The sequence below is a fragment of the Chaetodon trifascialis genome, chromosome 9, assembly GCF_039877785.1.
Source record: "Chaetodon trifascialis isolate fChaTrf1 chromosome 9, fChaTrf1.hap1, whole genome shotgun sequence".
Classification (NCBI taxonomy): domain Eukaryota; kingdom Metazoa; phylum Chordata; class Actinopteri; order Chaetodontiformes; family Chaetodontidae; genus Chaetodon; species Chaetodon trifascialis.
The window spans coordinates 22,343,946-22,579,826 of NC_092064.1; the positions used below are offsets into that span (position 1 = coordinate 22,343,946).

General features: G+C 43.0%; 2 protein-coding genes across 2 annotated transcripts; one reads left to right on the forward strand and one right to left on the reverse strand.

Annotated features, from left to right (window-relative positions):
* Positions 1-31,839: 31,839 nt before the first annotated feature.
* Positions 31,840-87,114, reverse strand: dph1 (diphthamide biosynthesis 1). Its single transcript, XM_070970027.1, has 12 exons — positions 87,041-87,114; positions 84,695-84,847; positions 75,273-75,336; positions 54,532-54,653; positions 50,313-50,467; positions 48,144-48,265; positions 44,833-44,901; positions 43,974-44,130; positions 41,678-41,778; positions 35,840-35,918; positions 33,216-33,344; positions 31,840-32,829 (listed from the first exon to the last, which is right to left on the reverse strand). The coding sequence occupies exons 1-12, from the start codon at positions 87,108-87,110 to the stop codon at positions 32,749-32,751; spliced, it is 1,302 nt and encodes a 433-aa protein (XP_070826128.1). The 5' UTR covers positions 87,111-87,114; the 3' UTR covers positions 31,840-32,748.
* Positions 87,115-87,855: 741 nt separating this feature from the next.
* rtn4rl1b (reticulon 4 receptor-like 1b) lies at positions 87,856-219,656 on the forward strand. The gene is made up of 3 exons (XM_070970026.1): positions 87,856-88,992; positions 215,871-216,322; positions 216,801-219,656. Exons 1-3 carry the CDS (start codon positions 88,980-88,982, stop codon positions 217,692-217,694), a joined length of 1,359 nt encoding a protein of 452 aa, XP_070826127.1. The 5' UTR covers positions 87,856-88,979; the 3' UTR covers positions 217,695-219,656.
* The last annotated feature ends 16,225 nt before the right edge of the window (positions 219,657-235,881 follow it).

A 235,881-nucleotide genomic window follows, 5' to 3' on the forward strand; every position in this document is an offset into this window, starting at 1 on the left:
GTCCCTGCGTGCCTGAAAAACCAGCGTTCTCCCCCTCGTCCCTGCAGCCAACGCGCACATTTCTCACATTTTCTGCCTGCTCTCTGTGAACAGTTCACTTCAGCCTCCTCACATCATCCAGGCTCCCAGGCAATGCAGGACAGGGTGGGACAAATACGTCCTCTCACTTACATTACATCCACATCCTCCCTGTCTCTCTTCCTCTGTCTCCAAAGCCTCTCTATAATTCACTCTCACTCCATCCAAATCCCTCTCTCTGGTGGTTACTTGCCCTTTTCGCACTGTCTGAGCGAGCCAGCTGAGTGCAGGTGTGTGAGTGTCTGCCTTAGTGTAGTTTGATGAGAGAAAGCTGCTAATATGAAAGCGTCTGAGCTAATAGGGAGGAAACCGGGTGTCTGGCAGGCACTGTCTCACAGACAAGTGTCAGTTTGGGGGCACACAGATGTCTCAGCCAGTTAAGGAACCGACTTTCAGATTAGTCGAGCTGCACAGGTGCAAGACACGATACAAGTCAAAAGCAGGAAGTGGCGTACCCACTGAAGTAATGAGGGTAACCTTACAAGAGCTGAATGAAACACAGAGAAAGGCAGGGTGAATGTGTGGTCGACTGCACATATGAACACATTTTAGATGAACTGGGCTTGATTCAAACAGCTGGAATTGAATCCATTCGCCTTCAACTACAGAGGATGGACGTTTAACCTCTATCCCACACACCGGGCTGTTTGGCAGCAGATCACAATTTGTATTTATTATTTAATTTATTTCTTCTAAACTTTAATTTAGACTTTATTTCCTCTGTGAGTCCGGGGTCTGGGCATTGCTACATAAATGAACGTTCTCAGAAAAGAAGGAGGAGGAGAGAGGGGGGGAAAGGGAAAAAAAAAAAGTGCAGCCTGTCTCTTGGGTGCCCTTTTTGCCATCCCATTTCCTATGCATCTGGTCTGTGTTTGTGCGGAGAGGGAGAGGGGGAGCAAAAGGGGGACGGCCGTCTGGGGCCGATTAATAACCAGTGATTTATAGGAACTTTTATAGAATAATACAATAAAAATGTGTGCGTACGTGTGTGCGAGCGCATGTGTGTGCATGCATTTGTATGTGTGCTCCCCTTAGTGAAAGTGCACACAATGCTTTTCTAATTCTGTGGAATCAAAAACAAATTATCGGGAAAAAACACAGACCGTGCTCGGGATAAATTGGGCACAGATGGAGGCAGGAAATAAAAAGGAGCGAGGAGAAGACACTGGGAGAAACGAGCGTAAGCGGACGACAGGAGGACCACGAGGGAAGACGGGGGTACCAGAGAGAGTGACAGAGCGAGGGCAGGACAGGGTGAGGATGTGTTGGAGAGAGGTAAAAAAGAGGGGAGAGGAAGATGGAGAGAGGACGAGAGGAGAGAGGGTGAGCAAGAGGACAGGGATGATGTGGAGGAAGAGAGGAGAGTGGGAGGAGAGAGATCAGGGGAGTTCCCATGCCCTGTGCAAAGGAAATGGGCTTAAGAGAGGGGGTTAGCGTGCATGTGTGTGTGTGTGTGTGTGTGTGTGTGTGTGTGTGTGTGCGCGCGCATGTGTGTCTGTGAGCGAGTGAGCGGGCAATGAGATGAGCAGACCCCTCTCTGGCACAGAACAGTATTTCCTTGCCAAAGTACAATCTGCCCCCCCAAAATCCCTGTTCATCCCCATCCATTTTCATCGCTCTGTGACACACACACACACACACACACACACACACACACACACACACACACACACACACACACACACACACACACACACACACACACACACACACACACACACAAAGTGATGGATCGTCTTGCCACACCCACGTGGCTTTTACATTTAGCTGATTAGACCTGATGCTGCGCTGCTAACAGCAGCAAAGCCTCTCATCCACATTGAAGTTCATCTAGTGTACATTCACATTAATGCAACAGCTGTTTAATGAATGCTTTTGCATGTTTGTGCAGTTGGATACTAACTTTGCCTGTTGCCCGGTGAGATAATAGAGTGCAATATTTTGGGTAGGCCTATAACAATTCTCAGTTGGCATGAATTGAATGACATTATAAAATAGCAAACACACACACAAACACAAGTAGTGGACAACAAGATGAAATGTGAATGATATCAGACACAGGCATGTTGTGATACTTTCCTAACTAGAGTGTGATCAATACCTCTGCATGGCCAATTGAAGCTAATGAGAGATATGTTGATGTCAACTTATATGTTTTCCAATAAGTATCAATACATTTGTCAGAGATACGTATGTTTGATCCCGCCCGTTGACCGCAACCCCGAAAGGGATAAGCGGCATAGAAAATGGATGGATGGATGGACGTATGTTTGATGTAATTTAGAAACAGACCACCACAGAGAAATGTCTCCAACTGTAAGAAGTCACACCCCATTAAAAATGTTTCATTTCTGTGATTAAAGTGACAAATCAATAAAATTTCATTATCTCATCCTTCATACTTTCTTCTACCAAAGTTCTACCCAAAACCCACTGCATGGACCGTAGAAGAGGCTATTTAAAGTATAGAGGAGCCCTCGCCTGCACATAAAGAGAAAGGCCTGATCAGCGCTGCGGTGCGTATGTTGATGTATGTCATAGTATGGTCATATTCAGGTGTCTGTTACTGGTCTGATGCATTGTGTGGGAGCCGCTTTGTCACAGGATCATCCATAGGTGGGTAACTGTAGCTCCGACTCCTTTCTGGAGTGGACAGTGGGAGCTGGCAGCAAGCACTTCCCAATATGAATGACTTCCTGTGCTGTGGGCCTGGACTGTGGCATCTGTCAGCCCTCCACCCCTCCCTGCTCCGTCACTCCTTCCACCTCTCCCCTACTGTCTCTCTCAGCACACATGCTCTTCCTCCACACATGCTTCGCCTCCTCCCTCTCCATCCCTTTGCCCTGTTGCCCACTTCCCCCCCCCGACTGTGGCCTGAATCATACCATGTTTCACTCGACTTGCTGGTAAATCCTTCCTCTCCCCATTCCCCTGGAGTGCCCTCCCACCTTCCTTCTTCCTCTCCCTTCCTTCGACCATCCCTTGGCACTGCCACCCACACACCAGCTCTGGTTGATCCCTCTGACCCCCTTGTCGCCCCCTTGGGCCCAATTCTGCTTGCCCCTGGGTAGGGGCTAAAGCCAGGAAAGAGAGAGGGGTTGGTGGTTGTTGGCAGGGCAGCAGAAAACTGAGAGGACCTTCACTGGAAACTCCATCAGTGGCTGAATCACTCTCAGCTGTGCTTTACTGAGAAGTAAAAAGCTGGCCATGCACTTCCAGCCCCTGAGTATTTGTCTTTCTGTCCAATCTTGATGTCTTTATATGTTCATCCAACTGACCAAATATGGCACAGTGGGAAATTAGTCATTCCGTCCTTATCACAGAGGAGAATGATGCTGCTTTGGATCGTATTGTTGATCATTATCATAAAAAGACTATTATATGTAATGCATTACAGCGTTTTGTGGTAAAATGCACTGTCCATCCCTAGAAAGTGCATATAATAATGAATGAATTTTAGTTAATTAACAATCCCCCCCAGGTGAAATCAAACTCATTTTTAATTTTTTGAGGAAAACACAAATGCAGGTATGCTGAAATTGTCTTACAACATACATTATGGACTTTGACTCTGAAGTCTAGTGTACAACATCACTGACGGTTTGAAATTCAAGTCGGTATGATGTTTTTATTTCTTATTGTACCTCAAGGTTCAAGGTTCACTTTATTCATCCATAAAAACGTTGGAAAACACAGCTATCCTCTGCTAATCGACTCTAATTACTGAACATAAGAAATAAATACCTATATAAACCATAAATAAAAACAAACAAACAATTAAAGAGGGATAAAGGAGAGCTTGACTCTCTCAAATATTTTGACCTATTAGCTGTAAAAAGAATGAAAAGATCACAATCAAAGAAAAGAAAGACCCCCAAATGCAGCTTGTGCTTGTATTATTAGATCAGTTGAACTTTGGTTGACATTTGACGAACGACTATCAAAACCCATCATCATCTCTCGTCTCAAGTGGTTTCCATGAGACACTGGCAACAAACACCCATGCAAAGATTTTCAATCAACTGTCATATTACAGTTTTGTAATGAGGACATTTTCTCTTTCGATCTACATGATGTGTGAAAAGCAGTTGCTGCATTGTCTTTTTCCCACTGTCTTTGCTCTCACACTGACACAGGACAGTGGACATCTCATGTTTCTCCCTGCAAACCACAGAGACACATGACAACTGTGGCTGCATGTTAGGCATGAAAGAGAACTTGCTTTTGTGAGTATGTGAAATTGGACACATGTGCCTTCCCATGCAAAGGTGGCTGCCGCGACAAAGGGGCAAAGGACAGTACGTGCGCGAATCAGGTTGAGTACGTGCCGATCTGCCCTTGTGTGTATGTGAAAGTGTGTGCATATGACTTTTGGCCCCAGTGTGACTACCAAAGTGCGCACATGTGTAACCACACCGAAGTGAACATGCCCGCCACAAATGGAGAAAATGAGATAGAATTGGAGAACAAAAAGAGAGGCAGGCGTCAGAGGTGCAGCAGAGTGCTATCTGTACAAATGTGGGTATGAAAAGACACACACGTATAGGCACATGTTTAGAAAGACACGCACACAGCAGGCTGACACAAAGCCACACACCCACAGGTTTCACTTCTGCCTGGTGTGGCAGCACTCTTGAAACACCAGTGCACTGAGATTAAGGTTCACATGCAGGTCAGGGCACACACACACACACACACACACAAACACACGTAGAAAAATGTATCAAGATTTTCACTCTATGTAACGCAATTATAGAGTCAGAGGTTATACAAGGCAGCAAAATAAATTACAACGGGCAAATGTTGGGCACAAATACCACACCTGCTGTTCTGCATTTATTATCACGAGTATTGATCTAAAGTGTCTGTAAGGTATGCCTGAGTTACAGCGCACGTCAAACAAAGAGAGTGAGAAGGCCTGCAGGGCACCAAAGGAGACAGAGAAACAAAAAAAAAGCCACACACAAACATGAACACACACACCAACAAAGGAGTGTGTCACTTTGCCAGTGTGTGCATGTCGCCCATTATTCGGCAGAAGGGAGAAAAATCTGCCAGAATCAAAGTTTGGGAAGCTAGTGAGAGTGCTAAGACTTGCCTACATCGCTGCAGGGGAAATAAGCACATGAGAAAATGTGTTTGTGGTGACGATACAGAGTTATACTGAGATGGGGAACTTGACCCTGGGAAATGAGCAAGAGCTGCGTTTGCCTCATTTGCATGGTCACACTGTTAGACTATTTCTTAATCAACCCATGGCACTTATCTGTAACCTTTCGACCTCTGGCTGTAGAAATAAAAAAGGCGCTGATTGTTGGAGATTTTATACCAGTTTGATGCGTCAAAGAGTGTGTGAGTGTGCGCTTCTGTTTGTGTTCAGCGCATGTGACAGACTAAGTGTGTGTGTGTCGGAGCGTCGGCAGGGGTGAGAGCAACACTGGTTGGGGGTAGAGGTTGCGGGTGTTGGAGGGATGGGCGAGTCTTTCTCATGGCCCTTGAGCCCTCTCTGGACCCTGTTCTCCTCTTGTGATTGGTTAACTCCCAGACACTGTCACTGAGACCAGACAGAGCGTACACACACAAACACACACACGTATCTCAGAGAGAGAGAGAGAGAGAGAGAGAGAGAGAGGGAGACAGAGAGAGAGAGAGAGAGAAGAAGAAGAAGAAGAGAGGAAGAGACAGAAGAGAGAGAAAACAAGACCTTTAGGAAGTCTGACACAAATGCAAGCAGACAGAGAGAAAGTAAGCTACACAGACAAAGTGGGTTTATATGAAAGTGACACTGAATGTCAAAGAGTCAGTGTGTCAATCAGTGTCACAGTTAATGCAGCGAGGCAGCTGGTCCAGCAAACTTCACCAGAGATGGCCTTTCTCTGTCAAAGGAAGAGTCTGCCCTCTGCTGACGGCCTTTTGTAACTACATGTACGACACTGCGAGTCCTTCCAGCAGCAGTCGTTGGATGTAAGACCTGTCCTCATGAGCAAAGCAGCTGTAAGCACAAGTCACAAACACAGGAATGACTTTGCATCTGTGATATCAAACTCTATCAGAAATCTGTTTGCTTGTTAGGACATCGGGCCCAAACTACACAAAAATAGACTTAAACGTGTGGTGTAATTTTTTTCTTTAAATATCAGGCAAAAAAAGGTTTATTAAGATAGATAAAATAGATTGACAAATACAGGAGGAAATGTACAATTAAATGACATTTACTATGACTAATATTTCTTAGGAAATACATATAAACATCACTATGAATGCATTTCAAAAAGAATACACACCACTGACTGGTTTCAAGCAAACTTCAATTGAATATTCTTGTTTTTGTGTCACAGCAGAGCCAATTCCTGTCTGTCCAAAATTAGGTGAGCACAGTACTTAACGCAGTACAAAAAATGTCCTTTGGTAAAATTAGAAAAATTGAACTGTTGAATGTAGAGCAGCGCAGGCACCACCTTGTAAAACAAAGCCAGTCAGATGTCAAAAATAACCTCTTATTAACAGGGCAAAACCTCAGTAGACGGACCAACAAGCAGGGCAGCCCTCAGCGATAATACTGCACCTTTATGTGTCAGACTCCGCTGAGCCAAAGCCACGTCAGGAGGCAGGAGTCTGTTTAAAGGCAGCCTCGGGCACAGAGAAACAACCATTAGTCAAAAGCTAATGGCTGTCTTTAATATGCAGAGTCATATAGACAGACATTAACAAAGCACTGACCCAGAGCAGGCAGGATTAAATCAATGGTTTATACAGTAGTCTCTGTTGAGCCACCCATAAATCACCTTCAGTATCAACACACCATAAGAGTGTTTCTATAGATTATACACACTCACTTGTGGGTGTGTATACAGACGCCCTGAAGCAAGTCTGGCACTTTAGTGTTAGCACAAGTGGCGAGGTTGTTTATCCCACAGTCAGCTGGTAATCCCTCTGTTAGGCTAAGTGCTGCCCTTAGGAGTATGAGATGCACACGCGGCACGTGTGGGCACACACACACAAAGACACACACAAAACCATGTGCTTGAAATACAGTGAGTGGGTGCGCTGTTCACTTCCAAAGGCCATTATGGTTAACACGGGGTAAAGGATAAGGCTGGAGTTCTTCTCGAGCTTTCTTATTGTCAACATGTCCATCTGATCCAACTGAAGACATAAATCTTTAAGAACCCACCACGGATACATAAGCTGCTTTAAACCCAGAGTGCGTGCAGAGTTTGATGATGTGGAGAAGTCGGATGGGATGATGGGGGCTGCTGTCTTCATTGTCAAACAGCTAGCATTGCCAATGAAAATCTACCTGGCATGACTCATGGGGAGATGTTAAATATTGTGTGATTTTAAATTGTTGAAAAAGTCCAACAGCTAAGTGTTGGATTGCTTGTACAGACTTTCATGGTCCTGAGATGATGTGTCCTAATGACTTTGGTGGCTTGCCTCTAGCGCCACCATGAGGTTGACATTTGTTGTTTGGACTGGGTTGCTTTGTACGTTGGTTCAGACATTCATGTCCACCTCAAGATTAACTGCAATAACAATAAAATTAATAATAAAATTGTGATTTGTTCAACACTGTACGTTGTCTTTTGTGCTAGTTAGCAAATGTCAGCATGCTAACATGCTAAACTAAGATGGTGAACACGGTAAACATGACACCTGCTAAACATGGTGTTAGCATCGACGTGGTGACCACATCCGTATGTTAAAATTAGCATGTAGCTAAAGCATCGTTGTGTTGAAGTAAAGCTTCACAGAGCTGCTAGCGTGGCTTTGTTCAAAAAAAGTTGTTGTACTTTCAGAAAACAGCTGTGCGCTGTGGTTTTTGGCAAATGTTACTCAAGTCAGATAAAAATGTCATTGATTAGATCCATTTAGTGCTTGAGTAAGTAAAGATACTGAGGAACAATCTTTATCATATCACCATTTTAGGCATATAGGCAATACTTTGATATGAATATCTATAAACCTACTGTTATGTCAGTGTAAACCTCAATAATGATAATAATAACCACTGTGAAGGTTTGAACTCAAACAAGGTTTCATAAGACGTACAGAAGCAAAACAAACAGACAGAATGTACGTGCACAGACATATCAGCCCCTCCACAAACAAGCACGCGGAAACAGACACTAATGCAGCGCAACAAAAACTGTATATTAACAACGCACATTTCAAGAAGCGTGCTGGCCTTGCCTTTGTTGGAGCACCGCTCCTGTGTGCGTTCGCCAGTGATGACGAGAGGCGGTAACCCTGGCAACAGCTGCCGAGGTGCTGCTGTCTCTTCTTCCTGCCCACTGATACCCACCGGTCGCTCTCTCTCTCTCTCTCTCTCTCTCTCTCTCTCTCTCTCTCCTGTAGTGAGTCATGATGGTGTTCATCAACTTCCTGTGCAACATCTCACACTGATCCCCCATAGTGCACCAAGGATAGTTTTTGTGCTCAGCACGAGAGTGAACATTAAAATAACATCAAATTTTCACCTTTGGCTGTTGTTCATTTGTCTGTTTTTATCATCAGTTGGTCTCTGTTTCACTCAGTATCGTATATACGTTGCAAAATAAAGCATTACCGAATTTTTCCAGTAATACTGGAACAACACAAAATGTTTTAACTGGAAAATATACACCTTTTTCTGTTGAGGCTGTGCAAAAGTCAACCGCAGACGTCTCCTACGACATCACTTCTGCCTGACATTTCCCACTAGGTGACAAGTGGTAGATGTCTAGAAGTATATGTTTCTGTGGTCTGGCTCTAATGCAGGCCAACTTATGGTCATCATGAACATCATGAAAACAGACCATGTCCTACACATACACTAAATTCATATGTATCAGCTCTAACACATGGTGCACATATGCAAATGTGTGAATTCATATTCCAACACTATTAAGCATACCTGCACAATCTTAATCTTTTCTCTGCTTACCTTTCCAGGGCTTTTCCTCCTGAGTCCAGCTGTCCAAGTGTCTCTGTGATACATGTGTACAGGTGGAAGATTGTTATATTATTACGAGCCAACAGAGTGATCCAGCATCCGATATGTAGGGAAGATAAGGTCTCTTTGAAAGGCTAGCCACTCTGGTTAGCCAAGACCCATTCAAGGCCAACAACAGCTGGCTTGGCATACGCACACCTTCATCTGTCTGATCTGGCCCCAGACTCTGACAGCAGATCATAATCACATCCATTCAAGATTCAATCACTGTGTCTGGAACAGCAAGAAAAAAGTGAATGAGAAGTATGCATCTTAGCAGGAGCATATGTGTTTCATTGATGGTGAATGACTTCTTAGGGCAAAAGGTACTTTTTTATTGGAGGGAAACACAGATACAAATGCAGGGAAAGTGTAGATCATGGGCATAAGTCTGTGACTGTGTACGTGTGTGTGTGTGTATGTGGCCTGTAGTACTGCGAAGTGTGAGCGCAGTTCAGAATAAAAGCAAACCACAGTGAGGCAGACACAGGTTACCTAATGTTAGCAAAGATAAGCAGAACAACAAGCTGCAGAATATAGAGATGCCAAAAAGCAACACTGCTTCTCTTTGCTTGGAGATGTAAGAGCGCTTTGGTTCGCTTTATGGCTCTGAATTCACACCATATACTTTTAGATATTGCTTTATTTTAGGAATGAGAAATTTGTATGTGCACCAATGATTACACAGAGGTTTTGCATGTTCTCAACTCTGTGATGATGTCCTTTAATGTCTGCCTGGTGTTTCCAGTGGTTAAGAAAGCCCTGTTTCATTCAGTAAAGGATATTTCAGGGGCTGCATTAGCTTGTTAGCAAAGTACTTGAGCTGGTTTTCCAGATGGATTTTTAAGAACTTGCATCTTAAATATCGACACGTTGACTAATACTGGTGTTATGTCTATTACTGAACAGAAAGTAACTGAGTATAAGTTCTGCTTTTTGCTTATTCTATGCGCTTCTCATTATATAGACACTACCCCTACTGTGCAGAAATGAGCTCTTCAGTTTTATTCAGACCATCAAGCTTCATTAACACTTTACATAAAACTACATTAAACACAATACTAACATATTTTAGAGGAGAAAATCGATCTCCATGCAACACCTGAGACAAACACAAATATCTAAATATAATAAAAATAGACCAAATTTCGCATAGACAAGTGTGAGTGTGAAAAGAGGATAAAAGAGGAAGCCTCAGTGTAGGTGGACTCTAATATATATTTTGGTCCACAGATGTGTTAAACATTTGGGGGGGGGGGGGGGGGGGGGGACATCACAGAGAAATGGAAGGTACGAGAAGATGCTGTTGCTGATTTTAGATTATCTCATTTGGCTCGTGGCTGCAGGTTCATTTATCTTGTGAGAAAGGATTGTGACATTTATGGCAGGAAGAAGGCCTTCCAAGGGTTTGAGGGCATGGCAGAAGCACAGAGATGGAGACTGTAACTGAGGCCAGGACAACTCTGGAGCTGACTGGGTTTGGGACCTCTGGGAATTGGTGAAGCCCTGTGGAGCCAGTGTTGGCTTTGGTTTCTGTTTGTGTTTGTGTACTGTAGCTTTCATGGTGTCGTTGTTGTACTGGTATACAAGCAAATAACACAAACAGACCCAAAGAAACAAACATATTAACTACATTACATTAATTGCATTACACACAGACATACACGCGCACACACTGAGGCTTATTTCAACATGTCAAACTGAATATGTGCACGGGTGCAGTGAAGTCTCGATTTAGCTTCTTCACTTCATAGAAAAATGAGACCTGTCAGCAGTGAGTTACACTTGTGGTGCAGTGCTCCATGGACTGTAATGATGCATAAAACATCCAACAACCACTGATTTACTTTTGCTTTTAATTATTGCTTGGCTTAAACAGTGTCTGTGTGTGTGGTTGTGTGTGTGTGTATGTCTGTGTGTGTGTGTGTGTGTGTGTGTGTGTGTGTGTGTGTGTGTGTGTGTGTGTGTGTGAAAGTGTGGGAGCGGGACCCACAGAGTGCACTGACAGGGCAGAGGTGCTTCCACCCTCACTTCTGCGTCATGACACAACAGCAAACCACAAAGTCACTTCTGCTCCCTCTACAGGAACAAAAGGTCAAATATGACCCTGAATCTACTCTCAGTCAAGTTCAGTTCCTTTTGACTGCAGCTCTTGTCTTTGAGATGTGCAGTTTTTCTAACTGATGGATTCATTTTTAAATTTGGTACTTGCAGACGCTTTGCAAAGCAGCATGTGCACTGACAAAAAGGACAACCTGAGCGAAACAGCAACTTCAGCAAGAAAAATGCAGCATGTGCCTATCAATAAACTTCATTTTGGTTTAATATTTCAAATTTCACTATTAATATATTTTCATTGGACGCTTTTGTGTCTTTTCTACACAGTCAGTAGCGACTATAACAACACTAATAGCGACCTTGATACCGATCTTTCATGTTGCAACCTATTCCAACAAGTGGCGAAGATTAGAGAAATAAAAACAAGATGACAATCAAAACACACGAGCATGAAATCAACTTAGAATACTTTAAATTATTAAATCAAGTGACCTGAGGAAAAGCGTCTTTCACAATAGCTGCATTCTTCTCGGTTCAGGTGAAGTGAAACTAGTCGCAGAGACAGAACACCACAGCGGTCAAAAGCTCAAGGTCCTGACCCCCGGGTCAGCTGAGTTGCAGCATGTGTGGGACCGAAAAAAGCAGCAGTAGAGAGAAGCTCCTGACGCTGGCCGCTTGTGTGGCTTCCCCATCGGTCGCTGCTTCCCTGTCTGCAGGGGAAGCAGGACAGTGCCAGGGTGCAATGTTTTATGAGCTGGTCTCAACCGAACTCACCACATTCCCACAAGCATTGCACTGAAGGACGTGACTCTGGCCATGCAGCTGCTGCAGCCAGACCGCAGGGAGCGTGCGCTGTGCATCATAACACATACACATACACACATACACAGCAGTATATACGTGCACATTTCAGACCTGGGCAGAAAGGTTGACTCACCAGACTTTCCATAAGAGATCACACAACTTGTGTTTAATTAATGAGGGATGATGAGTCATCAGGCTCTTGAAGCACTGGATTTAGCCAGTGTACTACATATAATCAAATATTCTAATCTCAGTAGTCACCAACTATATTTCAACTGTATCTCACGGCCCTCGTCAGCAAATGGAAACTTGGTCAGATTTTATCACATGACTCGCGTAACAACCCCTGAGCAAAGTTTTTAACCACAGGTGTGTGTTCCAAGGGTCAGGAATGAACCCTGATCCTCAATGTACGACATGACTTTGCGTCTTCTTCTGAATCATGTACATTTGAATCAAACATATATATATTTATGTAGCGGTTCAGATTTCCTATCTTTTCGGCTTGTTAGTGTTCACATGTTCATTTCTGGAGGATTTGCCTTCCTGTCCTCTTCAAATTCTGATCATTTTTTGGTATAGCTGTTACATTTTTTTGGTTCTCTCTCTCTTTTTTATTTTGGACATAAATTATGAGTCAACCCCTGCATGTAACTTTGGTTGCTTCACCGACTGCAGTGACAGACTCGACTGACTCACTACTGATGTCAAAAAAGTTTTTGCTCACGATGTTGATAATGTCAACCAATTTCTTATCTTTAAGTAACTATGCTTTTGTGTTGTAAAGATGGAGAAAAGGTCAAAGTAATTGGAAAAATGTCACCACAGATCATGTGAGAGATCTCATTTAACACCCAAAAGCATGTCTGTTGGCATAAAAGGTTTCCTGTGTTCAGTTGATAGCTGATAGATAAACATTGGTGGAATCTGTGTGGGGTATTGTGACCAAGGTTTAATCCTATATTTGACCTAATCCTGAGATTAACCACAACCAATTAAGGATAACTTCATTTCCACCGTTACACCTGAAACTCTGTGGACTTCTTTCTAACATGTCATCTCACTAGATAGCTCTCAAAGTCAACGTGTGGAGTCTATGACCACTGGTAGCATTATGGAGCAACGTGCATGATACGAACAAAAGAGTTCCCCATTTTACTCGTATTGTGAACAGTCGCCACGTGCGAGCACATGATCGGCACAGTTCACATCCTGCAGTCGGTTTCACAGCAAAGCGCTGGTCAACACTTGACGGAGGTAACGTGACAACAAACGTAGCATTGCCCCGGCAGCATCAGTCGAAAGACGCAGGGAAACACGGATGTTAATGCACAACGCTGAATGTTTAAAAGGTCAGCTTTGCGAATGGAAAAGGAATGAAAGGCTCTCAGCATGTTGGTTCGAACTCGAGGATACACACAATGTGTTTTGCTCAGAAACATTTAATGTAAATGTATCTTTGTTTACAAGAAATCTCTTCTCTGGGAACATTTAAGTAAATATCTAAATACAGTATGATGTCTGTTTACTTTATCTTTCTCTTGTTTCTTTGACTTTCTTTAGCTACTTAAATCTTGAGCTCCAGGCCGCTGCTCTCTGGTTGAGGAGAAGACCTGGTATTAAGAAAATGTTGGCCCCTTCATCTGTACCCTAACTCTGGCCAAATAATGTTCCCGACTAGCATAAACTAGCCTACAAATCTATGAAGGGTGGACATGTAGAATTCCAGTGGCCTTTCCTAACTGTCACACAGTCAAGTGCCATATACTGTAATAAAAACCAAGGTTTCCATGTTCTGCTCCAGCATGGTGCTCAAACACAGTGATAAATACTTTACAGTGCTGTGAAAATCATGAGCGCAAATCACCATAAGCTAACCCCCCCCACCACCCCCACCCTGCCTCCTGACACAGATTGCAAAGCATAAAGTGGATTTTGAAAAGGAAGGCATTCAGCGGGTTTCAAGTGTGTGTTGGCATATCCTGTGTGAGGTTGACCAGAGATAGATTACACACCCAGAGTGTGTGGTGACCCGTGCTGCAGCCAGCCAGCAGTGGTTTCGATTGTAACACTAAATCTTTTCATATCACAGCCATATCTGCTCTTCCCATGGCAGTTTGGAGCCGCAATCTTAACCCACACAGTCACTAGAGGAATGTACAATGAAATTAACTCGGTTTTCAACAAGTTAGCAAATTTAAACAATTTGCACATATGAGGAGTTGGTGCATGGTACCTCCAAACGAGAGCTAGGTCCACAGCTGACACACTGGCATGCTGTAGCAACATACATCTGCAATGTGGACAATTAAATATAGATCACCGTGAAAGCTTTCCACTGCAGGTGCCGAGAGCACAGAGGTTTTGTAGGATGCATCCATATATCACATTGTTCATAGTGGAACATACAGGATTACTGAATAATAGATGTGAGTCAGGAGAGGCCAGGTTGTTTAGATCAGATGAGAGCAGGAAGTCAATATCATCCATTTATTAAATGTTTATATCCAAGAAGAAAAAGAACAGAGACCGAAGCTCTCAAAGTCGTGGAGAGGAAGAAGGAAGACTTACGGCTTAAGGAGAAAATCAGAGTGACTAATCTAAACAGCTTTAGATTCCTGTTCTGCCTGTGCTTATAGCAAATTATATACACACACACACACACACACACACACACACACACACACACACACACACACACACACACACAGGATGTATTAAAGCTTACATAATGTGAAGGAGCTGTCAGTAAAGTTTCGTCAGACCAACACTGACATCTATTGGTGCACTGTTGTCAAAACATGTAGAAAGACAGCCGTTAAATCAATGCTTCTCCACAAACAACCACTCACATGTATTTTGCTTTTACACAGTTTCAGTCTAAAACACAAAAGCTCAGTGATTATTAAAGTATAAGGATTCAGCATCCAAAGATTTTTTTCAAACTTTCCACAGAGATGTGGTTCACTCTGTGTACAAAAGGCTTGTTTCCTGAAAGGAACAAACACCTTGAATGGATAAAATGTAAATGTGAAATATGTGACTAACACAGACGTCCTTCATTTGCTGGCAGTTTAAGGGACAAAGCGTCAAGAGGGTTATAGGGGGACATTCACTACAAGGAAAATGTGCTTTAATACACACCTTTCAAAAAGTAGAGACTACCTCAATTTCATATGTGGGGAACTTTAACATTGCCCACAGATCCCTAAACAGACTACATTTAAAGTGAATGAAACAGTAACCATTTGGCACAACTGTCACCTGGTAATGACACTTAATAGAAGCTAATTCTACTCTGCTAGAATGATTGCTGGTTTAAGCACTGCTATTAAAGGTCTGAATCAGCTTACAAAAAGGTTGGATCTTGTTGAGGACCGAACGGCTTCTGTTGCTGAAATAATGGAACATTTGGCATTTGTCCCCTTTTATATATGTAGGACATTGCAATGGAAACACAGCCATGTGTCAGTGAGGGGAAAAACGCTTTCTATGAGAACATATTGGTTTAATAAAAGGATTCACATTGTGTCATGATAGTGCTTGGTCACAAAGTATATTAGACAACATAAGCTATTCTTAAAGGGGCGATGTTTGCAGATACATTTATCATGTACATTTATAATGCTTTTCGGCCTGGTCCATAGGGCACTTATGTAAAGCACGGAGGTGGCATAAAGCAGCAGATCTCCAGCTATGTCTTACAATATCAGCACCTGTCTGTGTTTCTTTGTCAAGGTTAGCCAGGGGAGATAATACAAAGATGTGTGAGCGTGTGCGTGTGGGGGAAGGGGGTGGGGTGGGGTTGAGTCATCTGGATGAGTCATGTGCGGTGTGTGTGGACAGCTCAGGGATGGATGGATGGGGAGAGGAAGGCTGGGGTGTGGAGGCTAGAGTGGAATAGCTAAGGTGTCACGGTGCTCCATGTGACCAAATCGAACTATAGTTAAAGAGAACAGATACGTTAAGTCGCCGTCTGACACCGTCGTAGGCCTATGTGTAAAATCTGCCGCCACTGATGCATTTTTAATGTTTTCCTGAGAGACAGAATGACGAATACAGTTTAATATCATTCATGTGAGCTCCAGCTTGCAGTGTGTGTTCATAACCAGCAGGGGGACCCTACATAATGCAGATTCAAGGCAACATCTCAAAGGGAGATGTACAGGAGAAGAACACAAAGAGTCTGGGGACTGAGAAAGTTTCACAAAATAAATAAATAAAAACAAAAAAACACGTAGAAAAGCAGCCAGATAAGAGAAAAAGGGTGTGTTGGTTTTTCAAGAGAAGCTGCTAAAGAGAACTGAGGCGTCTGGAACTTTTCATGGCAGTTATTTCATTGAGACCCATCACAGAGGGTTTCTGGGTTTCATTCGGAGCTCATCTTCTCTCTCCTTCTCCCATTTTCCTCACCCTCTCTTTCTCCCCCTTTTCTCATCTGTCCCTTGGAAAACAGGTTCACATCAAAGACTGCCGTATTCCCCTGATGCCTCAGTTCTCACTTCCCATCACATCCTCCTAACCTACAAGGCTGTATGCCACTCATTCACACAGCAGACTACAGACAACCTAAAATATTTACATGAATGGAGGATGAGGGTTTCTAATAAATGGCAGGTATCAGCGTAAGGGCAGCAGCGGTCGAGCTATTCGTCAAAGTGTGCTACCGTGTTAGTAACTCTTTGGTTGGAGGAATCGTGATACGCTGAGTCAGACTGACGAATTTGTCCAAATTTATCTGATTTATCCTCAGTGAGTCAGTGGAAGACTCCAGGTCTACACCTCGATCAAGCAGCCCTCTGCCATAAAACAGTCAGTGACGAACACGCTGTATCTATGCGCACCAGGCAGGACAGCATCAACTTTACATGCTGCATCTGACTTAAAGGAAGATGAGCGAACATCAGGCATGATGATGCACTGGCTAGTATGACGGCACAGTTGGATGAGCTACAAAGACATTTTTTCCCTCTCTTCTACAGAGCCCACACCTGTACCATTGAATGAACAGTCACGTCTGGTGGAATCAAACTGCCTTCGGGTGATCCTGTTTAATTAATTCTCACCCACTAACACTGGCTTTCCAACGGGGAGGGGGGTAAGGCAGATCTGAGGAGGAGGGGTGGGGGGGTGTGATGAAAGATTCATGAGCAGCGGTGATGTTAGAATGAAGTAAGGGGTTTTATGTCAATGTAAGTGAAAGGGATGCTGTAACCAAATGAGCCCCTAATTAAATATACATGAGAAGCAAATACATATGCATCGCAAGACGTATGCCATAATTCAGAGGAATGAGGATGCGAAACAGCAGATTGTGGGGAAAACATCCTCATTGCTTTGCTTTATTGCTGTACTGGGCAAGGGGTAATTCCCTATTTTGACAATGTACTGTAGCACCACTGTTGACATGGCTCCAGGCCCTCAGTCTCAGTCAGCTCTAACAAGCTGCAGACTGGAAACCAGGCTGAATCATTGTCAATGTTGCGCCTCAGTGCATGTAAAACTATGCAGCTGTGCTGCATAGAATGAGGGACAGAGAGGAGGAAAGAAGGAGAGAGAGAGAGAGAGAGAGAGAGAGAGAGAGAGAGAGTGACTGAGTGGGAAGGAAAGAGGAAGAAAAAGAGAGGGAGGAACGAGCAGGAAGAGGAAGAGTGGTAAAGCAGAATACTGATTAGTGGTGTGTGTAAGAGAGAGGGAGAGAGGAGGGGAGGTGGGGCAGGAGAGCCGCACTCTGCAGGTGAATGCTGAGCCCTGTTGGGTCTCTCTCCCTTTCTTTCCATCTGCAAAAGTGATGGTCATGTAACGGCACACAGGGAAATGAATAGATACGGGCTGAATGGGAGCAGATGAGAGAAGGGGGCGGGGGGTGGGGTGGGGGGGTGAAATGAGCATAAGAACATGAGGTGCGCTGAGATTTTCACTCCCAGTGACGTATTACTTTTTCATACTTAATTCATGACACCTCAGTGAGAACATCGATGGCTGGTTCTGATATTTGTGTGAGTAAGAGCACAGACCTCCGCTACCTTTGATTCTGTATGACTTATTAATGTTTGGCTCATTAGTTTGTGTAACTCATCACATCTTCAGGTCTCTCTTCTAGAGACGACTTTCTGGACCTCATAGAGAATTGTGCTTCAGTTAATGAGTGTGTGGAGGGAAATGCGTAGGTGAGGGGACGGCTTATAGAAACCGATAACTGAATTATTAATGTCATTAAATCATTAGCCGGATCTTCAATCACATTCACTAAACAAATGAGTGTAAGGGGGTGAAGTGCCCACCATAATGTGACGGGGATACAGTCAGTTTGACACACTGATTCAAAAACTGTAGTAAAAATTCTGATGTTAAATTAATAATTCTGTAAACAACTGCGTCAATATCAGCGCTAATTCTCACCCAATTAAGAGAATCACTATCAGGCATGACCTGACATGTGCACATACAGCTTCATATGCAAAATTTTAATTCCTCAGTGTGGTATACAGCTTTTGAATTTGTGTCAAACAGAGCACTGATATCAGATTGATATTCAGGATTGGCACAGTTGAAGAATCAATATTGGTAAAGGGAGACAAAAGTTGGAGCAGTGAATTCATATCAGCCTTTGGGAACAAGTGAAGAGCATTAATATGAAGCCTACACATTTAAGCACTTATAAATACATTTAAGTCAGGAAAATAACAGGAACCTCACAGAATATAGTGTGATATAAGACAACACAGTGCAACAAATACTATAAAACGTTTATGGACCTCATAATGTTCAATTTGAGAGTGTGTCACTACAACCTCTGGAGCCAGAGTTTGTTGTATTGGGTTTTTTTTTATTATACTGTAAGGCGTTCCTGTTATTTTGTCTACCCATGGACATACCTGAACACAAAATAATCCATCCTTGGAGGAAACAGCTGCCCAGGAGACACCGCTAACACGATTATAGCAAGCTTAAGAGCTCCATATGATGAACTTCCTGTCAGTCACATACTGGAGTCTGCCCATGGCCAGTCACTTGTCATGTGTGATGTCCATCTTTATTGTACCGCCCTTATATAGTGTTTGTTCATCAGCCCATCCTGTGCAACTCCTGTTCTTTTCCCCCTGTAGATATTTACCTCCTCCTTGTCGCTCTCCAGCTTACACTAAACAAGTGAATCATCACTGTTGCGCCCTCCCTCTTCTGTTAACTGCAGTTTTCTCACTTGTACACTCACACACAGCAGCCAATCAAAGAACACCACCTATGAGAAGGCGAGAAGTGTGTGAGAGAAGCAGGAAAAAGGAAAAGGAAGACGCTGCAAAGATACGTTACGAATGCATTATCGGGGATCTTTATATAATCATATGCTGATCACACCTTTTTCTCATTTACAAGTCATTTTTAGAATGATGGATGCTTTACACGTCGCTGTCATTGAATCATGTGCGCCTCTGACACACATCCAAAGTAAAACAAATTTCAAGAAGTTCAGGAGGTCGATGACATTGTAAAAACAAACAAAACTGTCTGCTAACTAACACTAATTTGAAGGACTTTCAGGAAAAGTATTCAGTATTTCATGAGGAAAAAAACAAAACCAGAAAAAGACAGAGATATCTAGAGATCCATACATTTTCCCCAAGAACCACTCATTTAAACGGTTTTTAAAAAATTCATTTTCAGTATTTGCTTTCTCTCTAATACAATTTTGGGTCAGGAAAAGGTTCCCTCAAAGCTGTGCTTCATGTGCTTCTATCAGCTCAATCAACATCCAAACTGCCCACATCCAGCAGCCCCAAGACTCTCAAACTGCTGAACTCAGTGCTTGTGATGACCTGCAGGCTCTGGCTTAATCAAGTGTTCCCCCAAACAAAAATAGCCTTCAATATTCAAAGGACAGGCAGCAAACCAAGGCTATGTCGAGACCCCAGACTTTTCTCAGATCAAACATCAGCACTCGCTAAACACAGGTGGAACTGCAACCTTGATAAGCCACTGACACGGCTTACTGAATGGAAACGAGCCATCGCTGATGTTATTAGTTACACCTGTGCTTTTCCAGCCAAAATGACGAGCCAAAATGCTGCTGCTGTGAGAAAGATCTGCTGAGGACAAATCTGAAATAGCCAAGAACAGTTTTTGCTAAAAGAAAAACACGCAGTTTAGAAATGTCTCGCCAAAACTGGCTCACAAAACCACTGAAGGTCCATTTGTCTACCTGTTCTGGAGCTTTTGACCACAGCCTTCATCAGATGATGTTAGTTCAGCTGTCCTGGAAATGAATATGTTAAAAGCTTCCTCTGTTGTGAGCAGTTGTAGGACTACTCATCCTTGTTGGGTTCAGTCTTGAGCTTAGAAACAGAACTAAAAAAACAGCAAAACTTAGTGTCCAGAGCTCCACTGTATCACCTGAATATCCTACCAAAATGTCTCTGAAGAGCATGAGAAAAAGTTTTGGGCTGTTGAACTGATCAGCTGTCGGCCTAAAGGCAAAATCCATACACATTTGATTTTGTATTTGTTCCTCACTGCTTCTCACATACATCAGAGTTTTAAAGGACTGCCGTAGAATCACTGAGAACAGCCTGTGTGAGGTCTAAAAGGGGGTGTGATTAAAGAAGCTATCAAGTTGCATTGTGGGAAATGAAGGATCCAGGGTTTTGGGGGAGTGAGTTTGGACTAAAAGTCAGCCTCTGTTGCACCTTTTCTTTTTTCACTTTTATAAAAGTGTGGCACTAAACTGCTGGGCTATTCCTTTAAAGGCAGGCTGGAGCGGAGTCCCACAGCTCCACGGTGCCTCCCAGAGATAATCTGAGAACGACAACAATCTCTTTGATCCTTGTAATTATCCTCTGATGAGGAGAGCGGGACAGGTTTTTCATAACAGAGTCAGAGAAGGAAGTGAATTCCTGTTCATCTACTTGGCGCAAACACACAGGATTATACAAACATATAGTTTATTAAGCCCACAACAGGAGGGTCCAGGTGACTAATTCTTCAGCTAACTTTTTCTGCTTCTTCCTGTGTGATTTCTTGTTCCAGCCTCACTTTGGCACAAAGGCTTGTACACCTCTAAAGCAATTTCCTGGGGGACAATTAATCCTCGGCTCTGAAACGTGCTTGACAAATACAAGCAGGACTAGAGGGTAGCATTACAGTGCCCAATAAAAAGCCAAAGATTGTTCCCATCAAACCTACACAATCCCTCCCCCACCCCCTGTCATGCCTCCTTCTCTCTTTTTTTTTTCTCCTCCTCTTCCTCCCTCCCCTCGCGGAACCCTGAGCGTCCTCCCGTTGACTAAATTTCCTCGATGACGTCAGAGTCCACGTACATCGTCCATGTAGGTGATGCTTCTGAATGAATGAGTGTCCCCTCCCATCTCCATTACTAGTACTACGGGATGTCTATAAGAGCAGATCACCGGGACAGCCCGCTGAATTTGATGAGATACCGAGGTGCAAGAGCGAGAGGCGAGACTGAAAAATGAAGCACAGCTCCCGTTACTTTTGCCGAAAATTGCGCACCAGTGCTGGCGATGAGGTTAGATAGGATGCAGATAGGATCATAAGTGAGCAAATTTGCCGCCGTCAAGTTATAATTAGAGGAGGTGGAAAATGGTAAAACCATGCTTTCTTTATAGTTCAAGTCGTGAACTGAAGAAATCTCAGCTGGACTGATGAAGAGCAAGAGGTAAGTTTTCCTTTTCAATGTGCCATTTTTGGGCTTCTCCATATCTGCAACGGCTACATTCGCAGTCTTGTTCCACGTGCAGCAATACATTAAACAGCGACGAGCTTTTAAAAAATAAATAAATAAAAAAAATCAGTGGAAGCTCACTCATCATTCGTGTCACCGAATTTTCCCCTGCGTGCCGTTTCGTGGATCTACGGTAGATTACAGAGGCTGGAAGTTACTGCAGTGTGAGTCACTTTGGCGCACATGGGCAGTGACAACTGTGAAAAAAGGAGAATGTCTTGTAGGGTGTAGGCTGCGCTGACTGCATGTTAACCAGGCTGCATCCCCGCAGATAGTGAAAGCATCACGACATGCGGCTCATTTCTTTATTTTTTAAGGGTACCTGTCAGCCTGTGTGGGACGTGTCCTAACCGGCTGCTTCTTGCACTTATGAATGCTGACTGTACGCGCCAGTCTCGGCTGGCGCGTACAGTCGGGACAACATGTACTCATGTGTTGCTTGTCAAGGTTCGGCTGAACCAAAATAAAACGCATAGCGCAGACGCAACCGCGAGGAAAAAATCCACCAATTTAAGGTTCTATGCACCTCTATGACGCGACCTACTTTAAATAAAGTCACCTATTATTCCTCACTTTGGCAGTTGCAGATGTTCCTTCTAGTTTGGCAGTTTTCCTATTTTTTTAAGCGTTGAAATGACATCGTGACGCGTTCTTGAGATGAAGTCAATTTTGCGTCATTCCTGCGCACATGCAGACGACTCCCAATCACCCATCAGTGGGCTTTAAAGAAACAGTGCGAGTCGCCTATATACGTCTACGACCTGCATTGCGATGTGTCTCTATACGAGGTGGAGAGATGAGGGAGGCGAGGGGGCGGGAAGGCCTGGGGGTCTGATGAAAACTCCCCAGTGTAACTCCTGGAGGGGACTATGACCAGAATTTCAATGAGCATGGTTCAATAACCTGCACAGAGCGTTACCCTCACAGGCTTTAAGCGACTTGTCAGAGCACTCCTCTCTGGAGGATCTGAGCTAACCCGCGGAAGCTGCGTGGCGCTGTCCGCGGTGCTGAACGCGTCTGTGGGCTGACCTGCATGGGGACAAGCTGTGAGGCTGCAGATCTCTCATTACTCACTACTTAACGGTCAGCATTATTACAGATATTTTTAAATATTAGAGATTTTTATTAACATGGCTTTGAAGATCATTCTGATCAGCTCCATGGGGATATTTTAAACTTCCTGACCTCTGCCTAACATGTGTATGTCTCTTGCAAATAGAGAGGCGCATCTGTAGAGATATTTACGGCTCACGCAGCAGCAGAAACTCGGCCAGCAGTGTTTGTCGGTCAGTGGACGCTATTCAGGACCATGGACAGCAGCAGAGTACTTTGTCACAGAACAAATTGATCTACTTTTAATGAAAAAGATGGGATTTTTGGGGTGGTGTACTTACTAATGATAGCAGTAACTGGTAGTAACACCACTGGAGATAAACACAAATATGAGACAGGAACAAATCCAAGTCACTATAAACCTCTGGTGACACTTTAAGTGGCAACTTTTGCGCTTGCCCACTCACAGCCCTCCCTCCTTTGCTTCCTCACCTTTCCATATTCCTTCAGACGAGAAGCAGCTCACATGAAAACACACAAATCACCACCTAACATGGCTTGAAGCAGCCGGTACATAAACATCAGATCACTCGAATTTTGTGACTGCTGACGTCAGTCCTAGAGTTACTCAGTTGAGCTTGCATAAGCCACCAATCCACCCTGCGCTCACGGCCGTCCATATCCTGTGGCTGACTCATAGATAATTGGCATGGAAATCAATACTACAAACACAACAAGTGGGCTATGTCACCGGCAGTCTGGCCACACGTAGCCTCAGGCCTCTGGCAGGAAAGGCTATGATGTGTGCTACTGTGAGCACTGTGTCATAGTATGTGATCTGATGTGGCTAATGGCCGTGTAGTGAGCCACAGAGATATGCCTAACAACTGCAAAGAGCACTCCAGGGCTATTTTTCCTTTGCACTTCACACCTTGATTTGTTTATGTAATGCAATTACAGATGACATTTAATTGTTGAACAAAGGGCAGCATCATGGTGTCTCTCGCACTCTGCACGCCCCACCTTTCCCTCTGCATGTTGTTATCGGCTTGTATGCTTTTTCACTCTCTGCAGTCTGATTTAATGCCATGCTACTGCTTCGTTTCTATCAGTCAGTGCATCAATACCTTGGCTCTAGACTGCTTACTGCTAAAACTCCTCCAAAGTACAGTAACAGTCTACAGTCATGGCTACTGACGTCTGGCAAACCTCTGCTCTGTGTGATAAAACTCACCTTTGTGACTGTAAGAGTTAAGCTGAGTGGGAAGAAGCTGCTGTACTGTATGAAGTTTCCTTTTCGGAGCCCAGCACTACTGAAGGCTGCATCACCAACATCATCAAACCACTGAGGACGTCAGCAGTTACCGCAGCCAATCATATTTCTCCCGCTGTCTCCATGGTGACCGTGGCATTAGATTGTTACTTTAGCAACAGCACCACTGGTAACAGTCTACAGCCATGGTCGCTAGGGGGCAAAACACACATCTGAACCAGTGTGGTGCAAAAGAGCTGTTGAGAAACACACAGTAGGAAGAGCAAGAGAGGGAGAGTGGCCAAAGAAATGCTCGAATAACAGCAGCGGCGTCGTTTTATGTAATTGGCTCGAAGATACTTTACAGCAGTCGATGTGGAGAATTCATTTCATCCCCTTGATGAGCAGAGAAAACGAGAGATTGATCTGAATCCTGGTGGTGAGAAATACACGATGTACAATGCAAACCGAAGAGCCTGGCTGCATGCAGTATGTATCTTTGCTCTATGAATCATAATGAAGCACACAGGACGAGAAATCCTTGCATGTCAGAGATGTTATCCAGAGGACAGAATATTTGAACCTCGTTAAAAAAGAAAAAAAACCTTCACATATCTGCAGTGCATTTGAGAGGGAATATTACAGTATACCCATATCCTGGAGGAGGGAAGAGTCCTTGACATGTAGATGAAAGTCTTGGGTTTTGAAGGTTTTTCTGAACAGCAGTGTCAGGCAGAGGCTACCTGTCCAGTCTTGATGAAAACTGATGCACTCCTGCCAGGATAAGAGCTCAGGGAGCATCCTGAAACTGCTGTGAATCCTAGGATTTCTACCGTATCAGCAGTTCTATGGGGTTATTCGGTTTTATTTTGGTTTAATCTTCCTTTCCAGTGGTGTGCATGCTTGAATTATACCCATGTAATGTATCATTTCCTATCAATAAATTGAACAATCATGAGCACACGAGACTTTGTATCTTTGTCAGCAATAATGATTTGCACTGCTTTTTAACAATGAGGTGGCAGCTGAGGGTCAGCCACGCAGCGGTGACCTTGGACTTGGCAGGGATTCAATGTCTCCCTCAAGGACACTTGAGGCCAGCAGGCTGGCCAACATGGATCTACTTGTTTAAGAACTTAATTACATTAATCATCAGACATCCTGAGGGTGTAGTTGCCATCTTTAGGGTCCCTCTGTAGTCTCTGCACTGTAAGTCTCTACATGCTGAGCTCCTTTCCGGCAGCATATACAATCTTACTGTTCAGAGATTCAGATCATGAAATTTGCAACACTGCTGGCTGAATTTAATATCCACTATTAACTTGGTGAAGTTTTGTCTTTTCAGCAGGCTTTGGCCACACAGGATTAGAAAAGGTAAATGCGGATTAAACATATAGAGTGGAAGAACGTGTACAGCAAAGCCCGTGTCTGTGTCTACATGCTAAACAAACCTGTACATTCAGTGCCACAACAAGTGGGAGAAATGAATGACACAACACAGAAATCTGTGGTGAACTGTTCTCAAGGGGCCAGACACATAGAGAACGTTCACAGGGTAAGTGCTCCTTTTACTTCACAATAGTCTCAAGGGTAGAAATATTTTCAGTCCAAGGATTTCAAGTAACATGAAATATTGTTAACATAAGGAGATCACAGTCCATATCTAAAGTAAATGGCATCTGAGCCACAAAGCATGTTGCCTGTCCCTGAAAGTAACCCAGAAGTAAAATTAAGATTTGCTCCTACCTCACAGAATAAACCTGTTGCCCTCAGAGGCAGCAAGCAAGCAAGCAAGCGCTGCTATTTGACAACCTGGGAATGAGAACAGTGTGTAACAGGCATGTTTACACAAACAGACCTTATCTAGAAACACTCTGCATCCCCTTTAACGTGTATTCAGGTGCTCGTGGGTATCCAAGTTAATCAGAAGAAGAAAGAGGACATCTGGACATCCTCTTCCTCTCCTCCGGCTGAGCATGGAGGGAAAACAGGAATGACATTAACTTCTACATTCAGTGTCAAAAAAGTATTTTTAATGTGTTTGTTAAACCTCTTACAGCACTGTCATATCAAAATCTTAAAAGAACTGTTAATAAAGCCTTAAAACAATGAGCTCATGATGACTATCTGTGATTTACTGATTATATCCTAATACTTTATAACACACTAGTACATCAATGGTAGTGACATCTTGTTTTATTCGAAGAAAAGCTTTGCTTGTGCGTACATTTTGGAATATTACATGATAAAATAATGGTTTTTCATCAAGTTATCAGTGATGATGTTAATACAGATTCTTACATTTTTGTCGGAATAAACAAGGAAATGCTTTGTTGTGTATTTAAATGTCAAGTGTTCATGAAGAACAAACTTGCTCACCTTTCAGAACCAAGGTTACAAAGTAAGAAATCAGAATAAGCATCTAAAATGATGAATAATATAGCAATTAACACAGAGAAGTGCTGCAGAATTTTCTCCTCGACACAATGTTCAATAACCAGTAAACACCAGCAACAATAAGTCCCTTCATCATCATGTGTGAATCTGCATGCTGACCAATGCCTCACTGCGTTTTCTTCTGATTAGCTCAGCCACAAAACCAATTACGAAGCATTATTAGAGTTGTAGTAGTTCTTACTGGGAAAACATAACGAGCTCATGAGTGCCACAAGGTGGGCAGATGCCAAAAAAGAAAATAAATTCATCATGTTGAAAGCACATTTATATTAATATTCACATCCATATGTCATATTATTAGCTAACGCAGCCACACAAGACGGTAAGCTGGTAAACTGACATGCGGTGTTTTGTGGAGAGCTACGAGTCCATCGCTCTCAAATGACTCACATTTCCTCCCTGATATGACTGACTTCATTTCTAACATCTGCAGAGTTATTCCAGCATTTTATGAGTCATGGGCAGCTGCTCCCGGTTGGAAATCGGACTAAATCATTGCTATTAAATCTAATAATTTAGACAGGGTCAATATGCATATTCACAGATATCCAGAAACTAATCACCAGCCACTGGTACATTAGCATGATAGAGTCTGCATCGACCATGTTGTCCTTTACAGTGAATAGCAACTGATGTTCACTTGGTTTTGGGTAAATGCAGAGAACAGACCACAGGGGCAGTTCAGCAGGTATCAGGCAGTGGAGCGAACTGTCTGAATTGTGAAGAAATTCCAGTAAATGCAAAGCGTGGCTGCTCCTGCTTGTCTGAAAAGTCTGACATCTCACTTGAGTTAATCAGGAATACCTCAAACATCCCGCTGATGATGTGCAAAATTTGTGCAAAGGGGCAGGAAAATAGGGCAGATTGCACCTTTTTTTAGCATGATTTAAGGGCACATAAACATGTATTATCTTAAAGTGTTAACCAAAAGAAGAATCTCAACCATTTGAGGAGAAAAAAGAAGTATTACTATTAGAGATTAGTTTAAACTTGACATTAGATGTTTTACTGGATTCTTATTCTTCACTGCATTTGAATGGCCCTCACATTACTAACAAAGGACACTGAAATCTTCAAGCAAAGCGACAAAATCAACCCCTAAACTTGACTGGTGCTCTGCTTACCCCCTTCCCTCTGGAGTATGAAAAGACTAAATGAATGAATAAGAAGCGGCACATCACAGCGTGAGAGGAAAACGCTGACAATCCACGGCAGGACGGAGTGGGTTGAGGAAGAAGGTGACTTTGTGACAGCCCTGTGCTGGGGTGGCTCTTGGCCGGATGATCAGGGACAGGCTGACCTCCCACGCAGAATTAGTCATCTCTTTACACCACTTACTTTTTTTTTTCCCACTAAAGACTCTTATTCAACCTTCTAGCAACCTTCCTTCACATTGCTGCTTGGCCGCCCAGGCTTCTTCTCTCCCACACACACACACACACACACACACACACACACACACACACACTCAGCAGCCTCTAGTCATAATCATTTATTGTTAAAATTTCCACAGGGATGCGGACGAGGGGTTGTTCGATACACAGCTGCTAATTTCTGCCATTGTGGGATTCTACTTAACCAAACTGAATCGAAGGAACAAGTGGAATTAGCCCACTTTTAACATCAGTACAACAGGCTGTTTTGACAAAGTTAACTGTTCCAGTCCTTCCCTTCAGGCACGTCTTGCCTTAATCTGTATGTACAAAGGTCTCATATGCTTTTCTCCTTATGTTGAAGACTTCATAAGCAGCAACATGTGGAAGAAAGGCACAACATGAGTCATCAGTGGTACCCGCAAGCTCATTTCCCTCAAGTGCACGCTACTTTTGGGGTTATACATGCTGTAAAATGTGGTTCAATAGCTAAAACGGGCTCGAGTTCACCTGTACCTCTTCAGAAAATGTTCACTCGAGTATCCAGATCATGCAGAAACAGCTTGTACACTGACAACATGCAGCTCCTCTCCCTCGGCCCTTCGTCTGAAATTGAAATTGCGCATGCACTATCACATCAGACATCCATTAATATTACCGTAGCACCCTCAAAGAAATCTTTCAAACAGCGTTCCTCTGCAGCTGAGCATTGATTTTTTTTCCCCCTTCACACTTTTCCCTAAAGAGTTTCTCACCCACCTACAGTGTCTTGACAGATGTAAATATAGGAGAGTTAAGCCAAATCAGTCGTTTTTCTCTTGTCACTTCTGTTAAGTTCTAATGTAATCCAGGGGAATAGCTGAAAGAAAAATAGACACATACAGGCAGACACCGCAATACAGACTTCTATTCACTCAGTTTTGGGTCTTATATACTTGTCCTCTGCTGCCACTCCTTCCCCAGCTCAGCCTCAGTCACATGTGGCTTTCTGAAGTCACACTGTGCCTCAAAGCAACACGGCTGGTGAAAAAAAAAACAAATGCAAAAACAAACTTGCGAATCAAATCTCCTCCGCTTGTGTTTATTTTTGTTGTAGTGCCATGAGTCATGAAAAGATATTTCAAAACTTGTGTCTGATTTACACCCATGCCTTTGTACAGAAAAGCTCAGTAATGATAAGAAACATATGAGAGGCAAATGAGCAATATGATAAAAGCTTGCATTAAAGCGTTCACTTTGCGAGGGTGAATGTAAAGAGAGGTGATGGCGGCGAGGGGAAGCTGTGACTCAGCCTTTCCCTGGTCAGACAAATAAACAACTAAATACATCACGAGTGCTGACATGCTTTATCCGCTCGCAGGTACCAGACAAAGCCGCAGAAAATGACTGAAAATGTGTTATTTCAGTCAACTCCTCTGGATGTGTGGTTGTTGAGGGTGCATTAGCTGATGGCTTTTGAGTCATACCGCTGCTTAGTGCTGTAGGCTACGCAAACAAGTGCCGGGCACCAATGGCAACCGGCTGACCGCGCAGTCGGGGTATATCGATACCACTGTGAGCAGTGTGTGACCTGAGCACCTGTTGTGTAAAGCACAGGCTCAAACCTGCAGCCTCTGCAGAATCCCACGCCCACAATAAACATGGCGCAAATTCTCTACGGCGAGCTGAGCCCTCTGGACAGGAAGCCGGGTGCTGATGGCAGCGGTGGAATGTACCTGGAATGTACCTCTACTCAGGTAAATACTTGTACTCAAATGTTTCTATCTTCTGCTACTTTATACTTCTTTAGTGGCAAATACTGTACTTTTTACTTCACTATATTTATTTCAAGGCTTTAGTATTAATACAAAATATAACAAATACACGATCATATATTGTTATACATTCAAGTGTACAAAGTGATTAAAATGAGCTCCACTTTTACCAGCTGCAACATTAAAGTGATGAACACATGAATGCATCTATAATCACGATCCAATAATATAATCCATATTCTGGAATGGGTCATGATTCTGCATAATGAGTACTTGTACTTTTGTGCTTTAACTCAAGTAACAGTTAGATCAGGGCCTTTTACCTCTGACAGAGTATTTCTACACTGTGGTACGAGCGCTTTTACTCGAAAAGATCTACTTCTTCCACCGCTGGCTGAAGGCTGAGTGACAGCAAACACAGAGCAAGAATTGTGCAGGAGAGAAGGGAAGAAACGTGATGCCAAGGACGAATGAAAGAGCGTGGAGTCAAACTCCTACCACATCTGGAAAAAATTGTACACACCGGTTGCAGAAGTACATCGAGTACTTGCACTCTGCCAAGCACTCTCACTCACGTGCTGCCGTGCCCAGCGCAGCCTCTCTATAGTGAGAAGTGTGTGACTTGAATTACTTTACAAGACTGCGAAATAAGCTGTGCGAACAGTGCCACCTAGTGGGCGCACAGCTGTCAGCATAGCTGGTAATGAATCTGAGAGAACAGGCCGGACTGACCGGTCTGCGACACAGATCTGTGGATCAGACCCTCATTAACTTTACGGTCTGACTCCTCGATTAGTCTGCTTCCAAGAGCCAAATCAAGCAACCACAATATGCTCTGAAATAGTTCTAACTGCTCAGAAATTCACTTGAGTTTAGGAGGTTCGGTGCAACTCTATTATTTTGTTTTTTTCTCTATTTAAACGGGAAGGGTTAGCTAGACAGGTCTTTTCTACTTTAAGCTTTCGTTTGCGCTCCATCTGGAGGAATCATGCCTCTGAGCATTATTTACCTTGCCATTATTAAAACAAGGACAAACACTGCAGCATGTTGATAAGGTGAGGCTGAGCCACATTAGACATCATGAGCATAAGACCATGCGGTGAAGAACAAACAGGATTCTTCTATTCTCTTTTAAGGTTTGCTGCTCAAGACTTTGCTTAATGTTTGGTGTTTCATACGTCTGGTGCTCTGATGTTATTTTAGTGCGATGGGACTAATAGTGATATTGCTGTACATGGTGAGAGAATATTGACAAAATGCACCGTATGGGGCATAAGAGTAAACATTTGTCTATTATAACATGGATCGATAGAAGAGTACTTGTTGCCAAGGTAACAATCAATGGGGATCCAAATAAACAATAAGCAATAGGAGTGAGAGCGAGGATAGGAATTATAATCAATGGTTCAGATGGTATTTACAGACACAAACTGGATTCAATCTAATCCTCATTACTTTAAAATGGTCAACATACCACAAACCTCTATGTTAACTAATTTAATCTAACTTAATGCATTTCCAGACACACTGACCAGAGTACATCATTAGTTTTGATTGTGAAAACATTCTACAGTGTTGAGCTACTACTGTTCCCTAACAGTGTTAGCAATGCAATAATGGCCCTACAGTATTTGACTTCAATTATGGTATCTAAATAGCCAAGAATTCAATGTGAAATGGTTTAAAAGTATGCCTCGCCGGCAAGGACACGTTCTGAAAGACATCATCTCTTCTACTGATGTTAAAATCGGGAACTAATTAATATTTAAAGCAAAAACAAATCTTTAGGCTGAGGCTAAAAACTGCAGACTTTAGACGGGAGGAAAAGAGGATTTATCAAACTTCTTCCATCTTTCCCCCTGACAGAGCGTGCCAAAAAAATAAATCAAGCATCAGCTGAGAGCGAGCTCTGCTGCCCAATAATTTATTCTCGACTGCCGTGCATCACACACTGCGACGTAGCAACTTCTGAGCTCTTCAGAATAACAGCCCCTAGTGGGACATGTGAGGCACATCATGAGGAAGACGGACATCTGGCGGGACGGGCTGCATCACACTGGCCTCTGTTGCCAGGGAGATATGACGGCGGAAAGCAGAGGCAGGATCTGACTGGAGAAGCCCCGTAGTTGTTGGCGAATAACAAAAACTCACAGTACTGTAAACACCTGAGACAATGCGCTGCAACCTGGGGAAGGTTCACAAGTTCTGGGGATCAGCTGGAGCCGCGGTGCGCTGCTGTCAATCAGTTTCTGCTGTGGCAGCCAAACAGCAACAGAGTGTTTTTTTTTCATTTATTTACTTATTGACAGACTCCGTCGTGAATAAATAATGAGGATGGAGAGCAGTCGTGACTAGCACTGCATGCATCTGGAAACTCATGCGCTCAGCCTTTAAAAACAGACCCATCGCCTCGGCGTGGCGCTGCGTTTATCAAAAACACGCACAGAGAAGCGGGGCTCCATTTCTGATGCGCCGTTTCCAAATTTGACTCGAAAAGCAAGGCAGAGAACGCAGGTTAAGTCACGGTGCATCACGTTTTTATTCTCCACATTTCAGCAGGATACTCAGTCACACACTGTACATCAAATAAGGTGATTCATACAATATGCCTGTGACTGTCTTTGAAACACAGCATAAAGGGAAGCTCATCTGAAGTGTCTGACAACGTACACTGCTTTATCCAGGGACAAGTGGATCGCATTTGACTAAAGCCACCCACATTAACACTTTAATTCCATACAACATACTCAAGGTCATCTCTTGCTTTCTCTCCCTCTAACAATTACAAAAGCCGTGTCTTCATTACAGAAAGGCCCACACATTTCCCCTGTGCAGGAAGAACGCGTTTGTTCGCGCGGCGGAGAGCAGCTCCTTCATGTGAACGTGACACAAGGATGTGCATGAGCTCAAACACACGGGCTACTCTCTCAGTTGCATGTATTTGGAGCTCAGACCACATGCAGGGAACTTGAATAGGAGCAATGAATTCGGTTTGATATGCTGTGCTGTACAATGAGGGATTATTTATGGCTGGTAATCCATTCGAGGAGGTGCTGAGAGCTCCTCTGACTTTAGCTCTGCTCGCTGATAGACAGTCTGGACAAACAACCCACTCTGTACCTTCCTCCTGCCTTCCTGTCGTTACCTGAAGCAGAAAGGCACTGGCAGGCATGAAAGCAGTTGAAGACAACGCTGGTCACGACGTGTTATTCCCTTTGACAGCCACAGGGGGCGCACTGGTTCTGCTCACACTGTTTGGTAGGAAGGGCTGGCTTCAAGTCTTGTTTCTGCAGGCAGGCAGTGGGACAGCATTACCGCAAGTGACAGTACCTACCTATCTACACACAGAATAATAGTAATATGGGGCAATATGGGTAATGAAGAGTGTATTTACTCTGCAGCAATTAGCTGCATATCTAATTGTCTTTTAATTTTTTTTTTTAAATAGGAAAATCCTCTGATGCACATCAAGGTCAAGGTCATAACCACGCCTTTAAGTGAGGAGTCCACACGCATGTCTTGTTATCATTGTGCCACTGGGTGTCAGTGTGGTGACATACTGATGAAAGCCCTCAAACACATGCTGAACAGTGTGAATTCACATTCAGCCAGCTTACCCCCCCCCCCCCCAGTCCCCCTGCCATTCATTCTTTTATCTCCTGCCCCTGCTCACCTGTCTGCGAGTGGGCCGCACAGGTTGGTTGTCAGGGTGGTTGGGCGCCCATGGCCCCAGGCTCTGATTGGAGTAGAAGTCCATGGGGTAGACTTCCTTCCAGCCAACCTCCTGTAAAGCCACAGCTGCCTGAGAGATAGCGAGACAGAGTCACCAGTAATGTTAACACAAACAAGCAAGAAGAAGCTAGACAGCCTGAAAGGGTAAGACCAGCCCATGTGTGCGAGGCACCGCGCTGCACCATTCTGCTCTTTCTTCCCCTGTTATCTATGACCGTATTCGCAGTTTTGGGGCGCACCAGCTGTAGGAAACCACGGAGTGATGAGAAGACACAACAGACAAGACAGGTGTCATAATATTAAACTTGGATAACAGGCAGAGTTGTCATGTTATCCCTATGCAGCTGCACTGCATGACACAACAGCTGTTAGAGGAGTGCAGCAGCACAGGCATGATAGTGCTGTGACATAAATGCAGAGTACTCCATATGGAAGAGAAGTGTCTGTGCATATTGATTCTGAATGACAGGAAGAGCAGCTGAATGATTGAACAGATGAATAAACAAGCGAGCGGAACAAAAGAACAAATCACTCGATTGTTCATTTATGCATTTATCCAACAACTCATTCATCTTTTAAACCACTCAGATGCCTAGACCTAGCTTCAGCATCATACAATCTGGAGGAAATATAGATTACGTTTGGGAATACGGTGAGAAAACAAGCCATGTTAAATTCACAAATCTCCAGAACTGGTCATTTGATCAATTGGAGGATTTAGTTCAAAGGAAGCATGAAAAATGCAGCCTGAAAGTGATGAAATCTCTCTTCTAGTGGGACACAATTCATCACTGTTACCCAGCTTGCCTGCAGTTTATTCTGTTAGTAGAGTGTGTATCAACACTGACAAGGTAGTGTTCTCTTACATAGTGGCTGCATCTTTAAATAGAAACAGGAAAATGACACTGAACACTCTCTAAACATGTTTTCTGTACCTTCACAGGAACCAACAATAAAGGAGACAAGCAGCAGGAGCAGAGAGAGATGTAGAGCTAATGGAGGCACAGGGACTGTGTCACACTTTGCATTAATGTATGTAGAAAAGGTAAAATGTAACATATCCGATTTCTATGCATGTTTTTTAAGTGGAACAAATTGGCTTTTTTCTTTCATATCCAGCCATTAAAAATATAATATGAGTGTCAACCGAGGTCCAAAGTGTTTCCTCCTAAACAAACAAACTGCCTAGTGGGATAAATCTTTCATTGTCTTATTCTTCCCCCCTTTCCTTTCCCCCAAAACGTCCTCCTGCTTCTTCATTTCCTCCTCTCCTCTGCCCTTATTCCACCCGCCTTTCATTTCTTTTTACGCACTGCTCTCCCCTCCTCTCTTACCAACTGCTCCTCTCTGTGGAAGCTAGCTTCTCCTGCTAATCCCCACGCTGACAGGAGAGCCAAGTGTGTCTTATTGACTATAAATATAACATGAGACGCACTGAAAATAAATGCCGCCCCCCCCCCCCCGCCCCTCCACCCTTCCCCTTGCTCACTCCACCCTCCCATCTCGTTCCCCTTCATCTTCATTGTAAATGCCACAGTGAAAAGCACAGTGCACTGAGACACGCTACACTCATAGGTATTAGATGAGGGTGAATTAAGACTTATCACAAACATTCACAAGCACCCATATAGACACAGCTGGAAATCATTTAAATGCACAGACGTTCTTCCCAAATAGCTAGCGGGGAGAGCAAAGCGAGCTCTAACGAAAAGGGCTTAAGAAAACAGATTGCTGCTTTCCTCATTACAGAGGGGCGAATTTCAGACCTCACGTGCTCCATTATAGACCTTAGTCAAAAACAATTCAAAGTCAATCATCGCTTCTTCTACTAAGGTGGACGCTATCATTATTCTTAATGGCCTCATTCTGAAATGTATGTGCAGCACAGGCAGTGCACAGAGATGTGTGGCCGGACAAAAACAGCGACCATTTCAAGTCACAATCCGACATTCACGACAGCCATTCCCCTTGCAGCCATTTCACAGGGATTCAAATCAGTAGCATTTCTTTGAGGTAAATCACTGAATGAATTCAGAGTCGACATCAAATGCTAACCAGCTGAGTCAAATAATCGCACAAAACTGCCAAACCCGTCCCAAAGTTGCTGTACCAGCTGCAGCGGCACGCCAACAAACGCTCGCTTTGAAATGGATCTAGATGGGTTGCTGTCCGATCTATCTCTCTCTCCCTTTAGAAAAACAAGACAGCTGCAACAGTAGAGGTGGGGGGGGGGGGGGGGGGGGGGGCACTGTGCTGTCCTGTGGCCAGTAGGGGGGGCTGGTCTTCTGCTGAAGCTGTTTAATGTGCTGTGTGTGTGCTTTATGGCATAGATGGAGGGAGGGAAAGATGGAAGGAGAGGAGGAGGAGGAGGCGCGCCACTCCACCTCCAGCACAAGCAGGCCTTGATGAGTCCTACACAAAGTCACACACAGACCTTTATTTAATTGAAGGTCTGTGTGTGTGTGCATGTGTGTGTGTGTGTGTGTGTGTGTGTGTGTGTGAGCCTCCTCTGTTAACTGACTGACAGCTGTGATCTTTCTGCGAGACTATAAGGTGCATGTTTACCTCATATGGGGACAGCAGTGGTTTGGAGAAGGCTGTGCCCCAGTCGATAGAAAGGCGTGGACAAGCGATCTGGATCCACCTGTGGGGAAGAGAAGGTACGATATGTGCAATCAAGTGTACATCCAGTGCAGAGTGCAAACGTGCGTGTGAAAACAGAGGCAGTTAGAGAGGGCGAGAGACCAAGATCCTATTAGGCAGGCAGGGCACATCTGCGGCTGCACGTTGCATGTGGATACGTGATGCAATGGGTTGTGCAGGGAGCCTCCCTCCACCTGATCTCCAGCATCTGTTGGGGAGATCTGTCCTGATTTGCAACAGCTCTAAAGACAGCCACGCTACACTGTCTGAATGCACAGCCAGCCAGTGGACGAGGGAGGCTGAAAAGAGAGGGAGAAGGGCTTGTTGTCGTAGAGGGGGTGGGTGGGGGGTGTAGACGGGTTGCAGGAGGCACAAACAGAAAAACAGGGAAAGAAGTGAAGAGGTGAAAAGAGAAGAAACGCAGTGAAAGAAAAGAGGGAGAGGTGAGGTGAGTGTGAATAAAAAACCTGCACCAGCCCGGTCTCCACGGAGGTAGCCTACATAGCTGGCAGACAGGGTGGTGGTGGTGGTGGTGGTGGGGGGCTGTGTATGAGAGAGATGGGGAGGAGGGATGAGAAAGAAAAAAAAAGAGAGGGAAGGACAGAGATATACAGCGATAGGGAGAAAGAGCAATGAAGATGAAAAAACAGAAGGGGGGAGCTGAAGAGGCACAAGCAAGAAGAGAGGAGAGAACACAGAAGGCAGAAGTGAGGAGGAAGATTGGCAGGGAGGAAAGTGTTTACTCTGGAAAACGCATGAAAGAGGGATGAGGAGGGCGTGGATGTAAACAGCTGGAGGGAAAAAATGAACAATGGGAAAATGGAGACAGAGACAAGAGGCCTGGGCTACAGGGTTAGCTTTCATAGATCAATGCTATCCACAGCTCCGTCTCCACCGAGGGTGCGGACCCTCCCTCGTCCCGAATCCTAACGATGGAGCTCCGTCAGAAATATTGACAAATATGAATTGAGCTGCAGTGCATGTAAAAGCCCCGGAGATAACGTTAGGTCGAGGTAAATGCCAATAAGAATACACTTGTTTGGGACTGCCTGTGTGTGAGTACCGGCGCGTGGATGGACGCACGTGAAAGGAAAAAAAAAAGAAGTTTCGACGCAATCGCTTGTATACTTTCACGACTACATGACTGCGTCAAAATCCCCATCTGTCTATTCTTCATTTTCCAACTTTCACACTTTCTCAACTGCAGAATTGATTGCACCGTTGACTCTCCCTCCACTCGGCTTTCTGTCACAGAAATATTCCACCCCCTCTGGGCATGCACATGGCTTTTTCTCATTTTCAAATAACACTTTTTTTTAATGTCTACCCCCAAAAGAGTGAATTCTTATTCATCCTCCTAATTTCCTGAGTCAAACATATTTGCACTGAGCACCAGTCTCCTCAGACGCAAGTTTTCTGAGCTGAGATGGAGATGTGGAGTCTGAAATAATGACCTTTAAGTCCATCAGCTGCTATTCATTATCAGAGACCTTTACATAGCCTAACGCGGCAAATGTATCAAAACCGCCTTAGCCCACACAGGAACAAGGAACTAACAACAGAGGGGGAGTCTGGGAGTTTGCATTTATGTGTGCACATGCATGTGAGCAGATGTGTGCATGCACTTTTCCTGTGTGTATCTGTGTGTATAATGAGCTGAAAAGAACAATGGGATTGGTTAAAAGAGGGAGGGTGATTAATAAGCAGACCCAGACTCCTCCACTAAATCCTTGGGGCTAGCTGTGAGAGAAGGGTCAGAGAGGGAGGTAAGACAGAGAGCATGAAAGAGGATCCCTCCTAAGGAGCAGATCGCTGATTGGCACATGGAGCCAGAAAGGACTTTTCTAATATTAGCACAGAGACTGACTGAATGGTCAGTAAAATGCGTGGTGGTACACCAGGTATCGCCCCTGGAATGAGGCCCAAAATTGTACTTCAAGCCCTTATCTGGTCTTTAATCTAGCCCGCACAGTAGATATCCTACATCGTGAGACAAAGAGAGAGCTGGAAGGAAGGTTAAAAAAAAAAAAAAGAAAGAGAGAGAAATGTGTACCTTGCTTCACAACTTATCCCCCAACAAAGATTAACTGACATAAACTATGTATGAATAGGAGCTTGATAGAAATCTTGTCTCTTCAGTCCCTGTCTAAAGGATGTTTTCCTTCAGTAAAGCTAGAATCCTTCACCACAAAGAGACAGGCATGGATTAGAAGAGCAGGACGTGGGGCCGGTGGGGAGCGTGCAGTGATATATAAAGGTAAGGCTGCGTGACATTTAGTTATGCAACGCGAGCTCCGGCCTCGGCCTCGCCACATTACCTGCTGTGGCCCATTACACCCTGACTCTGTTAGGGGGACCTCCACCTGCACGGCTTCGCTTCAATTACACTCACAGTCTTGACCCGCCAAAAAGCAAGAACAATTAACCTTTCAGCACTGCGGGAAAATGAAAAGTGCTCACCTTTAACGGCAAAACGTAATTGAATTACAACAAACAATTTCACCGCAATGGAGTCAAAAATTAAAATTCGAACAGAAAGATAAAAGACTGGGTGGCATTTGCGGTCTAGTTGAGAAGTGTGTGCGGTGCACAGATATCTGTACTATAGTTTAAAACCTGCTTGGGGACAGCCTAATGACACACTTAGGAGCATATGCTAATGGTGTCTCTCTCTTTATATGAGTGAGTATGTGTGTCTAATGACAGAGAAAGCCTGGGGGTGGGCTCAGTACAGTGTGCTGTGTCGGCTGGTGCCGAGCACTAATACATCCTCCGCCACCCCACCATCTAACTCTCCATCTCCCGCTCTCTCTCTTTCCTTCCATCCCTCCTTCATTCACCACAGCTCCTGACACCCGGAGGTTTGTAATGTCTGCTGTGGCCTCATGCAGGGCGGCTGTGTTCTTACAAACTATCGTGAGCAGCGAGGGGGAAAGAATTAAACGAAAAAATAAATGAGCACCAAAATATTTGCAGAAGGGATCCACTGGATGCTGTCCAATCGTATCTTCCAAAAGCCACCCTCGATTTCCACTTTCATCTCTGATTGAGGCTCACTAAAGGACTTATTTTTGCACCACGTTTGTGAATAACAGCAATGGCCTCCAATACAGCTGGAAACTAGCATCAAGTGCTTGCTCAGGATCTTATTCCGCTTTGATTAAATAATAATTTCAGTCAACTTTTAACTGAATTTAAGAAGTTTGTTTGCTTTTGTTGAACGAACAAAGAGACATGTTTTTATTCCTCAGAGTAACATACAGAAAAAGATATTATTTTGGCAACAGTACGGAAATACAAGTGCTAGTATTGAACATTTTAATATGGTTCCCAGCCCAGTACGAAGGAAAAATAAATGTCGCGTTACATTCTCACTAGGCGTACCTAATAAACTGGCAACTAGATAAAAAAAGTATCTAGTGTATTGGTGTCTGATATACACATAAACAAGCCTTAATTTTGCATTTGTTTTTGCCTCGTTGAAAATCTTTCGGGCTGTAATGAGGGTTTGTTTTGATCGGCTGAATCGTGCCTGACTTACATAATTTCAGAGTTGCACTCATACGTCAGTCTGAAGAGGAGAGCCAAAAAAACTGAGAAAAAAAAAACAAAATAAAACGACATGATCGCTCGCTTTCCAAACACAACCCCCTCAACTACCTCTGCATCGCTCCATCGCTCTCTCCAACTCACTCTCAATCTCTCTCAGACCTTCTGTCCTCTCACCCACTCCTCCCTCACACATCACACCTCTCATTACTCCACAGTGAGAGGCCAATCTGAGGGAGTGCGAGGAGCGTGCACGCGCGTGTGTGTGCGCGGGCGTGTGTGTGTGTGTGTGTGTGTGATTGGAGCGGTTGCACATCAGCGTCTCGCTAACCCCCTTGTCCATCTTCACCTGCCTTCTTCTGGTTGGAAGTCAGATCGCTCGGTGAAGCCTGAGCACTCGATATTTCATTGAAGAAACTTTGGCTTATTTTTTTGAGGACAGGAACGAGTGATCCTGGGACGGATAACAGCGCTCGGTGTGTCAGCACCTGCCACTGCGATTCTCACGAAAACGTATTAATGAAGGCGTATTAATAAAGTCACACATCCCCAATAACTTCATCGTATGTGAAGTAAGTGCTCATTAGGTCAGGTTAGGTGTTTTCAGGCTCCTGATGAGATGATTAAAATGAACTCAGAGCCAAAAGGTAAAAAAAAAACCCATCCTGAGCAGCCTGGCTTACACTGTATAGCTTTCTACTTTTTAATATGCTCAGACCTTACTGCAAAGGACGGCATTGAAATGTAAGCAGTTTAATAGAGTATTCAAGTATAAAATCCCTCTGTCTATGCCCTGGTGTGTCAAAGCGGAGGAAATTGTATCGAGCATCCAAGTTGATTAGGCTGGACAATTTGTTTTTGCTTCGGAGGCAAAACTATGGAAATCTCACCGAGACGTGAATGTCAATTTTGTTTTTGGAGTTATATACGCTCCAGACTACTGTTTGTCAGCTCCTTGTTACAGTGTGCACAGCAAATTATGCTGACTCCCCAGTTATGTGTGCGGTGATGCCTTCAGAATACATTTCAAATCTTGTTGACTGCAACTGTAAGGTGAGGTTGCTGTTGGTCATAATAGGTAGGCAGACGTCCATGATGTGAAAGATAAATTACTGATTCTTTATGACGAAGAAACACGGGTGGAAACAATGAGGCCAAGGAAGAAGTGTTTAAAGGTCCAGTGTGTAGGATTGAGGGGGATCGACAGGCAGAAACGGAATATAATATTCACAGTTATGTTTTCATTTGTGCATAATCACCTGAAAATAAGAAAGATTATGTTTTACCGTAGAATGAGCTCTTAATATCTATAGAAATAGAGAGTCCTCTTCCACAGTGTTAGTCACGTTGAACCTCCGTGTTTCTACAGTAGCCCAGAACAGACAAACCAACACCAACTCAAGTGAGGGTCTTTCACGGAGGCTCGGTGGTAACATTGTCGCCTCCTCCTTAAAAAAACCCATTAAAAACATGCAAGAAGATCACCACCTGACCAATGGTGATGAAAGAGAACTGGGTCCCCGGGCCCTAACCTAACCCTAACCCAGCAGCCCACCGCTTCTGGTCTGCCGCAGAGGAAGGACGTGACGGGATGGGTTAAATGCGGAGAAATGCATTTCACAAATGTATGGCGTGTGCAGTTTCCCCCCTCTGTAACTCTGTGTGTAAGTGACTAATAAAGGGATGTCTTTCTTTCTTTTCTTTCTTTCACGTCTTTCATGGCGACCCTACAAGAAGGTGCGACAAGGAGTGTTCAGGTGGTTCAATCTGCAACCTCAGCGCAAGATGCCACTAAATCCTACACACTGGACCTTTAAAAGATGTGTGGAAGGTGATGAAAGTAAACTCGGCTTCAATGTTGCCGGAGGCCATGGCATGCAGACAAGGAGAAACCACCAAATATAATAGGCTCTTGAAGTCTCTGCAATAACAAACTGCCTCATGCATTGAAGCCTTACGGGGCAATGCATTGGACCAGAGTGCTTCATGCATTGGCCCCAAAGCACTGGAGGTGCTGTCAGGGGGAAAAGACAAGTGCAAGTGGCTGGATCAGACTTAAATGAGCTACAGGCAGCACTTAAATAAAGTGGCTGATTTGTTCCCCACATTCATGTTATGCAGCGAAAAGTCCAACATTTGGCCAAGCAGTTCTGATCTTCCTAATCTTGGTGTGTGTTAGCATATGTATGGTGTGTGCATCTTAACACTCACGCATCTACATCTGCCATCAGATCCAGCTTGCTGGGGAAAATCTCAGACAGGAGCACTCGAGTGAAGGACTTTCCCAGTGACTGAAGCCTCGACTCCAGGTGCTACGAAGAGAGGGAAGTAAAATAAAGGACCAATGGAGAGGTCTGCAATTCAAACATCACACATAATTCACTCTAGGGTTGTGAAACTCCACTATATCGAATGATAAGTTGCAAATCACATAGCCCATTACTTCCACCCACACAGGCACAATCCTGTGAGCACTCCAGTCTAGGGTCATCCAAAACTTTTTGCTTTACTGTTAATAATCTCACCAGGAAGACTACTATTTCATCCAGTTCTCAGTCCCTGAAGCCTCATATATCCATCCACCTTTTCTCTGCTGCTTACCCAGCAGACAGATCCTTCTCTGGATCCTTCCAGCAGATTTTGGGGCTTCCTCTGGGTCCAATTCCAGTTGGCTCTGGCCAGAACGCCTCCACAGGGAAGCGTTTGGATTAGATGTCCAAACCGCTGCAACTGGCTCATTTCAGAATAAAAGGTCATTGTTTCTACTCCAACCTCCTTACAGATGTTCAGTCTCCTTAATAACCTTAAAGCACTACAATGAGTGCTGGAGGCCACAGTCTGATGAAGCCAAAAGAACTTCATGATCAGCAAAGATGAGCTCACCAATCTGGTGTCTCTAAGCTCCTTGGATACACCTCCAGGTTCTGTCCATAAAGATCACAGCAAAACCCAGCCCAGACAGACAAACTCTACTATTGAAGTAGCACAGAGGGGCACAATCATAAACACTTCTAAAGTCCAGCAAAAAACTCCCATGACCCTCCCTGGCAGGTGAAAGGGCCGGACCATTGTTGGACAAACAGGGGGAAGAGCGCCTTGGTCCTTCTGAAACTGAGCTTTAACAACTGGTTGAGCCAGTGACACACAGTCTTATAGATTCTTTTTTCTACAGTGAAAACTCCAACACTGTGGCGCTCAGCAGGGGAATTATGACCGCTACCATTCATAATTCCCAGAGGCAACTCCGGGAAAGGAGAGTCCAGCCTGAAACTCCGCTCCCTTGCTGAATCTGCCTTTGAAGTTTTAAGCATTGGTACTAGGACTGAGATGTTATTCAGGGATGCAGAAACCAAGTGAAAAAAAAATCCCAAAATGTTTCTTTGGTGAGATAAAGGTGTGACTGTTGCTGATATCCACTGTCCTTCGGAGTATCATGAAACATTTCCACAACTGTGCTCTTATCAGAGGGAGTTCTGTCCCCTTACTTGAGAGGTTATCTGACATTCTTAATCTTGACAGATCGCAATGGGAGAGCTGGTGGGTCTTATTCAAATCCCCCTTTTTTACTCCATCCTCTTCTGCCAGCCTAAAATGAAACTTTTTCGTGCCCTGGTTGATGTTTCTCCATCAACGCTAACTTCATCTTTCAAACTGGACATTTCCAAACCGATGTGCACCAATGTGAGCTTAGTATCAACGCTGACTGATTAGGTGTGGCGTGGTTTTAAACGTTTCACATGTAGCATTTAAGTGGAGGTCCAGGCATTCGACCATACTGCAATGTATGCTAGTCACAGACATGATGTGAAGGAGGCAAAGCTAATAAAAAAAACACACAACAAAGGAGAAAGAATGAAGACAGCAATATGGAACGGGCAGTGGACGGGAAAGCAGCAGGAGGAGCAGCTGTGGGTGACCAGAGGGGGCTCCTCGGTCGATCGATTAGTACCCCCAGACAGACTTGTGTGCGTGCTAATGCATAATAGCTCATTCTTGCAAAGACTGAGCTTCTCACTAAAGTGCCTGCAACGGGCCAGCATGAGCGTGAACACACAGAGTATCTGTGAACAGCTTTCTCTGGACTATTATATTCAGACTTTTGAATTCTTTAATTTGCTGAACGACAACATGAGCATCAACAATTGAATTTACTGGAATCATGCTTCGAAAAAGGGATTTCATACAATGTGTTTTAAGCTTTTTTATATTCATTTATGATTGACGAGATCTCCCTTGTGTTGGAGAATCAATAAAATAACTTAAAACATACATTTCTTGCAGTAAAAACTGAATGCAGCCAACCTTGAGGCCAACAGTGGGATAAAGAATTTTCTTTCTGTGGCTGTTTGGCTGAATCCTAAATGTGAAATAACAACCTCCCAGTGTCCTATCAGTACTTTATGTCACAGAACTGCTTGTCAGAGAAACTCACACGGATACATATTACAACCTATTGCACAACTGGCCTCAGGATATGCAGCCTGTCGAAATGAGGAGACAGACTCACCTCCAGGACTTTGGGGCTGCCCTGTCGGCCCAGCGTGCCCATGATCAGGCCCCATCTCTGGGCCGATCGAGCCTTGTCAATAGCCTGGAGCCTTAAGGCCCGCATGGCCTCGTGGTCATAGTACTCCCTGGTGAACACCTTACTATAGGGGTCATATCTGCAAACAAACACAGACAGAAAAAGGGAAAGACGCACAGCCGTGAATGGAGGGTGTGCATCAACATAAACAGACAAACCATATTATCCACATCCATTGTTCAGGCGTCTATCTTAAGGCCAGAAATGCAAGAAAAGATGAAAAAATCCAATCATGAAAAGCCATCAAGTATGACAGGAGTTAGTGTATCTTTGGAAAAATGGAGGTATTTCTGAGCATCTAATCTCCTTTTCTCCGGTACAAGGGGTTCACTTGAGATTAGAATCTTGTTTATGAGAGAGACCTGTGATCTGTGCGGCAGTGCATGTGTCTATAACAACACAATTTCACTTTGCATACAAACAAGGCCTCATCAAAACAGACCTTCATCCTCACAACTTGTTAGCATGACAGTGCAATAGGGTGAGTGTTTATGACTGTGGGGGATCACTGCATTGAATGGCATTATAAAATACCTTTTCTATGCATAAAACTGTGATTGCATATGTTTTTAAATATATATTTGTACGATTTCTTACTTTTCTCCATTGTTTTGCAGTCACTTTATTCCATTTATGTTATCAATTGCGCTCAAATTGTGTGAATACATTAGAGCTGAAATGCTTATTGACTACAATGAATACTTTGCGGATGATGTCAGCAGAGAAATGACAGGGAAATGATATATTTAACAACAAATGGCACCATTTTGTTTCACAATACCTGTAGGCAGGGATATCCGGGTTTGCGATCATGATTGACTCCAGGTGAAATCTTCCATCTCCCAGATAACTACAGAAAAACGACAATAAACTCAACGTTAGGGCCAAAGAATTTGTGGAAAGGCAACTCCCTCGAGACATTCAAAATCCAGTGTGTAACTATTATAAATATTGACCTCTTATTCTCTTCCTTTCTCCACCAGCTTTCTCCTTTGCTCTATTTTTAAATCCATTCCTCTCTGCAGCCTTTTAACAGAAGACCAAAGTGTTACCAGGCAGAAGGCCTGAGGCTGAGGTGGAGGGGCTGCCCATCTTTGCTGTCAGGGAACGTGACCCCAACGATTGGAGCATGCTGTTTACAGCGAATGGAAGCCCTTGCAATTAACCCAGGGTCTGGTGCTGGGGATTCACCACAGCCCGAGTAGAGAGAGAGTTCACAAACCTTAAGTACACAGAGGGATGTAGGTGCCTGAAAACACAAGCTCAGGCAGTCTTGCTCACACAGTCTTAAATAAACCCTTCTCTCGGGGTCAGGCAGGGAAGAATCCTGCTGTTAGTATGAGGGGGCTCAGGTCAAAACCCTACTCATTACTGTACAGCCTCAGTAGGCCTACAGAGACGGGACATGCAATTAAACCAGCTAATTGGTCAGCCTGCAGAGCAGCTTGGAATAGGCCGTGGGTGGTTTGCCATAAAAGCTACCTGGCTTTTATAAGTGTGTGTGTGTGTACGCATACATGTATCACTGTGTCTGTGTGTGTAGGTGACAAATAATACCGAACGACGACACAAAAAGGACCCAAGCAGAACCCCTGTTACACAGCTACTCTTTGCTTAGCAACATCCAAGGTCCTCGTATAATTACGTTCCCAACAATGAGCCGCTGCATTTCAGCAGCGGTCGTCCTCAGCTCTCTGCAGCTTTAAGAGGCTGGTGCGCTCCACTCTCGATCGCAGTCCTGCCCTCCAGATTCTATTGTTCTTTGTAAAAGTCCTCTCCCTTCAACGGTAATGCTATGCGTCTTTGTGTTACGCAACACCATATCTTCAAATTCAGGTCTTCGTATGGCTCTATTCAGCAGAGGAGCTGAAGCAGAGGCAGCAGGTAGAAATGGTCGACTGATCATTTCTTATAGATCTTTTCAATGTAGTTTTCAACTTTTCAAAACGCTTTCCTTCATTACAGAAATGAGACAGACCAGGCCCTTTCTAAAGCTTCAAGGCGGGTCTCAAGGACTCATCCACCGCCACTCATTCTCCATAGTACTCAAGTAGCTCACAGAGTAGGTGAAATAAAATAAACTTGCAGCACAGACTCATTCCTAATTGATGCAGGTTGACCTAATGTTAAATATGAATTTATTTACACTAACAAAGGTGATGAACAAAGCTATGCACTGTCAAAGCGAAACTTCTGTACTGTTCAACCTACTTTTTAACAGAGTCAGACATGAAAATATTCTGGCTCTACAAGCTGCTTTCCCCACCGTCTCTCTGACACCTCCCTCTCGCCGACATTTTTTGACATTAAATTTTCAATTAGATTAATTAAGGGTTTATTTCAACCAAAACGGTGTGGCTTCGGTGAGAGCAAAACAGATGTTTCTGGTTCAATAAAAAGGATCTTACTCTTTAACAAAAAGGTTAATCTCTGCAAAGACATTTGGAATAACAGTCAGTGGCAAAATCATTTCAGTGGACATGCACTGATGGTGCGCTATCGCCCCAAGAATACGATTGCAGCACATTTTGTGGCTGCAGTGTTCACTCAGTACTGAACCGGTTTCAAAAAACTGCTGTCCCCATCAGTCACTTTGAAACAAAGACATGGAAAAATACTGACGTTTCCCTTTAAAAAGCGCTGGTTCTGTGCAGCTCTTCTTTGAGACAGCGGATAATCAATACCTTAATACTAATTTATTGAGGTAAAAGGAAGCTTGTTAATAGAGAGAAACTATTACTCAGTAATTAAGCTTTCAATACAGCTGTCACCACATAATAAAGCATTTCTTTCAATTAGGTTGAAGCACACGGTTTGGAGGAGTGGGGCTCGCTGGAGGGGGATGAGGCCCACTTACATCCATATGTCGTGCGTGTACATTGAATGTGCATGAGAGAGAGAGGGAGAGGGAGAGCGAGAGAGAGCTGACTCTCTGTCAGCCTCATCGATTCTCTCCCATCACATCCCTACGCATCCCAACTCAAACATCAAAGACAACAGACATTGGATTAGTAGGTGAAGCGCACCCTAAACCTTCCACTTCTTTCGCACATACAAAGACACACACTAGGACACACACGTGCACGCACTCAAACGCACACTCACTCCCATAGGGCCTGACTTATGCATATAGCTAAGCTTGTCCTTGTGTAGCCGTTTTAATCTCATGCACTGGGAGGTTTTAATCACATGGGCTAGCACTCCATGTAGATCAGACAAACCAAGAGATGCACCTAGACATAATTATACCCGGGGAATTACTTCAACTCACTGTGCACCGCAAAGCATAGGATCCTCTCTACTGCAGAGCTGTAGGAGATGTATAGTCACAAAGTGGCTGCGGAGGTGTTGTTTGTTGCCTGATCTGTTACTTTGCCAGAGCACTCTCCTCCCTGCAGTACAGGGAGGATAAGGATCACTTTGACAAGTCTCACATGCATGCCGTTTATGTTGATGTAAAAACGAGGAAGAGCTTGTCTTTCAGGACACATGCAGCTACCTACTGGATTCATCATCTTTTCTTTTTCATTTAGAGGAAATGAAACACAAAAAAGAAGCCAAGCAGAGACAATTTTGAAGACAAATGTTGACATGTCACACAGGTTATCAATTCTCACCATCAACGTGCCACGGCTGTCATACTTTCTGAAAACGTTTCTTTAAAACATGGAAAATTGGCGAGCAGGTGTAAGTATTGTGGTTGGGTTGAAACAGCCAAAAGTGTTTGTCTGACTTAATACAACTCAATGCTTTGCACAGCATGAAGGTATTTTTAGCATTGCCATTCTGGATGAACAGCATCCTGCTCTTTCTAGCTGGTTATAATAGAGGCCTGATTGGAAGCACACATACCTAGCTGTCACAGCTAGCGATGTCTGGTGTGACTGGTGTGATGCCACACTGATTATTCCTCATGTCGCATGGGTGGGCATGGCAATGTCAGGGGCAATTATAGTAGCTGGAGTTGGGGGGTCTGGATGAGTCAAGGCTGGATGTCTTTGGTTGCCTGGATATCTCTACTAACTAACAGGAAGAAAGGACACGTCGTGCTGAAAACCGTGAGTCTGGAGACAGGAGGAAGGAGTTTCTTACATGATAGCGTCGACATGGCGGTCCAAGCGAGGGGAGGTACAGCCCAAAATTTCTCCTGGTGACAGAGGCCGACACTGTGGGACCAGCACATCATAATCTGGCTTGAGGGCTGCACTCACAGCCTGCAGCATGGGGGAAGGAAGAAGGAAGGATAGTCAGTGATTCATGTTTTGACCAGCTCACTGTTAAGCCTTCGGCTTGTTTTTGGAAGCTTTCTCCAAAAACAGACCCGTTGGATGTCATTCATAACTTGTACACATCACTAGACAACATGTGCTAAGACCTGCAAAAAGTGTGCGGATGGCCACATTTTTCTTCCCCTCGTGATGTTTCATAGCAGATCGAATGCAGTTTTAAGAGAAGCATCGGGAAGACGTGAGGGAAATAATAGCTAACCACAGCAAACGGCTTCCTGAACTGGTCAGTGATGATACAAATTATAAGAGTCATCAAATGCCGGAAAATTCGAAAACTGAATATGCTAAATATGAGCACAAGTACAGCCACTGAATGGCAAGAGGAATTAGATGGAGCCTATTTCATCTAAATCACAACATAACCTACTTACATTATATTTGAATGGAGTTTTTGCATTTTCAGTCCTTCTTAATTTCATTTCATATTCATACACAATTATTGGATAATTCAGCGCCTCCTGATTATCATGTGTTTCAGTCTGTTATCCCTTGTGAATATCAGAAATTGTTTCTGTGTTCAATACGTTGTTATGTTAGTGGATCACGTGGACAGTCCTCTATCAACAGCGAAAGCGTTCCACAGTTGTATTTAAGGTTTATGTTAGGACTTATTTATGCTGTCACTTCATGCTTTTTCATAAACATCTTGATGCGCCAAGCTTGAAATGAATCCAGAGTAGCTGCTGATCCAAGGCTTTTTTTTGTCTTGCCATTGACTGCCTGTCTTTGTGAGGGAAAAAAAAAGAAAAGGGAGAAATATTCATATGCTAAATATTTGTATTTAAGTAGGCTCCCCTCCTTTTTTCTTTGTATTAAAGAATAAATTACAGCAGGGATGGAGGGCACAGAAAAATGGATGCAAGTGACACAGAGGAGATGGAATACGTACGCAGAGGGACAAAAGTGGAAAGCAGCAGTGGAAGGAAGGATTGACAGAGAACGAAAGAGGTCAGAAAAGATTACACCGAAAATATGCCCCAAAGTGCCCTTGAATGGACTCATTCTCCCAGAGGTTTAACTCCCAGTGTAGCCACTCGTGGTTAAATGTATGGATTCATGTTTGCAAACCACTGAGAAAGAAATTGCAAAGAGGATGTGGATAAGAAGAATATCAATGTATTAACAAGGGAAATAAATACTTTCTGAAAAGAGAACTCTAATACTCAAGAAAAATGCGCTTCAAAAAGAGTTAGCGTGCCTGGAGGCGGAACAATAAATTGAGCGATTTAAGGCTAATTTAAGGCGGTCTGCAGGGAATGCTGGTGAACTCCCTGCTTCTCCCGCCTTTACTGTGTGACCTCAACAAGCCTACACACCTTAAGACATGAGCGAGATGGAGGCACACATGCATGCAACACACGATTACGAAAACAGAGACATGCAGTATGTACACATGTGCAGTCAAACACCCCAGCATAAAACACGACACACATGGGCAGAGTGCGGTATAAAAATAACGCTGGTTACATTAGTGAAGAGTGGTGTTGGACCAGCACTGCAATTGAAAGCAGCAGAAGACATTATAGAACAGGGAGGCAGCTAGTCAGAAAAATAAAAGGATGTTCGAGTTTAATACTATAGCTGCTGCCGCTGCTTACGTAAAGCGCAGAGATAAGCACAATGCTGAACCGAGAGGCCTTCCGAGTTCATTCCACCTTTCAAATCCAAAATAACTGCTGCCGGGTTTCTCAAACCCACACTTGAACTGAGCTTAAGTGTGGAGTGGGAGCTTGTTCATGAAAGCCAGGAAGCAGAAACGTATACTGTACAAACGTACAGAAGAGCTAGGTATGTCTGCGTGTTCCTATACTGTACAACCTAAAATACTTAGGTAAAACAGGAAATACATAACAGTGAATGATTATTCAGGTAAAGACACTGAATCGCTCTTCAGTGCGTCAGCTCTCTCTCTGACACCACAACAGACTCCCCCACATATACACAGAATCAGACAGAGCCGGTGCTTAATCACCTGCAGCGCTGCCACAAACTGAATAGTGCTGACGAGTGCCAGAGATTTTCCAGGAGGGAAGTTGAACTTGACCGTGTCCAGGAAGTGTGCATTGTCCATCTGGATATCCACAAACACATACAGCATCTTAATGCCCGCCGTAGAATCTATGGGGACTGCAGAGAGACAAAGACAAAAGAATGAATAATTCACTTTGTTATGTCAGGTAAGCCTGTGGTATATACACTATTGATGGTGCCTCGAACATTAGCACGCAGCACATGTTCTGCGATACAGCTATATGGGAGCGCAGCGCATGCACATACACATGCACATGCAAAGCTCGCAGTAGGTGCCAGAGTGGTACTGTAGCACTGAAATTCACTCAGTGTAAATCTCCAGTGCATGCAGGAACTGATGCAAAAGACCTCAATTATTTAGGGAAGGAGAGGGACACATGCGATTACTATTAATGCCATTAATTTCACAGGCCATTTACTACGCAGCCGGGCCTGCGAGAGGTAGCTAGAGACGTGCTGAGTTAGATGCTGAAAAAGCAGGTGAGCGTCCAAGAAAATAAGGGGAAAGGGCACGGCTAAGGAGGAAGAATTATCGTTGCCGTTGATCATTGTAACTACTCTTCATCTTGTGTTACATTTAATTTGCAGATCAAGAGCGACGGGCCTTTTTTGTTTGGATTAAGCAAATGGTCCATTATGGTGCAAATGTTTTATGAGCGAGTGCAGCACACTTGATGGCCTAGATTAGCACCAAAGGAGAGATAAGGGAGCAAAAGCACGACAAGAGGGAAGAAAACAGAAGGCGAACACAGAAGGGTGGACTCGGAGAGACCGGAGATATGTGAGATACACTTCTATACAAGGGACTGAAGGAAAATGGGATGGTAACCAGGAGCGAGGAATGAGGAATTATAATGAAAGCAGGCTGGGAAACACTGAAATTCAATATGGGGGAGCTACAGTACATATGGGGGTTAATGTACTATATAAATTCCGAAAGATAGGACATGGAAGTGAGGAGTGGAAAAAAGTAACAGGATACTGCGTATGTGTGTGTGTGTTTAGGGGCTGGGGGGGTGGCTGTCAATTAACTGGCAACAGAAGTGATGAATAGGCTCACATCTCAGCAGAGAGGGAAGAGATGGATAGGGGTTTTAAAAAGGTGGGCTCTGCTGCAGGACACATGTTGATTGAGGAACCAAGGAGTTAAATATATCATGAGGTTAAAAAGGGTTGGAGGAGTTGAGTAACGCAGCAACAACAACAACAACAACAACAACAACAACAAAAAAATCCAGACTGACTAACAGCTGTCTGTTGCTTGTTTATAGGCACTCCCAAAACGTAAAGGGCAAAGAAAAGTGACATCGATCTGTGTTCACATTAGCATGGTAGCCTGAGAGCACTTAGACGCTGCAATTAGAGACACAGTCAATGAGATGGACAGGACTCACTTGACCCATCTGTGGTTTTATTCATCTATGTGTTATAGCAATAAGGTCACTCGGTAGAGCTGCTTATTAGCGCCCATGTAAACAAATAGGCAGGAACATTCAGAACAAAGGGGACTAAAAAAAAAAAAGGTTGGACATAATGGTGTCCTGGCTTGTATACAAATGGCTTGTTTACATCAATCAAATCAATATGCACTAACAGTTCCATGCTATGCTGTGCGTGTGGACAGTTTTATGAATAATACAGCAAACATTTGGCAGCTTCAATATGTGGCCTTGAACTGATCTATGTCCAATTTGTGGCAGTACGACTTCAGACGCATCACAGTTTTACTCTTGCGTCACTCAGCATCTGGTGGGTTCTGCTGGCTTCATCAGACCGTGACCTTCAGCGCGCACTCGGGAGGTTTGCAGGTCAGCGGTTGAGATGAAAATCATACCTCCAAATCTGAGCCCGTGATTCTCTGCTGAAAAATGGTGGATTGCTCCCTTTGGGTTGGGTGTGAGTCACTGCTCCGAGCAAAGGAGTTAGAGTATTCTGGGGTCTTGTTCAAGAGTGATGGCAAATGGAGCGTGAGATGGACAGGCGGACCGGTGCGACGTCAGCAGTAATGCGGGTATTGTACCGGACCATTGTGGTGAGAAGAGAGCTGAGCCGGAAGGCAAAGCTGTTGATTTGCCAGTTGATCTACATTCCAACCCTCACCTGTGGGCACGAGCTTCGGGTAGTGACCAAACGAACGACTTTGCCAATACAAGCGGCTGAAATGAGTTTCCTCCGTAGCGTGGCTGGGCTCATCCGCACAGATAGGGTGAGGAGCTCAGACATCCGGAGGGAGCTCAGAGTAGAGCCTCTGCTCCTTCGCATCAGAGGAAGCCAGCTGAGGTGATTCGGGCATGTCCAACTGGTAGGAGACCCCAGGGTAGACCCAGAACAAGCTGGAGGGATTATATATCGTATTTGGTGTGGGAACACCTTGGGGACGTCTGGACTACCGTGCTTAACCTGCTACCACTGTGACCTGGGCCTGGATAAGCAGGGAAGGCGGATGGAGGGATGGATGGATGGATGAAGATATCAGAACGCAATTAGCCATGGCTGGTGAACTGTGAATGCATTCTACCTTCATTTCAAAGTTGAGTGACTGAACTCCATCTATGTCCGAGCCGTACACTCTGTGAACAAATCGATCCATCAATGTTCAACTCAGAAATTCCATTTATCACGAAAAAAACACACCAAAACGTCACTCTCAGACGGGATGTTAGCTTCCTTTAGCCAATTACTGACAATTACATCGAACACTGTAATGATTGCACTGTGTTCAAAGGGAAACTGGGGGCAGTCTTAAATAAGGATAATAATCTGAGAGGTCAATTACAAATGTTTTTTCGTGATGTGTATCGTGGAATAATAGAAGAAATAAAAACCTTGTGATAAACATCTATGTATGAGAACTGCCTGTTATTTAAACCCAAGAGTCATGCTTTTCCACATAAATAGCACTTGCTCAAACTAAAGTTGGTGCCTTGGGTAAGTTTTGCTGTACAAAGCTCCTCTAAAATGAGTCATGCCACCAAAATAGTGAGGACCTGCTTATGATGTGGAAGACGGTCCAGTAATACTTGGAGCAATGGCAGCTGGCCTGGCATTATCTGAGCAAGGCTGGCCAGTTTTATTTTTCTCCAGGTGCTTTTTCCATTCTGGTAAATAGCCACAATGAAAGAGATGGAAAACAAAAATAAGTTGAAGTTCGGTTTCTCTCTCTGTTGCCCACCCACACTCACTCCTTTCCCTTTTTATCTCGGTGCTCTTTCTGTTCAGTCTAGTCAGATATTCACTGTTTAAACCTCACTGAGGTTAAATAAAATCCCCATCGCTCATGTCAGTAAATATCATTATAACTTTAAAACATACAAAGTCGGGGTTTTATGATGCTGCCTGTATTTTCCTACAAGAGATGGAGACGCTTTATGAATGAAAGGGGAATAAAGGAGTGCACAGCTTCTCTTAGTCAGTCAGAACACTGTGTCTTTAATCTCCCACAGGTATCTCACATCTTGACAAACGGTGCAGATGATGTCCCCATGATGCACTTTGCTCCATTTCTATGAAAATCCCTTCCATCTATTACCATCTGACCTAACTTAACAACCGCAGAGAATTGATCTTTGGTGCCTTTATCTCTGCCATTATTGGGTTCTTCTCAGCATAAATGGCTATGTGACATCTTATCCTTTTTCACACACACACACACACACACACACCATGCACACACATGCACACACATGCAAAAAAAGCTCAAACCAACACCTTTTCAGTGTATTAAAATTCTGTTGGTCATTTCTGGTATTTGGGAGAGGTGAGATTGTTCTGGCAGGGATATATCAAAACTATTGATTTAGCATTTCCTCCCATGTTCTGCAGGAGACAGACGGCGGGGGCGAGGGTGAAGGTCCTCAAGAACTGCATGAGGTTTTCAAAGGACGGCTCTAATGCATGTTCCCCATTGATCTGCTGGGTAAATGTGATGTTCAGGCTCCAAAGGTCTCATATGCCTTCCACACCAGAGCTGGGCAGGCTCCACTAACTAGTCGTGTTTTCCGTTGATCGATAGCTCCGTCTGTCGGTCTGACTTCTTTTTCATGAGTCACGCTCGGTTTAGGAGGGTGTCCTTGATGCTTACTTCCTGTGTGTGGTATAATCTGTATGTAGAGTGAAAGAGAGTTGGACAAACACGCACGCAGACAGGCAGAGACACTCACTGAGACAACTGTGGCCGTAGTGCACCATGAAATCAGCTCCCAGCGCTCGGGCGGTGAAGTCGTCCACGCAGCACGCCCCGTAAGTCACATCCCCCATCACAATGGTATCTGCTTCTGTGAACCTGGGATGTACGCACACAGAGACACTAATCAGCACAGTCACAGACCATATGCACGTCCTGATGTTCGTTTCCATAGTGATCAATACACACAGCATGCCAGCCACGGTGTGATTATGAGAGAGCTGAGTAAGATCAATCCCTATCCACTTGCCACACATAGAGTACACTATATAACATCTGACAGTGTTGTCAGTCAATGGCTGACTCAGAGCATATCAGGGTGACACACTGTTATTCTTTTGCTCCTCATGACCGGCAGCCAAAGGCCCGAGTGCGGCACAAGCTGTCTGGTAGTTAAAGCCCTGCCAGATGAGGGTTAATAGGTCGCCAGTCAGCCTGGCCACCGACAGGAGGGTACACAAAGGGAAGAAAAAGTAGAAGAGGAGGGCTAGGACTGGTACACATGCGCAGATCAGAGTTGGCTCCTCTATGCATGGCCTGAATTTACAGCACATCTGCCTGGAACAGGACACGCCAGCCTCAGCAACAGTTAGTGTCTGCAGCATTGGAATTAACTATTCAGACTGGATGCTTTATGCCACAAGTAGGTTGCGAAAGCGTAGCGCCGACCACGCGGACATAACATTCCACTCTGCAGCTGCAACAGAGAAAAAAAATAAAAAATCATTGCCTTCTTGAGAGGAAGGAAAAGCACCAAATTACAAAGGCATCTGTGGACCCAGATCTGTTAGAATGAATGCCGATCGCGCAACAGAAAAGCAGGCTCTTTCTTTTATCGCCCTTTATGGACAAATAAAATGCTAAGCAAAGCCATAAAGGCAAGTAAAATGAATAAAGGCTGAGAGTAACAGGGAGGAAGCCCAAATGAACAGAAGCTTGAGGCATTGTAGGGGAAGGGTAGACGAGGGGGTGGCTGTAAATGGCGGTTGTTGCCGGGTATTTGTGGCTGCATTCTGACAGATTTAGGCTAGGCAGAAGGGGTAGAATAGAGATGAGACGGAGGGCTTGGGGAGAAGGAGGAAGTGATAAACAGACATGGCTGCACACAGAACAGCATCTGCAGCGACCAGCAGACTCTTAGTAATGTATCTCCTGCTGCCCAATCTTTCAACCCACATCCACCCTCTGTTCATTCGTTGCTCTGCTCCTCGCGAGGGGCTTCAGACAAAGTTTCTATTTAGCCTTTCCTCCCTCATTTTCTCTGATGTGATCTCTGGTTTGCACTCTCTCTGGGCTCCTCATCATCGTCCCCTAGTTTTCTATGTTGTTGCTTCTCTCTCGCCTCCTCTGCCTATTTCCCTGTCCCTTCTCCGCTAATGGCTGCTCTAGAGTGAAGGGCAGTACAAGCCAGCTGAGCCCGGGACAACGCAGAGAGAGCGGCTCATCCGGTAAATAAATATTTGCCTTTGAAGATTTGAATCAGTCACCCTCTCTCTGGTCAAGGTGTTGATTCTGTCTTTGTGCTGCTTGCACGTGCATGTGCTGCCGACAGTGGGAGGTAATTATGGGCTACTAAAAATCACATAATAACACGGGTAGTTTGAGGTGTGTGGACTCAGTCACTGCAGCCCATTGTTCTTTCATCGCAGTCCGTTGACTTTGTCTGGAGTTGCATAAATGTGCATCAACCTTTTAGCTAAAAATACACAGCCTGCCCACCAGGAAAAAAGAGAGACTATTCCCCACAATCCACAGCAGACCACGCAGAACCATCTACAATGCAAAACACAGCACTGCAGAAGATTATTGTATCTAATCAGCCATCTATCTGCCAGAAATACCATTATCATGTTATCTCCATTGGCAGCGCAGTGCACATCTAGCTATTTGCGGAGTGAGTACACTGAAATTTCATGGTAATAAATGCTAAGAATCTGATTAAGAGGCCCATCAGAGACGTGATTCTGCAGGGACGGGGGCAGAGTAATTACTAGGTAACATATAGTCGCACATCCCACTGGGAGAGAGGAGACGAGGGAAGATAGAATGAAAGAACGTCAGAGAGGGAGAGCGACAGAGTGAAAAGTATACCAGTGTTAATCAAATCCTATTTCTATCCTATCTCTAATCTTACACAGGACATACTATGTGACTGGTGGATATAAAACACAGTGTCTTCCAGTGCCTCCTCATTTCCATTTCTTCCTCTCCTCTCCTTCCTGCTTGAACTCGTCTCCAGTATCACTTGCTTTCCCGTTCCCGTCTGTATATCAGCACTGGTTTTGCCTCATCTTAGGGTTCTCGGTTCAGCCATTCCAACTGAAATGTCATTAAGATCTAATTAAGATGTCAGAGAAGCTTCTGAACTCCATAACAGCCCTTGTTAATTGGCTCTTTAGCATACGGCTCAATATGTGTGAGAAATTGCCAGCTGATTTGAATCTTCGCTGTAAAAACCGCCGCGCTGGCGGCTGCCACAAACACAAAGAGCTGGAGCGGACTGCGATACATGCACACGCGCACGCCAGCGCGAGTGTGCGCGCTCCCGCAACTGCAGATTTAGTACCACTTGATTGTATCACTGTTTATCAACAGGTTAAGTAGCAGATATGTTTTATATAAATAGCATCTCTCTCATCTCCATTATTGTCCTCGTGTGGCAGCATAGGCAATGAGAGCAGATTAATCTTCCTCCCCCTGTCCTCTGGAGATGATATACTTTTCTGACTTTGACAGGAATTTCTTCAGATGCCTGCATAAAAGACGAACTTGCGGCACCGGGGCCTTACAGCTCGCAGATGTTGCAGCGCACAAAGAGAATGAAAAACCTCTCCCGTCTGCAAACCATCCTATTAGCACTCTCAAAACCGTTCTGTCACCAATTACACTCATCTGTTGATGAGGCTACCACTCTCTGTTTGAAGAGCTGTTAATTTAAGGTTTCGCTGTTGTGAGATGAGGGAAGTTGCAGGTAATTTTCACTCAGGTTCACTCTTGGGCCTATCAGCTTGAGAAAGCGTTACAGTTTAAAGAGGCTGTTGCACAGACGTCTGCATGGAGCTGCAGTATGCTGTTCCTAAAATGCCAATACTGTACTATTTTTGGGTTGGCTGAACATTAAGGACAGGTGATGCATTTTACTGTATTTTTTTCTTGGATTTTTCTGCATGCAAATTTCCACTTGTGTGTGTTTGAAGGAGTGTTCAAAGGAGTGTTCTTTATTTATTCAGGGAAAGTGGACTGACTGGGCTTCAAGCAACAGTGCTTCATACATTCAAATATTTCAAACATTCATACCTGGAGGCTGTCAAATACTGATCAGTCCTCAACTTCAACACTTGTGTTTCACATATTCCAGAAGTCACACAGACAGGGATCTGTCGAGGTTTGAAGTTTCACTCTGATTCAGGGCTTAAAGGGTGTACACAAATCAATAATCTCCTTCATATTTGCAAACCAAGCATGTTTTAAGTTGTAAAGGCACTATGTATAATAGTTGGAGCTATTTTTTTGAAGCAGTAATCATGCAGTACCTCGCATATGTATGTATGAATGCACAGAATATGTATAATTGCTTCACTCAACCATCAACATACGCTGCTAACTGTAGCTTAAATTGTCCAAATAGACCACAGATGGACTAAATTTTGACTCACTGGTACCAAATAAAACACAAACAGGCAATCAAAGACAACACACCAAACTCCCCCCAAAACTCTTGCAATTTAACTGGCTGACAGAAAGCATTTTCTATGCCTGGACTGTGCTTTAAATAACACATTTCACTTCATGCTAATGTGTTCGGACAGTTAATCAGTCTACCTGCTTGACTATATTATATCAACAATACAGTTTTCGCCAACTTCAGCCCTAATTTAGATCAAATGCTGTGGGAAAACACAACAATAGTCCTATGAAAAACACTGGAACATAACAACTACATCAATACTGAGTCAGATATTGGGCTTTATTTGATTTTGTCATTATTGAACAGCACTACAATAGTGCAATATGCTTAGTGTGAGCCTCTGCCTCAGTCTCCACTGCAACAGAAACGGGGTTAAGTGCCTTGCTCAAGGGCAATGCAGAATGGAGAATGAAAGGGAAATGTTCCTGCTTGACTCCCCAACCTCCATGTTATCCTGCTGGTCTGCTGCTGTAAAAGGAGGCGGCGGTAAAAGCAAAACCTCTTATGATGCTTCACTGTGCTGATGTGCAGAATGAATCAAGCCCATTTAAGAAGAAAAAAAGGCTCTACATTAGCGCTGCTCGCTGTGCAATGCCTTTATATGTTTGCTTGGCAAGTGGTCAGACTAAAAGAACAACAAAAACAACAAAAAACAAACAAACACCACCATCAGGTGGGCTAATCCAATTTGCATGTTTCCTTATTTCCCTGCTGATGTGATTTCATTTGTTCGGCAGTAACTTTGCTAGTCGAGTGCAAAATGAGCGAGGAAATGATTGGAGCCTTTCCAAGCTTTCTAGGTTTTAAAGTTTTGCATCCTTTGGGCTCAATAGTGAATGTCACAGCTCTTTTATGGTACCAAATGGTAATTTCCATGGCCCCCAATGAGCATTTGCCATCTGATTGAGCCATTCAAATAATGTAAAGTTACAACAGGGAATACCAGCAACCCACCACATATGACGCTGGAAGCAGAACAGCTTGGTGGTTAGCACTGTCCTCTCACAAAAGAGAGTTTGGTTTTAATCTTCAGCCAAAGCCCTTTCTATATTTGTAGTTTCCATGTTCCCCGTTGGGTGTGTGGGTTTCCTCCAGGGGTTCTGACTTCTCTCTCATTTTCCAAACACATGCAAATTGTTCCGTGGCTCTAAATTGTCAAGCAGGTTTGTGAATATGTTGCCCATGATGAAGTGGAAATCTATCCAGACTGTTTCCCCTTCCTCGCTCAGTCACCCCGAGCATGCTGGGACGAACTATCTCTGCATCCTCTAGAACGTGTTTTCACAGTACACAGTGTTAGTGTTTCTTTACATGTCAGGCCAACCTATGTCATTTCTGTGGTAACTACACTAAGATGTGCTAATATACAGTAAGCGGGCTAGCTGTGAATAACAGGACTGCAACTAACAATTATTTTCATTGTCCATTAATTTGAAAAAGGTGAAAAGTGTTCCCCAAAACCCACGCTGACATCTTTAAGTGTCCTCTTTTGTCTACAATCTAAAGATATTCCGTTTAGTGTCACACAGAAGCAAAAAAGACAGAAAATATTAATATTTAAGAGGCTGAAATCAAAGAATTCTGACTTTTTGTTCTTGACCAATTAACAGATTATCAAAATAGTATTTGACAACTAATCGATCGATCGCTGCAGATCCAGTTAATAGGCAAGTTCACTTTGACCTGCACATATTGACATTTACAGTATATCAAAGCAACGAAAATGATTTAAATGGAAAACTTATTCTTTCATTAAAGTTTTTAAGAACATTTTATCCAGAGCGGGACCTTAGACAGCTCCATTTGGTGTGTTATGGAGCACTCAGTGAGCATCTCAGCTCATTCCTGCTTCCCCTCTTCACCACAGCGCGGTTTGAAGATGTGATCTCCCCAAATAAAGAGAATCTGATGCGCCAAAGTCGTGTGGGCATGCTTAGATTATTCCTTTAGCTGCTCCTGTGCCTATTCATGATATAATGAGGAGTGTCAGAAGTTTCCAAAAGATCCTCAGAGCTACTTTGATCCAGTTGGCTCTTCTTCAAAGAATCCTTTCTGCCATTGCTTGGAGCTCATAATAAAACAGATGTCTCAATAAAAAGTCTTCTAACTGTGTTGTTGGTAAATAGGGTTTAGGTTTTCAAAAGTTTATTTTATGAGATCTTCAGGAGCATATGAGCGTATTTATTGAATCCCTCTGAAATCGTTTGAGGTCTCACAGTGGGCCCTGAGTACAGTCACTTCATTCGGGTGGAGGAGTCCTTCAGAGGGCTCAAATCTCACCTTCAAGATCTCAAGACATGTTTTGTTCGGTGCAAGAACAGAGAAGAGCAGCGTTGGACAATGCTCAGGGGCAAAACCGGCCTAATAAATCTCAGGTTCAATTAGGGGATGAAATAAAACATGCAAAAATTTTCAACTGCAGTTATTTACAGAATTGCACCAGCAGAGAAGGAAAATTTGCACGAATTTGGGCTCTTGAGAGCGCTTGTTGCCACTAGTCTGTAATTTTGTGCAACACCTGAGGCTGTGGCACGCGCTGCATGCACAAGGGAGAAGTTTGCCTGCAGGGCCGTCTAGCTGAAAGTCGTTCTGGCTTTCGGACCCTATTCTAGACACATACAGATGAGAGCACAGTTAGGCTTCTTCTTTACTCATGTTGGCACAAGGTGGTGATAACTGTATGCATTTTAACATCAGCTGATTTCACCTTAAAAGCCCTTAATGCTACCTTTTTTTAAATTGCCCCCAAAATTGTGCAAATGCCCAATTTCTAAGTCAATGGGGGCAAAGTTTCCCCCCCAAAATGTATTTTTTTAATTTCCCACACTGGTTATAGGTAGGTGTTTATCCAAAAGTGGCTTTCAACACTACTTTAACTTAACTTTCATCATGCGCCTCGTTTACATGCAGTCAATATTCGGGTTATGGTCAATATTCTGGTTTCTGAAACATTCAGAATAATCCGTTTACATGCGTGAGCAAACAGGGTTATTCAATTGGGATATCCAGATCAAAACAGCGACGCACGGACAAGGTGTCGACGCACGGAGAACGCCATTACGCAATGCGCGTCATTTCAGCTTTTTCTTCCTGTATCCAAAAACAACAACAGCAGCAGCAGCACGGCGGATAATGAACAGCCCGGGGCTGGTGCTGACCCACCACCAGTACTTGACACTATTCTGTCTCACTTTCTTCATTAACGAAGGCGAGATCGTGAAGAAATAGGAAATGGAGCCGGAGCTGTGCCATCCATATCCATGCTACCTGCACTCAAAAGACCAAGATTCCTTGAGAATAGAACATGCGCAGAACACAATTTAATGTTCTGTTCGATGGGGATATTCCGATAGGCGTATACATGACCAAATATTCGGGTTAGAAAAGGAGTAACCCAGGGGTCATATTCGGGTTTTTAAAAACTGGAATATGAGCATATCCCATTTTTTCAAAAGGGTTATTGGTGTTTACATGGCCGTGCGTAACCAGGTTATTGCTGATAATCCGGTTATGAAAGGGTTACTTGACTGCATATAAACGTAGTGATGGTAGTACAAATACTCAAAGTAACAGAGGAATGACTTTACAGGAGTTTTAACACTCAGACATGTTGATTTCTGTCAGAAAAACCAGACCAGCTGAGCCATTACACACAGGCCCAACTAGACTTGCCTTTGCTGCCTTTGTGCATGTTTGTGTGCATGAATGAATCATTGTGCAGCAGGAGAATAGAAATGAGCGGAAGGGATTAACGAGTTTTTCTCTGTTCTTGACAATCAGCAACTATACGTTCAAAAATGCAAGGTGTACATATGGACAGGAAGGATTAGGCTGGACCAGAGCCATTATTCTTACACCAAAAAGGTGTATTGTTACTGTCTCTGCTGGCAGTCTGAGAGGAAGGTTGCAGTACACACAGTCGGCTGTCTGTCTATATGACTGCGCTGCCAGTGAGATTTTTACATCTGAAGTCTAATAATAGCAGAGGCAGCAGACCGGTCTCAGGGGAAACGAACAAAGTGACAAGCAGGTCAGCACGGTGGGTGCAGGTGCAGCAGCACTGCTCTTGCTCGGTTGCCACTGATACACTGTGGGCAGACAGCTCAAATGAGCATATGTGGCGTGTTTGCATACCAAGTCAAACCACACACACACACACACCCCTATCACTGGACACATACATGTGTGAATTACTTCCAACATCTGGCAATGGCTCATCTTTTATTCCATTACATTTCAGACATCAGCCCCCATCAGCCCATTGTGTGCCTTTGGCACGGGGCTGAGCAGACTGGCCCGGGAAAAGAGGCTTCTCCCAACAGTGGCAGGCTAGCTCAGCGTCGTTACTTCCTCCTTAAATGAGCTCAGTTTAGGTAAATGAGGAGAAGAAGGATTAAATCAGAAAGAAAGGAGCAAATTGAAAGTTTGATGGAAGAAATAATGTCAGCTGGGAGACGAGGCAGAGGGAAAACACATGAATGGTAGAACATGAGAAGTGTTTTCTACGTAGGGCGAAGACAGAAACACGGAGAAAGATGAGGACAGAGAGAGAGGGAAGGCGAGAGGGCTGATGATGATGATGATGATGATGATGAGAGGACAGGCCACCTAAGACAGATGAGCTGTTGGCTGCCGGGTTTGTAATATTAGCAAATCTGATATCTATAATCTGCTTTCCGCACATATAACATAGAAAATATCCTGACAAAGTGCTCCTCTCCAAAAATAAATTTGGCAAGGGGCACTGGGCAGGAGGATTAAATGATCTCCACTCCTTCCCTCGCTCTGTGTATCTTCCACTCGGTGTCTCTCCCTGCCTATTTCGCCATATTTCTTTGTCATATTGACACGGGAATCCTCGGCCGCCTGTCTTCCACAGAGAAAATCAGAGACAAAACCCCCCTGTAAAATGTGACAGTCTAACTGCAGTCGCTGAACATCTGCCGTGAATGTGTAAACAGAGAGATGTGAGGCAGCGAGTTTGGGTTGATGCTTAGACAGATGTTTTCAGTAATGCCATTAGATAATCCTATAACTCCCCGAAAAACAAGATCATTACTGCTATTTCTGTGAGTGTATCTCATCTATTTGTCATGGCTTTTATTCAAAAGCCTGAGCCATGGGTCATTATGGAAAAGCCTACAGCTTTATCAAGATAGAGCTGCGAACTGCAACATCACAGCAGAGCATGTTCAGAAGAACGGCAATCCAATTTACGGAACAAAACAAAACGACGAAACAGCGACAGTCATTACGAGTGACGGCAGTTGTGCTGATGTTGCTGTAGGAGGGGAAAGCTCAGGGCTAGGCCTACAACTAGGAACAGATTTAATCTCTGAGGAAAATATACAGAAAACTGAATCTAGTTTGACACAACGGTTATCAGATGTGTGAGGGTATAAAGACAGGAATTGGGATAAGGGACCAGCGAGGACAGATAATGCGGGTATTAAGTGCTACTGTGCCTCTGCAAGAGAGGAACCCCAAAGCTTCCTTGAAGCTGCGGTTGCAGGCCGAAATGATTTATTCACTTCTTGCATCGGTAAATGAATCATAACTTAGGGGGTTACAGAAAGCCCACATGTGAGTACTGTGTTCAGGGACAACTTTAAGGCTCCTAAAAACTTGGTTTTTAATATTAACTATTTCTCAATAACATTAAATATTCATGGTTAAATAAGCAAGAATTAAAGTTAAGTAGAGAAGAAAGTTATTATTTATTAAAGCAGCTATTGTAAATATTTTTATAACAACAAAGGACAAAATTAGTGCATGTGATGGGAAATGGGTCTTCTCAGCAACAAACCCACAGATCATTTTCACCCTACTCTACTTTTTAGCATCTTTCAGCTCATTGTTTGGGTTTTCTGAGCTGTAACTGCACTGTTCTGGCTCACTCTCACCACTCCTGAAGTGAGTTTTTGGACACAGCTGCTGGATGTTTTCAGGTAAAGAAAAAAAAAAAAAAGCTCTAAAAAGCCACAATGTGCCATCTGTCCTGCACCAAACAGCAGGCGGACGAAGTTAGACACTACCAGGTGAGCACAGCGGAGTGTTTAGGAGCTAAAGAGACAGATTCTCAAGAAAAGAGACATTTTCCTCAAAGAGAGTGACGATACGGTGGCTAGAAGCACAACTCCAAAGGAATGCTAATGTTACTGGCAACTGTATGCTAACAAGTTTATCTTGTTAGGTGGCACGGTGGAACGGTGGTAACACTGTCGCCTCACAGCTAGAAGCTGGGTTCGATTCCTGCTGTGGGCGCCGGGGCGTGCCTTCCACCGTGCCTTCGGTGCCTGCTGCTTGAGGAAAAAGGTGTGGAGTTTGCATGTTCTCCATAAAAAACATGCATGAAGATCACCACCTGACCAATGGTGATGAAGAAATCTGGGTCCCCGGGTGCCGGTCGGATGGCAGCCCACCGCTCCTGCCGTGGAGGAAGGACTTACCATGGGGGTTAAAGGCAGAGGAAAAATTTCACCAGTGCATGGTGTGTGTGTGCATGTGCCTGTGTTGTGTGACCAATAAAGGGGACTGTCCCTCCGATTCTTATCACCTTTAAAAAAAAAACAACAGATAAGATGCCAGTGGTGTTAACAGCTGCTTTCTGCTATGTTTCCAAAAAAACATAAAAAAGTCTCAGCTAATCCGCTTCATTGAGACGGTGTGGGTGTGTGGCCAGATCAGACTGGCTGACGCTGCTGATAAAACAAACAACCCAACAACTGTCGTCCCATTTTGACTGAAATCTCGCTAAACGCTGGTGCAAAGAAGTACGCCACATCCCCTTTTTCCATCTCAAACCTGTGAGACAAGTGTGAGAAGCAAGGACGCTAATGCGGAAGCGTTTGTGGAAAACTGTGCATCTATGCGAGACCCCATCGCTCATTGTAGCCAAGCTGATTAAGTAAATGGGTTATGAGGGCATTCAAACTTCATCAAGTACGAACTTCAAACATCAAGACCAAAGAAACGAACTTCCGCGCCGCATCTGTTCAGTCCTGTTTCAAAAACAATATTTATCACACCCGGCACATCACTGCTTCCTCAGCCCCAATTCTCATGACATAAAAGTCAAGTGTGAAAAATAGCGATTATAAAAACCTTTTCTTGTATTGATTGATGAGGTCACATCCATCTAATCCCTCTTTCATTCATCCCTAAGGCTTCTCTCCATCGTCTGTCACTCGGCTCCCTCAAGTCATTTCGCAGTTTCTCTCCTGTTTCTTCATTTTCTCAAGCTTTTTGACTCCTTTCCTCTCCTCTTATGCTCCTTGTCATAATTCCTCTGAGCTGCTGTCTATCATTACATCTCTCACTTAATTTTCAGGAACGCCCACTCATTAGGATTTTCCTCTGTGTTGATGAGTCGAGGTGGGTCGCATTGATTGAGTTGTCCTTCATTTATCCCCCGACAAAAAGGACATTCTCATATTAGCCGCAGTTCTTTCTCCCCTTCTCTTCATAGAAAGCATCGTTACATCAATCCTCAATGATCACTGAACAAAATAGGGCAAAATATGAAAAAAAAAAAAGATGAAAATGACAAAAGATATGATCGTGTTTTCATAATAGAAGAGCAGCTGTTTCATGTTGGATCATGAAACACGTCCGTCTTTTCTAGCCATATATTGTGCTGGATTCATAACACTCAATGGTGCTTCATAAGAGAGAATGAAACACTAAATTGCAGCTCTCAATATTCATGTAAAGCACAACTTCAAATTATGCTTTTTTATTGTTTTTATTCCAGTTCCCACATTGTGCAGTCCCAATTTGTGGCCTCTGACTGCCAGAGCAATGTCAGTGGAGTTACTGTGAAAGGACATTTTAAAAGCACATGTAATATTCTTCCAATACATTTTTTTTCCAGGCTGTGCATAATATTACAAGGCTCTTGTGAGTGCAATTACATGGGCATGTGCCTGGGACTGTGCCATCCAAAATGAGAGTGATTATGGCCGGTCTGAGTGTTTGTGTTGGAGAGAGAACAGAGGGGAGAAGAGAGACTGTAACCTTCAGCTCTAAGCTTATCTCCTCTACACACTGCTGAGAAGAGGGAAAGTGTGTTTATGTCATTACTTCATAAATTAGAAGTATTCAGTCAAAGATAACACTGGTGGAATCAGCATCTACCGCCTTCCTCCACATGCCCTCGCTACCATCGTCACATTTCATTTGGAAGCCAAAGGCCAGACATTAAGAAAAAAACACTCACAACCTCCATCTGGCTCAGTCCTGTCCGAGTTACAGCCAAAGTGACCTTTTTTTCCTTACTGTATCTCTAGAGGGAATCAATTTTATTTCCATGACAGCTCAGGCAATTTCCAAGGTGCTATCTGCCAAGATATCGTATTACACAGTGTCAGCACCTATCAGGGCTTCCAGTCTGCCTGGACATGATGTCCCCCTTGATGCGATATGATTAGCAAAGATAGGACCAGCGGTAACTCTGTAGTCCTCCAGGCCTTTGTCTGTGAGGTGCACAGGGACACGGGTGTGGCTGATTCACTTTAAGGTCTCCTGCAGGGCTATGTGAAACTGAAATTCACTTGCGAAAGCACCAGTGTAAAGTCATCGCTGGGAGCTTTGCTGCTGGGTTTGTCCTGCTAACAATTCTAATACTGTAAGCTTGCTTTGTACTAAGGATGCACCGATCCGATATTGGTGTCGGTATCGGTCCCGATATTGAAGTAAATTCTAGATCGGGTATCGGTGACAATGGACCCAATACACAGGGGCCAATCTATTCAGTCTAACGCTATGCTGCAGGTGCTGTGAGCGGCGCCATGCGCAAGCAACACGCAGTGCTGAAGTGCACATAATGTGGACCGCATTGTTTTCAAAATAGAGCGAGCGAAAGGATCGGCTATCTGGAACTTTTTCAAACTACCTCAGCCTACAAACTCGACGGCTACTTGCAATACCTGCGCAGTAAATGTTCCGAGGGGCGGCGGTAAAACGTCAAGTTATAACATGACCAACTTAAGCACCTATAGAGATTTCACTCCAGGGAGCATGCTGAGTTCATTCAACTGAATAAACAAAAAGGAGGCGGTATGACGCAGCTAACTTTGCAGACGATGAAGGAAAGAGTTGAAAAATTTAAACCTAATAGTGTGCAGGCAACAAAAATCACGGAGAGGATGTCCCATGTCACTTTTAAGTTTAACTGCATGCTGGCTGGATGAGAGTTACGTGCCACACAGTGCAACGCTCAATGCTACAAACCTCTGCGGGTCACACACCAGCGACGCGATCGCAGCTACCCTGAAGGAAATGTTTGATGTACGTTGAGTAAAGACCACGTGATTCTGAGGGACAACGCCAGCAACATGCGAAAGGCGATGGACAGCATGAGAGTGTGTAGTTTAGGCTGCGTTGCACATACAATGCAGCTGGTTGAGTGATGCCGTTGCAAGCGGGAGACAGACTGCTGCACACTTTATATTCCTTTTATGTTCCTGATTGCACTAACTGAACCAGTTACACTTGTTATAGTTTTTTTACATGTTGTTTGACCAAGCTAGAGAAGCTATTGGTTTAAGATTGTTGTACTAGTGCATAGTTATTAAATAAATAAATATAAGTACATTTATATTTGTTTGTTTGTTTTTTAAAAAGAGGAAAGTCTGTCAAGTCAAGTCTGATGCACAAAAGAATGACCCCAGTCTTTTCCACACAATGAGACATACCATTTGTTAGGCAATTCAGCGCTGTTTTTCTGGATCAGTATCGGATCGGTATCGGCTGATTACTAAACCTTAGATATCGGTATCGGTATCAGAGGTGAAAAAACCTGATCAGTGCATCCCTACATTGTACAAATTAATTAAATATACAGACAAAATGCTCTACTCCAAATACAAACTTGGAATGGGGTTTCTCCTCTCTCGTTTAACCTTCAAACATATATAAAGAGGAACAGAAAAACCTGACCCATGCTGACAGGTTTCTACAGGGTTTGCACGTGGTCGTTGATGAGATGTTGTCGCAGTTCAACATGCTGCAGGTGGGCAGTGTGGGTGTCCCTGGCAGGAGAGGTAATTAGAGGGCACATGGCTCTGTGGGAGTGCTGGGAGCTCATATGTGAATGAGGATCTCATATAGCTGGAGAGCAGGCAGAAGTTAGAGCTGGCACAGGCACAAAACCATGGTGCACATAGGCACAAAATCACATGCATTAGCATATATGTTCACATGCTGACCTAGACACATTCACACACACATTTGAACCTAGATCTGTTGCTACAGCTCAGCTGTGCTGTGGGCACCGTGAAGACTGTGATGATGTGAGGCCATGAAGGCGTTGGATGCTTCTACCAGGCTCCTTCCTAATGGTAGAGTTGACATTTACCCTGGGAGGCTGTGGGCTGTGGCTGCTGCTCCCACAGAAATGATTCAACCTGCCATACGGAATACAGAGGAATCTATTCTGATGGATGAAAACGCTACGGCGAAGGACCTGGAGATGTCTGGGGGCTGTGTGCGCATACTGTACCTTAATTTACCAACGCGCTGCATCTGACATGGCTGCTCCTTGAGCCATCTGCGGGCTATGTTGACAGTTATTTTGGATAGTACATGATGGAGAGAGACAGAAAAAAGATCCGGTATGTCAGTGGGATCACCGTGAGCATCTTCCATCCTTGTTTTGTTGAATCAGATGTGCAAGCACACATGCTACTCCTCCAGAAGACTCGACAATGAGCATCTCAAAACCAACTGCCTCCTCAGCTGCTGCACTTATGCTGAACTGGTATCATGTTAGTTTAGCACGTGCAAACACAAATTACAGCCGAGTTTGATGGGAATGTCATTTTCACTCTAAATCTAAGTATTGGATGAATTTACATTTTGGCCTGATGATGGCACCAGATGGAAAGTGCTGCTGGTGCTGCTTGAAGAAAAGCCAAAGAATCACAAAAATACACAGGATTCATCTTCTTAGGAAATTAACATTTGTAATACTCTTAGCAATCCATCCTAATTGTAGTAGTTGTGGAGATATTCTGATTGAGACCATCCCTAGAGCCTCGCTGCTAGTGAGACTAAAAATGACTTCAAGGCCTCTGAGCACACATCGAGGGGAGGGGAGTGAACGCTGGTGTCTTGCTTCAGACGTTTTAAGATTGTAATGGATGGCTGTAGTTTGTTGAAGTGCCAAGCTGTAAACGCCGTTGACATGGTAAAAAGCATCCACAAAAGCTGGTGCGTTTGAAGAACAAAGTTGGTTTTGGCCAAATTTTACTATTATATGATTACGGTGACTCCATCAGCTCAGTGTCTTTGGATGTTAGACACAATTTAAAATGGTGCTTTGAGCTTGATACAAATTGCAAATCCCCTGACTCATCACTGTATTCTCCATCCGCCGGGGCTGGTTGGCCATCTCCGTCAATGGGAAGGCTTAGTCACTGGTCTATCTTTATTTATAAGGCCATTTTTGGGAAAGCTTCCTTCCTACCCTTGTTTCTATATTAATCAGAAATGTGGGCCTCATTACACTGTAGTCTGAAGACTTGGGATATTTTTGCTGACTGTTATTCTGCAGAAAAACTAAGCTACTAAGGGAATTGGTAACTGGTGAATGAGTTCAGGGCAACTGCCAGCAACCGAGGGAAAATTAATATTCTGGTGACTGTCAATGCTTTCAGTGTGACATTATTCATACATTTTAATTGCCCATCTCTACCTGCTCTGCTATCTTCCTCTCTTTTTTCTCTTCACTACTTTTTAATGCATTTCATGTTCATAGTATTGTTCATCAGGCTTTTTTGAGGTGTTGCCTCGTATTATCTCTTGACAAACAGACTGTGATTATAAAAGCTAAATAGTTATAAAGATCACGACAGTCACACCAAAGTACTCAACGTCTCACCCAATCATTTCTAACCTCGTTCTCAGTGAGCCTTTCTAATTTGGAATAACCCACCAAGCCGGCCTGACTCATTGGTCATCATTAGTTAACGATTAATGAAGGGCAGGTGACAGCGTGTGGCTTCGAGCTGCCCATTCAACATCCTCAGTCGTGTGAACAAACACAGACTGAAGAAATACAACGACCTTTACGTTGACATGTGGCCACAGCACTTCATCAGTCTAACAGCAGTTAAAATATGCAAAACAAGAGCCACTATAGAGCAGCTTCCCGCTCAGTGAGAAACAGTGAAAATAGACTGAACGCAGCCACATTTAACTGTTTCATATAGCATACAAGACAATATATGAAAACATATTAATCTGTGTTTCACAGCTGTCACTGAGAGTGCTGTCCTCTCTGAACCTTTTTTTTTTTCACTCTACCAATTACCTGTTTTCTAAAGATGTTAAAGTAATTTGTTGTATAAAGCTTGCAGTGAAGTCTATAATAAAATCGATTTAATTTATTTTATTTCACTCAATATAAATGGTGTTTTACAGGGAGTCCTGGGTACAATGTATTAGCAGGAAATTATAAAAGCAGTGAAAACACGTGTATTGTCTTGTTAGGACGCGTGATAGTCAGAGGACTCATCTTCAGTCAAGACAAGGATTGTTCCATTTTTCACAATTGCTTTCTTGCTCCAAATAACAGGAGCCCTTTGGCCTTGTGTGCTCAGCAAATTTGTCATTCAACCACCAAACATCAGAGTACAAGACCTCGGATTAGGTTACAGGCCAACATCTCCATGTCGAGGCCCAGGGTTTTTCGTGCCAAGAGAACAGAGACGGAACATTAGATGCTAGTGCTGTCCTCGGGATTAGGACATGACGACAGCCCCGCACACCCGGCTTTCTGCTACCCCCTTTATATTCCTCCACTGTCACCAAAGCAGCAGCAGTAAATACTGAAGTAAGTTCATAAAAGTATCTTTCAAAGCTAGAACGAGACAGCTGGCATACCATCAAAGGCAATAAAACATATGGTACAGTGACAGCACATGCATCATTGCCTGCCTGCACAAGTTACCAATTCCTTCTTTTATTCTGAAAGCTTTTTCTTTTTTTGTTTACTTGTGAAAGCAGAGTTCATAAGTCTTTGAATTTCAATGACAATGTCAACACCGGCAGAGTAAAGAATGAAATGAAAAGGCACGGAGAGAATCTGATAAAGGAGGATGACACTGTAATAAATGGACTGCAGCTTTACACATGGTGACATGGTAATTTAGATTGCAGACACCAATCTACTTTAAAGTCTAAAGCGGGCTCCCATCTGAAAGTGCTCAGCCTGCAAACTGCAAACTGATATGTGATCTGGGTTATTATGTGCGAAAACATCCGCTAACATCTGCAACTTTAACGATATGATTGATTAGACATCTACCCAAATACAGCAGAACGGAACAAAGTTGCCATGGAGTAAGCCTCATCTTTATGAAGCATCCTAATCCCCATTTTAGCATATCTGTATTGGATGATCGTATATTTTAGGGTATATTTTAATGATCACCCTCAAGTGTTAGGGTGTAGGTTTGGTTTCTCAAGTAGGGAGGAGAGGATGTTGCCATTTCCTGCAAAATTATGATCTAACTGATTATCATCCTTCCCATAATAATGATAATAATCGAGAAAAATGCTGTATAATCACCTATAGTTTCTGCGATAGAGACCTGATAAATAATGTGATGTTATATTAAAATATTCTGAACAAATAATTAAAAAAAAATAAATAAATCAAAACCTATTCCCAATTTCAACAACCCTCCCTTTCCTGGTAACTCCATAAGAACCTGAGTGTCATCTGAGATTCTTCAGTGGGTCTTTTTAATTCCTTTTAAAGCACTTTGAAGTCCCAGATGTGTTGAGTCTACTGTGAGGTTATTTTGTAGGCCAGTTTGTGGTGCTGTTTCATTGTAAATGCATAAATATGAGTGCATGATCATGTGTTTTCCCCTGGTTGTTAGTGTATAAATAGATGGAGTGGGGAGTATGAGAGAGAGAGAGAGAGAGAGAGAGAGAGAGAGAGAGAGAGAGAGAGAGAGAGAGAGAGAGAGAGAGAGAGAGAGAGAGAAATATAGTGCCTATCACATTAAGCATGATACACTGGCTGTAAAAGTGTGTATATGTGACTGTAAAAGTGTGTTAATATGTAAAGGGTGTGCATTTGGGCCTAAGTGTACTAACTGCTGCATGGCCATAATTCAGAGCAGCTTGTCCTCATTAAGACTTAGCGGTCCCTCCCACTGAAGCTCCTTACTCTGAGGCCAGCTTAGCCCTTTCATCCCCATTTTGATATGGATCTCAGCCCTGTCTCTCGAGAACGGGGGACTGCGGCGATGATGGTGATGGCAGAGCTGCCCGCCTCCTGGGACCTCTGGTAACCCTCGACATAAGCTGTGTGACACAAGGTCTGCTGCCTGCTGTGCCAACATGCAAAGGTTACGGTCATTCACTCTCTCCAAACACCACCCTCCAATCCTATGTTAGATCCACATTAGGACGGGTGTGCCCATTGGCTACATTCCCATCAGTGCAACAGCTAGCGTGCTTGTAGCCACAGTAAAGTGCTCTGAAATTGCAGCTGCTGCAAAGTCTGCTTTAAATATTTGTCCATCGGTGATCACTGTCAGGTTTTGCATGAGATACTTCAGTTATGTCATGTCCTCCTTTCATTTCTGTACTGTTGACAGGCTTCTCAGCACAGCATCCTGGTTTCTCCACAACAAGCAGTTTCATCTGGGGGGCAGATTAAACATCCAAAAGCAGACAGTTCTCACCTGCAGGAAGAGCTTTTGAAGGGATCAGCCAAATTCTGAGCTCCTGTGTTGAGATTGTTATCAGGACTATTGTGACTTCCATGGCACTATCTATCCGGTTACAGTACGAAGTGGAAACAGACTTGAACCAAGACCTTGAGTTTCTTTACTTCCTCCTTACAAATGTTTTTACAATTTCATCCTCGCGTCAGGATCAAAGGTCATACGGTGAAGAGCCAGCAGATGGCCCTGACCTTGTCTTCACCGTTTGCTCCCATGGGTCCTTAAATGTGACGTCGACCTCGACCATCCTTGTTGCCATCACTTCAATCACGATATCCACACATATTAAGTCAAAGGCAACTGCAAGCCTTCTCTCACATGTGAATGTGAAAAATTATTTGGCTGCCCAGTGATTGTTCTGACACAGGCGCAATATTTAGAGCCAAAGATTGTTTATAGATAAATGAAGCATCGCTCTATAAATACAATGGTGAGAGTCTCTCGAGCTGATTGCATCATGTCAGTTTCAAAAGTAGCTAACTTTGAGTTTACCATCGAAAAAGGAAAAAGTGAAGCTGTGTCCAAAATCTAAAGTCTGACTGCCTCACTGTAGTTTTATGAAAATATTCCCAGATCTCAGCAATTAGTTTTGTCAGCAAAACGTTATCATAACCAGAAGGAAAGGCCAAACATCAAAAATAATACCCAAGGAGTAACAAACTGGAAATGTTCTTTAAGGCCAAAACTACATTCGTATGATCCTGGATGACCAACATGTCCGTCCATTGAGTTTGTCAAGAAACAGACAGACAATAGCACTCAAACTCAGCTGATGTCATGCAAATTATACACTCAGCCTGTTGTCTGTGCACAAGATGGAAGATATTCAGTACTTCTCGGAGGCTCTGATGTTCATCCAGGATTCAAAGAACCCATCTGTTAAATCTGGAAAGGGTAGAATTGCAAAAGAAAAGTCTTACATAGTACGACAGCACAGAGAGTGGCAAAATAGCTTCAGGGAAACTATATAGCAGGATCTAATGAAGGGAAACCGTGAGAACAATCTTCTCTGCCGCAGTCTGGGGGAGGAATCGAGTGGATGGTGAAGAGAGGGTGAAAAATACAGAGGGACGAGCGACAGAGGACGAGGTATGAAGACAGCGGGAAAAGCAATTAGCGTCCGTTAATTGCTCTCATTAGAAGAGATGGGGCCGATTTCGCAGACTCCATGATGGACAGGGACGGTTCCAACACAGAAATGTGGACTGCACGGGCGTGTGGTTTGAAAGCCACGCGGCAAACGGCACTCGCTCTCAGCCTGATAGCAGCAGGACTGATAAGACCAGAGCCTATCATCAACACTTCACTCTATCGTTTCTCTGGCGATAAAAAAGTTGAAATCACTGTAAAGGCAGTGATGGAAGGATAGAGCGATGGAGGCCTGATGCAGCCGGAGGAAAGGTGAACAAAACACCAGAGTAAAAAGAGCAAAAGAGACCCCCCCGAACAATACATTAAGAGAAAGACTAAAATGTTTTGCATGTACGGGGCGCAATAACACAGTCAAACCGATGTGCTCCGAGCTTCCTGTGTGAAATAAAACATCCGCCTTGCTTGAAAAGCTTATGGCCGCTCTATTCTTCATCGTGTCCATCTGGTAATCAGGTTCGCATTGACTTAACACCTTTGAAAAGAATCCACTCTGTGTCTTTAGCGTTTGGAGCCATTTTGGTGGAGAAAAACACTTAGCAGGCGGTGTTCCAGAGAAGCAGAGGCCAGCTGAAGGTGAAATGAGACCACAGAGGCAACAAAGAAGGAAAAGAGAGACGGACAGAGCTGATTTTTCTCTTGCTTCATCGCGGCCTTCGCGTGCGGGTTTCTTTGTGTCAGAACATGTGTTGCTATTTACCAAGCACTGAGGTACATATTTTATTTAGCAGAGTGTAGGCCAAACCACTATTAGGTTTGGAGCACATTAATGCTGCAGCATTTCTCACTGCAGGAAAAAAAAAAAAAACCTTTGCGGTGTCCGTGTGATCGAGTGCTGAAACAAGATGTAATTAACAAGAATAATATCTCTTCCCTCCTCCGACTGTGAGCAAGGGATGCTGTGATATCTGCTCTGTCCTAAAACAGCGTAATCGTGTCTCATTCTCTGCTGAATCCCTGACTGAGTCGAAGGCGGGGAATTAACGATAGCGCTCTCGGTCTCCTAATGAGCACCAAGTGGCAGCGGCGGTTAAAAGTTTGGACGCTGCTGGCTTGGCTTCTACATCTGCTGCTTACTCCTGGACTCTCTAATAACGCATCAAATTAAAAAGAAACCTCTTTCTTTCTGCACCTTACCTCTCAATGATGTCGGCGATGACACAGGCAAACATCTGCAGGCCCTCTGGAAGCTGCAGAGCCACTGGGGAGAGCGGGAAAAGGCGAAGAGAAAAGTTGCGTTAGAGTGACGGGAACATGTTATTTAATAAATCCTGGATGGCACAGCTATACATAGCCTCTGGTACTGGTTCACAGTGCTCCACTGACAGCAAATAGTGACATTTCAGGGCAATTTCCCCTCTGCCACGGTAGTACTGTTGGTTTATTTTAGCGAGTGACAGGCTGTTGGAAATGTAGTCCAAACCAATCACCACAGGTCTAGCTCTACAGCTCATGGCTTGTACAGAGCCATTAAACTCTCACTTTTTCCTGTCCGTCTCTATGCCTGCCGCCAGCTCCGTGAGTCACAGCTTCACTCTCTTTGCTACAGAAACACACAAAAACACCCTCCTTCCCCGGCTTCGCGCGAGTTTATGTCCCAAAGCTAGAACTGAATGTGGACAAACTGATGGGGCTGCGATGAAAATTGAAATCAAGCAATTAACAAGCACTGGTCCTGCTGATGGTGTTGCGCGCTGACAACAGGAGACCCGCTGATCTCTTGATGTGTGACACCAACCGGCGTGAGGAAAAAAAACCTCGTTTAGGGCAGCATTTGCTAAGTGGTTCGCGCCTCGTTTCCGACTCGCTCTGCATCGAGAAACGGGCATATTTTTTTTATCAAACGGGGAGAAGGGCCCGGAAGCACAGTTTGCCTCCTGTCATCTCGCCTGCACCCTGGCTGCAATCAGCAAAGTTTGGCTCCTTCCTTTGTGCATATTCTTAGAAAGGAAAATCACGCAAATGATGACTGGAGGAATCATCTGAGGCTGCATATTCTGCTGGATTTAGTACTGACGTAAGCGCGGGGATCAGGACTGCATGGAAGACTCTCCACCTCTGAAAAGCAGACGCGGGAGTGAGGAAGGGAAGTTTAACTGTTTAACAGGTTTTCAATTATAATAAGTGTGAGCTCAAAACAAATATGAGTGCAGGGGATTTTAAACAAATTACCGCAAATGAAAAAAGCTTCCAACAACAAGATGCAATTAAGCTTTTGAGAAAGGAATCTAATAAGCCATAATCATAAACACAAAGTGTAAAGCACCAAAGACACAACAGAGAGGTGCGGTTATGAGGCTTTAAATGATCAGCTAGTGCAAGTCAACGCTCCCTTTCCCTTAAAACTCATTTTAATATCAGGGCTTTTGCTAAACTGTTGACTTAATTATGATTTTAATGTATTGTTCTAATTAGCACCACCAAGGAGGCTTTCAGTCCGGTTTGTTTGTTTGTTTGTCAGCAGGTTAGCAGGAAAAACTACAAGCCAGATTCTCGTGAAAGGTGGTGGAAGGGTGTAGCGTGGGCCAAGGAGGAACCTACTCAATTTTGGAGCACATCCGAGTCCCGTGGTGGGTACGCAAATTATATTTCACTTCCATTAACACTGCGAGATTTAGCTTTGGCATCATTAAACCTGTTATTTTCACAGCATGAGAGGGTCGTGTAACGTGACTTCACCTGCGTGGATTTTACATTTCTCAAATAAAGGTAATTGTTTTACACGGCTGAATCATTTGTTTGAACTTGACTTGATCAGATAATACCATCATGTTTCCTTGAAAACATAAGATGGAAATCCAAATGCCGTTTGGGGATTTCCTACCAGATAAATCTTGTGGGTTTTGCATTAAAGATCCCACAGAATCCACGATGCAGTATACATTAATCCCGCCACCTCGTCATCAATTAAACATGACCACACCTTGGTATCAGAAACGGCTAAGACATTGATCATGACAAGTATAAGCCTGCGAGGAATAACAGAGCAGGAATCAGAGCATCAAGTGGATGAGAAGTGACAGGGAGGAGATCAGAAAGGAAAGCAAATATGGTAAAATATGGCAATTTTATGCACAGTTCAGGCAGAAAGTAATGATTAATATCAAAAAATCTGCTGATTATTTTCCCAGTTAATTGCTGCTCTATAACATGTGAGAAAATGCTTGAAAATACTCATCAAAAAAATCCCCCAAAGCCCCATGAGACATATTTTAATTCCTTGTTTCATATGACAAACAGTCAAAAACCCAAAGCAACTCAATGTTCAACGATATGAAACACAGAAAACCTCTGATTCTTCATAATTGAGGGGCTTGAACTAGAAAATGTAAATTTTTAACCATTTGTCAAAATAATTTGATGTTAATATTCCGTTAGTTGACCGGTCCTTGACTTGACAAGGATTCCAGTGAAGAAACGTGTTTTTAAAGAGGAAATAATGCAAGAAATTCCGCTTCCGAGCAACAAGTGTCAACATGTTGTGCCAAATCAAAAGATTAGGAGAAATCTGAACAGCAAATGACTTTATTTCATCCTTTTTTAAATGAAAACGTGAAATTAATGTGAAATTAATTCCTTGGTTTCACAGCAGAGTCCGATGTTAATTACTCGCGAGAGCGTGGCCTTGAAAGTGACATCACGTCAAGCACCCAGGCACCAGGTCAGAGAGTCAGAGGAGTGTCATCTTGGAAAATAGGGCGGCGACTCACCGGAGAAAAGGTAGACTGATTAGCTTAAGATAACTCATAATAGATTCTAAAAGTCAAATAGACATGGTCAACTACATGATGTGTGGTGGCTTCAGTGTGTACGCACTGAGCAGGAGGGGGAGGAGACAGCGCACATGCGTGCGCGCGCACACACACACACACATTCAGCCTTTAAAAAGCAATTTTCAACTGGCAATTCAATAAATGAGCTGTAAAAATAAAATCTGCAGTTGTGTCATTTGTTTACGCCACCACAGCTCCCCAGAGAGCCGTGGTGGCAGAGACCCCGGCGGACCCCCAGCTGCTGAAAAAAATCCTAGAGGAAACATTGAACTAACAACTAATGCTTTGTATAATTATGTTAGATTGACTTTTTTTTTAAGAAACCAGAATTCATTTTTAGCTGATTTTTAACTAAATGTGAGGGTGTTTTTCTCTGCTTGTTATTGTGTGAAATACTGAGGTTCTGCTGTTGGGGATTATTAGATTGCGCTGTTTGTGTACCACCGAGGCCTCCTGTCAACACCAGATTTGAGATGATCACAAACATGCCTTCGCCAGGTATTGACCCGTTCGGTGTGAAGTCCGAGCCACCGAGTCAGAGGCATGGAGCGAGCACCTGGAGACAAAGGTTTTGTTTCAATCAACCGTGACATTTTCTCCCCGTCAAAGTCCGTCACACCTTACTTCAATAAATCCATCAACGTCTCAGTGGACACTTACAATTCGAAGACAGTGAATTCGGCGCACATCGCGGTTTCACATGACTAGGCCTGAAACTATTTCAAGACTTCAATGGCAGACGGCATTAAACAATAAAAGCTTGCACAGACAAAAGGCTGAGGAGGTTGAGCGAGGATGGTCATGAGATGGAGTGATAGATGGGGCAGTGCGAAGAGGAGGAGCGCGAGCATTTCTTACTGATGAAAGGTTAAGGGATCACCAAGCACTCACACAGACAGTGACAGACAGGTCATTACCAGGAAAAGGGCAAGTTTATTAACAGGGAAAGGTTTCAGAGCACACCTCTGCCACAGCTGACAGAAGCAAAGAGCTTTCTCCGTCCGCTGCCCTCGGCGAAAGGTGAGTCAGAAGCTGGAGGTGGGACTGGCCGTTTTGAAGGCATGTTCGAGTCGGCACGCAAGCAGGATAAGCCGCTTCTGCATTCGGAAGCGCGCTCCCGCACCCGGGAAAGACAAAGCACCGAGGCCAGGCAGACATAAAGCGAGACAGGCCGAGGTCTTTCAATAGCTTTGGCTGGCGTGTGTTGAAGGTTCCTTATTCCTGCAGACAAAAGCTCACTCTTGGCTTACGTGGTCAATCACCAGTTATCCAACGATGTTGTCATATGACACACACCTACTGCACAATGCAAAGGGCACTATAGGAAACAGGAAATGTACATTTGGGATTATGTCAGCAAACAAAGACAGGGGACAAACTAAGAAAGAGCTGGAAAGACCAATTTATCAGTGAACAGCAGACCAACGGCCAAATCCAAGGGATTACTCTGAATTTATGGCCAGGAAGATTTGAATACGTTTATACATATAGAGGCTTTATCCTGCAGCAGATTACATTTTGGGTGTGTGAATGCATCATATCTGTTAGAGGTAACGAATGATTCAATCGAAGTAATCAAAGGAATACATTTAATGAACTCAGGCGCCAGTTTATTAGGTACACCCAGCTACTGCAATCTAATACAAGAGTCCTATAAGAATATAATGTTAAGGTTTTTGTGGCTGTTTAGGAGAGGTGCTGATATTATATATTGAGATATATTATATTGAGATAATTATTCAGCTCATTACTTTGGCTTCTTTTCAAACAAACAGACTTCGAATTAGGACACAATGGGAACGATTCTCCAAAGATATTCTGTTGTATGTAAATGTGTGTATTTACCATTAATAAGGCTCTGTTCAGAAAAGGCATGCGCCCACATGTGCATGTCCAGTCTGTGGATACTACTGACAATGATCTGCTTGCACTTTTCACCGGCAGCCAGCGCTCTCACTGCTGTCATGTTTTCTATAAAGAAACACGCTGTTCAGACGGAGGGAAAAAAAGGCCATCTTGGACTGCTTACTGGGAGTCATTTTGTATTTGGGAATTGAAGAAAACACTGGGGGATGCACAAAGAGACTATTTAGAAAGAGACCATATATTAACTGAGGGAAAAACAAGGCACCAGGCATGGACTGAACCAGATGTTTTGATGTTCAGTAGGGTGGCCATTAATTCGATGCATCATTAACACTGACATTTAGACAATCCTCAATTCAAAACTGTGTTTAAGATTGGAAGAATTTTGTATTTTACAACATCATTATTACAACTTTTCTCTTATTTTCACGCCACCCGCTCATAAAAGCAACTCCGCCATGGGAAAAGGAACTCAATGCTGCACATGTTGCTTTTTGTCTTGGAGCTCAAGGAAACATCTAAAGAGAAACTGTCAACTGTGCTAATCTTTTGATTGTCTGTAGTTTATAGTTGTGAGATGACCACGGAAAACGGAACAACTCCCCGGGCGTTTCACAGACCCAGCAGGGAAGCACTTTCATGAATTCAAGGTCCCCCAAGACACTCAAGGCCGCACTGCTTTTTGCTTCTTTTGCTTTAGCTCGATGTCTTTTCTAATTTTTCTGTTTTTCCAAAAGAGATTCAGCAGTTGTGTGCAAAGCTGAACAACGGTTGGAAGACAAAGGCCGTAATAAAACAGTAAGAATGAACTGAGATTCAAGAACAGTCGCGTTGTACGAGACCTCTACTCCATAAATCCATATGGTGCGTTCAATGACAGCTGAGTGATAAAGCAGCTGCTTAGCACATTATCAGATTTCTATGACTCTCAAAAATCAATATATAGCTATAGTTTCAACACAATCATTACTTAAAGCTAGAAAAAGCAAAAGTGCCTGTATTTTCTTAATTTTATGGGCATCATTAAGGGCAGATGTTACCTAGAAACATTTATGACAGTTATTTTTTTTTTATCTTATTTGTGAATGGCTAGCCTGAAGAACCTCCATCTGGCTCGCATGTTGGTTTGAATCCATTTTCCAGGCAGCATTTAAACAATTGCTTCTTGATAAACAAAAAAAAATAGACTCGTCAGCCCCTGATTATCACCTAATTAATTTTTTGTTTGCTTGGCTTTATCTTAAACTGAATGTGTGACGCTAATGGAGACAGCAGACAGCCAACAGCAGTTAGAGAAACTCCAAACAACTAAGCTGCTTTTGTGAAAAGCGGAGATGCACAACAGATTATATCACAGGGCACACAATTAGATTAAAATGAGAAAACAACACAAAGCTTTGGACTATTCAGAAACTCAGAGGAAAGGAGGCTGGCCGGGCAGCTAAAATCTAATTATTCTGTGTGTTCCTCACTCTGTTTTAAAAGCACGGCGCATGAGACTCAAGAGCAGTTCAAAGGCTGACAAAGAAACAGATGGACACAAAGAGGAACCGAGAACGACAGGGGTGATGAGGTGAGTTATGCTCTCCGAGTTCAGAGGGAGATGACGGGCACAGCAAAAAAGCAAAGCCAGCAAGCTGTGATAAACCACACGCTCCCCGCGGGGACATCGTGATTCAATCCTCTCAGCGTGTCATCTGCATATCTCCACCCAAGGCAGGGAGGAGTGAACGGCTACACATTTTGACATTTACATTAGTGAAGGACGTTATTTGTTCCCAGGCTGGAGGCCGACATTGTAACACGGCCGCAAGACCTGTTTCCCAGGGATCACCAAACACGGGGAAAAGTGAAAATATACATGTAACAACGCACGAGGGCGGAAACTGAAGCACACATACAACTACAATCCCAATTAGTCATTTGGCAGATGCTTTCACCCAAAGTGATGTACATATGAATTCACACACCGATGGCGCAGCACCAGGGGCAGTTTTGGGGTTCAGTATCTTGCCCAAGGATACTTCGGCATGTGGACTGCTGAGGCTAAGAAGAAGAAGAAGAAGAAGAAGAAGAAGAAGAAGAAGAAGAAGAAGAAGAAGAAGACATGCTTTATTAGTCACAAACAACACAACATGCAGAGTCGGGGGGGGAAACTGCACACGCCATGCTTATTGAAATTCTTTTCCGCGTTTGACCCATCCTTAGTCAGTCCTTCCTCCGCGGCAGACCAGGAGCGGTGGGCTGCCAGCCGACCGGCGCCCGGGGACCAGTTCCTTTATCGTCACCATTGGTCAGGTGGTGATCTTCTTGAATGTTTTTAGTGGGGGTTTTTATGGAGGATACCCCAGGTGAGCACAGGGAGACCATGCAAACTCCACACAGAAGAGCCGCTTTTCTCTCACAGCAGGCACCGAAGGCATGGTGGAGGACACGAACCTGGGACCTTCTTGCTGTGAGGCGACAGTGTTACCCCTGGTCCACCGTGCCACCAGTGATGGGACAAAAGTGGAGAGCTCCCAGAGCTCCCAAAGTTTCAGTCTTATTTCCTTTGTGTTTGTATTCGTCTGCCAGGTAAACACAATCTGTTGCGCATTTTCAGTACAACAGAAAATACAAACCATTGGTATCTTAAACCAAAAAGGTGTTTAGTTCACACTCGTTTCATTGGATTTTAAAGAGGAACACAGGAAGTATCGTTTTGATTTTCTTGAACAGGTTGCAGTGATGGACAGGACGAGACAACAGTAGAAGAACGCTGCACTCAAGGCGATTTGAACTGGGCATATGATGAGATAATTAAGACACAGGAGTACTGCTTCAGGTAAATAAAAGCGTTTTCACACTTGAACTGCATGCTTGAGTCTGAACTGTTTGTTCTTTAAGCCGCTTGGGAGGGGGAGTTACTGCAGTTTGTTTTCACACACACCGCTTCCTCCAAACCAACGATCGATTGTGCAACACATATTCAAGTCAACAGCGCACAATAGTTATACCCCATCAAGTCCTGCAGACAGAACAGAAGAATCTCTCATGATTTTAATGCCGTTAATTTGGTCCCGTTACGATGCAAAGACTAACGAAGGTGGGCCTGAAAATGAGGTGATTCATAGCGCATAACTCAAGGATGCACACCATCTGATTACTCCTGCGTGTATTTTTGTAATATCAGATCTGTGCTGACTGTCAGTGGGAATCAATTTATGGAAAAACTGCAAATTATGTATTGGATAGTGAGAGTGAAGCACTGTTCGCATAATCAACAGTGATTCTCATTTCTTTGCTTCTTCATTTCCCTGCGGATTTTGTAATTTTGAAATACAGCTCTGCCTTAATAATGCAAAAGTGAAAGGGGACTGACTGCACCCCCCCAAAAGCTTCTCAGCTGTATTTACTGTAGCTTTCTGTTCTGCTCTTGATTACCACCTACTGCTACTTCTACTACTAATAACAATAATAATAATTTATCATTATTACTACCTTCCTAAAATAATGGTATAACATTGTAATACTACCGTCAAATGTTACTAAAGGCCATTCTAGAGCAAAAGAAAAGGATCTGCCTGTTGCCATAGACCACAACATACATCGATGTCAGTGCAGCCTCCCACGGAGCCCACACTCAGTTAGTCCTGAGGCGAAAATCCCACTGCAGGCCTCGCTACTCAAGTCAGATTTTTTTTTTTTTTTTTTTTGCTCTGATCTGAATATTCTCTTAAACTATGCTGCTTCTTAAGTGACCCGTATCCTGAATCGCTTTAAATGACCTCCATCCTGAAATAACACAAAAGATGTGACGTGTGGACAGTTTGTCAGAGAGGCGGCTGAAGACGCTGCCCGGTTTCAGAGCTGATGAATGCAATCATTTTCCTCCTTCTACTCTGAGGCTGGGCTTGAAATGTTTGCTGTTTATGGGGCCAAGTTCTGCTTTCAATGGGGGTCGAAGGAGAAGTGGACAAAAACAGGAATTCTTTGGGTTACAGTTCGCGTCTGCGTTGCACGGACGGTGAAATATGAGCTTGAGCTGTGCTGTGAGTGTAAGCCTTCCAATTCTGTCAATAACACATAAACACCCCCCGCCCCCGAAGATCAAAGAAGGCTAACACATCCCCCTCACAGAAGCAGTGTGAACCCACTCACATCTTAAATGCAGCAGTTTCTTCACAGTGTTTGCTGTTGATGTGTGTGTATTGTTGTATTTGCTCGGTGATGTTTCACTCGTCGCTGTGGGCTGATCTACGCGGCCTTCAGAAAACCAGGTCTGTTTTCTGGTGACCGGAGAAACCTGTGTGAACCTCGCAGGTGTCGGATTTTACAATGAAGTTGTCCAAGTCGGTCGAAGCATGGATGCAGTCGCGGACAGTGTTTTGGATGAATGCTTGCACACGTCGTCTGTTGGTGTTTGATTTTTAATGCCGTGCACGCATGTTGTTCGTGAGGTGTGACTAAGAAGACAAAGTGAAGCACTTTTCAGAAGCTAATATTAGTCGTATCTTCTGCCATTCATGGGCAAAACACGTGTATTTTTGAATCTCGATGATATACGGCATGATGGCACAGTGTAATGGTTGTCAGGTTTTGGGACAGAGATCCTTTAATTAAAAGCATTTAGCGTTTGTGCTCTGTCTTTTCTAGTTAATACGCTTATAAATTAGAACCATTCCTCGTCAAGTCAGTTGTGTAATTGAAAAGGCACAACTTAACTTATTAACTGTGTTTGTGAGCACTGTGATGGCTCAGCTTTTAAGTGCTTGTTGTTTTCAACCTCCGAGATGCCACTTCACCTTTGCAATAAAACTTACTCTACAGCTGCTCTTCTAACCTTTGAAATGTATACTAAATACAGTGATTATCTCACTCAAAAGAGAAACTAAACATGCACAAAACAAGTCAAGTGTATTAAAAAAGAACACCGCTCACCTCTCTTAGCATTCGCTTGTCTCACTCGCCAAACCGTCTTGTGGATCTCAAAGTTGTAGTTTGCAGGCAGGGCTTTGATCGCCTCCTGCAGCTCAGGGTCTTGCAGGATTTCATCTGGAATTTGATTGGCAACCCGTCGTGGTCCTCGGACTACTGAGGAGAAAGTCAAATGATCGAGCTGTTAGCAACAGAAGAGGCTGAAGGGCGATGTCTACCGAAGCGGCACACGACGACGTCCACGGTGCTCACAGAACGGGGGCTGGTTTCACAAAGCAACCCTAGAAACGACGTTTATATACAACTAACAAACGGAGTCACTGCCCAGAATCCGCTCACACGCAATGTTCATATGAGTGATTAAAACACTAAATTTTATGCACCAGGCTGAAGTCGCAGGGGGGCGCTCGGGGTGGATGAAGGGCGTACAAAGTGCAGGACAGTGACACCAGATCCAGGGTTCACATCCTGCCTGTGGTTAGCTTTAGGCAACAAAAGCACTCTGGTGAAGGTCAGGGGAGGACTGTGATTGCTTTTTTCTGGTATTTTTCTGTATTGAAACAGACCATAATCAGTGCCTAAAGATATCGGTAAAAGAGCTGAACAATGCTGTCGACACTATGAGAGGACAGCGCATTGTAAGAGTGCCTACTCTGGCATAAAATAAAACATGTTGTCCGTAAACATACCTTCAGTTTCAACATTTTTGCAACATGTTCTACAGTCTGAGGGTGGAGGCGGGTAATGAGTCTCCCTCCTTCACAGGGATAGGCCAACTTCTGAGAGGTAAGAGAGGGGTGGAGGTGGAGAGCACCACACTTCGTCCTTGCGGCATCTTTAATTTTCAATTTTCTACAAACTACTGGGAAGCCCGACATGCCAGCTGTGATGGGGAAAAGGCTGAGAGATCTGGCTCAGATTTACTGGCAGAGTTTGAAGTTTGATGTAGCCCCACTTGTTCTCAAGTACAAGCAGATTTATTTTTGATCACAATCTACAATCTTATTTGGGAAGTGATGATTAAAACTAAACTTTCAGTTCGGTGTATATTGTACTGAATTAAGAAAACCAAACACGTCCAACGGGCTCGATATACTGAAGAAAACAAGGTGTCAAAGAGGGGTGTGCGTGGCTCATCTGGTGTCCATCAGCAGATCTCAAGAAAAGAGAAAGTCTTCTCATTTTCACGCCTGAACAGTCTGCAGCTCCTCACATGTCAAATCACTGTGACTCAGCAGTTTACACATTTCATCAGCTTTCCACCACATGGACTGCATCGGCACTTTTTTATTCAGCTGCATTCGGTATACACACGACACGACTTTTTTTTTTTTTTTTTTGCACATTCACATTTTTCATGTTTTTATTGATGCTCGGCTATGCACAGCTTTACTTTGACTTTTGACTTGACTGGCTCTGTGTCGAGTTCAATACATAACTCAGACAGACAGATTTATTCTCCCAAAAGGCAAATATGACATTCGTTAAACAGTCACGCACTGCAGTCATAATTCACGTACCGACTGAAATACTGTCTACATAAATCTCTGCCACCAGACACCAGTGACACTGGTTCGCTTTCCGCTACAGATGTAATCAACTGACTTGAGCCACTTCCAAAGCAAAGTACAAGTATATTACACATTTGAAAAATAAGTTAAAGATAGTCAAGTAAAATATCTGAAACCGTAAAAATGCTGTCAATCAAAGTCGATGCTCCTGGCCCATCTGTCGTTATCCGCCAATGACTAAACATAGTCTTGAGGAGAGCTGTTTACCGTGTTTTTACCTGCAATGAACCTGCTTAGAAAACACCTTTCACATTTTCTAAGATGTTATGTTCACGGTAAATTGGATTTCTGCAATCACGTAACCGGTTTTCAGGTGGTAATGTGTAATTTCCCCGGTGGACCTATAAAGACATTTATCATTTTGTTGTGACAAACGAAAACGCGCGATGACAAAAATGGCGATAACTCTCTCACTAACAATGAAACATCTTTGATCCATCCTTAAACGCAACCAATATGTCAGCCTGATCGACAAGCGCTCTGCGTCGATCTCCTGTTCGTGTTGAAGTCTGGTGAGTCATCGCACTAACGCTGACCTGATGCTAACTATCAGCTAAAAAAGCAAAAGTGTTGACGTGAATTGTTGACAATGAACACACTTTGATAACAAACATAGCAGCATAGCCAAAGTGCTGTGATGTTATGCTGAGAGTAGCCGAGTGTCAGTACAGCTCCGCCTCTTCGAGATGGAAGCCAGGTATTTCCATAAAGTACTCGTGAAGTAAAGTATTTCTCTGTCTATTACATTAAATATTTCATATTCGACGTTAATATTTACCTGTGGGCTTTTTGGCAGGAACAATCTGCACTTCACTCGAGGGCGCCGCCATGTTTTTCCTCCCAAACATGGAACATGTGAGGAGAAGAAAGGCAAAATCTATCGAGTGAAGAGGTGAGTGGAGAAAAGTCGAACACCGATGCAACCGATGTCACCGAACGGGACAGGAGGACGAGGACCACGACGATAGACTACTATACTTCATCACGGTATAGTTCGGTTGAAGTGTCCATTGTCCGCTGTGGCAATAATAAAATGAAGTAATAATTAAGAAAAAGTTAAGTGCTGTATAGCCGAATTTACACTAACTTACGTTATAATATTCAAATGAAATACAAATAATTCTAAGCTAATAAAACAAAAGGAAAGTAAAACATAAAGTTAATCAAATGACACGTAGGATAAAATATTGTGCAGCCCAATTTACACATTGATCGACATTTTTTTTTTAAGTAAAAACAGTTACAATATGTAAATTCGAACAAAAATGAAAGTAAAACAAAACGGAATAAAAAAAATTCAAGTAAAACATAAAATAAAAATTATCAATAAAACCAATATCGCAGTTTGACTTTACATTCACTTTTTGGGTACATTTTCAGTCAATTAAGAATAGAACACATATAAAATCCAATAAAGTTGAATTATATTTGAAAATTAGCCTAATTTGTAAATCTTGTTCAGTAAAGCCTGATGTGATCAAATATGTCGTTATTATTGTGTGTATTAAAGAGAGAGAGAGAGAGAGAGAGAGAGAGAGAGAGAGAGAGAGAGAGAGAGAGAGAGAGAGAGTTATCTAATGCTATTGGTCTGTTATCTATCAGGTATTGATCTGGGTGGAGGCTATTTGATCAGCAAATCGCAGTTTGTTTGTTTTTTTATGAGAGCTGTCTCCCACCTCGGAACGAGGCGCGTAACCTGAGCACAAATCTCCCCTGATGTTCCGTCTGCTGCTTAATATAGTGTTGTTACATGTCAGTTTTGCCCGTCGTGTCATTTCACATCCATTCTGAAGACCTCTGGTGTCAGGGAGCAGCGTGTCTCGGGCTGGCGCAGACAGGGACAGAGGCAGTGAGAGGGATGGAGCAGGATGCTGCCCGGTGGAGGGGCTGAGGCAGTACAACATACTTTCTCCCTCCTTGAGCGCATCTACGAGCTCTGATCCATAGGTGGAAAGCTGAGAGATCTTCACAGACAAGATCACAGAAATGTAACAATTACGAGTGGAGAGGAGAGCTGAAAAAGGGGGGGATTGTAAGGAAACCGAAGGCATCAAAGTCTACATTAAGGAGGATTTGAGGAGTCTGCGTTTATAATCCGACATCAGAGGCGGAATGTGAATCCAAATAACTTATGTTAATTAGAGATTTTAACGAATATGATGCGATTTGAACGGCTCTGAAGCACTGAGAGGAGAATTTTAGATTGGCCACTTGAATTTAAATATCTGTGAGGCTTTTTTTGGGAGGGGGGCTGCTTGTGTTCACCGTCGACTTGCCCCCAGAACTGATTTGCAGCCTCTACGGTCATTTGCGCCTAAAAAGCGCTTGGCTATCAGCGGTTTCATCGGACTGGTGCGCGTTTGCGCCCATCACACACACTGGAGTTATCATCGTTTCGGACTGAGGGGATGATTTTAATGAGCCCGTTTCGCAATGATTGCCGCCTAATTTCCCACGTCCGACCCGGGTCCGCCAGACTTTGTGGAAAAGGGGATTCTTGCTTGTTGTCAGTGTTTGCCAAACCCGCGGCAGTCTGCGGCGCAACTCAACACAGTGGACCGCAAGAAAATCCCGAGGACTGACTACTGACATTCACCCGACGAGCGACCAAAAGCTCCGGATCAACTTCGAGACTAAAGCGCGCAAGTTTTAAGTCTGGAATATAAGAATAGATGATTCTCAGAGGACAGGGGACGAAATACACCTAGGCCTACAAAATGTTCAAAAGGGGTGAGTAAGTCTCAACTTTAGCACCCACGTTCATCACGCTCTTTTGCCATATTCCCTGTTTTATTAGTAGGATTATGGCGTCTGTAAGGAGAATTCTGCTTCGCTCTGCTAATGTGTGAATCCAGTGCTGGTACTTTTTTTTTACGGTTATGAAACAGATGTTTAAACACATTCATAATGCACCACGTTGCCCCGCAGATGTGTTATTACGGACGATGCGCCATTTGAAGCGCATCTTTAGTTTGCACTGCGCGCACTGAAGGTTTCTGGGAATGAAATATTCATCTGTGTTCGGAAACATGGGGACGACTATGTGATATTAATACAGCTGATGCCGCACTGCAGTTTATGAGTTGTACCCCGGTCACAAGGCTATCTCTCCGAGCGTTGCACTCTGCTGAAGCGTTATTATTTCGCTGTGTGTCAGTACATCTAAATGCGATGGATCAAACCGCACTTCATGAGGTTATTCTCCTCTGGCTACGCGCTATATGAGCACTGAAGACCTTAAGCACCTCATATCAAAGGGGAGAGCTCTTCAAACTTTTAATATCCAGACCCCCCCCCCCCTCCCCGACAGATACACACTGGACCATATGTGATGATCTTTTGTCCCTGGACCGTTTCATTTCTTCTTTCGAGGCTTTAATTGGCCGTACAGCTGCAAAACTGTCTGCACTGGATGTCTGACAACAGTAGGGAGAGTAAAACCTCTAATGAGAATAGATTACAGGAATACGTGCTCCCATTGTGCTTATATCCAGGGAGTGAAATAATAGTGAAATTAAACTGTTTCTCATTTCGCTACGGCCCCTGGAGCCCCCCTTAGGGACCCCTTGGAGGTCCCCAGACCCCACTTTATGAACCACTGCATTAGACCTTGCCTTGCACATCACTTTGTCATGAGTTAGAACTAGCCTGCTCTTTTGTTGAGTTATTTTATGCAGTTTATATTAAGAAGGCTTGTGTCATATTTGTATTTATTTATTCTGCCATGTGAAAAAACATCTGTTTTGTGTGTGTGTGCGCGCGCACTCGTGCGTGTGTGCTTTTAATGCATGCCTCTGGGGCAGAGACAAACAACATGTTTTCCTTTTTGCCATCAGATCGATCATTTCTGTTCCAACAGTCGAGATGAAACACACTATGGTGATGAGTGCTTATGGCTGTAACAGCTTTGAGGGAAGGCCCATTGTCAAAACCTGCATCCTGGCAGCTTGTCATAACTCAGAACTGATCTTCTTATCGTTTATGAGAAGTGATACGTCTTGATTTTTTTGGGAGAACTCGCATGACTCACGATGCGTAATCCAGAAGAGGCTCTTTATTGTTTAATGTGCGAGCAAACATGTCTGTCTCTGTTCTGTGTCAAAGTAATGGGCATGCTGGTAAACGCTATTACTCTTGATAATGTATCATTATCATCAACAGATCCTCAAGGAGATGATTTCCCACAGCACACAGCTTCATTTTTCATTTATGTTGAGGGTTAAATGGAGAGCTGAAACCGGAGGTGATTGGCATGTGGGGATGAGCTATCCCAGCTCGGTCCAAGGTTTTTGCATGTGAATCAGCTGTCTTACTGCTGCACAGCGCTGGACAGAAATCACTTAATTCAAGACAAACGACTTCAAAGTACAGATTTCACCAGTCTGCCAAAAGTGCTCAGTATGCCAGAATGTCTCAGTCTACAATAGTGAGGCAGAGATGCGTCAGCGTTGGCAGGAACGGCGCAGAAGTTCTCTGGTGAATTTGACTTTTTTTTTTTTTTTTTTGCACCTAAAATAACACATTCCAGGCAGCCTGGCTGATGCATCAGGCACAGCATCTACTGTGACAGATCCACCATTCACAAACATATAGATGGAAGGCGTCTTAGCTGACACACACTGTTAGCACCTCTCAGGGTAACTTCACATTGAGGCGAATTTCCATCTAAAGGGGGATGGACATGCAGATTTTATGATGGCCTTTTGGTTCACACTTTGTCTGATAGTCTCCGGCTGCTGATCTCTTCATCAGTGGGCCATAAGCTCTCACAGGTTTATCATCGCCGCGACAAGGTACGCTCACATCCATACCATCCACAAATATGTCTAGAAATGTACAACATTATTGGTGGTGTTTATTGAACTGCAGGTGAGACAACATAGACCTCGTATCTTTGTTTGAACAGTCATAATCGTGTCTGTGATTGCGCTTGTGTGTCTGTGTCTTTTACAACAACTACATGTGTGATTGAGTGTGAGTCTGAGTACATGTGTACATTTATGTAGCCACGCGAGCACACGTCACTCCATCTCTGTCTCGGCTTTTCTGTCGATCTCTCTGTCTCGCTTTCACAATCTCTCTTTTTATCAAAACCAGTCAGCCGTAGAGTGGGCACAAGGGATGATCTGTCAGAACAGCTCTGAGATGGAAAGGGCGAGATGTCCACTGAATATACCATGCTGTGACGTGCTGTAATTGCTGCTACATGCTATTGAGGATTATTGGAGGATGCTCATCCGAAGCTTTTTTTTTTTTTGCTTTCTGCTACCTTTTGGATTGTACAGCGATTGTACGTTTTACAACGTGGAACCCCTCCAAACACAAAGATGAACATACATGCACATCCTTGTTCGTCTGCGGCTCTGCTTCCAATGTTTTTGCATGATTTCTTACAAACATGCTGCTGACCTGGACGGCATAGATTTTCTCACTCCCATGGGCAGCCACTGTTTCCTATTCATTTCAGAACAGCATGAAAATCAATTTGCAAAGACTTGAAAGATGCTTGAGAATATCACACACAACGTGACTTCGTCTTTGTTTTTTAATCCCTTACGTCATTGTTGCACAGTGGTGCTATTGCAGGCGGAAACTATTTTTAAAATCCTTTTCATTGGTGCTTTTAGGTGCATGTCAAAGTGCACATGACATTTGAGGGCATTTCAGAGCTTTCAAAGCAACTTTTTAAATGCGAATCAAAACTCTTGTTGCATCTATCCAACACACAGCGGCAACGTAGGCTGTCTCGAAAATGAAGACAACTAAATGTGCACTGTGATGGATTGCTCGTCTTAAGTAAGTCTCTGCAAGTAGATCTTCATAGTGTACTGGCATTAACTGAAACTGATGGCTGCGTGGGAGCCAGGAAATCACTCACAACCTGTGTCATGCTCTGGAAAACTGGTATGCTTTGGCTGTAATGTAACACACACATAATTTGCACTTAACAGGCTAAAACATGCAAAACCACTGATAAGCAGCTTCAAGCATCAGCACTACATGCCTTACGTCAACACATGTACCTGAGCTTTAATCCATCGTCAAGCATAAATCCAAGATCTTAACCTGAAATAGGACTTTGAAGGGCTCACACACACACGCTCGAACACACTCGCGTGCACACAAATACAGCAAGGTTTCACTTTTGTAAGTGTCCAACTTGCAAGATAAGCCTAATTGGGAAATGTTTGTGTGTTGACTTAACGTGCTGAGCATTTTTTTTTTTTAAAGGAGTTTATCTCTGAGAGAACAAAGGGGATTGCAAGAACACCACAGATCATGCAGGCTTTATGTTTGTATACACTGGCATACACATCAGCAGTTGCTTGAATACTAATTAATTGAAATCTTGAACATTCTGTCATAAACATATCATCTGAAACACGACAGTCTGTTCCTTAATCTTCCATCTCCAGTGATTGACAATGTGCAAAGATAATTACTTGTAGCAATTATGAAATCCTGAAGCATTAGCAATCGTGTTTTGTAAACCAACTCCTCTTACGAGCATTGACTGTAAAGTAGCACATTGCTCGTGTTCCTTTCAGCATTAGCAGACAGGGTTGGGGGATTTTCCATTAATGAGTTCAGCACAGTGAATGCAGCACAGGGGAAACACCTGTGGCCTCTGCTCTTCTGCTTTCCAGCTCTGCTCACTACTGCTGGCCAGATCTGCTAGATGTGCGAAGGTGGCGTCAGAGCGGCTCTTCAGCCAACAGAGCTCCAAATCTGCTTTCCACAATATCTAATAACCACAGACGTCAAGGGGCTCCTCTCGTCTAACAGGGAGATATTTTTTAACCAAAGGATGATCTGACTCATAGACTCAAGTGCTCAAGTGCTATGTTGATGATTATAAAGCAAAATATTGAAGTCATAAAAATAAATGGTCTCTCTTTGTTACCAAAGGATGAGGCAGAGGTTTTTCCAGAGTAAGAGATGCACCCTGAAGCGACCACCATGCAAGTGATTTGATATGATAACATAAAATTGCGCAAGAGCAATAAATGCCCATCTGTCACTGTAATATGTTGCAAACTTGCAGCCGTCGCCAAGGCCCATAAAGGGTTCTATTTAAAGAGAATAGATTCCCCGCTCGTATTATCATCTCCCTAATCCTCTCACAGTGTCAGCCTTCTGCTATCACTCCTTGTCAACTCTGCATTGTTGTACTTTTCAGCCCGGCTTGTGTTTCCATTCGGGTGAGAGGCAGCGCGGACTGACGGCTGAGGGTACGGAGGAGAGGATGTTTGAAGAGAAGTGAAGAGGATAATGTGGAGAGGAGCAGAAATATAGACCTTAAACTGATCCCCTAAATCTTTCTAAGCTGCCTGAAAAACAGAAAGCAAATCTGAGAAGAGGACAACATTTATACTCCTGTCTGAATGTAGATTTTAAGACTTTCTGCACTCGTTGTGTTTAAAAATGGGAAAATCAAGCCAATCAAGACATCAGGAAGATGTGGGGAAATGAAATAAACAAGCATATCCTCCGATGTGAGAGGATAAGTCAACCAAAAACTTTAACAAATTGACCCAGTGGTAGTCTGTAGATCCAGGCCGGAAAACACAGTGTCAAGAGTAATTGACAGAGGAACATTACCAATTATTGGATAGCTGACTCACATTTATTATACTGCCACACAATGCACCTCTGGCTCTGTCAGTGCATTCCAAACATCCCATTTAGCCAAAGGAGATTGTTGAAATCCAAAAGCCATTTATTTAGTGGCCAATACTCAGGAGTGTTTCCATGGATGCCTCTGGCACGGTATTACCACGTGACACCTAACAGAAGATGACAAATAATTAACAAGTGTGTGTGTATGTGTGTGCCGAAGATAGCGCTGACTGGTGTGCATGTCACTTTTTTGCCATGAACTGTTTTTTTTTGTTGGTTTTTTTGTTTTTTTCCGGGAGCCATTTTCACACTTCCCTGTCAGCCATTTCACACTGAATTAGGGCATGAGGGCTCTGAGTTCAGAAGTGGATGCGGTGCTCCAATGCAGCTGAGGACTCTCTTATTAATGCAGTCTGAAGAGACATCTGAATGATTAAATCCACAGGACATTCCAGCTTGGAAGAAGAGTCAGAGGTGAAAATCACAGAACACACGTGGAAAAATCCGTCCGTCTCTTTGCCTTTTAATTTAAAAAAAAATTTAAAAAATCACCCGATTCTTGTGCAAACGCCATTTCCTCAGCCTTTGTTGTGGAAATGAGATGCAAGGATGGTCATTAGTGGATGATAATGAGGTGAAAGAGACAAACAACCTAAGCCCTGTTGGTTTTTCTAATATTAATAATTAATTTCTGATTAAGTGGCTAATTGGAGTTTAAAGGTCAATGTCAATGAGAATGCCATGGATCTTAGAAGACAGGAGGGGGGTTGGGGAGGGGCAGAGAGAGACAGTCCAGGAGACTGTTGACAGTAATCCCAGGTGCTCTCCTGTTACTCTGACAGCTCTCCCCTTTCCTGAGCCATCCTCCCCAGGCGACATCGCCTTTGTGTGCTGAGGACAGCAATTCAGCTACACCAGCACCTGGGCATCTGCCCTTTTGCCATTGAGAGTTTGCAAGTCCTCAAGATGGAGTGGCATAACATCACAAGATAGAGCTGAGGTGAAGAAAAGGGGAGAAGGGAGAGTCTGCCATGTACTTTCGTGCTCCTTGTGATCCAGTAAAGAATGGGGCAGTTTTGTAATTTCATTTGTATGTGCGCTCACAAGCACAGGCGTCTGATGTCAACGCACGCATCCTCTCCCGTGTGACGTTAAGTCTGAAGCGATCTGACTTCTGGCATTGATTTGTCTTGTTTATTATGCCTCAGATTAATCTCGCACTCCATCCATGTCACAGCCAGAACTCATTCTTTTCAAGATGTTTGACTCAAAAACAATGGGTAATTCCGTCTCCGGAGTATCCAGGTTTGAAGACGCGTCCAAATGAAAGTTTCTGCTCTGGCTGTTGAGCGAAATTAAAACGCTCAGCGGGGAATGTGGTGAGGAAAAACGAACAACAATCGTCTTTCCATTTGTCGAGGCTGCTGTCTTTGGCTCCGTCGCTCCACTCACCTTCTGCCCAACAGCCCCACGAGAGCCGGCCCCCTCGTCCCCGGCTTTAATGAGACAGGCTACTGTCACAGTCACATCTGAGCTTAGCGCTTGTAATATCAGCCGTGTCTGCGCTCTGGCAAATGTTATCTGTGCTCATACGTCTGTCACGGCTCAGACTGGTTTTTAGGAACAGGCAGGGCTCAGGTAATTGCTGCAGCCTGTTAGGATTAATTTGGCCGTGTGATGTTAATGCACGCTGTGACCTGTGATATTGCAACTGCAGAACCACTTAAAACTCAGCCCATCTCTAATGCAGGGTGATTATGCTAATTGTGGGGCACCATTGCAATCGCGTTGGGTTTGGGTGCAGATGAGAAAAACCCTCTACGGAAACAAAGTTAGCTCGGACTTTACATTCATCGAAGTTTTTATTTAATATTTCAAGAGTGAAACGTCGACATACACGCTGGCACTAGATGTTGTCTGCTGTAATGGCGGCAGGAGGACAAGAGGATTTACTCTATAGAATCCAGAAGATAGTTGAAGCGAGGAACGGATGAGTATTATTTCAAAGGCAGGACTGAGAGACAGATGTAGTTGTAGTAATTACAGAATATAGGCCAAGGTCTTTTCCACAATCACACATCTTTTTATATGCAAATCCCTCACAATTGTCTTAGAATGGTCTTAAATTCAGTCATTTACAACAGCAGAACCATGTTTTGACCTTATTAAGGCTCGTACAATGGGGATAAGAACGGATCGGAATTACCAGTTTCAATTTACCCTCCATTTTTTTCCCATGTCTGAAACCACATATCAGAAATATCCTGCTGTGTTCACCGTCTGCTTCCATCAAATTGAAATCTATTTCTGGTGCAGAAAGGACCGTGCACACTCCCGCCTTGTGTATCTCACTTCTTTGAATGACAGTTAAGTCCTTGACATTTGTCTGTTTCCCTTCTCTAACAAGCGTCGCTCCTCAACATTGGCCCTCACTCGTGGAAAGCATTCAAGCCAATAAGACCTTGCATCATAAACACTGGGTGTCAAACTCACAATAGAGGTGCAAGGTGCTGTTTTGTGTGCCAGAGATAAGCAAGTTAATTATTCCAGTACTTGCTAAAGAGCACAGAACCCGTGCTGGACTCAGATGACACAGACTGTGAAACATGGTGCATCTGTTTAAAGTATGATGGTATGTGCTGAACCGCATCCCTGGCCTCGTTAACGGATGTTGCAGCGCCTTTCGCTTTTCTTTTTTTTATTTTTTCAGGCAAGAGGTGTGGCCAGGGAGATCCTGCTGTAGGATGGAGGAGTAGAAACAGTGGAGAGGAGTAGTGAAGCGGGTGGCTGGTTGTTTTACATTCCAATCAGCTCGATCCTGCAGGGTTTCCGTTGTGAAGCGCCTTCCTTTGCACGTTGCTCAGGTTAAAATTGCTGTTTAAGATGAAAGTGCATGGAAAGCGGACCGCTCTCAGAACATTTTGTCATCTTGTTCCTGGCCATCATTTTGGAACAACAAGAGGACAGATGTCACAACAGTGTGGTCTGCAGGCGGAGTAAGGCCAGGCTGAATGAAAACACAGTCAGATATGGATTTTCTTCCCGTGGCGGTGCAGGAGTGTTTTTTTTTTTGTTGGGATTTTAATGGTGAGCAAGAGGGGAAAGCTCAGAGCTGTTTTTATTCTGAACAGAGGTTTCCACCCATCTGCTATGGTTGGCAAGGGACCTTGAGGAGAAAGCTGCATCCTACCTCGCCTGCAGTCAAAAAAAAAAAGAGAGAGAGAGAGAGAGAGAGAGAGAGAGAGAGAGAGAGAGAGAGAGAGAGAGAGAGAGAGAGAGAGAGAGAGAGAGAGAGAGAGAGAGAGAGAGAGAGAGAGAGAGAGAGAGAGAGAGAGAGAGAGAGAGAGAGAAGAAGCACGAAAAAAAAACTGTCAGGCTAATAGATAGTCACTACTATGTATGCCGTGTCTCGTAGCTGCTGCTCCCAGTCAAGGCCTCAATCACACACTGCCCAATTCCCATGAGAGGCCGGAGAACACAGAGATGCCACAGTCTGCAACAGTGAACACTGCCACTGCTCTGCCCCAACATCCCAGTATAAGATCACTGTCTAAGCCATGTGTGCACCCCTGACAGCTCCAACTCTAACAAAAACTACAAGTCTCTTTATTCCCCAGATGGCCCGGAACAGCCTACAGTTTGCCCTCAGCAATCACGCTAATATGTCCCCAGCCCCAATGCAGAGACCTGCCTGACGTTAAAGTGTTGTTTGGAAATGGAATGTAATCTAGAGGGTAAATATAGCAGATGTCATCCGCTGCCAGCTCTCCAGCGAAACAATAAACAGAACATGCTGGCGTAATATTGACTTGTTATATAGCTGAGCTGGGGTTACATAAGATTTATGAACTGCCATGGCGGTAACAATTCTATGTAGGGGGGATTTATAGCATTTGGTGCTAAAACTCCTCTGGCTGCGACATTAACTCAGCAGATTTGTCCCTGTCTTCACAAGCACAGCCTTGTCAATTATTTAAAAGAGCAAAACAACAGCCCAGAAAAGACAGCGCTTGGTGTGTGGAGCTCATTTACACATCTCTATTCCCAGAAGTGTGCTCATGCGTTTAGGCCATAATAAGAGCTGGTCTTTCATCCCTATGTGTCTGTGTGCTAATTCACACTATTGCCAACGTGAGTCCCCTCATCTCTCAAAGACGAGGGCATCAAGGGAAAACAAAGAGGCACTGAGGAGAAGGTAACAAAAACAGTATTATTAAAGACTTGTTTGGTTGCTCACTTCATGTGAGCAGAAGGAGGCAGAGGACTTCATTATTGTAACAGAGAGATACAGGGCCAAAGAGACAGGGAGAGAGCGCAAGGACAGGCATTATGCTCTGTCAGGGCTCTAATGGAAGAAACAGGTTTTTTGTGTCATGGCTGCTCTCGCCACTGATGGATGGGGAGGTTAACAGTCACTGTGAATTAGGTAGCCAAGTGCACAGCATCCTCCGAGGCCTCTGTACAGACAGAGTCCTCCTGTAGCTGCCGATCAGTCAGTCAACCGGTCTGACACTTTAACTCTTAACCTAGCTTCCCTGCATCATGATAGCAAAGTAAAACCTGGCCATGTTGTCCCAATTTGGCATGTTTTATGTGGCCGCGTTGTGTACTCAGCTTACATCCTTCTACGTATTCGTCTCGCTCTCTCTGGGGAATGTAAGACGCTCTCTTTGAGAGACCACAAAGTATGTCAAAGAGGTATAAGGTAGGTGTCTCCATGCATGCCGGTGGTATTAAAGTGGGTCTGTTTCTGAACACGTTCACAGATTGTGTTGCAGAGGGAGAGCCTGTGCCACACAGGTCAAAGGGAAGTTAATAGATTCAATGACATTGTCAACAATGGAAAAGTACAAAGAGTTGTAGAAATGGAGAGGGGATAAAAGGGGAGAGTGAAACAGGAAGTGGGAGGATGGGAAGGGAGGGGAAGTGAGATAAAGTGGGCTGTAATGATGTCTACGGGAATATACTGTATGTGTGTCTGAGACGCTGTTGTTGACATGAAAAGCCCGTTGACCCCGAAGACTGACGTCATTTCCACGAACCAGAGCGGATGAGGCTGTTCTGCTTTTTCAAGGAACAAGCAGACATTTATTATGAGCACGTACCCACATATGCACAAGCTCTGCTGAACCAGGACATAAACAAGCATTCACTCTCACACATGCTGTGTCCTAAAATGACATTTTTGTTATTCTGTTCTTTATTATAAGTGAAAACAATGATAATATAGACACCTCAGGAGACCCCATCTAATCTTTCTGTTTTACATCCACTGTACAGATCACTGCAGTCTACTGTACAGGCTCATAATCTTAGACATTTTAAAATGCAAATACGACACCTGAGAAACAAATGTAAACCAAGCCATTTAATGGTTGCTGAAAAGATGCTTACATTTACAATTTCCAAGTTATTTATTTACAAAAAGTGCAAGATGGTGGTGTGATGTATTCTGATGCAGCAGAATTGCTTTAAATGTGTGCTGTTTACAGGCGTAATATCTGCTTCTAGGTGGGTAAAAGATAATGATTCCTCCGAGAAAGGAAAACAAAAAAAGATTGGAAGAAAGAGGGAATAAAGCAGAGGGAAATAAGAAAAGCAAAAATGATCGGTTAACATGGAGGAGCTGAGAAGAAACCCTATCGGTGCCCCCCTCCCCTTCCCTGAAAAGGAGAGCCTTTCAGCGAGCCGTGTTTATTTCTAAATTTCACACCTTGTTTATGATGTAAACATCATCCCTGTCCCAAAGTCTCCACGCAGTACAAGCTACATGATGTGGCAGCGAGAAGAAGGCGCGCCCACAGCCCAATCTGTCAGCGCCCCTCGCAGCAGGCCCGCCACACACACACTGCACTGGCTTGCAACTGTCTGTTAGAATGCATACATTTAGTCAGTTTCTCATCTCGGCATGGAGCACCTCGGCTTATGAAACCACGCGATGATGGCACTATTATCCCGCTGATCGGAATAGCTCTTGGCTCTATGTGGGAGCAGCTGGGGCGATCTGGCTGCAGGTGTACACACACACACACACACACACACACACACACACACACACACACAAACTCATGCATAGACACTCTCTGTCTCTCCCTCTCTGTTGGAGATTCACACCATTGTTGGTACATCGCCGTATGCATGAGCCCTCTTCAGCTCTCTGCCTCCCACCTAGCAGGTGCAGGCACTTCTATAGAACCAAATGGCTTCAGCTTTCTCTCTCCATACACTACTCATCCACTCATCGAGGCCCACGTAGTCCTCCTGAAGAATGTGATATTATGGTCACGTGTGAGAAACAAAACAGTTTGTACTATAAAGTCCTGTTTTGTTTCTGTGGACGGCAAGCTGTTGTGTAAAAGCGCAACTTTCAGGGAAACTTATTACAGGATGATTCACGCTGCTTGTTACGCTGCTAGCTTGCCGGTTGTTGTCGAGCCAACAGCTGCGCTTTAGCATGCTCAGAGTTTTGATCTGCGATGTTCGTTGCGCATTTTGACAATGTAACACAAAGGTCATCTTTTAAGTGGAAAATGTGCTGACTGCGGTGAGATGGCGAGTCATTATAAGAAGTCGCCTTCAGCGTTCGGCCATGTCGCCGCGGCTCATGTCACCAAAGACAACATGCATGTTTGCAGAAAACCTCTGTCAGAGTGGATCCTTGGCTGTTGTGTGATCCAGCCTGGAAGGTGTAACGGAGTTCGGTACCTCTGTCTTCACAAATACTTCAATGCCAAAATAAAACAAGTTGAAGTTGGCAGGGCAGAAAAATGAGAGGCATGGCAGATGTCAAAATATATAGATAGGCCTTTAGAAAAACAGCTCAGAAAGCCAAACAAAACTCGCAAAGTAGGTCTCTGTGTTAGAGATTATGTAGAGTAAGAGTTATAGTGTAGTAGTATATAGAGTTGGAGTTCATATTGTGAATATATGAATATTGTAAGGACCTGTGATGAATGCGCAAGTGTAAGGCAGTTTTATTTAATTTAAAACAAGGAACTGGAGAGTTGTTGTTTGTTTTAGCCACTTTCAAGAGCATTTTTCACTTGCAAATCAGCGCCGATATTAAACCAAGTTTTACTGATTAGAAAGAGAACTTAAAAACAAAAGAAACTTTAATTCATCAGACTAACTAAGTTCACATCCCACGAAACCTCCTTCAACACTGAATGTTAGAATTTCACTGTGGAAATATTTGCATCACTTGGTATTGCTCAGTAACCAACTGGATTTCTTCCATCCCTATTTGTGCAAATGAGTCTCCTGTCTGGATAAGCAACAAGTACGCAACATCTGTCTGGATTGGTCCTGATTCACAGCCATGTCTGCTAGCTCGGCCTGCAGTCAATTTCAGTCCTGCTGTGTCTATTCCAACTCTCTTCCTGGTCTTTGGCTTCTGATTAATAAGACATGTCTACGAAGAGTGTGTGTGTGTTTGTTTGTGAGTTAGCGCTTGTGTTTAGACTTACGCGAGGCAAAGAAAGCGATGTTCCCCGAAGAGTACATCTGAACATAGAGGCCGTGACCTCTCAGCACCAGTCCCGTGACCCCTGCAGCTCAGCATGCTGAACCCCTACAGCCCAGTAAACACTCGCAGAGCTCCAGCATGTCTCCAGTCACAACGATAAACGAGGCGTTGCTGAACGGAGATAGATGTATGAACAATGAGCTCAAGCGTGTTCTCTCTGGTCTGCAGCGCCTTGCCAAGACCGCAGGATGAGTGGCACGGTGTCATTTTGCATGCAGATTTAGAAAAAAGCAGTTAACAAAGGATGGACAGCTTTTCTACATACGCCCAACAATTTCTTTTCTACGTATTAAAGATATTATGGTCTCATTTGAAGCGAGACAACACAATACTTACATCATCCGCATAAGAAAAACGACAGACGTGCTAAGCGGAGGCATTTGAAACACAAAAGCATCAACACAAACGATTAGATCTCACCACAACACTGCCTCTCTTTCACGCCCTTCTGGCAGGGACAACTGTGCGTGCGACCTCAAAATGAATAATTAATGGAAATTGGAATTGTTAGCAAGAGTGGCAAAATCACAAGTGCTCAGACTAATTGGCAAATGTTTTATTTTATTTATTTATTTATTTTTTCTCTGTCTCGCTTCCTTGTTGCCAGTGGTAAGAAATTAAAAATAGTGGAACATAATGAGATGTGGTATGGGCCAGGGTCGGGAGAAGTAGAACAACCAGATTAATTCGAGACAGAATTAATTAGAGTTTAACTCTGTGCTAAAAGAAAGGTATTGTCTGAGAAAGCGTACAGGTGCAACAAATTGAAAAATCTAACTTTTAGGTTGGTACTTGAGATGTGTCCTCAGGTGCAGGCCGAGCTGCAGAGAGCATTTAAATTCCATGAAGAAGAAATGTACTTTTATTTATCACATCACACTACATGCACACGCCATGCTTCTTGTGAAATTATTTCTCTGCATTTGACCCATCCTTGGTCCGACCTTCCTCCACGGCAGACCAGGAGCGGTGGGCTGCCAGCTGACAGCGGCGCCCGGGGACCCAGTTGGGTCAGGTGATGATCTTCTTGTATGTTTTTAGTGTTTTTTTTTTTTATGGTGGATACCCCAGGTGAACACGGGGAGAACATGCAAACTCCACACTGAAAGGCCCCTTTCCTCGAGATATGGGGCAGCAGGCACCAAAGGCATGGTGGAGGACACGCTCCCAGCACCCTCAGCGCCCCAGACGGGAATCCAACCCGGGACCTTCTAGCTGTGAGGCGACAGTGTTGCCACTGTATCACCGTGCCACCCAAGACATGAAAATCAACATTCATACAACATGAAAATCATAGTAAATTTCTAACCTGCCATGTTAATTTTAAAATTCCCTCATTTTTAAGCATCTCTGCAACTGAAATGAAGACATCATGGTGAGGTAGACTGTTGCTGGAGAACGTGTGCGTGAGCCAAGGTCATAAATAACAAGCAGCACAGCCATTTTCTATGCTAAAAGAGATCTCTATACAGTGATGTATAGTGTAACCCTATAGCATGTCTCCAGACTGGAGAATTTTGTACGGAGAGTGTTCTTGAATTCTTTTCTTCCCTGTCATTTCCTTGGCTTCCTTGCTTGCTGCAGAATTTTTTCTCCTCTATTCATCCTGAATTATTAAAAAGTGTTGTGATTCCCAGTATGATTGTGAATCTGGGGCTGCAGCTCTCAACTGCGGAGTCACATTTGCTTGTTTTTCTCGCTCCTCGCAGTGTTCGCCCTGTCTTTTCTTGTGCTTTCTCACTTGGTTCACAAGCCAGAGCATGATGTCGCAGTCCTCACACCCCAAAATCTCACCTTGAAGGGGCAAGAGGGGGATTTTAGATGATGAATACTCAAAAAGCCGTGTCTGCTCTCGTCTACAGAGCGAGTATTATTCGTCCGAATCTGTATTCAGGTCAGGGTGCTTTTCACAGGGGAGGGAAAGGGAGGGAGGGATATTTTTCTTTCCCATCATGCACCAGCAGCAGGACTCAAATTGGCACAGAGTGTTGGGCAGTTTCTCCAGGGATAAGCATCCTGTCTCTCGCCTGACTCCCTCGAAGGGAAACCTGCCAGGGTCATCCATTCACCACAACACACATGCCCGTTGTCTTCCAAACATAACCAAAGACCCAAGAGACCAACACATTTGTCCCCCCCGCAGCTGACCTGCCACCATGGCCAACGACCCCACCTCTTCTGTTTTTCGCACTCCTTCAGATTCCCAGGACTGCCAAGTTTGACGTGCCAATGACTCTCTGGCACTGCAGAAACCACAGTGGCTGCCCTGAGAAAAGGTTATGAAAACAGCTGCTGGCAGATGAAAAATTCATGCAGTGTTACCATATATTTGAGTATCCCCACCTCATCCTCTCTGTCTCTGTCTCTGTCTCTCTCTCTCTCTCTCTCTCTCTCTCTCTCTCTCTCTCTCTCTCTCTCTCTCTTTCTGGATGATGCACAGATGACACACCAGTCAGTACAGCACATAGGTCTGAGGCTCTTTTGTCTCTGATCTGTGGCAGAATATTAATGTAGTGTGCTGTCTGAGATGGATCAAACTATTCAGTAAAAAGAGGGATCTTTATCTGAGTCCACAAGCACTGGGTTGTAGGGATTTTAATGTGGCACTGGCTGGATGTACACTCTAATAGGCCGGTGCAGAAAACATGAGAGAGCTCCTCAGAGAGCACAATAGAGGAGATACGGAGTGAAGGAGAGGAGAGAGATGCGGTTGGCGAAGGAGCCGACAGGACCCCTTGCTATAGCTAAGCTACTGTGGTTGCAGCTGTTTTCTTTTAGTCCACGCTTGCTGAATTACGTCCAGTGTCGCTTCACAGATCTTTAACGTTGACCACCTGCCTCCAAACTGATGTTTGTTTGTTTGCTTATTCTTGTTTTTGGTAGCACTTTCTATAAAGACCACATCTATAGTGCATTATAGGGGCATTCATAGGGAATTATAATGCATTCATGTTCACATGTGCTTATGACTTAACACACATAATGCTGTGAGATGTACTGTATCAAGAGTCATAAAAAAACATAGATGTGACTTTTTTTTAATTAAGACTTCAAGTGTCTTTCTGATGCTCTTAACTAGTAATAAATCAGGGGTTGACTGGTGGGGCTTATACTATGCACAACTGAAAAATCAACTGTAGTAAGGACTCACAGTATGCTATAATAATCCAAGCAGTATCATAAATTATCATTGTTTGTGTCATGTTAAGTGAAGAATATCTTCATGCATTCGTAATAATGCATGCGTCATCATGTTTCATCGTGTATGTATTTTTATGCATTTAAAAGAATCTGCAGCAGCATCGTGATAGCTTTTTATGTGAGGAGAATTAGGAGGAGAGAAAGCGTGCATGACTGAAAATGACAGCAAAACACAGAGAAGACTCTCATACTGAGCTGAAATGAAATGACTGCGCATTAATTAGGCAAATAACACGTTGGGCATTGGACTCCTGAAACTGGTTTGTTGGAAGATGAACCACCACAGGTCAGAGAACACAGAGACATCAGTTGGATTCAAGCTCTTTACCTGAATGGAAATAATTCAAGTAGTACAAACGGGACAGCATAGTGGCGAAATATAGCACAAAGAAACAAATGCCTCTGTGCCTTAATACGGCGCAAAAGTTGCAGTGTACTGAATGTTCACCGTTTAATGAGCTCAATAACTTGTATCTGTGGAAACACATCAGCTCAGAAAGCTATTTAATACTTTGTGACACAACCATAAGAAACAAAAACACAATTATGTTCCACTCTTCCATCGCTGGGATGTGTTGTGGTAGGCTTCAGACAGATGCTCGAACTTCAATCATACAGGGCTTTATTCATGAGACTCATTGCCCGGTCCTTGGAAATGTATTTCTTTGAAAGTTCAGAAATTTCACGACAGCCTGATTCCTCGAATCAATTTTATTTTGCCAGTGTGCTTCGGAGAAATGTCTCCTTCCTCAGGGCACGCAAGATGCAAATGAACCTGACCCACAATGCTTATGCATACTGTGGCCGGGTAACCTCAATCAGACAGTTTCACCTGTGTGTGTGGAGGCAGTGCGTAGACATAGATATACTAGATATGCAAGAATCAGCCTGTGCCAGACCTAGTCAGATGAGGATGTTTAAATCTCAGATTGGGAATCTCAGACATGGGACTGAATTTGTAGTATCTTGTAAGCCCATGCAGCCTGTATATAGCTGTATGTATGCATGACACTATAATTAAAATTTCTTTCCTTCTTTCATATTCATGTCCAACCCAAATCTAAATATAAGTGGATGAAGGACAAAGATATATAACACATCTCATAGAGATCAACATGTCCTGCAGAAATCAGTGTGTCACACCTCTAACCCAGCAAAGGGCAATAGTTTAAGCCTTCCTTCAGGCCAAACCTGTTAGAAGTTGCAGCATGTGCTGCAGGTTGAAGAAGGAACGTACAGAATGTTCTGAGTTTGGTTGATTTAAGCCTTGTGTGCCGTGAAGCAGGAGACAGTGAAATGTAATGATGGAATCATGTTTCCATCCTGAGCTTTCTGTGATTTCAATGAATTTTTTGTTAAAAAAAAAAAATGGATATGAGGCAGCAAAGAAGCATAATAACACGACGAAGAAGCAGAAGCATCAGCGGTGATGGATGCGCAGTATAGATCTTATGATGTTTTGGAAGCAGCATGTCTCCTCCGATGCCTCAGAATGTCTTAAGATGGGCTTTTTCATCGCTGTGCATGTGCCATAAACATGCAGCTTGCGTAAAGAAATGGTGCCATTACATCCACCGCTAGCGGCTTGAAATCACTTTTGCTTTAAGTATTACCTCGTTCAAGTGTTTGGTAATAGGAGGTGTTTTGTAAAAAAACACAAAGGGGATGAATTTCGCATTAAAGGCCACAGGGATTATGAATAGTAGTTTAATGAGGCAGTAGGTGGATGTCGTGGGACTGTGCAGCCCAGAGCGACTTAGAGTCAAGTCCTTTATTCTGATCAATGTATGGTAATGAGGGCGCAACAGAGGTTGTCCAAGAAAAGGATTGGAAAATGATTACAGGGTTACAGGTTGTTAAGGCAGCTACAGTAAGGAATTGGCGACATAATGATAACAGTTTGAATGAGCATTGAGAGTCTCGTGCTCCCTGCATTGCCAAATGAGTCCACCTGTGCTATTACTTAAGTTGCAGAAGCAGGACCTTGGCAACAGGATATGATAAAGGACAGCATTTTAAGCTGTTTCCTGTCATTAAACACTTCCATCTTGCTCTGGGGGTAGCCTGTGGCTTCACCACTCTGAATGATAATCAACAGGCACCCCAGACACGGCCGTGCATTTACTGTAGTCTTTCAAAGCAATATTAGATAGCATCTATCCACGCTCGCTGCCAACAGCATGTTACCATTATGTGCAAACTGTCTGCGTACGCCTAATCACGCCCCGATAGGAGCAGAGAATACTGAGCTCGATCATCAGAGGACCAGCTAAATCAGAGCTCTGCAATGAAATCCAGAGGCCTCTCCTCCCCAGGGCATGCCTCCAGGGCTGGATGTGTCCACAGTGAGGCAGTCTGTGATCAGCCTCAGTTCAGAGAAGACTACTGTACGGAGCCTATCGAGTGGTGGTCGGAGTGGATGGTTTAAGTTAGAATGTTAATGGCAGAAACACAGACCGGCCCTCAGTTTTCAGTGCTGCACCGTTTCTGCATTATGCTTCTCTGTCAGATGATTTAAATACTGCTTGATCTTTCTTTATCTCAGTCTGGTTTTCATTCAATCTCCTCTCTCCACCTCATAGATCACCGCTCTGGGCTCAACTTAGCTCCCTCTTCTCCACTCGTCCCCCCTCCTTTCCTCCTCTTTTGTTTGTCTCCCACGCCATCACCTACTGCGCTTTGCAGAGAGGAGAAAACACTTGTTTTGACAGCTATGATAACTGACTAAATGTCATATGTCTGAAAGAAAGGGATCTGCAGTGTAGTATTGGAATTCTCTGCACTCTCTTTCTTTCTCCCTCTCCCTCCTCTTTGCTGTTTTTGCGTGTGTGCGTGAGAGAGCGAAGCAACCAGGGGTGGGCCCTGCACAGTCTGATGTGTTGGCTAGCTGAATGTGTGTGTGTGTGTGTCTTTCTCCCACAATATTTGCCTGTGTCTGTTTCTCAGACAGCGAGTACATGAGCAATCATGTGCGTGTTTGAATTTGCAGTTGTGTGTGTACATGGAGCTCAACTACAAATGACATCTTCCTGAGAAAGATAAATGAGGTCTCTACGCTTTGACTTCTGCCTGTGTCATTTCTTGTTTACTCACATGCAAATGTAAGCTTCCCTGCAAAATAATGAAATAACGCAATCAAAAAGCACTCCATTGTGAGTGTCATAAACCCAGGCTTAATATGAGGATAACAGCCATTTAAAATTCACACTCTTTGATGTGTTGTGAGGGACAAGTTTAATGGGAAAGGGCAACTGTAGAATACCTAATTTCACTTACATAGAATAACTGGCACATAAACATGTCCTTGCTGTTATTTTAGCCACTGTCAGATCGGTCAGTCATCAGGCATTCGGAAAGAGATTAATATTAAGATTTCCCTTCACAATTTTTACACACAACATGCAGAGTCAGGGGGAAACTGCACACGCCGTGCATTTGTGAAATTCTTTCTCCGCTTTTGACCGTGGTCAGTCCTTCCTCTGCAGCAGACCGGGAGTGGTGGGCTGTCAGTCGACCAGCGCCCGGGGACCAGTTCCATTGTCGTCACCGTTGGTCAGGTGGTGATCTTCTTGCATGTTTTTAGTGGGGGTATTTTATGCGGGATACCCCAGGTGAACATGGAGAACATGCGAACTCCACACAGAAAGGCCCTTTTTTTCCTCGAGCAGCAGGCACCAAAGACATGGTGGAGGACACGCCCCCAGCGCCCCCAGCGCCCACAGCGGGATTCGAACCGGAGCCTTCTAGCTGTGAGGCGACAGTGTTTCCACAGTGGCAGCAGTGAAAGCAGTGGAGAAACATGTCTGCTGACACAAAGATATGTGGCATGTATGTTGAAAAGCCTCAGCCTCGTCAAATATTGAATTAATGTGTCCCAATAGTCTTTATCTACCTAGATATGGTGTGATGGAAGGCATCTTGGAGTCAAACAAGCCTTTGGGTTATTGCCGGTGATGTTTTTCTGAGCCGGCCCAGACTGGAGACAGGAGAGAGGGCGGGGGGAGAGGTGTACTATTAGCCGGCATCTAAAAGACTTCCTTAATGTATGCTTAATGGCATCGTGGTGGTCAGAGATGCAGGAAAATTCGTTCAGGAGAGCACAAATTGCTGTGCCAAGTTTTGTTTTGATTCGCTAACAACGTGCTGATGCTATTTGGTTAGATTTTATGGCTATTAATCCAAGCCAGCACCAAGATCCTTCATCCAGGGATGTTAAAACAAGTGGTCCTTGAAGAGAAGGCGGGGGGAGAGGGAGTGTCAGATGCTGTTCAACCATCCGGCATGTTCTTTGGTTGTTGAAGCATACTGATGACTTCATACCATTTCTGTTTGGCCACATTCGAACGCGGGGCGAACAGCCTGCCGTCATCACTTCCTCCCTCCGATCTCCCTCAAAGAATTCCGAGTCTTTTGCATCTTTGTAGTCTCGACACGATGAATCATACAAATGGGGAGTGCCTGCGAGGCATGGTGCTCAGCTGCGCATTCAAAAAGTAGCTATGTGATGAATGAATGAATGAATGAATGAATGAATGGATGAATGAATGAATGAAAAGAGAGGTCACATCCTGCCTGCTTTTATACCTCTGCACAACTTGCAGCCTGAGGCCTTCACCTTAATATTATTAGGCTTAACCCTAAAATTAATGGTAAACCCTGTGGGACCAGCTTTTGTTCCCAAATGGGAGACGAGTCTCCAAATCTAAATTTGGCTGATATTTTCTCCCTCAAACCACGATGATTTAAAGTTCACACACATGTAAACACACAGAATGGGAGCGAGTCCCCTCAGTGTGACTGGTCTAACAGGTGTGAGTCCCGAAGAGACATATAAACGCTCACTATCAGTTCCAGTTGACGGCTTTATATTGTCTGATCTCTGATTCTCTAGTTTAAACAGGTGTTGGGAAGACTTCCGGCTAAATGACTCCACATTATCAATGTGCAAAAGCACTTCTATTTTTGAGTCTGGCAACGCCTTCTATTTTTAAAATGTGCCTCTTCGCTTAAGAGACAACAGAGAGGTGTTGCAAAACAAGATGATGCGGAGAGCTTATCTGGAGAGGGAAACCAAGCATAGCACCGTCTTGAGTGCAGCAATGGGAAGGGATATTAAAAACATTCAGCTTCGTCAGATGAACTGGGACTGTATCTGAACTGTTCTACAGCTCGCTGCTGCAGGGAGAAAACTTTCTGCTCTTTTCATGACTCACTGGGGGTCGGAGTTCAATCAGTTTTTCTGTGTCAGTCTCTGACTAAAATGGTTAATTACAGCTCTTTATTTTCTGCTTGAACTCAGAGTTTGACCTTGCTAGTTGTGATGCAATGCTGAAAGACCTCGTGACACGATTACCCAGCTGTTGTCTCGATGTGAGATGTGGCTGCAAAATGGAGAGGGCAGAGAAAACATGCTACAAAAATCTGTGAATGGCTACGCAGGATTCGAGAGAGTCTAATATCAAGTGGCCCCATGTTGCAGCCTCCCCAGATGGACTGGTCAGTTGTCTCCGTCTGCTGTGGAATATGTGAGATCAAGTGCCCCTTCACAGCCAAAGACATGACACTGGAGGGCTGTACAAGAACCAAAGGAAGCTGTTTGATGAATGAAGGACTCACACTGGCCTGTTACCATGACAACAAACATCAAGTGCAAAGTGTATTACTGTTGACTTCTTATCCTTCAAGATGTTGTCATTAACAGAATCTAGGACAGTGAGTTTTGGCATTTTTTCCAGACTTCTGCTCTGACAGAGCCGCTGAGGAGATGCCTTAGGTGCAACCACCTGAAGGTGTGACTCCAGACCTGAGCTTGGCTCAATGTGGATCACGCAGTTTGAAGGTCTGGACTGGTGTGTGGATTAGGGCTTATTCAAAATGTTATCACAATATGGCCAAGTGTAATATACAAAATAACAAACAAATGTGGTGCTGCAGGGATGCCATCTCCAGACATAAGGGAGCATCCTTGGTTGGTATAAACCTGGAAAAAGTGGCATCATCATCATTTTCAGATTTTATTTTAGTGAAAATGAAAAAAATAAAAAAAGGCCATTCCCACCAAAATTGAGACTCATACTGCAATCAAAATATCTGTCAAAACAATTGCATTATAATTTACTGTCACTGGAAAAGTACCATGCAAAATTTAACACTTTCCCCTGAAAAAAACAGCCACTCTCTCCACAAAGGTTCAAATATCTGTCAGGTCTTTGGTGTCTCCACATTATTTGACAACCATTTCCCTCTTGTGAAGGCCAGTATTTTAACAGACTCTTGTAAAAGGCCAAGTGTGTCAACAGTATCAAAGCTCCTGTCTGCCAGGACAATATCCTCTGATTGTAAGTCAAGCAATATATATTTGTCAATAACCCCTCCTCCCCATGCTTTAGTTTTGAAGGAAACAACTCCTGGAGGAGTTTCGCACATCAACAGCTCAACGGTGTGGTGGCGCTTGTAATTCCACCATGTCATAGCCTGTACAAGAAAACTACATTGTCTTTTGAGAAATACTTTAACAGCCACTCTAAATTCATAGCTTGTCATGAAGCACATGGGCATTGTCCCTCTTAACTGCTGACTTTATGGCCGTGCAACAAGGGAGCTGAAGTATGCATTTCAAATGTCAGTGTCGAATATTCTGCACACATGATTCTTATAAACAGAATTCTGTAGGTCATAAATATAATTCATAATTAATTAATGATCTAAATGATCAGCAAATTCTGTTATGCATAAATTTTCCTTTTTATAAGAACTTTGATGTCTTACAGAGAAAAAGATTAGGGGGTGATGAGGGGCTGCTCCAGTGCCCCCATCCCACAGCGACTGAATGTGAAAGAAGTAGGAAAATTAAAATGCTTCCCCAGCAGCTGACATTGCTAGGCTCTACCGGACTACCTGGCTGACCCTGACGAGGTGCTCACTCTGTAGGACGCAGGAGACCAGATGGCATGTGTGGCGGCCAACTCGGTGTCTGGCTATAACGCCGCAGGAGGCAGTGTGTGGCGGCCACGGAAAACCACGGAGGATGCCAGGAAGGAGAAAAGGAGAGTCCTAAATTCAGACATCCAGATGACCCTCGAGGAGAAGGGTGGTGGATTAACAGTGTGGCGTTCAGCTGAGACAGAGCAACAGAAACATTTTCTACTTATCTTCGTCATTTCTGTCTGTATCGTTACATTTAAGTACAATCTTTGGTTCATGTTAACTAGAGGATAAAGAGAGATGCAATATAAGGTAACGCAAACAGGTCATGGATATATAGCACAACTTGAAAACCAAATAGAGGAGATGCATGTGCATTTTTCCGAGGGGAAGTTAAGATGGATGCAAAGGCTGTCCAATAGCCTACTACTGTTATTGGTACTTCTAATATTACTAATATTAATTAACTTGACTTGTGTTTACGTAAGAGAAGAAAAGTAGCTCTTGAAAAAGTGGCGAGAGTAACAATAGCTTCACTGCATACAGTCAGGCTGCCTTACTTGGGAGGAAATTTAAAACAAGTTACAAGCAGTCTTTGTTCAGGAGCTAGCATGCAGGCTAATTGCAGCTTTCCACCAGTTGCTAATATTTAGTTTCTTATAAAACACTTAATTAAGATGATCATCTGTCATTGTCCTTGCATTTACTGCAGCCAAGCAACAGTCCTCGTCCTCTGCTGCATGTATTATTTTTCAGTGAAGTTACACGGCATAAACAAGGACAGAGAGAATCAATATTTCCTGGATTAGAGGTCAGTCTGTTCACTCTCTAAAACAGGCTGGACACTGGAGAGCCGCACAGTTTTGCAGATCAGAGATGAATCAGGCAGAGCAGACTCGACGGTCCATGCATGCATCTCACCCCTGTCTTTATTGATGTAAATAGGCAACTAATTTCAGTCTGAGCACACCTTGATCATGCTGTTACAGGATCTCTGTAGCCACTCTTGCCTTCCTAAAGTTAGTTTTATTTTAGGAGTCAATAAATATTTATAATTACTTGCTACCCCTGCAGTGCGGACTGTGTGACAGTACAATTTGCCATTGATACTGAATGATAAAATAATGTGGAGGAGCTGAAGCCATAAAGTGCTGTCGCTCTCTTGTCTAATCCAGCATGCTTGTGTACTAACACACATCAAACACTGCCCCGGCCGCACCCTTCCCTTTTATTCCCTGCATCCTCCCCTCCCATCTTGACTCAACCTCTCCTTTGCAACATGACAGCACCGAAACAAAGAGAGCGACGACTGAGCGAGCCTTGAACCTGTTTACCTCTCTGTCCTCCAGGACACTCCTACAGAGACCATAAAGTTTCTGCTGATGTATAGTTATATCCAAGCCATTCAGTGTAGAAATATTGCCACTGCACATGAAAGAAATGTGGGCGCTAAGAGACCCACAACAGCTTGTGTGAAAAGGCCATGCCAGCAGGGGTGATACATTACAGCTCCATCTCCTTTCCCCTCCTGGAGCTTGTGTGTGTGTGTGTGTGTGTGTGTGTGTCTGCGATTATGTGTTAGTCGGTGCATCTACGTGATGTGCCTATGTGAGTTGTAGAGGCAGAAGACTGGACATAGCTGTACAGAAGTGAAATAAACCTGTGATAGCAGCTTCGGTCTACTGTGGGGAAAGCGTGGCCTCCTGTGACTCTGGGCTGACTAATAGGTTTTGAAGTATAAACAGGGTAAGGTTGTGAGCCGTTATGAGTGGTGGGATGTCAGGGCACAGATTGTCGAGAGGAAAGAAAAGCAATCATGACTGACATTAATAAGACACGGCAGCAGTGCAGCAACAACAAAAATAAACCCAGAACTGCAGCAAACATTGTATTATACACATTCAGTGAACTCGAGACTCTTGAATAAATGGTTCCATGCACAAAAGCATGGAAGAACTAGCAGTTAAAAAGTTTTATAGGTGTAAATTTCTTTTCATGTATGTCTTTGTTTGCAAAGAGCTGGATGTAATCTGCATCCATGACCAAAAGCTTTCCTTGTAGCCAGTGGCGTAGCCAGGATTTTTCAACAGGGTGGACTTGAAGTAGCGTGGGCCACTATTTTCTTTACTTTTTTTATATTCCAATATAGGCAGTAGGCCTACAGCAATTGTCCCAGAATTAAATAACACGTGATTACATCAGATCAGATGATTAATGGCAAACAATAATGGGCTACGGATAAATAGATTATACTTTATTCATCCCCGGGGGGAATTTAAGGCATGACATACATGCATGCATGTGATTTTAACATCGAACATAAAGACTTGTCAAATAGCCACTCAAGACCATGGAGAAGGGAACCATATAAAGTAGGCTGGGCTAAATATGAGCAAAAACACGTAGGCCAGACTAACATTGTAGGCGATCGCGAGTGCTTTGTAAACATGTAACAAAAAAACAAACAAACAAACAAAAAAAAAACGGTCAGACAGCCCGAACCCAAAACATGGATTCTGAAGGTACAGCTCAAAATAACAAAACACAACAGAACAACTTCTGACCAGGAAGGCTATTGAGTTCAACAAACATTTCAGGGATGTTCAATTCGGTGCGTGTGTGTCACGACTGAACTAGGGTTTGAACCCAAATGCACAACTCAAGACCACAAAGTACAAAATAAATGATTTTAATGACAAAGTGTCAACACAAAGCGCTCGTACAGAGGAATCCAACTAGGAAACAAAAGGTATCAAATAAAAATCACTCATTAGAGGAAAACTGTAACGTGATAAAGTATCAAACAAAAATCACTCTTGAAGAGGAAAACTATGGCGTGACAAAGTAACAAAATAACTAAAGACAAGACTAGTAATCAAGAAATCAAAACCTGATCTGGACAAAGACAAGTGAGGCTTGGAGCGGCGTAGGTTCTCTGGTTATACAAACAAGACGAACTAGCACAAGACAAAGGGAAACACCAACTATATATACACATGAGGGCGGGGAGACAACAAGACACAGGTGAAACACATTAGGAAATACAAAAGGCAGGAAAGGGACAAAGGGAGGAAGTAAACATGGAGACAATACAGGGGAAGATGAGATTATCAAAATAAAACAGGAAGCCACAAGACAACACTAAATATAACTTTACCTATTTCTAGGATATGACAGTGTGTGGCTGAGTGTGAGTGCAGTGTGTGAGAGCGTGCGTGAGTGTGTGTGTGTGTGTGTGTGTGTGTGTGTGTGTGTGTGTGTGTGTGTGTGTGTGTGTGTGTGTGTGTGTGTGTGAGAGAGAGAGAGAGAGAGAGAAACTCGGAGCTAAATACGTCCTGATGGCCACTGAATTGGGAAGAAAACGGGGAGGGTGGAGAGAGAGAGATGCCCGTCACCAGCCTGAATCAGCATCAATCAATCAATTTTTTTTTAGTGCAGCTAACAGCTAGCATTCATTGCGAGCTTCCAGCAATCGACACAGCTAACGTACGCATGCTGCGGCCAACCACATAGCTTTACCCAATCAAACAATCAAATCAAACAAAATTGATCTCACACAATTTTGTATGGTATTAGTATGGGCTATTTTTTCATTCCTGGAATTTCAAGTTAATGCCAGGCACTTCTGATAGGGTGGGCCAGCTGTCAATCATAGTGGCACTGTCCCACATTGGCCCTTATGTGGCTACGCCACTGCTTGTAGCATGCTGTTATTTGTTTCTCTTGCTTTATCTCACACCTTTCCTCACCCTTTCACCCGCCCTGCTCAAGTGTCTCAGCGGCCGCACGTTCCACGTTCTAGCTTATAATTCACAAGCCATTTCAGAATCTGACACGATGCGAAACACAGGCCCAGACTGCTAAAAGGGTTTGTGATGGCATGGCTTTTACAGAGTAATTTCTCCGCAATCACAGGTAATCATCCAGGTGGGGTACACATAAAAGCTCACTGTCATTACTCTACTTGATCCACAGCGCCGCATGATATCTGTATATCCTCTCTTTCTTTTTTTTTTCACACATCCTGTAGAAATATTACAGCCAAACACTCATCTGAAAACAGCCACTCACCAAAATGTGCTCAAAAGGAATGCTTCAGGTTTGAGGCCTCATTCCAAACATTTATTTATTTATTTTAAGTGTGAATTTCTGTTCTTTCTGCTCCTTCCTTTTAGATTTCCTACCTTCCACAGAGCCCATGGACTGGTTTGAAAACTTTGGCGCATTCGAGGATGTTCAATCATCAGATATTTGACAGTTCTACAGAGGAGCAGCTTTTTAAATGTGGAAAAGTTCACATTAGCCTTTTCAGAATGTCTGTTTGCTCAATGTTTGTCAACTGGGTTTGACTTTTTCAGCAGCACAGCTCATGAATGAAATGCTTTTTGCCAGTCTGCTCTGAACCTGCTAAATTGTAGCATCCTTGAATGCACCACCAAATCAAGTTTCAAAATGGCCCCTGCCCCGAACTGTTGCCACCTACTAATCATACATACAGTATCTGTCCAAAAAAGTCAAATTGTGCCCTAACTTTCAGGGGAACTAACATCAGGGAAGGAAAATATATGTAATGCTTTGGAAAATGGTTGGCAGTAATGTGAAGTATGCATGTTTGTGGTAAAATAGAAAGACAATATAAACCACTTGAACTGTCCTTCAAGACCTATGTAAGAAACCACAGCAGGTCAGTCAGCAATCCATTTTTTCGGTGCTGATCTGGTCAAAAATCTGGATAAAAACAATGAATACACAGTAAAGACTTATGACAGGAACGGTCACTAACCAAAAAGAACAAAAGGCAACAGATGACAGTAAATTCTGCAGCACTTGTGAAAGTCATTAATAACACTTTAACATATTTGTGACACTGATTAATGGCAGAGGGGTTTAAATTTGTGTCATGGAGCGACAGTGTCAGCGGCTGCGACACACAAGCCGCCAGCTACACACAAGACAATCACAAAGATACACACAAACCATATGTGCCTTACAATCACAGACCTTGAATCAGTGTACAGGATTATTTTCCTACTATCTTAGCATGATGGATACTGCTTTCAGTAATGCCTCAAGCTGTGCAATACTGTGATTACAATCTCAGATAGATGGCCCTTTATTCCCCTGTTGTTCTGGGTTTTTTTCAGCGCTACACCCGTTTTGCTGGATTTGTCATTGCTCTCTTCCAGCCACACGTCCCTCGTGATGCTAAATGGAAGAAAAATGAACCCCCTGCCCTCTTCCTTGCCCCTCACACTAATGCTCCTCTGCTGCTACTTATTTGCGTTTCTTTTTTGGAAGAGGAAAAGGAAAGCATTTCATTTCAAGGGAAGAAATACAGGCTCTCACCGCTCTTGATCTGTGTCCAAGTGATTGAATGAGTTTGCTCCCCCAGCTGGGCTGACCTCGAGACACAGTCTCCCCCGTCTGCTCCTCCATAACCATACTCACTCCCATGCTCTTTACACTCCAAATTGCTTCTCCATTGTGAGTAAACACTAGCTGGGGATAAAAATACTGTGTCTGTTTCCATGAGATAAAGGCCTAATGAAGTAACCATTCCCCACACTAGAAACAAACACACAAGAGTGTAAAAAAATAATAATATATGCGTTGATGCCAATTAGTTCTTAGTTTAGAGTATTAAGCCTGTTTTCCTCTAGAAGGGTGATAATGTAGGAATGCTTCACATTTATTCTCTCTTAATGCTCTTTATGAGTATTATATAACTGAAAAACAGACAAATCTAAGCTTGTAGCTTGAATTTTAAGCAAAAGCAATGCTGAGCTGTTGCTGTCAGTGAATCACAATGTCCAGAGGGAATGCCTGGATTTTAAACCCCATTGTGCACATTGTTAAACCCACACAGGTTCGTTAAAATAGGAGTGCTATGGTAGAGACTGCCTTTAGGGGTTGAGGGTGTGGGATGAGGCTCAGCTCTTTGTAATAGTGGGATCTGTGGTGTGTAGACAGTGCATGACTGCCTGCCCTGCAACAGGCATCCATGTCTGCATCTTGGAGCTGGAGTCGTGTCGTGCAAGCTTTTCTTTTCTTTCTCTTTCTCTTCCTCTTTTTTCTCTCCTTACATTTCTATGCTATTAATAGAGAGTTCAGCCTCCAGAGGTTATAAACTGGGGAGTGAGGGATAGAAAGAGCGACAGCATGCAAGGCTGGAAGTGATTTAGATGGAGGGGCCAGAGTTAAGAGAGAAATGAGGGAGGGGTTGATGAAGTGAGGATGGAGAAAAGGTGCAGGGAGCTGGAACGATGAGGCAGGGAGGAAAAACTGAGCGGTGCAGAAGACATGGAGCTGGGGAAAAAGCATGTTGTGGAGAGGAAACAAAAGAGACATAGATAAAATTAAGTTTAACACAGTCAAAACTGCATTAAGGGAAGGAGTGTAAGAAGACTTGAGAAGTAAATCCATTTTAACTGGTGTTAGAGGTGTACTGGCAGGCAAGAAAGCAAAAACATTGAATTCAGGTGGGAGCTGATAGGTCAAGATATACCAGCCTCCAGTGTGATGCTGAAACTCTGACCATTATGTTTTAAAGCTCAGTAAAGTGGTGCCTTTGTGTCATTCACGGTGGCAGTCACCAAAGAGTGCTGAAAGTTATGTTTCCATAAATGTTGCACAAGGAAATTAAGTGAATAGTGTGTTACCATCAACTCTCTCTCTCTATATATATAAATGATGGTAACATCCCAATAGGTTTTTCCCAATAGGATGTGACCAAACTGCACAATTAGAACTGGTAGATTGGAAGCAGGTATCAATAAGTGACAACACGACATAAACGCTTTGAAACACAGCATCTAGACACATGAAGGTGCGTTTGAAAACAACATTTCTATCAGCCTCTTCTGCATCTTCCGTTTTCCCATATGCTTTGCCAGTTTTTTTCATTTTTTACATTTTTAGTGAACACTTGTCAGCGTTTACATCCTCACTTGCGATTACACAGCCATCAGTGGTGGAGGTCCATTTTCCAAATGAACAGATTTAAGCACATCAGCAGGCTTTTCCCTAAACTCCTCCATTGCTCAATTTCATGGCATCCGAACACTTGGGTCTGCAGGTAATTGAAAATAGCCTGTTGTTTGACAAGCTATAAAACCATTCACAGTCATTACGCAGTCAATGAAAAGCATGTTTTCCCAATTAGGCTGCTGATCATAAAGTCACCTGGCTGGAAGCTCAGATTTCTCAGTGGTACAGAGGAAGGCAGGCAGGCCTCATGTGAAGGCAGTGATTGTAGTCTGACCTTAGAGACCTTGCTTCCCTCCAGGGGCACAGCTCCCACTGAGCCTTAATTAAAGCCACATGTGGCCCTCAAACACAGCCATATCTGATTCTCCATCTACAAACTGAAAAGAGAATTTTCAGTGAAAATGAGCTTGACTCAGGCCGACTACTAGGAAGTGTTAACGCCAGGCATTCACAATGGATGTGTGGACTGAGTGATGATTGTGGACCTGAAAGGATGCTTACTCTAGCCGCCACAGTAGCTTAAGCAATTAGCTGTTAAATGCAGGATGGATCACAGCAGGATAACCTGCAGAGCCACAGACAGAGCCTGTGGGTACACAGGAGAGGGAGGGGGGTTGCTGTCCCATTTTCTCTGCTAGACAAGGGCTATGTGTGGGCACATCTGTGGCCAGTTAGCAATGTTGTTGTTCTCATCAGACTGGGTCACCACAGGGACAACTTTTTGCACATCCCTGAGCCTTTTCTGCCTTGCTGAGTCTTTTCTCTCAAAGCTGTCCCCCATGCAAGCCTTTCGATAGATTCTCCCTCCATCTTCCACCTTTTATCCCACAACAGCGAGACGTGACTCAGCTGTGTCACAGCCGGATCAGTTGAAGAGGTCCTGTGCTGAATAAAACAAGACAGAGAACATCAGCATGTGACGGGCTACAAATTGCTTTACTACCAAGATCTTTGCTCTGCTACAGGTGCAGTGTTAGAAACATGCTTTGCACCTTGAGGTTTTTGTGAGCTGTAATTCACCCCAGCACTTGATTTCCCTTGATAATAACTGCAGCTCATGTCAGCTGGTTGGAATTTGTTATTTGCTCTTAAATAGTGGCAGCAGAAGAGATAATATATTCCTGCTGTACAAAGTGTCTCTCTCCTCTGCTGTCATGCTTTCACGCCTTGTCTTTTGAATGACCTTGAAGGGTTTTGGCCCCTTAGATCCACATGGAAGGCCTCTGCAGTGTAACTTATTTTATATGCACCACCAAACATAAAATATGTAAAGAAAAATATGTATGTAGAGACTGCAAAGACCATTTTTCACAGTAATAAGAAATGCAGGCACTCTCACAGATTCTAGGCTGCTGCAGCACCTGGGGAGATAGTTACATAGTATGTTTAATTCAAGCCATCACGTAATTCAGCATTATGTGATGTCCTGCTGGCACGGCTGCCTACACAACAAATCAAATTAGGAATTGGAGCTTCAAAGTGGGGTCAGACTCTCCTGGCCTCCCTCAAGCTGTTTTTTTTGTGTCTCAAGCTTAGTTGTCCTTTAGACTAAAAATCATAACCAGGATCGTCTGCAGTTTTTTTAATTATAAAGTTCCCATATTTGTTTAAAAACCCTTTCTTTAAATGGATTTTTTTAAATGTAAGAATTCATACTTTTCATGAAAATGCATCCATGGTCACTGTTTGTCATGGACTGTATTCTAACATCTTACCACATTGTTTTTTCATATCTTCCTGTTGTAGCCAATTTGAGTTTGTGTGGGCGACTGAATGTGGGTGTGTCTTTGGTGAGGCACTATGGTTGCTAGGGGTTACCTGCACACCTGTGGGCATGGGTGGTTGATTAGGCACACTAAGGTGAGAGGAGGGACACACAATCAGCAGAGGGAATCAGGATCAGGGAAGCCACACAGTTTTTCAACCGTGTCTGTGTGTGTGAGGGCTGAATGGGTTTTGTATCACATTTTAGTGTTTTTGTTTTTTGTAGGAGCTCAGTTTTAAATCTTTAGCATCTGGCCTTTTTGTAGGAGTCTTGTTTGTTGGTTTTAAAGAATTGAAAGTGAATAAAGTATAAAACTCATATCCAGGAGGACCTCATATTTGCACACCACCATGAGTTGAAAATAACTTCAGATTCCCTCAAGTGGCCTTTTTTTTGTAGCTAGATTGCCACTACACTTCCTTTTCCCTGAACCCAAACTATACCTCATGCCCAGGTTCCCTAATTCTGTTGTTCATGCAAAATGAAAACTATTACAAACTTTACCCAGATAAAAATGCTGTTTCATTATGCTCCCAACCCTCTGACATTTGAAGCAGTATTAAAAATCTTGAGTGCCCTTTATTAGTGAGCAGAAGTAATTTGCTAAATCGGTCGAAGGTCCCCTCTTACAAAACTCTGTGGCCCAGCCTTCAGTCCCCCAATGCTCTCGCTCTACATTTTCGTTAAGTTATGGCGGCTAGTGAATCACTTCAGCTGCTGAGGAGCGGGTGAGCCAGCTAGTTTGATGAGATGAAATGGAAGACATTATGAATGGAGGAGATGTTCATATGCAAATTATTAAATACTTTTAGTATGCATGCTAAAGTGTCTTGCACTGCTGATCGCTCAGTTGTCTGTCTGTCTTCCACTAATCACCAGTTAAAATTGCAGAGTGTGTTGGAGAAACTTCTAAAAGTGAGAATAGTTTTGAAAGGTCAGACTCTCTGCACCTGGCAAATTAATCCTCGATTCAGGGAAATTGATCACTGACTGCGGCTTAAACACATTATGGTTATTTTGTGCTGCTGGGCAGGTAAATACTGAATAAAAGCAAAACATATTGTGACAAGAGAGGCTGCCCAGTAAGGCAGAGAATACATAAAATAATAGGTTTACAATGCACAATGTGTAGCAGTGGGTGTGTTATGGCGCAAGCCTCCAATCTGTCTTCTCTGTGCATCTGAAAAACTAATGAAATGCAGAAATAAAAATGACCTGCCCTTTCTAATTAAAAAAAAAATGATGCAGTGGATGCTGATTCAAGGAATGAGGGAGTGCAGCATAGCAGGAAGATAGCACAAGGAGAGCAAGAGATGATCCCTATTGAAGCTACATGTTCAATCCATAAAACAAAAAAAGCCAGCAAAGTGAATGAGATGGTCACTGCTCGAGCTAACGCACGCTCAGTCCGACAGTAATTAATCTCCTTTTGGGTTACAAATGGTTAGCCTGCTCCTGCATTAACCTACGTCAGGGTTGACACTCTGCTAATCTCTTCTCCTCTCTGACATTCACGCTGCCGCTGCTGCTGAATGTAGGACACCCAGCTTGGCGTCGGGCAGAGATTGAAGAGGGGGTCCCATCCTCAGCCCTTTACCCCTTCACCCTCGTGCCATTGCCTCTCTAGAGAGTCAGAGTAATTGAATGGCTGAGACTGTCTCATCTGTGCTGGGAGAGCAGGTAGAGAGGAGCTGTTGGCAGACCTCAGCGCATTGACCTAAATGCTCAGTAGCGGTATATTAAACAGTCCAGTTACCGTGAGAGCTGTGCATGTCTAAAAGTTTGTTCAGACAGAGAGCAAAGCATTTAATTTTCACCGTCAAATTTGACCGCTGCAGTGTTTGTGTTCATTCACCCCAAACAGCCAGTGCATTGACTGTACAGACATTAGCTGAAGCTAGTTAGCAAAGTACACACCTACCATGTGTGCTGACTGTTCCTCAAGGCCCCTCTCCTTTTCTTCTTGGCTCTGTTTGTTTATGCACTGGAGTCATAAGGCCTCACAATCAGCAACTCCGAGGATGCATTTTTGCTTTACAGGAACAATCCCAAAGATTTTCATTGAAAGAAATGTCTGTTAAGTCACTCTCTATTGCCAAATGAGTTAACACAGTCAGCCCATGGCCCACTGATGAATGCAGCTTCAGAATCAGAATCAGAAAAAGCTTTATTGCCAAGTACGATTTTACACATACAAGAATTTGTTTTGGTGAAGTTGGTGCATGACACATCTACTAAAAATAAGCTATTAAAGAAGTAAAAAATATAACAGTCTGTTTTTTCAGAAAGAAGTCAAAGCTGAGCGTTAATGTAACACATAGAGCTATGGCAATGTCAGTGTGACAAGATGAGGCAGAGGTGAAGTGTGAAGAGTGTCGGGGGGGGGCGAACTGGCGAATTACAAGTTGACTTTTATTATGAAGTGATCACAGGAAATGCAACATGCGTGTCGGTGTGCGTTGCACTGACTGCAATCGTTCATCAAAAATGCATCTACAAATTTCCAAAAAATACAAAATGTACAAAAATACAGCGGCCATTTTCAGCATTTTTTGACAGCGGATGAGTTACTGACCAAGAAGGAGCAGCCACAGTGAGATGAAGAGCTGCAAGCGACAGGCTGCACACCTCCAACTTCTCAGTGTAACCACCCCCTTTCACTGTGCTCTGCCGTCTGCAGACTCATGCCACGTGCAGCACAGCATAAGATCACGTTGCTCACAGAATGATGGGAAAAGGCCAATTGCTGCCATACTGCTTTAATAAACCAACAATAGTTTGTTTTTCTGGTAGGTAGTACGGTGGCACAAGTGGTAACACTGTCGCCTCACAGCTAGAAGGTCCCCGGTTCAAATCCTGCTGTGCCTGCTGCTTGAGGAAAAAGGGGGGCCTTTCTGTGTGGAGTTTGCATGTTCTTCCCGTGTTCACCCAGGGTTTCCTCCTTAATAACCCCCACTAAAAACATGCAAGAAGATCACCACCAGACCAATGTTGACGACGAAATACTGGTCCCCGGGCGCTGGCGTCGGCGTCGGCTGGTAGCCCACCGCTCCTGGTCCGCCACAGAGGATTGACAGACTGAGGATGGGATAAATGCGGAGAAAAAAGAATTTTAAGGAAAGCATGGCGTGTAGTGCAACTAACACTGTGTGAAGTGATTAATAAAGTGTTTCTCCTTTCTTCTTCTTCTTCTTCTTCCTCTTCTTCTTCTTCCTCTTCTTCTGTGACCTGTAGTATTAAACCACAGTTGCTGTTAGCACCAGAAACTGCAGGTGTTGCCAAATAAACCAGGGCTGAAATCTTAGAGACCGCCACTTTACTTCACTCATCCCAGGTGCCGTATTTATTCTTAATGTGCAAATGCACCACACATAATTGAAACACAAACTTAATACAACACAATACAATACTTTGCCTGCAATCCCCATTGCACAGTTCTGTACAAGTACAAGATTCACCAGACCAAGGATTTTAAGGGCTGGATGATGATGCAAATGACTCCACAAAAGGCATGTCTCACTGAATTTAATCTTACTTTGGTAACCTTTATCTTACCTTTGCATGTAGGTAAACATCGCTTTAGAAGGCAGCGTTCAGCCAATGTTGGGATGCTCATGGACTGCATGGAGGTGGATGGAGAGCTAAAAGATTAACTGTGTGTGTGTGTGTGTGTGTCGAGGAGGGTTTCTTCCCTTTATACCTGCTCTTAAGAAAGATCTATCCATTCGCAATCCCCGTGGGACATTCAACATGGCAAAAGTGCTTCACGACTCACTTCTGCAAAATCCATTTTCCTTTAAAGAAGAGAGTGGTATGGCCTATGCATGTCAATACAACAATGTGTGTGGATAGAGGAGGGAATGGGGAGAGAGCGAGGCACGTCATTGGATTATGGAGGGAGAGAAAGGTAGAGAGGGGTATCAGGGAGGGGTGGGCATCAGTGAGAGAAAGCCCTTTCATCTCTCTCTGACATCTTCAAAGTCAATGAGCCTCACCCTCTGCACTCTGTGTTGACATTAACACACTGCACGCACACACACACTAAGTCAAACATCTTAAAGCACACACATAGTGCGGACACATACATGTATCTGCCCTCACATGTGAGCTACCTCACCACTATCCTTCCGTGTGGATGAATGTCAGTGAGGACACTTTCGATAACCTGAAAGGCTTTTGCACTGTTGTTCCCCTCCCACTGGCGTAAGCTCGTACACGTGCGTGTGAGCAGCTGAGCGTATTTACAAGCCGTGAAAAGGCACCGGATTTCAAACGTACATGTCAGGGTCTCTCTTCCTGCCTCTGTCACTCCATTGCCGACTTCACTTTCGGAAGAGTACATCAAAAGAGGAAATGTTTTGAAGCAAACACAGGATGTGGGCGGGAGGCAACACAAAATCAGGCTTGAGGATGATTTGACAGACAGAAAAAGAATTTTAGCGTTGTTATATTGTAATTTTCATTGTTTTCATTTGCACTAAAACAACGCCATATGAGGTCCGCAGCTTTGTTGACACAGACAGTTGTTTAGACTGGTGCAGTCATGCATCATGCACTGATTAGACATAGCCTTAAAGTCACTGCTAGTCTGTCAGAGCCAGCCGAACTGTGGTGGGCTTTGGCTTAAAAGTAGAAGGAAACGATGAAACAATAAAGTTTAAAGTAGCAATAACTCATTTCTTCCTTAATGCAGCTTTAAGCTTTATTTACGTTGTGTAGGTGGTTGTGGTGTTCATTCAAACGTGGATCTGTCAGTTCCAGATTTACCTGCCATCCACAACTACAGTTTCAGCTAATTGACGTGTGTTCTCATCGTGAAGTGATGGACTCACATCTGGCTCTGTGAGACAAACCTGCTGCAGATCAATTAGAGCCTGAGGAACGGCCGACACGTAGAAAGAAATGCGCTGTATTAATATCAATGTATATTGCAAATCCAAAGAAGTGCTGCATACATCTATTTAGTCAATCAATGCATGTATCAGTGTGATCGCTGTGTCTCTGAACATTCGAGGCGAATCGTTCACAGACCCTTTCTAGTGGCTGCATAATGTATGTAGCGTTTTATTCTGTGTTTATCTGTGCTGGAGGCTCCTTGCATTTAGCAGCGCTCTGTGCTTGTTATTGTTAGCAAAACTTCTTCCAGCTATGCGTCTCTCCCTCTGTCCCCCTCTGTCTCTGTCACTGTCTCCACTGCTGTAAAACTGCAGATGCAAATGCTGCAGGACGCAAGGTTGGTATGTATTTGTGTCCCCATATGTTTGACTGCGTGTACGTATCTTTTGAGGGGGCGCTTTTCAGCATTTGACAGACACAAAGGAGGTGGCGGTGTGATGGGCTGGGAGAAGGTGAGTGGGTGACAGAACAGTTTGGATGGAGCACAGTTTGCCTGGATTTTTTGCTGCAGTCATGATAAAGCAGATGACAGGCGGATGACTGACTGTGAGGGGATTATTTTTGTTCTCCTGATCACCTGCCAAGTATCACACCACAAACAAAGGTAGCGTTTTCACTTTATGCATGTACACGATTCAATGTGTTCCTCTATTTTCAGATATTAATGTAAAATTACAGTATAAGTAGTCAGAAAACAATATTCAAACACATAGTTTGAGTTACAGTGAATCCTTTATTGAAATAGGCAATCCCACTGAGGTCTCCTTTTAGCATAAGCTAAATTAACACGTTCACAACAACACACGGCTGACAGACACAACAGACATTAATTCCATTTGTCATCAGCACTGTAAATCTGTTTTTTCCAGTTTGAATATCTCAGCTAAACTTAACATTCCCTTTAACTTGACACTATAATTACTGCATTTGCTGCAGTCTGATTGTGAGTTTAAGCATAACCGTAGCAAAGGGGTAACAAGGCGGTGGAGAATCTGCCTTGTTTACAAGAAATAATAGACATCATAACTCCTCTCTGTTGGTTAAAGAGATCCATCCCACCTTTTCTAATAAGATACGATGGTGAGTTCAGAATTTCTCAACTGTGCAGAGTCCAAGGGCTTTAAAGTCAGGGGACAGACATGCACATAATATCATATTAATCAGTCAACATGTCATTGTAGATTGTACCATTGTCCTGTGATGAGCAGAAGATAAACATGATTTGTTTCTACAAAAATCCAGTTTTGACCTTCATTTTTCAAGGCAGGTGTTCCACACGGTACTTAAAAGTGAGTTATCAGCAGCCATACAGAGGTGTGCATCATTTGTGACACACAGACAGTTAGCAGAGCCTACATTTGCATTTGAGGCAGTTGACCAAGAGCTTTCTCAAATGAGTTGTGTAAGAGCTTCCCCAGCTGCACTGAGGTGGGCCCCGGGCTGCTGGGCACACGCCAGCTCTTAGCCCTGTCAGTCGGCTGTGTGACTGGTGTGTGTGAGTTGGGGGTAACAAGGTGACAGCATTGGTACTTGGGTGAGCAATGAGCAGCGAGGCGCATGCAGGCCATCTGTAGTGAATACTGTGTTCCCGCTCAGAGGTCAAACGCAGAGGGAAGCAAACCACAGGGTTGCTTTTATTTCTCTGGCCTAAGTGACGTGCAGTATCTCCTCTCATGTAACCCTGCATATCCCGTCGAGGGCAGGACCATTTGTCCATGTGATCCTGCATCTTATCGACATCCCAGGAACCATGGAGGCTAACTTAATTCAACCTCTCAAAACGGACTCAGAGAGAGTCTCGGCTTACATGAAAGGGCCTATGGCTTACAGTATTTAGACCAGGCAGCGCTAAAAAATAAGGTAGTGTTTCCCAAAGTTCAATGTAACCCAGTCCTTCTTTCCCGGATAGAAAATAAACTGCAGCATCGTTTTTTGGTCCGTGCCAGAGACTTTTAGATTTGATAAGAAACACTGCTTGAAATGCAAATGATTTTTTAACAAACAACATTTTGTCCACAGCACACGATGTTGATACGCAGACACATACTCAGACACAAGACATGATGCTGATAAATGACCGTGATAACCAAGCGCCATTAATTCTCCAATTTCATCATCATTGCAATCAATGCGGAGCGACTTTTGTCCAGCTCTATTCCAGTGTAGTAATCTTAGATATCTGTAATTGCTGATGGTAATGAACAGTGATGCTTGAATCAGAAGGTTCTCTGTATGTTGCACAAGGGCTTTGATACTTAGTTGGAGCGGTGGTAAATAACAGGGCTGCTGCTGACGTTTCATGGAGAGACTGAGAGAGAGGCAGAAGGTGATTGTCTCCTCTACAGGAATGCCAAGAGGTTAGCAGGATGGGGCAGGTGCTGAACATAGGGTGCCGCCATCAAAGCAGAGATCTGTGAGTACTGTTGTCACAAGCAGGGTACCAAAACCTTTCATCTGTCCGTGCCCATGCGTGATCTCCCACATGTGTCCTGCGCCGGCTAAGTCTATTTGCTGTGCAAGCCATCCATACCAGCCGTGTCAGACTAGAGGGACTTCAAAAGGTAGAAACGCAAATGCAGTTTTATCTGCTTCCAAAAGCACACTGCCGGTCCTACATTTGTCCTTGTGACCCCAAGCGGAACAATAATGGAACACCAGTATCTTACAGCTGATATACTTGTTCAGTAAATCAGAACAAAGCAAAACAAATAGCGTATAATGCAGCATAGCAATGGATGTGGTGATAGCCCCAGGTCAGCTCTTGTGACCACGTACCTTTAGCTTTGCATCAACCACGTCAGCACAACAAAAGCCTTGTCTGGATCTAATGGGAAATCCGGGTTGATTGCAAATTCCAAACTGTCTGCGTGTCTATGGGAGTGTGTGACGTACAGTATATTTCCCATTACCACTTTGAATCCTGTAATTGCTTTCTGGGCCTTCTGAGATGCTGGCACAGAATATGTACACACACACCAGGCAGACCAAGCAGCCTCACTCAAGTATACTCTCACCCTTGTCTGCACTCTTTGGCATGCAGCATTGTTCATATTCCATGGAGAAGTACAGCATCTTGGTATACTTGATTATCACTCTCAAGCCCTGTCTGGAGAGGTCAGGACAAAATCTCACTGCAAAATGTGATAATAAGAAATTAGGTAATCCTTAGATCCTAAAGATCGTCCACCCCCTTCATTCCTCTGCTAATCAGCATTAGCACCCCCAATAAGCACAGGTAAGCCCTGCCTGTACTGTTAGTGGTCCTTTTCCAACAGGTCTGAGCCAAGAAGCTCCACTACCCCGCCTTGGACTCCATATGGCCAAGTTTGGAATCTGGTTTGTCCTGGAGGGGGGTAAACGGAGCGGAACTGACCCCAAAATGGACTCATCATAGGTGTGATGGCAACAGATGAGGGAGTTTAGTCCACATGGCCTCCCTTTGCTCATTAAAGCGGCTTGCACCTGTGTTCCTGCTGCACAGCACATCTGCCAGCCATACCCGTGCTCCTCCTTTACTTTTCCCTCTGCAGCCCTCTCATGGGGTGATGCACAGTGATTCATGAATATAGAGAAGCATATATCTCACTTTTAATCCTTTCCATCCTGCACTGCTGATCCAGCCCCTCATTGGCATTTGCTCATGTGTATAGTCGTGATTATATGAGGCAGTAATGTGTATAGTATGCAGTCGTACCTGCTGAAGATTATAAAACATGTATACCTGCATCCTCAGTCTAGATTTTCTTTCACTTTTGCGTTTCCATTTTCTAGCCAAACATGGCGCGATATCTCCACAGCAAAGATGCAAGGGTTGATAAAGAGCTTGGTTTTTACTTGAATTTTAGGCTTCCCAGTTAATAATATAATAATCATGTGTTTGGATTCCACAATTACTATAATTTCACCTGGCCAGCTGTGATATTGTCTTTCTATATTTAAAGTGTCTGATCTGGTATATAAACTCACGCAGGTGAACTGTCTGACCCATCGCAGCCGTTTGTTTGGAGCACGCTGTGATTAACTGGTCTGTGCTTCCCAGACACAACTGCAGCTGTGGGCGAGAGCATTTTCACTTCACAGGCAACCAGCAAGTTGTAGCCAAATTTTACATTTGAGCATGAATCCTTTTTCTTTTGTGGCATGCTGTGAAGGAATGGGGACCGAGACCCGTCTTATCTATATTTAAGCTGGAGAAGATCCACTGATTTAATGTGAAGAGATGTAAATATTTATACAGTTGAAGTTTTATGTATATTTTTAAGGGAAATGTTAAAATGATGACAGTATTTTGTCAATGAAATAATCCCAATCGCTTTGATAGGCTGTTATGTTGGCAGTGATCATGCAGCCCTACATCAGCATACCCTATTTCTGTCACACATGCTATATATCTACAAGGAATGATTTGAGTACAGGGTACAGTGTTGAATAAAACAGCAGTTTACTAAGCACTATGCAATTCTTCCATGTCCTGATGTATTAATGTAAGCACAGGGGACTGAGAATATATCTAAAAATAATATTCAATATTATTCAATCAGCCATGATTGTTTGAAAGCTCTCTGGTCTGGCCCAGTGTGCTCCCAGCCACTCATCTTCCTGTCTCTCTGAACTCGGCCCTTCTACTCCAGGAAGAAAGCCATGCCGAGCTTCAGAGCTTAAATTAAATGCATGTCCAATATGTTTTTCAAAGAATGCCCCAGCAGTACCCCAACAAGCTATTCACATTAATTTCGACAGTGTGTGTATCAAAGAGAGTGCTGTCTGCAGCAGCCATGTCCTTGTTGAGCACTGAAGGAATATATATATATATATATATGTGTGTGTGTATTTCTGATTGTGGTCCTTATGTTCCTTCAACTGTGCACCTGTTGCACCACACCAACCTCGACTCATCTGCTCTGAGCACCACCAATTTACTGGCACAGTACGACAGTGGAGACGTAAAATCCTTCACTCATTCTGTGTTTGTTTTTATTTCCCATTGTTAATTTCACACTTTGCGCTCATGAAATGTGTCCCAGCCAATAGTGGCCTGTTTTCCAACTGTTTGCATGTTTTCCACCTGGTGTGCAGGCAGAGCCTGGCTTTTGTCTGTAGCTGAGCTCGGTTTAATTTGTCACGCATCCGTCTGTGTCAGGCTGCGCAGGACAGAGCTCGGTAGAACCAGACACGATCTTCAGACAAGCGCCTTTTTGTACGTGACAGAATGCAACCAGCAATCCACGGTTCAACTGCCACAATCATGTCAGGAGGAGCTAATTTTCCTTTTCTCCCTTTCTCCATGGGGCTTTGTAGTTGGTGTCAGAACTGCATGAAGAAAGCCAGACAGACATGTTTATTTTTCATTTATGGTGGCGAGCCTCATCAAGGGCGCCAAACAATGCACAGTCTGCATTCCTCTTCTCTTCCTTACACGTGGGCAGAGGAAGGGAGATACTAATGAGGTGAGAAAAATGCTACATGAAGACGCCGGCTGTAGTTTGGCCTATTAAAAATGTGCATTTTCTTAACATCATTAGGAGAAAGACTGTGTGTGAGTGTGTGGTGGTAGTCATGGTGATGGTGGCGGTATCTGTAAGGGCATGTATGTGATGGTGCGTTCCAGATAAAACTATGGAAGGTGAGAGAGTGAGACGAGAAGCACGGGAGGCGAGATTTAGAGAAACGAGAGAGCCATTTCACGATATACAGTCGTGGATTTTAGTACAAGCTGCTGTTGTAACACCACTGGCTTCTGAAAGCAGTGGCCAATAAAACATAATGCCACAATGAAAAATTCATGGGAGAACATGCTGTGACATGGAGCAGGACAGTGGCCTTATTTGGTCACATGTCAGGAGGTGAGAACAAATATGAATTGTGGGACTTTATCTGCTCCGAGGAGGGTACGTAATTCGACCATGTATATAAGAATGAAATTACTCTAAATGTGACAGTGTGGAAAATGGTAGTAAAGAGTGCTGCAATATGGGTGTCAAGTCAATATTCATGCGCCCCACTGTTAGCCTGTGTGCTTGCTCCAGCTGACATTTTCTAATAGCTCTGAAATGTGTGTTTAGGCAACTGAGGGATAGAGGGGAGAACGAGGGAGATAGGGAGAGAAAAGCGCTAGAACAATCCGAGAGGACGTGGTGTACATAGATGCCTCTCAGACTCCATTAAGGCTGATGGCGTCCCATAAAGCTTCTCTGTGCTTTTCCTGCTTATGCTCCATTCCTTACTCAAAACACAACGTGACGTTTGAACCTGACACATTCAGGCCACAGCTGGTTTAGGCTTTCATACACTCATATTTCTGTCGTACCCATAATTTTTTTTCAGCACTGACTCACTGGAATAAAGACCGAAGCATTGCAATACTTATTCAGCACTATGAAAGGACAAGGCCTCACATCCGTCGTGGAGCCGTCCACAGCACTGACAAAGACAATGCAGCTCCTGCATGACTCTGAAGCTTTCCCTGCAGCCATCAGTATGTCATGTATGCATAGTCTGCCTGGTCCAACATGGCTGCTTATGCAGTCCTTGGAGGTGATAATAAGAGAGAGGGCAGGTCTTGCTCCTGTCCCTCTCAGTCCTTGTCACTGTTAACAAAGACTGTCTCAGCCTGACAGCAGAGTTTGCATTGCACACATAGCACCACGTTACATAATGACATGAAGTCAATTGGGCAACAAGGTAACTTTTGCCGAAGCAAGCATATATTTTACACAGAACATCCATATGAATGAACATGAGAGACAGAGGGAGAAATCAATGTTAGTTATTTAGCTGGTGTGGAGAACAGGCAAGAGGAACTGCAGCTGGAGAATAAATCAAGTCGAGTTTATTTGTTTATACTGTAGTTCAATATCATGTGCAACATCTCAGCGGGCTTCACGGACCTGCATCAGCAGCTGTTTTTGACACAGCTCCCAAAGAAAGCACGCGTGTGTGTGTTTGTGTGTGCTTGCTCATGTGCAGTCCATTCTTTTCTTAACTGATTAATCTGTGTGATTATTTTTGACAAATTATTTAGTCCATAAAATGTCAGATCTTCCCATGCTTTTCTCCACAACACTGAGAGATACAAATTGAATAATAATCATAAATGACCTTGATGAATGGCTACTTGTTTCAGCACAAGAGTACCCCAAAAACTGAACTGAATCCTCACAAAAGTTTTCCGTCCTACCGGCACAATTCATGCTGATATAGAACGTGAAATATGGACAATGAGTGAAAGCCAAAAAGAACAGTGAGCTCCTTTCTATAGGGGAGCAGGGTGTTCAGAGGGAAAGAAAAAAAAAAGGACACAAGCAAGAAACAAAAGGATAAAAATACCCATCGCCCTTGAGGAGAATGAAAGCGATGAAAAAAATGACAGATGGACAAGAAATTTCTTTTAAAGATATTAGGAAGGGACACAGGCATGCAGTAAGTAAATGTCAGAGAGGAGAGCAGTGGAGAAGATGAGCAGTGGTCCAATGGGACATGTACCACATGGCTAGTAGGTCTTTATTGGGTACAGTCTTATATCACTGTTGCAGTGGGCTTCATTTTCACAGCCCTGCAGGTCTGCTGTTTCACCAGCTATTATCCACACAAAGGGTAAGCAGGACTAGCCAATCTTACATTTTCATGTACATAAAGCAAATTAAATTATTTAGCATGGATAAGAACAGAGTAGTATCTGTTTGGTTTTTTTTTTTGTAAAAATGCTTCACGTTGTTTATAATCTTTGGACTGCATTGAACAGGCGGTTTTGATTGGTTGTCTGAGTCCCAGCACCTGTGATACCTGTCACCATAAACACCATCACAGGCTTGCAGGAGAATGAGTGAGTCTCCATGACTGATGCCCATTATGCAGCAGAGTGCAGCCTTGCGCTCTCTGGGGTAGCAGAAGAGTGGACAGAGAAGGACAAAAACATGTATCAAGTCCCAGGGGGTTGATTTTCAGTATATGGGCATGGACCGTGCAGTGGGGTGGGTACCGCTGACATTTATAGCGCCGTGTGGATGAGGCAATAGGGCCGGGAGATGCAGTGGTAGGTTGGTGCAGGGTGATGATGAAGTGACCCTGGTGCAAAGCGCCGCTTCTTCTCTTCCCTGCCCCTTTGCCACCCGCTGTAGTCAGGATTGATGAGCACGGGCCAGCAAGGAGACACTGGGCTAGATTACAAACATAGCGCTTTGTCTTGTGTGCAGCAGTTCTTCAAAGTGTAGCACTGCTCCCTTTAATTGGTTGCAATCCCTCCAAAGCTATTCTCTCTGCACAACCAGCACGTGTTCTATATTGTTCTGAGGGAGAAGGGTTGGAGGAAGGGGGGAAGGAGGAACCTTGGGCAGGAAAATAAAGGAAGAGGCAGAGGAAGGAGGATCTGAAAAACTAACAGCTGCAAGAGTTGCTGGAGTGTCTTAATTTTCTTTATCATATCCTCACTGCTGGGTATGTGTGTGCATGTGTGTTTTCCAAAAGCAGAATATGAAACATTCAGACTTTGCATGGCCTAGATTCGATGTGTTTTCTTTTTTTCCCCCCAACTCAGTCCAGAAACATGAAAGGTTGAGAAAAACTGAGTGCAGCTTGTTTAGTAGCAGTGGGATTGACTGTTTTTGTTGTTGTTGGAGAAGGTTTGTGAACTGTTTGAATGACTGCAGATTGAAGATAGAACCTTTCTCATCAAATGAGGATGCAGAAGAAAGAGAGATTAGAGGAGAGGTGCTGGCATAGATTTTAATAATTCCTCCCTTTGAATAGCAGGTGCAAGTCATACACAGGTGCTCACTTTTATGAGATCCAAGCGTTGTATCCTAGCAAGCTGGCTGTGGGAGCAGGCTGGTGCCCCGCCCATGCCCCAGGGGTTTCTAGGATTGAGATTCTGATTCAGGCGTGAAGCCGGTCGGAGAGGGGATTGCAAATCATCAGCGCTGCCCCTCAGAAACCTGGCAGCGCTCAAGCCTTGAGGGTCCAAAAGCGAACCCAGTGACCATTTAAGAGAAACCTTGATGACTCAGCAGGCTGCATCCTTATAGCCTTGTGGCCTGATGGTGTTCTGAGGAGGATTTGCAAAGTCAGGAGAGAGAATTCAGAACATGTTTGAGCATATTCTTACACAGCAGGGGGAATTAATTGTGAGTCCATGAACTTGAGTTTGTTGAAAAGCCTTTGAGCATGGGACTTGTTTGTATTTGTGTGTATTTCAGTGTGTGAGTGTGAAGCTGTGCATGCGAGTGTGTACCCTCCTGTGAGCACTGCGCATTTATTATTTTTAATGTGATTCCTGAATCACAGTGGAAGGCTGCTAATGAAGCTCATTGGGTGTCTGAGCTGCAGTTGTCTACTCCTGCTGTTTACTGGCTACCTCCACCCATTTTACACTCTCTCTCCCTCAGTTTCTCGCCCAGGCAATGCGTGGAAAACTACAGAGATGCACCGGTGATCAAGAGGATGATCAGGGGACAGCCTGGAGAAGAGGGATTGGACTGATAATGAAAAGAATTAGGTTGACATGAAGAAAGAGAGCCAAGTTTGTGGACACAAAAGAGGCTAAATGGGCAGGCAGAGAAGGAAAAGGGGAAACAGAGACAGGATGTGAGATATGTACTGAAACAGATGTCAGACAGAGTCAGTGTTAGTGAAGGGGCTGCATGATGAGGAGTATGAGATAGTGGCTGAGAGAAGGAGCAAAGGAGGGAGGGAGTAAAGGAGGGAGGTAGATAATATGCTGACCCACTTTGCAGACACCACGCTGAGATCCTAACCAGTGCTGCAATAAATAACACACGGCAGGCCAGCAGAGCCTAACAGCTGCTTGGTGGCAGTCTGTCCCTCCACTGGCCTCCTTGTCTCCTGCCAACGCCTGCCCCGCAGCCTCCACCCATAACCTCGTAACTCTAACCATCGCTTCAGTCACTTAAATATTCATACACCCCAGAGCATTGGGTGGTTTTTGTGTATTTGCATGTGTACAGTCCAAACATGCAGGCTGCAGGCATGTGAGTGGATGGGAGCTAAGGAGACAGTGGGATATCTGTGATTGGTCTGTGATATGTGTGTGCTTGGTCACGCAGATTGATGTAGATGATTACATGGTGGCTCAGGGACAGTGACAAGAATCTCCCTGTTTGTGTTAGATGATAAACGATAGAAAAGGTTGAGAGATGGACACACTGAAGCACACAGATGTCAAGGTCTTCCTGCTAAATTGATTAAGTCCATTGCGTATATATTTTCAGCAGGGAATAAATGATGCTTGACAATACAGAGATTCATGTAATGTGTTAATGCAGTGAAAGAGGCTAAGTTATTTTGCTTGTCAGAAAATGTTTTCGGTGGCTGTAGCTCAGCATTTTTGCAGAGGTTTAAAGTCTGTGGGCCAGCTAACTTCTCAGTTCGACATCGTTGCTTTTGGCAAATAATTGATTTGAACTGTTTTATGTACCTCAGTCATGTCCCTCGTGGACACAAAGGCACATTCATCAGCCCCTGTGACAGAAGGACACTTGTGGACTGAGGCAGGCTATTTGCTTGTATTCAATGGCAACTATACTACAGCACTATGGGCACAACCAAGAGCCTCCACTCTTCTCTGAAGGCTTTTCAGAAGATTTTAGAACCTGCCTTCTGCAGTCCAGTCCGGTATCACACCAAAGCGTGTAATACACTCGCCGGTCCGCGCCAGTCCACTGGGTCTGTGTCACTTTTTACAACAGCTAGGCGTGAAAACAGCACAGTTCATTCTGCGGCCAGCTCAGCGATAAAAATATGGCTCGTACAGTCACACTTTCAAGGTGACGGTCACAGTTTGGTTAGGTTTAAGCAGCAAAACTGCTTGGCAAGGTTGATGGTTTGGCTTAAAATAAGTGCCTCCGTTAAACAATCAACATTGATTATTGATTACACACAGGAATCAAACTCCGGTCTCCTGATCGACCACTTTGTTTGATTTTTCTGATGGACTTTGTTGACCTTTATACTACAGCTGACCTTCGCAAATGGTTATACTGACACACTATCCTCTAGTGAATCGGTGGATCTGTTACACGCTTTGGTGTCAGACTGGGCCGTCCACTCAGCCACAAGTGCTTTATTGATGTTAGATGTGCGGTGATAATGCCTGTCTCACAGTCAGTGTCCATCCACGTAAAACTACTATCTAAAATCTCATTGCATGGTGTACCACAGTTAATTTGACCATAGCCAGCTGTGCGACTGCTGCATTCAGAGTTCATATAAAAACATATTTGAAGAAGTGCGTCCTCCAGCAGCGGCAGGCTCTGACTTTGTTGAGCCATCTTACAGCAAGTAGGGAGACTCTGTGTTTGCTGCTGCTCCTGTGCTGAATTTGTCATCGAACACAAAGGCGAGCGTAGTGTACTTTAGAGACCTGTTCAAAGCAAAAGCTGGAGAGGCTTGTGTGTGTGTGTGTGTGTGTGTGTGTGTGTGTGTGTGTGTGTGTGTGTGTGTGTGTGTGTGTGTGTTGGGGGGCCAGTAGTGGATGGGCGTGTGAAGCCACTTGTCCTTGGAAGAGGGTTTAGCCCTGGTACTGGCAATCAATCAATAAGCAGTGTTATGTGAAGGGGTCATGGAGACAAGGCCCTCTCTCTCTCTCTCTCTCTCTCTCTCTCTCTCTCCCTCTCTCTCCCTCTCTCTTTCTCTCTCTCTCTCTCTCTCTCTCTCTCTCTCTCTCCCTCTCTCTTTCTCTCTCTCTCTCTCTCTCTCTCTCTCTCTCTCTCTCTCTCTCTCTCTCTCTGTCTCTCTGCTGCCCTTTTTCTAGAGCGCACAGAGGTGATTCTGCCAACATGAGAACAACTAACACTCCTTGAAGGGCCTTCATAGCACAAGAACATAGCGTTTATGGCCGTTTTCATGACACATCATCTGACGTACAATCAAACAACAAATCTCATCACCTGTTCATTCTTTGCAGCATGATTTTACAGTCAATTCCAGAATGAAATTCCCGATTGTGGACAAACCAGCTTGTAAACTGAATGCCACGTCTACAAAAGAGGGCATTTTCTTTTAAAATACTCAAATTGGATTTACGGGCACGTAAGATAAACAATCTTTTTTTTCTTCAAAGCCTGTTATTTTGCAATACATTCTTGTTACATGTATGTAACAAATACGAGCTGTCGTAAAGGATGATCGTCCAGCCATTAACGTGTCACATAAACCCCTCTAAAGGACAATGTTCACTAAAACGACTAACAGGATTTCTCGCCAAAACACCATGCCATCCATATGAGGTAATTACTAACCTTTGTGATTATAATAACACAGTGCATGAGAATAAAGTAGGCAATTTGAGACATTGTGATGCTGAACAGAAGTGCTGATCGCCACAATCCCTGTGTTATTAGAAACCGTCTGGATTTTAAAAGAGAGGCGAGCGGAGAATAGAATATGTGGCTCTTGACAAAGAAGAGAGGAAGATTGGTGGAGTGATGATTCTGTGAAATTTGACACATAATAAAGCTAGTTAGTTGTGAACCCTTTAATGCATCCACATCATAAGAGGAACTGTTGCCGCTCATCCCCACACAGGAGCATCATCAAAAGCAAATCCACTCAGTGATGTTTGAATGGACCAATTAGGCCAATCAACTAATACTGTGTATTAATTCACTTAAGTCTTTGCTGCACTACTGCTCACATAAAAGCCTTAACTAGTGCGCTCTTTGCTGCTTAAGTTTGGACTCTTGTCAGCTGCCATCCTTGCTGTGATAGTATCTAATCACATTAAATACTGATACTGTAAGTATCTTCAGATCTCAGCTTCTTTTGTGTGTGAGAGCGCGAGACAAACAGGCATTTATGTAAAATTGCTCTCAGCTGCACTCTTCTAAATCCCCTCAATGTAAATGAAAAAAATGAAAGCCTTCAAAATCACACAGCGTACTATTTGGGTTCCTTGCAGGGAGGATAAAAAGTGGCACGTCTTGTTCTTCTCAGCACCGTTGTGTCCGGTGTGTCTACATTTTTGTGATAGATGGCCAGAAAAAGACAGTCAACATCACTTTTGATGTGTGGCTTCACAGCGGATATAAGAAGTTATGAATAGACGTGATTCCAGTTTCCCTGCACTCTTATTCGTTGAAGGAGATTTTTTTTTGTCGCTGTACACGCATTGTGACATGCTGTTCTGATGGGCTGGCTCAGGGCAGGCCATAAAGTGGATACAGATGACATGGCTGACTGTGCTGGAGGTGAAACACTGAGAGAAAGTGATGTCAGGCGACCTGAAGTTGTCAGACGGCCATGGATCAGGAGAGTGATAAATGATGCCATGCTGCCTGTGTAAAGCACCATGGTTTTTGGAGAGCTGTCTTTTGATTTATGTCCTGGTGTGCTCCTTAAATGGCATTTTGTTTCTTTCATCACTATCATAAAAGGTGTTTAATGGGGACAGTATGCATACAGCAACTGCTGACAGTGCATAAGGCTCACTGGGGTGTGAAGAGTGCAGCATTGAAAGAAGCTATGCAGAAGTGACTTGGACAGGTTTATTGTTTACTCCAAACAGCAGTAAAATGATGCAGCAGCCCCCCCACCCCTCCACCACTCCCCTTGGATCCATCAGTAAAAAGATGCCTCATCCTGTGAATTGTAAAATGTGAAATGTTGACCTTTTATTGTACCCATCAGGCCAATCAGTGTAGCTCTCTCTGTAAATGCCAGAACACAGTGCCAAAATGCATCATCCCACCACCTTTTGTCAAGAGTGAGCCAGAGTTGGATATGTTATGCCTCACTCTGTTGTTGTTAAGCGACCATGCGTAGAATTTGAAATTTGCAGACTTTAGCATCCCCAAAGGGGTAATATCAAAATCAGTTTTGACTGAAATTGTCAGCAGCAGTGAGGTGTCTCGCACATGAGAGACTAAATATAAGCGTGAAATTTCCCTATTTTTTTAGACTGCATGAATGTCAGATTACCACTGTGACTGCACTTTCTTTGTTCTTAATATTGACATACTAAAATACTATATCAGGTATGTCACTGACACATTGAAATTGTACTAAATAAGCATGTAATATATAAAAAGATATGAATAGTTATTGAAAAGATAATATAATTAAAGTATACACCAAACACCTGGTAAAAAAAAAAAAAAAAAGCCCACTATAAGTGTAAAAAACTGTTCTTTTATTTCCAATACTTTATTCATTCAGTATTTCCTGGGTTTTCTTGCATGGTGCAGTGTCTTCCCATGTGTGTGGCAGACTCTGCGGCCAGCAGCCATTAGATGGCAACGCTGAGGGAAAGGATTATTCACACTATCAGAGTAAAACCAACAGCTGGTTGAAAGACTGCAGACACTAGCTGCAGCTCTGCACTAAAGGAGGGCTGCAGAGATGACGTCTAGTGCTTTCTTATTTCACTGCTGTAGCATGGTGCTGAGCAGAGACGCGATCACATGATAGTCTAAATTCAACATTGCTGATTGCGATAATTTCCCTAATAGTTTTACAATTAATGAGCCTTGCCTCACCTGAAGAGAAGGGAGTCATTGATTGTCTCTGTTGTGAGACGCCGTCCTCTGGCAGCTGGTTGAAGTCATTCTGGGAAATCACTGACTGAGGGAAAAGTTGATGAGGCAAGTTGAAACAAAGTGGGCACAGCAAAAAATGGAAATGACCACATTCCATCACAAATTGAACATCACAAATTGATGATGTCTAACAGTGTAAGCGCGTCTGAGGATGGATTCTTCCTTTTACTGTAAGATGGTGTGGCAATGAAAGGAAGAGGGACGAGACACAGAGAGACAGAGACAAAGTATGTCCTTGTCAATCTCATTGCCACCAGTAAAATAAAACAAAACATCCTGCTCTCACTTCGTCTCTACCAACCTCCACTGATTAACACACAGCTGCACTTTGTCATGAATAAATCATCTCCCCTTTTTTTCTTAACAACCGCTGACCATGGCCGGCTTAAATAATTGAGACAGATACACGAATAAACCTCTCATGTCTTAAAACAACACGAGCAGAAGGTGTACAGCTCCACACTACTGTTTGCTAAACGCTAAAAACAGTATACAGTGAGCTGCCGTGCCAAAGAGAATGATACAGAGAGGGAACTATGGAGCCCTTTCATTGGTGAGGCCATACGCCCAATGCCTCAGGGGCTGCTGGATCAAGTTTGGTTTTTCCTCCTCACACTGGAGGCTATTCACCCTCTCACTGACTGTAGAGGTTACTTCTGCTGCATCAGTGTGGGTGGAGGTGTTTGGGAAGAAAAATCACAGCTTTTTGCTCTGAAAAAGAAAAAGCCTTTCATCAAGATTCCTTGTTTCAATATGACTGATGTTTATTGACTGTGATGTTAGTTATGAGCTTGTGAAGTTTATATCAATTCCTCTCCATCAAAATGTCCTAAAATCTGTTATTCATTTTAAATGCAGTTTTTGCATTATTGTTTCCTGCACCTTTACATGTACAGACAAAGCTGAAATAACAGAAGAAGTCATTTTGAATTACAGTATTTTCGGTGGTGAATGTCGCAGCTTCTGTCAGTCTCATACAGAAGTGCAACCAGCTGTCTTTGAAATGGAGCAGCTCGGTTACATTGCACAATCTCGTGTCATGATTTTCTGCTGCACAAAGGCAGCTCAAGAAGAAGAAGAAGAAGAAGAAGAAGAAGAAGAATCGTACTTTTTATTATCATATCACACTACATGCTTCTCGCTATGCTTCCCATGAAATTTGACCCATCCTGGTCGTCCTTCCTCCGCGGCAGACCAGGAGCGGTGGGCTGCCAGCTGACATCCAACAGCGGCGCCCGGGGACCCAACTCTCTTTGTCACCATTGGTCAGGTGGTGATCTTCTTGCAGGTGAGCCAGGTTCCCCAGGTGAGCACGGGGAGAACATGCAAACTCCACACAGAAAGGCCCCTTTCCTCGAGCAGCAGGCACCAAAGGCATGGTAGAGGACATGCCCCCGGTGCCCACAGTGGCGGGATTCGAACCGGGACCTTCTAGCTGTGAGGCGACAGTGTTACCATTTGTTCCACCGTGCCACCACTCAAGTGTGTTTAGGTGATTTAGCCTGTATATAAAATCATATAATATCCAATATGATAGGATGTTTCTTCTTTCTCCCAACAAGAAGTGACATATTTGACTACGTGACCAGTTTAAGAACAAACTGAAGAAAAAATTATTTGGACATGTCCTGTATTAGTGCCATCTGTAGTTCTAGACATACAGTGTCGCTTAAAGGATAATAAGAGTAATGCAGCTTTTTTGCAAAACCACCATTATTACCAGTGAATAGAAATCCACTTTACCTACCGACATCACAGACTCCTATTGTGGTGAAAAATCCATAAAGCTGCATACAGAGACATACTGCTGCCTGAACTAATGCAATCCGTCCTGCTGAAAACACATGCAAGGTATTTTTCTTTGCAAGGTTCTATAACTTCAAAAATCACTGCAGTTGCATCGAAACTGGCAGAGCTGAACTCAGGAACACGTGCTTTTCAACACGATATGTTACATCAGTCTAAGCTGCAGTGTGTGTCTGCGTGCTGGTTCGGATTAATTTCTGACAACAATGGAAGTCTGTGACTGGCAGAGCTGCAGTCGTCGAGAAGTAGCAGCACCTCACCATGGAAAATAGAGTTTCTCCATGAGCCACAATGAACACACGACATGGATATTATCCCCAAATCCAAAGAGAGTTTTTCCTCTTGTTTGATACTGCATGTCGGACCTGTATGCTGTCAGCGATTACTTCAAAGCGGTTATTCAGCAAATAGTTTAAAACGTCTTGTCTTTTCATGACTTCACGCAAGCACTGGTGGACTCGGTGGTCAGTGGGTTGTGAAGATCTTGAAAGTGTAAAGCTCTCTTCTGGGACAGAGAGTAAAAAGCCTGTGGTATCTGCAATGCCCCTCTCCTTTTGTAATGGACATGTGGGAGCGCTGCATCAGGCAGGCGTATGAGGCAAAGGGTGGCAGAGTTTAAGACTCCATGTAGACCACTTAATGGCCTTTCACCCCTTGAGACCTACTAGCGATTTTTATGGTAGATTTTTGCTTGCCCAGTGTGCAAAGGTTAATGTAGCGGGTGGTGGACTGAGAGTGGACTGAGACTGCATGATATGACATGATGCATAGTCATGGAATGGGGATAAGGGACAGAAAGCAGAGCCATCGGCGAGTGAGAGAGAGCAGAGGGAAGAAAGGAGCGTGGAAAGATTGTGAAAGGTCGTATCTATAGTCATTAATGCTTTCCATTGTTTCAGCCGCATGATAGTGTTAATGTGAGTCTTAATGAGAAACATTAGGCAGATAACAAAAACTGATTAATGTCTTAGGTGACCCAGAGCGGACAAGAACGCATCAGATGTGGAGAGAATAATTTGAAGAAAATGTGTGTTTGGGAGGTAAAACAATGAAACTATATCAGCGCGCATGCTTTCAATTCAAACTATGATGATCGAGCTATGAGGTGGCCAAGCATAAAGAGAGCTGGACTTGTCACCAGAAGAAGATTAATGTTCCCTGAAGAGCTGATAAGAGACTAAAGGGGAAGCGGTGAACAGAGTGCATTCTCCCCTGCTCTAACAATCACTGTTAATGATCCTTTGAGAAAAGCAGCGAACCCGCTATTGCCTCAAAGTGGCATAGTGGCTAATAGCAGAGGTCTGCGGTCACACCACGCGGGTCCCAGGCGTAAATATGCATAAGGGCGAGCAAGCGCAGTCAACTTTCACTTGGTAAGTAAACGTTTAAAAATGGCAGGAGGTGCAGTGAGAGCCAAGAAATAGTGTGCATTAGTGCTCTAAATAATATGTTAAAACACCACGTGAGGAGGCAGTGTTGAGAATTTAACCTGCACACAACTGAAACCTGCAGTCTCCAAGAATAACAAACAGGAAGTTACATCATTTCATCATTACGTCGTCATTTTCTTGTACATTTCTGACATTGTAAAGGGAACCTAGAATGATCTAGCTTTTGCAGTTTGCTTTGAGTCCATATGTTTTAATGTGGCATCGGGTGTGTTGTGCTAGCCGCTAGCCTCGAGCAGAGATGAGGAGCGGGCTACAGAGGTCTGGTGAGCTCACTTCTTCACTTCTTAACTCCACACCCCCAGATTTCAACATCGAACTTGTAGTCTTCAGCCTAAACCAACGCTGACTCAAGTGACGTCACTTGAGTCAGTTTATCAAATTTCACGCAGCTCCCTCTCGAGTCACAAAAAGCTGCAGAAATCTTTTTTCACACTTGCAGGAGTATTTCCTGAGACCTGTAAACAGATTTTAATTTGCAAAATTTAATTCCCCTTTAAATCTGCTGTCGAGAATCAGAAAATTTGTAATTTTAGCGCTGTCAAGTGGAAGTATCAAAACAGCGCTTTAGCAGAGAGAAATGCTCGCTGATTGACTCAACTGTCCTTACATTAAACATGAAGTGATATCTATGAAAACGTCTTTTATCACTATTATGTATCTAAGTGCTGAACAGCTCTATTTCAGAACTGGAGACACGCTCAAGATTTGTTTTTAGTCCCTGAGGAATCAGGATCTGATCATGTTTTCCTCAACATTTCGCTGTACAATTTTCCAACTTTTGATAGAAAAATCTCTTGTTTATGGCTCAGGTAATCACAACTGATATGTGTGCATGGTGTTCCAAGTGCGCAATTGACACTTGAGAAATGAAAGTTGAAGTTGTGTCAACCTGAGGCATAGGATATGAGAATAAGCCAGAGTGGACCACCGGTGTATCTAAATGTAAATATTTCTATATCCATGTGTTCATACATTTATGTATGTATTCAAGGTCATTTGTGGGCCCAGCTAAAGCTGTGTGACTGAGCAGTAGGAATTGTGACAGCAGTATTTTGTAGCTTTAACTAATTCCAGCTCCACTGTCATGCTTAAATACCTTTTCCATGTACCTTCCCTTCATTCTGGAAACACTTCAGAGGGAAGAACAGAGAGGCATAGATGGAATACATTCAAATTGACTCCTTTTTTTTCTTCTCAGTCCACTAATCTGAAGTGGTACCCTCATATAATGCAGAGTTTTTTCCTCCTCTTTGACTGTACAAGTGTAAAAATAATGAGTATTTGCTGAGCTGCATTTTAATGTGGCTTCTTGCACGGTTTCACCATTTGAGTTTTTGCCTATCCATACTTCTTTTTTTTTCTTAAAGAATCTATTATTGGGTCGTCAGTATACAGTGAAGAAAATCAGTCATACAAAAGAAAAAAAAATCTATTTTAACCTTCTTAAATTCTCATTATGGGTATACATATTAAACTGCTGATGCTGTATGGGCCCATCAGCTTCCTCACTTCTGTCATATAAAACTCCTGTGTATGCCTTTCTGTAGATAAAAAAAATCAAATGTTAACCTCACATCAGTGTAATTTGTTCATGAAAAGTAGTTTTTCCCTCCTGGAAACTCCAGACGCAGACTGGCTTTGTCTACACTGAGCGATAAGGACTCCTTCCATCTTGGTCACCGTATGAGCTCATTCAGGCGAAACAGCGTGCTGTGAGGACGCCGCCAAAGCTTGTCCGGTGGATAAGTCACATACTGTAGACTCGTGTCCTCTCCTTTCTCGTCGTCTCTATGGAGTAAGAATAGTACAAACCTCTGAATGCTGCCCTACTGCCCTCCCAGCAGCACTTTGTGACAGTTTCAGTGCCATTTGCGACAAAGCCGGAGCAAGTTCAAGCGCTCCATCAGCAGTCCGGGAGAGTTACAGTATAGGAAATAAAGTATGCAGCAGTGGAAAGTGTCTCCCTTAGCTGTGAGCAGAATCCTCTCACTCTCATCAAGAGCTCTCCCATTCCAATTACCCAGCATTCAGAGCTACTCAGCGCAGCTTATACTCTAACCATCCAGCTCTCTCTGTCTTGCTGCTATTTATTTATTTTTTTCCCGCGGGTTGCCCCTCCCCAACACTTGTCCCTGCTTTATGACTCAGAGGTAGTTGGCAGGGTGACCGTCCATCTTTATCACCTACCCATCAAACAGGACTCTCCCTGCAGGCCTGGGCTCTTTGTAGCCCGATGCCAAGCGCTGGGCCTGTTTTAGCTGTCCTGACAGCCGAGTGGCCTTGCTGGAGCTGTACGAGCAGCCTCCCACCCCCCTGGGCGGCCGCTGGCTCTGATGCACTGCTGTGGGTCTGGCTGAACGTGGATCTTGGTATGGATTCCCCCTCTGATCTCTCCCACTGTAAAGTTTGGAGTAGACACACACAAGTACATATTTATTCTTCAGCTCCAAGCCTCGGCCAGAATTTTCTAAACAGAGCGTGGTTTGCATTCATCAAATACACATGGGTTCACTTTACATGTCGCCATGGCAAAACTCTAAGGCGAAATATGGATGTGTGTAAATGTGAGAACAAGTTAGAGTTCTTGTGAAAGTTTTCCTTTCTTTTGCTCTTTGACCTCTGTTTGTCCTGGCATGTACTTTGCCCATATGCAGAGAAAGCAGCCAAAACACTGCGCCAGGGAGATGCTAAATTAATGATGCAAGAAACTCTGGCCGGAGCTGCAAGCCTTCCACAGTGGACGCTGCATGGACAGATTGTCACATGTAGACCCAGCCACCGTATCCATGCGGCTCAGCAAACGCTGTCATGTTTCGTACCTCGGCAGCGAAGCCTTATGGCTTATCTGGCAATGCAGGCTTTTCATTTCATTGAATTAATTCCTCCATTTGCCTTTTGTTTTGCAGTGTGCTCACATATTCATTTATTCACAATGGAATGTGTATCGTGGTGAGCGGACGCCTCATCATTGTCATTCAGCTGGAGACAGAGCACGTATTTAACAAGCGAAAGCTCGTTAGATTAATTTTGTTTCCCTTTTTCAAGCACGCCACTCTCTCCCCATCCAATTGTGAAATATGAACACAAAATGACTCTGCGATGCACCATATCATGGCTTTTGAGCTGACACCATGTCACCAATAATAATGGCATTACACTAAAGATTAGGGAGTTGAGCCATTTGTTGCCATTGCAAAGCATTCGTGTTGATGTTTTTCCACTCTTGCTGTAGCAGTGTGGAAGTGGTTTTGTGGATGTTTCCAGCTCATTTTTCCTTTTTCCCTTTATCCATTAACCCATCTTCATCCCAGTAATCTTTTTAAGTGTTGTAGTGTGACTATACAAGGGAGCTGTCCAGATGTTCTCCTCTCCAAAACAATTTCTTTACTTTTGATTATGTGTTTTCATAAGCTGAGGTCTTCCTTTTATCATGCAGAGTGAGTCGTGCAGAGTCAGCCTGCAGAGAAACCTCATCACTGCTTCATCATTCTTCATTCATTCCCCACCCAAATCTCATAACTGTAGATGACCGATGCCAACCAGCTGCAGAAAATGAAGAGCCTTGATCTGTGGCCCACACTGTCTTTCACACCTTTATCCCAACGTAACACCTGCAATAAGGGCAGCTGACACCCCCCATTAATCCCGTGATCCCTCTTACTGTCACACATGAGTAAGACTGTGAAGACATGTTATCCCCTCTCACGTGGATGGAGAAACCAGAAAGCCTCAAACTTAAGTGCCAATGCTCAGCCTCACTCACCACACTTAGCTGCAAAACGGGCAAATAGACAGTGAAATTCAAAGTCCGGTTAAACCAGAAGGTTGGCAGCATCTGCAAAGCTCAATCCAAATGTCACCGAACAGGACACTGCGGGGTGGATCTGGTTTTCAAAAGTGTGGAATAAACTCAGCTCTCATCTTAAACCTACAGACCAAATGATAATGCAGGCACATCCCAATGTGTATGTACACAGTCTTTAGCCCTTTGCAAATCTACAACTCACATGTTGTCAGATACCAAGCAAATTCCCACGACTATTCTATCATCTTAAAGAGGCTTACAGTACAAGCTGGTCCACTAGTGGAAGCAGCTGTGGTAGAATAGCCTGGGTGTCCTTTGAGCTCATCCAGGAGGATCCCAAGGTGTATCGAGGTCTGGCAATAAATATAATCCTTCAGTCTTCCCCCAGTCAGACATGCCCTACAAACAGAGGCGCCTGTTAGGATTTCTAATCAGATGCCTGAACCACCTCAATTGGCGCGTTTTTAAAGCTGCGGTTCCACCCTGAGCCCCTCGCCCTCTCCCTAAGGATCAGTCTTATCCTCTCAGTTACTAAGCAGAGCTTGTGGCAGTAGGTAAGGGGTAGAATACTGATCACCTGGTAGATTGAGAGCTTTGCCTTCAGGCCTTTTTTACTGCAAACTTTGTCTGGTACAACGTCTGCATGACTGCAGTTGCAGCACCAATCCTCCAAACAGTTTCATCAAATGCTCCATTTTACCTTCACTCATGAACAAGACACAGAGATATCCTCTCGGTCCCCTTTACATAAAAATGGGCACCATCACCTTTGTGTGCAGGCCAGGGGCACAGCTCCCAAAATCCAGACATCATTTGCAGAGTTTGCACTTCTTCAAAGCACAAGCTTTTCCATCTGTTTTCTCTCCCTTTAATTGTTCTTGCTGTGTTCTGCTGAACTTGATTGCAGGCTCACCTAACTTAGCACAGTTATGCTCCCTAATATAGCGGAGCTTCTAAAATTTCCCCATAGAGGAAAGAGAGAGCTGAGGTGGATACTGATGTATCCCCTAATTGAAATTAACAATCTCATACACATGGACCCTCAGAATCACAATCTAATTGCCTCCCTCATTAAAAAACATGTGTTGCGTCTTGGTGATCTGCACCAGGTTTTATATTAAACTGGATTATTGCTGCTGCCACATTCAGTACAGTGTATCATTCTCTTTTTGTCAGGTCATTTGGCGACTACATGGTGAAAGTGAGATAGCGCTGCTTGGTGGCATGCTATATGCTTTAAATGAATAAGCTTCATTATAGAGGTCTCGCTCCTCTGAACTTCAATTCCACTCAGAGGCCAATCCCCCTCTGTTATAGTGCCTCGATCATTAGGAAATTTAATTACAACTCCTGAAAAAACTTGAATCAGATGGATTATCCACTGTTGCCAGGAAGCTTTGTTTCAGAGTCGGGGGCTTCCAGGAAGTTTCCAGAACAGCATTAAGGTTTGCTAGCCTCTATTTAGAGACAGGATTTAGGCAAAAATGTGCTATTAAACAAGTCCATTGAATGTGGTGCTGGAATATGGCCTTCAAAGCCATTCTGCAGCTATTGTACAAGGCTAAAGTACCACATGTAAGCATGGCAACCAAGTCCTCATATGAAAGAGATACATTTACTAAAATATGGGAATTGTGTTTGTTGGAGGGCTGAAATATGAGTTTGAAAATGCAGCTAAGCAATTTTTACAGCATGTATTCTATTAATAGTAATAAGATCCAAAATAAAGTCAGCCATGTTGGTACTTAACTGGACATGACCTGAAAGCCCAAAGGTAATATGCTCTGTATGATACAAACACTTGTCAAAAGAGAGCATTATTTCTTCATTGCAGGTCATTAAGTTCAATTTTCCTTTTTTTCCCCAAGCCCTTTCTCTTTTTTATACAAACACTGCTCACACAAATGCAGACTCATGCGCCCACAAGCTCAGGAAGTGAAAGATAAATGTTGTTAATAATGCATCTTTCAACTGATGTGTTGAAACAGGTGTCAAAAGGAAATGGGTCATCAGTGTTTGCAGGTTCAAATGTGTTGATGGATTATCTCACTTTCAAGTGTGCGATTCTCAATCACAGCCTGACAGTTGCGTTTGAAATGCTGCTCAATATTTGATGAGGCCACCTTAGATCTCGGTAAGCATCCATTGTACTCTGCTGCACAGTCTGTGTGAGACTCAGAAATATAAGAATTGAACTGCTCTACTTTCATACTCTGTATCAGTTGCCTTGTGATGATGCACATTTTTCAGTGTATTTCAAGCATTAAAACCTTTGATTTGAAAATTGCTTTGATTCTGTTGAACTGAAGTCAGGTTCAGTTTGAAACCCCCCCCCCCCCTCAGCACTGTTAAAAAAAAAAGAGCCCCGTGTTGACTCATCAGCGGGCTTGGCTATCCAAACTTTGGCACAAATCAAGGAAAGCCATTTTAAGAGCTCAGAGGAAGACATTTCAAATCCTGCAGAATGACAAATCTGGCCTCTGACGATGAGGCTGAGCTCAAGGCATATAATCCATTTGTTCCCCAAATATTCTCTACAGATGCTTTTTCTTACCTACTCTATAGTTGTGCTGAAAGTTGACACAGCTGACGGCGACGTTTACAGGCTTGCTTTTGAAGAACAGAGGCCGGGCTGTCACTCATTAAGAAAGTTAAAAAAGGCTCGTGCGTCTAAGGATTCAAAGGTTTATTTGTCACAGACACAAGAGTCTGTTGATTGCACTGATACGACTTTGATCACCTCTCATCTGATGTCTTAGTACATTGTCATTTTGAAAAGTATGTAGGCAGTTTATGGCATAGCATAGATCAATATTCTTGAATTGTAGATCCACTTTAACTAAATCAATTATGTTCTTCTACTGTTCCCAGTCTGCAGACATTTCCTCTTTGACAATAAACCAAAATTGCACTGAACTGATTCTAAATGCTGTAACATCACATAGTTCAGTGTTGCCTACATCAGTTGCTGTGTTATTGGCTTAATTTGATCCAGAGTTATTTAATTACTCTTAATTAAGCTTTGTAAGTAAGTCTTCTGCCCTCCAGCCACTCTAAAACATTGGACTTTAAAAGAGGCTTCAAAAGGGAGCATACTGATAGTCACTCTGTGATATTGTCCTGTGTGTGCGTGTGTGCGTGTGTGTGTGTGTGTGTGTGTGTGTGTGTGTGTGTGTGTGTGTGTGTGTGTGTGTGTGTGTGTGTGTGTGTGTGTGTGTGTGTCTCCCACAAACTGCATTCTTATGCAACTAATTTGCAATGAAAAATTATGTTCAGCAGCAAAACTGGCAGCACAGGAAGTTATGTCATGCTAATATAGTGAAGGTGTTTGAGGTGGATGAGTGTGCAGCTGCATGACTCAGATTTGTCTCATATCTCACTTTGGTTTCACATTTCTTTTCACTGGTACAGTACAGCCATCTTTCCCTCAGTCAAGCAGCTTCAGTCGCCTAACCTTAACCACACTTTAAACATACTGCAGTTGCCCCAATGTTTCGAGGTCTTGTTGTTACCTGAACTTAACCATAATCCTGTTGTTTTGACATGAGCAGACATTGCATGCATCTTTAAAACAGACTGGCAGTCAACATTATGCAGGTACAATATGTTGGCTAAAAATACATAATCTGAATGATGTTACATTTCCTGCAAAACCTACATGCTGAGTTCATGTGAAATAGTTATGTATGACTGGAAATCTTTGGAGAAACAGTTTTAGAGAGCCTGTCACTCAGAAAGGAGCATAAATAGCAACGTGAGGTCTTTGATAGTTGACGGGGTGGGGAGCCACTGCTTGCTGCACTCTGCAGCATCTCTCCTAAATTACCTTTTGTCTACAATCAGGCACACAGAGTTCAGTTAGTTGTCTTTTTCCTTCTTCTTTTTCTTCTCTTTGCCAAGCAAATCTCAACCTCCCCATCTGTCTGTTTTACATATGCCAGCTCTTTATCATCCCATCTTGCAGCACAAGACCATATTTACCTTTCCCCAGCTTTCTCCGTTGTGTAAGCTCAGGTTAGTGTCATGGTACACCCCCCACCCTCTCTGCTTTTCATTCCTCCTCTCTACATCTGTTAGTCTCTGCATGCTGATATTGGGATTCTGCTCACACTGGCCTGTCTAATTAGAGTGAGGCAGAGAAAAAGAAAAACAAAGGCCTCTCCTTTTCTCGCTTCCCTCCACATGTCCTCTCCCTCTTTCCAACGCCTCTAGTTTTCTCTCCCCTCCCTCGCGCTCTTCAGTCAGCTGGATCACAGGGAGAGAGTTCTAATTGATTTGTTAAAACCCACTCAGTTTCTCATGGTATTTTAAGGGCTTTTGTGTGACAACACAACACAGTCCAAAGTTTTATTTTTCAAAGGACAGGAAGTGGGAATGGAGCAGCAACTCCTCCCCATCTTTGTTCTACACCTACTGTGTGTGTGTGTGTGCGTGTGTGTGTGTGTGTGTGTGTGTGTGTGTGTGTGTGTGTGTGTGTGTGCATAGCAGCTGAGATGGTGAGTTGATTGTAAGCTGAATAATTTATTTGTTTGGAGTAGCAAGACGAATTGCTACATTTCCCTTTTACAGCACTGTAGTTCATAGCGCTGTATCTGTTTATTTATTCAAAGTTATAGCAGGACCCTCCATATATGAGTTGCCAACACTGAATCAATCAGAATAGGTAATGCAGCACCTATTGACATCCCAGCAAATTATCAATGTAGAGTTCAAAGTATAGGAAAGAAAACATGTTTATGTAGCGCTGTGCATCGCCGGAAGGTTTTGTTGAGAAACCTATTCCCTCATATCTGCATCAGTCTGTTTCATCTATCTCTCTTTGTGTCTGTCTGTACACTGTGCATTCTCTCTCTGCTGTGGAGGATGATCAATATTTCAGTGAAGTGTCATTTCAGTTCCAGGCCTGTTTATTCCTCCTGTCTACATCAAGGATTTGAGATTAGCCGCCCCTGATGCTTCCACTCCTTGCAAAAGCATGTGCATACATGCACAACAGAGGGCATACATGTGTGGACACATGCACTCTATCATGCAACCCAAACCAATTTTACCACCTCAGCTAACACAGCTGGGCCAACAAACTGCTCTCCACAACTCTCCAAATTACCCAGCTGCCCCATGCTTGGTCCAGCTGCCCCAGTGAGCCATGCTCATTTATAATGGAGTCTATGTGACAGGCTCCGGCATTATCACACTCCACTGTCCACACACACACACACACACACACACACACGCACACACACACACACACACACACACACACACACACACACAGAGCACAGAGTATGTGGAAAGCACACATTCCTCCATATGTGTGTCTGTCCTGCTGGTGACTTCCCAGCAGTGAGGCTGTGTCTCAGCTGGGCTGGTTCTCCCTCAAAGGCTGCTGCCTGCTGCTATATACCCGTCCTGATCAGCCACTGTTAATAAGAAAATTCAGCCACCATACCATCACACAAGGCTTAGCCACCCCCCACCCCCTACCCCCCCACTATGATTAACAGAAGAAAAGAGGAGAAGTTGGCAATAAATAAGACTTGCATATATTCTCCATATGCAGGATTTGGCAATCTTAAATGAAATATACATCTTGGATGCGTTCCTTTGAATGTGTGCATCCCAGCCAGCTGCCAAACATACTTAGCAAGTGTTGCAGATGGTAGAATTGTGTTGTTTTGCTAAAGAAAACAGATTCACTGATAGTTTTATGCTTGCCTTGTTGTGGTTGTACAGGGGCTTTCGCCTAATGATGTGCATCAGATTAAGCAAATAAATCATTAAACACAGTTGTTTGTTGTCATGCTCAAATTGACCTCCATGGCCACGCAGTGAAGTGTAAATTATCTTTTTAAAATGTTCACTTCCTGCATTGTGTTCTCAATTCAAACCTCTCCTCGCCAGTTTCTCATCTTGCGCTCCCCCTCCACTCCTCATGTACCCTCCCCTCCTCCCTCTTTCTTTAATTGATATTGTCTCACTTCATTAGAGTCATTTTGCGCTCGTAGAGAATTCCACATTCATTTTCTCGGTGTGTTATCAGTGTTGATTTCAACCTTAACCGTCACCCATAAAAACCTACTTCACTTCCATCTTATGATCTGAATTCTATCATCTTTTTATTATTTTTTTTTTTAATCTGAATTCTGCCTCTAACCTCTCTTTGGCTTGTAGCTGAGCCTGGAATTTAAAAAATTGCTTCAATCATTGTGGGCTTGATTTAGATGAGGAGATGGGACAGACGCTGTACTTTTCTGATTTAGACACCTTCTGTCATAACAATCACCAGCAGTTCTGAAGACATTTTTGAGTTGTTTCTGCAGGACGAAGTGTACAGAGGCAAATTTGTTTTCAGCAAATGACCGCACAAAAGCCTCAGAATGCCTTTCTGTTGCTTGATTGGGATTTTCCTCGTAAGTGGAGTGTGGGCCGGCTCTCCTCACACAAGATAAATGAACCACTTTAAAACGACTCTGCTTTCAAATTTCACTCTGCTGTTGCTGGTTAGAATATTAACCAGGTTTCCCACATTCCCAGGCATACTGTGGGTACACCATGGTGTTTTATACTTGGCCATTTAAATTGGCAGCCAAACACTTTGGAGTGCCCGAGTCATTGAAATGCTGGAATGACTCAAGGGGCTAAATTGAGGCACAAAAGCAAACCAGGAGAAGTAAATAGTCATCAATAAATATATTTCTAACAACAGATGGGTCTCTTGGAGAGGAGGAGAAATAGCATGGTGAGAGGAGAACAGGGATGAGCGGCTGCCTGCGCCACTCAGTGCCTGGACTGAAAGGTTTAATTTGCTTTCCTGATACATGTCACTTTTCCAGAAACATACTGTAGGCAGAAAAATATCAGCGCCGTACGACCGAAAGGGCATCATTTAGTCCGGTGGTTAAAAGGCTGTGAGACGGCCAGTGCAGCTCAAGTTGCGGTCTCGCTGACTGCTGTGCAGTTGACAGAGAATAGTGCTCTTATGATGGCAAGTGCTCTTATGCTGGTGTGGAGCATTGCCGACAGATGATAGTAGTTTGGAGCTCATTACTTGGCTGTGAGACCAATTCAGTAAGAAAATTCAAGTTGATCCAAGAAGAGTTGTTCGTTCCATGTTTAAGGCAATCATAGCTTTGTCTTATGGCAAATAGAACTTGATACAACGACTTGCTATTTTCAACTCTGTTTTCAACATTTTTCCACCAGAAAATGACACATCACATCTGTTTTGGGTCTCTGTAAGCTGTAAAACATGATTAAACAGAGTGGATTTGTGGATATGTTGTGTAACTGGTGTTGAGGCACCATGCCTCCCAAATCCCAAATTACTAGTAGGCTATTTGGATTTATAACTGTTTGTTGACTCACTCTTTTACTTACTTACCCCAAACATAAGTAACAACACTATAGGGTACATTTGATGAAATATTGGCTTTTTTGGTGTAATAAAAATGTTGTCTTTTTGGTTGCACCAAAGGGAAGGGTTTATATTTCATTGCTTACATAAATTTAGGAGAAAAGAAAAAATACAGCTCATCACATACATTTTTGCATCATACTTATCATAAATTATGTCAATTGAGTGCATCTGAAGTAACTACCAGACCTAATTTAGCGTATGTTTTGTTTAAGGGATTTAACATTTTGTTATCTCACAGGTAAATTACATGGATCTGCTTCGCTGGCACGTTAACTAGAGTGTGGATAACAACCTGATAAACATCTCCCCTTTAAAACAGCAAATCTAATTCTAATCAGAGGAATTATTGACTCCAGAAAGAAAATAAAAAACACATGAAGTGAATTAGCTGGCTGACGGGGCGAAGTCAAGTACATCCGCCAGACAATAATTATTGGATTAACAATGGATTCCAATGTGTCCTCCAGTGCAATCACTAAAAAGGTTAATTGAAGCCACTCTGAAATGCAAAGGCTTAATAGCACTCTCAGATGCTATCCCCATTTAACTTTGCAAAAATCAACATATTAATGTAGAGAACATTATTACCAGGATGCACAATGCATTATAATGGTTTCCTGAACCAAACATTTGCAGTTAAATGCTGCTGTGTTACTGCTACAAAATCTAGATACGAGCGTGACTGTGTTTTGTACAGGCTAGAAAACATTCTACTTTTTTCTTTTTCTTGTTTGTTTGGATGGTGACCCAACCTAAAAAGCAAGTCTCACATCATTGATGCTCTGTGGCTGCCCACAATATTCTGACTGTGCCCTAGGGACAATCAACTCCATCAAACAGGAGAAACAAACACAATCAGCTGCAGAGTGCCTGCTCATGCTGTGTGGAAGAGTATGTCCTTGGCTGGTGGAGCTGAAGATTTTGTCTGTGTGCAGATGTGTGCCCGTGTGAAGTGAAAAGTGATGAATGAGAACTGACGCTCATTAGTTTTTCCTGACAGTAACATTGGAGGGTTACACCTATAACACATTTCTGTCAGAAAATAACATTCCTGTTTTTGTGCGGTGACCGGCTTTGAAAAGAAAAAAGACAGCGCTCACTCGATGTGTATTCCCTGACAGCTGACAGACAGTCTGAGATAGCCTCAGTGTTTGTGTGTACTGGGTTAGATGAGTAAAAAAGGATCAAAGTGCTATGTGGTCTCACTGGCAGAGACAAACGCACTTTACCTAGCACGCTTGGTGTTCTTGGAGTCTTCTCAGCTCTCCACACTCCCCGTTGTTACTGAAGCGTCCGACACTCATGCATGCATCGACTGTGGCCAAAATATCGGCGCCGACTGTGCTGAGCCGGGCTGTTTTGTTGCTGTGCAGACAGACAAACAGGCCGAGCTCCTCTGGTGTGCCCATCCACCAGACCGGAGCAGACCAGCCAAGCCAAGCCGACTGCTGCAGCTTGTCTGTGCTTGTTTGCACCAGCTCAGAATCTGGCTGTGCTACATCTGGCAGCGACCCAGCCTCAGAGCCGCCTTGCCTTCCCAGGCAAAGTCCTGAAAGATTGATGAGCAGCCAGAGCGTGGAGCAGTCTCGCAGGTGCAGGGAACTGCTAATGGAACCTCTAGACACATCCTGACTGGACCCGTCTCATCCTGACTCAACAGATCCAGTTCTGATATTGTTCAATCTTCTAATTTTGCCTCCTAGTCCACCCAGGCCGCTGTGGAACGTGATGCCCTTCCTTGTCAGCATGTGTTTTATAACGTTTATTCTAACTCGCTCAACAGTTTACCCTGTGTCCTCTTTAGGGATTTGAACAAACCTGAACTTTGATTAACCCTGATTCAACCACAGAAAGTCACTGCAGAGGCTTTGTGAGATGTCAGTCAGCTTGAATGAATGCATTTAATAAAACTTTCAGCTTAATTGTTGATACATTGAATTTATAAGGCACAATGAATAATTTGTCAGCCACATATGGGCTTTTACTCACTCATGATTTATTGTGCATTTGTCTACAAGTGTGTGTTTTCAAGCTAAATTTGCAAGCAAATGTTTCACAGTGTTGGAGTATCACTCCTACTTTAATGGCTAACTGAATCAGCGTGCATATGTTTCCATAATTTGGGAATAGGAAGAAATTATTTGATGTACTCATTTGGCACCTTCTTTGCATAGTGCAGTATGGGAAACTATACGTATCCAGATAAAGCCCAATAGTACCGCAGAGGGGCACATTTCCACAGTGTAATTGCTCTACAGCTAAAAATCTATCAAAAGCAAGGCCACCCTGAAATAATGCAAAAAGCATGCCACATTACACACTGTTCCTGGCTCGCAGACGAATGGATGATGTGGGTCAATTTTTACCAGACTTGATTGAGTGGATAGCCAACCATCCATGCAGTGTGCATGCAGAGTGCAGTGTGTATGCAAAGCTCACTTTAATGAATTTCAATTTGCCACCCCGTCCCTCCAACCACCCACCCACCTTTAAAATGTCCCCCAAATGGCTAAAGGAAGTGTTACGGTGAAAAATCACAAGGCTGCCAGATACGGCAGTGATTTTGATGAATTTCCTCATCAAAGACTCGTCACGCCATATGGCAGATCTCTATTTTGCATCTGACCTTCTCCTGTTAAATACGTTGTTTCATAGCAGCAGCGTAAGCAGATAATGGCCTACGGTTGCACTGCTGGGGCAAGAAAACTCTTATAAACTGCTGTTTTTTTAATCAAACTGCCTCTGCACTGCAAAACAAAGCACAAAGAAAAGCAGCAAAACAAAAACCTTAAACCAAGGGAAAAGTGGTTCCCTCTCACTCAAATTTCTATTCTGTGTATTAGTCAGTACTGAGCACTTTTTAATTCAAGATGTAATGTTTTTCCATCAGAATAAATTGCACTCCAAAGGCATAGGAGCCTTCCCAATTGGAGAAAAAAAAAAAAAAAAAAAACAGAAATGACCCCCCATAGGTTTAAATGAAAATCCATTTAGGTACATTTTACTGGCAATTTTGCTTCCCTTTCCAGCTGTTAGATGGTCAGATTTCCAAGATTTAATCTCCAGCTGCTATATTTTCCATAACAATGTCTCCTCCCTTTATCATGGAGATGAAGGGTAATGAATGTGGCAGGTTGGTATATTGATGCAGGAAAGCACACATGGGCATGCTTTGCCTTGCTGAAGGATTCGAGGGACAAATAACTGTGTGGTGCTGGCATGTGCAAAAAGCTCCTTGCTGTCAACTCTTAATGAAACATGGAACTGGTAATTATTTGATATGAGATCTGGCGCCCTCAATAATTTCCCCCTTCATGAAGGAACCCCAGGCTGCACATAACCTACACATATTGAGGACTGGGGCTGGACTGGACATGCTGGGTGTGCATGGGTGGCTTTGGAGAAGTGCTGTTTTCTAGAGTGGGCTTTGAGAAAAGGGATTAGTCCTTTTCCACTTAAGCATTGGGCAGTGGGCTCTGGCTCTGCTGCTGGAGCAGCCAACACTTCACTCAGCCAGATAAGGCAGGCAGAAATGGCTCCTGAAGCAGCTCACAACGTATGCTAACACACACAGAGATATACTTTTACAAACACACAAATATAGGCAACAAAGGGAAGCGTGCATGTGCCCTTACAGATATGAATGATGAATTATTTTTTTGTATATACTCACAACATGATTGTTTCTCAAAAAGCACTATAAATCCTTCTATCACTCTTCAGTTTTAAATACCTGATTACAGTTTGCAGTATATTTCAGTGTGTTGCATAGATATGAAAGGAACAATGACAATGCAAACACAGAAATCCATAAGCGTGAATTAAATGGCTTGCTTGTGGGTGGGATTAGAGACAACAAGGGGAGTCATAAATGAAGTCAGAATAAATGGATAAGAAGAGATGAAGAAAAGAGGAGTGGAGGTGCCAGACGTGCAGAGGAGGCAGAAACCGGTTCCCACAGAGTAATGGAGGAGCAGAGGAGGTTGTGAGAGGTATGATGCAAGGGATTGGATCTTTCAAACGGTAATCGCTTAGCTACCCAAAGGGGACAACTCCCTCTTCCCCGCTCTCTCTCTGCTCACTCCCCTGTCAGGACAAGGAGGAACAGGCGGTGGATTGAAATGTAAAAGAGGCAGCGGATCAGAGACAGGTGGAAAATGAGAGGAGCAAAGGGCAGAGTGGGAGAGAGATGAGGCAGAAATGGTGCCGGTCCCAGCGTTTGAACAGGGTGGAGGTAGAGTGTTTGTGGATGTGTGTAGTCGCCTCTGTGCGCATGTGTGCGTTCTTGTTTATGAGTCAGTCTCAAGAGACCGCGTGTAGATTATTGTGAAAGAGGACCTATCTTATTGAATCACCCCACAGGTCCCCTTCAGGGATTGACAGTCAGCTGAGAAGTATCTCCAAGCAATGAAGGAAAAGCAGAATGATATCCATCAGTAATCGAAATGGCTGGAGGTAATGCTGGGACCAGGAAGTATTCAGTGCTCCACCATGATGGCAACATGTGAAGCCCTTATAGCAGAGCACAAAGATAGAGATTATGGATTTGAGTGGAAATAAACCAGCTGATCAAGGGTTTAAAAAAAGTAGGCAGATTTCAAAAATGAGATTAAAATTGAGAGAGAACTGCTGGAGCCATAGATTGCCAACATTTAAGGCTGGACGTGAAGTCATGTTTATGACCTAAAACAGACTTTATTTTAAATGAATGAGACACAACGAGAATGACTTTTTTCTCCTCTGAAGTAAACCAGAGATTGCTGGCTGCTGGCCCCATTTAAAAGGAAACCAGGCTAAAGCCCTCACAATCAGCACTCCTTTCATCATTCCATTGTAAGGCAAATAGTGCATAAGGATGCACTCCATTTCATGTGCTTGATGGATGCGTCATGTGCAGGCATAAATTTTTGAATACTAACAATATGAATTATTCATTGACCTAATTACAGCCATGACTCATTAATGTACATGTGGACTATTCATGATGGTTTTCAAAAAAATGGCTTTGAATCATGGATTGCCCACTGTAAACACACATCAATCAGGAATGCCTTGTTCAATGAGTACACAGTAATTAGGCCCAAAGAAAGTTAGTTATTTGCAGGAAAACCTAATTAAAAAAGGTAGAAAAAGATTTCCACAACTGGAAATGACGCTTTATCCATGTTTTGCCTGTTTAAAACACAGACTTTGCTTTACTGGAAGCCTACGTCTTAGGTTGATTTTCTACCACCATTAGATTCAGTTCATAAAGTCTTCTGTCGCAGTAAACAAGTCCACCGTATCTGGATAGACACACTAAAGCAGTTTCTAATCTGATCCGCCTATCAGGAGGGCGCCGTTGTTTGTCTGCGCCTTACTAAACCGTTACAAATCACTGCTGACAAATAAATCTGTTTTATGATGTGACAAAAGCGTGGTTAAGATGTAGTTAGGTTCAGGCACAAAGGGACTTCATACGAGTAAGAAGAAAGATTGCAGCTTGGGTTAAACGATCACAGTCTTATTTAAAAGAAACTAGCAGCTCCAGTGTCAAAAGTCCAGCCTTGTGTTGACCCATCCAGCATCTGCAGCCTCCTGCTTCTGCAGACTTTATGGCTCTGTAACAATGTCACGCTATATCCTCTTTGCTCCTTAAAGACACCAGTCATAATTAATACCGCTGCTGGAGGGCTTTGCCACTTGAACTTCTGACATTTGTGTGTTTACCACATCAACTGATGCTGGACAGTCACACTATGTTGCTGCAGTTTAAAGCAGGGAAAAGAAAAAAGAAAAACAACACTCAATTCTCTGACAACTAAAATGTCAGCACGTGTTGCTCAACAGCAATCCTTTTCACAATGTCGGTGTTTGCTTGCCGTTTGTCTTCTAGATTAGATTGCCAGCAAACAGCAGTCATCAATTCTTTTTTGTCAGATGACTAAGTGTAAGTTCCTTAAATGCTCCGCTGGCGCGAGTGTTGAAAAATATGAGCGGAACTTAAATAAAGAAGTCATGCTGTTCACTGCGGTGGATCTCAAGCTGACGATGTGCGAGCATCGGGTCTTCAGGCTGATTTTAATAGCGCACTGAAATCAACTGAATTGCTGCCTGGAAGGTAAAAAATCAGTCAATAACGTATGATATTCTTTGGAAATTGTTCATGGTAATATAAAGCCTCTACTGTGCATCACTTTAAAGTTTGAGTGGAGGCACTTAGCCATAATGGGCCGTGCTCTCTTCATCTCTTTATCATCCTAGCTACCAACTTACACACATCTGGTGAGCGGATAGAGGCTTCTCCTCCAGGCTCATCATTAGCGCCAAACATGAGGATTCGCTCATTTGATCAGCTTTCCCGTCTCTCGACTGCTCATATTCTCACCCATCTCTTTTCCAGCATTACCAGCATCGCCACCCTCTGCTCTGTCTGTCTCCTCTCGCCTGGCAGCCGCTGAATGAGGGCCTTCTATTTTCAGAGGAATGCCGGAGAGAAGTCATCAGAAATAATGACAGGAAGGTTTAATAATATAGAGAGGAGGATGGCTAAATGTTTTGTAGCAGCTTCAGGGAGATAACATAAACCCAATCATAGGTCTGCTGTAGTAAATACACAATAAGGAGCTGTGCAGACTGTGTTCAAAGGGCTGAGTGTCTTCCCACTGTGTGGGAAGGAGTGAAGATGGTGGAGGGTCTAGTGATATGTAATGAACAGCCTAAATTGAGGTATATTTCCTGCGGAGAGAGAGGCAGACGTGTGTTTGTATATGTGTTTGTTGGGCATGTATCATGTGTATACTTCCACACATTTATTGAACAGTAGCCATGGACTTCCTGACCCCTTTTAGGGCTGTCACTCAGACGGCTTATTCTCACAACGCCCCCTCAGTGCTGATTGAATTTCAGTGTTGAGGTCGCGCCGCGCTGGGGGTTCTACTTGACTTACCAGGACAGCATATCTTGGAAGTATTTTATATTTCAAATTTTATGCCTATGTCATGCACACTCATTCTGCACCACTGGGTAAGGAAACACTTCAGCCGAGCCCTGCAAGACTGCAGCCTTCATGCTGAATGAAATAGAACACAGGTGATTGGAAGCTGCTCGGTGAAACAACAAATTGCACATGTGACCTTGCATTTTGATCAGGGGCCTGTTTGTTATTTGATGCTACCTGACAGGAGCTCTAAATTTAAACCATGTTGCGCCTGCTTTATGTTGTCGTTACCTTTTGCATTCTGTTTTACTCGTACTGCCACCGTGTCATCAAGTGGCTTCCAGTCTTGTTTATTTTATTGAACTTGATGCGGCTGCTCAGAAGCCCCACTTCCCTTAAGAGTGGAAGCCTAGTTGCAAGTTCTTGCGATTAGTTGTTCTTACGATTGACAGCTCATTTATATCTATCAATAAAACTGCTTTATTTTTTTTTTTTTTTTACAAACTATTGAAAAGAAGAACACAGCAAAGCTTCCTATCTGCTGATTTGTTCACTAAATGTTGTGAATCTACCGGTTCTAGCATTAACAAATCCAGACTGAACAGATTATCCGTCTCAGAAAAGGTTCACTTGTTAACATTTTAGACACATTTAGCCACCTGGTAGATTTCAGGGGCAATTGAATGCGTCACGCCCCCCCTGCGATGAAACTTTGCAAGAAAATGGTTGAAATTACTTCCAAGCTGAGGCAACATCTTTACACTCCATTAACTGTTGGCACCTGCACATTGTCTCAATCAACACATCCTTTCAGAATCAAGCAAGTGTGCAGAATGTGGTGGTAATCCTGGCCTATCTGAAGAAGAAAAGACCTTAATGACCTTATCAGAACAGTCTACCACAGTGAGAGCTAACTGTATTCTGTTGTATGGATTCTGTCTGCTCCTGCTTAACTGTTTCTGAGTCGTGTTTGCGACAGTTTACAGTAGTGGAATGTGTTGTTATGACGCTAATTGACTCACAGAATAATGAGTGGAGAAACAAAGTAGGGGACTGTTTGATGAAACATTAAAAGCTATGCGTTTCTGGAATTACAGGAAATTAGTGATCATAGTAACATTAACTGCTGATATATGTGTTTGGCTCGTACGTGTGTGTGCGTGTGCGTGCATGCGTGTGTGCGTGCGTGCGTGTGTGTGTGTGTGAGAGAGACCCAGTATTGACAGAGAGGCCAAAGACCTGCCCCGTTGGAGCCTGTTTGTGGTTTGCTCAGCTCTCTCTCTCGCTCTCTTTGTCTTTGATTCAGGTTTGATTCACACCACCTACTCTATCAAAACCACTAATGAACTTGACTCCCCCATGAACTTCACAAGAAAGCTCTTTATCCCTTTCAAATAGGCTTTGACTTACACAATAGGTGAATGTAGCAGTCATTTTGTTCACTCCACAATGCTGCTATGAGGACCAAAGAGCTTAGACATTATGGACATTTTGGGATTCAGATTCCAATATGGTTGAATTATTCCTCATGTAATCGGATAATGTCTAAAACAGTCGTTTTAATGCCGAACATTGTGATGTCTCCCTGTGCACTCTCTGGGCTGCTGCTCCATAGGCATGTATCAAATCAGTTTTGACTGTCTCTGTACAATGTCTGGTTCCAGGCTTTTAGCTGCAGTTCCTCAGGGATCCTTCCACTAGCTGAGGCCTTTCAGGTTTAATTCTGTTTGCATGAGCAATGTTATTAGTGCATCTCAGTGGCTGTGTCAGCCTGATCGGTGAACGGGACTGCAAAGGAGCCGATTGGAGCGTTTGATAACGGGTCATTAACCAAGCCACTCTTTAATTTTAACATTTCACAAATGTGCATGCACACACACACAAACACACAGAGGCACACACATACATATTTGTATAACTATCCCTGGGGAGACGTTCCAATGACATAATGCATTGCCTGGCTCCATACCCTGACCTTAACCATCTCAACCATAACCCTAACCCTAACCGTAACCTAATTCCTCTCAGTCCTGTTAGTCTTAACCCTAAAAATCAGTCTGGACCTGGGGAGGCCTCCATTTGGTCCCCACAGTGACAGGAATTCACCACAGGTTGCTGTGTAGTTAGGTTTAAGTCCCACCCGGGATATAAAAACAAAATGCACACACACATGCAAATGCAAACGCACCCACATGCACGCACACACACACTACTGCATACACTTCTAGCTTAGCCTGCAGCTCCATGTCACACTGGCCGATTTTAATGGAAAAACACAAGACCACAGATAAGAGATAGTCCCCTGAATTTTCACCAAGGACAGAATTGTAAATTGTTTTATATTTGGAAGAAATGCTGGCTATACTGCCTATGAAACAGCGTGTGCAATTTATTTATTTATTTTTTACTCAGGCAGTATTCACTACCAGACCTTGGAGGACATCCGCACGCATACTGTAGATGGTTTTAAGGTGCCCTTGCTGCAGTAATGTTGGGCACTGTCACTGCCAGGGACAAAAACACAGCGACTGTTCCAGTCAGACTTCCTACCCAAAGAGCCCAATCTGCCAACTTGTGCTGGCTGCCTGCACAGAGTAAAGGCTGACATAAGGAAAAACAGTAGACAGATTTTTAGATGCAAAGGCTTGTGCTGTTTTATTCCCTCTTTATCAGTAGGATGTTTGTTTTCATGGATGGCTACAGCAGAGGTCACAATCACACAGAGAAACAAAGAGCAAACAGATGACTGGAGAGGGAAGACTTTGTTGTGCCGTCGTCAGGCCAGCCATTTTTATATTGGGATTTACCTCAATAAAGACGACTGAAAGAAGGGATTAAGTGAGCCCATAAGAGCACGCGCAGAACAATTAATAGTGCAAACACAACACAATGCAATTAATTCTATTAGCTGGACTTTCCCAGAGGAGTGGTGATAAAGCTGAACACTTACGGGTGTGTCAACAGACGGGGTCAGCAGAAACGGGGAGGAGGTACATCTGTTTAGGACCCATTCTTGGATGACTGCACAAACACTTCAGAAGGGCTTCTGAACGGACCCTTCATGTATTCTATCACTGTTTTGTTGATAGAATCAAACAAGATAGCAACTGCAAGTACTTAAAAAGAGAAAAAGTACAGTCTGAAGGCTGTTTGAATTTACACGAGATGAGAGCAGCTTGCGGCACACGTGGAGAGTGACAGCGCTGAAGGACGTGTGTTCTGTTTGCACAGACAACAACGGCACAAATAGTCGTGCTGCATTCAGTTTCATGTACTGAAGGTAAGGCTGATTTCCTGGAGGACACCTCTTTGCACAACCAGGTATCCCTCACATTTTACTTTAAGTAAAGAGCTATATAAATTACTTTATATTTTGCCATGAAAATCACAGCTGCTTTTGCTCTTTTGCTTTGTTAGTTTTTTTCTTTCCTCATCACGTCTCTCTACCTTCTTTGTCTTCCTCTTCGGCTACAGCAGGAGAATCTTTTCTTGTGTACAAAGGTCTGCTTCAAACACAAATGTGCTGAACTAATGAGTAAATGTCCCTGAGTACTAGTATCTGCATGGATATCTTGTTCTGTATTGATCTTTATTTAGCAACAAATAGCCTTGTGGCTGTGAAGAGAGGTGTTGGCAAGAACTGTGGAAAACTGCACATTCGTCACTGTTGGCTGATTTAAAGCAACAACTAATTTCATTCTGTGTAGGTACAGCTACGGACCGGCTTGGTGTTGAATGGCAACAAATAATTGTGTGAGCTCTGGCTCTTACAGTGATGAATCAAAGCTAGAAAATGACCCTCCATCACCTCATCTGAAGCCAGTCATGCACACTAACAGGCCGGGATATGTTTATTTGAGTACCATGAGCAAAGTGTTGGCTCCTGTCCTTGCACCTAATATACTTAAGTTTAAGTGACATTGAAATGAACTGTAATAAACAGCAAAGTTGAACATTGGCACAAGCTGTTAGCTGTGAATAATCATCTTTCAGACTGATTCAAGAATCTCATAGAAATAGCTGCCCCCCACGCTGTAACACAGCTACATACAGAGATTGAAGTACACTCAGAGACATGCCAGGTGAGTCGATGTAAACTGGCTTTTGAATGCAGCAGACACATAGCTCTTAACCCAGCCAGCGTATTGACCAGTGAGAAGAACAGATGTGTGATCAGAAAGCTCTCAATTACCCAAGCGAGGGGTGGTGGAGGGGGACCAAAAAGCCCCTGTCAGATCCTCCCATATTGGCTGAGCTTGCACCTAGAGGGAAGAGAGGGAATGATGAATGTTTTAGAAGCTGGCGCTCCAGGAACTGGGATTTCACAGGCCATCAGCACTGGGTGGAATCGGACCAGACAGTCGCCAGGGAGACACCAATCTCAGGAGGAGCAAATGTAGGCTGCACACAGAACAAGAGCTGCAAGGCTCTGCTTGCACCACGGTTGCCTCCACGCTCTCAAGAGGTTTTTCAAAGCTGAGAGTCGAGGCCATTATTAATTATGTCTTTTTTTCTTTTTTGGAAGAGGAACTAAGGGAAAACATAGTGATAGTGGAGAGGAGTGAGGGGAACTTTATCTGAGTTAGGCAGTTTTGTTCTCAGTTTCAAGGAACAATCTAATTATGTGATCACTGGCACTATGAACTACCCGAAACAATAAAGTGTAACTTACAGAACAGCCAGAAGAGAAAAGGTATTCACACAGTCAGATAAAGTCGGAGTCACTGCCTGTTAGACGGCACGTGTCATTTTCAGTGTTGTTCTCTTCACATATAAGAGTCAGAGCAAGGGCAAAGTGCCTGTGGAGGAAACAGCACAACATATTTCTCCACATGCAAATCATATCAGTGCTGTTGTCCCACCCATTAACGACTCATTTCAAACTAACCTGCTTTGCTAAAAATCAAGCCGACTCCTTTTTTGATCATCTACTGCTTCGGTAACTTATGCAAACATGTTGGAAATATAAGAATTTTAGAATATAATGTGGTTTCGCTTTAAAGACAAACAAACAAACAAAAAAAAGCTGTCATGGGAGAAAAAAAGGAATGACCTTGAGCAAGTCCTTGGTCTTGGATGTAGTTTCTCTCCCTTGGAGAAATTGCTCCACTGCACATCCCTTAAATTTTTCAGTGGGGACAAGATGATGGTTGCCACATGTTCAGTGAGTTTATGCACTACTCATATCCATCCATGTCCACTTTTTTAATAATTTCGCAAGGTGTTGCTAAGCTAAAACATCCTTGTAGCCATAGGCCATTTTTTTCTGAGTCAGGCAGGAAAAACATATTGACTCGTTCTTTCTATTTACTCTCTCTTCCCTCTCACTCACTTTCCCCATGTTCCATTGTCTTGTCACATTTTTCGCCTCTGCATCCATCCATCTCTCCCCTCCCTCGTACATTCTTCATTCACTCACTCCTTCGCGCACAGAAAAACATGTCATGGCGCTTGAAAAAAATCTTTCCCGTGCACTAAAAACTGACACTATCCACTCTCCCTGCCGCTCTTTCACTCGGGTGATGAAATATTTAAACAACACTTCTGTTCCTATTTAATTGCATGTCAACACGCCCTCCATAAAGACTCCAACTAGTCTGGGTTAGAAGCGATGCTCGAGTCTGTCTGGGGTCAGCGGTGTTTCATAAAACCCAGCAGAGACTGGAAAGAGATGGGTTAAGCATGAGAATGTTGAGTGCGGGCATGTCAGTTGCAACAACACCATAAGTAATTCATATGTTGTGTTCAAACCTACTGGGATACAGCTGCCCTTCGGATGTCCTTTTTCCCTTGGAACTACATCTCATCGCATACAATAATGTACAATAACATCACAGTTGGGCTTTTTGCATGTGGTGCATTGATTGGTAGGCAGGGAGGCCTGTAGGGATGACATTAATCTACTGCAGTATATGTAGACTCAGTCAGGGGCTATGCAATGTCAAAGTGTTACCATAGCATCTTGCCATCTTGTCAAAGTGTTACCCCAGGTGATTCATTGATCAGTGATATGGCAAAGTCTGCCTCAAGAGTTGCTGTCTAGACACGGCAGGGTGGTGAGGAATACAGAGATAGACAGGATTAGAGAAGCAAGAAATAATATTGGGGAAAGGCAAGATGAATGTGCTATAGTGCAACGAAGCAAAAGTGTGATGCTTCAGGTGAGGAGGCGAGTCTAGACAGTCCGAATGTACTGTAAGCTCTACATGCATTAGTCACACTGACACATGCCTAAATAATTATTCATAGTCACCTCAGTTCCTCACCTCCTACCGTGTGGCCCTTTTTCTCATGCAACCTCCTGCTGCACTGGCAAAATCCTAAGTGCTGGCAAGCCATGAAGCTTGTAACCTCAACATAGGATCGCACAAAAGTCTGCCCTGGAGTGATCTGATCTGGTGGATACAAGGTATGGAAAGGGAAAAAAGGACTGAGAGGAGAGGTCTAAGAATCAAAAGAAGTATTGTTGTGATTATTTTCCCATCAGGAACATTTCTGCTGCATGCTTTAGAAACCTGACCTTGGACCTGTATCACACTGCTCTTGTCCCCGTAAGGCAGTCCTGCCTGCTTGAAGAGTGCTGGACCCGTTAAACACCCCGAGAAGTGGGATGCAGTCAGCTATAGACTCATCTCTTCAGATGTCAAATCATCACCCGCGCATATCACTCGGAACCACAGGTCATCCCCTATCCATTCCCATTACCCTCCTATATTAGATTTCCATTTGATTTGATGGGAGCTTTTTTGAGAGGAGAGAGAGAGAGCGAGCCACTCTCCAGACACCAATTTAAAGAGGCAAAGCAAAGTAATCAATTCACAAACCGGAGACTGCAAACTGAATTACTGGGATGGTGAGCCTGGTGGTGGTAGGGATCAGCAATGAGAGCCGGTTTCACACCTATCCATATCAAAGGCTTTCAGGGCAGGAGAAGGAGCTGTGAGCTTCTGAATAGTATAGCAAGGGATCAGCGATGATTAAAGCTAACCTGGGTATAGCACGACGACTACACAAGAGAACTGTGTGGAACTCACGCTTACGTTCCTGATTGATTTTCCAAGCTTCGGGCCTTGGAGTGTCCACCTGCTTGCTGGGTCCTTTAAAGAGGAAGTGAAATGAGATTTTGATGATGATCATTCTTGTCTTGATCAGTATAAAAGATGAGGGCTGCACTCTTTTCGCTATCTTTCTCTTGATTAGATGCACTCTGTTTGCACTTGTTTTTACTTTTTTTCTGGTTTCTGGTTGACTGTAAAACTCTTGGTAGGTAGGTGTTAATCTTATTTTACCCTTGTGTTTTATCGATGTTGGCTTTATTTCCTCAATGTTTGAAGTCCTGCAGTGTCAATTATTATCGCAAATTCAACTATTCCCTTAGTGATGTCCAGTGCATTAAAAAGTATTTAAGTGCTTACCCCACCTTTTGGCGAAAAGTTTTTTTTTTTTTTTTTTTTTGAGGTTGAAAAAGGTGACGAAATACTAAAAAATAATGCTAACAGGGCTAACGGCAAGTTTTAGGTTTAGCTGTTAGCATGCAAATGAGAAACAAATTGTGTCACAACTGCTTGTGACTTTTACTTATTTCGTTGGAGGCACTGAGTGTGAGTGTATTAATCACAATTATATCATGTGCACTGTTTGCAGTTGCTGTGCTTCATGAATCTGACAGATATGATCATATGCCCAAAATTATTTAACAGAGGCACATATGTGTGCATATTAATGGAGCGCCATGCCTGCTGGAGGATCTCAAAGCTCTTAATAGCCCTCCCCCCTTCGCTCTCTCTCGCTGTCCTTCCACTGGTGGCAAGCTACCCGTTGCGTTATGTAAATCATTTATGATTTGACACCACCAGCCATAAATCTTCATTAGCAGCTCGAAAAAGAGGAAGGAGCTGTTTTCTGATTCTTTAGAGCTGTTTTGTTATGTAGAGAAATAGGTCTGAAGTCACGGTGCGAGCACTAATCTGCACCTTGCAACTGACTAAAGAGTATTATTGATGGCTTTTACCTTAATTTGAATAAAAGCGCAACCTCAACCACCCCCATTCATTCCTCTCCGAGATACTGTTAGACACTCTGAGCTCATTAGCTACCATGCTAGGGTGGGAACACAGACTGCAAATAATTTCTCATTTTTCTCTTATTTCTCATTATGTAGCTCACTGGGCTTTAGAACAGCTGTTTTGAGAAAACACCGGATGTATTTGCTTAGCTTTTAATGCGATAACAAGCATTGTCAAAGGTCCACTTATTGATTTTATTGCAGCTTATTTAAGCACTCAAGATAAAATGCTTTAAAGATAGGTCCCGTCTATATTTTATTTATTTGAAGCGAGACCGAAATGCACTCTCTGACTGAATGTGACATTCATCGCTGCATATTTTAAAAGTCACAGCACATTCTGTAAAAAAAAATGAGCTAGCTGTGCATTGAAAGTGTCTGCTAGATGTTCAAAAATAGGCACACTGAATCATCCCATCGACACTGTTGTCCCACCAAGCCAGACAGAGCCTAGATCAGGTGTAGACATTTTAAAATGCCAGCCTATCTCCCCGTCCATCTTCCAGAGTCCATATTGAGTGCGTACCAGAGGAAGTCCATTTCCCACTGACACAGCGTGTGGATGTGTAGCCTATCATAGAAATTATTTCAAGGCATCCATGATTCGAGAACTGACAATGTATTATGTCAGCACATTCCCTTCATACTGTATATCAGTGAGTTATATTCTTCTAAGTTTCACTCCTCTGAAACATTTAAAAGTGGAGACACTGCAGAAATGGCTCCGTGCCGAATGATGTTTATCGCGAGCGAGCGTTTCAGCGCGTAATCCATGGGGCCATTCTTGAGCCTATTGTGTGTGTATGTGTGCGAGACATTTCCCTCCTCTTAGTATCAGATTCATCTCATCTCTCTTCATTACCATTGCACATCCATTCACAGTGAACTGAACCTCTGGCTGTGGTGCTTCACACAGTATTACTCCACGGTCCCCCATCTGCCCAGGCAACTTCATTGTGCCACTCAGGCCCAATCTACCCATATTACTTCCCCTCAGGCTTCATCTAAGTGTGACTGATAGGGCCAACACAGGGAAACAAACAGCAGGCCTAACTTCCAATAGGATTAGGGGCTGTGAAGCATCAGCACAGTCTCTCTCACCTTCCCTCCCTCAACAATGGACCAGCTCAGCCCATCTGCATGCATGTAGGAGTGACTTCAGAGAAGCTGCCGTGGATGAAATAGACTTGAATAAATCTTGGCTGGATTGAAATGCTCAGAGCCAAAACTACTACTACTACTCTTAGGGCGCTGAGAGAGGACCACTGCTGTCAGACTACATGCGTGGAGCCCATCTCCTCTATTATTCACGCCCACCAGTGACGCCATGTTATACAGGAAGCGCACGCTGTTACAAAATGAGATCGGGCTTAGATTTCACGAGGCTCCTGAGTGCTCTTACAGTACAGCCCAGTGCTGCTCAGTTATGGGTCATTAAGAACGCCTGCTCCTGCCGTGCGCCACACCGGCCCATTAGCTGACCGCCTGGTGCAGACTGCTGGCTGGGCGAGGCTAAACTCTGGCGGAGAGGTTCCTGGCTTACGCAAGGCACCGTATGCTCTAGAAATACAGAACTGATTCATTTTTTTTTTATTTATTCTATTTTTAGTATATTTTGCACACACATCCAACATTTTAATAGAGGACGATTAAGATGATTAAACAATGTGAAGTATGTTTTTTTTGCTATTAAAGAGAGTCCCAAACAGAACATTAGGGTTAATTATTTCTCCCTTTTGTTATTATGATGTATTTCTTTCAACCACAGACAGAAGGAATACTTAATTACTTAATTAATATTTCTATGAAGTAAATCGCTTACAGTAACTTTTAAAGGAAATGTTTACTTTTTAAATTGATTCGGCCAGATTCAAAGAATTAAAAGTCAGTCCCAGCAGCTGTGTGCAAGCTAGACCTATTCAGCTCTTCACTGCTCACAGTAATAGTGCCAACAGTCAGTGGCTCATCTGCAGGGGCAGCATGGGGACCTTCAGGACATGCTGAGTGTGATTCTCTCATACTTCCTCCCTGTGAAATATAACAGAAATTGTAATAAGTGAGAAACAGAATGCTTCCTCCGATCTGAGATTTCTGACTGCATCTTCTGGTGAAACAAGTGTGTAATTGCTGAGGGCACGAAGGCATTGCTGTAGGTGTACCAGTAGGAGTTGCAGGAGTGGGGGAGCTTAGCAGCAGGAATATTTCGAGTGTACTATGGCAACATTTCATGTATCCAAAAAAAACAAATTTGTGTACAACATACAACCAACATCAGTAATGCTAACACCAGAAAACGAACCCACATGAACAAATCTGTGCACTTACTGAGCATAAAATGTATCATGAGGGGGGTGAAGGTCTGCTTTACAAACTGTACATCACATTTTATCAGCTGCATCCAAATGAGGTTTCTCCAAGGGAGCAGCTTTAAGTGAGTGTGGGTTTTAGGGCTCCAGCTCTCCTGCAGTGCTGCGTTCATGCATGATTGAGAGTAGTTCACTTCATGATGCTGTGCTTTCTGTTTTCATTACTGGGAGAAAACAAATCCACAAACACCAAGTGAAACTTTATCCAACATTTCCAACAGTAATCAATTAATTGCACTTCAGAACCTCTTTGTTTGATCATTATGGTGATTCATGCTGAATACTTTTATTGACTTTAAAACATTTTTTTAGCATTGTTTTGTTGGAGCCATGATTTAATCATCAACAGATGAAGAACTGCATCTCAGTGCACTTTGCAGTAGTTTTAATATTCAGATTTGATGGTTGCCTCTCGCCTGAAGCCAATCCTTTCCTTGGTTTATACTCACTACACCACCGTGCCCAAGGATCATTTCACCTCTTACAAAGCACACCATTCAGAGACGGTATGCACTATATTACTTTTTAATGAATTGTTTTTCCATCCCAGTGACTTGCACAAGCACCTTTTTGGGCAGAAAGGATTCTGAGCTGATGATGATGAACTTTCCATTAATAGGGGGAGCAGGAAATGAGCCTTAATATAAGCCTTAATATAAACCTGATTCAAATGCAGCTTTGCAGTTAATGCACCGGTCAAACAGTTTAATGGCTTTTATTGACACTGTTATTATCATCATTATTTATTTATTGAGGCACATAAGAAGAATTTGATTTTAGGTGAGCCACAGATTATGCTAAGAACCGAATATCTTAAATTCTTAATTGAACTTTGTGTGATGGATTCAGATTCACAAATAATAGTTTAATCAGAGAATCATCAATTTTATGGATAAAATGATTAAAAAAAAGACGAATGAATTCCCATTTCACTTTTTAACTCATTGCAACGCTGTCTGAAATACTCACACGTGAGCCCTCTCAGAAACTGGAGTGGAATTAATGAGACAGACACACTGCAATAAAATATAAAGAGGGCAACACTTTAGTTTTGAATGTGTGACAATCTACAGGCCATTAGAGGCAATTAGGAGTGGCCTTTAACATCTCCTCATCAGCAGATTTTATGACTGCATTATGGATGAATGGGTGGCCGAGTGCGTGGGTGTGCGAATGGAAAAATAGGTTGCCATGTTTTGATCCAACTAGAAACAAGATGTAAGAAAATTCAGTCTGACCTTCATCCTACAGCGGGAAAATGTCCTCCCTTTTCCTTACATCACACATCAGAGTGCCTCTCCACCCGACCTCCATCATGCTATTACGTTTTAAGGAGCCTGGCTCCATATAGGCTCTCGACCCTCATACTAAACAACCTGAGATTGACCGTACCAGGTCAGTGTCTCCAATCAAAAAGATGAGTTTGGGGGATTATCTCTCAGTTATTGTACTGTCTAACAACAATGAGGCAAGGTATTAAGCGGGTTCATGAGATTCTGAATCTCATATAACTTTTGATTAAAGTAGTGTTAAGATGCAGAGCGGAGACTTCAACATCACTTTGGCGAACAGAAGGAGAGGGTGTAGGGACTGGATGATATGCAATTCTTGTCAGACCCCAAATTATTATTTGTCCCTGTCTTTGCATTTTAATTTCATGTACAGTGTATTTCGACAAGGAAAGTGATTAAATTTGACATTGCACATGTGCCAAAGGTTATGAGAAAAGTCTCTCTGATTCTACGAAACTAGGAGAAAAAAAAATCCAATAAAGCTTAGCCGTGCCCCAGAAAGAGGAGATGTTAAACCGAACTGGTTTTTCATTTAGACTCTACCTCTTTCTCTCCCTCCCTTTTCCTGTTCCCTTATTACCCTGCAGCTCAGTTTGGAAGGGAAATGATTTGGGTTGAGCCAGCAGAGAAGTAAGGACAGACTGACTGAGACCTATAGCAGAGGTTGTGTCTGTATTTGAGGCTGAGGCTGGAACAGGAAGATCTAAAATGGAGGGAAATATTATTGTATTCATTATTCATTTCAAGCATCCCTCTAGCCTCCAATTCAACTGCAGCATCACTGCATAGTTTGTTTGTTTCACCCCAGCAGCATGCTCATAAAGATGCTGCTGTGTGGGTGCGTATGTGTGTGCGAGGACGTGCTTCTGCGTGTGGCCTCATGTGTGCACACGGCTGTGGATGCTTGCAAATGTCCCGTCCCTCGCGGGTGATGTGAGGGTTGTTTCCAGATGGCTGCCAGTGAAACTCAGTCTTAATCGTGGTCCACACCTGTCCTCTCAGGGGTAATGACACCATCCTACTTCTCTCTCTCCCATTTGATGTCTCCTTCCGCTATCTTCCACACCTCTGTCCTCTGTCACCTGGACTCCTCATGTTTTTCTTCCCCCAGTGGTGCAGGTGAGTTTTCTCTCACCCCAGCCGCAACATCCCCACGGATGGCCCTCCTCTTCTGCTGTGACAGGAGTGGAGACCATAACTATTCATCACCTTATTAGCGCTGACATTAAACTGCATTTGTTTACCGGATCCCTGTCCATACCATGCTAATTATGTGAATGAAAATGTCACACGTAGGTGTTGCTGTAGAAAATACTACACTTTCTGAGAGGCGTTAGCTCAGGCAGAAGGTGTGAAATGAGCACAGTGTCCATACGATCCCAAAGATGACAAACATCAAATCAAAAGTTTCATTACACATGCAAATACATAATCGAGCGTGTTAAATAATGGAAATGGTTAAAGAGAAAAAAGTCGATTTAATCGCGAATCGCTCCATGAAACAAATTTAAAATTAATTTTCCTGTTTAGCATTTACAGCCGCTTTTGTTGCTCTTTAACTTTCCTAGCTCTTTAGTATTTTCCCATTGAGCACTTTCCGTTTTCCTTGTCACCTACACAAAACCTAATAAGAGAGGCATATTTAAAAATGGCTAAGAAAGAAAGAAAGAAAGAAAGAAAGACATCCATTTATTTGTCACACACAACACAACATGCTAACACACGCCATGCATCGATCATTCTTCTCCGCTTTTGACCCTCTGCGGCAGACCAGGAGCGGTGGGCTGCCAGCCGACCAGCGCCCGGGGACCCAGTTTCCTTGTCGTCACCATTGGTCAGGTGGTGATCTGTGAACATGGGGAGAACATGCAAACTCCACACAGAAAGGCCCCTTTCATCTAGATAAGGGACCCGGGACCTTCTAGCTGTGAGGCAACAGTCTTGCCACTGCCCCACCGTGCCACCATGCATTATTAGTTTGACTTGTGCAGCAGTAAAACAACCAGAAGCCTGTTTTTTCAACTGATTATGCCCCATGAACCACTGGAAGGCTTTTAGCTTAGCCACTGAGTGCTAATTAACCCTAAAGTTACATTTTTTCCTCAACAGATCAGATAAAATGACATCTCTGACAAAGTGCAGCAGAGGTTTAGAAAACATGTAGGCTTACATGTATTGTATAAAAGCAAAAGAATGAAAAAAAAAAGAAATGTAAAATAAAGCTCCCTAATGACATCTTTGACACATCAGCTAATACTGGCCATGCATTTTAGACAGGCTCCTCTAATTAGCATTGACTAATGAGAGCAAGACTAAGACAAAGAAAGCATAAAAAAGTGGCGTGAGGGAAATGGGGAAACAGATAACTGACTTAAATGCAGAGAAGGACCAAGAGAATAAGGAAAGTTGATAAATTTAACAAAAACAGTAATTGTTTTATTAATTTATGTTATAGACTGATTTGAGGTGAAGCAAGTAATTACAAGAATTAAAAGCTTTGGATTTATTAAAAAAAAACAATTTGCATTATTCAAACCACTCATTATGTATTAATTCCATTATACCTTTAATTTGTCAAATTGCCTGTTAGTGACATTTGTCATTTTGGAATTGCATTCATGTCTACAAATTAGAAATAAATCAATTTTCCTCAAGGTAAAAGTTCATATAATTGTTGGTAGTTGGACTTGCTTGAAGGACATTAAAACTGCAATCTCTCCACCTGATTCTGTTGCCAATTATAAGCTGCTTTCCCGTTTTGCTTATTTCCATGGCACCTGCTCAACATGTAAATCATGGTTGTACAAAAAAAAAGCCACTGCCATCTGACAAGACAGTCTGTACAAGTAAATTCTTGAATTACTTGGACATAAAAACAATTTTAACAGCCATTTTCTGTGACCATGTGCATTTGTCCATGGTCGTTTCTGCCCCATTTATATTTAATAATCTGGTTTCCATTATAATCAAAGGCGAGCCTTTCTTCCCACATGTAACCGTATCATCTGCCTGTGGACGTGAGCGGTACACCAATTACCCCTGGAGTTATACATAAAGGGATCCAAATGTATGTTAAACCGATGTTGACATGTCTCTGAGCTGCGTTGGGCATCAAGGTGGTTGATACCGTGACAATAATGACCGATTCTTCTCTAAATGGGATTTAAATGAGCTGGTCTGCTTGGCTGATCCACTGACGGGGAACAGAGCAGGCTGGCGGCTCATAGGTGCTGCAGCTCCTGGTGTCTGGGCCTTGGCTGTAAAACTTTTTGGCCACTAAGGCGTTGCATTCGTGACAGCAGTAGTGCGACCTTCATGTTCGATCTAAGCAAAACGGTACATCAAGAGAATGACATGTTTGTCTGTGCATCCCTGAATGACTCTGTTCTGTGCTGATGGAGCATTGCCTACAGGTCAGAAGGAATTTTGCAATGGCTTTGTGTCATTTTGCAAAGTCTTTAAAAGGTCCTAGTAATGAACAATATTTACCCCCTTTAGCTTGAAACTGTGTCTGGCCAAAACAACGTGATTGGCCTTCACCTTGTGCGACCAAGCTGTTTTTTAATAGTGTTAATAAGCCAAGACTGAAATGCCATCTGTAAAGTAGCCATTAGTAAGGCTGTCAGCTCCAGTCCAGAGGCCTGCACCCGCCATAGTTTAAATGTCATCTGTTGGCTGTACACACAGCCCGAGACAGACTGAATAAAACCTTTGCCAGTTCAGTGAGTGGTTGATATAATATGGCCTCTGACACAGCAATCAATAGGCCTCGTCTGTGGAGGGAATACTGTGTCTCTCCCAGGATCCAGGTGGGATGGGCAGAGCCGTAACCAGAACTCGGTGCCAGGTGCTGTGATTACAATGGGCAGGTTGGGAAAGAGGCACGAGTGAAGCCGAGGCTGCACTGAGTCACAGCGCACTGAAACAGCATGGCCCAACATGGCCTGCCTCGTATTTACTCTCTCTCACAGACCACACACCCGTAATGCTGACACATGTATGCAGGGATTTCCAGACATAATCTGCCCTGCCTTCTGCAGTGCTTCAGCACCAGTCACATTTTCCTCGTGTTCCCTGCACCCATACGGATCCAAATAAACTCAAACATGGAGCCGTACGCAAACATATGCATGCTCATGCTCATGCTGTTGTCCTAACTCTTTCATCATTTGGTTTATCCCTCATTGGTGTTGTTTTGCCAGTGTCGCCGCTCATAGCTCTCTCTCCAGCTGGGTCCCGTCCATCCCGACTATCCCCACCATCCATCTCAGCCTCTGACTGGGAGCCAGGAGGGATGAGCTGACTGTCAGCAGAGGACTTGGTACAGGGATTCATAACCTCTTCAATGCCCTCTCAATTTCCCCTCACTGTCTTCCTCCAGACAGGCTCTCTAAAGTTTCTGTCAGAGCTCCATGGCCAAAGCTCAGTCAGACTCAAAAGGCCGTCCATGAGGAGGACTAGGTCTCTCGGCTCAGACACGCAGAAAGAAAAAGACAGACACAGAGACAGTTCATCTTGATAGATAGCTCCTGAGAGACTGAGAGAAAGCATAGGGACTCTCTGACAGCAAAGATATATAAACACATGCTGAAGATCGAAGGTGGGGGCGACTGAGAAAAGGACGTTGGAGAGGTGCAAGGAGCAAGCAGGAGGCTGTGACAGTGGATGAGAGGCAGGACGGAGATGAATAGAGATAAGGCTAGTAAACAGACAGAGGCAGATGAACAGATGATGATAGATGATAGAGAGCGAGATACGAGAGAGAGTGAGTGTCTGGCCTGTCCTAGCCTGTCTCTGCCCTGTCTGAGAGGGTTAATAAGCTGCACGCCAGCACTTTAATAATACACCAGCCATGGAGTTAAAATGGATAAACATATAAAAGATTCATCAACCTGTCATACAAGAAGTCAAGGGTGAGTGTGTGTGTGTGTGTGTGTGTGTGTGTGTGTGTGTGTGTGTGTGTGTGTGTGTGTGTGTGTGTGTGTGTGTGTGTGTGTGTGTGTGTGTGTGCGCGTGAGTATGTGTGTGAGCAGAATTTTGCATTGTGACCCACAATGTGTGTCTTTTGGTTTACATTACAGAAAGTACAGTGTACATATCACAGTGATGGCTCTATAAAAAGTTCCTGACTGAGATCTCAGAGAGAGAAATAAGGCTTTTCTGAGACTGCTGATAAATAGCAAATGTAACATAACACTGACTAAAGCTAGAGCTGTCGATGGTGAGGCATGGGGCCTCGGCACAGACTGTCAAAAACAATTCACAACAACAAAGGGAAATCTCAATCAAAGCATTCTTTCTTTATGGCGAACATGGACCACATCCATGCTTTGTCATGATCCCTGACAGAATGCAGAGTCATTAACAACAATATAAATGTGAAAACGCATGTGCATTCACACACGCACACACACACACAGGCACCTTAACATATCTTAAGTGAAAACAGTGCTCAGTCCAGCCACTTTGTAAGCTTCAGTGCTCTTACAGTTCAATTAGTGGAGCCAAATCCATCTCTCGTCCAACTCCCAGTAGGCCTGTCAGTCTCACAGTCAGGACCTGTCACTGCCCTGCTTTTAGCCTGACAGCCCCGTCCACACGAGCTGCACATACGCACATCAAAAATGTAAGTCAGACACACACATATGTGCACCATGGCTTGCAAATCATTCCCCACCCTCCCACACACGCACAACATCAACCCACACGAACAGGCTAACTTAAGTCATTTACACATTTCTAAAAAATCAGGAGGGGAGTCCGAAGGGTATTCAGTAAAAAATCCAATAAAACCTAAGTTAGAAAATGACATTATTGGAATGCAGGTAAAGTGTGGGGGGTGACAGAGGAGAATGATATGGAGCGGCACACGAGGGGATGATCAGACTGTTGAAGTGGGATCGATGTGGTTGTGGTAGTGATGAATCCAGGCAGTGAAACTCGGGCTTTGGACAGGTCTCGTTGAGGCTCTGTCGCCCCCCCTGTGGATCCTATAATACTAGAGAAGGAGGAGAGAAAGCCGAGAAGGTGTTTTCTGGCGGGGAGGCTCGTGAGGAACTCTGCAGAGAAAGTGCATCAGTAGGTACAGGAAATGAGACTGCAGAAAAGTGAGGTATCTTTGTTTCTGAAAGTAAGTTTTAATGACTTGCTGAAAAACATAATCTATTTCGCCTAATGTTGGCTGCTGAAACTGTCATAAATAAATATTTATTATAAAACTCTGCTGAGAGTAAATGATTACTGTGGGGCAGAGCTGGGCTCAATGTAACCATTAACACTAGATACCTAATAGATAACTATTAAACACATGCTGAGGCAGAGCTCGAAGCATCTGCACGTTTAAATGGACTGTTGCTATTGATTTGAAGGGATAGTTTGTTTAAAATATGCTTATTTGTTTTGTTGTGCAGAGTTAGATACGAAAACTGATACTTCTCTCATTTCTGTCCATTAAAGATGAGGCTGCAATGAGCAGCTACTTAGCATAGCTTAGCATAAAGACTGGAATTAAAAACACAAATCAGAATTTTTACACTTTGGCTTTTTATGCATGAAACAAACAAGGCAGAACTTGTTAGTTAGTGAGCTTTAGAGGCACTTGTAGGTGGATTTTGTTGAATGCTAGCCAGAGCCATGCTTCATGCTAAGCTCTGGTCACCTCCTGTTGGCTTTAGCTTTATATTTAATGATAGATATGATATCAATATTCTCGTCTAGCTCTGCTGAAAAATAAAAAAAATAAAAAATTGCAGATGAGGCTCTGGAAAAATGCAAGAAAAAAATTTACCCTACTTATTTGTGAATTCAGTGCACCTTTGCTCCTGGCTGCTATCACCCTAAAGGGCTCCAAACGATTTAATATAAATGCAACGAGTAGAATGAATTCCTTTCTTCATGTTACCACTCTCAAACCCCCAGACAAGCTCTACTGTAAGTGCCATGTGAGCCTTCGTTCGACCCCGTATTAACTCTATGTGCAGGGCAGGTCGTGAAAGAAAAAGATGGAGAGGCTGGGAAGTGAATTTCCTGTACTGTCTCACATCACGCTCTTTCAGTACCATGGAAGATACCAAAGTAAAAAATATCTGCGGGTGAAACTGGAGGGGTCAGGGGACACATTTGAGGGAGGATAAACTGGGATGGTGACTGTAAATGTTATTGTCCCATTAATCAAAGTGACAGCTCTCGTGCACATCACACATGCAGGAATTGTCTCTGGTGACATACTAAGTAGGTGGAACGGACTTGGAATGAGCAGCTCCTATCAGTGGATGACAAAACTGTAACTGACCCCTTGTCTCTCATCTATTTTAGGAAGCGCCAGTTGAGCCCGCGAGCTGTAATTTAGCCAGATTAATGCATCTGCAATTTCATGCTGGCTTTGCTGTATTTTGAGGACAATGGAGGCAGCATGTAAAAAATTAAGTAGATAGACTCCTGTGTCATCATGGATTTGTATGGGTTTGTGGCTGTAGTTAGAAGCTATTCAGGAGGATTGTGTTTAACAATGCTGCACAAGTCCTCTGCTGTTTTTCCACTGAAAGGAGTTGCCAGAAAATCAATCAAGGGAAGCATGACTACAAATAAATATTTACGTTGAGCAGCAATCTCTCTGCATAAACACCACTTAAAGCCCCTGAAGCAGGAGGCAGACATTATTTATTCCCAAATTACCTTTCCCATCTTGCAGACAGCAAAATTGTCATGTATATGCCCGCCAATGTCATCTTTTTGGTTGTTGTGATGCATATTTTAGACACTTCTGCTGGCATGATGAGAGAGAGCCACAGTAGAGAGAGCCTGCAGACTGTGCTGACAAGTTGCCCCTGATATTTTAAAATAAGCAATTAAAGAACAAGTCTTTAAGTTAGCCAGTGTGAAAGTGGTCAATTCTTCATATTAGTGCAGTTCTGCAGTCAGTTTTCTAAAGGCCTCTTTCCTCCAGGGACTCAGCAAACACATGCATCAGACAGAGGAGAGGCCCAGTGAAAAATCTGAAAAACACTCATTAAAGATAGACTGGGAAAAAAGCACATTCATCAGCAGGCGCAAGGCTTTCACACTGCAGCACAACACAGCAACATTTTGAGCATTTTTTGACTAAAGCAGCACAAAACATGTTAGCATCTCTTCCAACAAACCTTTCCCGCTCTGTATTTCCTCTCCAACTCCATTCTCCTCTCGTCCTTATCCATTCTGCAGCCCCTCTGCCTGCCACCAATATTTACACGGTCATTGTGCCTCCTGGTGAGAACTTTAAAGGGCTTTTCTGTCTGCCTTGGGGGCTACCTGGTGCCCCACAGGAGTAACCTGTAATTTTGCTTCCTTCTGCTTTTATTGTGCCGCCATGCAACAAACTAAAAGATCCAATATCAATCAGCTTAGATGACAAACCACCTGCGCCCACAGTAATTCAAAAAACTATGCAGAGCACAGCTCTCTAATAAAAGAGGTTGATTACAAAAGCAGACTGCGACACATGCACACGCACACACATAAACGCACCACAACACAAGAAAGAAGAGAACTAGGAGACTAGCAGACTAATCAGCTGTCCTCACAGAGATCAAATTTCCTGATGAATTGTGTACCATCAATACCAATGATGTTCGAAATTATCCATAGACTCCTCTTCTTGATATACAACAGTGTAATATAAAAGCTAATGAAAAGTAAATTGAAGCTTTCCGTATTAGCCTTCCTCCCATGTTAATCGTGCAAATTAAAAATTGGACAAAAAAACGAGGTGACACCTCCTGAATAAGCACAGAGAGTCTGTGTTATCACCCCTCACACAATGAAGAGAAATCAGTTCATTATTTTGTACAGTGATTCTGTAAAGAGGAAGAACAGAGCAAAAGTGGTACGCCATCACAAAAAAGTATCAAACACTTGCCAACACCATCAGGAAAAAAGTATCAAACACTTACCCCCATCATCGAACAACGGTATCAACAATTACCCACGCCATCATAAGAAAAAATTACCTACATATCATCAAAAAAGTATCAAACATTTACTCACAGCATCAAACAAAGGTATCAAACACTTAACCACACTATCATAAAAAAGTTTCAAACACTTACCCACAGCATCATAAAAAATGTATCAGGCAATTACCCATACCATCATAAAAAAAAAAAACAATTACCCACACCATCATAAATTTAAAAAAAAGTGTCAAATAATTGCCCACTGCACGCTTGAAAGGAGGCCATATCAATGTTATAGTTCCCCCCTTCAGGAAAGACAGAGGCTGATCAGCTCAAATTTGTGTTAATTGAGTGTTTGATGCTTAAAAGATTTAGTCTGGTATTAATCTAAAATATACAGGCCCATTAGCAGCCCCTATGTTTATAACATCCTATGATCATAATCCATCCATTAGATTATGAGATTTCTCATGTGCAAAGTTGACATTTTGGCATTTTGACTCAATGATAGATTTAGATTCCTATTTATACTTTCCTTTGGAGACACCAAAAGGTCACCATGTGAAGTTTTCTCAAGTGCTGCATACGCAATAAGTTTTGCAGTCCCACACAGTATGCTGTCTCGCTGGCAGCAGAGTCTGGCTCGACAAAGCTTTCTGGGCCAATGCTACTGTCTCAAGTGCTGGAGTGAGTCAAAACCACAGGCCCAGACATACCTTTAGCCAGAAATGTACCTACAAGTGGTGTTTCAGTACCCGACTCACAGTCAGACGCGCTGTAACGAAGTGCTTGCTCATGTTGTGATCACAACCAGTGGCGTTGGCTGTGATCACAGCTGGGCCTGAAAAAAGTATTGTGAGGAAACAAGAAAGAAAACAAAAGAAAATCCACCTTGATCATTTGGGGGATTTCGTATTATCCTCATCTCAAGACACAACAACCATGCCAGAGTTTAACACATGCATTTATCACACATCCTAGCCATGCAGTAGTTGCAAATGTAGAGAACTATATTTACAGTGTAGACTTAAGTTGCAATGGTATGCTGGCAGTTAATGGTGCTTTTCACACTGGTTTAAGGAGAGCAGAAATTGGAAATTTACTTGCGGCAGCCAGTGTCTATGTACTGTACACAGATACTGCTGGCACGCTGTTCTAGTTTTTCAAGGTGACATGAATGCCTACATTCCTAACTCTCGCTCTTCGTGACCTCGGTTCGAGTATAATTGGACAAGCCAGGACTGTCCATCCAGTCTATATTGGTGCCAGCTAGCTTCAGTTTCACTCCCGTTTCCTCTCCTCACACACACTCCTGCCCATTATCTCTTGGAGCTATCTCAACCTTGTATCCACAAACAGTGAACCATTTCAGCAAACAGCACCGCTGCATTTCAGTGCGCCATTTACAAATATTAGCATTAATGCAAAATGTATTAGGGATAGATAAATGGAGACGAAGGTGGGTGAGTGTTATTCTCTTGCCAGTCAAACTATCTCTACAGTGTGTCAGGTTGATTGGAGAGGACGAATACAGAGAATTTTTATGAGGGGGAGTAATTAGGGAATTGGAATCTGGCTTGTGTGGACCAGGATGCAGACTGAATAAAGTAAAATGTGTGTGTGAATGTGTGCGTTGTGCTGCTGTTGAAGTGCGACAGAAATTAATTGTGACGAACGGAGTGCCACAAGATGACAAAGGCGACTGTTCATGCCACCGTCGAGGATAACTTCAAGTGATCCTCTGTGGTGGCATGAATATATGCCACTGTGGGACGCTTCCTCTCATTGAGGTTCCTCTGAATCCAATCCTGTCTTGAAGGCATATCAGAGCAGTGCAGGTCTGTGTCTCACAACCTTATTATCACCTACAAAGTCCCAAATCCTCATCCTCGTGAAAAAGTAATCTGGCAAAATATCTTTCTTTGCCTTTGGAGAATTAGGATTACGTGTTTAATCTATAATTATCTTCTACTTAAATCACTCGCAATCTCATCATGAGACAATAATGCCATGCTCGCCAGCAACCCGTTTCCTAAAGAGCCTGTATCTCATTCAGGTCCCACCCTCAGAGCAGGGCTCAGTGTTATCTCTGATTCAAATCCTGACAAATCAATTTGGAGAATTGCGACCTAGCCACTGCACAGATATCAGAGCAAGACACAACTGGAGTAAGATCAAAAAGCACTGATTGTATATAAAGATGGACGATATGACTGCTCTCCAAAACTGAAGCCAAAACATCTGGATCACCCCCTTTTGGCTGGCTGCAGTGTAGGTCCCCTTCCATGTTAGCAGATGGGACATGGGCCAAACTAAATAATCAAAATGCACTTCAAAGTTTTTGACCACTAGCAGCTATGGAGCAGTGTTTTTTTTAGAGTGGGTTGCAATGACACTCATGTAACAGAGTCCTGCCAGTGGTTTCATGCTGCTGTCCAGATGTTTAGCAATGCTCCCACAAAGACAAGGATACACACGATGCATTTTGGTGAGAAAAACGTGAATGCAAACATAACGCTGTTTACACGAAAACACCACAGGATACCTTGAAGTCCTCTTCTAGACTTGTGGTTCCCAACTGGTGGACAGGACGTCACAAAGGGCAAAAATGGGTCTGTTCATAATATAGTTAAACTGCTCACAAGCTGTGGTTGCAGCCCTTGATGAGGGGCCGCAAGTAGGTGTAACTTTATTTTTAAGGGCTCAAACAGACCATGGAAGCGGTTCCTGCTGATTTCAGTTAAATGATTGTGAAATGATTTTGCATTCTCTACAGAATAAAAACTTTTTTTTTTTCTTTTTAATGCAACTTCCTTCCAATTTCCTATGCAGAGTTTTTGACACAGTCTTCCTGTGCCTTCAGCTTGTGGCTTGGGTGGTGCAAATTTCCTGCATCCACATCCTTGAATCATCCATCACAGAGTAGTTTTATCAATAGTTTTATCATCAGCACCGTCTTCTGATGGACTGCAGGGCTGGAGCGGCAGAGTTGGTACACCGCCAGAATGTATGGCAACAGCAGGTTTAGGATGCAGAGCAAATGTTGGTTATGTTCTCACGTTTCATAGTGATGGATGCTCCACAGTGTTACCGTTTACTGTAGTCTTGTGGCTTGTTAGTTAGTCTCGTGTTTCTCATGTGTAATCATTTTGATTGCAGTTATTATTAAATTATATTCTAGTTAGTTAGTGAAAGGTGGACAAAATGTGTGGAGGCAGTGTTCAGTGGTTTCTTAGAAAATGTCTGCTTTGATGAGGTGCATTTGAACTGCATGCTCTCCTTTGCACAGTGAAATTGATATTGTTCATTATTTTAGATCCACAGGTTCAGCAAAAACCAAAGTTAATGTAACATCCATGATGATGTCTGCTGTCACAAACAACATGAATGCTTTCAAAAATGCTGTAACATTTGGGATATGATCCTCTTGTAATTTGCACTTACCTAGAATAGAGTGGGCCAGCAAATCACAAAGCACTGATAGAAAACTTTCCTCAAATCCATGAAATCTGACACCGCGATAGGAACAAATGTAGCAAACCTGTGAGTGTGAGTGTTAATTAAAAAAAAAAAAAGACTTTTCTTCTCCAGATATGTGCAACACATCTTCCCCACTGCAACTCTTTTCTTTCTTTTTTATTTTCCCCATTCTGAATCTTGTCGATGTGTTTGCTGTTATGAGTGCTGGGGATTGAGGAGTGAGAACAGTGTTATCAAGAAGCAATCTTGGTTCAATGGAGTGGGGATCTAGGCCACAGAAAAATGGGTGGGTGGCAAATAGTTGTCTGGGAAAGCAGACAAACACTGCACTTTCTGTCTGTATACAATGTGCAGAGTCAAATGTCTTTTACCTCTTGGGCAATTATATGGTTACACAAACACTTCACCTCTGCCAGAGATAAAATTAAAGTGTGCTTTGATGGCCGGTGACAGCATCTCCACTTTATTAAATCAAAACAAAACAGTGACTTGCCGGCTTTTCATCACAGGTTGCAATATCACCCCAGATCATTTGTTTTCTTCTCTTTGTGTCATTTATGGGGTGACTTTGACTTCTGGATAGACCTTCTACAGGTGCAGTGGGCAATTTCGGAATAATATCCCCTCTAAACTGCAACCCAATGTCACTGAGAATGGCACTTAATATTCCCAAACACTTCATTACATTTCTGTCAATCTTCATTCTTTTCCCACTCTCAGCCTGGCCATCAAGGTCACTGTGTTCAGCTCATTCGGCGCAATGTTGCCGGCAGTTCACACGTCCACTGATCACGGCCTGCACGTTCATTAGGCAGAGAGTCACGTGACCACAAAGGTGGCACTACGGGACCTGCAGATGACTGACACCGCTGACGCTTATTGCAAAAACTCCTCAGTGTAAATATTCTTGTTACAAGGACAATTGACCCACTCATATATTAGATATGTAGGGCATACAGTATTTCCCAGCAGTCCTTTTCAAAACACCAGAGGACAGTGTTGTGTGTACTAATTATAAAACATGACCATCAAATCAAACTACACAAAGCAACTAAACAAATAATAATGTAATGCAATGCAATAATGATGCTCAGTTTCAAGGCCAGAGAGAATCTGGCTCAAATCTGAGGTCGTTTTTAGGGCATTAGTTTATTTTTGGATTGGATTGCATTATTCTGAAAGCAGTGGGGTAATGTAACGTAACTAAGTGCATTTGCTCAATCAAATTTGAGGCATTTATTCTTGATTTGATGCCACTTTATACTCCTACTCCACAACATTTGACAGGGAAATGTTGTCCCTTTTACTCCACTACCTTTATCTGAGTAGTTTAAAGCAGTTAAAATTAACTCCACCCAAACCACCTGCACCAATAAAACTCTTTAATATAGTATAGTATGTGTCCATACATCAATAATAACCATGCATTAATTCTTGAATGCAAGGATTTAAAGTATTTTTATGGTTGCACAAGTTTATTTAGTATGTTATCTGAATGCTACTTTGTGGTGTTTGCAACATATTTTGTCCCCCCCACTTGCAATAGGTTTAAGGGGACAGTCACACATACATGAAATTTGAGAGGCACGTGTGCAAGTTTTTTTGCTTCACCTGGAATTCAACTTTTTTTAACTTTACGCATTTGGCCTTGGCAGGTAATGGTCAGTCACCTGCATTCATTTCACCATACCCTAAACAAGAAATATGTCTAAAAAAAAACAAAAAAACAAAATACGAATTCACTTGCATTTGTAATACATATGTAGTTTTTGTGTATTTGGGGGATTAATACTAGCATTAACAGAATGAAATCCATTTTGTTTTCATATTGTTAAGCCACCGCAGCAACCACTTTACATATGAAAAGACATTTTCATTATCTGATACTGTGACTATACGTAAACATCGCACAGTCCGTAAATTAGCAGCGATTTTTCCTTCAGATAAAACAAGCTGAGGATTAGTGGGTAAACTAAATGAAACGAAGGATGTGAAAATGCTGCTTTTAGGACGTTAAATTAATGTAAGACATCAAGAAAACCGGAGTAGGACTGATAAGTTAGTTAATGAAATATACAAAATCCATGTCGATACCTCTGCAGCCTTTGTTAGCATAACAAGCGTAGCAGGTTGGTTATATCATTATGCACAAAACGTTCGCTATTCCACAGTCTCCACTTTTTCTTTACAGTCAGAAGAGGATGATATTATAATGCTTTAATACATACTATTATACCCACTTATCGACACATCTGGATTACCAACCAGGTGAGGGGCTCCTGGACCACCAGGGGGCCAAAAACCTCCAGGTTTGGTCCCCATTGATTGCTGGAAACTGAATTAATTGCTCATTTTGTTTGAGAAATTACACCACTGAAGTCAAACACAAAAAAAAGTTGGTTTTGTATTATTACCTTATCTTGTAATTGCCTTGTCTTTGCCAAACAAGGACTCCAAATCTAGTTTGAACTGCTTTATTATTTAGCATTATTTTATAAAGCACTCGCATCTTACATTTTCTTAAATTTATGTTCAATCAAATTAGCTCAAACTTCAGGTATTGTTCCAGCTCAGGAGCCCTGGTTAATTTCTGCTTCTCTGGGGAAAATCTAATGAAGCTGCCATGAGTTGACTGCTATGTGCCCGACGTGGTGACAAGGTGTCTGTGCTCAGTCATTTTAATCAAGCCACGTTTATGGTCAGATGTACGCAGTGTACTCACAGTACCTCCCAAAAACCCGGCACTAATTAGCTGCACAGGCACACAACGCTTGCTGATGAGATAAAGCGCCCCCTTGTTTACCTTGATGTGACATGTCAGACAGCTCTCGTACTTTCTAGCAGACATTTTTGGATGAAACGTTCACCAAGTTCAAGTCACTCCCATCTAGTTACCTTCGTCAACCATAGTCCAACCACAGTCAACAGGTATGTTCTTTGCTGCATTCACATCCTTCCTTTAGTCAGGTGAAGTAAGCATGCTCCAGTGCAAAAGCTCTCTATTTAAGCTTCTCTTTCAAGCTCTTTATAGGCTCTTTTAGGCTTCTCTGCGCACGATGCCGGCAGGCAGAGTCAATACTGTGAAATGTGATGTGAAAGCTATTGTGAAGCCGTGCAAGTTATATTAATCATCAGAATGACACATTACGGAAAAGAAAAAATTGTACTTTGAAGACTTTTAAACACAGTTTCACAGAAAGTCGTATAAAAGAGGGATGAAAATTTACCACTGTACTTATGTAACAGCTTAAATCCAACACTGAGACTGAGTTCATAATGCCAGGTTAATAGCAGTCTTGTGTGGGTCTGCTATGGCAGCTGCTTTTTATATTGCTGCTGACCTCCGGTCTCATCTGAGTAGAAACGCAGTCACAAATGAGTGCAATCCTTCACTCTATTCTCTCTTTGGAGATTGAGCTGGAGAGAATTTGCATGATTGAATTTGAGATTTTTATTTGATAAATGTTCAATACTTTCAGAAATGTGCAAGCTAAAGCCTCTACAAGCCGAAATTCAATGCCAATATCATCTTCAGAGGGCTTATGTCTGTGGCATACACGGATTAGAATTCTTAAAATAAGAAAATGAAGAGGAAGTGGAAGAGACTCAGTCCAAGGCCACCTATCGGTCAGCAAACTGAAGCCAGATAAATATAGAATTTTCTTTCTGATCTTTTGGTATCATTCAATGTACAAGTGGAGCTGAAAACAGGTTAATTTAAGCTGAGGTTGCACTCATGATTCACCCTTTAAACCTTACGCTGTGCGGTGAAACATTGTCTGAATTCTAGTGAAGATCTAAGATCCGAAACATGTCAGGCTGAGTTTTGAGGAAATGTGTACAAACTCACACACAAGACGTAGAATATTTCCATTTGATGGAACGGTGCAGCCGTAAAACAACTGGTTTTGAATACTTCACTCAGTTTAAACATCATACAGCTTCAATGAGGAGCTGGAACAAACTGATAAACAATGCATATAAACTGCTGCCAGACAGTGTGGAATAAGATTCAACTTTAAAGGAGAAATAGAGGAAGAAAACAACATGTTAATGGGTTAAAGTAAAGAACACTGTTTGCTCTGAGGCATTTTGTTCTTTGTTGGGGTGCTGTAATATTGATTTTAAAGATATTACAAGTCTTCACAATATTGAGGGAAAGTCTGAGTATTTCTGCCTTGTGTGGCCTCACGAGTTCATGCAACTGTGTGCTTTTTTTTTCTGTGTGTGTGTGTGAGAGAGAGAGTATGCTGTGCTCCAGGAGGCTGGCTTCCAGCTGTCAGGGAGTGCAGCCTGCAGTCAGTCAGGGGGAACAGGTCTATGTAAGCTGCCAGTCAGGCCCAGCACTGCAACTGCTGTCCCTACAGTAATGATGATGGGGGAGCACATCCACCACTACGGGAGCTCATTAAGGGAAAATAATTGGAGTTTGTTAAAAACAACAGTCCTCGTGGCTGGGGGAGACGGGTGTTTGTCCACATTTGGGAAGACACAGTCCCCTACCTCTATAGATGGATAGATAGAACTGCACATGCACAAGCATTCATAACTGGTTCTCATCATTCAGGCACCTCATTCAGCCTCCCTCATCTTCTATCAGCGGCAGCAATAAAACAGGAAATACAGCCTCTCTTACTAACAATACTGAAAGCCTCTTCTGATTCTCTGCTTTTACCCAACACAGACAATCACTGTAATTATTACTGCTCTCACAAATAAGTGAGAGTTGGGAATCGTTTAATGGCGCAGTCTAAAATTAAACACAACACATGTAAACACTGGCATGGAAGGAGAAACATGTAATTACTGGTAATTATAGAGAGGGATTCTACCGCGGCAAAGTCAATCAACCTCCAGCGCCGAGGAGGGAACGGCAGATCGCAACAGCTTAGACCGAAATAAAGATTTTCCCACTGTAGCAATGCCAAAAAAGTTCGGGTTGTATGTGCTGTAGAGTTTTGATTTAAAACTCCCTGGGTCATTATTAAAAATTTATCTGCGAGATGACAAATCTGTCCGTAAAGAACACGAGGAGCGAGCTTTTTTTGATTCCATAAAACGGCACAAAATTTCAGTCCCATGAAGATGCTGTTAAACTGGCATGAAGCACCCTAATCCGCCTTAATGTCTGGCAGTGGAGATGCATGTCATGTGGTGATTATGTGCTGCCTGCTCCCCTGTTTCACATGTTCCTCCCCGGGCGGGAGGGGGTTAGATCCTTGGGATGCCTGACTCAGCTGTTAGAAGCCAAGCTCAAACCTTTCCCAAGAAAAAGATTAGGCAGACATCGCTTATGTTTGACATTAGTCACTTTTGTGACATGTGACAGGTGAATTAACTGCACCGGGATCCAGAGGATGTTGGATATAAATCATGTGTAGTTCAGGGAGTCTTTGTCATAAGTATTCATTGTCTCAGTGGACAGAAATGCTGTGTCTGCTTTCACTGAGGTGGGATCAGATCAACAATGGATAACACACAGGTCTATTTGTTAAATTTACTCTAAAAGACCTTCATCGGGTGTACGTACAGGAATCATACATGTTCCTTCTCAAAATCCTGATTTTATCGCCGTTGTTTTTATTAATTCAGGTTCATTTTCTAACTATAATCTCTGTAAACAGTGTCCTAACTGTCCAGCTTCTATAGCCCAGATGACAGATGTGAGTTGATAAATGTTGATAAAGCTCATATTTTTTTGCACACCTGCTTTGCACTGGGTTTCACCTTTTAGGCTACGCGCAGTCTTTCCCTTGTTGGTGAAGGTTGAATGCGGCCTGAAAGGAAGACTCACAGACACTACAAGAAAAAAGAAAAATATCACCTTCTCTGCATGTTTTATGTTTAAAAGGGTTAATATTCTCCTAAAAAATATGCTAGACTTCAGTGAAAGATAAGATCCAGGAAACTAAAGATCATTCTTAGTACCATTATTATGGAAATCAAGACAACCAATTTCATCACACTTTGTTATTTCATCATAGATGATTTGATCTGGTTTCGTATTAGTCACGGGCAAATGTTTGTTTTGGCACTGGGCTGTCCTTTTGGCCATCGTTTGGAGGGACCGTGACTCACTGAGGTTGTGAAGTCTCTAGTAAAAGCTGCATCCCAGCTTGGTTATGAACGCAGACTGCTCGTGCTCATCCTTGGCACTGTCGGTAATGTCCAGTGAGGGGTTTGGGATGTAATCATGACAAAATACTTGAGCAGAGTTTGTGTTACCTGGTATTTTTATTCTCTTTCACACATAAATAAAAGTCTTTAAACATTTGTGTGATAATAGCTATTTTGAATATGAGCTGGAAATGCTGTTGCCCAGAATGCTTAGCTGTAATGAAGCATAGCTGAGCCACTGGCACTTTCTTAGCTCAGACAGCCTAATTCATAACCAGAAATACAAATATAATGGTTTGCAGAATAAAAAAGAAAAAAAAAAAAAACATCAAGGAACATTGCATTTACAGACTTCATCACGCGTGTGGAAGTGCCTCCTTGTGTTGATTGCTTGTGATAACATTAAACTTCTGGCAAATGATCAGAGCTTTGCAGCTGTAATTACAGCAGCAGCGTAGCTTTTAAGTGTTTTTGGGATGTGAGAGGCACCAGAGTTGAAACAGAATATGGACTTTGTGTCCACTCAATTTTGACCACATTCAAAAAAAGAATAAGGCCGGCTCAAAGAGAGCTGCTGTCCAGAGCTAATGATAGCCTGTCACATTTTAGGGCAGCAATTATGCAGATTTTTCTGTCTTTTCTTTTCTTTTTAAATAGCTTCCAGAGCAGAATGTTGCTCAAAAACAGACTCTCACTCAAACACGGCTCGACAGTCTCTTCCTCGGGGCGCTCTGATTGATGGTTTGTGAAAAATATGGACCGGCATCACCAAGTGTCTCTTTCTAATGGGCCCAGAAAATGGAGCCCTGGTTGACAGAGAGAAACGGGTCAAAATCCATCAAAAATACCTGTATCAACTCATGCATAGCATTGCAACAGATGGTACATTTAAATGCATGTTATGAGTTCATTATCTCGACGTTATGCAGTCCTCAAAATGAGAACTTCTTCGGCTGCGTTTCTGTTTTTTTAACTGCAGCCAAATTTACTGCTTTATCAGATGTAATTAGCTGATCTCATTAAGCTCATTCGGCATTTACCATCCACAACATGTCTGGAATTTTTGATAACGGAAATGTTCACAATGTCTGAAGTATGAAGTAAAATCTGTGATGTTCACTGTGTTCAGCTGATGCATTTTACGTTTTTTTTTTTTGTGTGTGTGAATCAACCTTCTCTTAACCTGCCCTGTCCTCTGCCACTTCAATTACCGATGTCTTTCAACAACCCTCTGTGAAGGAAAAACTGATGCATTCAGCTCAGTTGTGTGCAGCAACATCAGAAGCAACATCAATAACAGAGAATTTTTCCAGTTGAGGAAAAGTGAGCATCACACCTGTAACTCAACCCAAAGATGACATGTTTTGTGGCTGCATTGCATTTAGCTCTTTCTCGCCTGCCACTGGGAACAAATTGGAGGCATCTCTGCTTCCTGTATGACATATTTCTCCCTGGATGAGTAGAACATCAATGCAAATGGTGAATCAAGAAAGGATAATTTGCTGCTTGACTCTGTGAGGCTGACACCAAAATCTTTATCAACAACATAAATATTCTGCTGTCAAGCTCTGAAATCATTGATATTCTGCTATCAGTGAGGATTTATTCGGCTGAAAACATCTTCTGTTGTCTGCTTTTGGCCACTTATCTATTGGGATAAACAGCATCCGGTGAACAAAACTGATTTTCAGATGTTACTCCGCAGTTTGGATTTTCTCTGAACTCTGAGGCCGCCATTTGCATTGTCTTATTTTTCTTAAGTTTTATGTTTAATTATCAATCTGCAAGTTTGGAAAATGAGCCCATGTATTGTAAACCTTGTATACTTTTGGGATGAAATGCCATTTCCGGGGAGAGGAACAGATAAACAGGTAGAAAGTAGACATAGCCATAAAAAACATAAGGGCTTATTGTTTATATCTGCCATTATCTGGATACTTCTTAAAGCACTGCATTAAAACCAGTCTAACCATATGTAAAGGTTAGAAAGGCATGACCTGCGTCTAACTTCCATGGCATTTTTATTAGTAAGACAAAAAATCCCCAGTGTGACAAGTGGGAGGTCTGGAACATCTTTCGGTGTCCCACGAGCCAGATTATTGATGTGACCAGCAGCTGTGGCCTGCAGATCAGAGCAGAGCCTAAAGATGACCAGTCGAACTAAGCAGAGAAAACAGTCATCTGTCAGCATGGCTGAGCAGATGTAATCTATGGACGTAGGAAGTATCTCGACATTTGACACAGTTTTGCTTGTCGTGAATAATGAGTGGGAAATGGGTGAAAATATCATCAATCAATGTCTCCCGCGCAGGATTGCCTTGTTAGTGTTGCCACTGCCTGCAGCGCTGACGTTCTGCAACAGGTGGCGACGGGAGAGTGAATGAAAATGGACAGTTGTGAAAGAGAGGAGAACATGTGGGGTGGCTTTGGAATGAGTATTATGAAGAAGAGGTCCTTCAAGAGAGGGCTCATAAATGCTTAAAAATATGAGGTGCAGGATGTTTAGAGCTACCAGAGAGTTCAGGGCAGATCAGTCAAAATCTAATGCTGCTGCTCTGGAGGGAGTCCCCTCCTGGTAGTGCCATGTTTTCACAGCAGGGCAAACAGGGCTGCCCTCCAATTCAGCTCGAGTTATTTCTGCAGAATAGTGCACAAGGGATCATTTTTATGTCCACAGAAGTGACTTATCAGCACATTTGTGCCAGCAAAACAAAACATATTGAGTCCAAATGTGAGGCCATGCTATTAGCGCTGCCTGTTAGTGCTGTGCCGGTGGTATCGGTGACTGATGCGCCAATGCATCACAAGGGCAGCTGTGGGAAGAGATTAACCAATATAACAGAAACTACCATAAATAGTAAACTGTAATGCAATCACGAGGTAAAAATGTGCAAGTGTTTGAGCTTTAGAGGTTTACAGGCAATCCAGCAACAGCTCAGTGGAGATGGCTGACATAGAGAAAATGTCTTGAATATTTGTAACCATACAGAAAGTACATTAGGCTGCCGTAGGGCCCTGCTTTCCCTCGCTGTGGAAATTTAAAGAAATTGTGCCAGAGAAGTCATTTTGTGGAGATGTGATGAGAATGCAAGTAAAGTTAAACATAACATACAACTCGCAGAATCTAGTTACAATTTCAAGCATCCATTACAGCTAATAAAATTTCCTCCTCTCAGGGTTTTCCCTCTTGCATATAAACTAGGTTCCCATTAAATGTGTAATTTATTCATCACATCTATTTAAAATGTAAACAAAAAGCAAATGTCAGTGGAAGTTTCAAAGAAAGACATTTCCAGTGATCTGTTGAACCGTAGACGCACTGGATCAGACGTCAGTGTGATATTTGAAAAGGATAAATTAACCTACCAGCCACATGAATAATCTATTCTGTACAAATCCTGTGGATAAATAGAAGACTGACTATGAGTCTGAGGTGATGCAGACAGCAGACGAGACGCGAGTGATGTAGCAGAGCAAACAGCAGTCACGAAGACAGAGAGGTGGGACAGATGGCAACATAGTCATCGACTGGCTTCTCAGGCTGGAAACTAGACATGCCGACAAGCCCCGACTGTACAAAACAGCAGTGGGCAGCTGCAAAACGATGCATTTATAAGAGTAAACAAGCCCGACTCTATTTATCCAGCTTGGCATTTGCAGTTTCAGTGGTTAACCCAGCGGGGCATTACTTGGTCAAAGGGTAGTTGTTATATCAACCTGTTGACACCCAGTGGTGAATTTATGAGCGTGATTTATGTTGATGGAGTCTCTTCCAGGCTGCAGCAACACTTATACGGACTTATACGGAGCCTTGTTGGGTTTCTTTTTTATAAAGCATGACCATGATTGTTCCCAAAACTTAACCAAGTGTTAACTATTGTAAACATGACGATGAAGGTCTCCTGGGCTGAATGAAATTTAAGTCATTTTAGCCCAAACCATAATGTTTCCCTTCTCTAAAAACTTATTTTAACCTAAACAATGACCTTTTTCCAAACCTAACCAAACCTTTACCACAGTGCTGTCACACAGGTTTTCCGATGGTACAAAGAAGTGGTGTCATCCTGTCAGCAGTATGCATCGTTTAAGAGGGCATGGAGATGATGTATTTTTCATATTTGGAGGACTTGGTGTACTCAGCATGGTTTTTCATCTTCTTATATCCCTTTTTTTCCCATTTCAAACATAAATGCAAACATAGAGGGTTATTTCCACTGCAGGTTTGATAGCAGAAAATCTTCCTGGCATCGAAAACATCCATGCTAAAGATCACCTTTTGATGATTTTCTCTGCAACAAACATTTGCACCATTTTCCACCAGGAAAATCAGAGCAACAGACAAGAGAGCTTTTCCTCCAACAGGAGATTTAATGGACCATAGTGCAATATAGCCACAAGACAATTTCTGAAACAAGGGCTAATTTGTAGGTCAGTGCAATGCACTTGTTGTGCCATTTGACACAATACACATGTAAGGGCATTTCAAAAAGACAATTTATATGGACAGATAAGGGTTTAAAATCTAGTATATAAAACGCAGTGCCAGATCCTGTGAAATGGATAAATGTTTGCAGTGCTGTCCTTAAGACCAACTTTACACAAACACCACTACAAACTACAGTACTGTAATTGCAGGGCTGTTCAACCGGCCTGTGTCATTCTAAATATATCCACGGCATGTACGTGTAGGCTCGCCACTGCTGGAGGGACTACATGTAGAGAAATGTGACAATGTGCCAAATGGGCCCGTACAGTATTATTTGTCAACACTGTTACGAGCACGGAGGAACGAAGCAAAGGTATAGAAAAAAAAGCCATTTTTGCGAGCTGACTGCTGAGAACAATAAGGAGGAAAAACAGGTGGGTTTGTGAATAGATTTGTCAAGAGAGCGATGAACACCAGGTTTATATGAGAGACTGTTTAAGCTATAAATCTCACTTGCTCTCCCAACAGCATCATAATGCTGATCATGAACTATTATACTCCCTCCCACTCGCTACTATACCCTCTCACAAGTACAAACATGTTTTCTCATACACACTGTCCCTATTGTCCTCCACTATGTGCTACTTCCTCTAGCACGCGTAGCTATACACTGACGACTTGCTCAGATTGACCAATTCAGGGTCTTCTGGGGCCAACCTGTTTGTGGTAATGTGATTGAACTCAAATGAATTTTGCCCATGTAATTTGACCCAGGGTCAGGGTCAACCGTCATAACGGGACGTCAAGATGTGTAAAAATGACCTTCTTTAAGGAATAGGTTGACTATTTGGGAAATGGGGAACTGGGTAAGAAGATTGAAAGTTAGCTTAGCTGAGCATAAAGACTGGAAACGGGGAAGCAGCTAGCCTGGCTCTGTTCAGAGGTAACAAAATCAACCTATGGAATATGTTGTTTGTTTAGTCCTTGGTTTTGTGGTAGACTATTTCTGTGGTTGGGCACAGTGTCTTCCTGTGCTTTACAGGTGTTGGTAGGAGGATTTTATTGGTCTGTGCCCCCCCCCCACACTTGGCTGGTCCGTAGTCCATCCTTGCTTGTTTTACTCTCCACTGATAGTACATGAATAGTACAGAATGATAGAAGAAAAGAAGCCAACAATTTTTTTGATTGCTGATATTTTTATAGCATTGAAAATCAAGACAGGAAGATAAATAGTCAAAAAGGTTAGGATTGTTATTTTGACAAAACATGCCACATTTTAAATTGATCTTAAAAATGCCCTTTGTAGCACTGCTTATGGTGCCTATGAACAGGCACAGGCATTGTTTTGAAGAAAGCCAAAAGCCAATCAGGAACTGAGCATTTGTAAGATTTACCAGTGACGTATGATTTAAACCCCAGATCTCATGCTGATTTGTCTGGAGAAAACACTGCATATCCGAAAATCCTGATCACCAACTGGTTCTCCTTAAGTCTGTTTGATGCTGCAGAACTTTGAGTTGACAGAGATTGGCTTGTGAGCACTACACAAACACACAAACAGCGTGCTATGTCAAGTTGGTGATTCCAAATCTATAAAATGGTCCATAACAGATTCTATTTCACCAGCTATGGGGAGCTGAGAGGAGCTCTTGCTGCTTTTACACCATCTAATGTGAACGTGTTCATCAGTCTCATGCACATCATCGCCGATGTCTGTGGGGCAGGTGGACTGTGAAAATCCAAAACACTCTGAACGCCACACAGTGCCCCACTTTGCGTCCCTCAACACATCAGCGGCATTCCTCTCACTCCACAGCTCTGGCGCAGTTATTTCCGTAAAAGAAATATACTTCCAATTTCTGTTTTGTCATTTTTAACTGGAGCAATCCACTGAATTCCCGAGGTACCGAAGTACATGTCACAAAGAGAAAGGCAGAGAGGAAATGGGGAAGGATGCAAAGAAATCTCCCAAACTTAACAGGGAATAATTCTTCTTGACTAAGAAGCATTTGCTGCACAGTTTTTTTTCACCGTCACTATTTCTCACCTCCCCTGGTGTCATTAGTCTCTGGGTGAGAAAAAAAGGTTCATTTTCTCTTCCCCTCCAAGTGCAGGACTCTGTGCATTATCTCTGTGCAGATTTACACTTTCAACCACGTAGGCTGTCATCGGTGGAGGAGCAGCCTGGGGATAATAACGTCGGGGCGGCGAGTATAATGAAAGTAGTGCCATTTGTCGCTCGCTCGCTCACTCACTCGATGGCTGTGTGGGGCAGCTATGATCGCAAAATTAGTATGCCAAGCTAAAACTACACGCTGCCTTCATTTGATCCATAGTGATGGAAAAATTGACCCATGTCCAATTTCATATTGGCATCGCAGTTAGTGATTATTTCATCATGGCACATAGCTTCTTTTCCAATGTTATTTTTGTTTCGACACAAAATGTGTGCTATGAACCACCTTTTACTGTACATGAAGACGGTGATGGAGAAGAAAAGTGTTCTTGTGCCTTTGATTATACCATTGGTTTTTCATGTTTTAGCCCATTAACCATGTTTCATGTGCACTTCTGACCACTTTCTCGGAGCATACAATTTCCCCCCGTCTAGGCTACATTACCATCTCATTGTAATTCAGTCGTGAGCGGAGACGGCTATGAAAATGTGCTGGTGTGTTCGAGGAAGATCTGGCATCTCGTATTTGGGGAGCCAGTTGCAGACGAGCATCACATTCACAAGCTATGTTTTGGGGAAATCAAACCTGGAGGACAAAAAATGGGTTTTGCTGGAAGGGTGATGTGAATTTTTCACATTATAAAGTTTGCAGTTCAAGTCTCACATTTCTTAGTTTCCTGCTGGTGATGTAGCTTGGTGACGTTAGACCAAAAAGGCTCCTTTTAGTTAGACTTGCAGCCTGATTTATGGTTGCACGCTGCATTTGGAAGGTGCTCGCTGTAAACCCTTGAAGCACCTTAAAAAGCTTTACACATAAACAGAAGCACACACACTAGAAGACACACAGCCTAACTCTTATGGCGGTGCTTCAACGGCGCACAAAAATCTTGAGATGTTGGAAGGAGTACTGTAAGAGTTTTGAGCTTGAGAGCTTGAAAATGAAATGAAAATGTGTCATAATATGCAGACGGCTCGAAGGGAGGAGAGCGGCGTGTAAGGTTGCCTTCTTTTAACTGATCACATTCCCTCCTGCAGTTTATCACCTGCTGTGCTTTTCTATACACACAAGGCAGAGAGCAACAGAGGGATTCAGGTGTTTCCAGCCAAGTTGGGCTGATTGTGGCTGAGTGTCGGCTCTGTTCTGTCTCCAGATGACCAACTGTGAGTTGGGTCTGGCACATATACTGTATGGCTGCCAGATCCAGTCAGTGGCACTTAGCAAGTCCTAAGAGAAAGACACGACTCTGTGTTTCTTAGTTTTTATGTAATATTAACTTGTTTCCAACTTGGTGTGGAACTCTTTAGGCTGGTCCTTTTTATAATGAACTTAAGGAACAATGGCTGTGTTGTTGCACTGACCACTAGACCAAATCCTCAGTGGCAGGAATGCCTTCACATTTTATTTCATTTTTCTTCAATCTTGGACCCGTTGCCTAGTGCATATTTTTAATTGACACAGTTGTCAAAGCAAGTTTTTGGTGGCTGTAAGTTTGAAATGTCAATTTCAGGCACACTAATTCCTCTTCAAGATACTGTATTGTTACAGCCTTTTTCTGCACAGTGGAGAGTAATTTGCTGCGATGGAATACAGTTTTATGGCGAGCACATTGATAAAAGAGGTCAAGACTGACACTCCACAAACAAATAACCAAACAGTAGCTTCTCCGTACACACAATTTACTGGAATTTGTCACAGACTGGTTAGCAGCAGACTACCACCCAGTGCTAAATAGAGGTGTCTAATTAAGTGAATACTGAGTGTCTGCTGCACAGAAAGCAGAGAAGGAAGATCATATTATGTGTCTGTGAAAGAAAGATTCATTACATTCATTGCAGCGGTCAGGACAATAGTGTAGTATGATGGATTTCAAGTAATGGGGAATTAGGAATAATACAGTGGATCTAAAGTATTAAATGTTAAAATTGATACCCATTAATGTAATCTACATTAGGTTTCATCATAATTCTAACTGTAAGGATTATTACACACCGTGGTGGAGTCCATCATTTTCCAAGACAAAGAGGTTTTGCCATAAGCAGAGAAGCGTTTGCATTAACAGCTCATTTACTCCTTGTTTCCTTACTCCACTTCTACGATCACAAATGCGAAATGTACTTCTTAAGCAATTGTTACGTGCGAGTTTGAAATCAGTCAGCACATCACAGAAAGTATATTTGAATAGCAATAAAACAGCCCAGACATATTCAACACATGGCTCTGAATTTGCATTTTGTGTGATTCTCCTGTTAGATTATCATACCATGAAATTTTCACATTCTTTTACCTCCAATTATCCCTAACATTATGCTAACCCTTGTTTCTCTAGAGAAGATAACCACATACTGTATATTAATCAGTACCATCATCACTTCATGGAAAACTACTGTACAGGCCCCAAACCTCCCTACCCCCAACCCACCTACGCACCCACCCACACATCCCATTTTCAATGCAGCCAACTGTAGCTTTTTCCCTCAGTAGAAATCTCTGAAAAGAATTGTGGGCATTTCCACAAGGGAAGTAGGAAGAAGAACATCCAGAAACGGCTCCAAAAACATCAAGCACTGGCTGATTTGCTACATAACTTTGTATCATGCCATGTTATGGCCCTGAGAGGTTTTCATGACTGAACTCTATCGCTTTTATGTCTGACAGTCTTGCTTGATCTTTTTTGTTCACCATATTCACTGGAAAAAAAACAAGGCTTTATAGAGAGTAGATGGATGTTCTGTCGTTTGTTTCTTTTAATGAAAATAGCCATTTCTAAGATGTTTTGTTGTTTTTTTTAGAAAATAGCAAAGGTGGCTCGTTGGGTTAACAAAGCCTGCAAGACACTGAGTGCAGAACACGCACAACCAGAACTCTTTGGCATAGCATCCATACAGTGGGTCTCTAGTGGGACGTGGAGTTTGCAGATCTTTTGTCTGGTGGCCAGTTGTCTTCTTATAACAATGACCATGAGTTTAATAAATCAAACCAGTCATATAACTAAAGAGTGATTTTGCTGGGGACTATTTTCAGATGCGCATTAAGGCACATTTGTTGTCCTGGTTAGTATTTACTGCAGCATGAAGGTGCCCATCTTCATGGTAATGATGCAGCATGTCACCCTCTAAAACAGTGTCTCATTTAAGATTTTTCTATGGTTTTTAGACACCAATGGGGCTTTGAGCCAGAGAGGAATAAACCATGTCAGGCTTGTGTAAACAGACAGTTCTTGTTAGTTGTAAACTTGACGAAACTAATAAGTGACCTATTTTGTCATTTAGGTGTGATTTTGTTTAATTTGCCTCTTGAATTAGCATTTATTTTGTTTAATCCTGCATTTGATCAATGTCAAGACATTTTATTGTTTATAGTAATGATTTTGTCTGTTATGTACTCTCTGCAAAGTACATTTAAATCCCCTTTAAAAGTGCTGAACACACATCAAGTTTGTTGTTTCGTCAACAGTGTGAGTTTAACAGAAAGAATCACTTTGGCAAACTTGGTGTGTTTGACTTTGGGCTTTCGCCATTACAGCCTCCCATGGTTGACTGGGGCCCAGTTTAACCTTTGAAGCGGCCCCACCAACGACGCAGCCTGAGGGTAGAGCAGAGTAGGTGGTCGAGGAAGGGTGACATGGTGAGGTGGTAACGGCTGTGGTGGTGAGGGCAGAGAGGTGTGAAGATAATAGCCCCAATGGGAAGATATGCAAGGCAGGGGTGCGTTATGAGGCTTGGTCAGTGTGGTGTGAAGGAGAGCTGCACTGCACACAGAAACTGAAAGAGTAATCTTCAGCTTATTCACTTTTATACTTCAGGTGGCTTTGGATCGCTCTCTTCTTCTCTCTTGTTTTTGCTCTCACACTCTTTTTCTCTCTTCTCATCTCAAATTCAAATTTGCTTTATTGGCACGGACACGCTGTAATTAAGCCCGGTGTTGTTAGGTTTACCGTGTAGGTATTATGACTTGCTGTGTTACAAAAAAAGGGCAATAAATAGCTTACACATTACCAGGATATACAGTACACAGCTACATAACTATAAAATAAGCTCTACTGTCTAAAAGTATCTTCTCTTCTTGTATCTTCGTGTGTTTGGTATGTTTTTCTTGTCCTTGACATGTTTCTGCTCTTTGATATCAGTCCATATAACATACAGCTGACAGCTTAAGTTATACAGCTTATAGCATATTTGTACTGTATGTGAATGCTTTGTGTGTGTATCTGCTTTCAAAAACTGATTTAGTATAATCAGGTGTGTTGGAGCAGGAAACATCTAAAACATGCAGGGCAGGGGGGCCCGAGGACCGGAGTTGAGAAACACTGGTATGTACCAATGCCAATGAATTACAACAATGTAAGAAAAGAAATAAGATGGAGGAGGCAGATCCGTGCAGTTTCACGTGTTGTGCTGGTTCTCCCTCAGGCTGTGACATGTTCTGGCATATTTTCTATATTCGATGCCAGATTTTTCTTTCTGACGGTGAATATTGAATTTTAGCTTTATTTTGGTAAAGAACTTGTGCTCTTGTCTTCATAAAGGCTGCAGTGTAGCAGGAACTGTTGCTCTTTTTTAAATCTCCTGTTGTTGGCAGAACTGACACAGTCTGTTTTCTCCGGGTTGCCAGGTTTGTCCAACAGTCTCACGAGCCAGACTGCGGTCACTCAGTTGGTGTTTGTCTTTCTCAGTTTTTGGTCACTCACGATGTCCAGATAATAAGCGACAGTAGAGTCTGTTCAGTGCTAAATAGCGTAGCAGATGCCCAGCGCTTGATGTACATTTCTTTTTCTTTGGACTTTGTTGGCCCAGACTGTGTGAGAGTTGTGCTTCAGTTAGAGGAGCTGAGGCTCACGCCCAGCTGGCTCATGGGACTTTTCCCCTCTCGGCAACATGGAGCTTAGCGGGAGCTTGGGCTTTAACCCAGATGTTGTATTTGAGTCAAAGACCATTTTTACATTTTTACTGAAAGGAAAAATTACACATAGTTCAACAAAATACGAAATATATAATACATATATATAAATTAAAAATAATGAATTATGCTATCTGTTATGTTTGCTACTAGATATCTTAAAGCACCTGTAAGTTTTTCGCCGTGCACTGATTTTAAATTATTTTCCAGGCTTAACTGAACACACAAAGGTTAAATAGTAATTTAACACCAGGCTGAAAAGAAGTGTTTTGCTGCGCTCTCTGTGCTACACTGAACCTGTAACCACACCCACCAGTGATGTCATGGAGTCCACCTGTATGTCACTGCGGTAAGGTGGAGTTAAACCACTAGAGGTCAGCAAAGACAAGATTTTCAGGGGCTGTTAGGTTACCCTTTAACGTTCTCTTCTCTATTTAGACACAAATTGAAAGTGTAAGTTACAAATGAAAACATCTCTCACACACTGCGACCGTCTTTCTCTATGTCCATACTGTCTCTCCCCTCGTTTTTCTGTCTGTCTTTGAAACACCACACTCACAATTTCTTGTGTAAACAAACCCCTCACTGGCTCTGTCTCTGTGTCCTTGACTCCACTTCTCGTTAGCCGTCTTCAAGGAGAGATGGGGGGGGGTTGGTGGGGCTGGAGGGAATCATGTTTCATCATCCAGCCATATGAACTGAGATGGAGCCTGACATCTCTTTTTGTGAGTGCTTGTCTGAATAACATTGTTGTTTACGACTCACATGGTGCAAAATTCAGTGGAAGGCTCTCTCTTTGGTCATACATCGAAAAAGTTCAAGGGACAAGTCATTACATGCAACGAAAATTAGTCTCAGGCCATCATTGTTGGGGGGGTAAACCACTTATCTATGGAACGTCTGCGGCAAGGCACTTGGCTTTATAAGGAGAGAGGGGATTGGGAGCACTCACTAGTGAGTGGTAGTTGCATGCAGACAAGCAGCTGAGAGGGAGGGGAAAGCACTCACAAAGCTGAGTAGTTTGTGTGGTTCGCCTCCAGAGGGTTCAGGTTTACAATGGAGAGGAGGAAAGCAAAATGGGAACTTCAAATGGCAGAGCTGCAGAAAAAGCAGCAGCACTCACGACGTGATAAAACAGCACAACGTCTCGTGAAAAGATCAAGCGATTTGTTATGACGATCCTCAGATTCGCCTTCACGGATAACACCCGGGCATATGTGCAAAATAATAAGAGGGAGAAATTCATTAGTTGGCTGTATGTTTTTTAAGGTTTTGGTGATGGAAGACTTTGAAGTGAATCTTTGGTGCGGTGTTGTGCTTTTTCAGTGACTCACTAAATCCCATAAGCTGCCATAGTATCTCCAACGGCCAGACCAGGGTTTCTTTAATCACACCTAGACAGCGACTGTGTTTCATTCAGCAAAGCCTCCTGCTCTGTCGTTTTGGGAAACAACAGCAGAATCAATTAAACAGCAAGGGGGACATGGCATGAGGGAAGAGAGGAGTAAAGAGCGGCAGAGACAGGTCGTAAAGAGGAACAGTAATTTGAATGAGCAAGAGAGACATAAGCGGCATCTGTTTATAGAAGCCTAACAGGTAACATTCATGAACTGCTGCTGTTTAGACTTTAAATTGAAGAGATTTCACAATGGAGGCTGGTAAATTTCTCCGGAGTGTAGACTAATAAACAGGCAGGTATTTGTGCATTTGCTCGATGGAGACACAATGGAGACTCAAGGGCAAGTCTAATACACTGCAGAGAATTGAGCGAATGAAATGATGATAAGTTATCATCCTCAGCTGGAGCTAGACTATATGAAACCGAAGACGGACTGAATGAAGACAGAACAGTGGGGCTAAAAAAGTGGAAGGACCAAGATGGAATCCAATCGGGGGCAGAACAGATCTAAATTCAATGGGATGAGATTTGAAAGTACAGTAGTCTTTTTTTTTTCTCCCCTTTCATTGTGAGAAAAAGTTTCAGTGGATGCTGAACGCGCTTGTTGGGAAGGCGCGTCGGAGGCCTTCAAGGTGATAAGCTCTGTCGAGGCGCAGTACATTAACGAATTGACGTTACACCAGAATCAATGGTGAAGCTCTCAGGGTCTGAAAAACTACACTTAATGAAAAGGGATTACTCTCTTAAGATCAAGGTCTTGCACTCCCCTTCTTCCCCACTGCTTCCTTTGCTTCCTCCTGCTCTTTTTACAGCCTGTTGTGTTTTCTTTCCTCGTTCCCCCAACCTCTCTGAAGAAAACACATGTTCTTATTTCGTCCACAATCACTGAACACTGTGATTACATGGGCGCATGTATTTAGGTCTATGTGCACTTTACTGACTTCTCAGATGTCTCCTCTTAAATGATTGCTTCACCAAATAAGTGTCTGTTGAACATCAGATATGTTTTACTCCCTTCGGTTTGTGGCTCTGAAACATTTGGACAGCGCTAAATACTCTTTCACGTCACCCTATCTTCTTGTCGTAGCTCCTAAACCCCAACAGATCCAAAGTAGCATATTTAGCAATTTACTGGTGATTTGATTGTTTGTTTGGAACACGCTGAGCATACTGAGCGTCTGGATCGATAGGAAAGTGGATCATGGCGTTGGAGCTGTTTGAGAAGTTTCTGTGAATGTTTTGCTACATGTGAGTCGCTAGTTGGATCCATTGTAATGGCTGCAAATCGAAGCTGATTACCCTCCTCTGTGAAGGAACAAACTGCAAACTTCTGATACCTGTGCTCCTCTTTAATCTGCTTGCATCTACTTAAAGCAGTTGATGTGCAGCGTCAAGCATCGGCATTTAGAGCTGTAGTGTGTCCATGTAGCCTACATTCATGTACACTGTGTTGGTAGATATAGCGCGAGGTGTACACACCTATGTGCACGCTCGTGCACGTGCTGTGTGCTATGTCCTCCCCTTGTCTTTCGGCTCTGACTTTCACCCAGTGAGTCCTCTTCATCTCTTGGTCATCTCTTGAGCTAATGAACCACAATGCATCGCTGTTCCCTCACACACTTTTCTGCTTGATTTCATGTTTCTCCTTGCCTCTTTGAAGCCATTAGTTGAGACTGCTGAAACTCTCTGTATGTGTATGTGTGCCTTTACGTACATGGAGCACCAAACTCTCACCTGCTATGAATAATTGATCTGCTGAATCTAGGGCACATGAGGTTTGTATGCAAGGAGGCAGCTGCTGCAGCAGGAGGGTACCTTACAGTTTGTTTTAAGAGAAACATGTAAGAGGTGCCAGGGGGTGGAGACTAGTGAGGTGGAAAATGCCACATTACAGTGCAGGTACAGGTCTATACTCTACCCAATGGTTTCAAATCAGAGCAGTGCAGCTTCTAAATCATTAATCCACAAAAGCTTTTAGCGGCCTGTACTATGGCTAGAATGTGTTGTGGGTGTCTCCAAGGTTAGTGAATGTCACTGCTACACGTCAACATGATGCAACTTTAATCAACAGTTTTAGGGAGCTAAACCAGGATTGAGACTTTGACTCACAACCGTGACTGGTATAAAAAGGACGAGATGGTGGAACGAAGGATGTTGACATCGGGGAAAACACGTCTCAGAATTAACAAAACACCCAGCAACACAATTTGCTCTCTCTCTTGCCTGTTGATAACCAAGCAGCAACACAATAACAATTCAGGAGCTAAAACAAATTGAATATTTGTCTGGTAAATAATGTGAAATTATGCATGTTAGCACATGGACATTGTGAAGTCGTGCAGTAAGCTCTCCCAGGCCATCCTGGAGGAGATTATAGTGTTTGAGCCGACAGGTATCTGAAAGGAAGGACGCTGAGATCAAAATGCAGAGCAGATTGAGACAAATTGTGGGGTACATCAGCATGCTATTAGACTGATTAGAACATTATATATAATAGCTTATTATATTTTTCGTGTCGCCGCATGAATCCCAAAAAGAGAATTTTGGGTTGTTCTTATTTTTATTTTTTTTAACTTCTGCTTGCAGCCCAGCTTTGGCCGTTCTGCTCTGCTTTCTAAACACTCTGTTAATTTACTAACTCCATGGGGAGATTTCACTATTTTGTTTGGCCCCTTCCACAGAAACATCAAAGCATGGAGTGAGTTAAAGAGCATCAGCCCTGGAGCTGGTAATGATTCAGTGCCTTTTGCAGCTTCTTCATAAGGCAGATGCTCACTGACACAAGGCTTGTAAGCAGGTCCTGATCTGGTTCATGGAGAAACTACAGCAGCAGTCCTGCAGACATGTTTCCCCAAGTGCATTGCTGATCCTGAAAACAGCCTCCCTTTATTTTACGTTAAGTGGCGTTAGAACATTATGACTTATCTCTGCCCAAGACATTTCTTTTGTCATTTGCTGCTTTTCTCTCTGTCCATCTGCTCGGCGTCACAGCATCACCACAACTCAGCTGTCACTCTGACAGAGACACACAATGAGCGGCTGTGTTGCACTCTGTCATTGACATACATGCGCGTGATTGAACAAGACACAGCGACCGGACGAGCGAGGGAGACTGACAACCGTCCAGTCTGCTGCTGAAAGCTATAAACTCATCTCCACACTCTGTGTAACGGAGTACAGCTGCATACAAGTGTGTGAAACAGGAGACAGAGTGTTAGTGTGTGCGATTAGTGTCCTAACGCTCAGTGTGCAGCAGCCATAAATGGGCTCAGTCCAGCCATAAAAGGGCAACTTAATTAGCGGCGTAAATTTATCTACATACTTAAATTAAGACAAAATCAGAGTATAACCACATTATGTCTACATTTTCTGACCATTAAATCCAAAAATGTCACTGACACTGACACAAATAGCTGTCTATGGATGTTCAAACAGTCAATTTACAAGGTGATGGTCTCCACAACAGCCAAATGAGCTGTGCTTTTTTCTAAAGCTACTGTTAAAGGTAGCTGCTGTCATTACTGTTTTCACGACGTGTACTCAAAAGATTGTGGTAGTTTCATTAAATTTACATTTGGAGTTTTTGGTCAATTACTTTTTGATAATGTTGATGAATAATTAAATGCTGCTTCAACCACCGACCAAAGTCCTCTGCTATCATTATTATTTCATTCTAAATCTGTCATAGCAGCACAAGTGGCACAATGACCTTTAAAACTTTTAAGATCACAAACAAAATAAACATATACCTTTACCCCTGTGAGGAACTGAAGTTGTTAATTAAATTGCTGTGAAGCAAACATCCTAGCTGGTTGATTGAGTCATTTTCAGAAGTCTATCATGGGCTTTGCTGCCTCAGTGATTCCGGCAACAATGTTGCTTAACTTCTGTGTCACTCAAAGCGAGTTACTCTCAGGCAAAATGGCCTAAAAATGTGACTTGTAGAGACTCTCATTCCAAAAATCTATAATAGCTGAAATTGGGCACATACCGTATGTAGTTGCCCTATCATGCAGGAATAAATCTGCAACTGGATTTTGCCATATGTTGTGCTAATGAGACAGATTTACCATGCATTTTAGTGCCACTAGCTTATGAGATGACACTGCTGCCAAAGACACATCGCGTATATTGTGAAACAGGCTGTGAAGATTTCCCCACATGTGTCTGGAGAGAGCCACTAGATTATATCAAACACCTTCAACCATGAAAGATAATTATTAGCCACTCCACCAACAGGAAGTGCATTATAGATGCTCTCTATTTCCTGCTGAACTAAATATAGATACACTTGAGTGATTTATATAGGTTTTGCAGAGCCATTACTTTAGTTTGGCCAGTGTAAGGGAATACAGCCACAGGGAGTGCAATATATTTGAATCATTTGGCTTTGCGCTGTCATGATGAATGAATGGAGTTGGTGGCTGATAGTGTTGCCCCCAACAGCCGTGATGCGCCGGATGGTGTGTGTGCGCTGCATGTATGTTTGCGTGTGCCTTTGCATCTGTGTATGTGTGTGTGTGTGTGTGTGCATGGAGCCCGTATGGCCTCTATCAAGGTTCAACAGAATGCTGTGAAGGCGTGAAGAGTAAAAGACCAGCGGGTACAGATGTGCCTGCAAATGTAAGCAAGTGGAATTAGCACCTACTCGACAACCATTAAGCCTGTTAATTAAAATGTAGGTATTAAACATCTGTGGACAGCTCAGGCAGCAGCCATCCACCAGGCTTCTCAGCATCTTCAAGTCCCATCTTTGAATTAAATGAGCTTTACTCACCTGCACACTCTGCACAAATCTCTCCTCTTTATTGTGTTCATGCTCCATATGGTGCTGCTTGTTGTTTGCAGGATTTGCTTTTAGACCCTCTGAATCCTCAACCTAAGAAACGCTGCTGTCACTCAAACCATATCTGCCTTTTTATGACATCCCACTGGTCTGCATGCTTGCTTTTATATGTGTTTGTGCATCGAGAAGCACTTTAACCAATGGGATCCTCATCCTTCTGCAGTTGCAGCTGTCTGCACTGTTCAGCTGAGAAGACCTCTGTCATACCTCTGACCTTCTCTCACTATCTGCAGTTTCTCACCATATCTCTTCACCTGTCCGTTCCAAATAATGAATCTGAGGAGATTTATTGACAGGGCAGCCTCACCAACCAGCCACTGCTGCTCACGATATCACACAGCCATGAAATAGCTCTTAGCAGACATAAATAGCAATAATGTGAGGAACATACTGGCTCATTTAACCCCTGACATAACCTGGCACTCCGCATACCAGCCTGCTCTGTGACCGGGCTCCATTTCTCTCCAGCTCTCTTTACTTTAACCGTCCTTCTGTTTCAGCAGGGATGCAGTCAGAAACATGAAGCAGTTCAGTCCCTTGATGTGAAGCCAACCTGACAGACGAACGATCAAATCATAATTAATGCGCAGGAAGTGTTGACAATTTACAGTTTCACAGCACACACTGTGCCAACACACGTGGTACAAATCAAAGGAATCAAATGTGGAGCAGAACAAACAAGTGGAAATCAATAGCACGAGCCTTGTCGGTCTGGATTTCATTTGGGTGTCTGAACATTTTTGTAATATCCTAAACGTCCAAAGTATTAAAAAGTATTTTTATGAAGTAGAGAGATGAGGTGAATTGAGGTAAAAGCTGATTGATCGCTCTCATAAAATCTATATCAATCACAAAAGAGAAGATGGAGAAAAAGAGACAGATAAACGTTTATGGCAACTCTAACAAGGATCTTTCAGGAAAGAAAGCCGGAATCATTATCAAGAAAATACCATTAATATTTTGTCAATTCATTATCTGCTCTGTGTGACCTAATTCATTTGCAGTGAGCGAGCGTGAGATAAGAGATGAAACCAGTTACAATGCTGCTCCAGCACACAGAAAGACACCAACTCTCATGCACATGTAAGCAATCTCTCAGGTTGTTGATGCCTCTGCACCACAAGAATATCTCGTCGACGTGATATATTTGTGAAATGGTTCCATTCTGCTGCATTTCTCAGAGATCTCGGCATTGTCAGTGTTCTCTCCCCATTTTCCTTTCATTCACTAGAATAGTCAGGCAACCTTATGAGCCAATATTGCCTGCAGTGGAGTCGGGGAATAGCAAATGAGACAAAATCTATAACATTCTGCAGTAGGCTGTGCAAAAAAAAAATAAAAGACACATTCCCGGGCAGAAGTGTTGTTGGCCACAGCTGTTGGCAGGAGTGTTCATGTGCGAGTTTGTTGTTCAGTCAGAAAATAATGGCAGTAATCAGTGTTTTTAACAAGTCAACAGAAACATGCTTTAAAAATGGTAATGAGAAACAGCTTCAGTGAAAGAAATTGTGTTGTGCCATTATTGCTGTTTCTTTATCCTTTAAGAATAAAAGCTTGCATTTCTGCTTTTGTTCCAAAACTGTTAATTAAAATAAATATGCAATCATTGACCTATGCTGGGAATGGCAGAAGCGGATGTTCCACTCAGCATTTGCTCAGCTTGCTGTAAAATCAAGGCTTATATAAACTACCAATAGAAGCAGAAAATGATTTTCTGTAAAAGTTATCATTTACAGATGTTTGCAGCATTTGGTATCATTAAATTCGAAATAAGATATTATAGAAAGCATTGAGTCAATATTGATTGAGTTAATGAGATTTTTTCCTAGTCATTAAAAGATGCCTGTGATGAAACGTCCTATTATGGAGACTTTATGATAACATATCAGGGATGCAAAAAGGATGCATGAAACAGATAATGTGTTCTGAAGATATTTGTAGTAATATTGTATAAATTCATCTGATATTGAAGCCTGGCGCCATGCATGACAAGCCAAAGTTATGGACCGTCTCAACAGTGTATGTCATAAAACCAAGAGAGCATCTCAGATTTTTTAAGAGATATTTCAGAACAGCTTAACGCTCATCATGCACCCATTATGTACACAAACTCCGATTTTACAAGAAAAAATCAGTAAAAATGGCTGAAATCTCCCACTCTGTTTTCATTAATGATCACAAATTTTCAGTTTAAACTTTTTATATTTTTGGAGGTGTGGTTTAAATATGAATCAAAACGCTTTAGCATTTTATTAATGTAGGTGTATGGCTGTTATATTATATATATATTATATTATTATTACTGTATGTTTTGTTCTTATGCATATATGTATGTGGGTATATACAGTAGAAATACAGATAACAATACAGATACAGATAGCAGCATTGCAAGACACCCCTATAACATGTACTACAGTATTGCAGAGTATAATATTACAGATCATTACAGATAGTGATGCTTCATTTAGCTCCATAGGGCAATATTGACATGATCCATTTTGTCAAGCCATGGTCCACAGAAGAATGAGCCCATTCAATCAATAATCTAATACACTGCTTTAACATTAATAACCACTCTGTGCATGAACATGACAGTAAACACTGTTTGAGTGCGGAGTGAGTCGAGGCATTATTTAGCAAAAGCCAATAGCAGGAGCGAAAACGCCAGGGTGCTTATCAGGGTCTTTGGAGAGACACAGGAAATTGAGTTTGTCCAGTCTAATGACGGGCAGAGTCACACAGCTCTACAGACGTACCATTTCTCTCCTATTAGCAGACATGTGTTATTCATGAGGGCAAATCTAGTGTGAACTATGCCTCACTGATATTCTGCACAGTCCCTTCTCAGTCTGTCAGGGGACCCCAGCCATTGTGTCTTATTCATTTATTTATCTCTCTCCGATTCTACACCCCTGTAGAAAAAGGGAACTCGGTGGTGATGAGGTCACGGGGTCAAACGTGATTCTGCCTGTGAGGAGTTATCAATAGCATCTGTCATCTGTAATCAGGGGGGAGGAAAACGGGGTGATGGGGGGGGACTTGTGAGGAGAGTGTTAAAACACAGCCCAGGCTCCGACCAGAAATAGCTGTGTCTTTTCCTTTCCAAAAACACATTATCTCTCTTTTAGACCCTCTCCTTTATTCTGCCAAATTCCAATAGGCACTACTGGCATATATATGCTCCGTTGTGTCCAAAGCTATTTATATAATACAATTTGAGCTGAATGGCTCATTGTGTGAGCGCACAATGCAGAAACGGCACACATTAATTTCTTACATTTTCATTTAAGGACACAATATGTATTTCTTCCTCTGTGCTGCAAACCACTCTCCCTATTCACAGCTCTGCAAACAAGCATCAATCAGCCTTTTATGCTTGTCACAATGGCATGATCTATCTCATTCATTCACAAACCTGATGCATGCGTTCATGCCCGAGAATGTATGACTCAGTGTATCCATAGAGCGATTGCACATACATACATGCAGTAGACCACATATAATATTTCTACGACGTGGTGTGAAGGCATGTGTGAATTTAGGTTGGCATCTGTATTTATAGTGTTTTGCACGTGCAAATATATGTGGTGCTGAGGTGAGTAAGCAGGCAGGTGTTAAAGTCTCCAGTGGAAGTGCATGTTACACCAACTTCAAAAGAGAGCACACATGACCTCAGCGTGGCTCAAAACAAGAAACACGGTGTACGCTTCTCCCTCGCCACTCACTCTGCATGCAGAAGAGAGCATGTGAGATACTTTGAGCATCTAAGGAGCATTCACATCACAAATTCACATCTTCTGAAGCCTCATCGGGGATGAAGTTAAAAGACTTTGTTCGCGGGAAAGAAATGAGGAAGATATTGCACCCCTGATCTACCATGTTTTTTTTCCCTTTATGTTTTATCACCGCAAATAGAGGCATTTTGGCAAAGCAGTAAAATCAGCTATTTTAGAGGAAGAGATTAGGCAGGATAAAGAATCTATTACTTCGTCCTGACAAACTGAGGAGAGTGAGAGTGAGAGGAGGCACATCCATGTGTCCAAAGCATAGTGGAGCACTGATTCAAATTGTCTCACTATCTAGGCAGCATCTACATTCTCATCCCCTCGCGATGCCTGTGTATCACACTTATCAGTCTCTCTCTTGCTTGCTGTGATCATTCTGCTGTTAGAAATCTGCTACCTAATTCTATTGACGTGCATGAAGTACAGTGTTAATGGAATAAGTTTAAGGCTTCAAAAATATAATTACTGGAGTGAGAGAAGGATCAGTTTTATGAATAATGGAATCTCTTGGATGAATCCCTGCAGAGGCAGGTGATTGAAACGTGTATCATTTCAGCAAAAGACTGATTTAATTTGTTGCATACTGTGTTTTCTTTAGAAGAATGCTTCTTCTGTGGGGTGGGTCAATAATATAACAAACTGTGGACAAATACCAAATATCAAATGACTAAGAATCTGCATCTCAAGTACCTGGTGGCTGCTGCTTAATGCAAATGTTCCTCAAACAGCGGCTGGGAAAATTCACGTGTCTCGTCTTGCTTATTTGTCTGATAAATAAAGTAAACCTTTATTTCCCGAGAGTAATGCAAAACGTTTTCACCCATTTACTCAGTCAATAGGTGCCATGCTTGATACATCTTGATGGAAATGGAGAGTAGAGAAAAAGATTGAGATGAAAACAGCTGCAGTGGAACAGCTTTCTTGTTCAGTCTTGATGGTGCGACAAATCTGGATATAGCCAGTAATACACTAAAGGATCCGTGACGTGATGCGGGTCATGACGTTAAAATGAAAAGTCTAAATAAAGCCAAGGCCCGCTGCAGCACTCCCATGGCACGTCATGGTCTCCAACGCAACATATTCACATGCATGCCAGCACACATGAACGCATACTCACGTTCAACCTTTTGACAGTGTTCAACCGTGAAGAATCACCTCATTTAGTGGGCACATTTCTGGTTTAGGAGGATGCATGCATTTTCATTGTTGCCCAGTGGCAGGGCTTAACAAATAGGATTAGATTCATGCCCAGGAGAGCACACTCCTGTTCAGGTGACACACAGCTCCCTGCTCCTGCTCTGCAACTAGACACAGAAAAGTACTGTTAAAGGTCAGTGGAGTCAGACGCTGAATGTCACAGCTTAGCCACAGTTTGGCGAGAAAATACATTAGATAAATACGCCTGTCTCCTGGTGGAGAGTGATTCTGCAGCCCCTGAATTTCCAGCATAAAAGACCCAGGATTACAGGGTGAGTTAAAAGGCAACAGAAGCATATCGATTAGAGGCAGTGAATCAGGCCTCCGCTATGCTGTGAATAACAAATTGAGTAGAAGACAGCCAGGGGTTGTCAGATGGAACTTTCATGATGGGCTGTGAGTTGTGCTCATTTTCGATGAGACTGTGGATAAGTCACATCTCCTGTCTAAAGGATCTAGGGAATCATGTCACCGATCAGAAAGTGCCTCAGAGCAGCTTACTACAAGTTTAAGTAAGCATTCCATGCCCCATTTAACAACACAAAAAGACTGATCACAGCCTCCACTTGCTGCAAAGTAGTGCCAATGGATTCAGGGAAGGGATTGGACTCTTAATAGCACATCTCCCTAAGGTGGGAGAATATTGGAACTGGTAATTTCTGAAATAGCCGCATATGTGTCGAATCAGACAAGATTGTTGCATCAGGGACCCAATCAGTTTCACTGAGATGTCTTGTGACTCACTGGAGCAGGTGTTATTGTTTGCTCTCTTCAATAGACTCCTCATTGTGCGCCTAAACACACTCGGTGGATTCAGTCCGTAAACTGTGACAGATAAGGTCCATATGTGTAGCAAGCGCTGTGGCACAAGTCGAACCAATCAGAGAGACAATATCACTGCTTTATGAAAAACAAAACACAAAATGAATCTAGGCTGAGCAACACATGTCCCCATTTGGCACAAAATAAGAATATAAATTTGTTTGCAGATTCGTGACTCAATCCCTTGTGGACTCTGCTCAGTGCTCGTGTTTCCTGACCTGTGGTGTATGCATCAATACATACATGCATCCATTTATAGCCAGGCTAGACGCATGCGATGTCAGTGTCAGTCATCCAGCTACTGGATGATTTTTCATGACAATTTGATCAGGTATTCACAGTTGTGAGCTTAACATTTGTGTTTCACTGTGAAATATTTTGGCCAGTCTTAGATTCATTTAATCAGAATTGGCTTCATTGGCCAATTGGTTCAAACAAGGAATTTTACATTTAGACACTGCACTCAATGTATTTGCATTGGAAAAAAGACATAAAGCTCAATGAGGACAAAAAGAAGTAAATACAGTGACATTTACAGTGTGTTGGGATTTAGATGTTGGGCATGTTGATATTAGTGTTAGGGACAAGTACAGCCTCACAGAGCCACTAGTAGATGCAGACTTGTGGTGTTATTCATATAAACAATATTTCTCCTTTTCAAGTTTTGAACTACACAAGAAGGCACTGAGTCAAAACATGAAATTAAAATGAACTCTGCACTTAATTCGTTTTCCTTTTCTCTCCTGTCTTTCTTTGTGTGTGCGCGTGTGTGCGTTTGTGATTTATGTAATCTCCTCTCTTTCTCAACCTTCTCCTCTGTGTGTATGTGTGTGTGTGTGTGTGTGTGTGTGTGTGTGTGTGTGTGTGTGTGTGTGTGTGTGTGTGTGTGTGTGTGTGTGTGTGTGTGTGTGTGTGTGTGTGTGTGTGTGTGTGTGCTCACTGCAGGCTGTGGGTTGGAGTTCCTGCTGGTTCTCTGTGGGCTTGAGCTTTCCTGGTCTTGCCCCCGTCACTGTATCTGCTACACTGCACCCAGCACTGTCTCCTGCCAAGCCCACAACTTCCTGTCTGTCCCTGAAGGCATTCCCCCTGACAGTGAGCGCATCTTCTTGCAGAACAATAAGATCCATCGCTTGCTTCGGGGCCACTTCAGCTCCGAAACCGTGACTCTCTGGATCTACTCGAATAACATCACATACATTGAGCCCTCCACCTTCCACGGCTTCACGCTGCTCGAGGAGCTGGATCTGGGAGACAACCGCCACCTGCGCTCCTTGGCTGAAGACACCTTTCACGGGCTGAGTCGACTCAATGCGCTACACCTGTACCGTTGTGGGCTCAGTTCACTTCCTAATAACATCTTCCAAGGCCTCAGAAATCTGCAGTATCTCTACTTGCAGGTACACTAGGCAGTTTTATTCTGGTTCATTTTACGACCAAGCCTCTATTGGGGCTGTCAGTTTTTGAAATAACAAATTTGACCAATTTGGATTAATTTGAACACAACCCACACAGCCTGTTCTTCACTACATTATTATAGTTAATATTCTGTATTCACGGTGTCTCCACTGCCTCATCAAATCCAAAATTCTTGAACACATTATTTGTCAGATGGTTTGGTGTCATGATTATCCATTCAGCACTGTTTGCTAGTTTTCTCCATTTTGCACAAATAGCAACAACAGCCTAGTTTACTGAAGGCAACAGAGCATGCAATAGATCAAATGGACTGTACATTTTAGGATTATTTAGTACTATAAGGGGATATTAGTATTCATTGCATCTAGACACAAGTTATGGTTGCAGTGATACAGTGCAGTAACGCTGGAATGAAAACATTGCATAATATGAAATATCTTGCTCTCTGTATCTCATCAGGATAATCATCTGAAGTTCCTGCAGGATGATACATTTATGGACCTCCACAACCTGAGCCATCTGTTCCTGCATGGAAACCGTCTATGGAACATTAACCAGAACACCTTCAGAGGCCTGCGAGCCTTGGACCGACTTCTTCTGCACCAAAACCAGATTGAGTGGGTTGACCGCCTGGCCTTCCATGACCTGAAACGTCTCACCACCCTCTACCTGTTCAACAACTCTCTGATACAGCTGTCTGGACAGTGCCTGGACATGCTGCCCGCCTTGGAATACCTGCGCCTCAACGACAACCCCTGGTCATGTGACTGCAAGGCCCTGTCGCTATGGGAATGGTTGAAACGTTTCCGAGGTTCGACATCTTCAGTGGGTTGCCAGGCACCAGCTGATATGGTTGGGAAAGACCTCAAGGAGCTGCGCAAGGAGGACTTCCCCAACTGTTCGCCCACTGTACCTAACTCGGAGTCCAGAGCCCAGACTAACAATTTATCTGGCACGGTGAATCCGTCCATGAATCGCGGTGTAGTGGTGGGCTCTGGAGGGCAGACCCACATAGTGCACCCCTCGAGGCCTGGCCGTTCTCGGAACTGCACAAAGCCTCGTAACAGGGTGAGCAAGGGGAAGGGTGACAATGAGGTTCACCACTCAAAGGAGGTCATGGCAGACAAGGAGGATTCCTCCCCAGATTTCACAGACGGGGGCAAACATGACCACACGTCTCCAGACGGCACCGTCACACGGAGGAAGCACAAGTGCACTCCCCGGACCACTGTTCGCCCCCCTAGTGGGGTTCAGCAAGCCAACAATAGGGCAACCTTATCCCAGTCCTTACTACATGTCTTTGCCCTCTTTGTGGCCTTGATAACAACAAATATTGACTACATTCTCCGTTGACCTTCAGAGGATTTGGCAAATGCTAATCACAAAAAACACAGCCCTCAGACCCTCTCTTGCTCCTGCACTACAAGGCCTGTGTGTCTTTTCTGTATGTGTGTGTGAGTGTGATTATATGTGTAAATGTTGTGTAGGGAGCTTTACTGTTCAGACAGAAACAGGCAACAAAGCATCAAACATCTACAACAGAAAGACAAGAATCGGAGGGACTGAGAGTCAGAGAATGATAAAAAGTTAATGCAGACCAAGCTTGCACTGCCACTTATGCCAGTATGATTTCATCTTCATATGTCTTGGTGTATTTTTTAAACTTCTGTTTTTCACTCAGCTGGAGCTCAGATAACCAAAATTTGGTGAAAATAGAGAAAAAGAGGACAGAGACGACAGAGCAAACAAGGTAAAACTTGCTAGCTCATTAGCTCTGAGACAGATAAGCCAGTACAAGTTCTCCATCCAGCTTTAATTTTCAGTTCACAGGTTTTAAATTATTATTAAGAAGGGACAAATGGAAAGTCAATGACCATGTGAATCCTTCAGCGTCAGTCCTATATTGCTCATCCTTTCTGCCAAATATTCTTGTGTTGCATCCTTGCTAACAAGTGGTCCGAACAATTGGGTCTAAGTGTTACTCATAGAGGAGGTAAAGAGCAGACATGGCAATAACCTATCAGTCAGTATCACACATAGCAATGTGCCATTCTCATAAGAAAATGGAAATCTATGGCCACAGATGTTGTGAGGCTACAAACAGAGCAACCAGTAAGCGCATATTCTGTATGAAGCCCTAACAAATTGTAACAGCGACTCTCTTCATAATGGTGGCTTTTTCAGGTACTGTACCAACCTTTCTGCCTATTTAACAGTATTCCTCATTGGTATTACATTTCTACGCACATCTCGGCTTCCATCTTCATTTATACCATGTCTCTCCCTCTGTGCAACTGAATATTAAGCTGCTAATTGTTTCAGGATGTCATGCGCTATTTTCATTTGCTTGGAAAAACAATTGGTGTCTCTGGGAGATCAAGCTGTGAATATCGAGGAGTCCGTCTATATCTGTGTCAGATGTTGTTCATTTGATTTTTCTTAGACACAAAAAGGACCTAGAGACAGATCCCTGCTGCAGGGCCAACAGGAGCCTTAGAGGTCGAGGGTCAAACGGGGCTTTCTCAGTTTCCCAGTGAGGTTGTGCTGAACTGATCCCTCCTCGGTGAGGGCGTACCTGCCTTACTGAGAACATGAGGAACACATTTTTCTTCTTAATCACTAAACTTCAAAGGAATACAAGAACAAGACTCAAGAAGAAAATGTGTGTGTACCTTAACTGACTCGTGATCAATAAAAGATAAAAAAAAAACATTTCGAATGGAGCATGGCAACACAGGGATCATGCAGAGAGAATTACGCCTGTTCATTAACTGATGTGATTGTTCATGGTTGTGGGGATCCAAGACCAAGACAATCGCTTCTGAAGTAACGAGGGGATGCAGCACAATGCAGATCGACAGACGGACAGTTACGGGACATCTCGCTGTACTTCTGGAGCTTTTGTGCCTCCCTTAAACTTACTGATAAGCTGGTGTTTGTATCAATGATGTGAACTGTAACGACGGAGACAAGAGGACTTCTTGCAGTGCTGATATTAATCATTTACTGTATTACTATGAGAAAAACAATATCAGTGACATCGATGATGATAACAGGGTTTTCTGCTCCTCCTGTCAGGAGGAGTCTTTCAAGTTTTGATTTTCTGGTGATTTGTTTCTTTACGTGTTTTTCATGTTATATTTTTAGATTCTTTTTTTTGTCAAGGCACAAATCCTCACCTCCCTCTTTCTCGTTCGACTGTATGCCCACTCATCTTCTTTCTTTGCCATAAATCAATTGTTCAGTAAGTTATCATCAGAAAACAACAGTACAAAAATGTTTATAAAGATATTAAAATCTATATCTTCTTATGTCTACCGTTGCAGTCTGACTCTGTTTATTGTTGCATTTATGGTTTTAGAGTAAAAGGCATCCTTGATTCCCCTTTTCTTGCCTTTCTTTTTCATTTTAATTCGTTTAAACCAGAAATTGATTCTGTCAGCAAATTTAGCTTTTTTCCTCCTCTATATTTTGCACCAGTTTGCAGTTCGTCCCCCCTGATCAGACCCTGCTGGCTAAACTTCAGCTGCTTCCTACAAACAAATCCACTCTTCCTGTAAGCACCTTGCGCAGTATACAATGCAAACACGGGTGAAATATAAGTGGAATAAATCAGCAGCAACATGCAGGAGAAGACACGAAATAAGTTCCTGACCAACAGGAAAAGAAGGAAATTCAAAGATGACACAAGGGCTGTGGTGTGATATATTGTACTTCCATAAATCATTGAAAAGCACTAAGGATATTAATGAAAGTGTCACATGGAATCTGTAGATATTCCAGGCTATTATTATTATTAATGGGCCTTTAGAGCATGAATTCTATTTCCTCTTCTTTACATTCTCCTCTCCATGATAGAAATTGATCCGCAAGTAAGTGTTCCATTAAACTTTCCTCTCTCTTTTTTTTTTTTTTTTCAAATTCTGTTAAATGATGAATGAGCACAGGAGGAGTGGTTATATGCATGGATGAGAGTGCTGCGTAATTATATTTAAACTGATAGCAGGTCTGGCATCTGGTGTTTGATGCTCATCTACTCACCACCAGCGGCTTTTACTCCCCTTCCAGCTCATTCCAGCAACCATGTCATAATTATTTCTACTGTTTTCCGCTTTAATATATATAAGTCCCTAAAATCTTTCTTTTTGGTTGCAAGATTAAACATTTTATTGCTGGAACAGCCCAAAAACTGTCATACAAATGAAATTTTATTACACTAAGAGAATTACACTTTGGCTGGAAGCCGCATGCAAAATCTTGCCAATTTTCTACCTTTGGGGATGATGTGCACAGTTAAACAATTTCTTACCAAAAGAAAAAAAAAAACATCTTTTTGTTTTAATTGCACCAAATGCTTCCAAATATGCAGTGTCTATGTAGATTTTTTAAGGACACCAAAGTCAGTCTCATCCATAATGATCAAATCCAAAGTCAACGAAGAGTTTAGTTTTAGTTTTTAGTTTTTCTGTGTTTACGTCTGGATGAGCTGAATGAGATGTTAAATGGTAAACAGGAATATTATGAGGCATCCCTGCATCCATTTGTAACTATTTGCAGGAGCTGATGGGGTGTGGATTCTCTAATAAGCTTGTTCATATGCACACAAACATCCATCACTGTAATTTAGGGGGTGAAAAAAAGGAAACATGCTCTTACTAAAGTGAAGAACACACAATTTCATAAATCTGAGAATAAACATGCTTATTTGCTGTGCTTGCAGCTGTAATGTCAACAGATCGTTTATAGATATATATATGTACATATAAAATCTTTGAATTTTATGCAGACTGTAGGTTAAATAAAAGGCAAGTTTAGTTTCATGTGGAAGCTGCAAATTGTTCAAATATTTCGAAAGAGATTAATTTGAATAAATTATTCCCTTTTCAGGTTAGGTTTAACTGTTTAGTAAGCTGGTGGTAAACAGGGGAAAGCAGCACCATGGGCGAGCTTACAGGCCTGATGTTTTCAGCAAAGGCCCAAATCTCTTACTGTTCATCACGTGTGGTATTTTTTGTGCTAAATCCAGATCATGGCTGCTTAGGAACCAATTTGTTTCAAACAGAATGGTTGGAGTGCAGCGCTGACAGAGACAGAGCTCCTCAACCCCCCACATGTAGTCTTTTTGCCAACCCCTGTCACTGGAGCGCCAGCCGGGAGAGCTTCAGTGGACAGCTTTCATGCAGTCAGGCAACCAAAATGAAGCAAGAAAAGTAAACACACAGCGTGACAGCTACTTTTACTCAGAATTAAGTTGTAAAGGCTTTAAAAAATGTTCACTCAAGCTGATAACTTCAGCATGGTATTACAGTCAGCAGCCGGCACCCATGGTGCCTATGTGCAAGGGCACGGGCATGTTAGAAAGCAAGTCGCGGGTATTAAAATGTCTCAGAAAGTCCAAAAACTAGCTCCTAGTATTGCTGTAATGATGATAATGAAGTGTTGAAGTTTCCGCCAGCCACACTTCTCCTGCCTAGTCCAACCCACAGATCCCAGAAGGCAATGGGAGCCTCAAATGAAAGCCCTGCAGGTGTGTTCCTCCACAACTGCCCCCAGTTTACTCAGTCACAGGCACCTGATAATAACCGTTTGTTTATTAGCTCTTGTTTCAAACACAGTTTTATGCTTCCAATTTAGCAGTTGTTAATTCTAATGTGCAACTTAATGCCTTTTTTAATGACGTTGATATTTCTTATTGAATCCATTGCTCCATAAGGTGAAATAAAAGAGCGGTTCAGTTCATTCATCAGACGAGGATGAATTAGACACTGGGTAAATTCTAGCAATGTGGGACAAATATTTCAGAGCACCTACCAACAGAAAGTTGTAGTTTTATGAGAGGGTTTGGTGTCAGACTATTTCTTGGGCAAAAGGGGAGGCTAAGTCAGAAGCTAAGCTAACCGTCTCCTGATTGTACCAGGACATTAATTTTGTGCATCATCATTCTCATTCCAGGGTCAAGTTAACATATATGTAACGATCAGTTGGATTTTCAAAATAAAGCTTGCTTGGAAGCATTTCAGGTGACAGTCACACTTTAATTAGATTTGGGCACCAAAACTTCTTGGTCAGGTTAAGGAAAACATGATTTATGATGGTTTGGGTTTCACACTGGAATCAAAGGCCAGTCTCCTGTGTGATGGTCCTGTGTTCGACTCCTCAATCCACTCAGGTCGCCTGCCCACACAGACACACAGCTGTTTGTGCTTATTAGTTTGAAAGTCCAACCAAAATGTCCAACTATTCCTTTAAGGTGCTGAGAGGTTTTTGCAAAGTGCTGACCCCTTGTGATGTGAAAAACAAAACCAAAACCAGTCACAGCATCAACGTGGAAGAGGAGTTGTTCACCAGGACTCACAGGAAGTGGACCTTGAGTTAAGATTATGCATTCAACTGCAAAAAAAATCAATCAATCAATCAATTCAATTCAATTCAATTCAATTCAATTCAATTCAATTCAATCTTATTTGTATAGCGCCAAATCACAACAGAAGTTGTGATTCAATGAAACCTCAAGGTTAAAATTTGACCTTGGGCTGTAATTAATTATCAGAGTTAACTGCAAATTCTACAGTCATTACAAATGAAACACTGAGACATTTTACTATTCATCAGCTTATTATCAAGTCTTTAGTATAGCCCACTTCAATATGGTAATAACTACTAAGCTCAGCGAGATTTCCAGAGCAAATGATATTATCCTTCACCTGCTAATTACACTGATTTCTGTACAAACTGGAGTAAATGCAGACAAAAACCTGAAAATAAGTGATGGTTAAAACTGAAATACTGCAGCAATCATTTCAAGTCAGAGTGATCTTGCTGGTGGAGAGTTTTACACAGAATTATTTGATTTTCCTTCACTTTGAGGTAAATTGGTATCTGACTCACAGATACTCTCATCTGACTTGACCCAGTTATTTGGAAAGCACATCAAAGATGGGGACGTAATTGTAATTGTCGAGGAAATCTAGGAGCGATCAGCATACAGTCAGGACCTAATTAAAGATGGAAGATCCTCCTGTGTAAAAACAGGTAGGACACCAACTGTATCGTTAGAAGCCGGAGCCAAAATGCTGCTGCATAATTAAAGGATGGGGTGAGGAGAAATAAGTCTTAAAACGCAGAATGTGGTATCATTAAGAAAATGAGAGAGGCGAAGGAAGAGAGAGCGGGAGGCGACAGCGCATCAGTAATTGAGCGGTTAGAGGGAGGGGAATTGGCTGGGACTCATGGAGGAGGAAATGACACAGAGGGACATGTGATATCGCAGTAATGCAACAGAGGAGAAAAGGAGCGAGGGAAGAAAAGCACAGAAAGAGTGATAAATAAAAGAGGTGTGTGCTGCTTCACGACGCTCCAGCAGTCTTCACATAAATATACCATGCGTGTCGATACAAACATAAGCACCACAAAGCCTGTATTACACACCACCACAACACGATATAGGCCTCCCAATATAGACCCAGCATGTGAGATTTCTCATCACTTATTCATGCAGGAGAGATGCAGCTTGTGGATTCATCCTAAGTTGTAAGTTGCCTTAATGCATGAGCTGAAGCCCGGGGCCTCTGGCCGAGTACCAGGAGCCTCACAAGACATGAGATAAAAAAAAGAAATGTTTAAATATATATATTATAAATCATAATATTCTATATTTGCACTGCTGCTAACAGCATTGGGCAAAGGAGTTCATATAGGTTTCCCATGCATAGACACGATCAGCACACTTATATCTGCACTGTGTAATTCATCAAATAATACATCAGGCTGCCAGTAGTGTATTGAAGGGGACAGAATAATGTCTTATGATGGTCTTACAGTAGCATACGGTAATGTTTGTGACTCTACGCAGCCATTTCCACCTGGAAAAGGAAATTATTGTCATGTACAAACACGCTGTTCCAGATACAACATGATTGAGCAAGAGAAAATCAAACAGGAAAATAAATCAGTTCTATATGCATCACAAGAAAACATCTGCTGCACCGGTAGCTATTCAGTCAAAATGGAGTATTTGTTCGAGAAATGTTTCCCCTGCAAGTTTTTACATACATTTACACAACCACCTTTGATGTCACCATTAGAATATTTTTACAACTAAATCTAATTTACAGATGCTTGCCAAGGAGGAAAATGCTTAAGAAATGGGGCATTCAACAGTTTGTCTTATTAGATATTGTGAGGAGGAAGAGGAATCAGACATTCATGTGTTTTGGTATTGTAAGGAAGGAGCACTGTTCTGGATTAAAGCTGACAAATGGATCTCTGTTTACAACTCGTGCTTCAATAGTTGTCTTTTAACCACAGTGCTTGGTGGTTAAAGGAATGATGTAGAAGGAAAAGACCTGAACAGCATCATCATTACGATGGGGACGGCAATTAAACACTGAACATTTCAAAATGTTTTCAAAGCTTCAGTGGCTTCTTGAAAAGGATGTTAATAAGGACAAAGAACAGAGTGTGTTTCTTGAGTGTTGGTGGGATTCAAGGGTGAAGGCTGGAGTTAAAACTAACATTGATAAAGGTCAATTAAATTATTATTTTTTTAGGTTTTACATCAAATAGATTGGGAGTATGTGTTTTTGGGAATCTATATATGTATATACAGTATGTGAGGACCTACAGTATATATGTGGGTGTGTGTATATAGGTATGGTCAGATATGTGTGGGCATGGTCAAAAATAATGTGAATAGTTAAATGAGTAGAAACTGGACTGATCTTCAAAATGCATAAAGTTGAAGATGAAACACTGTCTTCAACATTTTATGTAAGATAAGTGCATTACTTTTGTTTTTTGCACAATTTCAGAGTGATAAAGAACAAAGAGCACCATGCAAAAGTTTGGGCACCCTGAGACATTTGAGCTGTCAGATAACTTTTACCAATGTCTCTGACCTTAATTAGCGTGACGGTGCTATGGCTTGTTCACGGCCATTGTTAGGAAAGGTTAAATGATGCAAATCTAAGAGTCCTCAAGCCTTGTTCCAACAGGCAGCGGCCATGGGCTCCTCTAAGCAGCTGCCTAGCACTCTGACGAAAATTAAAAAACCTGATGCCCACAAAGCAGGGGAAGGCTACAAAAAGATAGCAAGGTGTTGTCAGGCAGTTGTTTCCTCCATTTGTAATGTAATTAAGAAATGGCAGTTAACAGGACTGGTGGAGATTAAGCTGCAGTCTGCCAGATCAAGACATCAAATCCCCTGTTTGACTGCAAAAGACCTTCTGTAGGGGTGGTGCACTCCTCTACTGTGCAGCAACACCTTTCCTGCTCACCACAAAATTCAGTATCAGGCATTTGTGAAGCCTGATGCATGTTGGAAACACGTACTGTGGACTGATGCAGTCAACGTAGAACTTTTTGGCCACAGTGAGCAAAGTTATGTTTGGAGAAAAAAAGGTGCAGAATTTCATGAAAAAAAAACACCTCTCCAACTGTCAAGCACAGGGGTGGATCGATCAGGCTTTGGGCTTGTGTTGCAGCCAGTAACACAGGGAACATTTCACTGGTAGAGGGAAGAATGGATTCAATTAAGTACCAGCAAATTCTGCAATCAAGCATTACAGCGTCTGTAACAGAGCTGCAGATGAAAAGAGGATGGCTTCTACAGCAGGATAATGATCCTAAACACACCTCAATATCCCCAATGGATTGTGTCAAGAGGTGCAAGCGGAGGTTTTACCACGGCCCTCACAGTCTCCCAACTCGAACGTCATCAGAAATCTTTGGTAGACCTCAAAAGAGCAGTGCACGCAAGACTCAAGAATCTCACAGAACGAGAAACCTTTTGAAGGAAAAATGAAAAAAAAAATCCTGCAAACAAGAACTGAAAGAATCCTGGCTGCCTACAAAAAGTCTTTACAAGCAGTGATACTTGCAAAAGGGGGAGTTGAAGGGTACCCAAACTGTTGCTTTGGGCCCTTTTCTATTTTTGTTATTTTAAAACTGAAAAAGATGGCAACAGAAACTTTGACCAGGGCCCTAACGTTTGCATGGCGCTGCATGTGTACATGTGCATATTGCCCCTTAAATGCAACAATAACACTTTAGCTACAATGGGAAGCCTTTTTTAATTTTATTTTCTGTCCTAGATGTTGTGTATTGTTATTCTGTTCCTTTAGGTGTGTATGTATGTACCCCTTTGACCTCATGTAATAACTTTTAAAAGGTGTGTATTCAAACTCTGCCAACTTTTTTACTAATAGACCTCCAAGCAGCGATGTCGTTCAGCATCTGCAAGCAGGAGGAAGGAGGAGAAGTGGAGCAGGAAGCCGGAGGAGGCCACGAGCCAGCAGGAGACCCCTGTGCTGCTGTGGAAAGCTACGATCGCTCATATCGGCCAGCTAGCTGACAGAGGAGCAGTGAACTCTGACCTAAACAAACAGTTCAGCGATGAGTGAGACTGCTGGTTCTTCAGAGGGTAGCTGCTGTCACGAAGTATCTGACCAAACCACTGGTGGAGTAGGTGCCCTGCATCGCCCACATGCTGAACTTGGTTGGGGTTAATAGTGTACAGTAAATTGCTTCAGTCCTGTTCAGACACTCAACTTCTCCTCCAAGTCCACGTCACGGTGGCAGGTTATCACTGCAAGATTGCTAATGAAAAGAACCGCACTGAAAACACTCTTAGATACAAGATGGTCGGCGCACTCAGATGCCACCAAAGCCCCGAGGGTGAATTACGCTGGTATCCAACAGTCATTACGAAGCATCGCTGATGATGAGCACCAGCCCTTTATTGCAAGGGAAGAGGCCAGAGCACTTCACAAGAAAACCGACAAGCTGGAGATATAAGTTCCCGACAATATGTGGAATGACTCGTTTACAGTTTCATGTGAGCGCGGTACTAAGGGCTGTTGAGCTTGACCTGACGTGGGTCTGATGGGTTCATGGAGAAACAGACATGTGGCAGCTTTACACAATAAATTTGATCATTATGAGATGGCAGCAAAGAAGACGTCTTCAACTGTATCAAAGGCCTACAAAGCAGACACGCGACGTGTGAGAAAACAGGCTGACAAATCCTCCAAACCAGAGTGTCAGCTGTCAGGCAGAAGCAAGTGTTTACGTCATGTCAGTGTTTACCGCTGTGATTGACAGGCTGGTGGCAGAGCTGGACACATGACACCAGTAACACGACATTATTCTGGAAAAGTTTGGCTTTTTAAACAAATTTCAGTCAGTTTCCCCACAAGGGCTCTGCTCATCAGCGTTGAGCCTCTAACAAAAATATCACAGGGACTTGGAAGAGGACTTTGTATCAGAAGTGATTCAGTTTCGGGAGTTTGTGAAGTGAACACATCAGCAGTTGAACTGCTCAAACTCTTGAGGCGAACAAAATTGCAGACTGTGTTCCCTAATGCAGACATAACTCACACCTTTTCCTTACCATTCCAGTCACCAACAGAGAGGAGAGAGCACTTTCTCTAAACTTTCATCTGTTAACAGCAGACTGCAGTCAGCGATGCAGCAAGCAAGCCTGAGCCACCTCACCCTGATGAGCATGAAGAAAGCACCTCTGAAGGTAAGACAATCACTGGTTGATTCCTTGCTTGTGATGTTTTTTTAATTGTTAAGACTGATCTTCTCGTGTTGCCACAGTGCACACAGAGTGACTTTGCTGGTAACTTAGCTTTGTCTTGACTTATTGTTGAAGTATTTTCTTATACTGATGAGATCAATATTGTGTTGACTGCTTAGCAGGGCGCTCTGTTTACTATTTGTTGCTCTCCACTAACAGGGGGTTCTGAATGTATGTTGCCATGGTATATTGTGAAGGGAGGCACTTGGAACTTGTGACAAGCGAGTCTACTGAATGCACTTGACGGCCTTGTTATATAAGTGACAGAGCATTTTGTTTTTAGACAACAACTTCATGGTAGAAAGCCTTCACAAAAAAGCGGATAAAGCCTTTCTCTATGTTATGTGAAATGCATGATTTTATTTGGGTTTCTTTATGTCAGCTGTCATCCAGTTATTTGCACCAGTGCCATGGATTTTTTTTTTTTTTTTGGGGGGGGGGGGGGGGGGGGGGGTTCAAAGTGTCTGTAGCCCAAGGGCATAAAGTAAGGTTAAGGTGCCTATGGGCACAACAGGGTTGCAGAATCAATACTCTCTGATTGGAAAAAAAGACGGCCTTTGCCTATCTGTGCCCATTTCTTGGCTTTTAATTGACTCACTGTCACTTCTGTGTGGCCTTAATTAAAACCAAGCAATTAGAAAATTGAAAAGGAGATGAAGAAAGTGGGTGAGCTGGGAAGGGAGACGGCACACAGGGGGACATGATAATTAAGAGGAGACACACCACAAAATGCCACAACACTTGCACCTATTCCCTCCCCTTCCCGAGTCCCACTCTCCCCACTCAATCACAAAGCTAATATCACCTCTTTCTCCATAAAACCCTTTCTTATTCCAGCTCTTTTATTTTCTCTATTTATTTAGCTTAAAATCCCCCCCAGAGCGGTGGTGTGCTCCAGTTCTGCAGAGCAGCCTGCCTGCATACTAAACTGAGAGATGTTGAGCAGCCCAAGGCCACAGCACCACCTGCATGGATTAGAGGTTCGCTAATCCTCTCATGTTTGACCTCAAGTCAGACGGAATATGCAGAAAAATTACTGAAAGTCAGCGTGGCATGTTTCTCCATAACAATACATCTAGGTTAAATGATTTTTTTTTTCTTGGTAGCATGGAGGAGGGAGGGGCTGGTTACTGCACTGTTACTTTTCATGAATCACTTTTCCCTGACACTGATTTTAGAGTGGAAAATGCAGACTGTTGTGTGCTCTGTCGCGCCCATGGCTTGAGCTGATTTACCACTTACCAGGCTTTTTTTTTTGGAGGAAAAATCTAGTTTAATACAATTGCACTCACCAAAGTATTTGTTGAGATCTGGAGGCACAGGGACATTGCTTCAAGGAGGACCAACACAGCAGGAAACAAACAACAGCCACCAGTTGATCAGTTTAAAGGGTGGTCTGGACGTCTGCTGGATGTGGTCCCATCATGGTCCAGCTGCACCACGGCTCCCTCAGGTCTCAGTAGCTGTTCAAATATCCACTGGAGGCATTTCAGAAGCATCTTTAAGAAGTTTCTTCTTCAGCAAGCAGATGTCTAGAGTTGTTTTCTCACCCTGATGAAGGCAAGAGAGCCACAAACATTTGGTGAATAAAGCATGGTGCACTGGAGAAGATCTGTGCCACTTGCACTGCAATTCACTCTGGTCTGCGTCTCGCTGCGTGTTGTCAGAGAAAGACATGTAGTTGTTTGCCCAACATTTTGTGTGTGTCTTTTGTAAGTTAATTAAATACGTTTGATTCTTTGAATCATCATTATTCAGGAACTACTTAGTAGCATTAATCAATTATCAGGCGCTTCCTGCTTCGCTCCTCGCTCGCTCCTCAGCAACTCTTTGGTGTTTTGTGTACCTTAATGCAAAGCAATACCCTCTGTGACTTTGTTTCTTCAATAGTGAATATTAGAAGAGGGAAACTTGTAATAATAATAACAATAAACTTTTCTTGTGTTGCACTTTTCATTGCAGGAATTGCAGCTCAAAGTGCTTTACCTAAAATGCATAAAATCAAGTAAAATACAATAATATGTATACTAATATGATTGAAGTGTTCCTTCTCCTGCTTCACAGATTAGACGATGTCAATAACTAATAGACACATGTCTATTGTCAATAAAGATAAGCATTTCTGTAGGTTCAAAGGAGAATTTAATGCTTCAGAGACCTGAGGTGGTCCAGCAACTGCAGACCCACTGAATAAAGACTGCAAAGTGGAGAAGAGAGTCACGTGTATCCTCCAGTCACGTATCCAGTAGATGGTGGAGTCAAGGGCACCAAAAAGTCAGGAATAATCCTCATTGTGAGGAAAACTGTCCACAACTACGGCAAGTACATGAGGTCAAAGATGGGCCAGGAAGTCGGTCTGTAAACTGTGCTGGATGTTTAAGATGTTTATGATTTAACATTAAGTACAATATTATTAATGATGATGATGATGATACCAAAGCTATGAAAATAAGATCCAGATTTTTTTCAACCTAATTTCCCTTTTGAGACAGCAGCACTCTTTTTTCCCCCTTTTGAAGCTCACATTCCCGTTGGAAAGCCTCTCTGGTCTGCTTTGTTCTGATCAATGCCCACAATTAACACACGCAATCAATTGAGGAGGCCTTAGGAACAGAGACGTCGGCCTTTCAGTGCGAAGCAGCCGTGGAGCCCATCACTCCTGGAGGGGTCCACGCTCCAGTCGAGAGGCTAATGACACACACGCAGCCTCACACACAATTAATCTCTCCTCTGGCAGATCTGAGAAGGAAAACTCTTCACAGCGGCATGTTATTCTGCTCTCTTCAGCCTTTGTGCTCTGCGCTGACTGTATGCACATATTAAATTATCGTAATTAAAACAGGGGCGGCATGGTGGCGAAGCAGGTAGTGCGCGTGCCTCACAGCAAGAAGGTAGCCGGTTCGATCCCCGGGTCGGGCGGGGCCTTTCTGTGTGAAGATTGCATGTTCTTCCCGTGCATGCGTGGGTTCTCTCTGAGCACTCCGGCTTCCTCCCACAGACCAAAAACATGCTCATTAGGTTAATTGGTGACTCTAAAATTGTCCTTAGGCGTGAGTGTGAATGATTGTGTGTCTCTATATATGTTGCCCTGCAATCGGCTGGTGACCGGTCCAGGGTGTACCCTGCCTCTCGCCCAATGACAGCTGGGATAGGACAGTTAGCTTAGCACAAAGACAGGAAACAGGTAAATAGCAAGCCTGGCTCCATCCAAAGGTAACAAAATCCGCCTACCAGCCCATCTAAAGCTCACTAATTAACACGAGGAGCAAAAAAGATAAATGTGTCAGGGCAGCTACAGCACAGACTCCAGGAAGTTCATGGTTCGGACCAAGAATTAGTCACATAACTTTATCTTTAAAATGAGCTGCTCTTCTTAGGAAATTCATCAGGAAATCACCAACTGCTGATCAACTCAACACATCTAGATTAACTCTGAGCCTAACTGTCCCAGAACTGTGTATATTCTCTGTATTTGGTACCAAATACAGTGTCTAGTTCATCCAAGGAGGTTTCCTGGAAAGTTATTAGGAAATCGTGGACCCATGAAAGAAACTGATGATGACTTACATCTTTTAATCAATTGATTTTTTTAATAATTCTATGTTTACATCATTAAAGACTGTGATGGAAATATTGGCGTGCTGTTGGTTTATTTTTTTATTAAGACCATATCATTTCTGCTTGAAGACTATTTGTTGCAAGAAGTCATCATTTAAATCCATCCGGATGTATTCTGGGGACTTTCAGGGCAATGACACACAGCTGCTCTGAGAGCTTTCTTTTTTTTCCCCAGTACATTTTGGGAGTCCCTGTCCAGATATCTCCCAGTTTTTAATTTGAATAAAACTCTGTTCTAATCTACTGACAAAGTGGCTCTCTGACTCTCTTAACACTGCGTACAAAGAGAATGAAAAATGCTGATGTTGTAGTGATTTTGTCACTCACCTTGAGGCTAGCCAGTGACAGACCCTCCCAAACCCTCTTAATCCTCTCTGCCTCTCAGAGTACAGAGAAATAACTCAGACTTACCAGAGCAGTCAGGATGCTCCCCTGTGCTTCAGCACTGTGCTGTTTGAAATGCAATGAAGGGTGTCAGCCGCAGCTGATGGGCCTGATCACTGGGCCAACAGAGTCTAATTATCATGTCATATTCTGCACACATTCCAATACCACACTGGCAAAACTCCCAAAGCCGATACTTTGAAGCCGAGTATTTATTATGCACAACAATAAAAGAGAGTTTACTAATCAAAGAGGGGTTTGTTTCTTTATCTTCGTGTCTTTAAAAACTGCAACGCAATTCGCTCTCTTTCAAGGATTACAGCAGAACACAACACTAACGAAGACAACAGAGATAACAAATCAAACAACCTCCTGTGCATCAGCTAAGCCTCCGAAATATCAGCGTAAGAGAGGAAGTGCGGGGCTGGTGAACCTCTCCTCCTGCAGAGGCTTTTGTGCTTCCTAAAATTTTTGCCACTCCAACAAAAGAAGACACCACAAGTGTGTCCCCTCGCATCCACATGCTCCCACTCAGTGGGAAGCTGCAGGGTGTCTGAGGTTGAGTTCAGGCTCGTCTCACTCCCTCGCTCCGTGCTCCTGCCCCGCGGCACAGGCATCACTCAGATAAACACACACCCACACCGACACGCAACACGGCGCATTACAATAACACTCACACAAACATGCACTTGAAAGCACAGATTTTTTTACATGCAATGCTCATCACCCTCTCTTCGTCTCTGTGAGACGTACACATATACAGCAGGATACATGGGTGTATCGGTGCGCCTGTATGGCTTCCAAGTAGGTTTGTACCACCCACGTAAGTACCAGGCTCCAGCTGTGTTTACAGAAAACAAACCCGCTGATGAACTCCAAGACTGTGGCCAAACGCCAGTACACTGATGCTACATATCTGAATTCATACACACGACATACAAGCCTTCACAGCATACAAGAATCGCTGATTGCATGCAAGAAATCACACTAAATAAATCACACTGAGCTGTGACTTTATAAAACACAAACAGTAATTTCCAATGTACAAATTAAGATGAATGTCTGTGACACATTTCCCTGCTGACAGGAGTGTCTGTGACTGCACCTGCAACAAATGGCATTTTAGGTTTAGATGATGCTGCATTATTTCTTCAGATTTTCCCCACATTTCCCAAGACAGACGCTTTGATGTCATCGTCTAAGTCAGAGTGAGATCAGGTCAAACAGCTCTCAAACAAGGGGCAGTTCATAACCAGGTACTGAGTCCCAAATATTCTTTGGAGCGAATGGGGCCCAAAGGAGGAAACCACAAACATGTCCTCTTGAAAGTTACTGTGTAATCTTTGTTTTACTTAAATTATGAAGATGATTTGAAATGTTTATTTGAAAAGGCTAAATTCACACAGAAACATGTCAACAAAACTTAGTCAGTGACATCCATGAAGCTATATTTAGCATTAGCAAGTGGTTTTTCCAGAGGAGGCGACCCAGGTCAAAAAACACTGTACTTAAATTATGTTTTTTGAAGAATGTATTAAGGACACTTTGTGCCGCTTTATATACTTAAGTGCACTCACGCAGTCCTGGAGTACCGCTTGAGTAATACTTGAGTATACTTGAACTGTAAATAGCACATTTAATTGGCACTTTTTACAGATTTTAAGTGTACTGAAGTACAGCAGCGGAAATCATGATTCATGAACATTCAAAACACACCTGCAGTACATGTGTATATCACCAGCATGTTGAATATACTTAAAAATACTTAAAGTGAAATTAAATTACACACTAATTAAGCAAGCTCATAATGTATCACAAAGGACTTGTACACTTCTCATAAGTACACTTTATTATTATTAAATTATTTGTAATTTAGTAAATTTTTTACTTTAGTATACACTAAGTATAATTCATAATACACTTGCAATAAAGTACTCTTTTTATAAGTACTTTGAAATACCACTTTAAGTACTGTAGTATAGTATATTTATTTTTTAATACATTTATGTAGAACTCAATGACATCTATTTAGAAGTAGACTTTTTAAGTATATTTATTATATCTAAGTATATGTCAAATATAGCAAACAAACTTTAAATTAAGCACACAAAGTAAAAGTGAATGTGTAATGACTTTTCTATACTTAAACTGTAATATTTCTATGCTTCTAATACAAGTATACTATTTTTTGACCTTGGAAGAACCAGCCAAACCCTTGAAGAGGATGTCTTTTACCACTGATGGATGTCTCTCTTCATTGTTGCAGGTAAAAACATGTGATTTCTACATCCAGAAAGCTCCCATTAAAGCATATTTTTATTGATCATTTTCCAAAGTGAACAAACCACACACTAAATGTTTATTGACCTTGTCTCAACAACAGTATTTTATGATCCGCCGCTCGTCATGGCTAAAAGGAACCAATGTTGACTGTTGTAGAAAACAGAATGTGATCACTGCTGAGTGATGTATCACAGAATATAACTTTACTTACTTACTTTCTCTAGATTTTTTTGATGACGCAACTTAAGCATAAGGGTGGAAAAGCTACATTTGGTTTATTATCAATAAAGGGATTTGCTGATAAAACATAATGAGCTGAATAAGTTTACAGGGCAACTAATGTCAAAAGTTGAGTAAGCATGCAGTTAAAACAAAATGTTATATCAAAGTGAAATATTCCTTTGAGAGGCTTGTCAGTTTCTTTTCATTAGCATTGAAATGTGCCAGACTGGTGTAGGGAAGAGAGAGAGCAGGCTGCATGAAGACCAGAATATCCAAAGGAATTTTTTGCTTTTACAAACGGCAACCATCTCCACAAAACCAACAAAGAATATGAAAAGCAAAACGCTTGTCTGTGCTTCACTGCAGTTGCTATAACAGTTTATTTGCTTCTCCCTGACGGTACGTCAGTGCTATGAAGCTGTTGTACCGCATTCAGTGAGCAAAGGGAAGAAACACGATGGTGAAGACAGGAAAGACGTCACTTTGTTCACACTTTCTTAGGTGCCGCTGCCTCTGGCATTGAGTGGCGGCTCTGCATTGATTTTATGACAAGTGAATCAGGCCTGCTTTAATTTGAAAGGTGCACTCGCAGTCCTCAAAGCTAATTGCACAAGGCCGTGGCAGCTAGAGGTGCTGCTGGGACCAGACCAGCGTGATACTCGACAGTTTCAGCCTGGCCTGCAGCTCTGTACAGAATAATCACTCCAGTTTGGTGGCAGAGGACTGGCCCTGTTTCATCACCGATGTGTCTCTGGTGTGACAGCATTGTAGTGCCAATATCGTCCTGGGAGGCAAGTATTTTTGTCAATAGCTGGTGTGAAGTCAGAAAAACATCTAAGTTAGAGTAAGTCGTAAAGGCTGCTGCAGGTGAGAGTGAGACAACTGAGTTTTCATAAATAATCCCACAGTCGATGATGTGCAGTGATGTATAAGTGTACTGCAGCATGTGTCAGTACACTATGACATCACTGCTGGGTGTGGCTACAGGTGCAAAATTTATATGTATTTTAAAATCTTTTCAACACAAGCTGACTGACAGAAAGAGTCTGCTCTTTATTGCAACAGCGCCTCCTTCAGGTTGTTTTGCAGAATGGTACCGCCTATGTATGTACACTACAAGAAGGATGAATCTGTGACAGTTATCCAATGAGGACTAAGTACACAGCTGACTCGCCTCTGAGGGAAGCTACACCTCCATCAGAGAAACAGAAGATTTTAACCCAAAAACTATGAAATCTTCTATTTAATCGCTATGAAAATAACTGTAAAAACAATGCTTTTTAGCCTGGGTTACTCTTGGAGTTTTCTTCTCCCTCATTCAGTCTGTCTTACTGAAATACTTCATACTGTATCTACAACAAACAGACTGAACGTTTTTCCTTCTTCATAAAACATCTGAAATATTGAAGGATTGTTCACAACCCTGCTGGCTAGCCTCTCTCTTTTTCTTGC

What these genes read in the sequence shown, in the direction of transcription:
- rtn4rl1b (XM_070970026.1), top strand. An exon ending in TGCAGTATCTCTACTTGCAG is followed by an intron (nt 216,323 to 216,800) that starts GTACACTAGGCA and finishes GTATCTCATCAG; the next exon opens with GATAATCATCTGAAGTTCCT.
- dph1 (XM_070970027.1), bottom strand. Translation starts at nt 87,110, where the DNA reads ATGTTTGGGAGGAAAAACATGGCGGCGCCCTCGAGTGAAGTGCAGATT. An exon ending in ATCGCCGACATCATTGAGAG is followed by an intron (nt 54,654 to 75,272) that starts GTAAGGTGCAGA and finishes CGTACATCCCAG; the next exon opens with GTTCACAGAAGCAGATACCA. An exon ending in CTACGGCCACAGTTGTCTCA is followed by an intron (nt 50,468 to 54,531) that starts GTGAGTGTCTCT and finishes GTCTCTCTGCAG; the next exon opens with TCCCCATAGATTCTACGGCG.